General features: G+C 41.0%; 13 protein-coding genes across 25 annotated transcripts; 10 read left to right on the top strand and 3 right to left on the bottom strand.

Annotated features, from left to right (window-relative positions):
• Positions 1–49,159: 49,159 nt before the first annotated feature.
• Positions 49,160–52,541, top strand: styx (serine/threonine/tyrosine interacting protein). Its single transcript, XM_028401789.1, has 11 exons — positions 49,160–49,370; positions 49,708–49,740; positions 50,051–50,104; positions 50,200–50,297; positions 50,397–50,457; positions 50,552–50,588; positions 50,669–50,708; positions 51,069–51,119; positions 51,238–51,310; positions 51,576–51,669; positions 51,976–52,541. Exons 1-11 carry the CDS (start codon positions 49,311–49,313, stop codon positions 52,047–52,049), a joined length of 675 nt encoding a protein of 224 aa, XP_028257590.1. The 5' UTR covers positions 49,160–49,310; the 3' UTR covers positions 52,050–52,541.
• Positions 52,542–52,759: 218 nt separating this feature from the next.
• gnpnat1 (glucosamine-phosphate N-acetyltransferase 1) lies at positions 52,760–56,097 on the bottom strand. The gene is made up of 6 exons (XM_028401626.1): positions 55,927–56,097; positions 54,910–55,075; positions 54,752–54,814; positions 54,440–54,567; positions 53,909–53,970; positions 52,760–53,801 (listed from the first exon to the last, which is right to left on the bottom strand). The coding sequence occupies exons 2-6, from the start codon at positions 55,061–55,063 to the stop codon at positions 53,654–53,656; spliced, it is 555 nt and encodes a 184-aa protein (XP_028257427.1). The 5' UTR covers positions 55,064–55,075; positions 55,927–56,097; the 3' UTR covers positions 52,760–53,653.
• A 7,694-nt stretch (positions 56,098–63,791) lies between these two features.
• On the bottom strand, positions 63,792–72,109 carry LOC114433197 (E3 ubiquitin-protein ligase AMFR-like). 3 transcript variants are annotated; one of them, XM_028401623.1, is made up of 14 exons: positions 71,958–72,109; positions 71,116–71,424; positions 70,939–71,031; positions 70,643–70,807; positions 69,399–69,551; positions 69,114–69,154; positions 68,572–68,704; positions 68,329–68,462; positions 68,129–68,239; positions 67,820–68,016; positions 67,636–67,739; positions 67,361–67,495; positions 66,994–67,184; positions 65,676–65,832 (listed from the first exon to the last, which is right to left on the bottom strand). In XM_028401623.1, the coding sequence occupies exons 2-14, from the start codon at positions 71,368–71,370 to the stop codon at positions 65,676–65,678; spliced, it is 1,869 nt and encodes a 622-aa protein (XP_028257424.1). In that variant the 5' UTR covers positions 71,371–71,424; positions 71,958–72,109. The 3 variants fall into 3 exon arrangements, with proteins under 3 accessions (XP_028257425.1, XP_028257424.1, XP_028257426.1); XM_028401624.1 differs by lacking the exon at positions 71,958–72,109 and having other exon boundaries at positions 63,792–65,832; positions 71,116–71,370; XM_028401625.1 differs by lacking the exons at positions 65,676–65,832; positions 71,958–72,109 and adding an exon at positions 65,833–65,950 and having other exon boundaries at positions 66,888–67,184; positions 71,116–71,370.
• Positions 72,110–73,364: 1,255 nt separating this feature from the next.
• LOC114433539 (leukotriene B4 receptor 1-like) lies at positions 73,365–74,936 on the top strand. Its single transcript, XM_028402169.1, has 2 exons — positions 73,365–73,414; positions 73,758–74,936. Exon 2 carries the CDS (start codon positions 73,838–73,840, stop codon positions 74,852–74,854), a length of 1,017 nt encoding a protein of 338 aa, XP_028257970.1. The 5' UTR covers positions 73,365–73,414; positions 73,758–73,837; the 3' UTR covers positions 74,855–74,936.
• A 401-nt stretch (positions 74,937–75,337) lies between these two features.
• LOC114433505 (leukotriene B4 receptor 1) lies at positions 75,338–76,656 on the top strand. The gene has a single exon (XM_028402121.1). It carries the CDS (start codon positions 75,468–75,470, stop codon positions 76,548–76,550), a length of 1,083 nt encoding a protein of 360 aa, XP_028257922.1. The 5' UTR covers positions 75,338–75,467; the 3' UTR covers positions 76,551–76,656.
• Positions 76,657–78,602: 1,946 nt separating this feature from the next.
• esrp2 (epithelial splicing regulatory protein 2) lies at positions 78,603–94,611 on the top strand. Of its 3 annotated transcripts, XM_028401606.1 has the most exons (17): positions 78,603–78,854; positions 79,020–79,172; positions 79,624–79,752; positions 84,513–84,626; positions 84,799–84,913; positions 85,061–85,156; positions 85,650–85,704; positions 86,201–86,311; positions 86,481–86,613; positions 86,758–86,800; positions 88,058–88,359; positions 88,959–89,192; positions 89,311–89,509; positions 90,353–90,557; positions 90,665–90,863; positions 91,932–92,032; positions 93,188–94,611. In XM_028401606.1, the coding sequence occupies exons 1-16, from the start codon at positions 78,618–78,620 to the stop codon at positions 92,016–92,018; spliced, it is 2,412 nt and encodes an 803-aa protein (XP_028257407.1). In that variant the 5' UTR covers positions 78,603–78,617; the 3' UTR covers positions 92,019–92,032; positions 93,188–94,611. The 3 variants fall into 3 exon arrangements, with proteins under 3 accessions (XP_028257407.1, XP_028257408.1, XP_028257409.1); XM_028401607.1 differs by lacking the exon at positions 79,020–79,172; XM_028401608.1 differs by lacking the exon at positions 91,932–92,032.
• A 629-nt stretch (positions 94,612–95,240) lies between these two features.
• nfatc3a (nuclear factor of activated T cells 3a) lies at positions 95,241–143,527 on the bottom strand. Of its 2 annotated transcripts, none has more exons than XM_028401020.1 (10): positions 142,961–143,527; positions 128,490–129,633; positions 125,336–125,498; positions 114,812–115,011; positions 114,133–114,305; positions 113,575–113,715; positions 110,364–110,419; positions 110,125–110,251; positions 107,175–108,266; positions 95,241–98,107 (listed from the first exon to the last, which is right to left on the bottom strand). In XM_028401020.1, exons 1-10 carry the CDS (start codon positions 143,049–143,051, stop codon positions 98,031–98,033), a joined length of 3,264 nt encoding a protein of 1,087 aa, XP_028256821.1. In that variant the 5' UTR covers positions 143,052–143,527; the 3' UTR covers positions 95,241–98,030. The 2 variants fall into 2 exon arrangements, with proteins under 2 accessions (XP_028256821.1, XP_028256822.1); XM_028401021.1 differs by lacking the exon at positions 142,961–143,527 and adding an exon at positions 136,509–136,605.
• Positions 143,528–147,560: 4,033 nt separating this feature from the next.
• ddx28 (DEAD (Asp-Glu-Ala-Asp) box polypeptide 28) lies at positions 147,561–150,924 on the top strand. The gene has a single exon (XM_028401883.1). It carries the CDS (start codon positions 147,758–147,760, stop codon positions 149,462–149,464), a length of 1,707 nt encoding a protein of 568 aa, XP_028257684.1. The 5' UTR covers positions 147,561–147,757; the 3' UTR covers positions 149,465–150,924.
• A 336-nt stretch (positions 150,925–151,260) lies between these two features.
• On the top strand, positions 151,261–219,589 carry tln2a (talin 2a). Of its 3 annotated transcripts, none has more exons than XM_028401432.1 (59): positions 151,261–151,402; positions 170,624–170,671; positions 182,593–182,764; positions 182,940–183,037; positions 184,005–184,134; positions 184,332–184,484; positions 185,056–185,198; positions 185,665–185,792; positions 185,921–185,984; positions 186,075–186,179; positions 188,320–188,475; positions 189,310–189,411; positions 189,741–189,817; positions 190,643–190,823; positions 190,976–191,089; positions 191,204–191,312; positions 191,884–192,092; positions 192,919–193,017; positions 193,567–193,734; positions 194,278–194,412; positions 194,631–194,790; positions 196,796–196,962; positions 198,808–198,936; positions 199,275–199,388; positions 199,573–199,686; positions 199,997–200,131; positions 200,323–200,451; positions 200,549–200,651; positions 200,890–201,098; positions 201,452–201,571; positions 202,340–202,537; positions 202,692–202,831; positions 203,215–203,308; positions 203,455–203,544; positions 203,642–203,764; positions 203,874–204,017; positions 204,278–204,439; positions 204,666–204,806; positions 204,921–205,102; positions 206,487–206,619; positions 207,129–207,230; positions 207,718–207,888; positions 207,977–208,123; positions 209,843–209,944; positions 210,611–210,730; positions 210,877–211,023; positions 211,404–211,570; positions 212,065–212,248; positions 212,396–212,521; positions 213,417–213,533; positions 213,687–213,872; positions 213,980–214,087; positions 214,272–214,377; positions 214,622–214,627; positions 215,039–215,163; positions 216,469–216,657; positions 216,755–216,937; positions 217,402–217,527; positions 217,820–219,589. In XM_028401432.1, exons 3-59 carry the CDS (start codon positions 182,629–182,631, stop codon positions 217,946–217,948), a joined length of 7,635 nt encoding a protein of 2,544 aa, XP_028257233.1. In that variant the 5' UTR covers positions 151,261–151,402; positions 170,624–170,671; positions 182,593–182,628; the 3' UTR covers positions 217,949–219,589. The 3 variants fall into 3 exon arrangements, with proteins under 3 accessions (XP_028257233.1, XP_028257235.1, XP_028257234.1); XM_028401433.1 differs by lacking the exon at positions 151,261–151,402 and adding an exon at positions 151,614–151,751; XM_028401434.1 differs by lacking the exon at positions 214,622–214,627.
• Positions 219,590–224,913: 5,324 nt separating this feature from the next.
• Positions 224,914–230,953, top strand: tpma (alpha-tropomyosin). Of its 2 annotated transcripts, XM_028401628.1 has the most exons (10): positions 224,917–225,151; positions 225,512–225,637; positions 227,946–228,079; positions 228,545–228,662; positions 228,841–228,911; positions 229,019–229,094; positions 229,212–229,274; positions 229,466–229,535; positions 230,149–230,227; positions 230,606–230,833. In XM_028401628.1, exons 1-10 carry the CDS (start codon positions 225,038–225,040, stop codon positions 230,607–230,609), a joined length of 855 nt encoding a protein of 284 aa, XP_028257429.1. In that variant the 5' UTR covers positions 224,917–225,037; the 3' UTR covers positions 230,610–230,833. The 2 variants fall into 2 exon arrangements, with proteins under 2 accessions (XP_028257430.1, XP_028257429.1); XM_028401629.1 differs by lacking the exon at positions 230,149–230,227 and having other exon boundaries at positions 224,914–225,151; positions 230,606–230,953.
• A 3,064-nt stretch (positions 230,954–234,017) lies between these two features.
• On the top strand, positions 234,018–238,866 carry fbxo22 (F-box protein 22). Its single transcript, XM_028401900.1, has 7 exons — positions 234,018–234,201; positions 234,474–234,606; positions 234,940–235,027; positions 235,512–235,610; positions 236,881–237,033; positions 237,122–237,287; positions 237,681–238,866. The coding sequence occupies exons 1-7, from the start codon at positions 234,071–234,073 to the stop codon at positions 238,072–238,074; spliced, it is 1,164 nt and encodes a 387-aa protein (XP_028257701.1). The 5' UTR covers positions 234,018–234,070; the 3' UTR covers positions 238,075–238,866.
• A 2,166-nt stretch (positions 238,867–241,032) lies between these two features.
• Positions 241,033–270,132, top strand: LOC114433733 (transmembrane protein 266-like). The gene is made up of 10 exons (XM_028402395.1): positions 241,033–241,046; positions 248,496–248,687; positions 260,942–261,096; positions 262,165–262,238; positions 263,137–263,193; positions 263,403–263,541; positions 266,071–266,186; positions 267,031–267,226; positions 269,154–269,216; positions 269,492–270,132. The coding sequence occupies exons 1-10, from the start codon at positions 241,033–241,035 to the stop codon at positions 270,130–270,132; spliced, it is 1,647 nt and encodes a 548-aa protein (XP_028258196.1).
• Positions 270,133–279,378: 9,246 nt separating this feature from the next.
• isl2b (ISL LIM homeobox 2b) lies at positions 279,379–283,384 on the top strand. 5 transcript variants are annotated; one of them, XM_028402133.1, is made up of 6 exons: positions 279,379–279,512; positions 279,889–280,078; positions 280,469–280,677; positions 281,655–281,953; positions 282,384–282,551; positions 282,671–283,384. In XM_028402133.1, exons 1-6 carry the CDS (start codon positions 279,455–279,457, stop codon positions 282,785–282,787), a joined length of 1,041 nt encoding a protein of 346 aa, XP_028257934.1. In that variant the 5' UTR covers positions 279,379–279,454; the 3' UTR covers positions 282,788–283,384. The 5 variants fall into 5 exon arrangements, with proteins under 5 accessions (XP_028257934.1, XP_028257932.1, XP_028257930.1 ...); XM_028402131.1 differs by having other exon boundaries at positions 280,469–280,731; positions 281,658–281,941; XM_028402129.1 differs by having other exon boundaries at positions 280,469–280,731; positions 281,658–281,953.
• Positions 283,385–288,358: the final 4,974 nt, after the last annotated feature.

The following is a 288,358-nucleotide window of genomic DNA, read 5'->3' as shown; positions in this document are numbered from 1 at the left end:
GGTGTAAGAGTCAAGAGCTACACCTGCCAACCCCAACCACCACCGCATACAGTTAATGAGAGCGTCGCTTCATCCATTCACATAAAAATCCAGCCAGCTATTACTTTGCAGATAAACAGGTATTGAAATAATTTGCAGGAGACAACAAAGATATTTCTCTGTGTTTGGGTAGATGAACATTTAGTTTGTGAAATATAAAGCTCTGCCTGCTTTGTTTGACAGGAAGAAAGAGTACAATCTAAGCATTCAAGGGCATCCAGGAGTGTCTGGATGTAAATCCATATACAGGGAAACATTACTCTCGTCAAACATCATGAAAACCTGCCGTGTTCCTGCAATCTTTATCGTGCACAATTTCTTATATAATATACAGCATTGATTTGATATAGGATAGCAGCACATCCAATAATCGAGTTAGGGCTGTATCGGTGTCAAAACAACAGTCCTGCTGGTGCAAACAATTAGACTCTGTAGAGATAACAAAGCCCTGTTTTATGGTTACTGTAATATGTTTTGCCAGGCTGGGAATCACTCATGTAATACTGTATGTCTGACTTCCTGCAGTCAAATGGTAATGCAGTTAGACTAATGGCTGCACCCTTATAGGCTTCACACCGCTACAGATGATAAGTATAATAGGTTTACATAAATAAACAAGCAGGGAGCGGTAAAACCCCTCTAACCCCATGGGTATTCTATACATAAGTAGAATTGATGTTGCTGGAGGCAGGTGTGGTCTGGTGTCTGCTGCTGCACCATATGCTGCATGCACCATTGGTCACAATGGCATTTTAGGGATGCTCTGTGATCATAGCTTAAAGGCAGGACAGGCAGATCAGGCAAGCCTATATGAACAGAGCGATACTGTTTAAAACCGAGTGAAACGAATAAAATAGTCAGAAATCATTAAGAAACAATACTGACTGAAAATCAAATGTGTGAGAAGCTGTGTGTACATGAGAACAGTCCTCTGTGTGTGCTTAGTTAACAACCAATAGGCCAAAAATTACTTTCCTTAAAAGCTATGAACACCATGGATAACAAACATAAAGTAAAGGTTTTGCCATTTTTTTTTGTCACAGCAAATATAGATGACAGCCACAGCAATCTCCCTTACCTGATCTTCTTCCCACTACCACTCTAGTAATGCCTAACAAAGTCCCTTAACAATCACAAAAGCAATACGAGGGGAAAAAAAATGCTAATATATAAAAATCGTGACTCTTAAGTCAATGGTAAGATGTGCACTTGAAGACAAATAAGGTATGCTGAGCTCCATTCTGGCTCAATACAGGTCTAAGTGAGCAATTGAGTGTGGCTCTTTTTGTACTCCAGCAAATAGATCTGCTATACAATGTGGTAGTTCCTTCCACTAGTTTAGAACTATCCCACACAACATTGAGAATACTACTTAAAACCAGCACACCAAAATGACCCAATTTAAAACACAGAGAGAGAGAGAGAGAGAGACAGAGAGAGATTTTCTTGGTAAAACTCATTTTGTAATTCATAAGAACCAGGGTAAGATCGACCCCCAATACAACCACACATGATTATAAGTCAGATATAAAATGCTTTCACAGTCAAAATTCAGCAGCTCTGGCTTACAGTGTGTCTCTCTGCTCTACCTTCCCTTTGAAGATCCTGTGATGCAGAGACATAATTCCGACATGCGATCATATAAGAAATCACTATGATGAATGTGGGAAATAATGAATTGTATGAGACAAGATGTGTTAGTTTGATCCTCCAGCAGCCGGACTATTGAGCCACCGTCACACACAAAGATCACTGACTAACATGGCTCTTTGTCGATGACTAGTAACTGGTATTGAATCCATGTGTGTGTGTGTGTGTTTAGGCATGTGTGCTGAAGAGAGTGGTACCGGTGAATGATATAAATTTTTTAGCTACATCCAAGACTGCATTGATTTTTAAATACGTCCTCGCGGGTACAGTTCACTTTGATGTGCGGCTGGTTGTGCATACAATGCAATGCAGTAAAAGGCAGGCAGGATGATGGGAAAATAATTGAAACAGACACACAGATAGCACATACTTTTTATTCTACTGCACATGGATAAGCACAGAAACACATGCAGCTTCATTTGTCCTCCCACTCCTGCTCTCAAAAAGCCTGTTTCCACATTGAGAGTCTTTTTCCAGCTCGGGGACGTGTCGTACACTCCATACAACAAACACCAGTTATTGAGTTATGATCTGAAATGGTATGCTCTCATAAAATCACACACCTTGTCGATACATGAGCTGCTGCTGCCTTATTTCTGCCCACGTATCTCCCAATGCTCAAACATACACACCCTTAAAAGTGCGGACACTTGTGTGTGTGTGTCCCTGCCCACTTACTCTCAGTGTTATTATGGTACCCATGTAGCTTGCCATGTTTAATACCACAAAAACTCACTTGCCAATAAACCTACTTTTAGTGACTTCATGTGGTTTATTATTAATTATACCACTCAAGTTCATTCACAAAAATAGCTGTGGATGCAGATTAAATGTTGACATGTGGGGAAATTGGAGTGTTTCTCCTTCAAAGTTATAACGAGACTCCCTTAAGTGGGTGGCGGAAATCTTTAAAACTTTATCAAACAATGTGTTGTGTGCCAAAGTGTGAAAGCAGATAACCAGAAACCTGCTGGGGTGATCCAACAACCCACAGTCAGAGGCCCTAATCAAATGTTAGGCATTGATCTTATGGGTCTCCTACCATGAAGTCGTGAAAGAAATAAATACCTGCAGGTAGTGGTGGATTACTTCACTCGCTGGGTTGACTTCTCCCCATTACAAACTTCTACAGCCCAAGCAGTAGAGAGATTCCTGTGGAAGGAAATCTTTACAGGATGGGGTGTACCTAAATACATCGTGTCCCGTCGAAGATCACAATTTATGTCTGCAGTTTTCCGTGGACTCTATGACCAATGGATGGTGATTCCAAAATTCACCACAGCCTATTATCCTCAAACTAATATGACAGAGAGAGTGAATCTTACGATAAAATGTATGATAGCCTCCTATCACGCCCAAAGAGGTCATACCTCCTGATTTGCTATACACTCTGCTGTCCAATAAACTACTGGGGTAACTCCTGCAGAGCTACAAATAGGCAGGAAGCTACAAATAGGAGCCCAATGGACAGAGTTCTGGAAGGAAAGATTTACTTCCCTGATGTCCTGACCTTTGACCTTCTCAACCAACTGAAACACCTCCAAATGGATGTGGAGGAAAGGGCATGGAAATCAAAACTAAGACAACTGAGAAATGAGTGTTGGTTTTGAACCCAAACAAAGAGTGTGGATAAGAGAACTATTCCTCAGTCACATGGCGAGGACAAGTTTACCTAGCCAAAAAATGGAAAGGACCTGGTTGTGCATACAATACAATGCAATAAAAGGCAGGCAGGATGAAGGGAAAATAATTGAAACACACACCGAGATAGCATACTTTTTACTCTACTGCACATGGATAAGCACAGAAACACATGCAGCTTCATTTGTCCTCCCACTCCTGCTCTCAAAAAGCCTGTTTCCACATTGAGAGTCTTTTTCCAGCTCGGGGACATGTCGTACATACAACAAACACCAGTTATTGAGTTATGATCTGAAATGGTATGCTCTCATAAAATCACACACCTTGTCGATACATGAGTTGTTGCTGCCTTATTTCTGCCCACGTATTTCCCAATGCTCAAACACACACACACGCACACACCCTTAAAAGTGCTGACACTTGTGCGTGTGTGTCCCCGCCCACTCTTTCTCGGTGTTATTATGGTACCCATGTATCTTGCCATGTGTAAAACCACTTTTTTAAAAAAACTCACATTACGGGGTCTGGTAAATCTACTTTTAGTGACTTCATGTGGTTTATTATTGATTATACCACTCAACCTCATTCACAAAAATAGCTGCGGATGCAGATTAAATGTTGACATGTTGGGAAATTGGAGTATTTCTCCCTTGCAGCATCCTTTCTCAAAGACTGGGGATTCGGGTTGCCAGATACATTTTGACTTTCTTCCATAGACTGCATTTATTCAGGCTGATAGATTCAACATAAAATCCACCAGGTCCCTGGTCAGCAGGGTGAATAAACCCTAGTCAGTGTTGACATGCTGCACATTGTGTGAATGCTTAGCTTCTCCATTCAGTTCAGTTGACACAGAGAGCACTGAAACATATACAATTCTTACTAAACAAGAAAAATGGCTACTTCCTACACCTGACACAGTCTTCAAATTAATTTCTTGATTGTACATATTCCTTTGTTCCATTTGGGTTTACACTTTTGATTGAGTAGATGCCATCGTCTCTACTGCTGATGTTTGTTTTCATCAGCCTACTGACGTCAAAATAGTCATGTCCCCACCATTTTATGTTTAATTTTGCACACTGGACAGCCTGGGTGAAGACACTACTCCCAACTCTAATACTGCCAAATATCAAAATATCAGCTCTGTCAATCAGTAACTTCTCTAGCTTATCATTTTTCCTAAAGCATGGCTGTGTTGGCTACACTGTAACTCAGCTATTTCAGTACTAACTCAGCTTGGTTGTAGATCACAGTATGAACAGTTCATAGTGGGTCATCATGGGTGATTACTTGTGTTTGCTCTGTGTTTGTGTTATTATTGTTAGTGCTGTCCAGCATCTGAAGTTTATGAATTTATACATCAAAAGGATTCTGGTAAAGTGTTTTATATTCTAGAACTTGTATCATTACAGATTTATTGGGGCCTTTTCTCTTACATTTTGTCCTTCTGACTGTTTCAGGCAGTGCCTTTCACATATTAAACAGCCCTCTTTGATTCAGTAATTAGCAGTGTCTGTTCAGGTGTAATAATATCTGTGACACTGGCACTGTGAAAAGATACAATCTGTTATTTAGCATGTTAAAGAACTTCCTGTCATGACCAATAACTTTTTTTTACCAAGTTACAGAATCTTGCTGTCACTATCAGTGATGTGCACACACACACACACTCACTCACAGTTCACACACAAACATAAAGGCAACCAACGTTAACTGCAGCTATGCGTGTGTCTCTCCTGACATCCTGTACAATCCTGCCCCCTATTGGTAGCTGAGTGCTCAGTGAATGAAAACGGGAGCTGTCTCTGCCTTCACCAGAGGAAACTCCACTCTTTCTGGTGGGCTGCAGATGTTGGTCAACTCAATGAATGTTTAACAAAAAGTGTTTTTTGTAGCTACTGAAATTATCAAATTATTTGTATCATTTGTCTCTGGGCCTCTGGTGTTTGATCATGTCTGCAACATTATCTGGGCTTACTATTTGGTTGATCTATACTCAAGCAAACCAGTGCACATCATATAATGTGGAGTACTTTAATTTTTGGTTTAAAAACAAAACTATTCTAACATTAGATGCTTAACTTCAGGGGAAAGGCGTAGGTGTAGTTTATACATCCTATATTTGTATAGAAGAAACAGGATAAACAACAAGAATGAGTAATGACTGAGCCACAGTAAACTTTTCTTATTCAAGCACATTACATAACCAACGTGCCTGGTTTGCTTCCAACAGAGTCTTGATTGTACTTTTCCTTCCATTTCGTATCTGTCTGTTTGGCAGTTGTCTGAATGTCAGAGATCATATTCAAAAAGCAGACAATACCTGCAGTACAGTCAGCAAAAACACCATGAGGCAGGTGACAAACAGGGCATACATGTGGTCCATGTCAAAACACTTGCATTCTATCTGGAAACCGTTTACAGATGACATGCCATTGGTCACAAAGTTAGTTTGAAGTTTTGAAGTATGAAAGGAGGAAAAAAAAACGAAAAAAGGCAAGAAAGGAAGTGAGAGCACAGGATGTGCAGGGATCGATGTTGAGCAGCTATATTTACCATGGTCCAATTAGACAGGAGGAGACTGGAGCACACTAATGACTTGACATTTACACACACTGAACCCTTGATTTGTTGTGATTACACTGTGTGTGTCTCTGAGTGTGTGAGACAAAGATAGAACGAGAGACGTGTATGCATGTCAGAATAAAAGAACAGATCAGAAGAGAGAGATCAAGGTTTTTAAACTAGTCTAACAGTGACGTACTTTTTAATGGATTGTGAAGGAGATGGACCAGGGTGGCGAAAGCCACAACCAGAACCTACAACCTTTCCCTTATAATGCCAACTGAGAGTGGGACTTTTGCAAACTTAAACCTTGGCAAGGAAAGGTGGACATTTTTTAAGTACTATTTGAATTTACTTTAAATTAGGATCTTGTCTATAGCATAGATATAGCAAATCATAAAGCGGCTCAAACAGCTGCGCCTTTCACCTATCTAGAAAAATCTTCTTCTATCTTCCATATCGCAGAATGCATTGGTTGACTGCATCCTAATCCATTTCCTCAGGCCTACACCCAGAGTCATTTCTCTCCCCTTCTTCTACATCATCCTCTGTCCTGATATTCCTCGTAGCCTCTGCCCATTTCCCCAGCCCTGTCCTCATTTCTCTACCAAGCTCTAGTGAACCATTGTCCTTGCCCAGCTCATTGACGGTGCTACTAAATCACACCGGATTCGTTCTCACACAGAGCATTAGCTTACCTCGCTCCTTCTATTGCTAGCTTTGGTCCATCTGGGTTCTGCGTGTTTTCTGCTTACGACTCTCCTCCAGCCACCGCCCAGACATATGGCGACACACACCTATTCACAAGCACACGAGCGCATCCCAGATTATTCTCAGCATGCTGCAGAGGAGATAAATGGCTGCTCTGTTGCCCGGCCACAGGTTGGCAGAGCCTGGAGGGAAAAAGATCCATTTGAGAGCGCTGTGACACGGGGCAGGGTTTAGTGGGGGATAACTGACAAAAGTAGAGTCAACCTAAAAAATTGAATCATGACGATTTCCAGTGTGATTGTGGAAGCAGGAGGAATAATCTGTAGGAGAAATAATAACCTACAAATACTGTCAACAGGAAAAGTGATGCACAGTATAAATGTAATTCCCTCACTTGAATGAATGGCTGCATAGTTTAATGTTGCTAATAAGGCTACGTTTTCTACATCTAAACAGCTAACAGAGCATGTTTTATCCAACAGTAGAAGTGCATTATTGTTCATAAATATCTGATTAGTGAGCTGACAAGAGGAGGGAGACAGAAACAGTATGTCCTGGATGGAGCCATCTGCTTCACAACAGGAGGAGGATCTATCTGTCTGGGAATTACCTACTGATGGGCAACACCTGGAGGGAGACGTGTGACTGAGTCTGAGAAGTTTAGAAGAGTTGTCATAAATTCTTCAGTTAAAAAGGATGCATCTACAGTATTAGAAACTTTGAAAAGACTATAGTCTCTTGACAAGATGTGACCTGTTGTAAGCTCACTGTTTGTTCCTTACAGTTATTATTCATTTATGTGATTAGTGTTGCTAAGACTACATGATGTAGTTACATATTATAGCAGATAGCTGTCAGTTGGTAATTACTCTGTTACTAAAAGTTCAATAAGAAAATGTGTTTCATTCTGTTTGTGTGGACTTACTTCCTCTGCAATGTATCTCATTTGCTGACCGAATATGCTCTCATAATGAAGTAAAATGGTAGGTAATTATTGAGACACAAGTCTGTGTAAATGAAAGCTTGCTAATATGATTATAACTTTTCCTGGATGATTTTTCGTTTCAGAGACTCTTCATTCTTCTGTTTACTGCAGCCATCTCTGTCTGTGTGCATTGTTTATGTAGGTGGTACATGTCAGTAACATCCACATGAACCCCAGGACCCACTTTTTGTCTCTCCTTTGACTTTGTGTGTCCTTTTGTACGTGTCTTTAAATTATGCTGCATGGTCAAAGGGGTTAAGAAGCTTTTTAAAACAACTGCAGGGCGAAGTCTGCTGTGAATTACCATAAACAATACTGAAGTTAGAGATGGCCAAAATGTTAGTTGTTATTAATATTCTGCTGGAGTGTTTCTATGTCTGCAAGGAGGCCTTACACTTGCACTCTCTCCCTCTCACCAACTGTCTGTTCTCTTAATTGGAGCTGGGAGTCCAGGACCACTTCTCTGACCGCCGCACAAACCCATGGGAGGCAGGTAGGTACAGCAGTCAACTGTGTGTGTGTTTGTGTGTGTGTGTGTGTGAGAGGGAGAGAGAGAGAGAGAGAGGAAATGAGGAAGTAAACAAGACTAATAAAAGGCATATTCTGCAACAGCGCTTTGCTTCTGCTGAACTGATCAATGGGACCTGCTACATAAAAGTTATTTGTATCTAACTCATGTAACACAAAAGAAAATAAATGATGGAAATTTCATTATCTTTTGATACCACAGACATGTTTATCCGTTGAGTTGACAGATCATTTCAGTGTATCATTATATTATAATGGCACGCTTTACACACAGTCCAAGTCCGAGTCCAACCCCTCCCATTAAAATGGCTTATTACTGATCAGGATTGTGTGTAATTTGTGTTTGGCACTGCTAACTGTGGGATTGGGTAAAGTGTTCTTGGTTAAGTGCTTTTTCACTGCCTGTTTTGCCTGATGATGATGTGGTGATGAGGTGTAGGTGACCAGCATAGTATTGATATAATAATATATATATATATATATATATATATATATATAATAATTTTGCTGTTACGGTAGTCCTTTACCCCTTGCTTGGGGTTCTTGTGCCTCATTTTATTTGCTTTGCTTGCTGGAATATGTTCATGAAAGTCTTCATCTGCATAATCAGGGTGCAAAACAGCATACATATGCTGGGAAATGTATAGCAAATGACAGTGGACACATTGGCATAAATGTGACGCATGAATGCAAAGTGCAATGGATGCATAAATTGATTCAACATACCCACTTAATGAACCGAATAATTAGGTACACAGTGTCTGTGTTTGTGTCCCTATACTCCCCATACTCCCTGGTAAATGCAAAGTACTGCAGAACCCACTAATGTATAGTCTTTATGTTGTCCTTTTCCTGTAGAGCGCTGTTTGGAAGATCTGGATATTTCCATTGCACATTTGACTGTCTATGTTTTTAACAGATGCAGAAAGTGACAGAGCAGCACGAAGACAAAACCAGTGGGTGGAACAAAGTCAGCACCTGCTACATTACCTCTCCGCCCCACCTCTGAAAGATGCTTGAAAGCTCTGGCTCCTCGTGACCCAGGATGCATTCTCACACTCACAATATTCTATTTTTTGCTCTCTAGAGGACATCACAGGATTTAAGCTAACACTGTAAAGAGGATTCGAGCAATAAGTCGAAGCAACTTCTTTCTTTTGTTTACTTTAACAAAATGAGTTATGCATTTTTAACTAAATATTTTTTGTAATTGCCTGCTTAAAGACACAATTATCAATTATTTACCATTTGAACTTGTTAGAAGAGAGAATAAAGTGTTTGGCCAGACTTTAGTTACAGTGCTGCTTCAAGCTAACTTTACAATATGGCTAATAATAGCAAATATGGCCTGGTACTTGAGTACCGTATATGCATCAATAGACACAGAGAATCTGCAGGTTAGTGGTTGTTCAATTTGTGATTGTTTTTTGAAAGAGCAAAGAAAAAACTCACAGAAGAAATTGTCAGGAATTACACAAGAAAAACAAGAAATGGCAGCACAGCACCTGACGTGATTGAGGGAGGTGAAGTTGGCCAATTTTTATCCAAGTTCATTGTTAATCAAACTTTTTCTAGCTAGATTTAATTTGGAATAATATTTAAACTGAAGTGTTCTTGTTTTATTTATGCCAACTATTACTTCACACGGTGTGACAACTTACCCTCTATTGGGGCAACATGTCACATGGGTGCACCTCCTATTTAAATGATGATAAGTCTGCACGGAAAAGATATATCAAAACGAAATGAATACAAAGTTTGTGCCCAAGACTTTGCTCTTTCATTTGGTAAGTATTTTTTAACCATCTGATGAACTAATTTTAAGATATATAACAGAGTGTAAAAAGTGTGACAACAAGCCCCGGTCTCCCCTATATATAAATTAGTACACATGGTAAATTAGTCATTTGGACTTGAATCGTGTCTCCATGACCTTCATTATAAGAAGCCATTTTATGGCTGACTGAAGTGGACCTGTTGTAGTCCTGCATCATATACACAGTGGTTAGTACATTTCATAAATACATATTAAGAATGTTGAGTGATACAGTAAGATTGTGGTCAACAGGTGTCATTCATCTGGGTAATGGAATAGCCAAGTGAGTAAATCAAAGCAAATGGTTGACTTGGACAGTTAGTTTGTTTCGAATAATTAAAAACAATTGAACTTGTTTTGAAGTGTACTTCAATTCATATATAGTTTATTTAACCTGAAATGAATGTTTGTTTGAAATACTGAAAAAAAGCTGCTGCATGAAGGATGTGTTGAGAATCTAAAACCAGCGCCGTAGCAACCATCAGACCTGTTCATGTCTCCATGTTGAAAATCAAGTCAAGTCAAACTCATTGGCTGCATTCTGAGCCACAAGCTTCTACTTCATATTTTTATACAGCAGTTGAATTCATACAACTCTAAATATAAATAAATAAATATGAAGAATTCTCATTCAAATACACTTTCACCGCACATACTTATTTATTCATTTGAATAGTGATATTAATCTTTATTGATCTGAAGGACAGATGTGTAATAGCCCTTTTTCCTCCCTGACAGCACAAGTCATATTGTAAAATATTTTTTTTTTATGTTTTCAGTAATTAAAAAGTTCCCCAATCATTTTTGATTGTTAATGTATTGATTGATTTAAGTTATGGGTGCATTAGGCAATGCCCTCACGCAATCAGCGGTAAATCATGCCATTCGCATGGCTAGCCTCTTGTAACATGATAACAAATGAAACATTATGTGCATCTTCTTATAGTGCAGAATGTGGATGATGCTGTCACTGTGTGGAATATCCACAGACTCTCCATCTCTATAACCTTTTTCCCAACAAGGAGTGAGCTGTGTTTCATCTCTCCCATCCCCCCTTCTCTCTCGCTCTCTTCTCATCCTTCTCTGTATGCAACCAACTCAGTTCCAATTAAATTGAGAAAAAATCATGAGCATGATGCAGTATTCTTTGTTTATGTAGTGTGTGTGTGTCTACCCATGTTCCTGTGAGTACAAGATGTCAACTCTTAATTGAAATTAAAGGTAATTTAATTATGTGTAATGACATTAAAAAAAGGTCAGAATGGTGGAATGACAAAAACTCCAAGGTCACGTAAGCATCACACACACATACACATACAGAACAAAAAAAACAGAGCAGGTTACACATTTGCACCAAATAAGGCAGATTTCTGATGGAACCTGCTGGGGTTTAGACTTCAGGTTGCTTGTTTGAAATGCAGCATGTGATGTCGATTTCAGAATGTTCTCAGTCCTCTCAGGAACTGATGGATCCACTTCTGTCTTACAGAGACCCAGTGAAATCACCTGTCTTACCCTCTGTTTGAAAAAGATTAAATGTTTGATTTTGTCACTCAGGAAGCATACTTTAATTTTCCTGAAGGTACAAATTCCTGGCAGCAGTGCTGTGTGAGGTAAATATGCTGTTGGCATGTAAGACCCCTGGCAGCTACACAGCTGTTACTTACTACACAGGTTCACACATGTGCTTATCACAAAACAAACACCTGATTTACACACACACGCACACACTCAGAGTTGGGCGGGTTTCTGTTGTTTAGGTCCAGAGTGTACAGTCTGGTCAGCACCCTGGACTGCTCCTCTGACCACACATCATGTGTCTGTTGTCATCTCCACTACTCAAAGCTTGTTGCAGCTCATTATTTGTGTGTGCCTCCCCGATCTTAAATCGTAAATATTGACTCCTGCTTGCTTCCAAGCTGCCACAATAGCCAATGAGAGTTAGGACTTAACCAGATGTTGCAGACTTTTACAGTTCACAAGCATGGCTACAACCAAAACAGACAACACAGCCAAGGCTAAACAGAAAAAGAAGACCCATTTGTGGGCTCGTGGCAATTTAAATAGTTTAAATGGTCTGTATGTACATGGTGTTTTTAAACCTGATTAAGATATCTTCCATCTTCAGTCTTCTAATGTGTAGGCAGCTGCAATGACCACAGGTTTGATCTTGTATTTGTATGAGTCTGATGTTGGACTTGCTGTCCCTTTTATCTTCAGACGATCTGGCACACAGGGTTATTAGCGTGACACAATATCACAACCTTTCAAATGTACAAACAAACACCCTCTTGTTCTCTTATCTTAAAGTAAACATGTCTTCATTGTCTGCAGGAGGCTGCATGCAGCTCAGTGTCTGTTGTATTCTGCCTCCTCCTGACAATTCTCAGTTCAGACGTATCTGAGCAGCAACACCAATCTGTTCTGTCATACATCAATTTCACAATCTGTAGCAACCAGCACCCCCTGCAGGAACCCCACCCTCCACCCCTCCCTCTCTCTCCCTCTCTCCCTCACTCACTGTTGACTCACCCAGCCAATTTCTTGCTCTCTTTCGCCTTGTCTCTACCACTGTCCTTCCATCAGTCTATGCCTTTGCCACTCTTGAGATTGTTTGGCTTCCACACCAGAATTTGATGTAGAAAGTCATGTAAAAGTAAAAGAAGCTGGAGTTTCAGGCCCTGACAGTGAGGACCTTTTTAGAAAAGTGCTACTTGAGTGTTTAGACTTGTTTTTAGACTTTAGGTAAAGGAGTTGTGATGACCTGAGAAAAAGAGGCTTTGCAGCAGAACAGTACAAAATATTTACATAGGATCCTGCATGTGTGTTTGAAGCTTTTCTGTGGTTCTATCAAGGTTTGTCCATACATCCACCTCATTCTCCTAAACATGAGAACTTCTTAAAATTCAGCACAAACTCAAGGATGAAGTGATTTTATTTTGAAGGTCAGAGCAGCAAAACATGTTTTTGGCTATTTCTCATATTCAATTCTGATCAAGCATTGGTGTTATATGTACAAGGTCAAAAGTCACCTTCACTGTGTTATAACAGGTTTTGCCAAAACAACACCTTTTCTACACAACTACATGAGTTGTGAACGTAAACAGGTATACAACCCTCCAGTCAATGTGTATTTCTCTGCATGTAATTGTTACTTCAATTCCTGCTGAAAATCATAAACAAAAAAAAGTTTGGTGAAGATTATAAACATGTCATGTATACTATATTCATCAATGCTCAAATGAGTTTGAGATTCTTGCACATGTGCAGAGATTGTCGGTTTAAAATGTGGTTTATAATAATACTGCTTACAGCTTTTAATGGATCCTGTATCTGAGGAATAAAACCTATCAACAGTATATAAGGGGGAGAAAATTCTGAACTCTGGGATGCAGAGCCAGAAAGTGAATGTGCAGGAGGGAATACAGCTGGGTGAAGAAAGAGAAACAGCAGGTTGGATATTTATGAGCGTTTTCCACTTGTTCCATTACTTTCAGGCTCCTGATGCTTTTACTTTTCTGATTTTTTTGTTTTTGTTTTCAGCAAACCAACACTTCAGGTGTATTTTTTCTCAGCCTTTAGTTAACCACATGTGAGAGCTTAATGAGGGGAAAAGGGTGAACAAAGTATCCGAATAACAAAAAGACACAAAAGAAAGAATGGGCAGGGAAAGCAGTACCTATGCTAATGGACCTAATGGGTTTATTGACTGAGGCTGGTAGTGTCTCTTCTAACGGTTTTGCAGGCCTGCTGAGCTGAAACACGTGTGTATAGGTTGTGGTGTAGTATTTTTCTGGTGTGTGGAGAGGCTTTTGGGAGTTTTCTTTAAGTTTTCCTCTTGGTTTCTGTAATTAGGCTTTTTTTAGCATTACCTGGGCTGCCATTAGTTTCTGTAAGGTTGGACATTTTAACTACACTTTGCTTTTATTTGTTGCCATGGTGTTACATTTTTAAACAGTTTCCTTCTACACACTTAATCAGCAGTTGTGGAGCGTACGGATAGTTTCTCTGTAGAATTTGGAAAAGATGTAGTGGACGAGTTTCACAGTCCAGGGTGGCAGCCATCATCACTGTGTACTTATGGCCTGAAATGTTGACCTGGTTATAAAGTTTTGATTTTCTTCGGTAGCAGGACCCTTTAAAAGTGGAACCTTTTTCCAGATGGTTTGCCAAGAGCACTTCCTTTGTGTCTCACAAAACCAGAACCACCACCTCGCCTGCAGATCTCACTATTGTGGCTGCTCTTGTCACTGCTAATGCATTCTCTCATTGAATAACCCACTGTTTACTGTTATCCACATTTTTTTAATATCTGTGTAGGAATTTCAGTGTGCATCCTGTCAAATGTTTTGCTGGGTGAAAGCACCTTCATTAGGCATCAACTTGTTCACTAAAACAGGTCAGATACTCGAGTATCTTCAGCGCTGTCTTGTTTGCCCTCCCGTTTGAGAGTCCCTTATTATCTCTGTGATTTCTCCTCTTCTCTCTACAGCCCTTACTTTCACACAGTGGTCTGTCTGTTCTGTTGTAGTGGACTGTATTGCCTTGAGTATCCGCCACCTCGCTCTAAAGAATTTCATTTTCTCTATGGTTCGCTCATTTTTGTTTAATGGCATGTGAAACGCTGGCCAGTCCCCTTTCCCATGGTCATCACATCATGCTGTGGCATTTTTCCCTGGAGCTATGTGACCTTTATCGGGGAGCAGAGCCCAGTGTTGCTTTGGCTAACTACTGACCCTCTCAGAAGGAGCTCATTAGCTAGCCACACTCTCAACTGCCACTTTCCAGACAGTTGGGCAATTAGGTTCTTTACAAATACCACCGATACCTGAGGACAGCCAGCAGCCAGGGACAGACCAGGAGGGAAGGACTGATGAGTGTGTGTGTTGTGTCTTTTAGGTTGTGTGTGTGGCCACATGTGTGTAGGTTTGCTTCCACACTGTGTGACACATCATACTGAGAGCCTTGTAGGTGTGTGGTGTTATTCATACCAAACATTCTGTGCAAATAAGGCTATGCGGCCACAGCCAAACTGTACTTAAATATCTACGCCTGAAAGTGGTGAGCAGTGAAAAAAAGTCTGGGAAGATTGACATCTAAGATGTCATGAGATTTGGTAGAGAAGCTGCATGTGGTGGTCTGATATCCTCACACTTCACACAGTCATCTCTCAGTATCGTTTTCTTATGTCTTGGTTCTGTTGCTGTTCTGTTCTGCTGCACATGTTTTATGTGTAGACCAGTGAAACAATGTGCTGCCTCTTTGAGCTGGCCAGTTCAGATCCTGAATTTTGCTTCAAACATAAATGTAAACGCAATCATGGAAAAAAAAATGTATTATTGTGACCTCATGTCGGGCAAGAGCTGCCGTCATGGTCTGAAATCTGATCAGAACAATGACAAGTCAGATAAGATACTAAACTACTCTGCTCCAGCCCTTTGTTCTGTTTTGTGAAGCACCTAAAATAATGAATGAGTGAATATCATATTCTCTTTGTTGCACTGCTGAAGTGCAGTGAGGCTGAAGTCAGTTGACCTTTGATTTGATATCTCAAATTCTCATTAGCCAGCGGTATTGACCTTGTTATTGCTATGTGTTATGTAATCTACAATAATAGCCTCAACCAGTGTCTGTATGATCATTAATACCTCTCATTAACCTGCAGTTCTAAAGGCTAAAGTAGAGTAAATTGTTTAAATGTTAAGTGCCACAGCTCATCGTATCAGCCTCTTTTATAATGGGTTTGAAAAACAGTAAATCTGATCCTATGAAATTACTTCGGTTTTGCTGCTGGAAGCTAAACACTGTAGACTGGATGTAATCAGAGGACTGACCAGAGCATAGCACAGTGTCCTGTCTGCAGCTGACTGGCAGCTGTTTGAAGAAGCTGATGGCTCAGTGGGCTGAGGCACTTTATATGTACTTGTGGTGTCTTTGAACACGTCTGACAGCTATTGTGGTGAACTTCTGTCTAACTCCTATCTTCCTTGTCACTCACAGAGGCCAATACAGAGTGTCCAATTAAATAACAAGATAAACTTCCTGACAGGGTGTGCTTTGATCGTGAACAGTGTTGTCTCATTTGTGAACTGGAGAGTTTTGTTTTTTGAAAACAGTTGAAAACTGAACACAGAAACTCAACAATAATAACACAAAAAAGGCAAATTAACCTAATGCAGTCCAAATACTTTTCAAACTATAGGAAGTAATACAATAAAACTCCAAACCCCAGCATCACATCTCTTGTCCTGCCTGTTGACCTGGCGGACTCTAACTCTGATGAGGTGCTGTGAAGGCAGAGATGGAGGGAGGAAAATGGATAATGAGGGAGATAGAGGGGTGCTCCTTGAAGCAACGTTACACTCCAAGGTGAACCGAACACCCCGTCCAAGACTGTGGTATCCTTCATTAGGCAACCCATCTCATTAAGCAAGTCTAGCCATAGGCCACCGTGATACGCTGAAAGAAATAAGCCTTTATTTAGGAAGTAAGGCCAATTAGCATTTTCTTTTAGAAATCCTTCCTAATGAGGTAGCAGACTTTGACATACAGTCCAGCTAAATGATTCCCAGCATCTTTTGTCAGCTCTCCCCAGGCACTATGTGCTTGCCCGTAAATATTTACAGTTCAGAGCCTCTTGGTGGTTGCATTAACAACAGGGCTTTTTTGTGGAAAAGGTTAAAGCATTCTATGCATTTGTATTACATTTGTTTGTTTATTGAAGTGAGCCAATTGACCCAGCAGACAGGGAGACGTGCAATTGTTCTAGTAAGTTTCTTTTTTTTCTTTCTTTACCCACTGGAGCCCATCTTGAAATGGTTAGACACTGCATGACCATCTCTTCAGCAAACAATCCTTAATCCTATCGCCTGATCTCCAGCCGCCTGTTAATCCTGGTCAGAGAAAAAAAGGGATAGAGAATACAGGGACGTGGTGAAGAACAGCAGCCTGTGAAAACAGACCAGAGCTTAGTGATGGTTCACTGTGGAGCAGGTGCTTTGCAGTTAAAAGAAACGTGTATTTATAAGAGAAGAGGATTGGGTTGATCATGCATGATGGAGACATACGATGATTAAAACATGTTAGGCGTTGCAGGTATGTTTGAATTATAATGCACCAGAGCAGAGAAACTAGCTCTACTGAAAAACCCTGCATCATTCCCTGCTATACATCATGACAGAGCTGCTCAAGATGTTCAGCGTGCCATGCTGAGGGAAGACTAATCAAGATGGTAGTTTTTATTCATCTTGAGAGTTCTGCTTCAGTCTGATTTGAGGAGAAAAAAAAAGGGGAATGAATATTGTTTCACTTCCCAAAATTCTCTGACCACAGGAATGGGTGCAGCCAGCAATCCGCTGAGAGTCTCTCCTGCCCCCTGCTGCTTCCATAGGAAACAGGTTTCATGCAGTAGCCACCTGTGGTAGGCAGCAACCAAAGCTTGAGCAAAAAAATCAGAGAAGCTACATGAGGCAGAAGGTTTAACCAGTGGTAAGAAAAAGCTTTATTTTGACAAACCTTTGTTTCAATATTTGTAAGAAAGAAGAAGAGAAAAAACAAGACAGTGAATGTAACAGACTGAAAAAAGTGTCATTGCCTGGGGAGAAAAATACAAACACAGGAAAGATAAACTGAAATCTGCACTCTTTAAACACCCCTCTGTCCAGTTATTTGATCTAGTTCGCACCATTTTCTCAGTCCACATAGCCCGTTCTCTTGATTAGAAGAAAGATTTACATGAATGAATATAAACAGCCTCCCTCCCTCACTCTCTGTCTCTCTTTCTCTGCATGTTTGCATTCCCCTCTCTTTCTCTCGGCTTCTTGCTTTGTCTTCATAGCCATGGGCGATGACTGAATAATTCTGTTTGAGATTTGTAAAAGTAAGGGAGAGAGAGAGACATCTTGACGTGCAGAATGTGAAAACAGTAATCGCTGAGAGGTGAGAAATATCTTGTCTGCCAGAGGTTGAGGCACACATTCACAGCTGAGAGTTGAGATATTATTTTGGTGGAATTTGAATGACACAAAAGAAAGTCAGCTGTGACGTCTGTATTATATAAAAAAAGAAGAGCAGGACATCTAGTATTCTAACAGACATGTTCCTGTGCCATTCAAGTGAAGAAATTATGGTTACAGGAGGAAAAATAATGATTGACGGCTATTACTGTGATAAACATCATAAGCAGTGGAGTTGTTTATTTCTTTCAAAGAGGTGTAAGAGTCGGGATGTTTGATGTAGTCAGACGTGCATCAGGCTTCAAACAAAGACTGTAAATAAAGATTAATGATGGGTTTGGTGACGTCACCCACAGGCTTTCTTTTAAAGCTTGTGGTGGGAGGGTCTGCCCTCTGGTTGTCACCATCTTGGCACCATCTAACTGCTGATTAATCCAAATAACCTTCAATCATAGGGCAGACTCTTATGGTAAAAATCCACCTTGACAGACAGGAACACAGAAATAAGTGTTTGGTTGCCTGAGAGAACGTATACAGGAGGAACCAAGAGACTAATGTACCACACAGAGGTTGTCTTTCAGCTGAAGACAAGCCTGTGTGTTGGGGTGTGGAAGGTGTTCAACAAGACTAACTCCCATTGAGCAGCAGGGTGCAGCTCTGTTACTGATTGCACAGCAGACTGTTGGCAAGGGTCAAGAGAAAAACAATGTTTCCTGAGGGGATCTCTGAAAGGAACCAGACTATTTTTTTTTTCCATAATAAAGAAGTTGCACCAGCTTTAGCAGTACTACAGGATGTGTGGATGGGTGAATGGATGAGGTGGATAGTCAGGGCAGATCCTCATTATTCCTCCTCTCGCCTCTGATCCCTTGTTATCCCAACACTCATCGCTCATCCATCACCCAGGGGAATGAATGGAGTAACTTTCACATTTGCTTAATTCCCCCAACGTGCCTCCCAGAGCATCTTAAGGCAGTTTCTTCCTTTTTTTCTTTTCTTTTTTTTTGTTGTTGTTGTTGCTTTAAATCCTGGTCCTGTGCTCCTTTATAAGTCAGGGGAGAGCATGTCGCATAGGACGGGGTCTCGATTCACACTCAGTCCAAGCATTCTTATAAAGATGTCACTCTTTGAGTTATTTGAAAAACAATCGGCATCAAAACACACTATAGCTGAACATGTTAACATGTTGTGGTATATTTCCATACAACACATTAATATATATGCCACTGTGATCAGAATTTTTGAACAGCTTCTCATGCATAAACAACCAAATAGGTCCCAATCTGTTGTTAGTCAGTTGTCTAGGCATCTCTCTTGGATACCACAGTAGTGACCATACATAATAAGGCCAAATTCCTTGAAAATATTCATGGAATGGATTTTTTTCTTTAACACAAACCTGCAGTTGAAATAAAAGGTGACCTATGAGCTAAGTTTTTTATATCAGCTTTTTAATTTACTATATATTATATAGCCCACTGTCAGATAAATAAAATGAAAATATTTATATTAGAATGTAATGAGTCAAATGCTAAAATCACGTCCATGTGTGAGGTGATGAGCTTTTCTTTTATCAGCGACTGTATCGTGTGTTGCATCTTGGCACTAAATGCTGCAATTATGTAGAACATCTGTTGGCTAAACAATATCTGGTGCAATAGCAGAGGGTTTGAGATGCTGCCAAAGCTATAAAATGTTGTCCAACACCTGCCGAATGATTTGTTTATGTAAGTAACAGCATTTATCTTCACTGCTGTTCATCATTTATATATAAACAGCTTCAGTGAAGACTTTAATTAGTACTGAGTGCATAGCTGATGGTCCACTACATCTCCTCCTCTGAACAGTGATTGTCAGGTCTTAGCTGTGAGTTGCTCCACATGACAGAAGGGTAAATGTTTCAGCAGGTAAAAATGTGATTATCGTGCAGACAAAAGTGAGTGCTTTACAAGAAAAAGAAAAAATTATAAATAAAAGTGGAGCTTACCAAATCTTGTCTAAACAGATGCAGTATGTCTTTAGCTGCCACAGCGGTTTGCATTTTCACAGCTCTGGTGCCTCTCCATCCAGTATTCCATTACCTCAGGTCCTTGAGTGGGTGTGTGGGACAGACAGTAAATTTAGCACAGATGTCCTACTGTAAGTGAGCGAGGTGAACGCTGAGGGTGGAAGGCATCAGCCATATATGTAAGGGCCTGACATTGTGTAAAAACAACACAGGGATCTAGTGAAGAGGCAGAAGCACAGAGCTGATATGAGTTTTTTCCTTTTTCATATACTAATAGCGACTGCATTTTCAAAAGCATGTAATCTATTTACTTGCTGAGGGAGGAGAAAAGTACATTTCAGGTGGAACAAGTGCAATTAAGGGATTAGATAAGGATGTATGATCAGACACAGGAGCAGGTCTACACTGAAATACAAGCAGGGTTCTGTTCCTTTTCTCCACTGATAACACTGATTTTTTTTCACTGCTACATATAGTTATATCATGGGTCTTGGCTTGTGTCAGCCAGTGTGCTAATGCAGTTAGCAGCAGGTCATCACATTTCACACTCATACAATGTTTTTGTAACAAACCTTGCAGCAACTTAGAGGAATGACCATCGATGTGTCAGCAATAACTTCCTTTTGTGCAGCTCAGGTCCAAGTTCACCAAATGTGAAGTTTTAGCAACTTCACACAATGCACACAGAATAATGCAGAGGCCCGCACAGCAAGTTCATTTCCTGTGATAATACAAATATGACAGCTACCTCTATGAGAGAAGGTGTCAACAGCCACATTTTTTCCTATAGCTGCTTGTGAAGACATTGAGTACCAGGCTGTAACCTGGTTCTCACCACAACCACACTTCCACCGCCCACTGTGCAGACACCAAGTAGTAAGCAGTTAGCAGTGCAGCAAAAGGCCATCAGAACTGAGGACCATGTGTACAACACAGTGGAAAAGGAGGCCGGCGGGCACTGAAATGTGGCTAAAGAATGGCTTTCATGGCCTTACGTTGACAACAGGAAAGTAGAAAACCTAAAGCCCTTAATTAAATCATGTCTGACAACAAAATCAGCTTTCAGCATGTTTCACATAATTACAACATTCAACGCATCACTTAACATTTTTTAAAAGAAAATTAAATAAAGATAAAATTATTAAATTGAATTTGTGTATCAGCTTGTCCTACTCTTAGCTGACTGACATGTTGACAGGTAGGTGGGTGGAGAGTCAGGCGTACAGACAGAAAAGCTGCATGATGTCCTGGAATGTTGTGGTGCCTCCAAGAAATGCGACAGAAACATAATAACACATATCATGTAACTCTTTACATTACACTGAAGAAGAACTAGCCCACTGTACCTTCAGATTTAATCCACTTTACTTAGGAGCAGACTGTGACTTTTTGTTGTTGTCATATAACGTGATTGACGCATTTTATCTTCTAGATATTTCTGTCTGCAGCATGGAAGCTGCATTTCAGGGTTTCTGCTCGCCACACAAAATGTTATGAGGGATTGTTGGAGCAGTGGAATGGAGGTCTTGTTTTTGAAGCAGAGCCTTTTTCCTCTGAGGTTCTAGTGCTGGATGCAGCTTTGTGTCACAGTCACAGTCAATACACACTGCTCTCCATCTCCATCATCACAGCGCCACAGGGACTCGGAAGGAAGAAGAGAGAGAGATATACACTGTGGTGTGCGTGTGTGTGTGTGTGTTAGGTTATAACTGTTGCTGCCTTTGTACGAAAGGAAGCCAGAAAAGAAATATGCCTGTGTGCTTGTTCTTTGTCGTGTGTGTGTGAGTGTGTTTCTGTGTGCGTATGGGAATGCATGCTTGTCTTCCACTATGTGTGTGTGTTTTCACACTCTTGAATGTTTTGCATGTGGGGAAATGTGTGTAGTGTGTGTGCGTGCGTTTGTAAGAGCCTTCCAACTCTCTGCGGTATTCTCTTCCTCTCTAACCGTCATCCCTCTGTCTGCTATCTGTCCAAGCTTAAAGCACCAGTTGTTTTCTAAGGGGCCTCTGGGAGAAAAAGAAACAACTGGGCGATTACACTCCTTCTTTTTATCCTCACAAAGATGCTCTGCTCCTCCCTGTCTTGCTTTTCTTGCAGGTCTTTGCTGTGAGGATTTTCCATGTCTGCCTTTAGGAGATTTTATTTATCCATGTGCTGCTTTTCTATTTCTCTTCTAGTTTCCCTCTCTTAAATGATGATGTTGACTTTGCTTGTCAGTGAAGACGGCTTTTTCTTCTAGACTTTCTCTGTGTTCTTCATCTCTGTTTCACTTCTTTACTATCTTTCAAACGTTTAAATTTGCTGCTCAGAGGTTTGGCCTGAAAGGCTGCCTTGTCTTATGCAGCACATTAAAGTCAGTGGTAGCATATGTATACAGTGGAAGCTTCTCTACACAGTCTAATGTTTAGCCATGTTTATTTCCAAACCCTCCTAACCAAGCATTCAACATAAAACATCAGGTAAGACTAGGACCCCCAAAGGTGGCATACTTTAAACTAAAGCAGTGGCACTTTTCAGTGAGATTAGGAGACCTCCACATATGTAAACGTTTTGAATGTTTTTGAAATTAACAAAAAAGTGAGGTTTTCATCAAATACACCTCACCTATCAAAACATTAAGTCTGTGGGACTAAAAAAGATGCAACTAAATTTAAATTACTGAAGAACTGAGAGCAAAGGAGGTCATTAATCAGTTTCAACAATATGATTTGTCTTCATCGTTATTTTTCAGGTGGTGTTCCTGTGCTCCTGCACTGTCACCATATAAATGAATAGTGGGGCTGTTTTTTCATGCAGGGCTACTGTTGGTCTGTACATGGCTTTAGGGTCCACATTGTAAACAGGAAACAGTATAAATCTCTGTCTGCCTACTGACTGATCTGCACTTCAACCAGAGCCAAGCCTCAGTGCTTATAAGGATGCAGAGGTGGAGGTGGACACAATACTAACACTGTAATTTTAAACCTTTACAGTAACAATATTTTCACTGTTTATATCTCCATCCACCTGTAAATTAAGCTGCTCTATACAGACAGTCATTTGGAGTTTACTGAGCCAAACTGAGCTGATTATCATTAATAGTCAAATCTGAATTGCTCAGATTGGATATGAACGTCTCCTCTTGCACCATCTTTACATTACTGGCCTATGGATGTGAAACTTCACTTATAACAAGAGAAAATACAGGTAGCCTCACTGGGTGAATACAATCATATCCTGTTGACAATCATATTATTTGCACCATGATGTGAACCCACTCTTTAACAGCAGGGTTTACACTCCTTATTGTCAGCCACAGTGTGCCTGCAGCTGTTTAAAATCTATGGCAATAACAGTAGTCTGGGTGGCTCTGACTGCTAGTCAAGTGTGAGCCGTGATAACGTCTTTCTCCTTCCCTCTTGCCGCTCTCTTCTGTCCTAATCTCCACCATGCTGTCTGACTAGTGGTTAAGAGGCGGTTTCTCTTTTCGTTTGAGGTCCCTACAGGGCTTGGTAACTGAGGCGATGGGCCCTACTAAGAAATGGTGTGGAAATTGCTTTGTGCTTTTCCACAGCTATCGCAGGCTGGGCAATTTACACCTGGGCGTCCCCTACCTTCCACTTGACACAGGGTGAGAGTACTGAATTTACAAAAAGGTGAGTCAGAGAGGCACTGAGAAAAATGGAGAGGAGCGGGGAAGAAGGAAGACATCTTCCTGTTTCTGTCAGAGGAAGAGGGTACGCTTGACAGAAAAAAGAAGACATAAGATGAAAGAAAAAAGAAAGAGGAGAGGTTTTTGTCAAGCTTTTCAATTGTCTCATTTTAAAGGTTGCTCTCTCTCTATCTCTTACTCTATCTATCTATTGATATAAGGCAGATTATCTCGTGTGATGGCCCACTGTAAAAAAGAGTTAGATACAGATAATGGTAACATTAAACTGCAACCATGCACAGAGCTCTATGTAGCAGCTTGAGTTATTATTAGCTAATGCTATATCTACATTGTATCCTTGTTCTTTGTTATCAGTCTGAGGCTGCTTGGTGTGGTTTTCAATAAGTTTGAGGCATACTCCTCCAGATCTGATGCCCTCCTGGCATGGATGCTGTTCTTTAATACACTTCACAGATTTTCAGTCTGATTCAGGGCTTTGTGCGGGCCAGTCAATAACATTCACTTTCCTCTCCTGAGGTATTTCTTTACTAGAAACCTCACTAGAAAGGATTTACGCTTCAGGTCATTGTCATGTTGGGAGAGAAAACCAAGACAACCAAGGCCCAGCTTTGCTGCTTTAAGTTTTCTTTCAGTATATTCAGAGAGTCTTCTTTTTTCATGATTCCTTCCACCCTGACAAGATACCCGGTTTCAAGCACAAGGAAGCATCCCTACTTTCTCTTTATCCATGATGCTTTTTACAAGTGTTAAGGCACAACATTGTGTTATGCTATGTGTGTATTGCAAAATGCCAATCCTTATTTTTAAGAGCGAATCAGATGCTTGCAGGTGTCACTCAGTTAAAGCATAGACTACATAGAAGTATTGTATAAGGAAAGTTCTTCAAGAGTGTTTTTGTTTTATGGGGGTTGTTATATATTTCCTTGTCTCTTACTTTTGTTGTCAATAATAATATTGTTACCACTCACATCCACATAAATTTGCTCTGATAATGTAGTAACTGAGGATTTGAAAAAAACAGCAGGATTACAGTGTCTGCATCCTTGATTGCAGATGACCTCCCCAGGAGGGTGAAGCAGATGGAACTACAACAGGCAGTGTTTTGGAAAAATACTGGTTTAATATCTTGAGTTTGGCAGTAATTCCGATCTTTGTAATGACAGGATGTGATATGTTTATCTAAGTTGAGTAAATAGCTCCCCTGCACCAATTCCCAGAAAACTTATCGTGCCACAACAGCATGCATAGAGAACAACACTTAACCTCATTGGTGCTGGTTTATTTAACCTTGGCAAGCTAATGTTCTATTTACTGTATGGAGAGAGAGATATAGCAATGGTAAACATAACAACAGCATGCCCTGACCAATCAGAAATGAGTGTTCAAACAGTTTATGAAGTTAATAACAAATCTATACTCTGTTGTTAACGTTCTCTACTATTAGGTCTTGCAGGTATAACAGGTAAATATGCCATGTAGCTAGCCTGTTTTAAAACATTTTTCAGAGGGCCAGAGAGCAGCTGTACACAGCGGGACTGCAGCACTGCTGTTTGTTGCCCTCTGTTGTATCGTCACATGGTGCTGCATTAAATAACAGCAAAAAGAACTCGCTTTTCTGTCTTCCAGTGTGGGTGAAAGAGGCACAGTGTGGCGCTTTTAAATAAAGTATACTTGGATTTAGGCCTGGGATTAAGGAGTTAGGCCTGTGTTAGTGTTAAATTGCTGCCACTCCTTCTCCTTGCCCTGTGCCTTGAGGAATAATATAATTAACATGAGAAGGGGAGGTTGATTTATTCACATTGGTAAACTCATTATCCTGTAAGTAAGTCTCAGTCAGACAAAATACATCAATTTGATGATCAGTAAGAAGTTTGTCCACTAATGGATGTCCTATCTGACTCAGGTATGGACAAGAGTGAGGCAGAGAATTTGCATACAGAGTCAGGAAGAGAGGTCTACTGGTGGAGAAAATACTGAAGACATAACTCAACATTACTGAAGAAATGGAGAAGGAGGAAGAATATCAGCCCATTGTCAGACAATAACACAGATGACGAACTGGTTCACTGCACAGAAACACAGGCAACCTTTAAGCATCCTCCCTCAGAAGTTGGACTTTGCAGATTTGGACTCTTTGGACTGTGGCACAGATCCAGAATATTATCAGTGAATATGACCACACCATCCAAAAGGAGAGGAATCAACAAGAGCACCAGAAGAAGAAGATGACAGCTGAAAATGGAGATGCAGAGGTGAAGTTTAGACTGAGAAGCATGAAGGAGAGACTACTAAGAGAGGAGGAGCTGAAGATTTGCTCACATTTAGAACTGTAAATCTGAAAAAGCTTCCAAAGGAAAAAAAGGAACTGAGCAGGCAGATTTGAACTGAGAAGAAAAAAGCCCAGATAAACAGATAAAGAGGTAAGAGAAAAACACAGTTTAAAAACAAACCGTACTGCACAGGCTTAAGACTGCAGAGAAGAAACTGCAGGGTCAGGACAGAGGGGAAGGCTCTCGCTGCAGCCACATACAAAAGGTGATCCATGAGAGGCAGATAGAGGAGGAGGCATAGCGGACCTGAGACAACAATTAGAAGATTGAGAGAAGGGAGCCAGGCAGCTGATACCAGAAGCTGCACCATGTCAAACTCTTCCTCCAGTCCTCCAGGCCTCCCCAGAAGGCCTGAATCACCTAAACACAGCTAACCAGTTCAACATGCTCACAGCTGGAGGACAAGCTCCAGAAGCTAGGAGGGGAACCATGCCCATTGCTCTGCTGGACAGCCATACTTAAAGAGACCTGGCACAGAGAAACATCTTCTAACACACACCATCAACATCTCTAGAGGGGCCTTGCTGGAGGTGGACTTCTTTGGTTCCTCAGCAAATTATAGGACTTCACTGGGGTTCTCAAAAGGAGTATAGACCTAGGACTCTATCCCTCAGGCCATCTGTGTTTGTGCTGCAAAGAGAGTTGGATGGAAGAATATCAGAAAGATTATGCAGAAAAAAATCTCAAAATGTATGTCAGAAGAAAAAAGATCATACAATCTAACCACACAAATTAAATAAATAAAACAAAAATAATCAAAGACATCAGCCTGTTTCTGTGCTGTTTTCAGTTCTATACAAAAAAGAAGTCTGATCTCTCTGGATTTGAGCTGGATTTCCAGGGAGCAGTATCAACAGACACAGAATGAACTCAGCCAATCAGAGAAACAAAGCATCTGACATAGACGGAGCAATAACCAGACTAGTATCAACAATAGACATCCACAATGGAAATGAAGCACCTGAGCACCATAGGAGGTGAATCTGGTTTCTGTTCTCTCACAAAGCAGAGAAAAGATGCCCTGCACTGACTCAAGCTTAGAAACGTTCAAATGCTGTGAAAACTCCAATCAATTCATTTCCCAGTGTAATGCAGTGTTAACAAATATTTCATATCTTCCAACATTTTCTGCATTTACATTACTATTGTTATTTCCTCATTTACAAGATTGCCTTCATTCGGGCTCCTCTCCCCCGACATGCACTTGTTTTTCCTTGAGTGTGAAACGACCTCAATATTGTTGCCCAAACAGTCTGTCAGCAGCTCACAATCCCTGGACAGCCAATGAAAGCACCTGTCACTAATCATAAGTCTTTGTTTTGTGGGTCATCTTATTCTGTGGTGTGAACTCATGGGTACATTATCACTGGCAAGGGACCCACAAAATCAACCTTCCATTAACTGTCCGTGGAACAGATCCAGCATTGTTTCCTGAGGACACAGTGCCACCCTTCACCTGCAGCAGCTGTGATGTCTTTTCACAATTTCTTCTTTTTATCTAGTTTGATGAGCGTCTGGCACCTCATACAGTGCGACATGTCTTTGGATAACCTAAGCCACACACCATTAGACTGTTGGCTGGTTGTTACTCCTCCTGGTGACATGACTTTAAAGGTCAGATCAGATGTTTCTCAGATCTGATTCAAGTGTTCTGTTTGTGCACGACAACAAAGCTGCAATCACACTATTAATTCAGAAGTGCACCACACATTTATGTTTCAGTCTGCTAATTTCAAAAGTGGATGTGCTACAATATTGCACCTATTCTTCTTTTTTATGTCCGGTCACCGATGACTTTAAAAGCAGCTGAAACAGCTCTTATGCCTGTAATGAAGCAACATCTGCTTGCATTGCTACATTCAAGGCATGTAGTGCATTATCATCACTCTTTAACAGATTATTATGAGTATTGATCATTGTTTAATAAAGCATTACTCTGATTATGTTATTACAATGTAATATGAAAACACACTGCATTAAAGTAGTTCAGTTTGTAGTTAATAGTTCTGTTAATTTTTAAGTGACAGACTCCAGGGATGAGAAACACATGGAGAAATATGGCATGAGCTTCAGTACTGCTGCTGAGGATGACCTTATTGTCATTATTATACACAATACATTTTGTGTACTGTTATTACTGTTAGCCATATTTGTCTGTTGCCCTTACCGAATAGGTACAGTATTTGATAATGGAACAATAGTGCGAGTGCAGAGGTGAGTGCAGCCACACTGTATTATGACAGTTGGTCTTCTAATAATATGTAGCCATAATGCTAACACATAAGCCTGAGTTACTGTATGGTCAAAAATAAACCTGCAGTCTTCTTGTAACCTGTGTTATAATGAGGCATGTAGGCAATTACAGTGTGCCACGATTGGTCTTGATAAAACTAGCACTCTATGTAAACTACAGAGCCAAAAGCACAAAACACAAAACACACTCACTAATTAATGTATGTATTTATACAGTTTTTACTTGTTAGCACTATAGGTAACTTGTCTTGCACATTTCCAAATTAGCGACTGAATGGAAAGGGTTTGTTTTGAGGGATGTGAAAGAATTTCTTGTTGTCAGTGTGTAACCAGGATAATTGCACAAAGATAATTTTGTTGTCAGAAAAATACAAAAATAAGCTGAGTTGTTAAAGAAAAGAGAAACCTACCTATATTGTTTTATGAAAAGACAACAAGGTGCACATGAAGTCACTTAGAAGCAGTACAAATTGACATATGAATAAAAGCCAGTTTTGTCTTTGCAGGTAGAGCTGCAGGGTGAGCTGAACATGGCTGAGCTGTGGTTCGTCAATGAACTGCTTAATGATAATGTGACTCACTGGTCTGTTTCTGATCACCAGGCTGTGTTATTATGCCATTCTAACATGCAGCCTTATGTCTGCAGTCCAGATTTCAGTTATCAGAAAAGATGGCACTCCTTTTATTTGTTTATATACTGGACATCGAGCAAACTGCTAGTCTGGCTCAGTCCAATCAGTCATGACACTAAAGTCATAATCGGTCCAACAGCAGTGACTCATGTTCATCACTTACGTTTGTATTCATGTGTGATGTAGGCAAGTCATGTTTCAGAATAAGTATGAGGCTACCTATGCATATACGTGTATTATATGGTGGTGTAAATGGATGCACTATGATTGGCTGCATTGTTTATTCATAATCAGAATAATAATCCAAGCCAAATGTAGAACACAGCAGGCCATCAGTTAGAAAATCTGAGCAGAATAGTAATGACCACAGAAAATCAGGAAGAAAGTAAGAATGTTAAACTCTGAAGGTAGTGTGTGTGTGTGTGTGTGTGAAGGGGACATAGAGACAGAGAGGGGGTTGAAATGTAGACTTGACTGATGAGCGGAGGTGAGCGGAGGTGAACAGGAAGGACCACGAAAGAAAGCAACACATGCATATTCGATGCAGGTTGTGAGCACAAACTGAATTAATAGACATGATTGCAGATACTCTGCATACATGACTGACATACTCCTTTATTGTCCCATAGTGATTCTAAAGGGTTGTTGGTGCCCAAATCTTCACAGGGGGCCTTCATCCATTTAGACTGATACTGATTGAAAAAAATGCAGTTTGCTGTTGTAAAGTCACTGTCAGGGTACAAAGGATTTTACATGAGGTAGGAGCTCTCACAAAGCAATTCCCCGGTTAACCTTCCTGTGACCCAGCTTTTATTTTTGATATAATCTGTGAGAAATACAGTTTTGACAGCAAAAAACAATTACAGTACATCACACTGAAAGCTTTTAAATACAGACAACAGAACCATAGGAGAAACAATATTGCTTATTTATGGTAGGAATCCTGTGGCTGGGTTACAGCGTGGTCCAAACACTAATAATTTCCTACAGAGACCCAGTTAGTCCATTCAAAAACATCCAGACAGCAGTTTTTGGCTATGATTCAGTACCAGCCGAGCTGATCTATTAAGATATATTACACCCACCAGAGACCTATGGAGGAATAGAGAGGTCAGGGAAAAGTGAAGGCCTCACCTCATGCTGAAGCCCGACATCCAAATCAGCATTTCAAAATCACTCAGCGAGATTAAAAAGGCAGGCGGAGGAAGAGATGAGTGGGATTGAGAGGCAGGTAGCCACAATCCTTATAAGAGAAGCAGTCTAGGTGCTCCTGCTTGACTGTTGGCATGATTAGGTACATCTTTTTCCATTATGCATTTTCTATTTTCTATTGCATTTTCTCTGCGGAGATTTGAAACATTTCTAATAGCTTTTCAAACGACTTGCTGTCTATATCACTTAGGCCACTCGTAGTCAGAGAGACTGCAGTGCATGACGAGGAATGCATTGTCTGTCTCCTCCTATTTGTTTTCTGATATACTGTTTTCCCCTTCACTGTTCTTTTTAGTGTGTATCCCTATTTTCATCCTTTCTCTCTTATCAATTAGCATTCTTCTATGTTTATGTTAAAACGTCGTGTTATTTTTGCAGATTACCTAATTTTTTGTATGGGGACTAATAATCTTAATCTAAACCTAATCTTAATATTCATCTAAGAAAGGGTTACCTTATCTATGAGTAAGCACATGCAGTAGAGCTACTCTCTGCGCTGTTCTGCCTTACACGTGATCACAGCAACATGTGATCTTATTGAGAAATGACTCTATAGACAAATGTTATGTGTCTCTGGGATTATCAAAAATGTATAAATACACACACAGTACATTTTCAGGTAAAAATGCAGACAGTATATTGGAGATGCATTTGTTGCTGACATTACTTATTTAAAATATTTATATTGGATATTAAGGTCAGAGTCACAGTTCCCACCAGTGCAGATAATAAGAGTGGTTGATGATTTCTTTATGAAAAACTCTGTAAAGCAGAAAGTGATTTAAAATGACAAATAGTGGTGCAATACAGAAAGTCCAAACAGCAATGACTGTTCTGAGGCAGGGGGCAAGGCTCAAGGTAATAGAATATAGTCACAATCTAACTGAAGAAAGTACACCAGCAGCTACACCAAAAGAGGAATAGCTATCACCATAAACCCAAGGGAATGGCATTTAACATGTAAAGTGGTGCATCTACACATACAGCCAGATGCTGACGTAAACTCTATTCGCACATTATTATCAGAGGAAATATTGTGATTTAGACATTAGCACTCCATGTCTGTCCTTTGTGTAATATACTAGTCTATTTTATTCAAACTTGCAGACATTATCTTTATTATTATGAACAGGCTGCCACATAATAACTAGAGAGCCTGTGGAAAAAATGTCCTTCAAGAGTTTGTCCTTCTGTTGAAATTGAACATGATTTTTTCTTTATAAAGGGCTAATATTAACACAAGAAATTTAGTAGAAGGTGGAATTGCTTTCACACGGGATCAGGATCACAGATGGGTAAGACTTCAGTATGAGCAGGATTACAGAACCTGACTAGACTAGAATGTCAAAGGTGTTGCTCCAAGTTTGGAGCCACAGACAGCGGTCAGACTCTGCTCTCCCTCTGATCTCTAAGGTTTTAGCAAGAAGATTGATAATAGGTGACAGGGCATTTAGCAGCTAAAGAGCTACTTAAAGGGAAACTATTCTTGCAGTGCATCTGTAAAAGATTATTTTTTTCCATGCAGCCTTCTCCCAGAGCTCCCTGTTTATCTGCTAGGAAAAAGGTCAGCTGAGTGACATTGATAGCTTACTGCTGGGCTATACATTCACAAGCAAGAGAAGGTGGAGAGGACTTATGTAGAAGGATGAGGCCACTAGCAGCTAAGAGACATGACATCTTTCATAGCCATGGCATCGTACTGAGCAGGGACAGCTGCTGGAGTAGCTGTCTGCATGCAAGTTACACAACCAGTTGTGACATTACAGAAAAAGCTTTGAGTCACATATGGACAGGAAAACAGGTTACATACAACTGTCACAATCCTGAAGTCACACAATCTAACAGCAGTGACAGCTCATGATGTGATTTAGTCCACAATACAGCTAAAAGTACGAGAGGAGTGAAACAAAGAATTTTCTAATTAAATCTTATTTGGCTCTGTGTCCGTCCCTTACATGAACATATGTGAAATAAAACCCGAAAAGCCAACTGGTTATCATTGAAGTGCTTTTATTCTCGCAAGAAGGAGCAGAAGTCTTTGAAGGAATGCTCAAGGTTTTCTTTGAGCAATCACTTCTTATACTCTTTGTTATCTTGACATAAGCATGGCACACCAAACCCAGACCCATTCAAGTAATGCAAGTTAGAGCTATGGGCACAATCACTAAAATCACTGCTCTAGGCTAAGGTCAAGAGTTACACATTACACATAGCATATAAGCATATACATGAGGGCTTTCCAGGAATATTCACTTCAAAGGATTCTTCCAACAGTGTGCTTTAATGCAGCTTTTTACATACATCTTAATATCTAGATGCCATTAGAATATGGGAAGTGTATGTATGTGTGGGACACAAAGTGGCATGCACACAGATGATTTCTCATGTTCCTCCATCATAGGACCACTAGCTGCTGAAATGCCAAAAAAATGTTCAAATTCAAGCAATGAAAATACAAAAAATGTAAAAACATGCTGGAAAGGAGGCGACATAACACAGTGATGGATGAGTTCAGGCATCCCAGAGTGAGTTGAGACGTTCCACAACATTAACAGAGAGAGACGGAGTTGGGCATTCTGTGTGTGAGTGAGAGAGCGAGTGACTGCAAAAGGAAAGAGAAGAATGATTTTTGTCTGTGCGTGTGAATAAAAGAAAGACGGTGTGCATGCTCATGCATGTGTGTGTGTGTGTGTGTGTGCTTGGGGGTGTTGATGGCTGTTGTCCAGCGAAGTAAAGCAAGGGGATGACAGTGATGGAGAGGTTCATGGGAGGAGGGGAGAAGGGAGATGAGTGGGGAGAGGAGAGCAGTGAGGAGGACAACTTAGTGCCGTCGGTGGTTGATGACTTGAGGAAAAAGAGGCAGAAGAGAGAGACATCATCAGACAACAGGGAGAGAGCGTGCAAGAGAGGTCGTGACTGGTGAGAGAGGGAGAGAGATTCCATTACTAGAGAGAAGTCGGTTGTTTTCAGCATCCTTGAGGGACGCTTCTGAGCAGATGTGGAGTCACCAGGGCACTGCCCGGAAATGTGAGTCCTGTGAAAAATAAATTAGATTCCAAAAAGAGAGTGGGCTCCAGTGTGTCCACAGACAATGGACAACAGACACTGTACAGAACAGCTACTTTGACCATCAAATGTCAGCAAATGCAGCTACAGAGATGTGAAGTAAATGACAAAATATAACCAAGAGGGAGAAAGGAGACTGACTCATAAATGTAATCCTTGTTTCAGAGTGTTTTACACTGGATTATTTAGTGCAATTACATCTATGTTCACATTAAACAACTTTGATTGGTCAGTTGCTGTGGCCATGCCCACGTTACCGCTTTGACTCTGCTGGCGTTTTATGGTAACCAGGGAAACTGATGTTATTAATAAGTATACAACAACCATCACTGACTCACACCTGTTAATCCCACAGATGAATCACAGGACTGGGCTGAAACTGAGAAAGAACCATGACAAAATTGGTTCTGACAGCTTCAAACTTTATTATAACATTAAACCATGTTGTATACACAACGTGACCACTGTATACACAGACTGGCATGATTCATCAACATATAAACAACTCCATGTTGATGTGGAAATAAAGCTTTGTACAGTGTGCATTTGTAAAGCAAGAGGCACGTTTACATTAGACAGAGGGAACATAGAGAGAGGTGTACAGAGATGTTTACATTGTGTACACTGACACATCACGTGTCCCAGTTTAGACCGACTATTATCTGTATCTCACAACATTTTAGGGTCACTAAGTCAAATGCTCAAATGAATGGCAAAGACATTTGAGCTGCTGTGTAACTCAGTATCTAAATAACTCTGGAAACAATAGCTGAATTCAGTCCACTTAAGCTCTTTGTTATCGCCACAAAAAGTCTCCCCTCCCTTAATGTCCAAACGTCAGTGTAATAGAGAATGATGAACACACAGCATCCCCGAGCATCCCTCCGTCTCTCATAAGTTGAGCAATTAACAACGCATTACATGTGTTAGGGTTTTATTTATGACTAACGAGCAGTTAACAAATCATGATTTCCTACATGACCGAGTGTAATGTCGGGTCTCCATGGAAATTCAGCTGAGTTACAGCAACTTGACAGCTGTATTTCATAACGACCCCAGCCACGCAAAGCTCAATAACGCTGATTTAAGTTCCTGTCTGAAGCAGCCAGCACACACACAGCAGTGCTGTATTGCTTTATCACACCCGGTATCCATCTCCCACAACAAAACAAGCTGCAGAATAAGCACAACACGAGTTAAGTGGTGCTAAAGTTAAAGAGATGTTGATTTGTTGCCTGGTTGGCAGTTTGTGTCAAGGGAAGTAATAATGAATGAAAACAACAGGAGTGAGAGATGGGGTGGGGAGAGATACAGTGAGGAACAGAGAGAGGGGGGTGAGGAATAAAGTTTTATCAAAAAGTACAGTGAAGCGCAAAGACGAAATCATAAAGAAAAACTGTACGAGCAACAAAAAAAAAGACAGACAGCCGAGGAGGGAAGAGGCAAGCAGAGAATGCAAATGAGAGGGGAGAGTATCACTGAAATGATTGCTGCTATTACAATTATCATTAGCATGTGTTGTTGCCAATAAGTCGTCTCATTATGGTGGATCCTATCATCATGCAAATTGTGGAGGATGTCGTGCTTTAGCATGCAGGGGGCTCTCTTTTACGAGGTAGAAGGCTCACCACAAAAACTCTCACGGTGAGCTTGACTAATGGCTGACGAACCCAAGCAGGTAACACACTCTTATCAAGCAGTTCAACTGGTCTCCTGAAAATGAGCTCTAAAATGAACACCACTTTTTAGTGCTGAGTTGTTATAGATTCATAATTTAATCCATTACAGAGCCACCGTGTCACAGTGTCTCGAAAAATAACCACTTCCTGTCAACATCTGCCTGGAAATTTGATGCACCCTTATTATTGTGTGGAATATCACTAAGATATAAGAGTGACCCAACAACCGAACATGCATCCTATTAAACCATCAGACCACCAAACCGTCAGACTGCACATACTGTAAGTCAACAGTGCTGATCTGATCTGCATCTGCATCAATAAGGAGGAATCACACCCTGTAATACCTGCAGCTATGATAGGATTAACCTGTCAATATCAATTAGAAGTGTTCACAGTCTATGAGTCTATAAGACAGCTGGCTTAACTCTATTAGGTAATTCTTGATCTTCTTGTTCTTCGATGAATTCAACCGACTTGATCTCTTTGTATTCACACATCAGTGTTGTATTATGTTGCACCACTCAAGACATACTCTATGTATGTGTGTTCGGCTGCAGAATAGACTTACACTCTTGACCTGTGAAATAGATTATTGACAGTGCATTATCTGCCTGCCAAGGTCTTTCAATACTCTGTGCCTGCATCTCATTCATTCACCTCTATTCATACCTGAAAACGGTTCAGTGAGAGGAGAGAACCTGGCCTAAGGCTGACTTCTCATACACACATGCACGTTTATGCACTACAATTTACAGTATGTGCAGTACTATACTGTTTGAAAACTTACTAATTTAAGCATTCTTGTAAAAGGCATGAAAGTTCAGAAAGTAATTTGCCCAGTGCATTTTTCCCTAAGGGAGAAATAGAGCATACCTTAAACGTTGAATTTTCCAGTAGGAGATACAGTAAATGTTGGAGCGACTCTCACCAAGGGAGCTCTAGATTTAGCATCTTGATGAGTCTTAGCTCTTTAGCCTCTGGCTTTGGCTCAAGGTTCTTCCTGTACATTAATATTAATTGGAAAACTGTAGACCAAAGGAATAGCATATACACATTCCAACATGTGATGGAACTGAAAAATAAATTACTGCAGCTTAGTAGTAGATTTTATACTGTACTTTATTTAACTCATGCACAAACAGAAAGGGTAAAAAAAATGCGGGGCAAAACTGGATATATTATAACCAGACTTCCTGATAGTGTGAGAGGCTCCATCGACCCACTTATTGAGTCCTGTATGCTCACAGATTGTTTTACTGGCCCACAAGCAGGCTGCTGATTCAATGAAAGGATAGCTCTGTCCAAACAAGTTCATTCTTGAAGACATGACCAGATGTTAATTAAGAGCAGGACTGTGAGGCAATTTATTTCCTTTTAATAGATACCCATAGATCCCGGGAAATCTTGGTTGATCTCTCATACTCCTCATGATCGTATAATATACTGTAAAATGAACACTGTTGTGCAAACAAAGGTTTGTAATAAATCAATAACTTTGCTTGCACAGCGTTTACCAACTTTTTATCCAGACTTTGTTCCATCCTCAGCACCTGCCATTGGCTTCATAGTTCCAGAATCAAGTGCATGCATTGTGGCGAGTTATTTATTCAATAACAAGTGTGTCAGGCACAGAGGCAGCAACGGAGCTGTTAAGCCTTCATGCCTGTGCTGCTTTTTTTTTTTTTTTAAATCTCCATCACCAGGCCTATCAATCTTCTCTGCCCAAAGTTTAAGTCAAACAACCTGTCTGATGCAAACAATCAGTCAAGCTAACGATGCTTTGAATTATGGGTTAAGAAGGGAACGGCAAGGCCAGATGATTTACAGTGAATTTTTCTTCTGAAATCTGTGACAGCAGTCACCACTGTTACATTAGTTTGTTGTGTGTTCCTGACTAACAAAGCCATGGGAGATATGGAAATGCAATAAATGATCACATGACTATGTCAATGAATAATTAATACTTAACAGTATAGAAATCCAACCCCAAAAACAGTCAAATAAAATAGTTTTCTTTTTTGTGTCTTCTTTGATTGATGAAGCTCACAAGTAAAACTAATGTAAAATGACTTTGTTTGTTTTATTAGTTCTAGCACAACTTATAACTGCTGTTGATGTAGCAGGTATAACTGTTGAGTGTAGGAAAACCTCACAGCTTTACAAACCTCTATTACTGAGTTACTTCCTAGAATGGGTTCAGACTTTTAAATGCCTCAAGGTAGAGTACAGCAGGGGAGAGGTGTGAGGGTGAAGAAATCTCTTAAATGCACAGAAATGTGGGCGGGTGTGAGAGAGCAGTCTTTGCACACATGCTGTACTTAAATGTGAGTGGATAATGGCACGTCTCCCTCCTCCATAATAATGAGGAAACAAAAAGGAGGAGAAAGTCTCCATACATCAGGCTGCAGTGCATTTAAACCTCTGATTATAAGCACAGAGCAGATACAGAACACCTGAGTGGGAATCCCTGTCATCTCTGACACACTGTGATACCTTCATCAATCGAGTGTTTCAGTAATGACTTATGTTACACATCATAGGTACACATAGTAAACTGAAACAAAGAGTGTGTGTGTTGTGTTAGCAGGTGCTTTTGTGCATGCATGTCTTTTTTCCCAAGAGTCCTCTCATATTATTTGAAATCTTTCATCATTATAGAAACTCCAAATCTCCTGACGGTATGTCAAATGCCTCATTGTGTGTATGCGTACATGTCTGTGTGTGCCTGATTGGGAATTAGAGTGCTTTTCCTTGATGTCTGTCTGTGACTGAATTTCAGAGGCCCTGGGGTGATGCAGATGCAACTAAGATATGCCCTCATATCACAGCACTGGTCTAATGAAAGCCAGGAAGTAATTGTGAGACTAAAGCCTTCCCTTCATTACTCATTTTCCTCTCCAATCTAACTGCAATCAAGCAAATCTCAGGTGGCAGTGGACGTGTGGGCGCCTGTATATATGGCACCCTTTCTAAATTAAGTCTTTGGGTTCCCTGACTTTATTGTGCTGCTTAGAGCGTGCAGTGCCAGCAGTAATAATTAAAGCCAAGCCCTCTTCTGTGGATGTGTTTTATTCCCTGATTTAATTACCTTTATTAATCAGATAAAAGATGCAGAAAGTGGATGTGCACTGTGGCTTAATTATGTGTTTTTTAGCTCCATGTTGACATACCATTGTGCTTTTGGTATTCCATTTATCATCAAATTTATGGAGCCACTGCAGGTACATCACAATCAGACTGTGGAGGTGTTGGTAAAGGAGGTGCTGGTGTTGCTGGAGAGGGAGTTCTCCGAGGCCTTTAATTCCCCTAAACAAGAAAAAAAAGCACAACAACCACAACAAACAATACCTGCAAAAGAACAGATAAGCTGTAAAGGTGGACTGTGTTTGAACCAAGCACATAAAAAGAGCAGAGAGGCTTGCTGAGACCACAGGGAGTGTGGGCATGTGTTTGAAGGAGCCTTGCAGCTTTGAATTCGTTCTTTGCTTCTCTCCTTGTGAAACAAACAGGACCACACAGCTCACATCCTGGCAAGTATTAGACTGTTTTAGGGTTTAGACCTTTGTGTGTCATCTTTTCATGCCGCTCAAACTACCGAGCAATTTAAGGGATGTAAGAGAGGCAAGAAAAAGACAGAGGCAACACAAGTCTGACCCTCACACTCCACTTGTCAATCAAACATCTGGAGCTAACGCTTAGAGGGAGCAGCCTGTCAGATCCTCTTAATTATTCCCTAACATCTCTGCTTCCCCTGCTCCACTGACAGGCTGACAAAAGGCGAGACCAGGCACATATATATATATGCAGTCTGCTGGTACTCTGAAATTAAAACATTGATCCTGTTAAATAAACACCTAATGTATTTAGTGTTTATGTTAACATTGAAATAAACAAGGTAATTGTACTGTTAGCTTATTGCTAAATAAACATGTTCTTCCACACAGATGATGACCAAACCCTTTAAATATTCTCTCTTATTTTTTTGTTTTGTTTTGTTTTGTTTTTGCGTGACAATGTTTATTTGTACGTGCCTGATCAATTTCACATTAAAACAGAATCATGCATCAGTAAAGACTGAGTTTCATTTAGGTGCGCTGTGCTCTAATTGACAATTAGCAACAGGTAATCAGCCAGTATTCGTGACATTGGGTGGCTTGTAGGCCTGAATGGTTCTTAATTCGACAACAGCCAGGCAACATAAACAATTAGGTGAAAGTGTAAATCTGTCCTCTGTACACAGAGAAGACAATTAGCAAATGAGGAGCAGCTGTGCAGGCGAGTGGCTGATAACAAGGCCAGCGGACGGAGAGCTCCTCAGCCTCATCGCCCTGGATGAATGAGAGCAGCTCATGCACTTACACACAATGTAATATCTTCCCATTTCTCCTGTGAAAGAAAAAAACATTTATGTAGCACTGTTCATGCAGATGCTGCAAGAGCTTTACAATAAAATAGTAAAAAATACAATTAAGCAAGAGCTTAACCTTTCTACGTAAATACTTATAAAGGATGTGAAGCTATCTGTTGAAGCCAAGCTATTGATTCTTTTAGATTACTTTAGGAAGGATCATGGGAACATATTTGATAAGGAGCATCATGAGCTACAGTAATCCATTAAGACATGTGGAAAAATGACCCTGAATGGGGATCCATGTGTAAAGAGCCAGATGTTCAGCCGTCATGTTGAATCTTCTGAAATGTGTCCAATGCAATGCTCAAAAGTAGACCATCAATAAGTAAATTTATATAGCTATAGTGATAAAATACATTCAATTGCCTGCAGTTGTTAGCACTGTCGCCTCACAGAAAGGAGGTTCTTGGTTCAAATCTGGATTAAGCCTGGAGTTTGCAGTTCTCCCATGTCTGTGTGGCTTTCTACAGACCAAGGACGTGCTTGTCAGCTTAATTAAGAACTCTAAATGGTTTGTCTATCTGTGTTGGCTCTGCGATAGACTGGCCACCTGTCCATTGTGTACCTCGCTTATTTACCCCGTTGATAGCTTGAATAAGCAATAAGAATGACATTTCTGTGGGTAAGTTCGATGTGAGAGGCCCACTGACAACCCACAGGGAGGCTTTTTGGGTTTTTTTCTGGGTGAGTCCAACTGGTTACAGAAAACCCTCACTGTGACCAGGATTAGTGTAAGATTGTTCTGCCCACACTAGCCTGCACACTGTCCCAACAATCCCCCTGCACGGGCATGTTTGCCTGGGTACGCCTACAGTGTACCCATGGAACACCTAGTGTATGTTCTGTGCCCTCCCCATGATGTGCCCACAGTACAGGCCATACAGCGCACCCATAGACCCATATTTCTGATTGCATTTGGCCAGATTGTACCTCCATATAAAATGTGATGCAATAAAGTAGACTAGAGTAACCATTAATCTACACATCATGACAGCGTTTAGGAAAAAGTCTTTAGATCACACAAACTGATTGATGTCCTTCTATCAAACTGAACAGTAATCTAATTCCTTCATGCATGTATGACCTACAATCCAAACCTATGGGGACAGAAAAAGGAGCAGAAAGGAAGACACTGAACAAGTCAGCCAAATGTAATTTTTTTAAGCCAGTGTTCTCTTGTCATTATGTCGCCCGGAGGGACCAGAAGGACGTGTGGCACAGACAGAGAGGATAGCTATCTCCCCAAGAGAGCTGAAAGACAGACTCAGCATGGAATACATCATGTAAGACATTTGTGCAAACATGTTACACACACGAGACTGAGTACTACAGCTGTGGTGTTTGGGGGCATTTGTGTTTGTTTGTGCCTGTTTATGTGCATGCATTCAGAGCATATGTGGGTAAATGTGCACATGTAAGCATATGTGTGTCAGTGTGTTTACTATTTGATAGTGCACAAGGAGAAACAACCATATCCCCATGTTGAATCTGTTAAGGCCAGAACCAGGCCAAGCCCAGAATGAGCTGATGGCTTATTAATGCACAGGGACCTGGTACCCAACATATTTAGATTGTGCGTTTAGCTTTTTGCTCCATTACGGGCAATATTAAGCCGAAGAGTGTAGGGCCCATTTCCAAAGAGCCAGCCTGTAATGAGAGATCAGAGGCATGGTTTTATCATAGGCAATAAAACATGAGAACTGTGTGTCTGTTAATAAGACCTCAAGAGGATTGGAGAAGGGGGTGAAAGGCGTGGGATCCAAGGATCAAAGAAATGTCTGAGGAGAGGAGAGGAGAGGAGAGGAGAGGAGAGGAGAGGAGAGGAGAGGAGAGGAGAGGAGAGGAGAGGAGAGGAGAGGAGAGGATTGGCAGAAAATGACAAAAGCAATACATTGAAACTGTTCTGTATATATAGTTCTTTTGCCTTGCCCTGCATTATTAATTTGGTTTCTCTGAACATGAACAAATGTGTGCAAATAACACACACCTCACAAACAAAATAAACATGACTTTTGGTTGATTTATTACGTGTGCTCAATTAACCCTCAATTCAAATTGATAATTACAGTTTATTACATCTATAAGAATAGGTTGATTGCCAGTGATTTCCCAAATGAAATACAGATGATTGGTCCACAAACAGAAGAGAGGGCAACTTCAGACTTGCTCCATAGATACGTCTCGTGTATTGTTTTCATTTTGAAGCTGACTATTTAAATCTCAAACAGTGTAGTGGAGTATATTCACTACTTTCTTTCTCCTTGAATAATAAAATAGGTTTATATAAAGGTATTATATTGAGAAATAATTTAGACAAAGATGTATCTCTAATTTCAAACATCACATCTGTATTTCTATACATCCAATACTGTATATGTATAGTTCATAAAAATCCCTGCATATAGTCCTCCTTGGTTTCTCTTCAGGGAGGTCAGAAATGAAAACATGACTGTGGAGCAGCTGCACTTGATGTGACAGGAGTCTTCCCAATTTATTTTGATTGGCCTTGCTTTATGCAAGCCTTGGGTAAATTTCCCATGGGCAACTATGCATTCTTGCTAAGACTGGGAAATTCAAACTGTGCGATGCCGGTAAGCAGAAACTAGAAATGGAAGCACAAGTACCATCAGACCTCACAGGTCTATTAGCCCTCAGCCTGTACGTGTTTTGAAAGGCTAACAGTGATTTGTTTGTTTTAAGATGCTGATAGCAAGTCACATTTGAATACTTAATGTATACATATACATATACATCCTCTCATGAATAAATCTCCATGGCAACCGCATACATGCATCTAAGTGCTGTATCAGTTAATGCTTTTCTCAACAGCTGATTGATTTTTCGTGCTTGTTTTAAAATGGAGGGCAATTAGCCTGGTGAGGACTTAATTAAAGATCTTTAAAAATTCTTCGGCAGAAGCTAATTCAGACGGTAAGACAGGCTAATGAGTCTGACTGGATTTATAATTGACTCCAGCCTGCGTGGTATCCATTGTGTGTAGGTGTGGAGATCAGTTCTATTCTCATCCGCAGCTTCACCGCCACCCTGCTGTCTCTATCAGGTATCACAGCTAGTGTTACATTCAGTCTACATAAAAAGCCACAAACCATCTAATCAGGATAAACTGTACATAGATGTGTCACGTCACGATAGTACAACTGTGGTTACCGTGACAACCCAGATCCCCTTTAAGTCATATACATTGCCACTGTTTTTTTCTGATTTCAGACCACAGATGTAGATGAGCAATTAATGTGGGACATAGCAGCACAGAGTGTGGAGCTGTCACTTTTTGATGTTCCTAAAATGGAGCTTACTAAATGAGAACAAATCTCTAAGAGAAACCTACCAATAACATCCCGGGTGACCCAATGATTAAAGAGACCATCCTGTTAGCAGAAACTGACATGAGTCTATCTGCCAAGACATTTTCACTGAACTGGGCCTCTGTTGGTAAGCAGACATCCACAACAAACAAATGGAAATATAGCAATCTTCCACCCACAGTGACCATGAGCCAAACAAACTAATTTGGCTATGAAGCTTAGTGCTGGCAGCCCACATATGTCCAAATATGTTTCCTTATTAAAAAAAAACAAATCTCATCCATCCAAAGGGTAAGCAGGGTGGATAAATCAGTGACAACACTGAAGTGAAGAGCTGAACAAATGGATATGTATTTTTGTTTTAGTAGAGGTCTCATGGGCTGAGCATGGTTATGCAGTTGTTGCTAATAGTACTAACTAAACTCATGAGGGCACGTTCATTTAAAAAGCTGCCAAAATCAGATAAGCAGATAAGTTATATTTGTTTTATGATGTCTTTTTTGTACACAAATTTTCTCTCAGTGGCAATTTGAAATTCATAAACAGAGCTAACTCCTTATCCCATGTCAATCTAGGGGGCTGACTTTATGTTGTTCTCACTTCCCATCCTGCGTGTCCTTAATGAAGCAGGATTGATAGCACGCCGGCGGAAACACAGCTCACCTCATCAGCGACCAGCCAAGGGAGGGACGCCCTCCAATAAATAGTGCAGTAAACACACAATTAAGGGCCCACATATCAGTGCTCCGTTATTACATCCTACCAATTAAGCATCGGGGGCAACCTCCCCATTTGTATCGCTTTACGCTTGTAATCAGTAATTTAGTAATGATGTGCTGAGTCTCAGCTGCAGGCTCAATAACCAATGAGCGGGTGAAAGTGGGTGGCAGTGATGATGGAGTAGTTTGTCTTCTTAAAATGCAGTGAAATCATCAGGTTTGTGAGTTTTGATAGTTGTATGTTCAGCCTCTGGCATTGTCCTGATAAACAGCATTAAAAGCTTATATATGTGAAATACATCTGACATCCACTGACTTTTCATCTGATCACTGAGAGTATCATTATTTATTCTAAACAGCCATGAGCTTATTATCCTGCAATGTAGGCCAACAAAAACAGAAATCGAGCACATCTACCCTGACATTCACTTTAATATTGATAATGTTTCGAGCTCCGGGCCTGTTTTTATCAAGCCGCTCTCAGGGGCTGAAGCTACTGTCAAAATGAAAGGTGTGCTGGGGTGAACTGGCTCGCATTCATGATTTGTTTTTAGCAGCATGTGCCATGAATATGCACAAAAAACATATGCACAGAAACAGTTCCCAACAATATACAGTGCTCGGGCATGGCGAGCATCAGCTGCTCTCTGTGCATCACGAATGTTAAAGTTTGACTGCCATCTAGTGTACAAGACTGGCAAATGGATGGCTGCTGTATGGCTATGAACAGCAGGCTTTTCTACAGTATTCTAGTCCAAGATTCACCTGTGAAGGACTTGAGATTGCAGTCAGTGATGTGTCCTTTCTACTAATCATGTAATGAACCTCACCGGAACACCCACTGCTACATCTTAAGCAACTGCACCATCCTTGGTGCAGATTCATCTTACACACGATGACAACATTTACTAATCAAAAGTATAGAAGCTCTCAAAGGAAGCTCCCCCTCCACAGGGGGATTCACATTTTTCTCCCAGACAAATGTCACTGGCTATGAATATGAAAAATAAAACCCCTCTGGGGAAATTGTGCAAGGATACAGGCTGCCAGCTATAAACCGTCCCCTCCCTACTCTCACCAAATCCGCCTGTACTGGCTGTATTTATCCTGTACAGTGTTTTATCAACTACAAAAGCAGAATTCAGTAATCTGCCTGTGTAGATGCATGATGCATGAATATTAGCTGCTTTGAAAATGTTTCCATAATTCGTTTTTAGCTATCTGGAAACCCATTGGCTAATATATGATCACTCTGGAGGCAGCAGCCAGACAGGGTTTCGCAGTGTAACCAGGGGAGACCTCTGGGAGATGACAGATAATGAATATTGGACATCATCAGTAAAATGTTACATGCAGGCCACATATAGCCTGGAAACATCAAAGTGGCAGGATGGTGTTTAGTTTACACTCAGTTAACATTTTAAAACAACTACAATTTGCTTCACCAAAGCAAAGCAATTGTTCTTGGGTCAGCATGTCTGCAAGATATGAAATATATCGATTTATTAATGAACCAAAGGTCAAGATTATGTCCATTTACTTAACTAAAAGAGCCTAAGCCTGTTTGATGGATGTTTAATTATAAAGAAATAAAATCCCCCATACTAAACTGTCTAAAACTGTCATCAGGTTCATGGATGAACAATCTGTCAAGAATGAAAAATGCTACATCAGCATCAGCAACATTAGCAAAAGAACGCCACAGAGGAATTCAAGAATAATGCATCAGAGCCATCCCTAGAACAATGTACGTATTTGTATGTGGTGAGGTGATTAAATTGTATAGCCACTGTTGCTACAGATCAGAAGGCATATGAATCACTCATACATCATTTAATGAAACCAATCTTGTCCATATATAATATTACCGTACTCTTGCAGTGGTTAACTGTGGTTCTGCCCCAATGAGAAGGCAGCAGAAAATCTGCCCAAGGCGTTTGCACCCATGAGAACTGAATTATGGGAAACTTGACTAGCATTAAAAAACATACCCTTCACATGTACAGATTTGTAGATATACTACATGCTAATATATGTATATTTAAATTCATTGTTATTCTCATCTGGTTGTTTAATTAACAGCCGTCAGTCTAGGTAACAGTGATGCATCACTCAGAAATGCAGAAGCCTGTCAAAACTGAGATGTTCAGACTGGTACAGTTGTTGCAGAGTGATGGCTTTATGAGGGGACCATTTGTTTGCTGTTAGTTCCAACACTATTAATTCCAAGTATAGGAAACACATCAAAAGAAAGCCCCTGATCCTTTGGGTGTTGTCTGGCTCAGATAGGTTTTAATTAAAACAAATTGATGTTTCCTTTTGTTAGTGCCTGTACTTTTCCAAATTTTAGTGCTGAGTTAAGTCTCTGATGCAAAGCCCAGTATATGCCTAATTACAAAGGGTGATCAGAAGTTAGAGTTTAAAACTTTCATTAGTGTTTATACAAAAGTTTGTAGTCAGTTGACTTTCAGACAGTCACCTGGGTCCTTCAGGGCTTCTCACCCACAGGTGTGGAGAGGTGCAATGGGTGTGCTTCATGCTTTCACAGGGGCCTGTATCTCTAGTGATCTAAGGGGAAAGTGATGAGAAAAAAATCAAAACATCTCAACATGAGAGGCACCCCAGACCAGACGTCTGTAGTGGTGACAACTTATTACTTCTTCTTACTCTCTGGTGGGACATAAAGGCTGCTATTGTCTGCAGCTTCATCACTTCAAGCAGCGCCTTCAAGATACACTACAAGTCCAACTGCCCTGCTTCAGGCTCTGGAATAAAAGCGACCTGGATGTCTGAGAATATTCTTCTTTGATATACTGTAATATAGTGTCAGTAATGTCTGTGCAATGTGTAAAATTTTGTTGTTAGAGTTTGATTTATCAACTTGTTTTTTTGGCACCATGGATGTAAAATTCATGAGACAAGAGCTGGTCTGAATCGACCCAAGACGAGGGAAAGCGCTCTGGCTGAATGGCAGCGCCCAGGACTCAGTGAAAATAGATGCAAAGAAAAATCTTGAATAAGTCAGAAATGCAAAATCTCTGCCAGTCATCCTTAATATGAACACAAAGAGTGTTCCAGGAAGGTCAACATGCCTGTTAGCTGCAAGTAGGCACCGCAGACGCACAGCCAGAAATAATAATAATAATAATAATCAGGCATGTAGAACTATAGATGCATGTGAGATAACAGGTGAAAGTCCATTTTCAGCTGTTATCACTTTAGTATACATACACATAATGTACTGCATGAATGATTGTGAGTATATACAGTGGGTATGGACACACCTGTCTATATAAGACCTTACAGCTCACAGTGCATGTGATGCAAATGAGGCTCATCATCATCACCAGACTACAATGACTATTGGGCTAAATTTATGATGTAATAATGTAATGCATGAATCCTCAGCTGACCCAGGGTTGAAGATGTTTGGTTTCACTCTATGAAATTGGTTGTCACTTTGCTTTATAACATAACTTTGAAGAGTTTTAAAGGGCTGTTCTGTTGAATGACATTATATTGTTGTGTTATATTAGCTTGTAACTTACAACACAGACAGCTGTCTGCTGATGATCAGGCTGACATTCAAAGAGACATGACTGCAGACGCCTAAGACCAGAAGAGTTTTAAAAGTCACAAGACAAGATATATGACGGTCGTTGGATTCTATGCAACAATATTTAGTGCTCTATAAACTGAGAGTTCACTTACTGCTTTGCTTATTTGAGCTGTGAATGGATCTCCAGTAATTATGTTTTGTAGTGTTTTCTTTGTTGTGCTAATTTGCCTATAATAATTGTGTTGTTTCAATTATATAAAACAAAGTTGTGAAACTTTAACACAGTCATTTACTAGCCTCAGTCCTCTCAGTGATTTTATGTCGGGATCAGCTAATGGAAAGCAGTGGTTTAGGAAGTGTATATATTGCAAATATTGTGTTTTCATAATGACAACAATTCATCCCTGCAGATAGTTTAATTAATACTGTGGTGTAATTCTTTGACACCAATTCTCTTTTAGTTGTACACCATCCTGTTTCATTGAAGTTCTGTTATACTGTCTTATTTCAGAAATTCTCAATGACATGTCAAGTGTTAAAGTAGGCTTGCTTTCATTTCTGAGACAGATACACCCTGAGGTGAATCCATCTATATATCATACTAAAGATTTCGTGTGTTCTTTAAGATTCCAGGTTGATTAATTGTTCATTCATTATAATGAACAATGCAGATGGTGTCTGTGAACACGTTTAGAACAATGGCCCAGAATCACAGGTTAGTCATTGCTTGACTCAATTTGTGACTACACGCACATAGAAACACTGAAATTTGGACAATTCAGACCAAAATGTTGTCTTTATTTTCTCTATATTTTCCTTTGTCACTCCCATTCTGTTTCCCACCTCATGTGCCGCCCCAGCATTCCTGCCATGCCAGGAATCTGGCATGACTGCCTATGTCTGATCTGGCTTGGAACAACAGAATATTAAAGAGATGCTGTCGCCAGGAAGTCTGCACGACAGGAACGCCATCTGACAGGGAGACACTGATTTTTTTTTTTAAAGAGTTGTGAAAGAGAAAATAAAGTTGACAGAAGATGTGTTCATGGAGACAAATTTCAGATTGGAGTGCATGCCAGTGATATCCTTCAAAGATTCTTCTTCAAGGTGTGTGTGACTGTGGGAGAGCAGCAGTGGGGTGTCCATTTTATCTGTGTCTGATAAGAAGTACCTTTTAGTGACACCTTGCTGGCTGACTGATGGTGCTGCAAGGCTATAGCACACAAACATATGCACTCAGAAAAGAACACACACACACACACATGCACACAAGCCTTTGTTGTCCAGTGAGATCTCATCTCAATCTGATCCGTGAAGGAAGTGCCGCTCCCTCCTACGGGCCAGACTGGCGAATGATAATCAAAAAATGCAGCACTGTCACAACAAACACATGCCACGTCTGATAGACAACACAAGCGTGTAACACTGTTTTAGATCAACAGTTGTTAAATGTCTACTGACTAAAGATAGTAAAAATGGGAAAGGGCCAGAAAAACTCATCCCGGTCTTGAATTTACTTCTATTTAGGCTGCAATAGTCATTGCGCTGAGTACTGAGTTATACTGACACAGAGACATCAGTCAGAACAATGTTGCTGCTGTGTGTCATTATAACATCACTGTGGCAACATATTACAACATCGTCACTATGTTCCAATTCACCATCTTCATCTGTGTTACTGTAAATATAACCCACCCTGACTGTAGGATTTTCCAGTAGAAAACTTTATTTCCTGATGTGGGTATGGGAAATTTAAGGTGCTGTGTTTGACTGTAGTTGTCATGACTGTTAGACGTATACATGAATGACGCAACTGCGGAGTAAGAGCAGTTGTAGTGCAGACGGTTTGTTTATTATTTCTGATTGCCCGGCGGAACCCGCACGACGCGTCGGTGAGTGGGCATTTTTAGTTTTTAAAATGTTACAGTCAAAATGTTAGCCGTTAATAATGGTTTGTTCGTGTGTTTATTGCAGGTTTACAACCTGAAAGTTACTGAACGTTACTGAAAGTAAATGGGAAAAACAGCTACAGATATCATTTTTAGTTTGAGCCTCCATTGATGTAAGGCCGAAATGACACATGCACACTGTCTATGTTACATTAACATGTAAGAAAAACATGCGTCTATTTAACTTTAGCAAGTTTAGCAGCTAAACAATGGATCATGGACTGTGGACTTCCCAAAACAAAATCTCACTATAGCCTAAACAATATCATAAAACAACGTTGTGGATGTGTTTCGTTACGTTGCATAAACAATGCTCGCGTATCAATTCAGTTTTATTTTATTTTATTTTATTTTATTTTATTTTATTTTAATTAAGAATGAAAAAAAACACACACGTCACGTCGACCGCGTGACGTCGCTGTTGCTCTTCCTCCTTCTCTCAGCGCACCTGCTTGCCGTCTGCCGTTCGGTCACGTGATACATATGACAGGGGACAGCATGGCGGACATGCATGTGGAGCCTCAAAACAAATTGCATCGACTGTCCAGCTAACCCCGCCGCGACGAACATCGATACCGCCCGTGAATCCGGGCTGGCGGTGACCGAACAGACAGCAGAATGGACGAGGAGAACAAACTTCAATTTCCGTCTCTGCCCGCGACCAAGGTGGACCTTCTGGTGAGAGCAGCAGAAGCCTGCGTTAGCCGACATGTCTACTGTGTCTGAGCAGCTAATCTGAGCTAACATCCACTGCAGAGTCTTTGTCTTGCAGCGGAAATATGTACTCGGCAGTAGATTGTGTGTGTTTTGAAAGGACTTCACATTAATGTGGATCTCTGACAGAGTGTCATGCCTTTGCTTAAATGCGACTTATGTCGCTGTTTCTTGACTCGTTAGCCTCCGAACGTTAGCCACGTATGTACACAAAGTAAAGTAGCATATTATACACTGACACTTATTGTAGGGATGCCTCTGTCAGTCCTTAGTTTTTAACGTTTCAATTCCCATTTTACAGGACTGGGCTTATCCAATGAGACGAGAAATGCAGGTATGTAAGCTAGTGTCTGTTGTGTGAGGGATAGCATTCACATCAGACCCTCCCTATTTCTGATTACTAGCAACTCCAGTTCTGAAGCACATTTGTGAAGAATGCCGTTGAATCTGTCTGTATAAATGCCCCCAAATCTATAAAGATCGTATACCGACATATTTATATTTCTACTGATACTTGTGGAGCTTCATATTAGCACACGTTCTAACGTACATACTGTGTTTGTCAGTTTAATCCAGAGCAGAACCTTAATACATTTGACAGTCTGTGCTGAAGATAAAAAACATGTTGTTGTCTTTCTGTACAGGAGATCTTACCAGGACTGTTTTTAGGTCCCTACTCTGCTGCTATGAAAAGCAAGGTAATTCCTGAAGTTAGCCATTGGAGTATGAATAAATAAAATGCATTATGCTAGTTATTTATTTCTCAGTGCACTTCTCTTCTCTCTGTGTCCAGCTGCCAATTCTTGAGAGACATGGCATCACACATATTGTATGTGTCCGCCAAGACATTGAAGCCAATTTTATCAAACCTAATTTCCCTCATACGTTTAGGTAAGAACTCCTGTGATTACAGCGGATGTGTTGTGACAATCAAGGACTGAAGTGTATTTCATAAAGTGCTTTTTGTTTTGTTTTGTTTTGTTTTTGCAGATACCTTGTGTTAGATATTGCCGACAATCCAGTGGAGAATATAATCCGCTTTTTCCCTATGGTGAGTAATAAAAAAGTCACTTCTTTCTTGGCAGATGTTGTGACTATAAAATACAGTGTATTTGAACTACTGCACTATGTTTCCCTCAAAATAGACTAAAGAATTTATTGATAGCTGCTTAGCCACAGAAGGTAAGGATTCCTGCAGTTCCAATTTATGATTATCAGAATGTCAAGTCCTTTATCAATAATCTACTGGTGTGCCCTTATAGGAAAGGTACTGGTCCATGGTAATGCAGGGATATCAAGAAGGTGAGGATTGTTTGATAATCCCTTTATGTACTATGAAAGACAGTTGTCTACGATATGAGTGGATAGTGCTTTTATAAATTACTGTGATGAAAACGATTCTGAGAATAGAGCAGATGAAACCGAAACACAGGAGATAATAGAGGAAGATTTATACACACATTTCAGTAACCAGGATACTGTTTTTTTGTAAATGTCACGTACCTTAGGGTACAATAGGGGTTCTCTTTATTGGCCTTAAAGTTCTCAAGAGCTACTCACAAACATGCCTAGCACTCTGAATTGCCTTGTGTATGAATGGTGCTATGTAACTTAAACGTTGCCTTCCCTTGTCTATGTATTTGTTTTTGTTTGATCTCTCAGTGCTGCCTTAGTGATTGCATACCTTATGGAAACCTTTGGGATGAAATACAGGTTGTTTTTTTTTTACTTTCATCTGTACATTTTTGTATTCATTGTACATCCTTGTTCTAGTTCCTGTTTTTCTATGAGGTTTTAAAGGCTGTGTTTGTAACCGGTTTAACTCTTCCAGGGATGCATTTAGCCACGTTCAGGAGAGGAGGTTTTGCATAAACCCCAACGTGGGCTTCGTGCATCAGCTACAGGTAAGACCTCAATCATAAGAAACAGTGACACTAAGACAGCCCACGTATTTTCTTCTGACCTGTCAACCCGATTGCAAACCAGCCTCTTAATATTGCCAGAGGAATTTTAAATAAGGGATTTGAACCATCATATACAAAGATTGGTACAGTCACACTCAAAACATCATGTTCCCATATTTATAAAACAGAATGTATGTGACTGACTCTTGTGTTAATCCAATGGATTTGCAGGTGTTAGTTTAATGTGGATTTGTGTGTTTTCTAGGAATATGAAGCAATCTACCTAGCCAAATTGACTATTAAGATGATGTCACCAATGCAGTTGGGCAGATCATTCTCCCTACAAGCTGGCATGCCAGGTTTGTACATAATAAACTGCACCCTGCACAGCTATATCTTGTAGTTGATTTCATAATATACAAAGTTAATATAAAGCTGTTTATTGTCTCCATTGCTAACACAATTGAAAGGACTCACATCTTTCTTTAAAGCCATGTCTGTTGCCTCTGAACTGTGGCAACTTAATCCAGCAAAGACCACAAGACTGAAAATGTTCAGATATTACATCAAGAAGGTTTAAACCAAGTCGAGTTTTGCTGTGTTTCTATGTGCAATACAGTTGGTCATTAGTTTGTATTGTGTTTTCCATTTCTACACTTTAACAGGAAGCCGTAAACGCAGCCTAGAGGAGGATGAGGATTTTGGAGCAATGCAGGTCACAGCAGCACAGAATGGATGAGCTTTGCCGACATTTAGCCGTGTGGCACAGTGCACTCAAAACATTTTTTTACATTTTTAATGGGATTAAAAATGTAAATATTTGAACTTTTTCTAAGGGGAAGGGATAAGGATGGGAGGGGGGGGGGGACTGTTCATGTCTGAGACATAGAGTACTAATGGGGATAGGGCGAATTTGATAACTTTGTTTTTCCTTGAGCTATATGCACTGATGGGAGATTTTTTGCAGTTTTATAGTATTTAAAGCATTTTGCATTTGCAGCGGGACAGTATTGCAATAATGCACTTTCAATACTTGAATTTGTGTAGAAGACTGGAAGGTGAAAGTGGTGAAAGGGAAGAGTAGCCAGGATGTCACCCACTGGAGGACACGAAGAGGAATAGCTATGCCTTTATTTTGGGATTTATAGGATTAATGGACTAATATCAGGCTTAATGTGGGATATTAAGGAATGGAAAAAAATAACACTGCTCAATAAACAATAAATCCTGAGGCCTGTGCACCTGTCTTTCACATGACTATGTAATGATATGCTTCATTATTGCCATTGTGGAGTGATTTTTTTAAGTATTTAAGGCTTTTAGATTGGATCTTTACAACAAGTTCGGTTGCTCTTATCAATTTTTTTGAGACCTGTTCACGATGAAGCAAGTTTAGAGTGACAAACAAAATGTGGCCTTACAGATTAAAAGTACAAAAAAAGAACACCATAGATAGAATATTTTATTTAAATGTTCACATCTGGAAATAAATTACATTAAATATGTTCCCCTGTTCTCCAGAATAAAGGCATAATTATAAAACTCAACTACAAAATCTTAAATAAGACTTCATTTGTAGCCATCATTTCCCATTACAAAGTCCTTATCCCAGTTTTTAAATACAAAACATTATAAGCCTAAAGTGAATTTTGTGGAACTAGCCTTGATCTTGATGCTTCATGTCTTGTACCCAAAACTTCCAGTTATCCATATGAAATGCCCGCTGAGATAATGAAGAGCATTCTGTACCAAAGCATTTGTTGAGAAAAATTAAACAAGGAAATGAGTAGGTTTCTAATCGCAAAGAAAAAAAATGCTGCTGTTCTTTGGTGACAGAGACGAGTGAGACAAATTACATTTGTATTAGTAATAAAGTCTTACAGTATATTTGGTTTAACAGTGACTGTTAGAGGTTGCAGCCTGTAGATCATTATTTAAATATATAACCTGGGTACCATCCCACACAGTTGTATCTGGAGATACATTGTCACTGTCCGTACACACCAAATGACTTATCAGCAATGTAACGAAATAAGACATTAAAATGTACAGTAATCTCTTTAAGACAGATGGGAAAGTGATAAAAGAGATCCACCGTAATCAGGTAGCAATGGCTACCAAAGAGGTGGAGGATTATGGTCAACATACATGTATGTTTGTTTGAGACTTAAAATATGTATGAGTGTTTAAGGTAGTAGTGTTCAGAGTATGTGTCACCACAACAAACCATCCTCGGACAGCTCCTTAAATTCTTAAGATGCTGATCTTAAATTCTGATGTCAGTGGGTCTTTAACGGTAATGGTCCATGTCCCATAAACAGGGGTTTAAAGCTGCTTGTGTCCTCAGTCGAAGAATCGACACTGCATGTAAGCCTCGTCTGATGCAGCGTAACCGAACTTCTGGTAAAAAGCCACATTTTTGGGAGCACATTCCAGAGTGATTTTATAGCAGTTCAGTTTTTTGCTCAGAAGAGTAAGAGTTGAAACTAACCTATAGGAAGAAAGAAGAGCAGAAGAAATAGTTTTTTTTATAAAAGTCTGAAATACTAAAAAGCGATAACTAAATGTGTTTTTAATACTTAACAAAGGCCTACTCACAGTTTCCCCAGCTGCTTCCCTCTGCACACATCACTGACGACTACCTCCTCCACCCGGCCTCTCTACAAACAAAATGAAACACAGGTCTTCAGTTCACCCATCAACATATATACATGGCTGCTAGAAATCCAAGTTAAGTTGAAATATACAGTTTACATACCCTGGCAAAAGTTATACAATATTGTCCACTTTTCAGAAGACTTGTTTGATTGTGCAAAAACTTTTGTCATTCAGAAAAAAAATGACAATGAACAAATTTGTTTTGCCTGATCACTGATTTTCATTAAAGACACACGTATTGTAAATTTATTAGCACAACTGTATCATTCATGGTGGTGAGTGACCCGGGTTAATAATTACCGTAGCAGGCCACTATTACTTTTACTTAATGAGTAACTTCTTTATAAGACTGATGTTGAGAGAAGATTGCTGTTGTAGCCACAGTTTAGCAATTTATATGTATACTGAACAGTGGATACAACAGTGATTTCTCCCAGCATCTTAACAAACAGCCTGCTGGGTGTATTATACCTTGGCACAAGAGTGGATGAACTTGTGTTCAGTTATCAACGTGGCCGTGGCAACAATCTGTCCCAGGTTTGTATCCTCGACCACAATCACGTAGTAGTCTCCTGTCTTTTTCATATGCTCGAAATTCTCTGAAATCAACAGAAACAGAAAACATCACATGTAATTTAAATTGACATTTGATTATATTGGCTTTGGTTTTAAAGTTTGATTTCTGGGATGAGAGTGTATGGTCTGTCAGGACACATTTTTCTGAATGATCTAATGCACACTTATTAATTAAAGTAATAAAAAGTAGCTTTAAGAGTGACTTACTCACAAACTGCTCTGGTGTGACATCTCCTGTCTGGGTGAGTTGAGATAAAACCTTAAAGAATCCTTGAAGATGAAAACAAAAGGAGAGTCAATGACATTTTCCACGCAATATATCACAGTGTTTAGATTAATCATATTTCTCTTTACTCACTACTCACCTCTATTGAAATCTGCAGTACAGAGTGGCCGTAGCAGCAGGCCTTCCCCTGGACTGGACGGGGAGATGGGGGGAGAGAAGGAGACAGTGTTGCTACTCCAGTCGATCCCCTGAAGCAGAGAGGGCTCAAAAAGTGGAGTCTCGTCCAGCAGCATTCCACAACCTGACTGGGGAACACGATACACCCAGCAGGAATGTCAGACGCTACTCATGCAATGAGTATTATGTTTAAAAGGTCAGTCTAGATCAGAAATGACTGTTCAAAGTTACAGGAAACTTTGACCTGACAAATACATCTGCACATGGCTTTCATTATTCAACTACCACGCCTCAGTGGTCAACGAACCAGCTGGCATATACACAGGCCCACCCACATAATAAATACAAGCATTCATTCATAATTTTCTTTCCAGGTTATGTCCCAGGATCAATCCAGGATGTGTAATATGAGAAGAGCCTGTCCCACACAAGCAGATTCACACAGTAGGAGCCGCAGGTAACGCTATTTCTGCGTTTAGAAGAGGCTTTCACAGTTTTACTTTCTTTTTCTGGGATGATTTTTAACACTTGAGGCTGAGCTTTACGCGTCTTACATGCAATCACAGCCGAACACAATACATTACAGCTGCGGCACTTCCAAATAACAATTTATCTATATAAATAAACCTATTGATTAACAAGAGCTGAAACATTTGTCTCCAGCAGCCTCTGTTACATTTTACCAAACTGTTAAATCCACTTATTACCGTTTACAGGGCTAGCTAACATACCGTTAGCCACAAACCTCGACTCCCATATGTGGATTTACCCCAAATAACGCTGTTAAAACAGAGAAATTATGTAAAGGGAATCGGTATAATGTCTCATATCAAACGTCTACATGTGGCCCTTTCACTTCAGCAAACCTTTCCAGCACAGCAGTCAGAACTTCTTCATACTACTGAACGGTAACAGCGCTACAACCTTAGTATACCTTAGTATTCTAGCTAAGCAATTAGCTAAACTAGTATCAACTTACCAGTAAAAAGAACCTTTACAACAAGAGACGGTTTAGCGGAAGTCCAACAGTGAAGTAATGTACAGCGACAACCGGGCAGTTCTACTAGTTTTGAATGAGGCTATACTACATAGCGAACACTGTGCAGTGGGTGTTTTCGGCTGCTGTTTCCGCCTGGCATGACACTTCTGTGTGACGTGGCAGCGATACTAAGCTTAATTGGCGCAGCCCAATGACGTCAATAATAGAAAAATGATCCCATTCTGGTGCTAACAGAAACCAGTTTCTATTTTATTGACAGGAATCTCTCTCTCTGCTGGGCTAATAAACAAAAAGGGCCACTGTATTAGCTACAGGGCAGGCTTCACCAGCATTGTTGCATTGTAGCCGGTATACAGAGGACAGTGGAGTTTATTCATCACACAGACATGAAAATCCTCACCTTTCGCCCTGTTTCCCCTTGATATAATGTCCCTGTGTCCTGATGGTCCATTACATTTATTTTATTCTTGCTGAAAAGAATATGAGCAGGTGGCTGTGCACATGTGCACTGGCTCGGCGAGGCTGATGCTAGAAGGTTAACAGAAGCGAACCTGGCCTCATTACAATATGTGTTAATGCCGAAAACAACTCTTAAGTTTCCGTTTCTTTGTTAGGAATCTGCTCATGTCCATTGTGTGTGGGGAGGCAGCAGAAAAGGCAAACAACATGTCGTCAGACAAATAAGACCATCTACTGTAACCGAAAGTAAACATAGCTTCCTTCCAACTTTTCTAAGTTGATTTAACATCAACCTAACATCACCTGGGGCCATGTGACAAAACAGTAAGGCTTTAGCATGAGCTGGACTTTGTGGGATGACATTGATGTTACCTCCTCCAGCTTCGACCAGCACTGACGGTTCTCTTTGCAGTGTTTTACGCCCGCTCGAAGAAAGCCACTGTCTTTGTTAGCTCTGTTACTATAGTAATGGTGGCGCTGTGGTAACCATTTTAGCGGTGAGGTTATTCTTTTATGAATCAAGTAGAATGGCATTTTTTTACAAGCAATCAAGACAGCAATAGGTGGAGTTTCCTACTCAGTAAATGTGGGGGGGTCCAAACAGGCCATTTTAAAATGTGTGCGGTGGGGGGGGGGCACGTCCCCCTCTGATATAATGGTAGCTACGCCTATGGCTCTCAGCTGAAAACACAACTAAGGAGATTTAACGACCTGTTAAAATCCACCAGAATACAGGAAATCATCTAGGAAGTTAAAAAAGCCCAAAAAATCTCCCCCCATATTTTTTATGGCATGACAAAGGAGGACAAATAACTGGCTTAGATATTCAGTATGTTCAGACTTGACTAGTTTGCCCATAATTTAGTACATTTGATAAATGTTTTTTTAAATAATAAAAAAAATAATTACCGTATAAAATAATTAATTTAATTGTGTTCATCAAACACGATCAAAATTAATTTTAATACAATATTTTTTTTTTTGTTTTTTTTTTTTATATGTTATATGTTATATGTTTTATATTTATATGTGATCATTTTAGCCCGCTCATATATTTCGTGCACCCTTCTCACCTTTTTCACCCCTGACCCGTTTTCATGTCTGATATAAGAAAATAAAGCAATAGAAAGAACCCCTTGGTGTTATCTTCAGCTAGAGACCCTAGCAGATTGTTACAAGCTTTTGGTAAATTTTATATGCAGATGTGTAAGATTGTTGTAGAACTGTTGATTTAGTAAATAACTTATTAACAACTGACAAAAAAATCTTTGATTATGTGATGGTAATTTCGGTCTCTGTATATCCTAGCCTCCTTTAATCTTTGTGTTCAATTCCCTGTGACACCCCACCTCCTGTCTCTCACCAAGGTAACAGATACTTTTGCCATTCAAGATTCAAAGTGTTTATTGTCATATGCACAGTAAGGAAACTGGTTTCCCTGTACAATGAAATTCTTACTTTGCTGCTCACACTGAATGCCATAAAGGTTTAAGAAAAACAAAATAGAATAATTTGCAAAAGAGCAATTTGAAGAGCAAATAAGTACCCAAAATATAAACTATGGAAGTAAATGGAGCTATATACATATAAATGTGCTGTTGAGCAGAGAATGTGCAAGTCATTGTGCAAAAACTGTCAGGAGGTAAACAGCAGGGTACATGTGCAGTTATGGGATATTAAGGTGCATAGAGAAATAAATAGGTAAACAATACTTCAGTTAGTGTTAATGCATGTAAACATGTCAGCATGTAAACAGTCAGTATGTGCGGGGTACAGTCCATTGTTACAGACTCTGTCAGCTGTTGAGGAGTCTGATGGCGGAGGGGAAGAAAGAGTTCCTGTGTCTGCTGGTCCTGCACTCCACACTCATGTGCCTCCGGCCTGAGGGGAGGAGAGTGAACAGACCTTGTTGGGGGTGGTGCAACCGCTAGATGTCAGTGTTTCTGTGGCTCAGAGACACCAGTGCCTGTAAACTGTATCCATACACATCATAAATGATTTAGCCATTTTGTACAGTAAACAGAAATTCTTTTGCAGCTTTCTGTAGGCAGACCTATAGATTAATGGCACTTTCAGGCTGTGTAAATATCATCCATACAATCTGTACTCTCCTCTGTATACAATGATGTTCTTGTCTGTCTCATAGATCTTAATTTCATAGAGCAAGTTGGGCAGGAGCACCTTCACCATGTTGTCCCAAATGTAAACAGCCAAGTTCTCTGTTTTGCTGATGGAATATTTTCTGTGGATAAATTGTATGCAATTCTTGAAATGTTGAAAATAATAACGGAAAAGGTAACAGTTCAGGGTGATACTGTCAGGACCTGGTGTTTAGTTCTGGTTTTGTTTCCTTGTTTTGGATTTCTGTTTATCCTGTGTCCTGTTATCTTTGTTAGGTTGTTGTTCTGTCCCCTGGGTTTCTGTTTTTGTGATGTCTTGTCTTGTGCTTCCTGTTTTATTTTGATAGCCTTGTCCTCCTTGTGCATTGTCTGGTGTTTTACTTCCTGCGTTTTCCCATCTTGTGTGGTCGTTGTTCTCCCTGGTCCTTTTGTATATAGTCTGTATCTTCCCCTCTGTCATTGCTAGTTCGTCTTGTCCAGTGTAGGGTTTGTTTCTAAGTCTTGTCCATGCCATGCCTTGCCTTGTTCCTCGCCTACCATGCCATGTACTTCTGCCTGGCCTCGGGGTGCTCCAGGTAGTAGCCTTGTTCATGCTATGTTTTTTGTTCCTGCCTTTTTACGCCATGTGCCTTAATCTAGTTTTGCCATGCAAAGTGTGATTTTTAGTTAGTTATTTTGTACTTGTACTTTTCCTTTTGACCACGCTGAGTGAGATTTTTGGTTTTTGTATTGTTTTGCCCTCCTGGCTTTGAATAAAGGAGCTTTAGTTGACTGCTCTGTGCCTCTGCATTTGTGTCCTCCTCCTGACAAACGCTGACAGATACATTTGTATGGAGATTATATTTGTTTGTTGTTGTTTTGCACAGACGCAGCAAATGCTCCAGCTGTGAGATACATCCCGGCAAACTTTACAGACTCTACTTCTGCTAATGGGGAAATGCAGCGTGAAGAGCGGAGGAGACACGAGCGCCATGAGTGCCATGACAAGAGGGCATTATCCAGAAAGGGTGCCTGCAACAGCTTGAAATGTCCAGTGATGTGTTGTGAAAATGCAACATTAACAGTAACAATAGCAAAGATTCAATGTTTGTGCTAGTCTTTATAACCACATTTGCACATCTTAAATCTCTGGTCCTAGTCTGCGCTCAGACTGTGGCAGGAGGTGCAGGAGAAGCTGGTGGCGGCGGTGGCTAACGCAAAGGAGCTTGAGAGACAGAGGCAAGTAGAGGGCAGGGAGAGACTGCGAAACCTCAGCACCATCCAGGAAGAGATCCTGCAGCTCAACCAGCTGTTCTGCTGTTACCAGCAAAATGTGTAGAAATTAAGTACTATTGCACAGGGCTACAAAACACTGCTGAAGACAGCACACTGAAATGGTACAAAGAGCTGCAGGAGACGGCTGCTCGGTGTGCTCAGGCCATCGAACAACTCAACACAAAAGATGCTAAGGTTGGACTTTTTGAGCAATGTTTCTAATTATTTATTTATGGAGCACCACTCGCAACAAGGTAGATTTCATGACCTGTAATTTTTCATGACTCAAACAAAGGAACTGATGCTTTAGCTCCAGAAAGCAGCCACCATCCCTGTCAGTCAAATCTCCAGCAACTCGGATTCTCATCTTCGCAAAATCTTTGACAAGGTCAACAAACTGCTGTCAGGAGGAGCAGTGGTGTCGGGTGGGAAGTCCGTCTCTCTCTCGCAGCATCCACAGGGTCTGGACTTTGTCAGCTACAAACTGGCTGAGAGGTTTGTGGTGAGTCTGCTGTCAAGATATGAAAATATGAGGAAACATTGTCTGGACCAACAAAAACAATCAATTAACTCCAAATCAGAACTTTGAGAAGAGAGAGCCACAGCACATCTAAATAACTTCTCACACAGAAACAAGGAGAGGAGGAGGCATCTCACCACAAGGCCGCCTTCCCCATTGCTGTGGTGGCCTCTGGCATCTGGGAGCTGCACCCTCGGGTGGGAGACCTCATCCTCTGCCCTTACGCTGTGCCGCATTATCCTCCGATGAAGGACGGCACGCCTGTGGAGGAGTATCTGAAGTGAGAGACTCAGAAGGCGTCACTGCTCACATAATGTCTGAACACACAGAGTTGAGGTCCTGTCCTCCCCCCTTCAACAGGATTCTCGGTTACTGTGTGGGCGACTCTGGAGTGGAAGGCCAGGACAGTTTCCTGAGGAGGATGTCCTCCCAGGAGGAGTTCGTTTAAGTACGAGGTATGGAATATGGAAAGTCAGCCTGAACACAACTGGAAACTTGGAAAGTGCTGCTGCTCCATCTTCCCTCTCATCAGGCAGACAGGATGTGCTCAACAGGACCCTTGGGTGTTTCCTTTAAAAAAAGTAGATTGAAATGATGATTAGGTCATTAGAATTATTATACTTTTTCTTCTACAAAAAACAAAGATAAAATCATGGAATACAAATAATTAAAATGTGTTGAATTAAGTGTGCGCAATTTAATAGAAAGTATGATACTATGTTGACCTAATGATAAAAGTGCACAATTCAGCCAGTAGCCTACCGCTTAATAAGCTAACCCAGCTAGCATCTCAATTAACTAATGGAGATCACATCATTGGTGGTGCTAGCGATTAACATTTAAAAAGTGGCTGAAGTACAACTGTAATGCTACATTGCTATCTGCATCTGCTTCAGTTGACACAGAAAAGACTGAGCTGAATCAATGCAACATTGCAGCAGAGTGTTACAATGTATATGAATAACGGTCCACTCTTTAATCATCACCTAGTTGCCTTAATTCACAACAAGACTTTGATTCTGGACTTAGTGGGTACTGTATTTCATAATATTAAGCTAAAGTACCTGAAAGAAACTAGATGAAAAAGATCTGAACACTTTTAGTGGTGCATGCATTGGTGAGAGAGACTCTTATTTACAAAGGTATTGTCCAGATTGTATTGTTTTTAGCCATTAGTGCTGTGCAGTTCTGGCTTCTGTTTTTACTGCTACTGACTCTGTGTTTGCATTTCAGTGTTGTTTAAGAAACAGTAATATTCTTGCATCCTGTTCTCACTCGTACCCATATGATCAGTATTTTGTCATTGCATTTTGTTGACAAAATGATGTAGTCAGTATGCTAACATTTTCCTTAGACTAATTATGGCTGATACTAGGATTGTTTAAATAATGACTCCCACACGCAATGTGAAATCATTTGTTGTATATTGTTTTTGTTTGCCAAAATGGGATTTAGGGTAATGTTTACCTTAGAGTTTAAAAAAACTCCCTCAGCGGTTGTTTTTAATGCTGTCTCTAACCTTTCTCACTCAGATCTAAAACGAAGGGTTCAGGACATAATGTCCATGCTGTGTTACATACGTACATCTGTTTTCACCTTGCTGCTACCATAGACATTGGATGTGGCAAATTTACCACTAAGCAAATACAATGAAATAGACAATGAAATGGACCAAACTTCATAAAGCATTCTACGAAGTGTGTAACGCTAATGTCCGTCATTATCCATTCACACACAAACAGTTATATATTTTGAAATCAAACAAGCACCAAAGACAACATTTATATTTGTTATTTTATGTAATTTGTTATCGATTATCCTTTTTGTTTTGACCTTCTTTCTTTTCTTTGAGTCCTCTTTCTCCTTCCTTCTGTATTATTCTGTATTGAATTACCATGTAATCCCTGTGTATAATCTAACTCCATTTAGTATAAAGAATGATTATTATCATCACTATTATTACTTGATTGTTGTTTTAATTTCGTTACATGCTGATAATGTCATTGTTAATTCGTTCAGTTTGCCATCATTGCTTACACACTCTTTCTCACACACACACACACACACACACACACACACACACACACACGGTCATTAAGCGTTAAAAAACACACCAGTGATTTTATTATTTTACTACTAAAAAATATACTAAAGATTATAAATGAGCAAAACCGGTATATTAATATATATATATAATAGGCTATATATATCACTGACTCACTGTCACCAGAGTCATCTCACCCGTACTGTACCGCAGTGATGAGACCAAGATGGAGAACCGGTGGAGCGTGACAGACTGTAGTCCAGATGGCACTGTAGTGATGTCAGTCTTCACCCAGCACCAGGAGGAAGGCCGTGAAGACCAGCCCTGATGGACCACCAGCGAAACCCCTAAGACTGTGACCCCACACGCACGCACACACACACACGCACACACACACACACAATTTTAAGTTGATGATGGTATTGTATAGTAGACTTTAAAAAATAATTTATACTTGTTATTTATTTCACATAATTCCAGAAAATGTATTAACTGCTTCCTTTGTGTTTCTGCACTTTGTTTCTAGGAAAGGGGAGAAGAGAAGGAAGAAGAAGAAGAAGAGGGGGCTGAGGAGGAGACACCATCTGCATTGTGAGTTATGATTATCAAGATTAAGATTATATTATTTTACATAGTTTACAAGAAGTTCTACCAAACAAAAGTTTTGTCTGTCTGACGTTTGTCTTTCAGAAAGAGAGGAGATGTGAAGACCAGAAGAAAAGCAGTCAGGATGCATGGAGAGCCCTCTTCTTCAAAAAGATAAGTATACATTCATCTGTGATGTTTTCATACTCTCTACACACATCAATAAGTCACATTATTAATGTTCTTTTTTCATTATTTGTCTTGTGGAGAACGGGAAACAAGCGACAGACCCAGAGAGACAGCCAGCATGTACAGTGAGCCCTCTTCTTCTAAAGATAAGTTCATATTTACAGAACATTCTGTATTTTATTAGCACATATTCACTGATGTGTTGTTATGTTCACTTCATTGATAATCATCTCATTTTCGTTCTTTCAGCAAGCAGGGCTGCAAAAGATAAGTACACATTAATTTCTATAATATTTACCAATAATTACAATAATTCCTGTTTCTACATTTTTGATGTTATTAACTGTTCTTCTTCTTCATCCTCCTTTAGAGAGAAGAGCAGCAGAAGCACACACCACCAACACAGATAAGAACATTTATTTTATTATTATGAGAACTTATATAAGTAAGAAGTGTTTCCTAATTGTTGAGTTCACTCATTAACTTATATTTTCTTGTTCTTTTTTACAGAAACTCCAGCAGGGCTGCAAAAGATAAGTAAACATTAATTTCTATAATATTTACCCTGATCAATAATTCTTGTTTCTTTTTTGATGTTATCAACTGTTCTGCTCCTTTGTCCTCCTTCACAGCAAATCAAAGCCCAAGCAAACAACAAACCATACAACCTGCAGTTTGTTAAAAAGCTGTAGAAGCTCTGTTTATTGAGTGTTTTGTATTAACATATTTTACAAAAACTAGATTTACAGAAATTATCCATAACCGAACCCTTCTTGATTTAGGCACAAAAATACAAGAAAGCTCAGTCAAAAAAAAAAAAAAGGATTTCAGTTTTGATTTAGAAATAATGGTTATGAAAGGTAACCCATGAATAGGAAAATATATCATGGATTTTAAAAGTTGCTAACTAAATGGACAAACTGAAGATGAAACAACTCAGTCCACTTTTTTTTTTGTTCAAGATTTTGACGAATTGAAATCTAAAACCAAAATCTTCTTTCAACACCCCCCAAAAACAAGAGTTTTAGCAATAAAAGGAACACACGGTAAAGGTCACAACACTTCAGTTTTTAGTGGAAGTTTGTGGGCTGTTCTTTGGGATAAAGTGGAAGGAAACAAAAGCACTTTTCTAAATTCATGCATATGTTAGCCCAAACTGCCTGTTGCACTGTAACAAGAGAAAATAAACATTTATAATACATAATGTCTCCATCTTTGTGTCCTTTGATATGTCAGCCAGCTACAGGTTCAGAGAAATTTAACAACACCTAAAAAGATACAAGGGGTCAGATTATGAAGTCTCTTATCAAAATAAGATCTTTGAGCAGAGTGAGTAAAGTTCCCTGCTGGTACAGGTTTTCAATGTAATGTAATCCTCTCTGTCAGTAGACAAAGTATGCACAAATAAAACTTTCAAACATGTCTTTAACATTATCAGTCACTCAGGTTGCAGAATAGGCATAAGTATTGAGTAAAAAGTCAACTGGATTTGCTGTTAAGTATTTAAAAGTATTTTGCTGCATATGCATGTAACTTCTCTATTTCTTCACTCTAGAAAGAAGGGCAAAATATATTCAAAATACAAAGCAGTACGTCCAGCTGCTGCAGATTCTAAAATGATAGAAACAAATGACTTGAAAAAACTTTTTTTTTTCAGCAGAAAGTATGTTAAGAAAGACATTAAGGATACTGCCCACTGGACATGAACAAAATGAAACACCTCTGTCTTTGTTGCTTATGCATCTCAAGGGACCCTTGCTTGAAAAAAAAAAAAGGTTCACATGCCCACCCCCCCCTCCCCTCCTGTTAAATAACTAAACGCAAACTACTTGCAATGGGTGATATTACACACTAAATACAGAACAACCCATGCGGGTCAAAAACACTTTGTTTGCAGCATTATTTTTGATAGAAACATTCATATCTGACAGAAAGGCTGAACAATACTAAAGTGACATTCTCTTACTCCGAGGTAAGAAATAAAATGTGCTATTTTGCCTACTCTTAATTCACAGTTGAAACTGATAAAACAACACAGATAGGTCAGATGACTTTCTCCATCCAGAACACGGCGTTTCCCAGCACGAGCAAAACAAGTGAAAAATCGTCTGATAAAAGGAAAACAAAGACCCACGTTATGTAATAATGACACCGTCAAGCCTTCTTCTTCTTGTAATCATCTTCTGGTAATCATCTTCTGAATGCAAAGCATGCTCACTTTTGACAGCCCATCCAAATCATGACATACAGTGACTGTCTATTGAAGCTGGTGGCTACAATGCGTGGCACATAAATGAAGGGCACTGCAACCCAATACTTGCACCCATCAATTTTATATAATTGTCCAAATACTCAGGTTGGAATTAGCGATGGGGAGGCCATTTTACAATAGTCTCACTTTTTTTTCTAGGCAGGCCAAAATAGTCCAAAGGCCATGTTTGTAATGCTTTTCAATTAAATTTTGAAGACATGTTAACCACTGACATCACCCAGTGGGGAATAGTTGAAATAGCTGTCAGTGCCTCTCGCGATGATGATGTATAGACTCTCTTCATCATCAGGGTGCAGGGTCTTGTTGGTTTTGTATGCGTCTCTCTGCAGCTGCTGCCATGGTTCTACGTCTCAGCACAGTTAAGTCCAAATCAGGAAGAGTGTCGTCCTCCAGCCCAGGCAAATCCTCATCCTGATCTTCCGAACTTTTGTTCAAATATCTCCTACACAGAAACAGACAACATGTGTGGATACAATGATCTGAAGGGATGATATAAGCCAAACTTTTCTGTTTCGTTTTTTAAAACCTCCCATGCAGAGTTCAATTTGTATGATTTCTACCAGTGTTAATTTTGTTGACGAATCATTTTCGTCATAGTTTTCGTTAACAACCTTTTTTTGCTGATAAAAACGAGACGATAACTAAATAAACACTAACGCGTGGTGCCAAAAACGAAGACGAAATGGATTGACACTTTCGTCAACGAATAAAACGAGACGAAATTATTGATGGAGACGAGATCCAATCAGAGCAAATTTTGTTTGTGGAAAGGGAGGGACGAATCAGGAGACGGCGGCAGAGAGCCAATCAGAAGTGCTCTCTCTGTGTAAGGACGTTGCGCCGCGATGCTGGAAGAAGGCGTACTCATGCATGGTCACACAAAACAGGAGAACAGACACACAGACACGTTTAATTTCAAGACAATCAAGACGGTTTACAAACCGTGCGGAGCGACTATCAGCGGTAAAAACAATAAACCTGAAGCGACATTTGCAGACGAGTCGTCTTAACTTCCGTTCAAAGATACACGTGACAAAATCTATAAATGAAGACCCCGCTGCTGATGGTTTTACAGCATGCGACCTGTTTCTAAGTTGTCACTGAAGTGTTTTGCTGTAGTTATGGAGGATTCATGAAGAAGGTCATGACTGAACAGTGTATTCAGGGAGAGCAGCTCACTGTTCACTGCTGCTTTTGTGAAAAGGTAATAGCAATTAAATAAAGAGATGTTTGTTTCAAATAACACAAGTTAAAGCTGTGCCTGTTTTTATTGCACAATCAAACCTTAAATATTTCATGAAAAATATATATCATAGAATTTTAGTCGACTAAATCCACGGCAGATTTAGTCGACTAAAATTATTTGATATTTAGTCGACTAAAACTAGACTAAAACTATAAAAATGTTGATGACTAAAACGTGACTAAAATCAAATGACATTTTAGTCACAAGACTAAAATAAAAACTAAATCCGAAATTGCTGCCAAAATTAACACTGGCTAAGCTCTTGCCTCCTTGTGACAAAACATCCATTTTATGGGCAACAGCAAAAAGCAACCAAAAAAAGAAACGTATGTAAACTCTAGTTTGTGGTGTGCAGACCTGCGTGCTTGCTGAAGCAGCTGTTCTTTCCTCTGCTTTAACATCTTCTGCCTCTCCTCAGCTGATTTGGAGAAGCGACCTCCTCTGATCTCCATGTTGTCTGACTCAGTGAGGCTCTGCTCAGCAGTTCCACTGGGCCCTGCCTGCTCATCTGGTGAAGGGGTCACCTGTATAGGGCCACGCTCTATGGCCTACAGAATGAACACCATCATTATATGTAACACTTTGTTGCATTTTGTCCTATACTGAGGCCTAAGAAACCCAGAAATAAAGAAGTCAAACACAGAGTTGTCAGTTGTCAATTCACAAGGGTGATGGAAAAACAAAGCACCGCTTCTAAGAACATCTAATCCTCCAGCTGACTGACCTGTGTTGGGAATGGCACTTGTATGCGTCCCTCCAGGATGTTATCAGTAGTGACCTCAACAGAACGGGTCAACTGCAGGTCCTGCATTACAAGGTAGGAGGGCACCTGGGGGAACATCTCTTGAATCTGATGGGCCTGTTGAGACATCAAAAGCATAGAGCCACAAAACTGATTTAGAAAAAGATAGTTGACAAAATATTGAATACAAGTAATATAAAAAAAGGTCAGCTATGTGTGGATAATCTCCTATAAAGATAATGAAAAAAAAAACTCACCATGGCCATGAGCTGGGAGTTGTTGGCCTGAGCCATACCCAAGATATTAGTAGTATGCATTACTTCCACTGAAAAACTGGGCAGCCAGCTGGCAATGCGAGATCCTGTGACAAAAATGTATGGATTTTAAGTAACAGCCACAGCTCGTCAGTGTTGACGTTGGATTTGTTGCTGGGAGACTTGCCATCAAAGTGGAAGAAGTGGTTGTGTTGGTTAATATGTGGTCTAGCATCTGGAGGGGCTCCAACTGGGCCAATATTGTCTTCCAAACCCCCACCCTGCTGCTGGGTTCTCGCCTGGCCCCCATCCCCACTAATGTTAAGGGATGTCCGACATGTGGGACACGATGTGTCTTGCTCAAGCCATGAGCGCAAACAAGAGCTGAAAACACAACCACAGAAGTAACTAGTGTTATTATGATATTTCATTACATAAACATGTTGACACTAAAATACAAAAAATGGTATGTGCATGTAAGCAACAACTTCTTTACTTGTGGAAGAGGTGACCACAGGGGAGTTTGCGTGCTGTCAACATGCTATCCCAACAGATGGCGCAATCATCATCATTAGCTGCCAGCTCCTCTGCAGTAGCAACAGCAAACCTACACAAAGTAGTAAATACACAGCACGGGAAAATGTAATCAATGATGCTCAAAGTGGAATTCAAGACTTCAACAAGCTATGTTATCACCTGGCCTCCATGTTGCTGATAACACGAAGGTAGTTCTTGTGTCGGCGCACTCTGCGCTGGACCTCATGGAAAAGATACCGCAGCTGCATGAAGATAACCAAGCTTGCCATGGACAGCCAGATATTACCAAAAAGCTAATGAGAGAAACATCAACAGAAAATGTGGAGGATTTGAGAAGCAAAATATGGAGGGACAGCGAAAATGTTCACAACATACAAACGTATTCAGTCATACTCATCTTACCAGCATATGAATATGGTGCATGAGGTCCAAAAAGAGCATAGCCAGCTCCATTACGAAGTCTGTGTAGTACACATATGTTCCTTTACTCTCCCAAGTTCCTGGATGGTTCAAATCCCACAGATGGATGGAGTACCTGAGGAATGTGGCAAAGCTCTGTCAGGTATCAACTACTGGCAATATTTAGAACAGTGTGTGAACAATAACAACATTTTTTTGACAAATATGTATGGTATTAGTGCTATGGAAATCATAACCTATGATTACAAGTAGTTATTCAAAAATATCACACAAACTAAACAAATCCAATCCAACCAAGAACATAATATTATATATATGGCCGGAGAACTGCAAGTAGCATGGCTTATTAGATTTTTCAAGACAAAACACCCATTCACCCTCTCTGATACAACAGAGCCATTCACACTAGAGATATTGGCAGCAGAAGAAAACATAGTGTTACTAAGATTAGTCTGATTCTAAATTTGCACTGGCTATGTCATCCACACTGCACGCATGTGTAATGAGACTTTAAACAGGCTTACCGCATGATGACATGGCCAGTGCGTACAGTCACCAGGAGACACTGAAGAAAAAAGCACCAATGAAAGTGAACTCTTGCAGCCTGTTTTCCATACAGACAAATTTAACAATACAGATATACATTCAAACACTATCAGTGTGAATAAATCATTTCAATGTGGATTCATTACAAATGTGTTTTTCATGCATGTAATGTATTAATAGTTAATATCTATAAGATCAAAAGACTAGAGATGCATACTACAGGATTTTTGCTAATGACCAATATTGCGACTCCAGGTACTCACCTCTGCTGCCATAAAAGAGAGAGTATGCATGCCATGAGAAGCTCCAAGCAGACCACAGACCACAGCCAAGCCACAGCAGTCCAGGAGCAGGGAGACCAGAAGACAAAGAACTCGCACATGGCTGTTCATGGGAGTAGAGGGGGAGAAGGACAGCTGTAGGAAAGAAAAGTCATGAGTATCCTGGCTTCCTTGTGTCATAAGTGTCACCGCTATCAATGGCTGTAGGTTCTTTAAAAGGTGGTTATTCCCACTGAACACTGAGTTTTGCACAGCAGGAAGCACTATGCTGTGGCAAATTCATTTTATATCTTCAATTCCATCACTTCAAAAGGTTGACTAAACAATTGTGGCACATCACAACTTTGTAAGCTTGTGTCATTACACTGCAAAAAGCATACAAAGTAAATGTCTATTTTAGATGTCACTACTTGCAGGATGGTGATTAAATTTGATATTTTGTTTTCCACACACACTATTTGATACAGGAGTGTAGCAACTGAAACAGTATCAGTAGTCAAACATGCCAGTACAAGGACCTATTAATAGATCCCTAGCTGAAAAGAGTACAGTTACACTCAGACGTTTGGGGGACATTCAGCCCACATTTTTAAAAAGGGTGCTGTAGACTGTATATGTTTGTCAATCAGGTGTCATTTTACTCCAGGCTATTTAAAACCTTGCATTCTCAAGTTACGACAGTTACAAAGAATGTAGGTGTTGGACTATCATGTTTACGGTTTAAACCATAAAGACCTACAAGACAGTTTATTCAGTAGTCTGTCTGCGTTGTGTTAGATTACTAAATGAGTTTTTTCCTTGCAGGTAGTACATGAGACACACACACCAATGTTACACCATACACAACACAGAAAATATACATCCAGTCGTATCTAGGTTAAGGCCTCTGCTTGCATCCCAGCTTGTCTTCACAGAGAAGTCTTGAACTTAATGTACACTGTTGTGATGAAGCTCTTCAGTCTGACACTTGCTTATTGTCATTTCTAGTGACAGAGCAACTCACAGTATGAATTACAACATGGCCCAAGCTCCAGTCTATATTAATGCTCCAGTCTTGTGTTCGAATATATCATAAAAAATTGTAGTAAGAGTACATTAGGCAGAATAACAATGTTGAAAAATCAATAATTTTGCAAATTTAGTTTACAGGGCACCCATGGTAACCATATGCCATGCTTTGGGACATTAAAATGTGTAAAACAACAATGGCACTTCACAATACTTACATATTCAAAACGGTCTTTGCAGAGCTGAACCATTAGGTGCAGAAAGACCAGGGCGGAGAACCATAAACACCACATGACCACCTCCTCCACTGTCTGCACGTTTAGTACACCAAAGATGAAGATGAACTTGTAGAAGATGAAGTTCCAGAACTTATCTTTGAGGTGCTGGGGAATAAATACAGAGCAAATGAAACATCTCTTCCTGATAGGTCTACACACAGTATAAACTGAAAGGTTATTCAGTCCCCAGAACAATCTCACACGTCATTTGAACAGTACTAAAAACAAAGACTCACTTGCTTCTCACTGACTCTGAGTGGGCCAAACACCACATACTGTATCATTTTAGCAATTAGCATCAAAGAGCAGCAGAATGTGTTGACCAACACCTACAGAAACACAGAGAATAAAGAAAGGTTAGATATTGTAACCCCTGTATCCCCTTGCAAAATCCTAATGTGAATGACACTCACCCATACAAAGAGACTGTCAGTGACAAGATACCACAACACAGTGGTTGCCAATTCTGTGTTACCAATATCACTGTTTAGATGCTCTACTTCCACCTCAGCAGCAGCCTGTGTTTCCTCTGTTTCCAAGGCCCCAAACCCCGGATCCGTTACTGTGGTGTAGGCACTGAAGATGCTTCCAGCAAGCAAAGCCACACTCAGTGCTGTGTAGGTCTGCAGGCTGGGCCAAGGAAACCTCTCCAAAAACAACAGAGGCATTGTGGTGGTTATGGTCCACCTCTTCACTTGTTAAAATGGTGTAAGTCCAACAACCTGTAAAGGCAGAGGTGAATTAGCCAAACTTTACTGAACTTTAAACAAACTAAACACGAAAGCAAACATGACACATACAACAATGAAGGCGGTCATGGCTAATTCGTGTTAACATGAACAATATGCTGGCAATGACTTAGCCAGCTGGGACACGAGTGTAACATTATCTTGCTAGTTTTCAAGAAGTTATAAGACAAACGGGAGGCGGACATGTTAGCGAGGCTAACTTCCCTATAGCCAAGCACAGCTGCGAATTACTACCGCATTAAACTGTAAACGGTGAAGTAAACTAATATTGTTACATCAGCCAAAGGAAATTCAAATAGTTAGTCGACCATCGAACAGGTCGACATATTCCGAATGCATTACCATCGCAGAGCCAATGCTAAAAAGTATGAGTTTACGCCCCTAACACTAGTTATTTACCTGGCTAACGTTACCTAATACTAGCCTACTGTTAGCAAATACTAGCTACGTAGCTAGCATCAGTTAGCAAACAACAAACCCAAGGCTTGAATGAAACCGTCACTTACAGTTCGTCGCAAATTTAGTTAATCACAATATCCAACGTCCCCTGTTGTATTCGTTGCTGTACTTTCAGCGCTGCTGCATCGAAAACATCGTAGTTGACAACACCGTCATGTTTATTTCACCGAGCAGACAGCAGCTGGCTGAGGGGAGGCTTTCTGTTTGCGCATTGTAACAACGTCATCATGACAACTTTAAAGTAACAGCAATTTAAAATCTATTTTTCTAAAAAACCTTCTTAGTTGAATTTAAATGTTACATTAAACACTGAGAACTAACGATACATAATAAATACATCTGTGTTTCTTTAGTTTTGTTTTTCTAAATCGAGTTAAACTATGTAGGTGAGTGAATGAGTTTAGATCGAGATCATAACGTATAGACAAAAATACCAAAAATAAATACAAAAATAAATAGACAAAATAAAAATATGATATATAAAAATATATAAAAATAAAAATATGAACATAGATAATACAGTTAGTTTAACATTGATCCTGCTTTATTTTGATGATCCCCTTTATCCCCATTAAACGTGTGTTTTAAATACATACCTGGTTGGACTGTTACTTTTGTAAACTTTTTATAAAGTTTTTAAATACATTTTTTTTCAAGTTAAAGGGTGGGTTTAAACGAAAAATATATTGTCAGAATATCTGTGATGCTCTTCACCTAAACTCCTGTAGAGGGCGCTGTTTCTAATTTAGTGATGGTGGTAACCATGGTGGTTTAACTGTTTTTAATTGCATCTGTAAAGACTCTCATTCATCTAAAACATGTTATATCCAAGGCTTCTGTTCCTTTTAGAAAAAACAGTATGATTTTTCTAAAAGGAACAAATAATGTATGTGTTGAAGGAAAACAACAATGAGAGAAATATAATTTTAGGCAGACGTGGTCACATGTTAGAAGAGTGATAATTCAAAAACCTAAATATAAACTAAAAAAAAACAGTGTTTTCATCAACCTAAAATATACTTTAGATATTACTGTACAATGTGATGGAAAACACCATGAGTAAAGTTTTATGGGCCAACGACATAATTAAATCACAAGCTTTATCCATTACAGCAGTCCACACTGATTGCTTTCCAGTAAAACTGAAAGTAAAAGCATTATTACCTCCTGTCACTCTGCCTAAAGTCCACAACAAGATCACATCACAGGAACACTCTACCTAGATTAGTGATGGATTTATAGGCTTATATTAGATAAAATGTGCTATACAGTGATGTAGGCTGTAGATTGTTTTTTGACTATCTTAATTAAGTTAAAAGAGTAAAAAGTTGATGCTAATTATTAACTATTCAAATCAATTCAACAGATGGAGTTGTAAAAGTACGAGTCCAAAGTTAAGGTTTGTGGGAGTGTTAGGCTACAAATGTGAAGTTGAGTTCAGTTGAGTGAGTAAAGTGAAAATGATTTTCATGTTCTTTTCAACTTACCTCGACTAATGCAGCAGGTACAGTGACTATTGTTTTATGGTTTTCTGCTATACTGAATTGTGTTTATTTTTTCATCTGTTGGAAGAGCAAGATGTGATGTAATGTTGTAGTCTGTTCTGGATATGTGGAATCACTCAAGGTTATAAGAAATATAATTACATATAAAGTGTTCTGGTGACAGTGGTGCAAAGTCGTGGCCTTTTATAGAAAATCATGTTAATAATTGGATATGGTTTTCACAGTATTAAGGTAATTCTATAAATAGCAGCAAATGTCAGTGAATTGATCTGTTTCTTGGAGGTTGTCCTTCCTGGATGGGGAACGAACCCGCATTAATTATGTGATCTGTTGTCATGTTAGAAACCTGGTTTCTGTTCAGTTTATCCAAAAAGGGAAGTGAAGTTTTGCTTGTAAAGCACTTCTATTCACTTACATCCAACATGAAGCCTTCAACTGAGCTGCCTCCTCCAGTGGCCTCTGACGAGTTCGATGGCGGGACTGCAGTAGCTTGTGTGATCCTAGGTCTGTCTTTCCTGGTTGGAGCCCCGGGGAACCTGCTGGTGATCTGGACCATCCTGAGATATGTTAAGCAGCGCTCTCACATTGTGGTTCTGATCCTGCACCTGGCTATAGCAGACCTGCTGGTCCTCGTCACCCTGCCTCTGTGGATCTACTCTCTTGTGCACACCTGGGTGTTTGGAGGGGCATTGTGCAAGGCTTTGGTGTACATTATCAGTGTGTGCATGTACAGCAGCATCTTCTTCATCACTCTTATGAGTGTGGAGCGCTTCCTAGCCATCTGTCATCCATTTGTGAAGATGCGCTATGACACGAAGAACACTATGAACAGATATCTGGTATTTTTGTGGACCCTTGCTTTTCTTCTCGGACTACCTGCTTTAATGACCCAGACATTTGATGAAAGTGATGGAACTAATCAGTGCCTTTCCAAGGAGTTCAGCTCCATGACCACTGCAATCATCTTTTTATGCCTAGAGACCCTGGCAGGCTTTGCAGTTCCTATCATTATTCTTAGTATCTGTTACTATCTGGTAGCTGCACAGCTCAGAAAAATGAGTTTCAAATCGAAACTTAAATCCATGGTTCTCATAAATGCTGTGCTGATTGCTTTCATAATGTGCTGGCTGCCATACCACGTTATCAATATCATTGATATGGTATGCATCCTAGGATCAGACACAGAACATGAATGTGTACCGCGGAGTGTGGTCTTTGGCTCTGGCGCCCTTGTTTTCATTAGCAGTTCAGTGAATCCTGTCTTATACGTCCTCTTCGCAAGGAACTTAAAAAGAAGCCTCGAGGAGTTCAGACTAGTCAGGCTGTTCCGGGAAATTGGCACTCACACAAACAAACAGCTCAGGGAGCTGTCAGTACAGCAGGAGACCGGCCAGAGGGCAGCACGTACACAGGAAGAGATGATGCCTGACTCAAACTGAAACAAATACTATGAATATGACCCTGAAAATATGGTAATAAAAAAAAAAAAATTGTTGTTGTTGTCATCTTAAGATACTATTCTAGGAGCAGATTATTTGCAGTCTTGTTGTATATTGACTTAAATCTTAATCTTCATGTAGCAATAACTAGATTTAACTTTTTTCATCTGCAGTAATTTAATTTATTTTGATGTGTTTGTTATCCTCCATGAATAATAAAAAAAAGTATAAAGTATAAATCAGTGTTATTCTTCCTTGTGTAAAAAAATGGTGGGTAAGCAATCACATTTTAATATTTGCCTGATAGTCAGACATTAGATTTCTAAGTAGGATTCTTGAGCCCCAAGGTTTTTGTGATTATATGTTGAGAGATGTTAAATCTTAAAAAATACATATACATATATAATTGAACTGATCTGTTCCTTTATCCTTGACCTGAGGTGAAAAGGAGCTTATGGTGCATGCATGAATCATCTCTCAGTGTCTCAGAAAGCCCTGTGTGGAAACTTTGTTCCTCTGCAGTAAATACCTAAAAGGGAAGTGAAGACCTGCTTCTACAGCAATTTGTTTCTCTTTTCATGCAGACGCCACAGTCAGCACATACTCTTACACCATGAACTACTCAGATGAACTGTCTTCAGAGGAAATGGCCCCAGAGGAGTTCGATAATGGGACAGCAGTGGCTTGTGTGATTCTGGGCCTATCCTTCGTGGTCGGTGCTCCTGGGAACTTGCTTGTGGTCTGGACTATTCTGAGGCATGTTAAGCAGCGCTCCCATACTGTGGTGCTCATCCTGCACCTGGCTGCAGCAGACCTACTGGTCCTCATCACCTTGCCTGTGTGGATCTACTCTCTGGTCCACTCCTGGGTATTTGGAGAAAGTGCTTGCAAAGCCATGGTGTTCATGATCAACGCCTGTATGTACAGCAGTGTGTTCCTCATCACTCTCATGAGCGTGGAACGTTTTGTGGCTGTACGCTATCCCTTCGCTTCAGCTGAGTGGAAGAGAAAACAAGCTCTGAATAAAGTGCTGCTGGCCCTGTGGACTGCAGCGTTCTTGTTCAGCATACCTGTCATCCCAACTCAAGTTGTTGGGAAGGATTCTGGTGAGGAGCAATGCCTGTACCGTCTGTATAGCTCTGTGACCCAGGAGCTGGTGTGTGTGCTGCTGGAGACACTAGTAGGATACATCATACCTTTTTCCATTCTCGTGGTTTGCTATGGCTGCCTGTGCAGTCGGATTACTCAGATGACTTTCAAATCTAAACGCAAGTCCACTGTTTTGATTGCCAGTGTAGTGGTTGCATTTGCCATTTGCTGGACACCTCACCACATTGGAAATATCCTTTCGCTCATCATCCTGGCCGTTGAGGACTCCTTCAGTGATACAGCACAGAATCTGGAAAGTGCCAGGAGCACCATGGCGTTCATCGCCGGAGCAATGGTCTTCATCAGCAGCACAGTCAACCCCATCCTCTACATGTTCGCGGCTCGCTCCTTCAGGAGCTCCTTGCGTGACACTGGCATCCAAAAGCTTTTCCGTCATATTTCCAGCACCTCCCCAGGTGAGGGCAATCGAGAGCTGTCCTTTGTGTCCAAGAGACATGGCAATCAGACCAACAGCTCTCAGTGTGTGTCTGAGCCCAAAGACCAGATGGACATATTAATAAAAATGTGTGAAAATAATAATTCCTAACAATGTATAGGATGGTGCCTGTGTAGATAGTCCTGTGTATACTATAGTCATTTGATTCCATTTCTGTACTTTAGCCCGAAATAAAGCTAATTTTGTATGAATGAAATATCTGAGTTTATCTAAATGACACTCATCTCATTTTTACATATATTTATAAAACAGCTATTGTCTTTTATTGAATGAATGATGCCATTTAACACTGAAAAGTATAAATAATGATGCGTAACAAGTTTTAATGTACTTTTTGTAAAGATACTGATGTGCACTGTTTAGGTGCCTGTAAATGATTAATTTGACAGTATATTTGGTCTTATTCTTATTACATGATTGCTGCAGAGAAATATTGCGCTCATATTTTTGATGTATTGATGAAGATCCGGCCATGATCATGACATATTAGCTAACAGATGTCCTTCGGTCCCACTACAGACATCAGTCATGCTTTCAACTTCCTCTCAATAGAAAGATTGCCAAACAAAAAACTGCATGTTCCCTTTGTCGAGCAGCAGAAAGCGGAATCATGTCTTACTGTTTGTCACAGTCCTAGAAACCTAAAAACCCTCAATGTCAACTAAGGGTGTTTACTTATTTTTAGAAATGACTGTTAATGCACAAATACCTGTAATTTACTATTGTATACCATCATGGCTTTGGCTGTTGCCATGACAACACAAAAATATTTCCATTAACTTACCAACCAGCAGATGGCAGTGACAGCTGCCTATGACATGGATGTTTGACATGATTCCACTTTGGTCTGATAGCTACAAGTTCTGTCACTTCCCCTATCTGGACGAACTGCCCAGTCCACATTAACTCATTTGGAGTATGCTAAACAGTCTGAGATACCTGGTTGTGATGATGATCTAACATAGAATTATCATTGTGACAGCACTTGTTATTTCACCAGATCCTCTTAATATTAGTGACTCATTCTTTTTTTGACTTTGACAGTGGAAAATTACAGAGAGAAAGGGATGTGACAAAGATGAGATCACACAAGAAAACTTATTCTGAGGCATACTAAACATTTTCTCACAGAATGAGGAAGTAGCACAGGACAACTGACCACTGTGGTAACCTCTGCACTCCTATATTTCTACTTTATCTAAAACTGCCTGTCTTTGGTAGGTTTTAGGTTTTGCTGCTGTGTCATGATAAGTTAACAAACAACACTGTTTTTAAACACACTTGAAGTGTTATGCAGCACTTGTCAGGCTCACATGCAGTTTGACTGACTGATTATGCAAGTCTGAGGTTAGTATATCTTTTCGTATTTATTATTTATTATCTATTTCTATTCATACAAATATTAATTTCCTATTTGGACAGTTGCAAATAAGTGGAGAATATTTATCTGAGAAAGCGATTTCTAAAAGCTGTACCTCTTCTACCACAGGTTACCTAACAATCTCTGTATGTCATGTCATGAAGAGAAACATGTCTTCTCCTGTTGCTGTGGTGGATTACCCTTATGCATCTATAGCTTATCTGTCTGCATATAGTCAGACTGGTTCAGCTGGAAAATAGTGACTCTGCACAGGGAAGGAGACATGAGGAATTACTCTTGAGGTTGGGGGTCTGACTGGAGATGGACTGACAAAAAGCCATGTTTTCTCTCCTGTCTGCTGACTCATAGTGAGCAGAAAAGCAGTGTTAGGAGCAGCAAAACACTGCATGCTGGGAACAGGTGATGATGTTGCAGGTTATCTTAAAAACAAAACAACACAAAATACAGAACAATGAGGATCTGCATGATTGTGCATCATTAAAAATGTGAGTTGCTTAGGATTGCAGTGAAAAAAAAGTTATAAAAAAGTAAATTTTCAGTTTCAGAAAGCAAATCTATTTTATTAAAATATAATAAACTTTTTAAAAAACAATCTTTCACACAATAGAAGGCTGCAGCGGTTCATTGTGGTGTATCTCTGTGTATCTTTGCTCATTTACTCCTCTCTGTCAGTGTCAAACATTAGTTGGTAATAAGGATATGCCTCATGGAGGTAGTGCAGCCAGCAGCCCTGTTTTGTTCGACTACTTCCTGATTCATCTGAGCCAACCAATGAGATGACAAATCTCGCCCCAGCGTCCCGCCCTCACCTTTGCAAAACAGCCAATAGAGGATCACTCCAGGAGTCCCCCTCGCTCAGAGGCCGAGCCACACAGGTAACAAGGAAAAAAATAGAAAGAGGAAAAAAACTCCGGGCTTGTTATGGAGTTCGTGTGAAGGAAACACGGATTTCCACCCTTCTTTACCAGTTTAACCAGTATCTCTGGATAGAGCACGCTCAAGTACTGCAACAGGTAGAGTCTGACCGCAAACTCCTCCGTGGCTCCTCTGAACATAATCTCCCCTCTTTCTCTCTCCGTTTATCTCAATTGAGTTTCCAGCCCTTTTGTTCGTTCTTCTTATCACTTGGAAAAAGGTGAACCGTGTTATTTTTATTTTAATCTTTGCTTTAATTGTAGTTTTTACCCTTGTGGTCCCTGATGGCTTCGCACAGTGATACTCTGGTGGTGTTCTTTGGGGCAACAGCTGGTGCAAATGGGGGTAAACTGGGTTCGGATGAGAGGGAAATAATTCTCTTGGTGTGGCAAATTGTGGATCTACATGAGAAAAAGGTACGGACCTTTCTGACCCCCTTTCGTTCGTTCGTTGTACGGTTTTCTTATGTACCCAGTGTTTGTGGCATAGTTGTCTACCTGAAGTGGAAGAGTATGTTTGACATTTAAACCAACACGGTGTGCTCTCTGTAGCCGTCTGTAGCCCGCTGCCGCCTGCTTTGCTAGCTAACGCTACATTAGTTCTCTGTTAGCTCACCTTTTAACAGGTGTGCGACTAAAAAATAACAAGCAGGTGAGAGGTGTAGTTTCACCTAAACACACACCTTCTTTGGTTTAGCATGTCAGCTTCTGGACATATCCATATACTCTTTATTGACAATTAAGTGCTTTTTGCAACTACATTGTCAATTGTTTGACTTTTTTTTTTTTACAAGATGTGGGGGGCTAAATTATCATTTTTTCCCCTCACGCTATATTCTGCGCCATGAAACCGTAATTGCTTCCACAGGTTGGGAAGCTTCACAAATGTCTTGTCAAGCCGGACGATTTGGAGCTGACAGACCAGTGTAAAGAGGAGACAGGGTTGACTCTGGACGACGTGGTCAATGCTGAGCCCCTGGACAAAGTTCTGCAACAGGTGAGGTTCATTTCTTATCCATAGGAACCCTTTAACGCATTTACATTATAGTAGGCCTTTAGGATGACATCTCTCTGCCGCCACTCAAGTGATGCTGCTTACATGATTAAGATTAAGATTAAGATTAAGAAACCTTTATTAGGCCCACAATGGGGAAATTGCATTTTTGCAACAGCAGATACAGACAGCAAAGATATATACATTATAAAATAGACTACCAGTAAAATATAGAATGCAATAGAATCAAAAAACAGTTTACATATTAACAGTTATTGCACAGGTGAGTGGAGGTAGAAGTGGTTTGTAAGAAAACTGTACATGATGAGAAATCCATAAGCTGATTAAACCAAGCAAACTTTCCTCTGACAGTTTTTACCCACGGCGAGATGAGACATGACATGCCTAAGTAGGTATTTAAGTGTAAGGTACTGTAATGTGAGCAGTGTCAGATTTCCCTTATGACCTTTTCTGAAAATTGGTCTTCCACCTGGTTGAGATGTGTCATTGGTTTAGTTCAACTATGCTGACAGTAGGTAGAAGTTCAGGAGCTAGGATGGGCAGCGCCCGGGGTGTCTGCAGATAAGCAGTCGCAGGTCTAGTCTTGTCTCAGCCTGATGCTTGCTGCTGACATCTGGAAGGCGGAATGTTTACCTGGGACCGCACCTCTTGTTTTAGGCTGCAGGACAGACAGGAGGGGAGGATTTCAGGTCTCAGGCTTTATCCACAGCCGCACCTGGTTGCGGCAGTTCCTTAAGACCAAGAAAGAAATTCGCTTTCTTGATCCTCCCAGTTAAGAGGTGTGTTTTGACAAAAGTGCTCATGTTGCCAAACATGTTTTTCAGCCAGCCTTGCAATAGTGTTTGTTTGCACTGGACGCACCTTTCCTGTCACTCCAGTAATTAATAGTTTAGGAACCTCTCATTATCATGCCGGACATGTGTGTTGGTGTTGATATTAGTCCTGTTAGTTTGCTCAGTTTCCTTGTTTGTGTTCTTGAAATTCCTCCCAGATCTTTTTGGCACTGGTACTGAATGTAGCACACAATTATTACCGTAGCCGTTCCTGAGAGTTTCTGCTAAATGTTGATGCCATTGAGGCCTCATCCAAACAAATCAAGCAAGACTTCAGCTTGAGCCACTCTAGGTTAGATTGTATGCTGAACCTTTAAATATTAACCCAACCAATCAGTTTGTTCTTTACATACCTTTGTCTCACATGTTACTTTCTCTCACTATTGGTCAGTCTGAGATTAGATTTATCCTTGTTGATACCGGGGGGAAAAAAGGAAAATTCTCCAGGTAGTTGAAAACATTGTGTGGAACTGCAGCTTCTAAACATGCTGCTCACAGCTGTTTATTTTAAACCTGGTGGCCCATTGCAACCTATTCAAAGATAGAGGGGTAGCAGCAGGTACCTCTGGTTGGTGTGTATGTTGTATTGACCTGTGCTGTCAGAGCCCCATAGGATGTCTAGTGCTTTTTTTTTTTTCGTGTGAAAGATTTATTAAGAAAGAGAAGGCTGGGGAGGTTTGCAGGACTCTGTGAAGAATACACATGGCTTTTAGGGCTGCATGGTTTGGTAACCTTGAATGCTGGTGCTGCCTAAGAAAAGGCTGTCCACTATTCAAATGTATGCTTTAACTTCTGTTGAACAGAAATTATTTTACTATGATAGTTTTCCTAAACGGGGACTTGGTGTGTTTTGCATAATTTTTCCCCAGCACACAGACTCGCAATTTTAAACTGTACATGCATGGTATTTATGGAATATTTAAGTCACGTGCTGCAGCGCAGATTGACGTGCTGTAAAGATCCTACATTACAGTGAATAGGGATACTTTAGAAGCTGTTTCAATCTGTTGAAACTCCATGGCAGTAAGTGATAATTGTATTTCTTGAAGATCTGAACGGCACCTGCCGGTTAAATTTTTAGCTCTGCCCACTCTTTCTCTGCCAGAAAGATAACTGCATGGGAATGTCCCAACAGATGCCCAGTTCTCAGAACCCAAAATGGCAAGGGCTTTCATATAATTTCAGCAGTCAGTCATACGAGTGAGATCGCTTTCCTACTTACCCTTCAAAAAAGATTCTTTTTTTTTTTTCTAGTTTTTATGTTCAACACTATGAAACTCGAGGCTTACACTGTAGCCTAAACCAAAATCACCCGGTATTTCATTTTTGGTCAGAAACGTAATTTAGATTTTCACTATTTTCTGATGATGATGATGATAGATAACAATGTGGGACATTGACAGCATGTTGCAGCTTGTGAGAAGATACATCTGATGTTAGAATTCGCACACTGAGACACTCACAAACACAAACTGAAACTATGGTGATCTAGAACTACTCACTATTATTTACTGTTGTAGATGGCAGCCTGAGATGTTGCTGCTGGATTAGGCTCTTGCCCACTTATAAAGACATCCACCAAGGTGCATAAAGAGATGACATTTGTATTAACCAAACTTTTGATGATAAATTCATAGCAGCTCTTCTTTAAAGTGTCTCTCGATCATGCTGGGTGTCTTTCAAGATTCTGTTTATTTTCTCTGTGGATTTGCCTTTTTTGTGTGACAAAATGCACTGTGGTGTATGTTTAAGCTGTGCCCTGACACTCCCTGTGACTCTTATCAGAGTTTGTTTCAGCCACTACCACCTTACCTCACCTCTGCATACACACAGTCCAGCTACACTGAAGAACAAACTCTGATAGAACCATGTTCAAAGGCCATTTCCTCCCCCTCATCTGTGAAAACGCCTCCAGAACAGACTGAAGCAGTAGTTTGTAACAAGTCATTCCTGAAATACTAAAGCAACAAATATGGATTTTAAAAATCCAGCTAAACTAAGTTATGTGTTTTCTGATGGTAACAACATCATAGGATTATCATGGGTTGTCACGTAAATGGGTACTTATTAGCCCTTTTTGACTGTAGAGCCAAGTGTGGCAATAATACATGACAGTTGACAACAAAGTAGGTTATTGGCATGTTGTTCCTTTCACAGAGGTTACAGTTAATAATAATGACTATTACTTCCAGTGAAGATGAAATTTATTTAGGAACAATGACCTTGTTTGGCCTCTTGTTGGTATGTTAAAAATGTGAATTTTTTCTTCTGTGGACTTTATTTGCTTAATTTATTTGTGGTTTTTGTCACTGAAGTGAAGAGTACAGGGTGTGTCGATACCTCGCCTATGACATTTGCTTTTCTCTCCGTAATCCAGCTTTAGGCCAAGGTGGAGCTGCCTGCACAGCTAGGAACAAACATTAGTACTGTTGTCACTGCAAACATGAAATTGGGCACTGTGGCTGAGCTTTAACTGTGCTGGTAGGGTAATCTGTGGAACACTGAAGTGTTATAGTGTAGGATTTTTGTTGTTGTTTTTGTTTACTCTTACGACAAATGTGTTGAGCTGGATGCATTTAAAAATGCCCCCTTGTGACTCACTATATATCCGTACTGAATAATGGAATTCAAAGCAGTGAGCTGTGTGTTTTTGTATTGTGTCATGATTAACATTGGGTTGACTGTGTTTGTTTTACATCCTCAACAATAAATATGATGAATTGGCACACATCGCCTACAAGACACCTTTGATGTGCCTTTTAAAAAAGGGCTGTGCAAACAGTTACACAATGTACCAGGGATTTATGTTTACACAAAGTGGTAAGTGTCAAAATTTACAATCACAAGTTGCACAGAATAAAAATCCTGCAAAATTCTTTTGCAAGACATTCATGGGGCCCACTGCAAGTAAGCAAGCTGCTTCTTCTTTGGTGTGTCTCGTGTCCAGCCATCCTTAAACCTCCCCCCTTAATCTAACCCTGAAGCACTTGTTCTGTTGTAGGTGGTTATACTGCCAAATAGCCCTGCACTTCTCTCTGACTGTTAAAACGTGCATGTCCCAACAGGCACCTCTATAATACTGTCTCACTGTCTAACGGTCTGTCATACATAGCCAGTGGCCATGTGAGTTTAAGGTGGTCCTATATCCAGATGTCGACCTGCTCATACAGAGAAAATTTAAAACTTTATGAAGTGGGTAATGGCACGTGATGTGCAAATGGATGTGTCCCCCCCACACATTAAGGTGAAGATGTTAAGAGTTGGCCCTCAATGAATAGTCTCAGACATTTTTCCTGTAATTTGGTGGAACAAACAACTATTTGCCAACACTTGTTTTAAATGTCCTGAGCTACAGTGCAGATTGATACGACGCATTGGTGGCCTTTGTTTGCAGTTAGTTTTTGACCACTACAGGTTGACACAACATAAGAAATGAGGCTCATTGTATGTGGTAGATATAAATAAGCAAGCATATGTGGGAGGTGCTGGTATTTAGGACATGTTTGTTGTAGACATAGAAGTTTACTCCTAGTGGGGACAGGCCGGTTTGACTCGTATAGGTTGTTTTGTCACCGTCTCTGGCTGGGACTGTTGGTTGTGCAAAGAGACAGCTCTGATCCTTGTGATTAGTGGTGTGATCATTCCTCTCCTTTGTCTGCTCCCTCCCTCACTCTGCAAACACTAAAACCTGTTAGACGAGCCTTGCTCCTAATGAGAACAGCCAAAATTCTGAACACAACCACCACCTTCACTTTTCTGTCTTTACAGTTAACGTCACCTTTCATGTTCTTTCTTTACATAGTGGAAGACAGATTATTATAACATCACAAAATGCTGGTTAATTAACACTAAATTTCTTCCTGTGCATTAATATTCTTGTCTTCTCTTTTTTTCTGTTTTACTCTGCAGTTCCAGCAGTCGGTGTCATCAGAAGTAAAATGCCTTGGTAGGAGCTCTTACACACTTTGTGTGAACAGCCCTCTAGTCATTCGACAGGCCCTCCACCCCGAAGCTTCCAAAAAGGTGAAATACACCTGTTTATGACAGGCACATGTCCATATCAGTGAACTCATATGCTCTTACCTTTTGCAGTTCTATGTTCAGTATCTTCCTAACACAGTCATTATTCCTTAAAGATTTCCTTGCTGTTATATTGCCACACTCAGTCATTTCCTTTTTGTTTCTTCTTGTCCAGAATCTTGTTCTACCTGAATGTTTCTTTTCATTTGTGGACGTGAGAAAAGAGTTTCACAAATGCTGCCCAAATGCCGGACCTGTGCAGAAGCTCACACTCCACTCCATGCTGGAATGTATCCTTTGCTAGCTTGAAATTTAAACATTTGACATAATCAAAATGGCAATTGCAGAATTACCAATAAATCCTTCAAGCAGAAAACCTGAAGGTGTAGGAAAACGTTACAGCGTATACTAGGCAATGGTCTTAACTTTGCATGCAGATGTTGGCCTTCCAGCTGTGTCAGAGCCATTGCTGGGGGTGAGGGAGGTGAGGAGCATAGTGCAGCTGACACTGTGCATCCTGGCTGAGCCCTACAGTAAGTAATCACCAGTCATTCTACCTAAAATAACATGCTGCCTGTCTCCCTTGGCGCTGTTAGAAACAGAAAAACTGGCCCACAGAAGGAGAAATGAAATGACTTATGCTGCTCTTATACAGTTCTATGACTAGCTCCTCAGTAAATCATGTGATGGTAATGTGGTATTTGTATGGCATTTTTCATTTTAGTTGGATCTTAAATGTTGTGTGTTTAAATAGTTTTAAATGTTCTAATACACCATTAGGCAATTTACAGCTGTGGGCCAGAAGTAAGATGACTGCTGATATGATAATAAAGTGCACATAAATCAACCTTTAATCAGAAACTGTTCATCTTGACTGTGACAGCCCCCTCTGGCTTTGCCTACTTAATAACAGCTGAGCATATCTTTGGGTGTTATAAATGATATGAATGCAGAGTGAACTGCTTCACTCTATAAGAGAGAACATTATTTTACCTTTACAACTGTGTTTTTTTATTATGTTTTTAGATCACAAGTTTTCCTGTGCTGAAACGGTGAAGTTCAAGTTAGACTCTGGCACATGGTATGTATAAACATTTATTACATACATTTATCTTGCTACATCTCTGCAACTGTTTTTGCCACAGCGCTTAGCCAGCAGTGTTGTTTACAGACCAACGACCTCCTTCAACCCCATTCAGACCTCAGTCCTCAGGCTTTTAGCATTGATTACAGCAACAAGGAAGCCACAACTGTGTTATTAAAGCTGTCCAACTTTGCCATCAAGTGCTTACCTAGATATCTGGTAGCAGAGTACCAAATCCTTCTGTTCTCAGACAGCCAAAAGCCTATCACCTTGACAACCCCCTGACATTTAATCATGGGAGTGTGTTACTGTGTTAAGCACTTACTGTGAGTGGCCTCTGTCTCTACAATCTGTGGACAATTTGTTCAAACAAGAAAAGAGTAATGCTGTTTTTTTCCCTAGATGTCCCTGATTTTCAGTTGTAATCCTGTCTGGATTGCATTTAAATATTTGCAGTAATTGATGTTCTTTCTCCACATGGTGGATTGTGCAGCAGTAAAACAGAGCCAGTAGACAGTGAGACGGTGATCAGAGCACGGGGGCTTCCATGGCAGTCCTCAGACCAGGACATCGCTCGCTTCTTTAAAGGCCTCAATATTGCCAAGTACGTCTGATCTAATGCATGTTGTTATTAGACGTTCAGCTACTGCCGTATATATCAAAAGATTTTTAAATTTTGTTATCACATTGGTGGAGAAATTCTACGATAATAAGCCCACTCTTAGATCTACATGATTGTATTCCTTTGCATGAACATGTGGGCTCTGTTTCAGGGGTGGTGTGGCCCTCTGTCTCAATGCTCAGGGCCGGAGGAACGGTGAGGCCTTAGTCCGTTTTGTCAACTCAGAACACAGAGACTTGGCTCTGGAGCGCCACAAACACCACATGGGCACCCGCTACATTGAGGTTAGCTTCATACAGCTGCATTTTTTTTTGTTGATTGCATTAAATATGTATGAATTGCCTGTTTCTGTTTGAAGGGATGTAGTGTATGTGGCCTGCATGAAATAAACTCATCTCATGACTAAAAGTTTTCCTCATCTTTTTCAGGTCTACAAGGCAACAGGAGAAGAATTCATTAAGATTGCTGGAGGTCAGATTTCCTATACTTACTTGATTCTGTGTGTGTTCATAGAGAAAGACTTTCTGTTGGAGTGAGGTAGTAGTCCACATGTGTATAGGTACAGGTCTTTGGTGACTGTAAAAGAAGGGATCTCCTTTGCTCTCCGGTTCTCTCTCCTGTTACCTGTGTCTTTGCCCCATCCCAGTGACTCCTGAACAGCTTATCTCAGACTAATAAAAGACGCTTTGTGAGGAGCGTCCGTCCCCCCATTGCCCCCATCCCTTCCTCGCCTCCTGTTTTCTACTGTAGGCCATCCCCTCAGAGGCCAGTTTCACTCTGGGCCAAAAACAGCTCACCTGTTCAGTTCAGCTTCCCGCTCCTCTCCCCTGAGGGGAAGAGGGCTGACGCCTGGTGAAAGGACTGACTCAGTGCTGATACAAAGGGGGTGTGAAGAGACAAAGGCAGGGCCTGGGGCCTCTGGTCCATTGAGCTGCAGCCAGCAGTAACACAGGACAGAGATAGGACACAAAGAAACATAGTCATTCGCAGCAGATAACTTACAGTGGCTGCTAGTCAGACTCTGGACTTTAGTCAGATATGTTGGGATCAATACAGATTGATAGCACACTGGACTTTAGGCAAATATTTCAAACAGACAAGATTTCAATTAATCAACAGAAATGAAAGCAGTAAACGTATAAACAAATGAACAGGATGTTTTGTGTATGGGGCAGCTTCATGGCTGGTTTGGTTCTACAGTCTGAAGAATTCTTTGATTTTCATTCAGACTACGTTTTAACTTGAGTGTTCATTTTGATCATAGGATGACAAGTAGTGTATGAATAAAAAAAACCTGTTTTTTGATGTGGTATTGCAGTTTACATTGTTGTATTTTCAAACAAGCATCCTTAACAAGCTGATGTAATTCTGGGACTTTAGGATGTGAACATATTGTAAACAAACAAAATTAATTCGAAAACTTAGAAAAGTACTAGTGAGAGTGTAACGCTGGTCAGTGAATAAAGCTCGATGAAAAATCTGACACAGTCCAGCTGAATGTGCCTGTGTACAAGTCACAGCCAGTGTGACAGAGCAGTATAAAATAATAGTGTTGGTTATGTTTACTGATATGACAATATGAATGAATACCCCATCACCAACAATCTGAATGCTCTGATAATAGAAGAAAAAAGGTTCATTATTTAAAAAGATGAAGTTTTCTCTGAGACAGACTGTGCCAGAGCTTAGGATGCTGAATGTTCATTCATGTCTGTCTTTTGTCACTAGGTACATCTAATGAGGTGTCCCAGTTCCTGTCCAAGGAGAACCAGGTGATTATCCGTATGCGGGGGTTGCCATTCACTGCCACACCTCAGGAAGTGCTGTCCTTCCTTGGTCCCGAGAGCCCTGTTACAGATGGTGGTGAGGGTCTGCTCTTTGTCAAGTACCCTGACGGACGGCCCACTGGCGATGCCTTTGTGCTTTTCTCCTGTGAAGAGTACGCCCAGAACGCCTTAAAGAAGCACAAGCAGATCCTGGGGAAACGTTATATCGAATTGTTTCGGAGCACTGCGGCTGAAGTGCAACAGGTGAATGCTTTTATTTGAATAGGCTTCCATACGGCTTCAGAGAAGTATAGTAAGAAAGAAAGCAGGCCACTGAGAATTGTTTAATATAGGTTTGTGTTGTGTAATTTCAGAAATGTGATGGTAAGAGTGGAAATGGGAAGCGGGAAGTTGTTGCTGTGGTTTTCTGTTTTGGACACAAACATGGCAGTGTTGTCTTGGCGTTATTATTTACATTATTTATAGTACTATTTGCACATGAGTTGTAATAAATACATAATATAGCCAAATCAATGCATTTGGATATGTTGTAATAAAGGCTGAGCCTGAGATCCATCTGCTTTACTGTCAAGACAACTGTTTCCCAAAAAGTGATACCATGACAACAGGACTAAACATTTGAGGCATAAATAAGTTCATGGATGATGAATAATTTAAACATCAACAATGTGTTGATGAGGAAAGTGATGTAACTAGTCTTGAATTTTATATTGTATGTACTTTAAAAATGTTTGCAGTAGAACATTTCACATCACTACTGAAGTTTCTCTGTGCAGAATGATGCAAAATCAATGTTGTCATCCATTTATTAAGGGAGACTTTATCTTAATTGTTTTGTCTAGGTCCTGAACCGCTATATGTCCACACCTCTGATCTCCACACTACCTCCTTCACCTATCGTGCCTGTTCCAGTCCTCGCAACTCCTCCCTTCCTACCAGCAGCCAGCAGCTCTCGCGACTGTGTACGCCTCCGCGGTCTGCCCTACACTGCTGGCATTGAAGATATCCTAGAGTTCATGGGAGAGCACACTGTTGACATCAAGCCCCATGGAGTTCACATGGTCCTCAACCAACAGGTGAGACTGATGAAAACTGGGGGGTCAGACACACATCTGCATGTAATGTTATCCACCCACTTACTCACTTTATAATGCGATGCTATGATACTGAGACTCATTTTTTCTCTCTGTGCAGGGGCGGCCCTCTGGAGATGCCTTCATCCAGATGAAGTCACCTGACAAGGCATTCATGGTAGCCCAAAAATGCCACAAAAAGACAATGAAGGACCGGTACGTTGAGGTCTTTCAGTGCTCCACAGAGGAGATGAGCATCGTCCTGATGGGAGGAACCTTGAACCGCAGTGGTCTTTCTCCCCCGCCCTGCAAACTTCCCTGTGAGTTGACTCCCAACAATTGGCCTTCATTGGATGTTTTCAGTGTGTTTAAAAGCAGCGCTTTTAGGATGGCAGCAGGTCCCACAAGCTGACTTAACTGTGAAAACAATGAACATGCAACAGCCTGAACTAAACAAAGCAGTCGGAGGTAAAGAAAGTCACATGAAATTTCCAAATTAAGGTTTGTATTTTAGACGGTTATTAGGGATTTTACTGCATTATAACTTGCTGGTATTTTGTAGAAACTGCTATAAAACTCTGCTGTAAGTTGGAACTGGGGTTAGTGCGACTCTTGCAATGTACTTTGCTCGATTAGTGCTCATATCTGTCTTTGCTCTTAGAGATTAGATTGGTGTGTATTTCTCTGAGATGATCATTGATCTACATATTTTAAGTTTTTGTACAGTAATTTCCTGATAAAGTTGGTCGTACCTTTTTGCTTTTTCAACCCTTATTTTAAATATTTAGAATTGATCATGTCTCTGTACATGTTAGTGACCCTACACACAGGCCTCCACAAAGTCATCAGTGTTGTCACCGTTCTGCCTGGTTGGCACTGAGGGAGACCACAACTGCCCACAGCCTCACACAAATAGCGGCTGTTTGTATGTAAATACATCCATCATGTCTGTATATTTGCATGTGTTGCAGCCTGTAGAGCATCAAAAGCATAAACTGCTCTGGTGTACAAAAGAGTTTGATATGGAGGAAGAATCAGTCTCTTTGTCTAATTGTGTGTCATCTAATGAATGTAATGAAAACAATAACCAAAGGTCAAAGGTAAACTCCAGTCATAATGATGTGCAATAATCTGATCTTCATCATCTTTGTCTTTTTCTGTAGGTCTGTCTCCCCCCACAGCCTATGCCGCCTTCCCCACTCCACCCACCATTCTCTCTGAGGCTGCTCTCTACCAGCCCCCCCTGCTGGCTGCTCCCAGACCTCCTCAGACCGCTACACACAGCCCCGCTCACACTCTGGCCTACTACCCCCCTCAGCCTCATCTCTATATGAACATGAACATGAACTACACGGCTTACTATCCCAGGTCAGTGCAGCGTCAGTACCACATGACCACACCACATGTGTTTTTTTTCTTTGATCTCTTTTTTAACATCTTGTTTCTTTTTCTTGTCTGTTTTGTTCATTCGCCAGCCCCCCAGTATCTCCATCCACAGTCAGCTACTTTGCAGCTCCACCTGGAGCAGTGGCAGCAGCCGTTGCAGCTCAGCCCCATCCTGCCGCAGCCGCTGGCTCTCCTGTGCTGCCGCAGCCTGGTGCCCTGGTCAGGATGCAGGGTCTGCCCTACAACACTGGAGTCAAAGATGTCCTCAGCTTCTTCCAAGGATATCAGGTCAGTACATGTAGCACTTACATGCCGCACTAGCTTACTGTTCCAGGTGTAGTTTGTGACTGAATAAACTGTAAATTGCTCACAGACTTTTAGTTGAACCTTCGTTCCTAAGACACCGGCACAGGGCTGAACGTTTGTAGCACTAGTTGATGTTTTATATGCTGACCAGGATGATGATGGTCAGTGTTTCTTTTAGTGTTGGGGTCATTCAGAACTGTTCCCACAGTGTGCAGGTCCTATATGGTAGGTTTCTACCTGTTGGACCACTGAGCATATATCTGTTGGTGCTTTTTTTATCACAAAACACACACAATTAAGGGACATGTGAACACTTGTGCTCTCCTCCTCTTCTGCCTCCTCCTCCTGCGTGCCTCCCATATTTATTGCTGCCAGCCCAAGTCCCCTAAAGCAGGTATGAACATTTGACAGGTGTGGCTTTGGACAGTGTTCAAGGGAGGGGGCGGTGTTTGAGGTGGAAGGGTTGTGTTGTTGTTGTGTGACAAATTTTGAGTTTGCTTTTGTACTTTATGGTTCATGTCATTTAAAACTGGTTAAACACCATTCATGGGTGTATGTGTATAGGTAAATATCACACTCAAATGTTTTGAGCTGTACACTGAAGACATGGAAGCCCAAAGTGTATACTGTGTTTGAGAGAGAGAGAGAGAGAGAGAGAGCAGGCTGCAGTTCTGACTGTTGGCTGAACTACTGTAACTGTATCCTGTAATTGAGTGAGTGTGATTTTCTGGCTGCAGTAGCGTCTCTCACACTCACCCTGGGTGAGAAGACTGTTCCCACACCAGCACCGGTGTCCTTTACCACACAATTACCATGTTTAATCACTGTATAATTCAAATGAATCCTGTTCAACCCGTGGTTGGAGTGTGAGCGTGTGTTTGTGTTCTTCCTTGGAAAACATTTCAGCATTTTATTTTCAGAGTGTGTACACCTGCATCTTGCTTGTATCTTAAAAAAAAAAAAAACAAAAAAAAAAACGGTGTACTGTCATGTGTGAATCGATGTGTAGGCCACCCTCCCTGATTGTGTTCATTATCATGCTATCTGTAGTACGCCCCTGACGAGTACAGCGGCGTGGTTCAGATGAGCGAACAGGCCAGGAGTCTGATTCAGCCCAAAGAATGGCTCTGTCTTTAGGGACTCACCCCAAGGTAAGAAGAGTCTCCAGTCCAGACCAGCAGTGGAGAGAAGGGGCCTTCTACACTTGAATGGCACTCATGTGTTCTGTCTGTTGACAATCCCAGTAAAGTGCTGAAGTGGTGATTTGCTGGTCCCAATATCAAAGCCAAACGTAACCATTTAGAGTTTATCTTAAGGTTTGATTAAAAGATTTAAAAATGTGCTAATATTTAGGGACGTGTTTTAATTCGATATGAGCATTGATACGAGTTATAAACCTTCAAATCACCACTTTTGTGCTTAAGGGATAAGTTTCATCAGGCTCACAACCCAACCCGACTACTCTAAGCGCTCTGTCTCATAACTCATGTCTTTCCTTTCATAATTACAAGACTGCAACAAGTTTTCCAAGGAGGAATGTGTCACTTCACTGCATTTCTTAATGACTAACATTTTGATATACTTTGCATATGGCAAAAACAGCAGACCAAACACAAGTGCACTCACTAACAACCCGAGCTGGAGTTTCATGTGCTGGATGAAGAGCCTGCAGTCTCTTAGTGGAGATGTTCGGCAGTGATGGTGAAAGCAGCCTGTACAGTTTTCCTTGGGGAGTAGAGAAGGCTTTACAAACCACTTAGCTTTTCAGAAGTGATTAAGTGGTATACTACCCTGCCAAAAGTCCTTCTCACTTAATGGAGCAAAGACATTAGAAGAAGCAGAAAATGTAGATTCGACTTACCAACAGTTAAATGAGTCTTTATTCAGTGCTGCACTAAATAACCTGGTCCCACCCAGCCCTGCTCCATTATGCACGCCTTTTGTCCTGAAAGCAGTCCTCCACTTACCGTGTCGCTCTCTGATGCTCTGACATGTGATTCATGTTGCTCATCAGTGTGATCAGTCAACTGCTCATATTTGCATGTCTTAAGCAGATTATTCCAATGCATGCAAACTAACATCTAATTAATGTGTGTGGGTTTTGTGTCCCTGAGAACAGCCTGTACTCTCCTAATCTCTGCACATTAACCTTTCTTTTGCTTTCTAACTGAACTGGTTTGATGAGCTGGTCTTTCAGGCTGCGTTGTTCCTCCTCAGCTGTGTGGGTTCCCCCTGGTGGTGTCATGCTGCAGGTGCATGAACATCAAACACTTATTTTGTTGTGTTTTATTTCTCTGTTTCTGCAGCTCCAGCCAGACGCCATTCTCATCTTGTATAACTTCAGTGGCCAATGCAGTGGTGAGGCCTTGATCACCTTCCCCAGTGAAGAGATTGCCAGGCAAGCTGTAGCTGAGCGCTCCAACCAGCCCTTCTATGGCCAGCCCGTCCACTTGGTCTTCTGTAACTGACCACTAGCCCTCCATCTTTCTCTGCTGCCCTCAGTTAAGCAGAGAAGGAGGATCAATCTCTCTGTACTCCCCCCCAAAAACACCCCTTTTCATGATGTTTCTAACAGCCATCTCACACTGCTGTTACTGACACTCCCAAAGCCACTGTTGGAGTTTGAGCATCCACAGATGAAGCGGCTAAATATTTAAGTTGGGCAGATGACTTTGTGGATGTCATGTATAGAATTTCTGTGCATTTGAACTTTCTGTAATGGCTGGTTTCAGAGAAGATATGATGTGGACCATATCAGTGGCTCAGCATAGCCAAACATGCATGTGTATTTAAATAACCTCTGTGTATGTATATATGTGTACGTGTCCTAAAACTCTGTACAGATGTACAGCATCCTGAAACGCCCGAGGCTGTTCAGACTCCTTCACACCATCTCCCTGCACATTTCTACAGTTTCACTCTTAACCACTGCAGGATTTTGTGTTAATGAACTGTTGTTGTGCTCTATGCAAACACTCCTGTGTAGCTGCAGGGTCGATGTTTTTTATTTGAAGGGCTCCAGCAGTGTAGTGGTGTCATTGATAAGAGAAACGGAAGCCATACAGACTGACATGGACTGTTGTACAACTCTACTCTAACCGTCATGAATTAAAGTGGCTTTAATCTTCAGGGACTGCTAGTTTATACGACACGACACCACAGCTGTGCCAGTCAGTGTACCACCCGATGTCTAACTTGATTAGTTTTTTTTTCCCCCTGTAAAAAAAGAAAAGCATTTATGTGACATACAGCATCATCCCATTTAGACTTTTTCCACGCACTAGATTTCTTTTTGCTCTAATCGAAGACTTGAAAAAGTGAGCGTCTTTAACAAGTAGCAAGTTAATAAATTCTATTTTTATTAATGTCATTTCTTTACAAAGCTGAGCTTGTGTTATTAAATGTAAAAGGACAGTCTTTTATATTGATTGACCTTAGCTACTGTATGTCTTTTGTTGTAGTTTCCAGTTTATAAGAACCAATCTGTAGCATGCTTTGATTCCTGCTAACATCCAGAGTACTGTGTGAAGCTGCATGAGTTTTCCTGTGACGGGTCTGATGACAGCTGGCATTAGTTTTTCATCTTTACCCAGAGTGCAATACTGGCCCAGATGAGGCTAGCTCGACCTCTGGTGGCAGAGGAGACATTTGTTTCTTTTGTTGCAAGTTTGAGACTTGCATGGATATAGATCTGTGTATAGGCGGTAAACGATTAAAATGTTGACAATGATCTGTGTTTCAGTTGTTTTTCTTAAGCTAGATTTTACTGTTTGGAGATACTGCTATCATCTCATGCTCCTCTGTGAAAACATCACTTCCCAAAGCATTCCTGCACATGTTTAGAATGAGCAATCATCAAGTTCTTTAGAAAGGTCATGAAACAAGAGATTCGTTTACCATGTTTACCTCAAACATTTCACCATATACATTGTGATATTTACAACTGTATGTGTGACAAATTTGGAAAAAGACAAATTGGCTGAAGCGACAGCAGCCCTGACAACATCTGGACTATCATATTTAACCCTGGGGGCACAGTCAAAGGGTCTGCTGTCAATCATTTTATCTTGCCATTCCATTATCTTTCCATTGGGACTGAAAATAAGAATATATAACTCATGGATTCAATCGATTCATGGATTCAAACTTGCTATGCTGCAGCAAAGCAGTAAATAATGATATATCAACCTTATTCTTTCTGTTTTAATACGCTGTATACCACTGCCTGGTATTGTTACTGTATGGCTGATGTTATCTCATCTGATTAGTATTCTGATGTAGAAGCTGATAAATTGAGGCTGAATAGGAAAATACAAGGCATAAAGAGAGATGGGGACACAGTGACACAAAGACAACCACTGGCTGAGTTTTCTGTTTTATTGACATACACTATTTTAGAGCCTACAGTATGATGCAAGGTATTATTCCCTTTGAATAATTTCAAAAAAAGCACTGCAGTCTTAAAAATTACAAAAAATTAACATACAAAATATACAATAAATGACAACAATACAAGGCTTGGTAAACATCAGCTAAACCTGTATTTCCCTTTTATTTTACAAAACTATATATAGATATATATAGAGATATATGTATATATCTCTATATATATCTATATATATATAGACACTCATACATGTCCCCGACCTTTTTAGGAATGACATCCATTTCAAAGTATCAAAAATAGAGTTGTACAGTCTCTGCTGCTTTGCTATCATGTAAAATGGGAACAGATTGTTCGGTCTTTGGTTGTGACAGAAGAGGACGGCAGCCAGAGTTTACTGTCAATGCTGGTTTTGTTTCTTTCTTTTTCTTCTTTTTTTTGTTGTTGACTCGAGTCTCTCAAGCTGCAGAACCAACTTAATATGCAAAAATCTCCCACCCCAACCCTTAATGTCCACCGTGTGCCCCTCAGGAAAAAAAAACAAACAAAACAAATAAGAATAGTTACAGACTTACGTCTTAGTCTAAGAAAAAAAAAATACAAAAATTAAAGAACCAACCCAGAACAGCATACAGACACACTGACAAACTGGTTTTCAAACCAAGTTAAGGCATCACGTTAGTTTACATAGTGACATGATACTCTTAATTTTTTTTCTGTGTGAAATTCATAAGCAACTGTACAAGTAGTTTATAATCTCATATTTAACATCTTATCTCACATTTTCCGCTGCTGTAGTTTGCATAGCCTAAATACATGTGTGTGCTTCTGTTGTTGAAAATAGGACAATAGAAATGTTCTTTTTTTTTCTTCTGTACAGCATATTTGGTACAAACACCAGCCATCCATCCACACACACACACACTCACTCACACACACCCCTATTAAGATGCTTGACTGCGTCCTTCGACAAGGCAGTTTGGCTGATGGACAACTCCAGGATGCTAACAGTATCAATCAAGCACCTACCACAAATCTATAGTCTACTTCTATAGGCATCAAGGTATTTTTTTATCTTTTTTTTTTTTTAATCTCATTTTTAAAGGCATTAGGCAGAACCGTGCATAGCAGAATCACTTTCACCTGGAAACTGACTTTAAACTGTCGTAAGCAACACTCCTCAGCTCTCACATGCAGGAGCGTCATTGTCAAGCATAAGGAAAAAAAAATTAAAAATAACAAGCCAATGGAAAACTTCAAAGCAGAATGTGTGTGTGTGTTCACTTCCACATCGTGTCTGACTAAATAACCTGCCTGAAAACACACACGCTTGTATTATTGCTGCCAAACAGCACTGCATATCTGTCCGAGTAAAAAAAATCACATATAGACGCCATTTTGGAAACGGGTAAGTCTTTGATTGTAAATAGCAAACATTGATTGTTGCAAACAGGAAAGGGGGGGTGTTAAAGGAGGGGGACACAATACATATATGTAATTTATAGACATATTTTTATATAAAATACTTTCAGATTATTTCCCAGTACATGTTGCCTTATAGGCTGTCATACCATTAGAGGTATGGCTGATGGCTGACAGGAAAGAGAAGGCACACAAAGGCACCCTGGGAGATTTGGGGGGATTATTGCATGAAGAAAGAAATTTCAGTAGCAGAACGCTCTGTCTCTGTGGACCAATGAAAACACTTCTCTGTAACACAGAAAGAACGGGCATCAACATGCGTTGTTTGTTTATCAGGATCATCGTCATATGTCCCAGCTGCACGTCTGTCCCCCCCCCCCAAAAAAAAACTCAAACTCAAAGCCTGCTGTGCAAAAACGACAACAAAAAGCTTTAGCTACCATTCAAAGCTGCTAAATGTTAGTAAGGCATTTGTTCAATTTAAGGAAGAGGACGTGAAGGAGAGGAGACAGAAGAAGGATGGGCGTCAGTGTGGCGACGGGGATTCATGTACAGATTATCTACACTGCTGCAAAAAAGCTGTGGAATGTTGCAGGTTGCAGATCCAAGACCAGCACCACAGGAACTCCTTCTCCCTGCCAGGCCACCCCCACCCCACCCGCACTCCAGACCTGAACGCCTGTATCAGGAGGGGAAAAGGGGGGGGGGGGGCATGGACACTTTTTCACTTTTCAGTGGACATTCTGATACCTCAGGCTCTTTCAATTGGAATTTCTGTCTCATCGGGCCACACATTCGTCTGATGTTCACTCAAGGAAACAAGGAATTTGTTTATTAACATGGTTGCCTGAGTAACTTTAAAAATCAGCCTTTTAAAAAGTTTGAGAGTCAGCTCCGGCTCCCTGTGACAGCACTCAGTGTCTCTTCTTATTTGTCCAAAGAATTCTTCATTCACAAAGGTCAATGCTGGTGAGAGGGTGATGACAACACACAACACATTGTGGTATTGCCTCTTATTCACAGAGGTGAGAGCTGATTGGTCAGGAAGACAGCGGTGCTTTAAAGGCTCATGTGCAGACAATCGCACACAGAGCTGAGAACTACAGACAGCTCCGAACAAGGAAGAGCTAAAGGAAAGTTTTTTACTCCACGCGGCTTCTTCTGCTCACTTTTCTGTTCTGTATCTATGTCTCCGAGGAGGAGAGCAGCATAGTTTAAACAGAGGACAGGATTTCTGTCTATGACCACATTTTTGTCTCTTCTTCCACCGGGACTAGGGCCTGGTGTTGGAGGTGAGGGTTAAGTGCTGGAGGGAGATGGTGCATGTGCCAGCAAAGACCAAGCTACGACTGGCTGTGTGCTGATGGAGGAACATGAGCGCTGGGGGACTGGGACATGTCTCTCCCGATGATCTCATTTACTGTGGAGAAAGACAAGAAAAACAAAAAATGTTAACCATATGTTACAATTTTTTTTATTTTTCCAGCAGGGGGCAGCAGAGTTCCACTGAGTTGCTTCCACCAGACTTTAAATTCCAAACTCAACCTGCCAAAAGCTCAAAGTGGAAAAACTCAAGCAGACTTGCAGACCTAAGGGTCGCAAAGTCACGGCTCTGACGTGAGATATAATCACTCCTGACATAACGAATGAGAGAAACGTTTACATTCACTGAGCGTGCCAGCTCTCGTCTGTTTGAGTCCAAGAAATGTTGCTGGTTAACGCAGCACAGTGAATCCTACAGCAACACATCCGGCCGAGCGGCGGGGCTGTCCATTACTTCATTAGAGCTTTAATGGTGGTGCAGTACATTTCCTCAGGCCCATTGGAGGGCTGTAAGCATGGCAAAGGAGCCATGTAAAAACCAATCCACTGTTAAAAACATGCTGTTGAGCCCAGAGAGGCACTCAGGCACAGCGAGCTTAATTACTCCACCGACTCAGTTAGAGCCAGATTTATAAAAAAACAACAGATAACTCTTTCTCTGTGCTTCCAGCCTGCGTGATTGTTGTACATCTGCTGCCTCTATTCAGTACTCACACTGGGACCACAAGAAACACAGCAGGGAGCTTGTAAAAACTGCAGCCGTCAAGTAAATCCACTACAGATACTTTGACGTGGTGAGGACGGACAGAGAGGAGACATTTCATTTGTTTGAAATTTATGGAAAATGTTGCCTTTTTTTTCCACTGTAACACCATGCGAGCGTCCACTTTTCCTCCTGTGACTTGTAATGTGGCTTCACTGAGTGTGTGAAATGTGACGATGACAGGGTCAGAAACACGGAACAGCGCAGAACCCGGGCTGGGAGAACTGGTTTGGGAGGGTGCAGCAGAGAGACCTCTGCCTCAGTTCGACAATTTCGAGAATTTACAAGCAAAACCTGCCCGTACATGCATCAAAATACAGCTCTGACTGCTGCAGCTCCCTGCTGTCCAGCCTGCGACTGTAACAAAGCTTCACGTCACGTTGAAAAAAAGTCAGTCGATTCTACAAGTGTGAAACCATATTTAAATTAAAAGACACAGCACGTAGCAAACACTCATAATAAACAAACACATAATTAAAATGTTCACATTTCACACTTTGATCACATTTCCCTCCAAGCTGCAGCAGTCAGTTTTTAAACTCGCGATGCTTTTACAGCCTGTCGGGGGTTTTTAATTTACAGCCTTTGGTGGTGTACATTATTTGTGTTTTCTGCTGCTTGCTTTTGTGTCTGGCCACCATCACTCACATCATCCTGTTAGCGTGGGAGGCTCTTCCTTTCCCATGTCAACCATGTTCACACACACTGTCACACTATAAGCACAACCACGCACTTATGAGACAACCGTGTGACTATCAAAGCAAACATTCACCTTTCCTATATACAGGGGTGCACTGAGGTAAAACATAACTTAAGGGCTTTGGTATTTGATTTGTTGTTTAATATATGATATAAAGAACTGAAAGGTGATGGAGGACTGCAGACCTCCTTTGCATGCCGTGACCTTTTAAAAGACAAAATAAACAGCGTCACGCAGCTGTTTGAAAACCAGCAAAGCAGCTGTATTAAAAAAGCTAAATGCTGTTGTGTTATGCATACTGCACACAGGTTTGTTATATTTATTAACTGTTTTATCAATGTACCGAATAAATAAATAAATAAATATGTGTGTTATCATGTAAACTGTCAATGGACAGTGACAGGAGCCTCCTGCTTAGTGCTCAGCTGCAGTGTTGTGTGGTAAACGCTGTAGTTTTTCTTTACTCATGGGAGTGAATCTGCTCTAACGCCACAGGAATATGAGCAGCGTAGTGTGAAGTGCAACAGGCCGACATTAAGTGGGCGTCTGCAAAAAACATATCACTTTCCGCTGTGCTGATTAGATTGTTACACAGGCAAACGTTAACCTATCGACTTATAAACAAGTCAGAGGACACGAGCTGAGGGCAGCTAGCACGGAGGACACACACGACTCCATCAAGTGCAGCGTTACACTAATTCCTCTCATTCTGATTCATTCGATTTTCTCATAAAAAAAAAATGGCACGGAAGAGGTCCCCCCCCCCCCTACACAACCCGTCACACACACACAGCGAAGATTCACTCTCAATATTACAGCTGTGCACCATGTAAATGTTGGATGATCTGAATTTGGGGACATTTAAAAACAAGAGAGAGAGAAAGAAAAACGATGTTCCGGAAGACACTTTCCATCTGAATGTGATGCTAAAATAGAAAGTAGGTGCCTGCAACGCTGTCTGATTCTTCCTTATTTTCCTTCTTGGTGGATATAAACAAACTACCTGGATCCAAATCTGATTTGTGATAAAACCTCTGATGTGTGCACTAAAATCTAAAACATTACAGCTTACAATAGAGTTCAGTAATATGTAGTAAAGAAGAAAAGCAGCAATACATTTTTCTTTGCATGAAACTGAATATTAATTTCTTCTTATCAGCAAACAGATGATCTACGTGTTAATTTATGCCGGAGCTTCACACATCAATGATCCAGAAGTGAAAGAGAGGTTTGAGTCGAGCGGAGCCTTTGAAAAGTTTCAGATGCTGATAGTATTCTCTCAGATTTACTGGTATTGCTCATGACAGTGCAACAGAAAAGGGGTGAATCAGCGCTGCCTGTCGTAGTAACGGTGGCTCTGAATGTCTCACTCGAAGGGAGATCCTCTGCAGATGACTGGGAGGGGGGGCTCCCTAGGCAAAATATACATCTGCAGTCAGATGACTATGACAATTACTACTGCTGATAGCAGCCTGACATTATATATATATATAAAACGGCTCCTTGCTCTGTCAGCTGAACTATATTAAAGACTTTAGCTGGCATGTATAAAAAAAGAGTAGGCAGCTACATTGTTCCGTTCATTTTCATCATTTATATTCACGAAACAACAGCCTACTCATGTTCATGATCATTGTTCCCAGTCAACATCAGTGCACATGTTCTCACCCAATCTCTGCGCATGTTGCAACATTTTCAACCATGCTGTAAATGAAGTGGCGTTAGGGGCTTCTTTAATTTCCCCAAAAGGTTTCCCATGTAGGGGGGGGGGGGGGGGTGCTCTGATTGGGTCACCTCATGTCTCCTTTTCTAAAGTGCACGTCAAAAGAGGCATATTGAAAAGATTTCCATAATGCAAAACAGAAGTGAAGCAGGCAGATGGACATTCAGTATGATAAACATGTCTACTGTCGAAATGGAAAATGGGTAATTATCATAACCCTCTATGACACACTGAAAAAAGTTCCCTGACCCAGGCATGAAAAACAAAACTTTACTCTGGCAGCACGGCTTAAGCAAATAACAGGAAGATTGACTGATTTTCTTCAGTCCAGCAAATGAAGACAACATGCCACAATGGAAAACGTTTGTGCAACGGGAACAGAGACAAGCAAGGCTTGGTTTGCCTGTGAGAGGGAATATCAAAGCGCACAGTTTCCACTTGCAGGGCCCTGTAATGACACGCACACGTCTGCACAAAGCCTCGGGTATGAGCGTCAACGTGAAGAAAAAAAAGGCACTGAGCGATCACACACACTGGAAATAGAGGGTCAGTTGGTGGATCTGGGACTGAAATCCTCCAGGCCTGCTTGCTAAAGCCATTCCCTTCTGCTTTGCTCTTTTATCTGCTGCTGCTCTGACATCCCTTTCTGCTGTATTCTAGTTTTACTTTAGGAGTAAGTGAATGAGTGGGTGGGTGAGGGCACGGAGCACACAAGAGAGATTCGTTACAAAGTCACTCTCTCAAAGTCACTCATCTCTGTGAATCATGTGTGGATTTCCCATTTGATCTGACGGTAAGTGATTCACAAGATTCACCGCCTTTGATCTGGGACACAGAATAGAGGCTCCACTCAGCTGCAGACCAGAGAAACAGAGGCTTCAGGAAGGAAACCGCCGGAGCTTGATGGCCGCTGAGGGAGATCAGCGGAGCCCTCTACAATGGATAATACATACTGTTGGACATGAAGCTGATGAAGCTAGAGTCAGACCTAATTATACTCCACCTTCTAAAATCATTTAGTGCACGGTGAGACACTAGCAGCTTTAAACCCGTTTAAAATGTAGTTTTTTGAATAGCTGAAATAGAAAAATATACAATCAATGACTGCAATGAAATATTTTTTTCTTAAATATTTTGTATATAGTCTCACAACAAAGCCAAATGCCCGACCCAAAATCCAACGGTATCATCAAAGACTAAAGCTAAAGCTTCACATGTGGCACTCAGGGCTGAATCACACAAACCTACACGTACGAACTGAAGCTGCAGCTAATTTCAATGCTTAAACCATATTCCAGCTTAACACAGCAGAGCATGATGGACTGATACAGATCCTTCCTTTAATCGACATATAAGCTTCGGTTGTGTTATTATTCAACACCTCATCATGTAGTGACGCTGATTCATGCGATACATTCCAGCATTGCTGTTACCGAGAGTCACAATCAGTGTACAAGTAGTCTCAGTAGACACGGTTTTATGTGAAAATTTGAAATACACTAATAATACACTAATAAACTTGTGTCAATGTTTAAATTGCATTCAGTATGAAGCAACGAATTAAGGCTAATTGTGTAATTATTTAATCTTTTTGAACTCATTGACAGTTATTAGAGTACAGTTTAAATAAATGCTGTTCTCCACTGTAGTTTTACCAGCCAAGACACAGTGGAATCATATTAGCAACGTGCTAAGGTGATTCACCAAATACAGGACAAAACACACACACACAGGTTTCAGCAGCTTCACATTTACGAGGTGGAGTGAAATCTCTGTCAAGTCCTCACTTGTGCACCATGAAAATGTGGCGACTTGTATTCAGTTTCCACTTGAACACCTACGCTCAATGCCTGGCTTAAGAGCACAAATCAACATGGCCAGTCACCAATACAACAAACAAAACCATAGCCACATTAAAGGCCACGCTATTAATTATATTAATAATGTGGTTTATACAGATTCATAAAAAGAAAAAAACAACAACTAAGAGTTTAAAGGCTGCTCTCATCTCCCCACTGAGGGATTTCCAGGCTTCCCCTCCTTCTGTCTAACGAAAAAAGCAGCATCTGGCACCGTCTCCACACCAGGCTCCTGCCTCTGCCAAGACCTCTGCATTACACTCTTTAAGACCTTAATTGTGTGGAAAGATGACACAGAAAGTCCGTTTCCACTTGTTTAAGGGAAAAGACCAGCAAATGTTTGCCATTGTTAGTAAGAGCAGCAGCATTTGATGGAAATGTATTTTCCTTCCACTGTTATTTAGTTATTTTTTTGCCATTGAATGAGGAGCTCAGTGTGGTGGCAGTTCTGGTTAGTTAATAGCACATTAAACCTCTGATTCAGACACACACATGAACTAGCAGACAAACAAACCTGCAGATGGTTTATTTCTGCTACTTTCGTACAATATAATCACAGATATGTTTACATTTTACTCCTGGGTTTGTATATTAAAATATCACATGTTACCAATAATGAAAAAACCCATTTCCTATCCCCTGTTGTTTCTGTAAACTGAACACTGCTGCTGAATGGTCTTTTCAGGCCTTTCCAAAGGTTAAAAAAAGTGTATCAATATTATTTAGAAAGGGAGCCAAAGACAAAAGGTAATTTCCAAGTCTAATTTCATGTTTAATTTCATTTGGGATACAGCCGGAGTCGTATTTCTTCCCACCTGTCAGAGGTAAATCCAGTATTCACTGACTCACTCTGGACGGCCAACTACCTGGAAGAACATCCAAATCCTTTTGGCCTGCTAGGTACTGGCCACTTCAATTATTTGACTCATTTTACAGCTCTTTGCCATTTTGTGTACTAAAAATGAAACTACAGCAGCCAACAAATTCACAGGATCGAAAATGAGGAACCAACACTTTTCATTCTCTGTATAAATATAGAGACAAACAACTTTAAAGTTCACCAACACACCCAATAATACTATATACAGTGTCTTGCTTGTTGCAGTTCAGCATAGGCATTCAGAGAAGCTTCATAAAGTGGCTTCTTCCAGCCAAGAATTAGTTTAATATAACGCTTGGAAAAAACGTCTCAAAAGTAATTAAGGGCACCAATGTCCAGTCAGGACAGACTGTAGAAACAAGGCAGGAAAACATATCAATAAAACCATTATTTAAAGTGTGTGTTCACTGCATGGACACTGCCTCGTATATTTGATTACATCCACAGGATGATTTGTGTCCCTGCCTGTGTGTGTGCGTATTACTCTGTGTCAGTGTCTCTCGTGTCAAGGAGAGCACCGGGCAGCTGGGCTCAGCCTATTATTAACCCTCAAAGCCGAGCGCGCAGTTTGAAGCAGCTATGCAGGTCCAACAAAGGACCAGCTTTTGTTGTGGACACACACTGTGCACACTGCTACAGTAACTGCTTCAGCATATACACTGACACCTGCTATCCCTTCAAAGCCATATACTCAGCAAACATAAAGACAGTCATCTGCTAAGTAATTATAGCAGCTTCAGGCTAGCTGTAATCAGTGTCACTGGACGCTGTGTTAATAAAGTAGCCACACACAAGTCAGTCACATTGGGACTAGATAATAATATATTTAATTAGTTCTTATAATCTATACTTGCTGATTCTTAGATTTTAAAAAACAGAGTTTGTGCAACGTATACTTATAGCTGGTTGCACTACCATGCCAACTACTCTTTGCTAAATGTGCCAAATAGTTACTGTCTTTGATCATTTTTCATGGCGGCACCACCCGACCAGAGAGTTTGAATTCAGACATCAAAGAAATACACCAAAAAAAATGAACATTCAGTTCATTTTTTCTACCATACTACTTCATTTCCTGAGGATATCAATACACACTATGTACAGTGAAAGCATTAAATGACACAGTGTACACTTTAATCTAAGATGCCAAATACATTTCAGATTGAACGTCTCGGCTGAGTGACCCTGCAGTGGGCTTGGATCCTGCACTTGTCTGTCCATCTGTCTGTCAGTCTGTCTTCTCACCTCCTGCGTCTCCTGGTATAATACACACACACACACGCACACACACACACACACACACACACACACCCTAACTCATATACACACCTCCACAACATCAAACAGATACACACAGACACAACACACACACACACCAAGACACACATCTCAAGCATGCTCTGGTGTGCGTCACAAGAGCCATCTGCTTGCTAACCAGAGTAGCTTTCTACACACACACACACACACAGTATTCCCTCATACCAACAACACAAGTGTGTGTTACTACTGCAGTAGTTTTGTGTGTAATATAATGCAAAATAAAGGCTCCACATGAAAATTGACTGTTGACTGTAATAACGCCTGATGGAGAACAACATTGCAGTTTGATCTAATCTAACAGCACACAGGTGCATCCTTCACACTTTATTTTAAGAGGTCATATATTTCTCTACATTCACATATGTTTGCATTTGTGTCTATACGACCAATCTCTCTGCCAAACTGGGAACGTGGTCTACTTAAGAGAGTGTGCCGCGACCTCCTAAAACTCAGAGCTGGGTGAAGCTCTACGTTCCTACTTCAAAACATGGCCTACAGAGCTGGGCTGGCACAGAAAGCTATTTTTAGCCACAGGCTCAAAGGGAGATCTTACATTCCCGGCTGAACCGTGTCACTCACAAACTTTTCTCACACTTTTTTTGGAAGAGAACTAACGCCTGTGACTCTGTGCTTGTGTGAGAGGGAGAGAAACTGAATAAATCTGTTTCAAGAGAGAAATTTCTGGGTAAACAGATGCATACAAATGGAAAAGGGAGACATGAGTATATGTATTCTTAAGTGTTATGCACTGTTGAACCGCACTGGCTGTTGGGTCTTTCACACATGACTTATTGACAGCAGTTCTGTGTTAATTAGGCTGACCCTTGCTAACACACAATATCGCACCTCCCCAACACAGCCTTTCCAGGCTACTTATTAACCCCAACTCTTTAGGGACCCTCATTGGAATATGGCAATGGGGTGAAGAAAACACGGCAAGGCTCTGAACGGCTGATAAAGAGGTAGATGTAGAACAGATTGGATTAACATATTTTAAGAAAAGAGGTTCATGGATGAGAGAAAAAGGTGCTAAATGCATGCACTGACTTCATGGTCAATTGTTAAGTCAACAAGGTCTCCAGAGCATCATAATTAGACTTGTTAATGCAAGTACACACAAGCTCACACACCAGATGTAATTACTGCAGTGGCACACAATTATGTGTTCCAGCTACAGTCTTTGCAAATAGCACAAAATGCAATGATGCAATCCTCTCCCCAGTTCCAAGAAGCCAAAAAAAAATAAAATCAAAATGTAATTAATCTCCAAGCTGCTGCTAGAGATACAGAAGCTTAGCTGTTCACAATTAAGGCCTTTAATATGATACTATGGTTATCAGTTCTATTGTGTCTATGTTACCTAATACTGAGTCACAGGACCCCTCAGTAATGAACCTGTGTACACAACTGTCCGCTGCGTTGACAGATGAAACGCTATCATTGTTATCAGGCATCAAGGTTTCAGCTCCTTGAAAATACAACAACTGCTGCTCTGTATTGTTTTACATCATCAGATACAAATTTATCTTGTGCGTCACATATTGTCGGGTAAATTTAATCCCTCAGCGGTCCCTTCTTTTAGACTGAAAATGAGATTGATCACAGATGGTTGTGCTCTAAATATCTTGTGCAAAAGGACAGGGTGAGGAAAGAAATGTGATAATGAGAGCAGGAGACTGGACTGACAGAAAGGAGAGTCAGAGGTGTGCAGTTACACACGCTAACACAAGAAAACAAAGTGAAAGGTTGAAGTGATAGGGGTGTCTTTTTTACATTGCCTGTTCTTTCTCAAAGCCATTTTTCATGCACTGACAAAAACTGAAGGCAGCCATTGTTGTTCCTAGTGGTTCTTACTGCTTTAATGCCTATTAAGGAAATCAGGCAGAAAACTGAGGTAAAAATGACACTATATATCTTACCATCATCCAGCGTGATGTCCTGCAGGCCAATGGAGCGGAAGGTGGGCTCCCTTTCTTCTGGCTCCTGTTTAATGTTCAGCCTCTCCCCATCTGAGGGAAAGGGCCCCTGTGGGCTGAGTGGATGGACTAGAGGCCCCACTCCTGCTGGGGACAGGCTGCTCATGCCGGGGCTTGTTGCCTGAGGAGAAGGCTGTCCTGAATGCTGCTGTTGCAGTGGCCCCAGAGGACTGCCACCTGAAGTGGGGGAAGATGAGGTGGGCGACTGGTACGGCAATGAGTGGAGCTGAGGAGAAGAAGGCCCTGAGTGGGGAGAGGGGATCATCCGTGGAGGAGGAGCACTGGACGGCGTTGGACAGGAAGCTGACCTTTGACTTACTGGGTGGTAGCCCATAGCTCTCTGCAGCTGTGAAGAGTGCTGCCCTGTAAGGGGGTGTCCACCAGGAGAGGGAACCTGGGTGGGATTTGGGGAGCAGTGAAATCCTCCCAATGTGTGAAGATGTGGGGATGAGGGCGTGAGCAGGGGTTGCTGGCTCTGTGGGGATCCTGGAATTGGGTTGGTGGTTGAAGAAGGGGCTGATGGTGAGGAGCAAGGGGAGGAGGAATACACCATTCCCATGCCTATTGGGTGTGAGGGTGCACTGGGGCTCTGCTGAAAGGGCATCCTCTCATAACCCTGAGGAGGAAGGGTAGGTTGACCGTTGAACGGCAAGTTATGACTGTGACTGTGGCTGTGCTGCATAGGCTGGTAGGTGGGCCGGGGAGGAGCTGAAAGAGGACCAGGACCAGGGCTCGTGTGGAACGGCATGTGGCAGTCAGCAGGTGGGTGGTGCAAACTGTGACCCTGGAGGTGAGGCAGGTGCTGGAAAGACGGGGAGCCCAGGGAGGAGCAGGGGGCCTGCAGGGGTAGCAGGCCAGGTCCGGAGCCTGCGGCCAGGCTGTGCGGGGAGCTGGACAGAAGGTTGTCCGATGGGTGGCCTTGCTCAGGAGAAGGCAGCTGAGTGTGCACTAGACCGGCAGCATGTGCCAGTGGCATGGAAATAGGGGGTACTGCAGGAAGGTCCATCTCATCTCTGTGCTCCTGTTTAACCATGACTAAAGGGAGAGAAGAAGAGATTAGAAAAGAGATGTGACAAGAAGGCAGGAGAGAAATTTCACCGTCATTGTTATGTGTATCAATAGATTACTGAAGGATAGGAGAGAATGAGACACAATCTACAATTCTGTCAACTCACTGCATTGCAGTTTTCACAATATTGCTATTTTTGCATCAGGTAAAGTAGTCCAAAGATGTCAACTAGCTAAAAAGGGAGTAGTGTCAAGTATTTCCACATTCTCAACTCCTACTAATTTCCTCATCTAAAGCTGAAATATGCATCAATCAACTTACAAGCTAGAGGACAAAAATGCAAAGCAGTGAACACATGTATGAATTGTGAAATAGGTCTCATTTACTCCCAAAAAAGTAACATTTTTATAGTAAATGGGGCCATTCCCTTTCACTGTGACAGCTTACAGCACTGCTATGCCAATCAGTAACCTATTTCCCAATCTGGTGCCTTGTGACAGTGAGTTTTATTTTTATCCAGCTCTGAATCAGAGAGAGAGCATATGTTGTCAGTCTGGGTGCCATCATGTGAAATGCTGTTTGGGAAGAGGAGCTGAATGCCCCCCAGCCCAGATTAGACCAACAGAACAAAGAGTTCAGTGACAGTGCCCTCTGCTCACCCTGTCAGCCTCTGGGTCTGAATGGCAAAAGGTACAGAAAGGCCAAACAGGGTTTATTCTGGCTAAAAAATGGAGCCAGAGGGTATCAAGGTTAAGAGATCCCCAGGCTCCATTGGCTATAATTGTGGTCAGTTTGTTTTACCTAAGATTAATATAGCATTAAGGCACACTATTACCTGACAATGCAGCATAATAAAAACGAGAATAAAAGCATTTGAAAAACAAATATGTTTATAGCTCACATTTTGTGAGCATTTTTTTCTGAGCATTCCCCTTTAAATTGGGCCATGGCATCTGCTGATTGGCTGATTTATTCATTTTTTTGCCACAATAAAGTAAGCGGTGTCCGTGGTAACATTAGTGGTGTCAGCGACCCAGCTTGACTGACAGAGCAGGGTTATTCTGCTCTGCTCTGATTGGCTGCCCTAATCTGTCAACGGGGAAAACAGGAACTGCCGGCGCTGAGTAGGCGTGCTTGCAAACAGAAAGGCTGGGTGGGTGGATGGGCAAGGCGCGTATACACACACTAACATACACAATGTTGCGGTGAAAGTCAGGGTTTGGATGTGTTGCACAAAATGCTCACATGTCATTATATTCCGCCAACGGTATTTTCAGTTTGACTGGCTTTCAAAAAAAACAATAACAATATTAAATAACAATGCAAGACTTCGACTTTAATGAAAAACACTAAGCAAACTTTAAGATCAAAATATTATGAAGACGGAGTTTCCTTGATGCTTTGATTTCATTAAACCACAACTCATGGTCCATGCACTGTACATAGTAATAGTTTCCTGGAGAGCAAAAAGATTTGTATCATAAACCCCAATGCAAATGCAGTACATGTGAGCAAAAAAAAAAAAGTTGGCAAGTTGGCTTGGGAGTGTGAGGAGGTTTTACAAAACAAACAGTTGGCAGGTGTTATTGTTAGGGGAAGAGTCTTCTCTTAACCACAGCAATGCTTTCTTTGGAGAGAGAAAGAAATGGGGTTAGCAAAGCCCCTGTGGAGAAGTGTGCAACACGGTGAGCTTGCTGTCTGTGCTGTCAGTCAAGTTTCACATTATCAACTTATTCACTTTATAGTAGGAAGCACAAAGTAACCCTCAGACCAGAATCTCTTTGTGTAAATGCCTCCGGTTCTGTAAAAACGTTACAACAGTAGTCATTTTTGTCATTTATTTAAATTTTAGCGTTCTGAAATCGGTGGAAACTGTCAACTCACCTGAAAGATAGGTGAAGCGCTGTGATTGGCTCCTTTTCCGCTTTCCATTGCAGACATAAAACTGCACCTGCACAGCTGAGCTCACAGCCTTACTGTGATAGGGAGGGACCTCAACCACAATGCACGACTACAGAAAAAACATTGACATGGATGACATTTTAATTCACACTTTTTTTTGGTCAGGAACCAAAGAACAATTTACCAACAACTGTAATAAAGTAGATAAATAAACTACTTACACCTTGAGTTTTCTCTCGGCTGATTTTTGCCTCTACTTCCCATTGTGGTCGTCCATCTAGATAGAATGGTGAAGGAAATGTCAGTAACTATAACACTGGCACAGGTTTAAAAATCCAATGTGCCTGCACTTCATTAGGTTAATCTGTGTATACAACCTCAAAATCAAAATAAAACATAGTCAATTGTTCATTATTTTAGGAACTCAGAAATGACTGCACCACAGCATATTAAATCTAATAAAACATTCAAATCCTTGGAGGGGAATTTCCAGAATTTCCCTCAACTAACAGAAAAATGCCATTAAAACCAAGATGTGATCACAGCATTTTTTAACTAGCTTTTTCCATCTGGGGAACTAATCCTCGATTTTCTCTCAGTGCTTTCTCAAACAGAGGTTTAAGAACCATGTGTGCACCAACAGACATCATGATGCTGTCCAAGGCCCATGAAGCACCATGGAGAAAATCTTAGCAGCTATTAAATAGTAATCAAATGTCCAAATATCCTGCTGTTTGTCTTGTCTGGTTAAAATTATGGATAAAGCAGCGAAATAATTGTATTTATTTTAAAATGCCTTTACACACTGCCAAGCTTCTGGCTAGAAAACATCCTTTCCAGTTTTCCTATGAGGGATCTAATTATTTGGCCAGACATCTTAAGGGCAGCTGCTGGAGGGGAAGCAGCTGGGGTGAAAACACTAACAGGCTTGCCGTGTGGTTGGAAGAAATCATCACAGCATGAAGAAGAATAAAACCTTTGACAACTAAACTACTGAATAGCCTCACAGCTGAAGAAAATATATTCACAGTAGTTGCCTCTTTCATGGTGCTTACTTGGTGCAAGTACACTCTGCACCTGCATGGCCTCCTCTACAAAACCCAAAGGATTCCCCCAAATACCACTGTCAGGCATCTGCAACACGTCTGCAGAGAGGACTAGCCTATATATGTAGTTCCTAACAAAGCAAGTGCTCAACTGTAAGCCCCGCTACATTTAGGCTATTCAGATTTTTACTAAAATGCACTCCCCTTTAGCTTGTAGGTAAGCATGTGATTTACCTGTCCTGCTCTCATCAGATCATGAGCATTAGTTGTAGTAATCCACTGTAACATTAACCAGTCATAGCCCTAAAAAGATTCTTTCTATTGTGAAGGAAGAGCTTAACTTGTTGATGACAGATTTTTTTTTTTTCCAATGAGCAAATGACCTTGAACGTCTTTGCAGCTGACAGAAGTGCATTATTGCTGTGCGGCTTGTTGACATTCAACAGGCAGGAGCGAGGGCCCCACATGCTCTGTCGGACAACATGCAGCAACAGGAACCTCATACCAAGCCAAAGACAATGACTTGGATCATCGAGACACCCCACACACCCCAGTCAGAGGGGAAAGGAGTGCACGCCCACTGTGCTTGTAGATCGAACAAAAATAAAGTATGTGATTAGTGTTTATGTTGCACCTGCGGACTTTCACATCTTTGTAAAAAAAAAAAAAAAAAGCCACAGTTGAGGAGGTTTTACAACAGCACAACACCAGACGGCGGACTGCAGAACGTGCTGTGTAGTTGTCAATTTTCAAGACAGTCAGTGTTACAGGCCTCAAAGTCAAATCCTTTGTATAAACATTCATGCTTGTAAAACTGAAAGACTTATACCAATTATGGACTTATTTGTGACTTCAGTGAACGCCAGTTAACTCTGAAATACAAATCTTAAAGCTAAAGTTTTATAAACAATTTATACACTAGATGTCTATTTATCTTCAAAGGAGCCTCATACCACTTTTCTTTAACAAGAATTTAAAAACAATTGTTAAAAAAGTAATAATTCCTTTATTAATTCATTAACATTCATATCTGCAGTTTGCTCTCTATTTCATAAAAAAACTAAACAAAACATTTAAACGGTCATAACAGGTTTAATTTTCATTAACAGGAGGCTACTGTATTGCAGCTCGACATTTATCTGATATATAGAAGCTCAGTCGAGCAACTGCTAGGATCTGTGTCTGTATATAGTAAAGTCATTAAGTACCATAATCTCTGCGCATGAGCAACAATAGGCCAGTCTCTCCAGTTCTTCCTGAATCTGTTGTTGTCTTTCAATTATAGAGATGGTGGAAAAATATCTGTCACTGCCTCTTTCTTTACTTCCATTCCTGTACTTACAATCAGTGCCTTTTTGCACTAAAGCATGCGGATTACTCATGATGAGAGGGATCATTTACGCAAACCTAATCAACATCATGTTCCTCTCCTCTTTCATATTGTTTCTGTCTCCTCCACAGTCCACTGCCTTTATGCACCGCAGGGCGTAGCTTTTCAGCATACCCAAGATGCACCTCTCCCAAGCTTTCCATTTGCTACGTTCTTATGCCATGCTTCACCTGATACACCTCAAAGCACTAAATACTTTCCTCCCAGTAGCTTTTTCTTCTTCTTTGAAAAAAGAGATTCTCAGCCACAAAAACAGCAGAAGTCAACTTTCTGCCATGTGTGAACTTGATTCTGTTGCATACAACACAAAGGTGCATTGGGCAGGCAGAGACTAGCTCAAGTATACAGCTATTACACATGTTTTTATTGCAGTGGTGCGCAAGAGACAGCACAAGAGAGAGAGAGAGAGAGGGAGAGAGTGAAAGGTGGTGATACCTAAGTAATCTAAGTAGTATTTGTTAAAGGGATAAAAGCAACTTTTACAGTAACAAAAAATGGTTTTAGGGATCTACAACCAGTCTCTCCACAGGTGGTGCAAAACAGCTGGTAGCCAGGAGCTAGCGATCCTTTACTGGTTTACCAAATAGAAAAGTGCTGCGTCTGACATATTGTTGTTGAACACTGTGCAAAATGCCCTCAGGGGACAAATTATTCAGATAATGTTAGATGTGATCTGAGAACCGATATACACATGTGAACATGTTTGCTACTAGATGTCTAGAGCAGTTTAGTGGGTGTGTGAGACACATGTAATGTATATTTTTGTTTAAAATAGGCAGTATTTAACACATAACAGAAAATGAATGTGTGTATTTTTGTACTAATGCAAAAACAAAGATAAAGGGTCAAAGTGAATCATTAATTGTTCGAGTTGTGTCTTAGGATAAAGTCTATAAGACAACCATAATATATTGCTGCACACACACACACAAACCTGGCACAGTGTTTCTGCACTGGTGGTTCAAGGCTAAGCTGCTGTGCAGACACAACACTTACCAGGGCCTTTCTCCAGGAAGATGACCTTGGACTCTGGGAAGAAGTTGGACCCAGTGATGACCATTTCTTCTCCCCCGCTGACCAGACAGCTGGTCAGGCTGGATTTCTCAACCTGGGGCAGCTCCTGAGCAGAACGCTGGGCTGTAAGAGACATGGACAGGGTTGAGGATGATCGTTTACTGAGCTGCGTTCTTGTATTCTGAAATTATGTAATCAAATGTTACGTCAGAAATGGCTGCACCTATTCAACAATTCTTTGAAAGCCTGTTATAACTGTTATAATTATGCAAAAACATTTATCGTCTGGGTATGTGTGTTGCTTCTTAGATATTGCCAGGCACAGAGATTAAAATGTGATGATTTTAATATTTAACACAATTTCTTATCTAAAGTGACTTTCAATGAAAGCAAACAGTAGATTAAAATGCCAGACTGCAGGCAAATAGAAAAGTGTGTTGAAATGTGTGTGTGTGCCTTTGTGTGTCTTTTTCCTGTACATGGTTTGATGAATGAATATTTTTATGTGAGCAAGACTCCTGTTAGGAAGTACACACTCACAGCACTCCACAGGAATGGAGGCAGCCTGCAGAGACAGAACCTTCCCGTTGGGTTGAGGGATGTGCACTCTGAACACAACACGGACCCGTGTGTTCTTTCTTCCTATATCCGTCTCCCCCTTCCGCAGCTCAATGTCTGAGTTCCGCAGCTTAAGTATGCCAGCACAGTCAATACTGCAAGGTAAAGGGAAAATAGTTGGCTTCATATAGAACCACCAAGATGGCAGATACACTTACGTGGTAAAGGCCTAAGTAATACAAACCAACCACAGGCCCAGCGGGGGGATTGGCAGTGAGAGGCTGTGTTGTAAGTGTCGAATCACACATTAAAAATGCCTGTGAATATGATTTATTACAACTGTAAATGAGAAAATCCCTACCAAATCCCTTCCTATGAATTCCAATGTAAGTAAAACCAGGTCTTATATAAATATAATCATTTGGGTGTTATGGCATCACAAGTTTCAGCTTTTTTCTGCTCCATGGGAAATTCTCAAATTTTCCTTCTACACTGGACCCTCCTGTTGGTTTAAATTAAGAAAATCTATAAAAATCCCTTTTGGAAGATATTATGACCATGTATAATCATAAACATGGTCATTTTTCATAGGACAGAGTTTCCTTCATGGTGGTAAGCTCATAACTTAGTAACATAACCCTGGAGTGATTTTGACAACTACCTGGCTGACATGTTGTTTTCAGGGAGGAGAGGAATTTCGAGAACTTTGGTGCTGGAGACCATAATTTCTTGGCTAGCTGTGGCTACAGTTTTCCCGGTGATCCGGTGCACCTGGTAGAAGGCGTGAGGCCTCAAGTAACGGTCATCTGCTGTTCCAATGAACATCTGCAGGTTGACGGGCTTCTCACTGTAGCCAATGAGCTGAGACATGACAGAGAGGGACAGAAAAACAGAACAAAAACAGATGTGAGTCCTTGGGTTCCAGATGAGAGGTGCGAACAAAGAAATAGTCTTTTCATTTCCACTGCCTTAAGAAGGCCACCTTTTTTGGAGGGAATCTAAATGTCAGGTTGAGGGTGTTGTGATATTTCTGGCAGGGCTGCTGGAGATTCATCTGGTACTTTGGCCTCTTACCAGTTTGACAAAAGACGTTTCAACTAATAGTCTTTATAATTTTTTCCCTCCGCATGCCTTTTTTTGAATAGAGGCCTGTTAAGGAAAATCTGGTCTACTAATCATTTCAAGGAAAAAAAGTTGAATTTAAGCTACACTAGACATCAGACACAAAAAATAATTAACAAAAAAGAGTAAATGCTGGTGTAAACTGTGTTTTTAGAAGACAGTGAAGGAATCCAAACAACATATAACATATAACATATATCTCTGCCAAGTTATAAAATGCACAAAAAAATAAATAAATCATACATAATTCAAAAACAAAAAAGCATTCAAATATAAAAACTTAAATATCTATTATAATGCCACAAAAAATGTACACAATCCTCAGCTCAAACCCAAGAGTTCTTAAATAGTTAATACTGTGGTAAAAAGGAAAACAATTGGCTGTAAAAATGTCAAACTCAGTGGCTCACACGTGCCTCTGCCACCTAGGAGCAGCTGCTCTCCACTCAGGTGAGAAGGCTGATGAAGGGGAAGTGCTGCATGCTGGGTAAGAACAAGAGAAAGATGGAAAGGAGAGCAGGACCTTTTTTTTTCCTCAGAGGGACAGACCAAACACACAGGCTACACAATCCTACCACTGTTGTAATGTTGTATTTGGCAGACTCTGTGACGGCAGGGTGGCACCCCACCCCCATACACCCTCCCAACACACTGCCCTCATAAGCCTACACCTCCAACTCAGATGGAGGACAGAAGAGAACAAGGCCTTTCATTGCTGTTTCACCTCAGGAACTGCCAAACCTCAACCCCACCACAGCTGGCTACTGACCCTTTCCTCACTGCACGTTTGCGTCACACACTGCTGTGTGGATGTTAGGTACAAAATGTTGGTGCTTGAACGGGTAGAATGGGACAGAAAGTGGGTGTAGCTTGGGATTTGTCATGTGCTGTTCCAAAACTAGCTAAAGTAAAACAGCTGAAATTGGTCACAATCAAGCACTGGAAACATTATGCACCTGAGAAAAACAGTGAGCAAGCGCACCAAGGAAAAGTGTTCGGAGCTTAAAAATATTGACTTTCCCTGAGGCCAATTATCAAACTATGGACGATGTGCAAAAGTATTATTCAATACAAGCTTTTTCCAGCACTGGTAAAAGGTAAGCTGTAATCACTGGTGGGATCTGTGTTTAAGGAAACAGCTGTCATTAGGTTTGGTAGTCGCCTGTGCTCATTTTTACATCTCTCCCTTTTTTTTTCTCACTCGCTGTTTCCTAGACAGTCCCCTGGGGTGATAGAAAACAAAATACAGGGGTACCCAGGTTGAAGCAAGCTGTGGAAAAAGTGAAATGTGCTGTGTTTACAACCGGGTATGTGAGAGGACGAGCCTCCAGAGGCAGATACTAGGCAGGGCAGTGCAGCTTACATCTTAATAATGATTCAGTGTTCTGCGTTGAATAGGAACCTTGTATCTCGAAAACTGTGCTGCCAAATAAAGATCCCTCAGTTTGCAAAGGTGGATTTAACATAGAAAACAAAAATATGTGTGGTTAGTATAGCTTTATTTGTTACTGCTTAAAACCAAAAAGCAAGTTAAAGATTCACAATTATCATTACTTTAGATTTATAAACGAGACTAGGAGAGGTTGCAACTTCTGATATAGGCATTTAAAAATATCCCTATTTGACCAAGGAAGTGCCATGCTATATAGACATGTAAAAAAACTGTTGATTTTCATCAATAAATAAATGATTACAGTGAAAACATTTTGCTTCTTTTAGACCTTTAAAATAGAATTTCCAACCGCAAGGTTTGGCTCAGGCTTTTGAAGCAAAACTCTCCAAAACATGTTGACAGTCCTTCGCCACATCCACCGAATGTGTTTTATTATAGTGACTCAGTGATGGATAAATGAGGGTGAATGCCTGAACAGATCAGTACTCCACTTTGTTTTAGGGTGTGTGCTTGTTTTGGGTTTTCAGGTGCAGAGTGTGCCACAGGAGATGGAATCCCAGTGACAAAGAGCCTTCCTCCTCAAACAAAAACACATGACACAGACAGTGTGCACTTTGGAAATCAAACTTCTAAACTGGTACAGACAGATACAGCATTTTTTTACCATACACCCTGTCAAACTGTAACTAACACGCCAAAACGGCTGGATGTGGCACATGAAATATATTCGGAAGGAAGTCACACCATGGAACAGCATGAGGCCCCCATAATAACTAGTAATGGGTTCATCTTTAAAAACCACATTAGATCTTAAGAGCCACATGAAAGTTCGATTCCTGCCAGTAGCAAGCTAACAGATAATTATGCACCCCAGCCTGAATGGATCCATGGCTATAAATGACACCATTTCTGGATTCTGGATTCAAAGAAACGTGGAATCAACAGTCTTGCAGGATGTGTTGCTTGTTTTATGATCACGTCTGCACAGGGTGGGAGCACAGGCAGTGCTAGCACATGTGTGTCTGCCTGTAGTACACGTGTGCATGTGTGTGTTTCTGTGTGTGTGTGTACGTGTCCATAAATCAGGATGTGTTTATTCGTAGCAACATGTGTGTTCCAGACAGGATAAAAAGAGTTAACAGTGTCTAGAGGAATGTTGCCATGAGAGAGGTCCGACAGACAAAAAAAAAGAAATTAAAAAAAATGTTTTGTGGATATAAATTAGACCACAGAGCAATAACAAGTTTTATCCTTATTTTTTATTTTACTGTGTTTTTTTTTTTTTTAACATTTCTGCCTCTATCCACTTCTACACACAGGCGATTTGGTATGGAGCTGGACTGTTGACAATCATGCACTTAGCAAGCCAGGGTTTCTTTCAAAATCCAATAATCAACCAGGAAAACCTGATTAGATGACCTGAAAGAAAAAGCTCACTTCCAAAGTGAATAAACATTCTAGGTCAAACTGAACCATAGTACAGTGACACTCACTTTGCCACAACTTTTTACAAAATATATTATTTCCGTTATTTTCTGTTTGGTTGTCAATGGCTCAATTTAAGTATTGAAGCTAGACATCATCATCAAAACTGTAAACACGTGTAAACCACAACCCACTACATATGACTGGTGTATAAACAGTGTAAGCTATAAAGCTGTACAAGATAAACCATGTCACAGCAGGTATAGTAGGAAGTTGATAGTATTCATTTTTCCTTGGCGTTCATATGATATCATCCCTCCCACTTTGATTTACATGCCTGACACAGCAATAGATCTGTGCAGCCTTTGCTGAGCTTCACAAATAGTAGTCCAACCACCCTTCAGGGGGCCTATTTGCACCTTCAGTTCAGAAAACGGGTAAAGTGCCACCTGCAAACAGCAGGATATGTAAACAAGCACACATGGATTGTACCACGGTCCTGGCACTAGAGACTTCTTCACAGTGAATGCACATGACACACACCCTTGACTTGTTTCACATTCCTGAGTCAACCCTCCGCCACCCCACTAAATCTATGGTTGAGCGCGAAATACCACAGGAGGGTGGTCTCTGCACTTTTAACTCCTCACCTTTCTGCCTGTCCAGAGTGCACTGAACCCAGCTGGTCAGTCTGCAAGTAAGTCCGGCCTGAACTGAGAGATCAGTTCTTATATTAAACACAGTGACATTAAAACCAGTCACATGACCCCAGGTCTATGTCCGCTGAAGCATGTAACTGACTACTAGCTCCTAACTGTGGATCAAGTTTAGGATAAACCCTTTCCCTTAAAATAAAACCTCTGGATACAGTTACATACTCAGCTCCCACTAAATAAAGTTCCAACTTATTTTTGGCCTTCATCTGTTCCACTGATCCAGTAATAAGGCTAGCAAGCTGAGGGGAAAAACATCTCCCATCACTACATACATAAACAGGCGTGCAGGCACACACACAGTAAACATTTTAGCGTTTGTTTCAAATACAGTGACGCCAAAATGCTATTAAAAGCTGGGAGAAAATCACCTGCTATCTGCACCAAAACACACATAGGATGCTTCATCAATTACAATCTGCCATTGTTCATGTATGTACATTTCTTGCATCTTATTTTATCTTCCCCTTTTTCCATCATTACTCTTCAATTCTCTCCTACACTGACTTCCCCTCCTCCTTTCATGTCTTCCTCTTCTCTTTGTCACTCTCTCCTCTGTCTCTGTCCTCGTGTCTCACCTACCTCAGCTCCAACCCTCTGCCGTAACTTGACACTTTCTCACAGCGAGCGCCTGACTCTGCTAAGTTGTTTCCCTGTGTTGCTCCGCTGTTGCCATGGTGAGACTCTCTGTGTGTATGCAGAAGTGTGTGTGTGCGTTTGGTTGAGCGAGCAGCTACGTAGACTCACGTTGGTGTAAACTACAGCGATAACGCACACACACATAATCTTCAGATTGTGTGAGAGAATGTGTGGATTTAAGTGCAATGACTGCTGTAAATGGTGGTCCTTGGAAAGGGCTGTGATGTGCAAGAGAGAGAGAGAGAGAAGATCTACTATGAGTGAGCAACAAAAAACAGGAAAAATGGTGGTCAAGGTCACAAGAGGGTCCATTTTATCTGACAGTGGTTTCCCTGGTGTGGCAGTTTGGCACCATAGCCTAGGATCTATGGACACACACACACACAGCACACCACAGCTCACACAGGCTTGCTGTTTGCCCAGCACACTAGGGAGGGCAGCAAGAGCCAGGGGGCCGGTTGACTGTTTGTTTAAACAAGGTCAATACATGTGCATACTCATGTACGCGCACCCACTGATACACACACACAGCCACACACACACACAAGAGTATTTACTGTATACTGCACAAGGGCTGTATATGGCCTTGCAGGACTGGTCCAATCTCAATTCCTCTTATTCCCATTCCATCCTCCCCCACTTTCACTCTTTCACACATACACTCTCAGCAAGTGTTTTCTCGCTGTGCACTAAGCCTGATTACAACAAATGAGAGCCAAGCTTCCAACATGTTTACACATACAGCCCTGGGGCAAAGCAACACAAGGTGTCTGTGTGCCTCCCTATTGTGGCAGTTCAGAGAGTCAAAGAGTGAGACCTGTCAAGGTGCAAGTCAAGCTTTAGGATGGCAAGAATGAAAAAGGCAAGGAAAAAGAAGAAGGCAAGCAGAGACAGAGAGAGATGGACTGCATAAGAGAAGAGATTAGAGGCACTGAAAATGTGAGCATGAATGACAGAGACAGACAGTAATGGGGTCATGGCCGTGCATTCAAGCACTGGGATCAAAATCATTTAATGCATCCAAGCTGGTGGAAACATAAGGCTGTCTTGGACAGCTTCTGTCATATTCTCTTTCAAATCCTTGTCACCAGATACCTTAGCTTCATTTAGATTTATTAAGTGTGGCAACGGCTTTAAAGATGGACAATATTTTCTGTGTTATACAGCACAGTCTTTGCGTGCACTTAGAGTGTTAGTCTGCTATGCAGTGTATGTGTGTGAGCCTTTTTTTCTGTTGTGTCTGCCTGTCTCTATGCAGCCCAGTCTGTAATACCAGAGGGGCTCCTTATATTTGTGTGGGTGCAGCCGCACTCAAATAAGCTGGTTAAATACGCACAAGGATACCTCAGCCTTCAGCCAGCCAGAGAGGCTTTGGACTTATATGTCTCCTAGCAACAGGTGTACCGATTAAGGTCTGCAGCTAGCCTCAGAGGAATGGCTGAAACAGCCAGTCACAGATGCAGCCATTCTGCAATGTACAATTATATTAAAAAGGTCAAGCGGTCAGTAGATGCATCATATTAAGAACCATGTTTGCACATATATTTGACACTGCGTTGTTAGTTAGGCTGAAGAATGTAAATAGAGCAGGCTCACAATCTGTATACAATGTACATTCACTCAACAAATGTGTTTTTCTTGTAGGAAGTTTCTTGCCCATTTATTTGCCCACCACTAGATGAAAGGGAGAACTTCTGGAACTTGTGCCCATGGATAAAGCCCCACAAACACAGTTAGAGACCACAAAGCTACAATGTGGCCTCTTAATCATATCATTAGCCCTCAGTGTCTTTGCATAGGAAAACACTGTCCACATTCGCATTCCACACAGAATCCAGTGCCATGAATCATGTCTGTCAAAACAATTCAATGTAAACACTGTCACACTCTGTGGTCTTGGTTTGTCTGCCTACCGTACATACAGACAGACTGAAAGGGAGCGTTATGACCAGTGGCAGCAAAGGCTTAATAACACTGGTCTTTCCTTAGATCAGCAATCAACAGGTCTCACGTCTTTGTTACTAGTACAGACCAAGGTGGTGTCAAACACATTGCAGTTTCATATTTTACTTCACAAGCAAATGTGAAGCACAGCTTACTACACTTCTTAACAACTGTTACATCCTTTGCCTAGGGCTGGAAGTACAGGTTAGAAAACACTGACATTTCCACACCTGGGCTATTTAAATCTGTGCAGCCCCGAGGCCCAAGCTAGAAGGTGATTACCGTAAACTGAAATACTTCTGTGCAAAAGGTCCAAAGACTCTTTAGTATATTGGCTGGGAAGTATTTCATAACTTTAAAAAACATATTAATAAAGATAAATTATTAATAATTATTAATTAACAGTGAATTCTGGTTTGTTTTGGTTCTAATAATAACTTACAATTGTATAATAGCTTTAAATTTAATCTACCTTTTTGTGTATACCTTTCATGACAGAAAATTAAACTGCAGTTGCATGGCTACAGTCTCAATAAAGATGCACATGCTGGGACTCCTACCTAAAGGTGATCAAGTCAGCAGCTAGCCAAACACAAAGAAACAGGCCCTGGGAACTGCATGACAGGATAAGGACCTGCTCAGGTTTGTAAACAAGCTTTGACTCATCTCCAAACATGTGCCAATGTCTCATCAGTACAGATTATGTTACTGTGAGATATGGAGCCAGTAATCCAACTGAAAGAGCATGCTTTGTGGGTTAGTACACAGCCCGTAATGCAAAAAAGGAGAGCATACCACTATGGAGATGCACCTAGTGTGAATTTCAGACATGGCCAGATATCTCGACCCACTTCTAGACACCTCCACAAAAGGAACACAGAAGTCCAAAGTCAAACAAGTCCAAATGCAGATCCTGGCAGCAGTGCAACTTTCACATGGTGAGTAACAGGATAAAAACAACCAAAGCCTGCCTGCTACCCGGGCATTTTAAAAAGAGAAGATTTAAATCCATTTCTGGAATATAAATCCTATTTTTCTTTTTGCCATAAAGCTTTTACAAATTGCACTCCACCTTTTATTTCTATTTCTTGTCCAAATTACTTAGTATCCTGCTTTTTACACTAACACATATAAACTGCATCAGTTCCACAGTTTGGACATTTTGTTGTTTTTTGTTGACGCAGCAACTCGGTGGTACACCGACATGGGCAAGAGCAAGGCCACAAATGGAAGTCATCACCATGTCCAGATGGCAGCTATGGTGTCATCTGGTGACGTCACATCATTAAGTCAAGACTCAGGGACTGTAAGAGGTCTCACAGTAGAATGTGCAACCAGATAAGTGTTATAGCATTACAGCGGCGATGTTATTAAGTCAAATTATATTTTTGCGATCATAACTGTATCTGTTTTGTAAACAAATGTTCCCAACCGCACTATAAAACTTCCTCGTCCTCTCGTTCTGAACTGATTTGTAACTAACTGCAGGATTTGGAATAAAGCTTAGAAAACAGCAAGCAGCAAATCTATGTATTCAAATTCTGTGGCAGAGAACCTGCAAACACACATGCTGCCACCAGTGACCAGCCTGTCTCCAGGGAACAGCTTACTTCACACCAACAGTGCACCTGGGAAATATGATATACGTAAGCTTGTTAGTATCAAGTGGTCTGACCCCCTTATGTCCAATATACAGCATACTGGGTCAAAACAGTGACTGAATCAGACTCTTGTCAGTAAAAAAATTTAAAAAATATATTGCGGTTACATGTAATTTTTAGCTTTATATTTAACATGGGTCTGACCTTATGTACAGCACCTGAGCCTGCTCTTCTGTTAACCTCAAAACAAAAACACAAAGCAGTATGTGTATGTGGTGTCCAAGTAAACGTGTTTCTGTAAAAACAATAATGACATCACATAGTAAAGAAATGACCTTTCGATATGGGACAGTGCATCAGAAAGAGTCTAAGAATACAAGAGATAGAGGAGTGGATGTTTAGTAAACAGAGACTTACTGTTAGACCTGCCTGACAAGTGCTGATACAGTACTATTTATCAGAATGTATTGTTGATGGTCAGTGTATTTTACTGCCTCCTTTTTCAGATCTGTTGTGTAAGTGCATCCTGAAATGATGTTTGATATCATTAAATCTGTTAAATTTTCAACTTGTAAATGATTGAAGAGGATTATTGCTACTGCACAAAAGAGAAAGGGACACATGTATATATTGTCCAAATGAAGAACGTTATAAAGATTCACATAGATTCATATATATCACATATAGCGCTTGCTTTCACTTGCTAACCAAACCTTCCCATACACCTCTCTCACCCACACACCCACTGTGCACAAAGCTCTGCACACCACTGTCGGTGAAAAGAAAATGTTATCTCTCACTTTCTCTGTCTGTGATGATGCACTTGTGTTGGTAAATGTGATCATAAATGTACTAACAGATTTTTATTTTCCTCACTGGTAATGCCAGCATAACGTTACAGGGGGTAAACAGTGCTGAGAAACACTGATCAAGCTGTATGGCAATTTATAAACCGGTCACTTTTTAACGTTACCTAATGTAAAAAAAAAGTACGAGTGGGAGTAAACCTGACTATTGTTGTGGCCTAACATTTCTTTCAGCCCTCTTGATTTAAATGTACTACGGTATATGGTTCTCTATTGAGGTCAAGATTTAGTGCAACAAAAATAACTATAATACAAAAGAAATAAGAAAGTACACACAATAGTATGCTGCCTTCATACGATGGTAAAACTGTCTTTGCAGTCCAGATTCCAGGTGGGTCTAAAATCAACTTTAATAGTGCTCTGCCTGACCTAAGAATTGTACTCTCTAGTCACTGGCTGCTACAAGGGAAGTGCTATGACAATTCCCTCTGGGGATGAGAAACGAGGGCAAGCGTGGCAAATGCTTGGCTGAAAAAATTTGACAGCTAAATTATGCATCGTCACATATGGCAGGACCAAATCTCAGTCTAACTGAGGTTGAAATGGTTAATGATTGGCCTGAAGGGAGCCTGCATGACTGAATGTATGAGGACATAGGCTGTTTCTAAAGCAACAAATGGCAGTAGTCTGGATCTCCTTGTTGTTTCAGGAAATTTTGTGTCCACAGCTGTTGAAGTGTTGTACTTCGTCATAATTGTTATATCTTGCATAACATGCATACTGAGCACTGACTCTTAGGACTGAGAGACTTCCCATCTGTAGTAATAAGCAATTACATCACATGCCTGCAACAAATTAAAAATATAATTATTACACATTCATTTTGTCCAAGTGACAAAACCAATTACAACAATTCATATATTTTATATAGCCATAAACCAAACCAACATGTGCTTTAATTCTTATGCTTATACTAATAAACATACAAATACAAGGGTTAAACAGCTGACCAGCCTGTCACTCTTATCTTCCCAACAATGACTGTGGCCCTTCATTAGGCTCTTTCTTAATCACACACACAAAGAAAGCTTGTCACTGGTGCACTGAAATATTAATGAGACTGAAATCGTCTGCTATTGCTCTCTCTCGTTCTCTGTCAGAAAGAAACGGCCATAGACCCATGCAGGCTCACCTAGTCTCTCACAGGTGCTATCAAATGACCAACCAGCTGACTGGGCTATAGTGACAGCCTGCCTGCTTGTCTTCCTGCTTTAACAAATTGACTGACAGTCTACCTGCAGAGAGGATCCATGTAACAATAATTCTCTTATCATCTCATAGTGCAAACGGTACCTCTTGTATAAACAAAAAGGGAAAACATATTCCTGTCACCTGAAGAGAGGACATTGCTAAATTCCAAAATCTCAGTTCAGCCTACTTTTCTTTGATTCCAAATATCAGAACAAACACTGTTAGGATTGTTACTTTTGGGAATTTTTTGCTGTCAGACACAGTTATCTGAAACCAGAGCACTTTTATTACCTTGACGATTGGATGGCCACCGGAGGCTGCTTTGACGGCTCCTCGGCTGCCCTCAGTCTCATAGTGTGCTCTGTGATGGGCTTTGGGTTGTACCTCTACCTTCAGTTCATACTGGCCAAACTGGCTTGGCAGTGGCCAATCTAGAGGAGGCAGAGATGAGGTCCTGAGGAGGAAAACCACAAACATTCACATCAACACCCACACAGAAAGACATGGCTTACATTACAGTTTTGCAAAGACTAACCATCAGCATACACTAGTGCATAAAAGATGTAGTCAAAGATGCATACAGTGGAAAGGTTTGTGGTTGTAGTACATAGGCAATAAATATGAAGCAACTTACAGTCATAATGACATCATAGGGTAAAGGTCAAGCAGGACAGGAAATGGTGCAAAAGATGCAAAATGGGGTAAATACTTAGCCCCTTCAGATGACGAATCACAAGAACACCCACATACATTAAGTCTGTTTTTAAACATAACATTTGTAATAGGTCATGTTACGACTTAAAGGATGAATCACCTACTAAGGGGGACTTTTCAGTCTGAGTCTTTACCCATTTTACTGTGTGGGTCAGCGAATGGGTGGTAGGACAAGACTGTGTGTCAGACAGTGAGTAAAATATTGTGTCTGAGTCTGTGTGCATACAAGTGTATATTTTATCTGCAGTGCATAACATGGGCTAGCATTGTGTGCTTTTCCTCTCTGGCTCTTTTATGTTATCTGTGTAGGCCTCAATCATATTTGAACAGCTGCACTCCAAAATAAAACACTCTATGGCCGTCTCCACACAGAAACTGGGTCTCTCCATGTGAGAGAACTGGAAGAGTTTATCCCCAAAACATTTTGTAAACACTAGTGTAAGCCATTTATATCATGAAAGCCATAATATTTTCAGTTTATTGTCATTTTCATTTAGACCAAAGGTTTGAATTCTCATTATTAACACTTATAGGCACATGTGTGCATACAGTACATGCTCTCAATGTGAGTACATGTTTGTTTCTAAATACATATTGGAATGCATGTCAGGCCTACGTCAGTGAACTGTACTGTAGGAAGCCACAAGTATGGGCTGCCCTGTGCTTGATCTCTGCCGCTGCTGGTTCTTTGTGCACCCTGTCACACGATGGCACACATATTTGGCAGTGCAGACTTCTAGCATGCAAACGTACTCTAAACTTCATGACAGGTCCTTGACAGTACAAATAATTCTTAAGTGAAAGTTTGTAAAGTTCAAGCCAGCATGGCTGACTCCCTTAATTCTTCTCCTTCCAAGGTCTGTCAAGTACTGGCTACAAGCAGAGCAATCTAATCAGACTGAATTAAAGATGTGTAAGTCAGGCTTTTGTGGACACATTTTTACTTCATAAACTGCCCTCCAGACTGGCACCAAACCCTCAAGGAACACTACATTTTTAAATAAATAAGCAAGTGCCTTATATACTGTGCAGCTATCTAAGGCCTTGTGGTTATACACATAACTGATCTACATTCTACAGATTCTACTGAAGATCACACGCGAACATATATGTTTCATGCAAATGTTTGCCACGAAAATAGTCATTGATAAATGTATCAATGTGGTAATCTGCTAATGTTAGCAACTTCCCTGTCTTAATAATCTAAATTTTCATTTTCAAACTATTTCTTTGACAGAAGATGACACTATCAAGAAAGAGATCTAACGCTCTAGCACAGTGTAGTGGAGGCATCCTAACCCCTATGTTTTCCTCCCTGCAGCCATGACATAACCACCAAGGAAGTATGGGTTTGCATGGCTGCTACGGTAACAGGAGCAGAGGAGGACAGAGGAAACATGAGCTTGTGACGGAGCAGGGTAGGAGCAGTGGACTATGTCCTGACATAGCATAACCTTTCTCAAATGTCTCTGCCATAATGTGGGTGCTCCTCGTCCAATCATATTCCCACAACCTAGAGTTCTCTATTATCTCTGTGGTATCATTTGTACCCTCTTAATTCCTTGAATTAGGTAATCTTCCATCTACACAAGCTGCGTGGATATGCAATTTGAAAACAATGTTGGTTTCTATTGTTAGCTTGATTAGGTCATTTTTTTTGCTTCTTGGAAATCAGTAAATCCACCTGGCTGACTCATGATATACTAGTGAGCATAAACTGTACAGCCTCTGATCATATGGTTCCCAACCTACAGGACTGCCATTAATCTGTAACAGCTCAGCAAGTAAGGCATGAGCAAATCCTCTGTCAAAGCAAGTGTCTGAAGGGGTGTTCAGACACTTGGAATTTTTCATTGCACTCATGCTCACGCAGTCCCACCCATTCCACCTGGACCATCTGTTCAAAAGACCAGTGCAGGGACAGAGGCAACTAAACACACGCTATCTGATGGTAACCAGGTACACCAACTGACTCTTCTTGAGTTTCATCTGAAATATGGAAATATAATTAAATTTTGTCTTTTATGCAAACATTTCAAGAATTGAGTGTGGTTAAAAAATCTTTGTGACATAACACAAAAAAATGTCAGAACACAAAGATCAAATTGTGACTCATCATGGAGCTGACCCTGTTATTGTCTGGATAGTGTTAGGTCTGTGTGACCAAGCATTTGTGTTATGTCTATGCAAGTGTCTGCCTGTGTGTGTGTGGTGCACCCCTTGCCATATGTGCCCTGTGCTGATTTACAGTGCTAGGGGCCAGTGCACACAAACAAGGCTGTGTCTTCATCTGCTGCACACATTGGAGAACAGACAATATTTGGCATGTGTGTCTTTCCCTCCACACACTGATGAACTTATATTACTCCACAGGGTAACTAAGTCAGATTTACGATGCTGATAGAAAGATCAAGAACTCTTTCCCATTATTCAACACTGATCTGCAGATACCACATTTCACTTCTCCCCTCGGTCAAAAAAGGGTTTTCAATATTTATGACAGCAACACTTAAACATTAATCTTTGACAGTTGTGTTGCCTTGACCTAATAATTGTTTTTAAGATTGACAACATGTGCTGTCACATTATTAATTGCCAAAAACACTGATCAAAAGGCAGTTATGGCCACACCACCTTCTGTTTTCACGCTTTGTTAAACACAACAGAACGTTTTTCAACTAGGTAAGAAATGAGTCCATTCTGGACTAGAATTAAGCTTAAACAAGTTTACCTGAATATAGGTGTATGACCAGGCTTGGGTTTATTCCATGAGAAATGGGAGGGCACTGATAGAAACTGTTCCACAGGCCCATCCTTCTTCAGGCTGTGCAGGGTCTCATCTGAAGGAGAATCTAGATTAGGAGACATATTTCCTTGGTCATCTAGCCCCAACTCCCCTTTCCCAGTCTGCATAGCTGTTCTGTCCTGTGAGGTCTTCCTTGTCTTGGAGGGGATGTCTGCCTCGGATGGGCAGCACTGAAAAGGTGACATGCCTACAGAGGGACTGCCAGCCCAAGTGTCCTCAGTCACACTGCCCCTAGGTGAAGGTCCCGGTGTGGGTGTGGGTGAGTGATGAGGAGACAATGAGCTGGGATAGCAGATGTCTGCGCTAGAGTGGCGCCTCTTCCCACAGGGTGAGGTTGGACGTGAGGAAGGCCTGGAGGGCGGACGTGGGCTCAGCCAGTTTTCATCAGTGACACTGGTGCGCGGTGAGTGGCAGGGGGACTGTCGGGGAGACAGGGTGTTTGAGTGGGAGTGGTGCACAAAGGGAGAGTGGTGATGCTGCCAATGGGGCTGTTCCTCCAGAACTCCACCAGCCTGAGGTGAGGCACAACCTGGAGAAGTAAGAGGGGAGCCCAGGGTAAACCGGGCAGCTGCTTCATTCAGCTCTGAGTCAACATCATCATAGACATGTGAAAATGATTCACAAGAGGAGGCATCAGAAAACCAGCTTCTAGAGGAAAGGCTACTGCATGGACTAGGGCTGAGTGAAGAGTCCCGGTATGAGGGGTCCAGTGGCAAATACAGGTGGTCTCTGGACACAGGCCTGTCACAATGATAGTCTCCATCAGGGCCATTGGCCCTCAGATCGTCCTCATTGGCGTCCATCTCCTGCTGGCAGCTAGGGGAGATGGAGGTGATCTGGATACTGGGACATTCAAAGGCCTTTGGTGCCTCCACTGGAGCAGAGGTGCCATATTTGGATTGTTGAGCCTCATAGCTCAGGTGTTCAGACCCTGGTTTGTGTGTTTGAAGGCGTGGAGAATTGTTGATGATCTGTGAGTGAGACTGCATGCCATGACGAGGCAGACCAACAGGCTGGGGCTGTCCCACATTTAGGATATAGAATGATGTGTTGTCATCAGGTTCCAGATCTGGAAGAAGAAAAGAATATGATAAGAATATATAATGACTATATGACATAGTTTAAAACCTAAAACTATTATTTCACCAGATTCAAAATAAATTGTGAGAGTGTGAGACTAAAATTTCAACATAATAATCACCAATATATTATTAATATAAGTTATTGTATATATTGTTCTTTGGTACAATATATTTGTCCACAAGCCTCCCTTACAAAAAGTTTGAAGATAAAGATGAAGGATGATAAAACATTCTTTCTACTGGAAATGTATTTACCGCTCTCCAGCCATGTTTTCACATGACAATGTACTATGCCAGCTACACTTGAGCATCAGTCTGCCAAAATTACAAAATTATTTGTGCAGTTGTGCCCCGAGCTTATGCTTGAGCCCAGTTCCAGAAAATTAGAGGCCAAATTGGGTAGCAGGCAGTCATACAGACACTGTTCCAAGCAGGATAACCAATGAACAGCACTACTCAGGAAACAAATTCACACAACGGTGCATGCTGTCGCCTGTCATCACAGCTAGCACCGGCAGGCTATTTATACCAAAGGTCATCCGTCACAGGCAGCATGTACACACACAAACACACCCACACACAAACAAATAGACAAGAGTCCATTGTGTGCAGTGGCACTATTGGGTTAGAGTTTATTGATAAACTTCAGCTGGTTATGCTCTGCTGCTCACATCATGAATACCCCTCCACCCACTCCTCTCTATGTTTTACATGTGAAATGCTAATTGCAACCACACATTAGAAGTGTAGGAAGCAAGAATTTCTACACTTCAACATGTGTCCAAATAAATCTGCTGCAAGTATTGTGCAATGAAGTACACGCAACTTTGAACTTGTACACATTACCATATTTTATGACACTAATCACTAATCTTTTCACTAAACAAAAGAGAGAAAAAGAGAGCCAATGCAAGTGTTCAGCCTTCTTGTCAGGTATTAAGTTGCAGTTATTCAAACCTCTTTATTGTGAAAGCAAAAAACACATATATCAAAATTAGCTGAAACCAGTGTAGTCTGTACAGGATATGGTTGGTTGTGAAATCATTACACAACACTTCCACATAGTCCTTAAACGTAGCCCTATCGTAGCATACCACAAAACTAACACAGACAGAAAGGTGATAATTTGACGGGTTTGATAATTATTTCTTCTTACTTTGAAGTCTTCAATAGCTTCATAAAAAGCAGCAGTTTGAGTGGGGAAATGTGTTTCTATGGTCCTGCCTGCCATCTCTATTTAACAGCAACAACAGTGGCAGTAGCAGCTAGCTTTTATTTATAGCTTTTGGGTTTCTCACTGGCCCTGCCTGCCTGTCACAAGACCCAACAGTGGCTCCTCTGACGACAGCATCTGACTGACTGACAGGGAGCAAGAGAAGGACAACAGAGAGAGGAAGCTCCAACAACTGCAAAAAAAAGTTTTTATCTCTGATTCAATGATTGCCTAAGATGTGAAACAATAGTTTAAAAAAAGAGAGAAGGGAAAAAGTAAGCAAGAAACATAGGACAGCTTTAAAGACAGACATTTGCATTTACCTCGTCTGTATGGTCAAAGCATCTTTCTATCAATTACACTCTACAATAAAACACATTTCACCCATTCATTAACATCAATGCATTTTAACAGAGATGTGTGTTCATACGCGGTTAAAACACTTCCTCTGTTGTTGAGTGCACCTTCACATCTTGTTAAAATACATATACATATTAAAAGACTTTGTATTTGATGTCTGCGCTGGCGTATTCACAGTAATAAGAGGAGTATGTGGATCTGTTTCTCAGTTTTCAGATGACAGATCAGAAATTCTTCTGCTGGGTTGTCCTACGGCATCAGGTGTAAAATAATAAGTTCAATATCATCCTTTTTTGTTTACTATATCAGGGTTCAACAGTAGGCTGGTTTTTAGTATAACAGAGTTAAGATAATACAAAACTAGTTTTGGACTATTTTTACTCTGAATAGTAGGTGAAGCAAGTAAATAAGTGACAGTACACAGCTGAGGTCACATTAGGGGCGACCATGTTACCTGGCCCACAGCCCCTCTACATGCTCCGAGATAAGATTAGACTGCTACCTAAAACCTTCCAGTGTAAGGAAAATGGTGGGTGGTGGGAAACCCCTTGTCTGAGCCAAACTCTAGTCAGCTTAGGAGAGGAGAGGAGAGGAGAGGAGAGGAGAGGAGAGGAGAGGAGAGGAGAGGAGAGGAGAGGAGAGGAGAGGAGAGGAGAGGAGAGGAGAGGAGAGGAGAGGAGAGGAGAGGAGAGGAGAGGAGAGGAGAGGAGAGGAGAGGACAGGAGACTTGTAGTAGTGCTGTTGTTTTATCAATGGCCTTGGTTGCAAAGCCCATGCACTGTTCCCAAAAGCCATGTGCGTCACACACTCCTCAAGTGTCCATACATCAGACAGCCAATCTGGTTAAATAAAGATCTCTAAGAGGCTTTGCTGTACCTAAGCTAATAATAGCTCCGCCTCACTGTGAAATGTTTCAGTGAAGCATGGATTGGTGGGTGTTTGTAACACACCACCAGACCATTGTGTTCTCACAGTAACCACAGGGAACGGTCTGATCCACTGGTGGTGGTGACATTCACTTTGGCTCCTTGATACAAAGCTCAACAGGGTTCTGGCTGACCATCACATTGCCTGGAGATTCTCACTTGGGGGATAATCCACAGGGACTGTGTTCCTCCCTCCTACTCCTACTGCACACAATGTGTGTCAGGGTCCTGTGACCGGCAGTGACACACAGGCCCACATTCTGAGAAAGCTCAGTTTACTACAGAGGGAGGAAAGGATTTGTCTCTCCCAGAGAGGATGACAAGTTCATCGCTGCTGCAGGTTCCTGCTGGTGTACTAACAATGTCTCTGTCTACCTCTTTTTGACTGTTCATGTGTATGTGTATGGGTAGAAAGTGTGGGTGGTGTACAAAAGTGTGTATGTTCCTGTGTGCCTGTGGTTGTGTGTCTTTTTGCCTTCCTGTGCTTCTTTGCACATACAGTATGGGTGTGTGTACCTTGGTTTTTGTTTCTATGTGCGTGTGCGCATGCTCCAACACATATTACTGTCTTTGGTTACCAACTAGCCCCAACACCATGTGGTATTGGGCCAAGAGGGTAATCTAAGCCAGGGTTCCCTTTGTGGTGGGCAAGAAGGTTGATTAGGACAGGCTCTGCTTACATGCCCTGTACAGAAGGCTTTGTGTTTAGCCCAGTCTCCTCTTTCAGCTCTTCTTAAGAGCTGCCGATCAGCAGCCCAAAGAAAAAGTGTACCAACATGACATGTACAATAAGGTATATGGGATAAATGAATAAATATGGGATAAAGAAAAATAGATATTGGGCTCCCTTTCCCACCCCAAAGTCTGTGTATCATAGTGAGAAACACACTGGTCACATTGTGTTAGTGGCCCACTGTAGCTTAATTAGGGAAATGCTGGTAAAAAAAGAAAAAAAAATTATTATACTAATGTAGAGTATACACCACGACTCCTTCATTAAATAATTATTCAACATCAACCTCTTATAAAGGTATTTTCAGTGTTAATTTAATTCGTTCCTCCTGGGTTTTCCAAGAAATCGGATCACTCCGGTTGGCTGGCTGACTGCATTTCTAAACACAGAGCCTGTGACGCATTTGGACACACGTAGTGTAAGGGCTGGCCTACACCTGTGGCTCTAAACCTTGCTGACTGGGTTTGTGCCAAACCTACTGGTGTTCCCTGTATGCGTAGGCGGCTCAGTCTCCGCAAATGCAGATTTCAGGGAAAGTGAACCACTCACAGAGAAATCAAATGTACAGTAAGACAATAGGACAGACAGACTATAAGTAGATTCACAAGATCCTAACTTATAAGTCTCACATTAATGGCAGCAGAGCCTTGTTATTGTCTTATCCTGTAACATTATGTTAAGGTTACATCAAAAAGCCTTCCTGTGCCGTCAGCCGAAGACCCGCCAGCCAGCAGAGGCTTAACAATGGCAGCCTAAGCCAACGTTAACATATGCCGGCAGCTAAATTAAGCTCCTAATTAACAATCTCATGCCGAGATAACATTATGGGATAAACACAGTGTGCCAAGTAACCACCTGAACTAAATACCTAACAACGCACAATGATCCCTCTGAAATACATCACTAATTTAGTACTCTAAAAAGCAGTAATGGTCAACAGGCTACTTACTTTACCTATTATACTAGTTTAATCATAATCAGGTGCTTTACACAGAGTAGTTGAAGGATGGAGACCAGGAGTGTGATAAATGATAAAACAAAATACAAAACTAAGACAAAGGAAAGCCCCTGTAATCCAAACATCCAGTCACCTCAACTAGGAAAGCATGCATGCTGAAGCAGCATGACAGCAAAGTCATTTCAGTCTTCTGTCAGTGGCTATAAAAGATGTGCTTAGACACAATACTGCTGTTTAGGTCAACTACATTTTTGGAATGTAGCCTAATACATGAAACAAAAATCAGTCAATTCAAATACATTGTGGAAAAACTAGAGAGCCTTTCCCCTCTGCTGCAGCCCTACCACTAATACATTTTAGGAATGTCAGCCTCATAACTTAAAAATGGTAAGAAGGGGGGACACATTTGTTTATGGTCAACCTCCCCCTTGACCTGATTTATCCTAGTAACCTGCCTTTGCCTGTGCATGCAAACACATAATTGTCAAGACGGTACCTGTATGAGCGTTACTGAGTGCATTAGAAGATTAGCTTCCTAGGCGAACACAAGCAGCCTGATGGCCTGCAATAACCCAGAGCAGATAACATCAGAGGCTACTGCTAGCAGGGGTGACATTTAAACAATCTGTCAGAGCTGACTGTGCATGTGCCTGAAAAAAGTCAACCAGAGAGAGGGAGAGAAACAGAGACAGAGGGAGAGGGACATAAAGGGAAACAGAGCTTTTGTGTGCCTATGTGTGAAAGAGTCACAGTGTGTGAGGAGAAATACAGACCAGAGAAAGACAGAGGAGTAGACATTTGCACGCTATGGGAGAGCCAGACTACAATATATACACATAGCTGATAAACGCACAAGCATCACGTCAACTAATTACTTCTAATTCCATTACAAAGAATAAGGATTATTACAGTGGATAATACTATGTTCCTAGATTATCCTTACACTGTACACTCAACAATGACCACTCAAACCTTAAACCAACTTTTACATATGTTAATTAATTGGCTGAGGCAACAGAACCACTTCCAACTCTCTGGGTTGCATGCGGAGCAACACATTAGATAATAAGAATATAATGAGATACAGTATGTCATTCCAATAACAAATGCTGTGTCCTCACGTAAATGGTCCCCTCGATTGGAAAGAGCCTTTCAATAGCTATGTTACACTTTATCATGCATGTACTCCAGTCTAAGAAAAAGACAGAAGGACTGCAGGAAATAATTAAGGAGTAAACAGGAAGACTGCAATTTCCCTTCAAAAACACACAAATGGAAGGGCCATACATATCCAGATAAAACCTAAATGTAGATAGTCTTCCTTTTTATCTTTTTCACAACTTCATATCTGTGGAAAATACCTTAGCCACAGACACCCACAATACAATCAAAGGTAATTAAAAGTAACTTCAGATCATGATACATCACTGGAACATTATATCATACATATTTAGTATGATATACATACCCCCCCACCCCCACACACACACACACACACACACACTGTGTACTATTCCTTTGAATGCATAATAAAAACTCTTCAAAAAAAGCATTAGCAGCTTTAGCATGAATTGTTTCAAAAACCATATGGGGCCCTATCAGAATGTGTATCCCCACCCCTTCAACAATGTAAATAAACATAAGTTAAACTAACCTTGAAAAAAAATATTATTGGACATTTTCTGGTAAGCCAGAGGCAACATAATCACACCTGATCATTAGACACATAACACAAGTGGCACATGAACTGCCACTGCATAAGACACTGCATAATGCAGAGGTGCCAATACCGAGGCATTAGCCTGACTGAAATATGGCTTTGAGGGACAGCCTAAAATAAAGTGGGACTTAAACTGCCCTAATCCCTGTGTGGCAAACCGCACCTCATAGTAAAAGGGGACCTGAGAAAAAAAAAGGAAAAAAATGAAACTAGATGCAGGAGTACAACAGCTTTCTCTCTAGTGTAATGCAGCCTCTGACATGTTGATACAGCGCAGCCAGCGGTAGCTTCAGTTACACTAAATTTAAACTAGACAGATGCCACACATAGTTACTCATGCCTCACCCCGGGAAACAAACGTCTCATTCATCACACTGGGTGCTGGGACCCCCACAATTCAGCAAGGTTAGGGGGCACCCACATGATGATCTAACTCCACATGTAGACCTCATGCATGACAGTCTGACCTTTGACCTGTCTGTCTTTTACATTTTCATAAATAAAAGTGTAACATGTAAGTCCATACATTTTATTTTATTTTTTACCCATAATGTTTTGCATTTAAAACAATATTTTTAGTTTGCTACTAACTTATCTGTCCTGCGTTCCAAGTTTCTATTCTATTCTATTCTATATTTCTATTATAAGTAACATATGTATGACAACAAGCTACAAAATTGTAAAATGATTAAAATAACAAAAGCACCTACATTAACATAGCTAAAGGTACACTGCATTACTATCAGCAAAAATAAATGCATAAATAAAAAATCTTTTTCTAAATTAACTCTAAATTTTAACTTTCTGAAAGTTTCTGATTGACTTCACAACATTTTTTTGTGTGACAGCTGTTTATCTGAGTGAAGGTGCCCAGCCCTTAATCTAAAAGTCTAGGCAAACACGTGTACACACAAAGCACACCTGGCTGGAGTCTGGAAGTGCCGACACTCACCTGGTGAAGTGGCACACAGCATTCTTCCACTCCTCTCCTTGTTAAGATCGCAAAGTGCTTGAGCAGTAAAAGGCTGCAGGTTCCAGACGTGCTCGGACGAGAGGGATTCTCCTGCTCTAAGAACGAACGAGTCACTAGAACCTGCCGCTTGCCCTCTGCCACTCGCTTTGGGAGCTCAAAATAGTCCACCATGAGAGCGATGTAATTTCAGTCTTTCAGTCTTTCCCACGACAAGGACTGAGAGGATAGCGCTCTTAGTTCACAGAAGCAGGGCAATGACAACAACAGCGACAAGGGCAAAAACACTTCTCCACCAGCTGCTAGAAGTTTGATAATTTAATTACGATCAAAATATGCCCCTGACTTATTCTCATATCTAAGCATGACAAAGGCAATTCTACAGGTACAAGACATGTCACAGTCCATTAACAGAATAAAATACAACCTGACTAGCCACTAAGTGGTTGTGGTGACTGCTGGCAGCTGGAGATTTCATTAGCCTAGATCAGTCTCTCTGATGTCACTGGTGGTCTCTTTCATATCCTGAGAAAGCAGTGAGAGGAAAGCTCAGTCGTCCTGTTGGCGGCTCTACAGTTCTCTGTGCGTTGGCAACCGGCAAACCACAAAAAAACCTGTTTCAGGTTGTGACGTGAAAAAAAGTAAGCCTATGTGCAATATAAAGAAAAAAAGGGAAACAGAGCAAAGTTTACACAAGGTGAATGAGTGAACAAAAATGCTCCTCCTGTTCCCCTCACCATTAGCTGGAGAGTGGTGTGCCCCTCTCTCCTTTCATTCCTCACTGCCATCTGAACCCCACATGGCATGTCTGGGCAGAGTGCCAGACACCTCCCCACTGGATCTACTACTCTGCTACCCATAAAGGGCACTTCTTCCCCCGCCCTACCTCATATCACCTCTAACACCCAGTGAGGCTGTTGCATAGTTGTGACCTGAATAACTTAATATTCATTATTTCACTCAAACAACCACTTCACAACAGACACTATCACACAAACAGGTTAAGTGGTACTTAAGGGCATGGGCACATATGCTGTTGTGACATGCTACATGTTATGTGTGAAACAAGATTCCAAAACAATGAACGGGAAGTGTGCTGTACAATCAGTATGTACTATGAAGCTTACACTGTTTCATTCTATAGATGAAAGTCAGTTTAAGGCCACTTTCTGCAAACAGGCGCAACCATCACACACTCAGAAGTCTAACACTGGCACTTTCAGTGCAGTGTGTATCATTATGACAGTTGTAGGCTACCAAGTAAAAGTCTATGACTGACAGAAAACCTCTGGGGTCGGCCACTTAAGTATTAGGATTTTTTGTAGACTGTTTTTTGGTTTATTCATGCACTGAGAACAGTTGTTTGTCCTGTGATTGACGGGTCAGTCCCCTGCCCTCTCTCTCAACTCGGTTGAAGCTAATAGAATATATCCAAAAAAACACTCCTGGCAAGTTTTAAAAATGTAACTGTTCAAGCTGCATTTGCAACTTGATGATCCAATAAACAAAAGTCAAATTCATCCATTGGTTGGTTGGTGCCAAAAGACTGGGGTAGAAAAACAATCTAACAATGCAGACATGCACCTCACTTTTTATGTAAATACATTCTACCCATGATCATTGAATTGAGTGGGTAATAATATTCACATTTTCACATAATCCAATAGCAGAACAATCAGTTGACTTGAATCGATCTTAGAGTTCTCGATGGATCATCGTCTTTTTATAGAGCAAACTACTGTTCCACATGACAGCATTCTGTTCCTTCCCCCAGCCTTGAGTCACTCGTAACGGCTACAGCCTAGCATGTGTTGGTAAGGTTTTGACTGGTCTTAGATTTTGGTCTGAATCTGACATTACTTAAGTTTGCTTCTTGCAGCATTAGTTTTAAAAAGTAAATTATTAAGAACAGTTGTAAAGTGGAAAAAAAAAACATAAAAAGAGAAGAACTGTGTGTCATTGTTGTTGCATTAGTCTATTTTTTTACTGTGAACTACATTTTCTAGTAATTATGATTAGCCTGTGTGCTGTACAGACATTTGTTAGATACAAATGTTGAGTTCCAACCAGCCAGTTGTCAAACCAGGGGTGGGACATTTTTCCTACCATGAGCTTGGCTGATTTTTTTTTCCAAGTAATCATGAATGACTTTATCTTACTTTCTCAGCTGCTTCAATAAGGGACTTCTTCTCTTTTTTTAGTAGTACATAATCTGGGGAAATCCCTTACAGTAAATGTGCCCGATGCCTTTGAACAGAGTGGTGGAATATTTCAGCTCAAAGAGGTAAACGTTTCCTGAGTAACAAGAAAACACGGAGAGCGGGAGGCTGAAGAGACTGACACCCATACAAGCAGACAAACAAGAGCAGAAAAACGACACAGGGAGGTGTGATATACTGTACCACATTACACAGATTTATAATTATCTATTTACATGCAAGTAGTAAGACAACCTAACCAACCGTTAGGTTCAGCATACTGAGTGATGTACAGGAAGCCAACATCACTAGTCAGCTAAACAATAAAATAGAACAATGATGTAAATGAGATTTTGTCATGAACATGTGTTTCATGCAGCTGCTGAAACAGATGTGTCACTGTTTAATTTTAGTTTTGGAAGACAGAAGAACTGCATAACTAATTAAATCACAGGCAATGTGCTCTAAGAAAATCAATGAAGTAGAAAACTCAGACATTCACACTAGAGGTTTCCCAGGTTGTTACAAAAACAAGTCCTGACTTGAGATTTGCCTTCAGAGGAGACCAACTTAGGAGTGAACAACTCCCTGTAACTGCTGAGAGGTCCTGTAGTGCACTCCATTATTAATTTGGACATGCAACCCCCCCTTTTGGGCCAAGTCATACATTCGGGAACAGATTAAAACCACTTGCACAGTGGTGCTTTTATTCCTACGCTTATTCGAAAGGCAGTTTTCCCCTGGCTCCATCTCCAGATCAAACTCCTTTATAATCAAAGGAAAAATTGATTTAACATTTCCAAAGCTAAAATTTCATGGAGCCATTACTTTGCCCAAGTTTCATGAAAAGGACACAGTTGAAAAATCTGCTGGTTCCAAACGTTTAGCCTCAGAAACCAAACAAATGAGGAGACTGAACTTGGATGCAGAGGCCAATGCAAACACCACAAACTCTTATACACACACAAGTTTAAGTCTTCCTTGTGACCTTTATTTCTCATACATGTGGTGTAAAGATAAATGTCCACATAACATCCTAACTGATCAGAAATCCCAACTCCCAAAGGGACGTCTGTAAGTGGGCAATTTTTAGAAACATTCGATAACGGATTTCCTCAATTATTTTTCATTTCAGTGCAACACATCCATCAAGGAGGTGTGTTTGTATGAAATATTCACTAGATCCAGAGATCTGCAAATGTGTGCATGTCCTGATTTATCTGTTCACATTTAACCCTTTTTAAGGATTAATAATCATCGAAGAAATCACTCCAGATTACATCTCAGTGTTGGAAAATACATGTATTTTTCCTTTTTTTTGACAGAAAAATCTTGAAATCAGACATTCTGTTACCTCAAGCAAGAAAAAGCAAACGTCAAAATCTGAAGGTCTAAATCAAAATGGGTAACAACTTCATACAGGTTGAGCGTGAAGAGAAACTGCCTAGTGTGGCCAAAATAAAATTGTGTACTTGTTAGTAATAAAAATAAAATGGTTTCCAAACACACACTTTTTATGATTTTTTTATGTAGCTTAGTGGTACTGACAATGCTGTCAAACTTTAATAAGACTTTAATTTGCTTATATTGGGCTAGAGCTTATTTGACATGTTACTGCCAGAGCCTATAATACATCACATTTGTGCCTAAGAGAACAACAGAAGTTGCCTCAGGGGGCATAAACAGAACAAACTAAGTTTTCCTGGAATTTGAGGGTGATCTCACCTCTGCATGCATACTCCCTGCACTCATGTGAAAAAAATGTAAAAGCATTTTTAGTTATTTTTTTATTATTAGGGCCCGAGCACCGAATGGTGCAAGAGCCCTATTGAAACCCTTAGGATTATTATTTTTCATTTTTTTTTTTCCTTCCCCCCCTAAGATCGCATTTTTGGGGGCCTTAACATGCCCAAAAACTCACCAAACTTGGTAGAAAAATTCATTCGCTCGAAAAATTTTGAAATTTGCTGACTTTTGAAATGCACATATAAAAATGGCTCTATAGCGCCCCCAACGCGTAGCCCCTCTGGCCGGTTTGACACAGGATTATGAAAATTGGCACACATATGTATCACCTCAAGACGCACAAAAAAGTCTCTTGGACCCCCCCTCCAAACCCAACAGGAAGTCCGCCATTTGAAGGTTTGTGGCCATTTTTGGCGATGTGTGACCCTGCTGCCAAACTTTTCACGCCTCGCATACGTCACCGGATTGAGCTGAAATTCGTCGTGTCCACTCAGGACACCATAGGGAATAGACGCATTCCAAAACTCTTACAAAAGTCTGACGGTGTGGCCGGGGCGTGGCCTCAAAGTTTGACCATTTCTGAGGACACAGAAAGTCTCTATAACTTCTTCGTTTTCTGTCCGATCTGTACGAAATGTCACATGTATGATCAGAGTCTGACCCTAAACACATCTATACAACAATATTGAGGCTTTGACAGAGCGCCACCTACTGGCTACACAAAATGTTGTGTTTTCATAGGTTTTTCTGCCTGCCCCTGTGGCCTGTTTTGAGTAGGGTCACGAAAATTGGCACACATGTTTATCACCCCAAGACGCACAAAAAAGTCTCTTGGACCCCCCCTCCAAACCCAACAGGAAGTCCGCAATTTTGAAATGTCTGTTAATTTTTGGCGATTTGTGACCCTGCTACAAAACTTTTCACGCCTCGCATACTTCATCCAATCAAGCTGAAAATCACTGTGTCCACTCAGGACACGATACAGAATAAACGCATTCCAAAACTCTTACAAAAGTATTACGGTGTGGTGGGGGTGTGGCCTCAAAGTTGACCATTCGCCATTACAAAGGAACTCCCTGTATTTTTTGCCCTAACACGTAGCCCTGCTGGCCAGTTTGACACAGGATCATGAAAATTAGCACACATGTGTATCACCCCAAGACGCACAAAAAAGTCTCTTGGACCCCCGCTCCAAACCCAACAGGAAGTCCACCATTTTGATTTTTTTTTGTAATTTTTACCGTTTTCTGACCCTGCTATAAAGCTTTTCATGCCTCGCATACTTCATGCAATTGAGCTGAAATTCACTGTGTCCACTCAGGACACCATAGGGAATAGACGCATTCCAAAACTCTTTCAAAAGTATTACCGTGTGGCGGGGAAGTGGCCTCAAAGTTGACCATTCGCCATTTCAAAGGAACTCGCTGTGTTTTATGCAGTACTACCCATATACTTTATGCAATGTGGACAAAATCTTACAGTACTGCTATGGACCCGAGTCTGAACAGATATATATGCTAATAGGATGATACGGTCATAGCGCCACCTACTGGTAGCAGGAAAGTTCTGTTGTAAACATGTGTTCGTTGTATATCTGTGGAAATGAGAGGAGGAGAGCATAGGACAGGAGAGTATAAGAGACGAGAGCATAGGAGAGAAGACTGCGATGACCCCGCGGATCGCCAGGTGCGCGAGGGCCCGCAATGCTGCTTGCAGCTTTAATTGTTATTATATTTCTTCTTTGCAAATTAAAGTTTGTATTAATTTATACAAATTGGACTTGTTAAGCTAATACAGTTAGCCTATAATTAACTGCTGACAAACACAACTTGTAGTCTTTGGAAAAGTGCAACTTTGCCACATTAAATTAAGAAAAAGTTGAAAAAATATTTGTAGTAAAAAGTGTATGCAGTTAAGTAGTTGTAAATGTTTTTTTTTTTAAAGTATTACAACAGCATGTCTGACTCTTATTTTGTAAACACTGAGTGAATCAAAGTTGTGTCAACATTAACATGTGCTTCTTTGCAGAAATGTGCCTCAGTGACATTCAGGCTGTTTCCTCTCAGCCATACTTCACTTGGACCATATCAACCAAACTAACTGCTGCACAGTCCCGCCACAGTTTACCGCTGTCAGGTGGAAGGCTGACAGGATGTCTAAGCAAATAAGATGTAGGATAACATTTACGTGACAGAACTTTAGCATGTATATATTCATAAAATGTGAATAACAAGACTTGTGCTAGCTTGCTAACTTAGCACGTCAAGCTAATGACAGCTGGAGGTGTGGACAGTATAATATGCAATTTTTTAATGACTTATTTTGTTAAATAAGCGCTTGTTAGACATGTTTCCCCCTGAAATGCGGGTACAATGACTGAAAGTTGCCGGGCTAAGTTGAGGTGGTAGCAGCAGAAGAGTGACACTGTATGTTGCAGCATATTGTTCCAGGATAAAAAAGATGTCAGAGGACACCGAGACACGCACTGACCTGCGGGGCCTAACGGCTGCTGCTGCCCGTCCTCTCCGAAGATCAGTCTGAAGTCCAGCTCCTCATTCCCGGGGCAGTTTGCAGTAGTCATCGGGTTTGACAGCTCGGGTTTTACCCCGCCACTCGACCGTCGACCGCTTTAGCAATTCACGCTCTCTTAAAATGTCACAACATTTACCGACTGCCACGACGCCAAACTTAAACTGTACTTCATTCAATTCGCAAGCTCTCGGTGACACACAAACCCGCCTCTTCTCCCCCGGGTTTAGACAAATCCAGAATCCAGATCGCTGTCTCCTCTTCCTCCTCTGGTAGTTACCGAGCGGAGATCTGGCTTCAACTTCAGAGAAAGTCGCTTTGTCCCGCTCTGTCTGTCTCGATCTCACTGTTTCTGTCTGTCTTCAACAACAACTTACTTTTTCTGTGTGTTTAACAGTCGTTACGAAGCCGCGATCTGTCTGTATTATTACCCCGTTTTTTCTGTATCTCTCTCTCTCTCTCTCCTCCTGTCTGTTTCTGTGTCTCTCTCCCCGGAGCTCCTATCCCAACTTTTACTAACCCCGCGTGACAAGGCAGTTCCAGTGGTGACGTCAGCAGACACAACACAACACACACAACACAGCGCGCGCGCGGTCGCAGACACACACACACACACACACACCTCAGCTATGGAGTTAATAAACATTTATTACCTGGTTACGAGCCTTATATACGCTGTTTAACATTCAAACATGTACATCTGTACAATCAAATAATACATACGAATACCTAACATTTATAATCTCACTTTTTATTGTCATACAGGTGTGTTGTTTTTGTAAAATGTGAAACCATGTGGACTTTTTGGCTCTGTTTAATTAAGTCTCCATCCCCTTCCAGTCACCTTTAGATTACGTCCCATTGCATTCTTCTTCCTCTGGTTCTAATCCAAGCCAGGATTGGGAAGTATAATGACGTTCTGCACTTTTTACCTTTAGATCCCTCTGGCCTGGTCAGTGCAGGGGCCTATTCCTTTCTAATTAGTTACGTTAGGATTTAAAGTGCAGCTAGGAAGAGAATCTTAGTCAAGGCTTTTTTGGTCAGTTAGTAAATTCACTGGTAGGTTTAAGGCTTATACTTGTTTTTATTTGCCACTTTTGCCTTGTCTAATTTCAAATGTGATTTTGCATTTTCTCGTATCAGAAAACTGTAAAATATTGATTAAAAGTGCAGAAAATCTGAAAAGATGTGAACGTCAACATGGAGCCATAAAGAGAAATGTCTGGCATGCTAGAATTTAAAACTCACATTATCAGCATATTCCTGCTTTAAAATGTGCCAGTTTGTAATTGTTCAATTAATTGTAATCACAGTGTCATAGTAAGGAACCTCTTTCTTACCCAAGATGATGAGTAACCCTACAACTAGACTAATGCAGTAGCAAATCTGTTCCACACCCTTTAACCTCTGTGCTTCTAGCCAAGCCATCAGTCTCCTCGGGTTAATCTTTATTGGATAAGCAATGGGCTCTAAAACATTAATGGGTTGCTGTTTCAATGATGGACTTGGCTGACAATATGTGTTGGCTCTAGATTATTTCCTGCTTCCATTAGTAGAAATTAGCCATTCAAATTCTTGTTATGATACTTCCACCATGCTCTCACACACAGACACAAACACACCTAGTAGCTGATCAAGAAAATCTGCATCTACCAAGCGAGTTTTAATGTTTTACCAAAGGTTTGTGCAACACTGATAAGCACAGTAATAAAAAATTATATGTGTGCTAAAACTCATTATAACTATAGACTAATAAAATCTGAGGTTTGTAAACAAAAGAATTCTTTGTGTCAAGTTGAACTTTTTTCAGCATTATAGTGAAACACTTAATATAATTCTTCGTGTATTGTGAATTCACCCATCCCTCTGCATGCACAGCAGACAACATCCTCTCATTTTTTGTGACACACGAAACATACAGTACCTATGCTTGATGCATGTGGGCGTTCAGACAAGCACTCAGCTCACAAATGCATCTGAAAGCATCAATATCACATTTCCTGTGGTCTTTATTTTCAAGCAAAAGAAACCCTTCACAATGTATATGCTATCTTATGAAGCAGTTTTCTCCATAGACCGCTGCTCTTCGCAGTTATTCCAAATAGACTTTTGCAGATGTGTTCCTACAACTCTTTCAACATGTTGGCAAGTGATCTTGTAACCCCACACTAAGAAAGAAAATCTTTTCTCCAATGGATGAACAACTACTTGAATAAAATGCTGTCAAAAAGCATTGCAGACTGCCATGCACTCCTAAGTTGCCACCATGTAGCCTTATGAGATCACCTAACAGAAGAAGTACAAATACTTTCCGCTTGCTCTTTTCTTTTCATTTAATGAAAAATATAAATAAATTAAAAATTACTAACTTAAAAATGATTTAAAATCCTCAATCAATACTATAAAACTTAGAAAACAATAGAAAATACATGACAAAAAAAGCGTCTATATGATTATTTTTTAAATTATTATTTTTTTAATTTTACTTTTTTTTAATAATATTCTTGTTTAATTCAAATAAACAAGCCGATTATATTGCTGCAATGTGAAGTCAAGCCACTTCAATTGAACCTGTTTAGAACGTCTCCCGACCCACCCGGGTCTAATTCAGGTTACCTGCATGTCTTATCTTTGCAGATGACCTTTGAAGGGAGGAGATAAAGAAAACAAATTGCGTGGGAGGCTGTAGATGTGGCTTGTGATATTATGTTCTTGTAAAGAAAGTTAGGAAGAAAAAAAAAAGAAAAGAAAAAGCAACACAGCATCTGCCCCCACACCGGTCCTCTTTCAGAGGTGTCATTCTTTCAAGGATTGGAGTTTGCACACACTGCAGAAATGCAATGCAACACCATGGTAACACACGCAATCACTAAATGTCAACAAATATCAAATTGCACGCAGTTCTGGAGAATGTCAGCTGATAAGGAATTAAAGGCTCGTAGAGGCAAAACCAACAAAAAAAATATGCACACTGTGTTTCCTGATGTGCATGTTATGCATAAATGTATTTTGTAATTGTGTGCCATAGTGTGAACACTATGGACAAATATTAGAAACAAGCCCGGTAGAATAATGGCAGAGATAACTTATGTGAACAACTATAAACTTATCAGAAGCAGCACAACGCAGTATAAGCACTTGTTGTAATTACTTAGTTGAGCACTACAGGCGAAATCTGGCTTGGTGTTTTATGCTGCCCTCTTTTGTTCAGTCTGAGAAACTGAACATTAACTGGTCTGATGAGTGAGCTGGACATTCCAGACCCCCTGTCAGCCATTGAGCAGATGTACAGTATTAAATATGTACATACAGTGTATCTATGCTTAGATGTTTCTTGACTGTAACAGGAAACATCAAACCCATTCAAAAGCTTTCCTGCTGCCAGTGGATTGGTTTGGCTTCAGAGACTATTACAGAAAGTGTGTGTGATGTTCTGGAGCTACAGTAAATCAATCACTGAACTGATTCATTCAGCACGTGTTGAGGGTAGCTGATATACGATCAATGCTAGATGTAACACTGATGCAGCAGTTGGTTTATTTGTATGGTATTGTTCAGCAGACAATAACCTAAGAAGAAGAAGAAGAGAAATGCCTGAATCACCACACCAGCCAACATTCCCATCAGACAACTGGAGAGAGGCAGGGCAGAACAACAGCTGAGGCTTGTGTTCCCCTTTGGACCCTCTCTGGATACATGCCTGGGGAGATTAGTCTCCTTTTTTTATAAGCTCACACACCAGTGGCAAAGCAACAATGTTGGATTATCCCCTTAAGAACTCCAGGACAGACATACAACAAAGTGTGCCTGTCTTTATCTATATGTATTCAATAAGCTAGAGCAACATTTTATTGTGTGTCCTAAGTTTAGACACACATAATAAAGATCTACTTTTTTGAAAAATTAAAAATATTAAACCACCGTTTTTAATAGTAGTGACTTGTGTTTAGTCTTTGCTGAAGTGAATTGACCAGTCAAGTCATGTGGACTTTTATTGACGGTTACTGTTGTGTCAATGACAGTGCTTTTTCTAACGCTGGTCTAATCTATTACAATCGCTGACATTACTGTACTGCAGGCGGTGTTGATTCACTAGGTCAGCGATCAGCTAGTTGATGTGTCGTTAGAACATACAATGTGCAAGACTTGTAAATGAGTAGGCTACAGTGATCATGCAGGACACTTGTCTAGAGATGGTCAGTGAGTTTGCTGCCTGCTTTTATCATTCTGCCAATAATACTTAATAAGGCATACAGTATTAGCCAAGAATTAGGAAATTAATAAACAACAATGTATTAATATATTAAATCCTATGAAAGGGCTTTCAAAATATTTTATTTTAAATGTTCATTTAATTTGTTTATTTTAATGTATTTGTTCTTTTTGTTTAATAAAAATAAACCCTTACATTTTTGTACCACAGTTATGGTTATTATGGAATATGATGGAACTAAACTAGGTACATGTGTTTGAATTTCTTAATAAAACGAAAAAAAGAAAAACTGCACGTTTAGCTTCTGGGTACGTCATCAACCCGCGACCGCTGACATCATCAATTCTCGCCAAGAAAGCATGGCGAAACTGCTGTCAAACAGGAGAGTATGCGAATGTTTTGCCTTTACCGTTGTTGTTTTTTTAAACTCTAAGGATGACTTGTTAACGATTCGTAAGTGGATATAATTACTCGCCTTGTCGTCCGCCATCTTGTTTCGCCTGGGCAGCTGATTCACGGTGTTAGTAAGTGTGTTCAGCAACAACATGCAGTCTGTGAAGGTCGGCTATCTGGCATTGGTCGCGTCAAGAGCCTTTGGCTCGAGCAGACTTTATAGTTCGGAGCTCCTCAAAGTATCTGCTTGCTGTCGTGTTCATTGTTCAGTGAGCCAGGTCCGCTTTTGTAAGACAGGAACGACGCTGGAAGAAGAGCCCGTAATTATCCGTGTGCCCCGGTACTTGCAGAGGCGCGTGGAAAACGTGAAGCAGGCTCGCGGCAAAAACAGGATAAGCACCATCAAAGCTGGCAAACTCTTGATCCAAAGCAAGAACTCCGATCTGAATCAGTCTGCGGGCTACCAACTTGGAAAGTTCGAGAAGCCCGTGCTCTGCTCGAAGGGCTGGAAACATAACAGATCAGACGGTGATTACTTCACCATCAACAACACCAAAGCTGTTGCACCCTTTGTTGCTGAAAATCAGGAGAAGGAGGCTGGACAGAAAAAACCTGTAACGTTTAATAACCTCCATGTCTGCAAGGAACTGGTGGAAGTTTTGGCCAGCATCGGGATTGTCCAGCCCACCACTGTACAGCTGCAGACCATCCCAAAGGTCATGAAAGGTCACAACATCCTTTGTGCTGCAGAGACAGGCAGTGGGAAAACCTTGAGTTACCTCCTGCCTATTGTTCATAGACTGCAGTATAACATGCAAACAGAAATGTATGATGAACATGCACGCAACATTAGCACTTTGATTCTTGTGCCGTCCAGAGAGCTTGCTGAGCAAGTAGCGGCTGTGTCCAGAACTCTGTGTGCTCCGTTTAACTTGATTACAAAAACTGTGGGTGGTGGGCGAGGTGTCGGACACATCAAAATGGTCTTGAAGGAAGACGTTCCAGATATTTTAGTGGCTACACCTGGTGCTCTGGTCAAGGCCCTGCGAAGACATTATCTGGATTTGAGTGAGCTGATGTTCTTTGTGATAGACGAGGCTGACACCATGTTTGATCCCAGCTTTTGTCATATGCTAGAGAACATCCTTTCTTACGCAAACATTGCTAATGATCCCAAGGAAACACAAGGACCTGTAGGACAAGCCCAGCTGCTGGTGGTGGGGGCAACATTCCCAGGTGGTGTTGGGGAGGTGCTTAGTCAGGTGACAGACCTTGGCAGATTGGTAGTCATCAAGAGCAAGATGCTGCACTACCTCATGCCACATGTCAAACAGACATTTCTGAAGGTGAAGGGTGCTGATAAAATCCTGGAGCTCAATCAGGCTCTGAAGCTTTTGCAGCAAGACAAAAAAGGTGGAGCTGTCCTGGTGTTCTGCAACAAGTCTGCAACCGTCAACTGGATAGGCTACTCACTTGAAGAGATGGGAGTTCAGCATGGACGTCTGCAAGGGGAGATGCCGGCTGCTGTGCGTTCAGGAATATTTCATTCCTTCCAGAAGGGCACGGTAGATGTGCTGATATGCACAGACATTGCTTCGCGCGGCCTGGACACATCCAGAGTGCACTTGGTTGTCAACTATGACTTCCCAGAATCCCACGCAGACTACATCCACCGAGCTGGGAGAGTTGGGAGGGCAGGAGGGGTGGAAGATGTGGAGGTACTGAGCTTTGTCACTCATCCCTGGGATGTGGAGCTGGTGCAGAAGATAGAAACTGCTGCACGAAGGAGGACAATTCTGCCAGGGATGGAGTCTGAAATAAAGGAACCTAAGCCCAAAGTAGAGGGCATGGAGGAGTAGATGTTGTTTGTAATGAACATTGGTAGTACAGTGGCAAGACTAGTAGTGTTGTCTTTGTTAATGCAAATGCTCAGTTCTGGTTAATTTTTCTGGTATTTATTTTACCCCAAAACCAAATAAGGATACGTCAAAAACTAAATTAAGGCTATGTTAAGTTATTATTATTATTATAAGGTAGAATCAGCAATCCTGAAATTGTGCTGTAAATATAATAGCTATCCTGTATATGCGTGAATGTTTGAATATATATTTGCTTTACCCCTAAAAACTGTTGGGCAATAAAACTCAGTAATTGCATTTTTAGAATTCTATCATTTTTAAACCACTTATGTAGTGGTTATATTAAAATCCTTCACTACTTGTACAGCTGGCCTTAAAATACAACTCACCTTAAATTTGAATGAAAACATGTAAAACCTGCTACAACCAACTTTATTTATTTCTAGAAATCTACAGATCCGTTTTAATCATTTTATTTCCATGAGATGTACGTGACATATTTTAACACAAGGTGGCAGCATTTGTCTATATGTCTACATGACTGGCTTTTTTTGCACATTGCAATCAACTTTAAACATATTTCTTCATACATACATCTATCTTCTATACCTGACAGAACAACAGAAGTGTCGCACAAAAAATTCTGACCAAGAGAACAAAATCTTTGAGATCTTGTCCTGTGATCCTAAGATATGCCAGAAAGATTGCTGTGTAGTTTTAAGCAACTTGTAGTAATTATTATAAATCAATACACATTAACAGCAAACTTCAAAGCAGAAATGTCTGCCTGGAAGTGGCATGCTGTTGTTTTGAAAATGCTACCACATATGCCTGGTGGTTTATATAGGAGTACTACTGGAAGTGGGGATTACAGGAATAAGACAGGCCTCAGACAGTGTTAACGGCTCTGACCGTAACAAGGGGCTTCCATCAGAATGTCTGGAATTTAGCTATGGTTATCCTGCTCCAGCTGGGGTCTCTAAGCTTTGCCCCCCCAAAGTTCAGTTCATGCAACTGTTCCCTGACAACAAGTCTCCACTTATAGCATGGGGAGCAACTGCCTCCAATCACTGAACATATATTTTTGTACTAATTCAACCCAGCAGACCCTCCAAGAGTAAAATAATAAAGTTTTCACAGCTTGGTATATACTGTCTGCTGCTTCAATTTCAATTTCTCAAAGTTTTCTTTGATTCTATGGTTAAAGGAAAGAACACATTACTGTTTTCATTTTCCTTCAACCTGCTTCTCCCTGTATTTTCTTGATTTCTCATGTCTGATTGTCGCTGTGCAGTAGAACACATCACTCACAACAAGCAGAAGTTTGTCTGTTTAAACTACATTCAATAAATAACTGATTGTATTTTCTTGCCATATATTGTAAGATGAGCTTGCCATTCATATATCAGGTACATTTTAGAGAACCCTGTATGCTCATTGGATACATATTGGCACGTCACTAGCCCTTCTCCACCCAGTCCATAATAAAATGAACATAAACGAGTTGCCCCTCAAATATTTGAGCAGGTGGTGATGCTTTTCACATGGCTTCTTTCTTTTAACGTTTGCAAATAATACACATATGTTTTTTTGGAGCTCCTCTGTGTGTGTTTATTTTGTAGCTATACAAATAAAATAATACGCATATAATCACCTAATTATAACGTGTAATCTTGTGATATGAGTGTTCGAAATGGACTACAAAACGTTCGGGCCATTAATAATGACGCATTTCCTCCCTTTCCCACCGTAGGATTATCGCCCCCTCCCCATTTACGCACACATACACACAGCGCCGCTGCTGCTCACACACTGTCCGGCCACTTGGAAATTTCCCACAACGCGCAGGATATTCTAGTGCCGAGGAGTGGGACTGTCGGCTAATGTGCATCTTTTCAGGGCTGCCTTGCATGAAATGCCCCAATAGAGGACCTGAAGGTAGGTTTACAACCCTGTAATCGGCTTAATCTGGTGCCCATCTCCCCCGCCGCAGATACACAGATCTGTCTGACCTTCTCTCCGACCAAGCTTTATAATCAAACTGCTGCACGCTGAGTGTGTGCGAGCACAGCATGACTCCCAGCCCGCTGGATGGGAGCCTGTGTGAGTGACTGCGCTGCGTATCAGCCTCTCCGCTTTCCTTTTTTGAATGGATCTGTGTTAAGTTTCCGCCGCCGTGATGCTCATTTGAAGCAACGAAAGTTGTGGAGTCCTTAATTGTCGGCTTCTCCGGTGGCATCGCGTTGGGTTTCGGGCGACTTTACAGAGCGCGGGGCTGCAGCAGAGGGTGAGTGTGGCTTTTTATGAGAAAGCTCTTGTTCGTGAACCCGCAGGTTCCAGCGTGTGGAGGGTAGCTTTGTGGTGGTGGTGGTGGTGGGTGTGCAGAATCAAAGAAGCACGGAGAGTTCACAGAGGGGCTAAGTTACATTGCACTGGCCAGAGAAAAGCAGGCAGTCTCCGCCATGTTTTCATGTCAGTCAAGCTGCCACTTAATGCCACAGGCAATTGTTCCCAACTTTGTTTCCCTTTCTGATTTTGCGTGATGCCAAGAATGCGCACACGTGAAGCGGCAGTCACTGCACTACACAACCAGTCAGAGGTTGGACATCATATAGCTTTGCAGGGGTTGACTTGTGTTTTTGGAGCGTGGGCGTTATTACCAGCTCTATCCAGCGTGTTTCCCACGTCGAGGTGCATGTGCCTGCCAATCTGTGGATAACCTGCACCCGTGCCCATCACGCTCCATGTAGCGATGATAGCAGCGGGTGGGACAAGCATGCCAAGTGCGACATGTATGTATGTATGTTTGCTTTCACTGCAGCAGGTTGTGCTGGATATATAGTGAGCATGGCTGGCTCTGGCGGCTCCGCTGCCACACCCCTTCATACAAGGACCGTGCTGTGATATTTTCCCTTCATTTTCATACTGATCACATGTTATTATCACTCCATCCCATCTCCTGCTGTCTTTAAACGTGTGTGAGCTGAATGATCACAGAGTTTACGCACCAGGGTCAATATCGCTGCTAGAATTGCAGCGAGTGGATCCATCAGCAGCCAATGAATTGTGTGTGTGAGAGAGCATAGGAGGCAGACGTGACAGGTCATATAAGATGGGGCAGCATTGAAGCAGGAGAAGTTTCTCTGGCAGTTTAATGGGCAAAAGTAAATCCTCCCCATGAAGTACCCCATTACACCCCCACACCCCTCCTCCCACTCTGGCTGACTAGACCTTGGCTTGTCAGAAAAAGACACATGACCTTATAGGCTGCAGGCTCCTCTGTGTGTGTGTAATGCTTCGGGAACAGGTCCTCTCTGACTGGTTGTTGTTGCACGTCCCCCTGGTATGTCTCACATCAGTCTGTGTGTTGACATCCAGGATGGCGTTCCGTGTGAGAGCGCTTTGGCAGAGTATCAAATCCGTTTCCTCCAACAAAATCTATGGTTAATAAAGGTGTGAAGAAAATGTCATCGCACCTGGCCAAGTTGCCCTGTGTTAAAATCTGTCCTTTCAAAATGGCAGCTCTCCCCTAATGAGCCAGGCCTCAGTTCTTCTGCACTGATCAGTTATGATTCTGCTACATCTCCGTGAAAATGTCATTTTCCCGAGCCTCGGAGTTAACAGTTAATATCTGCTGCTGCTGCTGCTGCTGTTTGGTATGCAGCTCTTCCACCAGCAACGGCGCCCATCATTTATTAAACTGACCAAACTCTTATCTGGATTTCCTGACATAAAAGCAGCAATCAACACATTATATTAGCAACTACACTGACCTTCTTTTAAAATGTGTTTATGCATCCATTCTGGAGCAAATAGTCTTTTTACAATGCAGCCTTTCAGCTATTTATTGCTGGAGTTCAAGGGAAAGCACTGAACTTCTCATGTAAACATTGGATTCTGACCATAATGGAAACTGAATTCATATCAGCTCACAACCTTTTCTTTACTTATCAGATCTCTTTGTAATTAAAGTCTGTTAGATAAGAGTCCAGAGGAGGTAGCCTGGTCTGATGTCATGAACAGCCCTGTGTGTGTGTGTGTGTTTCTTACCTCTGGTACAGAGGTATGCAGATGAAGGCAAGCGGTGGAGGCAGTGTGATGCTCTGGGCAGCCTCTGCTGACATTCATTGTTGCTAGCTATAGACCAGTAACATCATATGAGAAATTTAGACCAACATTTAATTTGTATATTTTGAAGAAGCTCTCACTGAAAATAAAGGTAGCGACTGAAAAACTGTGCTTTCGAGTGGGAGAGGTGTTCCTGGCTTTGAGGCCCCTCTCATAAATGACACACAGTGGCTGCACATGGTTAATGTATTGATTTGTCTCTTTGTTCTGCATGAAAACAGCACTCTGCTGTCAGCAGTGACCACAGAGAGGAAGTAATGAGCAACCCCTTAATGATGCTTTAATCACAGTGGTAATGCAGTGGATCACAGGAGGGGAGCAAGCGTCTGTGGTGGTCCTGCTCAGCCAGGTATCTCACATGAAATGTCATTATCCTCACAGTTAATTAAGGTTATTGGGTGGGAGTTTGCTGCTCTAATTTAGGTTTTGTCCATGAACTGACTGCAGGTATTAAAGTGATTATCTGTGTGCATGTTGAAGGTTTTTACTGCAGGTGGAAGCTGTACAAAAAGTAGTTGGTTTAATTACATTTGTCGAGCCTGCTACAGCCGAGTATCCTTTGACTGTTCAGAGCTGTTCTGAACTGAACCTGCTCTTTTTAATGAAATCTCATGAAAATCCTCCTCGACTCTGTTCTCCAGCAGCTCCCAGCTGGTCACCTGGAGTTAATTCTGTTTTTTTTAAGGATTTTTTTAAGGACTGAAACAAATGTTTGGAATGGGTTGCTTGGTTGGAAACTAAGCACCGATGTTTGGCTGTCAAAAATCCTGGGTAAAGGCGAAGACCTTATTGTTTTTATTCATTTGCCTTGTCACGCTCATTGCTGACCTTGATCTGAACTATAATGATTTTTGGCATCTTCTGTGCTGTTTAACATCAACAGTCTCCTGTTTTCTCACTGATGTAGGACATGGATGATGTGCAGGTTTGACTGTGTTTGAATAAGTTTAATAACATGCCTCCTGTGTATTGAGCAGTACGTGTGCAGTGTTTCTCTGTGATACTGTTTGTCCCATACATTTCCTAACCCATGAAGACAAACAGGGAGGTGTTTTCATTATATCAAGCCCAATTTTTGATATTGTTTTATAAACAGTGTTTTTTTATGCTATAGCCAAACAGTAGCAGGCCCATGTGTTGGTGGGGGAGCTTCTTCTTTCTGTCCTGGATTCAAATTGCGTGTAATACACAGTTTGAGTGGGCAGCACTGTAAACAGATACACCTGTTGGTATTTGTTATTTTTCTATACATAGTAAATGAGTTTGCTGTAAATGGCAAAATACATTTTTTTGTCAGCTGAAATCACTCTTTAAATGTCTTACACACATGCATTTTGGGAATGGTGTGCTAAATGCCTGTAGTGTGAGGCGGGGAAAGAGTCTGAATGGAGGCGGAGGAATGTCTGGCCTAGTTCAAGTTAACAATATCACAGAATTTCACACTTCGTTGTGACCAACTTAGGCATGCGTAACCTTAAGAGTCAAGTCATGAGATTCCAGGCAGCACCACGGATGGTATCAGACAGGGAAGGCAGTGATCCGCTGTCGCTTTCCATCATACTCCATATTAGTGGAACTTTAGAGTCTTAAATATAAAATCAACATTACATTATAGCAGCAATAAATAATAAATGTGTGTATCGTCAGATGTCGGTTATTGTTGGATGGATGCAGCAGAGGCTGCCTTCTTGGCACATCCCATCCACATTCTGTTTTTCCCCACCTCCCACTGAGTTCTCCATTGCCTGCCTGCCTCCCACTCAGTCCACCATCCCATGTACACTGCATCACAAATAGAAGCCAGAACAATGGTGGCCTGCTAGTAACATGAACAACTTTTTCATCACACGTGGCCAAGTGCTAATTGTTTGAAGGATAGGATGTGTGCTTTTTTTTGGAAGTCTATGAAACGTGGAGTATGTTTCAGGCTCGTCTGTCTGATCCAATGGTGCACTGCAGCAGTCTCCATATGTGGCACTGTGTGTGTGTGCGCTGTAATGTAAGTCGGAGGACCCCCAGTCTGGTTTAAAAATACAAAATTTTGGTCATGTGGAGTGGTTTAGAGCGGACCTAGCCAGTATGGTTGTCATAGAGACAGGGGGGAAAGAAACTCAGGCTGCTTAGCACTTAAATAGGCATTTTGAATAGAGTTGTTCATTTGAACAGTTCAAAAATGCAACATTTATAAATCACTCTATAATACTATATACCACATACCACACAGCTTTTTACATAGCTTTTTACATAGTCATGCTCCACTGTGTCGGAATGCATTTTGTTTCACAGAGATATGCATTTCATGGGCTTTTCAAACAACATGTTGCGTGGTAAACTGAGCTTCTATCCTCAGTGGTTACCCATGTCAAATTTTCAAATTACAGTTAGAAAATCTTCTGTAAATTAGAGTTAATGTCCTCATCTTCAAAAATAATATGTGATTGAATGAGCCCTGCTGTGGAATGAGCCATGCTGTGAAATGAGTCCCCCTGTTTTAGTTTAGCAGTTTGAAATGAAGACCAGCTATTTCTGAATTTAACTGTCTTCTTTATCAGCTTCCCAGAAATGCTCGTCAAGGGATCCATTACAGCTTTTTTGGCTATAGATGTCTAAACAAGCTAAATTTAAACTCATTATCTGCTTATGATTTTCAAACGGTGCTTGGATGTCAGTGTGCTTTAATTTTGATTGTGTGCTGTTAGTTACAATTGCCGGTATCGATATTGATCAAAATATAGTTTTGCTTAGTTGTGATCTGAGTTTCATGATAACAGAAAAATGCAAAAAAATAAAATAAAATAAAAATAAACAAACAAACAACAAATATAATGTTGGGGCGAAAACCAGGTTCTCTTAGAAACGCTAACTTCTAATTTCAGGGGTTTTGGTTAAAGTGAGCTGTTAAGTTAAACATTAGCTGAAAGAGGATCTTCTCTGAAATGTGTTTCAGGTTGCAGCTGAGCTCTTCAGCTATTACTGGACTGCATCTCTGGCATAAGTCCCTGCTGCCATGGTTGCCACCTCGAGGCTCATGCCTCTTAGTCACCAGGGCAGAAATGTAACCTAATCAGGTGTCTGCCGCTTGCAGTACATAAGCACACTGCTCTGCTAACACAGCGTAGATTGGCTGTTTTTGTGGGAAACCACATGTGGCCAGGCACCATGTCACTAGCCATAACACCCTGTCATTTTCACTTTTCTCTTGGATCCCTTATTAATCTTTAAATTGCTTTAGGCGGTAAAATGTATTCTCCTCTGGCCAATGTAAACAGAAAATGTGGCTTAAAGCTTACAGTAACATGATTGCTGGTTTGCATCTGTAGAACACAGTCTGTATCTAGGAAGGGAACTATGCAGCTATCTTCCCACTCCAGCAAGTGATTTATTTATTTACTCTTAATGGGCTATTAAACGCTAAAACTGCTCTTTATGCTTATTTTTGATTTTCCAAATAAAATTGTGATGTGGCTAATTTTTATGTAAGTGGGAGAAAAAGTCAAAAGAAGAAATCTCATGCATCCACATTTGTCCGTTCTGCCTATATAAAACCTTGTAGGGCCACCCTTCTATTTTAAAGAAGGCTGGCTGCTTTGAAGTTCTCTGTAACTGTATCTATTCTGCAAGTCCTGGACAAATGCTGTTCTCATTACTCAACATGTTTGTTGACAAATTTCAACATTTCTGTCACTCATCAAATTATTTCTGTCTGTATGACGTTGTGGTTCGTGAAAATAATCCTGTGTTGGAATTCCCCAGGAAGTGAGTTTGGGGCAGCTCGGAGCTTTGTTGAGGCAAGGGTGAGTGAACATTCTGGAACTGCTGGAAATGTATCCCACCCCTTTTGCTCCTCCTCAGCCCTCCTGCAGGCTGCATAGGGCAGCTATTCTTGGTTTTCCCATAAGGCTAAATTCTTGCTACAAATGTTTTGCAGCTAACTTGCATGGGGAGGAACCCCTCTGTATAAGGCCACCCTGCTGGCAGAGAGACGGCAAGTGCTGCGGGATAAAAAGGATGGCACACACTAACACACACACAGGAATTAGCATTCAGATTTGGCGGTCTTTACCTCCTTAGACTACTACTGAGTGTTTTTTGCCCAGAAATCAATATTACACATGTAGAAAGGATAATAGGCCTTTTCCTATTAGTCGAAAGTTTGGTTTATCTGCCCAGTCTGAAGGGGGCTCACTTCTCACAACACTGCACGTATCCACAAGACCCTGTTTTCTTAAAGGGAAGACGTGCGTGGTAACAAGAGTATCCCTCCACCTCAGGTTTCAGCTTCTCTCATCATTAAACCACGAGCACAGCGCCTGTTGTCACATGGATAAACAAAAGCTCCTCTAGGAGAGTCATGGATCTTTGACTGATTTTTCAAAGCATCAACTTTCAAAGGGGAGCCCTTGAAATGTGCTTTCCTGCGGGTCTGGCACACGGCCCAGTATGATGTGATGAGGATGACCATCAGCTGCAGGCGAAAATATCTATAGAGATAACCTGATGTTGTCTAATCAGAGGTTTTGACTAATATAGACATAAAGAAACCTGTAATGCTACTCAGTTTAGTGTCTTTTGTCTCTTAAAAGCTGAGCCACCAGTGTGTTAAACCCTTGGCTCACATATTTTCATTGAAACATGTAAGCCAAGGATGAGGTAAACACAATGACATCACTTCAGTTTCTTTAAAAAAAGTATCCATACCCTCTTTGGTCAGAAAACAGAGCTTTATGTGCAACATTGGTGGTATGGTCATGGCATGGTTAAGTTTGACAAATTGATTGTTTTACAGCTTTAGAAGTTAAAGTAAATGAGATTATACATATACCGGTAATTGTTGTTTTTTTTTATACGCTTGTTGAGCCTGATGCATGCATTTGAATGCATTTCCATGAGTGCCTCTTGTTCCAAAGGATCAGTGCAGAGCCCCCTCTTTAATCATACAATGTTTTATAGTACAAAGTGCATGTTGACAAATATGGCACATAGTGACATTTGATCACAACCTGGTGAAAATGCTTCAGCACTCAGGTTTGAACTGGCAGTACACGCCTCTCCTGACATGTCACCTTTGCTATGCTTTGGCAATGGTTACAAGTTTCTTCTAACCAAGAAAATGATGATTAATTAACTTTTTTGCTGCTTTGCTTCGTCAGATAGTTTTGTGGTGGATGTGTCTCGTTTTGCAGCCTATTCAAACTTATCCAACCTGACATTGCAAGTTCTGCAGATTGATGGCACCAGAAATAGCACTTTAAGTGGCTGCTAATGTATGAGTGTTACATAATCGGAGTGTCACTGCTCCTTGCCCCTGGCCAAAATCTTTCTGTCTGAACGGGCTTGCATGTGTCGTCCACCTTTTACAATCCTCTGGTGTTGCTTGTGGAGGTTGTAGAGTTTGAATAGAGCTATATAAGGAAAACCATTCTTTGTTTATTAGTTAAGGGAGAGTACATGGGAGTGCTGCCAGGCCTCTCAGAGTAGCAAATGGGGACAGAAAGAAGAAGAAGAAGAAGACGAAACGGCACTCAAACACAGTGGACTGCTATGTGGAGCTGTAAACATTGCTCTCTGCGCGATGTGATGGCAGCTGGCTTACATTACATGTGGAGAGCTCAGTGTTAATCAAGTGGCTGAAAATAGCCTTTTATTTGTGCACTGAGCTATGAGCACTGCGAGCTAATGCAGCCAGCCACAAGGATACAGTGGTTACATTAGCTGCCTCCCAGTGACTTCTTAGTCTGGCGGTCGCTTTCAGTAGAGTTATGAGAAGTGGGAGAGAGGTCATCCACCTAGAGGAGACTGCTCCTCTCTTTACACTGTCTTAGAAGGTTTTGTGCAGCTTCAGGACATTTTAAAGACACATTTTCTAGATGTATTTTATTTTTATATTTCATCCTGCTAATTAAACACATAGCTGCAGTTGCAGTGTCATTGCACTGGTCTACCTATGTGTGATGATGCCTTCAGTCACAACACAACAAACCATTTACAAATGAAGTGAATGACATCATCTTGAAACACTGACACCTGTCAATGGTTGGGGTATAAAGTACAATAATACAGAAAGTGAACAACCATTTTCCAAGCAAATGTTTTGTAATTCATATTAAACCAGGAGATTATACATTATAGCAAACCAAGGCAAAGTGGAGCCTGCAGGCCAGATCACAAAGAGAAGTCAGTGGCCCTTTGCTCAAAGCCAACCTGTGGCCCCTGCAAGAAAACCTCACCCCTAACACCTAAACACCTATCCAGATTTTGCTGCTGTAAACTTTGTGTAATTACTGACTGTTCATTTGTTGTGCTCTACATGAACTGTCTGTAGACTCTTGAGACCTTACCTTGAACTTGTTGTTTGTCTTTGTGGGGCATTTATGACAAGCATGGGATTTGATGCTTTATAGGCACTGTATGCTTAATGTCTGAGGCCACTGTTTGCAAACAGCAGCATAATCACTGCAACTCTAGAGTTTGAATTTAATTGAGATAATCCACAATCAGTATCCTCTGCCTTGCCAATTTAAAACAAGATTGTTTATAGTAATCTTCTGAGCTTGAAGTTGGTTCTCGCAGTGTTTCATATCGACATGTCTGTGGGGAGCTTGTTCTCCAGCTGGCACAGAGACAAATGCTGCATTGTCACATTCCTCTATTTAGATGGACTCAGGCATTTTGTCTTTTGGAGTCGGGGGTAGAATGCCAGCCTTGTCCTCAGTTAGGTTGCTTATCCCCCCCCCCCCCCCAGGGAAATGTTTTGGGGGGCATCTCCACCCACCCTTCAACACTTTGACGATGTGATTGAATGATACCTCCTCAATTGAGGATTGACTTCTCCATTTGTCACTAACACTGATCATGTCAGGCATCATCTCAATTAGTCACAAGATTATTTGTGTTTGTAAAGCTCGTAGGCAAACGGCAGGTTTGTAGCTGATTTTGAATTGCCAGCAGGATGGGGGATTTAAATGCCAAGTTACAAGTGGCAGATGGGAAATGGGATTTTTGTTTTTGATCTGTTTTCCCTGATGTCAAGTGCAGCTTGTTCCCTGATTGGAGTTTTGTTAACTGTTCTGCCAAGCATTTTCCTTTCATGCAGCTGTGGGAGCAGGTGAGCGCTGCTGAGCAGCCTGGCATTCCAGTGCGCTGCCGTGCATTCCACAGCTTTCTTTCACAGTGCAGGGCTTTATTAAGGTAGGCTGTGTTTACCTGGAGTAGACACACACTGGTTTTTGTTTTATGTTTTTATAGGAGGGGATTGGCATGCAGTATTTGGGGAGGCAGAAGAATGTGGAGTTATTAAAGAAACACTTTGATATTTTGGGACAAACGACTGACTACAATTAATATGTTGTTAACTTTGTTAGCAATGACCTGGCAGACACCTAAAATCAGGGGTTTAATGGCTATTTTCTGGTTTGGCCAGCACCTTTTATTACATCCTCTAAAAACACAGGTGATTTATGTTACCTCTTCTGTGGTAGGCCCGATGTGCAGCATGCATTAAATTTGCAGTATTGGTCATCTCCTTCTTCTCCGTTTTGCTTTCGGTGAGGTATTCCTGCTGAAAGATAAGCCGACCTGGAATCAGCCCCAGTCTGCTGACTGAGCAGGAAACAGTAGCAGCCTTCCCTCAGACCTCAGCGCAGTCACTTTCCCTCTTTATCTCACCTTTTCTTTTTTTTCTACTCAACAAATCTACCCTTCTCTTAATTTCTCTCACCCCTATCTCTGTTTCACCACCCCACCCATTCACTCCTCCACCTTGTGGCTAGCAAGCATGTCAACACCTCGGCTGCAACCCAGTCACAGGGATGAAATGACACAGGTCAGGCTTGCAAGGCTGTAAATCAGCACACACACATCTGGTAAATGGATGAAGTGTGGGATATAGATGGATGGAACATTGACACTCCTGATGGGATATGTTGAATATTTTTCATTGCTTTTGTCTGGGCATCTAAAAAAATGGAATCCTCTTGCATGATTTGCAATGAATGGAAATGGATCACCAGACCTTAATTTAGCTGGAGTTTAGTATTACTGTCACTTGCATGGAAGAGCTCATTGTGAAAAATAACTGACCTGAGATAGCTCATGGGCAAACTTTGGTTACAAAGCTAAAGGTGGAAAATGGAGGATTGTCAGTTCTGCTTTCATGCATTGACACTGTAAATGCTTCTGTAAACAGCAGGGCTCTAGACTAACTTTTTGCACTGGTTGCACCGGTGCGCCTAACCTTTTTTTCTTGGGTGCACCGGCACAAAAGTTAGGTGCACCGCATCACACATCACACAGCAGTTTGTTTTTTAATCACTGTCCATATATTTTATCGATCAGGCCTTAACTTGACACCTATCCTAATACAGAAGTTCTTTTCATCTTCTCTCATCATCTGCAGCTACATCTACTCTTTACCTGACGGCCTCGCAGGGCTGTAGCCAAAGTTTTAGAAATAACGGGCTTAATAATCACATATCATCCTAAACTGACTTTGGACCTTGTTTAATGAACACAGGTAAATAAAAATAAATAAATACATGTACCGATAGTACTCATTCAAATTATAGACAAACTAGCCAACAAGTCTGCCTGTCAGAATTCCATGATGAAGATTCAAAGTTACAGCACTCTTCAGTTCCCTGTTTGCTTTCTCTCTGTATTTTCTGGCTGTCGCTCCTCACTTATCTATCTGGCAATTGGAATTAAAAATTATTTAAATTATATACACCTTTATTTATTTAATAGTTGTGATTGAGATATATATTTGTTTTCTTCAACACGTTTTTAATGCAGCTACAGTATCTCTTCTCTCATCTTCCTCACCTCTCTTCCTCAGTTTCTCCTCTCTTTCTAAAGCTGAGCTCCAGCTGACAGACTTTTCATTCTGTCTGTTACAGTTTTAGCTGTATGCAGATATCATCCTGGCAGACAATGCTCCACTGTAGCAGGATAATAACAATACTTTTTAAATGGGCGTTCATCATGTTCTATAACTCCTTAAACCAGCTGACTGCTGTCAGTCAGAGTGACTCGGCCTTCATGGATGGAACCACACAGGTTGTTCAGTCTGTTATGATGCTACGAGCACGTCACGCCCCCTCCCTGAACATTACCGGCTCGTTATCGTCACTCATTCAGGTCAACAGCAAATTAGCAAAACCCGCATAGTAGCAACAAATCCTGCTCCTCCGCACATGTTCACTTAAACTGCGGTTTCTGCTGTTCAGCAGCGAAACGTCTTTAAACCCTGTCTGTCTTTGTGTGCGCGCTGCAGTCAGAGGGCCGTATGAGTTCTGCACACACGTTTTAAAAAGTCCGGGCCGAAACGACTTTGTTCTCGTCACCTCGGGAACACGAACAGATTTCTCCATTCTCGTGGCGTATGGAACAAGCTTTATCACACAGCATCAGCTCTGCGCAGCATATGTCCGCGTTCTTCTTATGAATTTTCGGTCTCGGGTGACCGCAGCAGACACGTTTTCAAAGATACACACACAGAGGTCCCGCCCTTCACCGTCTCTGATTGGCTTAGACCACTATATGGGCCTGATGTGTGTCTGTTGCTGGACCACAGGGAGACTTTTGAGAATCGCAGAGAATGTATCTCCCTCTTACAGCTGGTCATACCGGTGCGACCTCTGATATTTTTTGGTTGCACCTTTGAGAAATTAGGTCGCATGTGCGCCCAAAATGGTCGCACTCTAGAGCCCTGAACAGCATCTGTTTGTCTCACATACATGTGGATACATTAGATCATTACACTAATATAATAATGTGCATTTTGTTCGGACATAGATGGATAATATGCCATGTGTCATGTTATGTGTAGTTTAGCCTATAAACTGGTTTCTAAGATATTAAAATGGAATCCAAGACCTAGTTTGAGGAGGGAGTTTTCCACAAATAGAAAGTGTGTTAGGTTACTTGTTACAAACATAATTTGTGGGAGGACCGGTCTGATTTCTGGAGCACTGCTTTTGTATTTAAAGAGGATAAACTTACAAGGAAGGTCTTGCTGAAGATAAATCTGAAAACAAGCAACTCTTTTTTTCTCTCTCTTTTTTTCTTTTAATAACTTCGACACCAAATAGATCAAACTATCTGCAACAAGTTAAAAGTGTGCAGCATGCTTTCTATCTTCTGTGCCTTTTCCTGCCATCTGACTCTCCAAACAATGCACAGTATTTAATGTGTGTGAGGTGAATCGGGAGCGGCTCCTGCCTGCTCCTAACAATAGAACTGACAAGCAAGGGGCCAGGCTTTCACTTTAGAGACAGCACGGAAAAACTGGGCTTGGAGTAGCTGGATTGTTCACCCACAATAGGCAGTCGTAGCCCTGTAAGGCAGGTTACCTCCCATGTCATGTTTTTCTTCTCCTTCAGTGCCCCTGGGCCTCTGAACAGCCACAATCCTGCTTTTTAATTGGGTTTCCTGTCTGTTGACTGGCTTACCTGCCCGGAATTGTTATCACATCAACTCACCCTGGACTTTTTTTTTTTTTTTTTTTTAAAAAGGGCTTTAGGAAAGTGTCACACATAGAAAGGCATTCATCCATTTAGAAAACCTTGATTGCAAAAGCAGCTAATGGAAAAGATAAGGGTTGGCAGAGCTGTGCTTACTAATTAAAATGTATGTCAATCCATAAAGCTTTTGACTGTATTGGGTTTGGGAGTCCAAAGCGGCTGGAGCTACAGTAGCAGACCGTTAAATGTCTGCTTGCAGCTGTCCACCCAATGAGCGGATTAGAGGGCTCCCATATCTGTACAGCTGAGATGCAAAAGAAGATTAGGTCGGCAGCTCATGAAGAGGGCTGGTCCGTCCTAATCTGCAGGACTGCCAGACTGAGACTTTTTTTTTTTTACAAGGCTTTGATTTATTGTATCTTGTAAAGTACTCACCTATGCGGCTTCACTTAAATGAGTTTAGGGTTGGTTTGACTGCATAAGCTTCCATGTGGTCATGTTATTATGTGCTTTCATAAATGTTTCTGCATTCAACAGTTTTGTTTTGTGAAGTATAATAGCACAGAAAATAAGTCAACAATGTGATGCCTCTTTTTTTGTTGTTAGAACCTAATTTCAGCAGAGCTGGTGTTTTCCATTACAGGCACATTATTACCACTCATTAACCCAATTAATAATTTATAGTAGCTTTACTACTGACAATGACTTCAGCCATTTTTCTCCAGCTGTCCACATGCTATGTGGTCCAACTGTGCACAGTATGGTTTTTATCTACATGAAGATCTAAGACCCAGATGCTGGAGGGGTTGATGCAAAGTGTCCAGGTTGTGCAACTGGAGTGCAGTGCATGTATATATCGTACTACATGCCATGAAGTGCGAAAGTAAGATTTGATCCTGCTCTGCTTTGCCACTACTGCATGGCAGCTGGTATATCCATGACCAACACGTCCTGTTTGACAAACTGGATTCCTTTCCTAGATTTTTGTTTTACCTGTGATTATGTGCAGTTGCATCTAATAATTTAAAGGGTTGTTAGCTGTAGTCAGGTGAATCTAGTTTACATGACCTGCCTTTTTGGGTCAAACTTTCAAATGAACTCCTTGGGGCATCATTGTCTTCCAGGTATGGACGGTGGTTAATGAATGATTGAAGGGAAATGGATGATGGCTCACACCAAGTAAAAGATTTACACAAAAATCTGAGGTTAGATGTTAGATGATGGAGATGTGACTTGGCAGTATAAACACTATTAGGCATTTAAAATGATGACCAATAGAATTCTATCGCTCCGCAATAGTTATATAGCTTGTTAGTTTCATTGACAGCCATGGTGTGCTTTTGTTATTTCAGTTTCCACTGAGAGTGCAATGAAGGCCAGGCCAGGGAACATTTGAAAAGAACACTGTAAATGCATTTCCTTTGGTCTATTAGTATACTGCCTGCCTGACTCTCCTGAGCAGGAGGTATGAGGTAGGATGCCTAGAATAACATATTTCTTACTCAATGGTTATATACACTTTAAGTCTTATTAGACTGCCAAACTTGCACTTCATCTTGCCTCACACACACAATTCAGCCAAAGAGGTAAGGGACACACACAGTCCCATGCACAACCACACAGAGGCCCCTCACATCTAGAAAAAAAGTGTAAACCACATGTAAACACATGTAAATCACAAATGTAAACACATTGTTGCTTCTTTGCTTCCAGCACCACTTGGCTAGAAGAGATTGATTCCATTCATGGAACTGGGAGTCGGCCTGAACAGGGACGAGGGTCTGTGTAATTGAATTAGTAGCTTCAACCCCCCCCCCCCCCCCCCCCCCCCCCTCGACCCCCACCGCCACCACCCGCCCCTCTATCCTTTTGGAAAGGCAGGACTAATCATTGAGAATCTCTGCCCTCCCAGGAGAGGGTTGAATAGTTGCCTTGTATAGAAGAAAGCTGAGAGGGGCTGGTGTGTGTGTGAGTGTCTCTGTATATATGTGTGTCTGTGTGTGGGAGTGTGTGTGTATATATATATATATATATATATATATATGTGCATCCATACCTATTTTTGTATGTAAATGTGGCCGTGTGGTGTTTGATTTCCAAAGATTGTCTTCACCTACAGCAGATTAAATGGTGCGTCTGGACAACGGGCTCCTGACCTCCTCACCTCAGATGTGGAGGCTAATGTGTGTGTGTGTGTGCGTGCGCGAGAGAGAGAGGGTGAGAGACGCAGAACAACAGCTGTTCTCCAGATGTCCTCAACTCCCCCAACTAGGGCTGAAAAAAGATATAATGGAAAAATAGAGTAGTGGTATAGATAGGAGTGTGCATTTATTTATTTATCGTGGAAAATTTGTTCATTCTATAAAATAGTGAAGTGGAGGTCGAACTTTCTGCCTACATGCCTAAAAAGATTCCTTCATTGCTGCCATGATAGTTTGATCAACAGACACCTTGTTTTTGATACTGAAAGCTGTCCCTAATGGCTCTGTTTTCAGCTCAGAGCATGTCTGTCTTTGATTTTTCTCTCAAGCGGAACCTCCTGCTTCTTGCTGAACCACTCGGTTTCCAATGATGTGCTTTGCTGAAAAGGTTTATTGATGGTCACACACATACAAACTCAGCGAGAGCACCACGATCTGTGTTGATAGAGATGAAGACGTTGTTGTAATTGGGAGCGGTGTGCTGCTGGTAGAAATGGATGTCATTAACCTAAAATCATTCTGTCTCTCCCCTGTTGGAGACATTCGTGGAACTCTAGCAGGCGATTGCACTGAAATAATAATTTCATTATTTGCCTCCCACAGGTGGTACAGAATATAAACATGTGCTGACAATTTACTATTCACAAATTGTATACTCATGCATAGTTTTATTCTTTTCTTGTCTGGATTTATGTGTATGTCATTTTTTATTTTCATTTGGAGCCTTTAAGTACAATTGTAGACAGGTGGCTTCCAAAGAGAGGATTGTGGGTAATGAGTTCTCTACCACACCCCCTCCATAGTATTTATCAAGCCCAGATCCTGTGGACCCATTTAGCTAATTGCATATCAGGGTCTGCTACTTATCTATGACAGAGCTGGAAGACACCAAACAATTAGTGAGTGGGCTTCAGTCAGTCTGTGCTAAGGTGATGTGTGCTGTGGTGATGTTTGCCATGATTTAAGACGACTACCAAAAAGCTGCAGCATCATCCTGACCCTGTTGGTTCTGAAAATTCATACTGAGCTGAATGTTTCCCTTCTGTGATTCTAAGGATTTGTTTATAAAGCAAAGTAACAAATGCAGATTTGAGTGATTATTTCATTTCCATCGATGCAGTGTTGTGGATGTTCGAGGGTGATGTGATTGTCCTTGAACTGCAGTTTAAGCCCCAAGAAAGAAGCTGCAGACAATAATGTCTCGGCTGAACAACTTCAACAGGCCAGTTGTCGGACTAATGTGTGATGAATTAAGGGATGTTTGACTTAAGGGAAAAGTTAACACAATTAGTGAGATGGATTTTAAAGATCTTTGGCTTAGGGTTATGAGATGCAGGATTCCAGTCTGTGGACCAAAGTTGTGTATGTGTATGTGTGTTTTATCTGACTCAGTGTTGTTCTCAAAATGTCCCTCTATTCCTTTAAAAGAAACAAGTCAGTATGCTGAGGTTGTTTGTGCAAATCTCTATAGAGTTTGGGGGAGATGTGGATGTGAATGAGCAATACTTCCCCTCAGTGAACAGCTGCCATTGATCTCTGAGGTGGCCTACAGCAAGAAACTTAACACCCAGCCCCCATTAGCTTTAGTGGAGCTGCTCCGTGGAACAACTGTGTGTACAATAAATCAGGCTAATGTAATGTGAATTCACATTTCTGTTTTTTCTCCATACTTAAAATGCCATTCAGATATGCCAGACATAATGTTATGGTTTATTTATTGCTACACACACACCCTGTGCACATCTTCTGTAAATGATATAAGTTGCCACTTTGACCTGTGCCTGTAATCCAGCTGTGTTGATGGAGTTTGATGTTGAGACATCACACTGGGCAGTTTTATTAAAGCCTCATTTTGGGGTTAGTTCCCAGGCACCGTATTGTCTGACCTGTCCCCACTCGGCTCTCTTCTGCACCGTGTGATTAATGAAACTGCAGGATGGACAGAACAATGAAGTCCCTAGTGGCTTATTGCGCCTCTATAGGTCGTCAGCAGTGTTGTGCCCCATCCCTGTAAAACCAGAGTAGTTTCCTCATCCATTCATGTTTCACTAGCCTTACTTCCTGTCTTTATTTGTCTGCACAAAAAATACCTCAGAGGTAAATTTGGTTTTTAAGCATTTAGTTGCCACTGTTTGCTGGTGACCCTCAGTTTGTGATTCTTAAACTAAGCAGGGTGGATTTTGCTCTAAGCAATCCCTCTCTGGGGAGAGAGACTTAGAGGAATGCAAATGTCTCTTGTTGTGGAAGATAAGGTTTCTTCTCAAGCCTGTTTTGTTTAATTCAAACGCTCACATTTATTTTTCCTCCAGGCATTCGCAGCTCTATCCACTGATTTCTCGCCTGGTTTACTGTTGTTTGATCTGTAAAAAAATGTATCTCATGTGTTCTGAAGTGGGTTTAATATGTGGTACTCCAACAGCCATTATTAGAATTTGTTTTCTTTTCTGCAGTACAAATCTCATAATGTTAGCAGTTAAATGAGTCTTTAAAATGATTGTTGACCTCTGTCAATACTTCGTCTTCTAAGTCTTCACCTTCTACTCCTGAACTTGATTGACTTCATGTGAACTGACTCTGTCCACTTGTGGTGCGATCCTGCAGGTCAGTTCCCTTCCTAGATGTGACCTATAATAAAGACCTATATGAAAAATGCCACTATTAATGCACTGTATCATTTCCCTTACCTCCTCACTAGAACTTAAAAAGTCAGGCATTGTGTACATCTGTTGCTTCAAAGTAAGAAACTTAAAACCTTTCCAGCTCCCTGTCAATGTCAGCAAGTCAAGACCACTCGAGGGACAGGTTGTCGCTGTTGTAGCTTCCTGGGCTAAAGCCAAGCTACTATATTATAAAAAAGACTTTTGAGTAAGGAGGTAATCAGGGCTGTGAGCAGCGCTGGCCAGTGTCTCATAAGAAAGCAGCTGTTACTGTGGTTTTTACTGTGCTGTAAACCTGTGAAATATTCTTGATCCTATTGCATTATGCTGTATGTGAAAATGACTCACCTCAGCATTGTATAGGTTTACATTGCTTCCCTGCACAGTCTTGGTAAGTGTTTGTGGCGTTGGTGTAACTGCAGTGCGTGCAAAGCCTCCTGAGGGAGCCAGGACAGACGTAACAGTGAGAGAATGCAGTGTGCTGCTGTTCTCTGGGATGATCCACCAGCAGAGTGTCTCCCACTTTTCCCCCATCAGCCCTCCAGTCCGTCAGTGAAGTGGCTGCAGTTCGTGTCATTAACTCAGGCTCTGGGCAGTATGCTGCACTGCCTGGACAGGTGTAACAATCTAGACTGCATGATGTGAAATATTCCTGCTGTCCTGCTATTGATTATACTAGTTCAGGACTGTAACTACAGGAGAAAAAAAAACTCCATATGCCACTACTGCGTACTGCAATAAATGAACTGTGAGTGTTAGTACAAGTAAAAGCTGCTGGAGGGAAGTATAGGAGACATATTGTAACTCTGCACAGGTCTGCTGAAGTAGGTCTTGTCATTATAACCTGGCTATAATGAGAACTACCTTAAGCTCCAGGCAGAACTCAACATTTACTTCTAGAGTTGGCCAAACAGGACAATAAAAGCATTACTCTGTGTGTTACTTTCTGAGCAGTCGGTCTGTCTTTAAACCCAATCACCTCACACTGTTTGTTTATGTATAACTTGGAGTAGGAATACGATTTGATGCCATTATCAGTTCTTTAAAATGTTCATCATGAAATCCAATTTTTTTATTATCCTGGAACCTAATCAAATAGTTACAAACTGAATGAATTAAATGAAAGACAATTTGACAGAATTACTGCTGAGAGATGCAAATTCAAATATATCAACAACAACAAATCAAAGTGTTTCACCTTATTGTTGCCGTTTACTTAAACCCCAGACAGCTGAAGATTTAACTACCCATGTTATAGATTTTGGCAGTGCTGCTTTAGCTGTAGTGTATTAAACCATAACTTTATATCTTTGATTGCACTTATCATGTGTCCTGATGTAGAGAGTGCTAAATTGAAACTAATTGACTGGCTGATGCTCTCTGTTGGTCGTCATCAGATGAAAGTGTCACTGCTGTTTCTTATGCTGTCCTCTATTGTCACAGCACTTCATGGTTATAGAGTAAGAGCTGTTTTGAACTTTTTTGTAGCATTTAAAATATTCTTCCTACTGATTTGTTTTCTATTTTTGCTTGACATGTTTATTTATCAATTTTACACCCATCTTCTTAACCACTGCAATTTCTGCTTTATGTTTCCTTAACTATGAACTTCCCATTGAAAGTTATTATTATATGTCTTCTGTGCATTTATCACACTATCAAACCTGTGTGTTGTGTGCTTTGTCTCATACGTGCCCATCATTTGTTTTTCAGCTGTGAAGATCAGCAGACATCCAAGGCTGCATTTTCCTCAGCAATAAGGTAAGAGGCTGTTAATGTATACACAGCAGCATACAGGGACTGAATGGCCCTCGAGTTTTAGCGGAAAGACTTGAAAATGTTATTACAGCATCACTTAAAAAATGTGAATAACTGTCTTGATGCTTTGGTTTTTCTATTAAGTGAAAAACACAAAAATGTGTGAGAATGCACTTTGGCACTTTTATGTTGTAGAGGAAGTAACTTGACAGAGCTTTGGGGCCGACACAGTCATCCTTTTTGCATACACCTACCGCAGTCTTGCTTGTAACAGCAATACTATTGGTAAGGTAAAATTAAAGGAACAGTTTGCAAAGCATTGCACTTCATTAAAACAACTATGCTTGCTGCTGCCCTGCAGTAATCTCACTGTTAGTACATGTGACTGCTCTGCTCTACATGTTCCTCCAGACTCTGCTGGTCTTAATAGCTATGATTTGCCGGTTTCTCTGTATTTTCCTTATTTTTTTATGTTCTGTTTTTTTCTGCCATTCTTTTCACACATTCACAGGAATGCTAGGTGTCCTACATCAATTTGCATCTCACCTGTACGACTGACACTAAAGCATCACACTTTTGGTCTTTATGCTATCTGGTTATGCTCCCAATTTGTTATGGTACCTAGCAGAGAAGTGTGTGTTTGTGTGTGTTTGTGGAGGTAAGCCAGACTTATCTAAGGCTCTTGCCAGGTACACTTTATCAGTTGCCACATGATCTCCTCTGTGGATGTTGTGGATGTTGATTATTCTGCTAAGACAGTAGAATTTCAAAAAGATTAAAATGTGTGCATGCGTTAGCTCATGCATGTGCACATCTCTCTGACGGCATATAGTAAATGCACATTTTCAAGCTGACTCTGTGCAGCTTTCAAAAGGCAATTAACCAGCAGCATCTGTTGCCCAGCTTCCCTCTTACTGTGCTCCAGTCCACAAATGAGTTTACAGTTGCTGTATGTTTTAGTTTTCCAGCAATTAATGAGCTCTGATGATGATTTGTCTTATGCCATGCTTCAATAAGCAGCCAGATCTCAACATAATCAGATGTGCTTTGGTGGTGCTAAAATACAAAATGGCAACAGGTTAAATAGCAGCAAATAATAATATGCAAATTATTTCCATTCCTTTGATCTGCATTTAACACTCTTCAGGAGTATTTCTACTTGAACACGTGTTCATGTTGTTTTAATTATTGTTAAATATTGTTTTAAATAAGTATTAAATTTGCTCTTTGTAAACACAGCACATTTTAAGAATGTGTTATTGCAAGGAATTATAGTTCATCTTGCTAGAAAAAACAAACTGAATGATTTCCATACAGTATTTCAGTCTTAACTTTTCCCTAAAAGTAAAAGTCTGTTTATGTCGGCCATGGCTATTCTCAACTCGTGTGACACCAGCCTCCAGCAGCTGTTCAGTCTGTTTATGATCTGAGCTGTTTGCTCACAGTTGATTAGTCTAGTATGATCTCAGCTTATGAAGCTGTGGAAGGACAAAACACTGAAGGAAAATCTTGATTCAATATTTACACTGCACTGTGTGGCCTATGTATTCGCTCTACCGAACTTTGGCTTGAAACCAGATGACATATTTTTTTAATCAATTAAACTTGTGTGGATAAACTCTTAGCATACTATGTGTTAACCTGAATTATTATTATGCCATTTTTAACTGAATGTATGTTGCAAGTAGTTATTTTTGTTAACCCTGCCTGCAAATGTTAAGGAGATTTCACAGAAGATCTTTGGGGCTTTTACTTTGAAATGGTTACAGGAAGTTTTTTTTTTTTTAATTTTTTTTTTTTTTGCAGTAATATAAACTGGTTAGTGTCTGTGGTTGAGGGGAATAAAGGTCTGGTCAGTATTTAAGAAGGTTACAGTAAATTGCGAGCATATTATAACATTGTGTGTCAGTTAGCTTGCTGCACACTTTATTCACTGTGGTGGGGAATAGTCACATCTGACTATGACCAGATGTTGTGGAATTATTGAGTCATAGCAGCATCATTTAGCAGCTATGCCAAGAGTTTCGTAAACATGCTACACTGTGCTGCATTTGGCAAAGAAACAGAAAAGGTGATGTCACAGAGCACAAATGTACCTGTTTGATGCTGTGATATTTCCTGTTTGTAAGGAAGCTGTCGTAATGGCCACTATAGCGGATGGACATGCTGGTGTGCTAGCTTTGGAGTTAATATGTCAGTGATACTGGGAAGGTGAGCCTTAGGATGGCGATGTGACTAGTGAGTCTTTGTCTTTTACAAGAATGGCTGTGTGGTCTTACTGTCCATGCAAAATGACTCATGACCACATCTTACCCCCACTTCTCCATGCTATCATTGCATTCCCTCTGCTGCCAGACATTTTACTGGTAAGCAGTTGTCATACCTCCTGGTGGGGGGTGACTGCAGCCATCATACCAGCAGCTGACTGGCACCATCAACGTTCAATCACCTTTTTTTGGATGTGGATGTGCCTTTAGCAGGGTTGTGTAATCCCAACTGCATCACTGCCAAATGGAACAGGTCTTGATGTCCAAAAACTGAATGGCCTCCTTGGCATTCATATCTAGGCGGCTATCATGGGTCTCCCCCTCTTGGATCTCTTTTGTGGCTGCCTCTCTTTATATGTGTGTTGTTTCAGGACTGTTACTTTTACAAATGTCTAATGTACAAGAGCATGTTTTTTTTAATCGTTGCTGAAAATGAGCAAAACGCAGCCGATCATTTTCGGTTTGACCTGCTATCATCATTTCTTTCTACTCAAACTGTGTCAATGCACACAGTTACAGAGAGCATGGCCACATAAATAACTACTAATGAGCAAACCATTTTTCACCCACACAGTGTTCAACTTAGAAAAAAAAATAGAATAATAAAAGAATAAATATTGGCGTTACAGCCAAAATTATTTCTGCTCTTTAACACACAAGAAACACCATCTGCCAAATCACTTTTAGGGTCGAACCATTGCACAGGGTTTATGGAGTTCTTAAAATTTTGTCATTGCAAGTTAAGGGTTTAGGAGTGTTTGTGTCATGAGAACAGATGATCAGATCTTTGTTACAAAATGTTTGAAGTCTACTTTTTAATTTTGCATTGTACTCTGTGAAAAGTGCTTTTTGTAGCCTGTAAGCTTTTTTAATTGAACAAACTTTCAAGATTTTAAAAGACAATGATCTGCTTTATCTGTGAAATGTCATTGACACAGACGTTCCTCTGAGCATGACAAAATATAAAATACTCAAAGCACTGATGGATGGCATGATGGGTTATATAATATTATATAATAATTTTACAGCAAGATGCTGATCTGTAAAGTCTGCTTTGAAACAGATTGTGCACTTGCCCATCCTACATTTCTTTCCCCATCCCCTCAGACACAGCTACATTCATGCAGACAGATCTCACTTCTGCCTGTAATTTCGGGATCACTGGCGTGAATGTGAAGTGAGTCACATCAGTGTTGAAGATTTAACTGGCACGAAGGTCTCTGTCTGGTTTGGTGGCTCTTGCCTCTGTCTGTGTCACTGAAGGATACTGATTTTAAAAAAGCTTGGCCAAATGAGAGGAAACATATTTTGATCTGTGTTAAATGTGTTTGAGAGGATGACTGACCAGCCTTTCATAATGAATATATTATGCATCATACATTGAGCTTAAAGAAGGAACAGTAGTGAAGAACTGCATTCTGTTGTGTCTCTTTGTTTGCTGGGTGCCTGTTGAAGGAGCCGATTGTGATTGCAGGTGGTGTGCATTTAGAATTCTTTTAGATAATCTGTGGGTATTTTTTGATGCTGCCAGCACATCTTCTTCTGTCTTGGCAACAGAGTTTAGACTCTGTCATAGTCAGTGTCAACTGATCCACACATCTACAGTAATAATACTATAATAACAATCTGAGTTGTCAGCAGAAGTCATTTTACAGTCTTATGGTCTGAATACAGATTTGTCTACTTTTCCTAACACAGATAGTAGATGCAGAATACCGTAGATAGGCCACACAACACCTGGTTTTATTCACCAGTATCTAAGCAGCAAATATCTGTTTTTTTTTCATCAAGACTAAAACTCATCAGATTATTAGTCAGATCACAACCAGCCTCTGTGACCATGGCAACCTGTATTTAGCAATCTAAGAACCAATCAAGTAGGTTTGAATCCCTGTTTTAAATGGAACACAGACGTTGTCGCCTTTAAGAGAGAAGTACGGCAATTTGGCACCAAACCAACCCAGGCTGACTGATTTCAAGTGTCAAAATGATGGAGATGAAGCTGCTATTTGGCTACTATTTTCAGCATTTCCATTTTTTTTATACATAACTATTCATCTCAAACAGTCATACAGTTATGTGGCTGTTTTCCTTTTCTCCAACCTTTGTGTTGGATTGGTAGGACTGACTCTGAAACCTAACACCTGCAGCTGAGCTGCTGCCGACATCACCTGCCTCTACTATTTGCCAAGTGCTTTCTTATGCATACACATATACATACAAATGTGCACATGCAGGCAGACAAATGACTTTCAGTTTCTGTCAACTGACCCTGCCACCAACCAGGTGATAGTTATGCAAAAAAGGCTTTGTCTGTAGCTCCCTTCTGCAGACTGGGTGTGGGGCTGTAAACTGTATTGTAAAAATGTGGCTATAGGAATGAGCTATTCAACTCTGGATTTCATTTTTTTAACGTCCTTCAGTCCTATGATCTTCCAAGCCCTGACTCCCTCTGTGACACTCTCTAGTAACATGCATCCCTTTCCCCTGAAGCAAAAAAACAGTGAAGTTCATCTTTAATGTTTAAGCACGACTGCTCTGATACTAACACAGAGAAACAACATGGGCCTTGTGGAGGGACAGCATAAATATTCATTGACAAGTCACCTTGAAACCTGATGCGTGTGTGGCTTCACTTCCAGACTGATTCTTCCTTGTGTTTTATGCACTGTGACACATTTGAAAGACTTACAGCCTTCGATCAGTCTGACTTCATTTACAGGGAAAACATTTGAGTCTCCATGAGGCTGTGTGAACTTGGAACCACATGGTGAGTAGAAAGCAGGATCTGGGTGTTAGTGCACATAGAGAGCAGCGCAGTATTTACTCAGTCCCCCGCCCTGCGTTTTTCACTGACTCCGGTGTCACAAGGGCACTCTTTCGACCTCATCTCCACTGCCGCTCCATTCAGCCTGCTGGATCATGACGATGATGACCTCATTCTGAACCATGCTGGATCAGTTGTGTGTGACTAAGCTCGTGTGCTTTAGATCAGTTTCATTTTTGCCTGACGAGTCGTCAGTGAGAGTCTCAAATGTCTTGTTTGCACGAATATGGTGACAGTGCAGATAAAAATTGATTTATTGGCAACTGGGGTATTTTTTTGAAGAAAAGGTTGGCTTGTTCCAGATGTGGATCTAAATTGGTAAACTGTGTGACTCATCATGGAGTAATAGTCAGGAATTCAAATTATGTAAATGAAGGAAGGTGCAGCCGTGCAGTTAAGAAAATGCTGACCAAATGTATTAAAACACTTAAACGGCCTATAAAGAAGAGGAGCAATAGAAGAAGGCCTCAAACTACCAGATGTGCGTAGGATGTTAGTAAGGATAATAAATACATACTGGTCTTTTTCTTTCTAGTTTCATCAACACAGGAATAAAAGTATGAAAAGTGTATTAGCAGTGTGCTTTTGTCCTCTCTTTGCTGTACCTCTAATTGTGAATTAGAACATTATTAAGGGAATTTGAGAGGAAATCACACTTACAGCTCCAGTTAGAATTGCTCATCACTTCTCCTCCTACTTTTCTGTGTACTGTTTCCACATCCCTTTAACACAATGTTCTGATATGAATGTGAGCTGCTTGTGGAGGAATCCAATGCCAAACCTGTAAGTCTGCTTTATAAAAGCACTCGAACCATTGAGCTACATGAATATGAATGTTTTAGTCCCTGCCATCCAGCAGCCCCGACCTCTCCATCTCCTGGGGCCATGTGTAGACTGAATGCCACTGTCATATGATAAGGTTGTACAGTGCTGTACGTGTTACGCTTTAACTAAGCAGGACCAGGTTGCATTGCTTTAGGTGAGGAGCAGCAAACCTTTAACTTCAAAGTAGAAACACTGTCATACAGGAACAGAGCTGATGGACTAACCAGCCCAGTTTGGCTTTGCTGTTAAAACTAGGCTACCAACATGCTAGCCAAATATTGAATAGTTTTCTTGAACTCCTTTAGGATTGGCCTGTTTGACTTGTGGGCTGTTCTATTATTGGATTAGAGGCCATGTTACAGTAATAGGGCCTGGGCATTCCCAGCAGGCATTGCACTGCCTCATTGATCTATCGAACAAAAGCTACATGTTCCAATGCTCGGTCTCATTTTCCTTTTATCTCATGAGTCCTTTGTCTGGGAGTTTTCTCTAAATGAAATTGAATTCTGTGTTCACACAAAATGTAACCTGCTTTTCTCTCACTCTGTTCTTTGTGATCTGTCTCCTTTGGTGTGATGTCTGTTTAAAAAAATGTCTCAGAGTTAGTGGTTTAGTTGGCACGATCCTTAAAACAAACTTTACCGACATCCGACATTCTTTGCCGTCTGTCAACGCTTGTTCTCTTTGGGTGTCCCGTCCATCTTTTCTCCCACTAGAGCTCTTTTCCACTATATTGTTGTGAAGCACAAAAATAATGATGGGCAAATCTAAAATATCTGAACTTAAGTAGTAGCTGTTCAATTTTAGTCCAGTACAAGCCATGTGTATTACTTTATAGTATTCCACATTAAGTTTCTTTAAAAATTGAACACAAAAGTGAATTAGTTAATTATCTGGGAGCATTTGGATCAGCTTTGACTGCACACTACTATTATTCTAAAAACCTTTTAGTCTGTGGCTGTTTTGTTGCTGAATCTATACACACGTGGTGTTAACTCTCCTGGTGCCACCGCAGTGTGTCTAGCTGTCAGTAGATGTATGCCTTCACTTTTCTGTAGGGTGAATATGATACTAAGCTAAAATGTGCCTTTAGGGCTCAACTGCCTAAATGTGACTGAATCCATTGTTGTTAGCAATGTCACTTTACAACAATGAAATGCAGTGCCGGTTCCTCCATAGATTTGTGTGTTGTTGTTGAGTAGTTTTGAGGCTCAGTGTGGTGGTTCTGACCATCACACTCTTGGCAGTGCTGGAGTCTGCCACACACCTGGTTCATCTACATATTGGCAAAAGGAAGCAAGTGGAGCAGTGGTAGGCAGCAGGCTACATGAAAATCATCCCAATACAGATGGGAAATTATCTGAGACCAAAATGAACTAGGGGATTTCGGAGATTGTCTTGCTTTTTTGATTTGGAGTAATAGAGTGTCAGCCTTTATTAGTAATTACTACAGCTAACTGTTGGGGGATGTCGTTAGACAACATCAGATCTATTAAAAATGCATAAACATTCTTAACTGCAGGCCTTATTACAGCTTTCAGTTACTTCTCTACAGCATGGAGCTTGCATGGTCGCCATGGCGACAGCTCCATTATCATAATGTGACTTAAGTGCAGAACATAATATATTTCGACATCATTTGGAGCCCAGTCACCATGTGTGATGATATATATATACACTATGCATACATTATTTATTAAAAGGCCAGTCCTCTGACTAAAATGGCATCTGAATGTGTTTGTGCGGCCATTGGTGTAAATCATATTGAAAAAATGTTGCTTACAGCAGAGAGGTACTGTTGAATATTGTTATGTGAGCCTGCAGTAGATCAAAGGAGTGTAGGTGTAACTGGTGCAGTTGAGTTTAAAGTCAGGAGGGGGATGGAGGCTTTGTGCTTATGTACTACAGTGTGGGAGTTTACAGTATATTAATGACCATGGATGTATATGTTCTGTGACTGTGTGTGAGATTTTTCCATGTGTTGGTTGGCCAGTAGTTTTCCTGTTTGTCTGTGTGTGTGTGTGTGTGTGTGTGAGAGAGCTCTTTTTTCTGCTCATGGCATTTTGCTCATTTGGAAAAAAACAAGAAATCTTGCATAGCTGCAGACTAACAGCCCCACGGTGCAGCAGGTGGATGAATTGTACAGGCACATAAAGCAGGCAGGTAAATAAAGCATGCGGGCAAAGAGACGGGCCTGCATACAGATGGACTCACCAGGATGGAGAGCGTCGATGACGAGCAGCCTGTTGTAGTCATCACTGAAAACGCAGCTCGCCTTCACTTCATCAAGTGGAAGGGGAGATGCTAGCAGTGTGTCAAGCTTTTATTATTTGCTTTTAGCAGTGCCTACTGAAACTTGTTTTCCAATCTTATTGATTAAATGCCAAATTCAGAACTGGATAATGACACCACTTTTTACATATTAAGTTATTGGAATAAATCTGATTTTGTCCACACAGAAATCCTCCAAAGAAGACTCACTTTTTCTCTTGTGCCATCATAAATAACAATGATACTGTCGAGCTGTTACCTATACAGCTGACCTGCTGGACTTCACTAGAAAGCAGGGTGAACATGCTTGTCCTCAGCACAAGCTTCTGTTTATTTATAGGTCCTGTTAACAGAGCTGTAAACATATTTTCAGCTTTCCTCTTCAGGATGTCTATGTGACTGACATTTCCACATCTGACCAAATCTCTAAGGATCTGTGAGGACCCCTCTGTGGAATTTGATTCCATAGTGCACTGTCAGTGCACACAGTCTGACTCCACATGTGCCTGGACAACAGACTGATACGAGCCAGTTTAAAGAACTTCAGCATTATCTACATTTGTGTAATATCTCATAAGAAAAGGACAAATAGAGTTACCCTCCCATCGCAACAAGAGAGTTGTCTTAAATTGTACAACATGATTAGTGTGTGGGTTTGTTAGTGCTGCATGCTCACTGCAGCCATGTTCCCACACTGGATTTGGTAGCAGTCTAATGAGTTGGTTGTACTCAAGTGTTTTGGGGGCTTTACAATTATATTTGATCTCAGCAAATCCTTTCTCATCACAGGGAAGGGAAAATGTGTGATGCGATGCTTTGCTGGTAATCCGGCTCCAATGGAGACTGCTCAGTCTTGATGCTGGATAAAGAAGATGTGTCATGCTCACACTAAAGTTAACATTTTTTTTGTGTGCATAATTTGTATTTAATCACATAGAAAGTTTAATAAGCTGAAGATGTTTTTTGTTTGTGTTTGTTATTGAAACAAAACAGCCCTCGTTGTAAATCTGCTGTTTGTGTGCACTGAAATAAATTAGAATTCACAGAGGATTCACATTTTCCAGAGGCTCGAAGGGGTTTATGGAAGGATAAATAAACCACAGTGTGTGACATGACCAATTTCCGTATTACTGCAGAGGCTGAGTAGGATTTTAAACCAGCCAGTTTTGTTAGTTTCTGTTTTTGATGGTTGGTCTGAAAATATCTATGACCAACACTGTGCCTCTGCGTCATCAGTGTTCAAACCTTTGAACTGAACTGAAGAAAACAAATCCTAAACTAGTCTATTTTTGTGTTTTTCATTGTTCTGCCTGAATTACTTCTTATTCAAAATGGTAATTTGAAATATTTTTATTCTTTTTGTGGTACCTGTGGTGATAGGTGGTAATTATAGAAGACCTACAGCCATAGTTAGTGCTCTAGCAGCTTTAAAAAAATTATCTCTAGTCATATAATCCAAAGATTAAGAATTGTAGATGTCAAAGTTTTGGGTGTATCAGCTGTAACACCAACAAATCCAAGGGAAGAAAGGAAAGTAAAGTCTTCTCTTGGCTGGAACATGTTGCCATGCAGTTCTCTTCTGTATGCCTTTGTGTATTGTCTCATTCAAAAGGTTGTGAGTGGGTGACACAAACAGTCATTGAAAAAAGAAACCAGTGTGATTGTATGCTGTGAGCAGAGACATGGAGTGTGTGCATGCAAGTCCGGACTTATATTTACTGTCAGTATATAGTCAGTAAGAAGTCTGGATGGATTTGACCATCATAATGTTTAATCCAGGCAGTGATTTCTATTTGCATTTGTGCATGATAAATAAGCTTTTATATACAGTGGATGATACTGTGCTGAAGCTGCTGGTGCTTCCACTGATCCATCTTATTATTAGTTTGTTATTCTCTGCCCTCAATGCTTCTACTTATCTCTGTATATCTTCTTGTCTGAATATTCTTCAACCTCACAAAGGCTGATGCTGCAGCAATAACATTGTAGACCAGGAGTATTAGATTATCTCTGTGATTTCTCTTCTTTTTTTGTGTGTAGTTTGTTTGCAGAGGCAAACAAATACAGAGGTAAAAAGCAGCAAGGCACCAGTATCTGATCTGATCAGCTAAAGTAATGAGAGAAAGATGACCATAGGTCTGTAAATGATACTGGGTTTGTGTAGATTTTTCAATAATGTGTATATTATGTATATCTCCCTCATCCTTTACAGTGTTTCCATAAAGACGCTTGCTGTTCCTTCAAATAGGATTGGCAATGGGCCACTGAATAATGAGGGGTCATCACAGTAACAGGTTATATTGTCTGTTTTGGGATGAGGTTTGTCCATAAAGTTGTCAGCTGCCGTCAGATGTTGTGGAATTGTTTGGCTTCAGTCCAGCTACTATCAAAAGGAGATTTGGGGAAGTACTTGACAGAGTCTCTAAATTTACAGCATTCAGAGGCTGCCTAAAATGTCTTTTGTTCTGCTTAAGACAAAATGACACATTGCATAATTGTTTTGGCAAATCGCCCTACATCTCTGAATCGTCGTATTATTACCAGTTGTTGGCTTCAGGATAGTGTCAGCATGGTGTGCCAGACAAACACCTTCACCCCTGCATGTGAACAAATCTCACATGGAAACCAGATTCTGAGCGTCTGAGTCAGGGTCAGAAGCCAGTCGAGCAGAGGAGACACTGCCTGTGTACTTCAGCTATGGCCCCGACCGACCTCTGACCTCTGACCCCCACACCCTGCTGCCACAGAGCAGCTCTGTGTTCCCATTGGTCTCAGACAGGATGTGCTCTGTTGAGGAGGTCGCAGCACTGTTCTCCCTTTTCCTCCTCCGTTTAGCTTTGAAACACAGCACAATAGCAACTGAACTTTTTGTGTGATACACACTTGTATTATAATTTAGTGAGAGAAGCAGGAGGATAGCTCAGTGTTTTTCTCTCAGTCTGCATTTAATAGTACATTAAGCAGGCTGTTACTGTGGGACACATGTTGACATCATTGAAGATAACAGGCTGGTAATTGCTTATGCACCCTGTTACATGTATGTGAAGAGGATGAAGCAGAGAAGACTGAAGATGGCTCCGCTTTTACCCACCTAATTTGAACAGTATATATATAGTATTTGAGGTAGACTGATTCTCCACTTACACTAGTCGGTATACCTTATAAGCCCTTTTACGCAGCGTGTTCAGAGACTTTGTCCCCAGCCGGGACCAGATGGGCCATTTTCAAAAAGTGATAAATTTGTTGTCATCTCTTTTGTTTTACGAAGCAGAACAATGGCCTCGCTGCACACAAATTAGCACTTTCTTCACATTCATAAAATTTCATTGTTTATGACAGTGCAAGGGGAACCATTTTTTCCTGTGTGTGTGTGTGTGTCATAACAGCACACTGACCTAGATGAAAGCACAGATGCGTGGAAGTGAAAAATGGTTCTGTCTTGTGGTTCTGTTCTGAAAATAAGAAAGGTTTTATCAAGCACTAAAGTGATGCCACATGTAGCTTTTTAGTATATTAAAAATTGGAGAACATAATTATCCCATTTGTGAGAAGCCTGTGTATCAGGCGAGCAGTGTAAAGACTCTGTATGTGTCCTCTTGTAACAACAGAGGTCATTCTTCCTCTACATGTAGCTCATTTATCAGAGTCGGTGTGTGTGCTCGACTTTTAGTCCTTCTGGACCTGTGCCATGTAATAAAGACAGCCTCTTCCATCCTGTCATTATTTTTGTGCAGGTGTAGCTGCAGCCTCCACCCACACCGCCAGCCAAGATGGTGGTGCTGTCGCTGAAGATATGCGTGCGCCAATGCAACGTTGTGAAGACAATGCAGTTTGAGCCTTCTACCGCCGTCTACGATGCCTGCAGGATCATCAGAGAGAGGGTCCCAGAGGCTCAGACAGGACAGGGTGAGAATTAGTACCAGGCTGACAACACAGCCAATTTAAATATAGCATGTACAGCTCTGAAAGAGGCCGCAAGATAATTTTCTTAAGTTGTCTACTAGGAATCAATTTAGTTCCAGTTTACTGTTCATAGTGTAAGGCTTGTCTAACATGCTGCTGTTTTTCCACATGGGTCCAGCTTCAGACTACGGCTTGTTTCTGTCTGATGAAGACCCCAGAAAAGGCATCTGGTTGGAGTCTGGAAGGACACTGGACTACTACATGCTCCGGAACGGGGTAAACATATCAACCTGTTTGAACCCCCTAACACTTACCACTGTTACCATGGAGTGAGCGAAACCCTGAGCTGGTTGTGGCAAAGGCTGAAATGAACAATGCACAAATAATGACACAAACAAATGGTTACCATGGGACACACGTGTGTGTTTGAGGAGGATGTGTAGATAGCACTAACCAGGACAAACTCTTCAGAAGAGTGAGTAGTGTGAAAAGTACAGAAAAGTGCTCTAATGATGTATCCAACAGACAACTAGTTCATTCATAATTTTTTATCAATCCACTAAAGATACATTTAAACAAAGCTGTTTCTGCAGCTTGAATGTTGTCATTCAGACACACACACACACACACACACACACACGCACGCACGCAGGAGTACAACAACAGTGAAGCAAAATCGGAGAAAAAAAGAAAAAAAAAAGTAAAAAAAGTAAATTGGATGTGAAGACAATGAAAGACTGAAAAGAAACTTTTGAGAGTGAGTTCATGAGAAGTGCTCCAGCCAGCTGTACATCACTTGCCAGCTTGTATTAGAGTCTGTGATCCCTGCTGCCACTGGCTCTGCTTTTCCATGCAGCCGTGTAGCACTTCTTCTCACTACATTTGTGCTTGTGGTTTTGCCCGCTCTAAATGGTTTCTCCTCTTCAAATCCACCAAAGGCAACCCAGGTAGAAGGCTTGACTGTGACCAATTATTCTGAACCAAATCTCTCTTCATTGTTGTGATTGGAAGGGAGCAGCAGGCTGTGATAGGCAGCCGTTAAATAAGGTTTTCTAGCCTGTATTCTCCTCTCTCTCCATGCAACCTGGATGCATTTGATCATTTTTCTCAGCAGCTACTTTAGCCTCTCTCTCCCTCTCACTGTGTCTTTCTCTTTGACTTGTAATGTGTGCATTCCTCCCTCCTCCTGGTTCACATTTTTTTGCTCCGTTTCCCTCTCTCTCTCTTTTTTCCTTTTGAGCAGGACATTCTTGAATACAAGAAGAAGCAGAGACCCCAGAAAATCAAAATGTTGGATGGGGCTGTTAAAACCATCATGGTGGATGACTCCAAAACAGTGGGAGAGCTGCTTGTGACTATATGCAGTAGAATAGGTACATCGAGTCGTTCTATGATTCACAATTTTAACATATATTTTCAGAGTGCCGTCAATTAACAACAGGGCTTTTAGAAATATATGAAATAAATTGAATAGCTATAGCTTCAGGTGTAAGTTCAGCTTCTTAGATGTATTGAGATTGACATGCATCTACATGACTAGAAATAATAATTTAACTATTTGAAACCACAGGAATCACAAACTACGAGGAGTACTCTCTGATCCAGGAGACGGTTGAGGAGAAGAAGGAGGATGGGATGGGCACGCTGAAGAAAGACAGGACACTGCTGCGAGACGAGAGGAAGATGGAGAAGCTGAAAGCCAAACTACACACAGACGATGACTGTGAGTTCACCAGCTCTCTGTGATATCTACCATCTATCACTGGAATTTGGGTGTAGTACATCCAGAACGTTCGACCTCAAGTACCGTAGTCCCTTTATTTCCCATCTTGCATCCATTTCCCCTCAGCTGTAATCCATCGTTTTCTTATTCCCTGCTCCCTACATGACAGACACTCAATAGTTTTCCTTGAGCAGAGGTATAGAAACTGGGAGGCATTCCTTCCCTGAGGCAAAGATACTGCAGCTGTTGAAATAGACTGGTACAAAAACAACCAGGTGCAAGTTTGGAAAAACTCAACTTTAAACTTGTTCAGCATTTTCAGATTTGGTGATAACAGACGTATATTGTTACAGTGCACTGAAATGCCCTATGGATGTCTTATTTCCCCCAGCTGAAAATACTTTGATGTGTTCAAGTGCTTTTAAGTTGTGAAGTGGATATATAGCATGAAGGCCACAAACAAGAACTATTTGTCTTTTAATCGTAAAAAAAAACTTTATTTGCTGAGGAGGCAAAGAGTAAAGCAGGAGATGTATCTTTCTTTGAAGCTCTGTGTTTCTGTGAATTTCAGTGAACTGGCTGGACCACAGCAGAACATTCAGAGAGCAGGGAGTGGACGAGAACGAGACGCTTCTGCTCAGACGCAAGTTCTTCTACTCGGACCAGAATGTAGACTCCCGAGACCCGGTGCAACTCAACCTGCTTTACGTACAGGTCTGACCTTCACTTAACAGTATGTGTTCGTCTGTGAGGAAACTTTCTAGTAAAAGCTATTAATGGCTGTTAAAGCAGCAGGATCTCTGTGTTGAGATCAGACATTGTGCTGCGGTTTTCCTACCTGAAGGCGAAACAAAGTTGGTTAATGGAGTTGACGGCACACGCAGGGCTGAGGTTTTCCCTTCTCCAGCCAGCAAAGGATGTGACTACAGACGGAAGATATGCAGAGGATGCTCATGTTTTCACTGTCACCTACTAATAACAAGGAGCTAGACAGAGACAGATTGTTTGTATTGTTATTGTTTGGTTATTGTAGCTGAGTAGAAAACAATTAGGTAGCAATTAGCTCTGACAATATGAATACTACTAAGAGAAAAACTCTTCTCTGCACTCTGCAGCCGTACTGAGATTCATTTCTTGTGCCTTTACAAAGCTAAAAACAAGCTCCTCTTTTGTCTTTCAGGCTCGAGACGATATCCTTAATGGTTCCCACCCAGTATCATTTGACAAGGCCTGTGAGTTTGGAGGCATTCAGGCTCAGATCCAGTTTGGACCGCATATAGAGCATAAACACAAACCTGGATTTTTAGAGTACGTATGAATAAGGAGTGAGAGACACATTGATAAACAACGCATAGAAATATTTGAGGTTTATTTGTTGGAAGTTTAAGGTTGTAAAATACTTGAGCTTCTTACATGTTTGATCTTTTTTTTACAAGCCTGAAGGAATTTCTACCCAAAGAATACATAAAGCAGAGAGGAGCTGAGAAGAAAATATTTCAGGTTTGGTTACATTGCACTGTTGATAAATGTTTCATTAGATGGTTACACAAGCAGTGTTCAGATGCTCAACATGACACCTCTCTCCTTCAGGAGCACAAGAACTGTGGCGAAATGACAGAGATCGAAGCTAAAGTGAAATATGTCAAACTGGCGCGGTCTCTGCGGACATATGGTGTCTCCTTCTTCCTGGTCAAGGTCAGTCTGAAATCCTGCAGTTAACGTTGTGCTTTTACTGAAACTTTTAATGGCAGACCAGTGTAGCGTTTTATTCAAAGAAGAGCTCTCTCACCCTCAAAATGAAAAATCTAGCCTCGGGTTCTTCTCTTGCCTTTTTAAAATTTCTTTCTGAAAATGGAGAAACAGATTTTGAAATTAGCTGAACTGTAGTGGAAGCTTTTTATCTCCACAGTGTGAAATGTGTCCTGTGGGCTTGGTGTTAACTGGATAAAGAGGTTGATGGCAGCGCCCAGCAGGTGGGAAAAACTGTGTCAGTTTAAACTTTCAAAGCTTCTCGTCACCCAAACCGACAACATTCAGCTGGTGAAAACTCAATCCGAGTACAAGGCTACCAAAAATCACCCAGTGATACAGTGCACAACATACAAAGAAGGGAACACTGCCACACGGTTTGCCTCGTTCATCTCTTACATCTTTGTCTGCTTCGCTTTTTCACCGACACACACACACGCTAGCAGCACCTCCTCTGCAGTGAGTTCAGCATGTTCCTGGAAGGAAACCAAACGTTGTGTGCAGCCGAGTGTGGCGCTAAGATTATTTCAGAGCGGGCAGGGAGGAAGTGGAGTGAATGAGAGATACTGGGAGATGTCGCACAGGTAAACCGGCGGCACTTATTCTCCCCCGAGCTGCCAGCAGATGCCAGCTGATGGGGGCCGATTTCCAGTCGTAGTCCCAATGAAGCCGCTATGACAAGAGTGACAGATTACTGTTCCCCATCACATCATTTGTCACCAACAGCATGCTGCATCAAGTCCTGGGAAAACTCTGTTTGCATCGATGAAGTGCTCTCCTGTCAGCTTTTCTGGCTTCATTGCTCTTGTGTAGAAAATGAAATATTTCCAGGTAATCACTGGAAAAAGTGCGTCCGTTTATGAAAGCATTTCCTGGCTTTTCAACAGTTGCTTTCATCACCAGAGGATAAGGGCAAAGATGAAGTATTAAAAAAAAAAAGCTCACCTCATTGAGACCTCACAGCCGTAGTATCCTTCAGTCTGTATTGTACTCTGCTGTTTACTCTGACCAAGCATCTCCTCTTAAACCATGTCCCAGCTCCTGATCTGTGTTTCCCTTTGACTTCATATCTGCTTACTGTTGTCGTGTCTGACATCATTGAGCATAATCCAGCCGAGCAGAAACATCTAACCCTGGAAAAAATGTAGCCTATAGTATTCTCTAACCTCTAACCTGCGGAGGCCCCTCAGGATTTTTACACAACTCACCCCTTTGGCCTCACGTCACAGCCCATCAGGTTGTGTCCATCTGTTCTCCTAACTGCAGCTCCTGTACAAACCTTTGCTCTTTCCATGCACGAGAAGAGTGCTGTCTTGGGGCTCAGGGACTGACTGGAGTATGACATTAGAGTTTACTGAATTCAGACCAGGGTCCAGAGTTGCTGACTGGCAGACAAAGACATGATTAAGATGAAACATTTTAATTACTGACTGTGAGTTAGTTCATTCTCCTACTGTTAGATAGATGAATAGATATCTTGGTCGAGAAAAAAACAAGCGAAAAATTCTATGATGAATTTAATATGTGGCTTGGACTGTTCATCTGTGCTGTTCTTTTCATATCTTTGAACCCAGCAGTACCCTCAGCAGGCAGAGGAATATAAACATTGAAGGGAATAAAATTGACATTTTAAATGCTTTGTTTGCATTAACTAATTTATTATTTATTTATTTATAAATAACTATTTATCACTGGGTCTGGGGCTGTAGGCTATATGGCAATAATACACTAAATTTCATTAAGACGTCTGGACACAGAGCTGAACCCGGTTGGCCTTTCCCATTCGTCTCTTTCAGTATCGCTGCCTGGTTGAACCAGGCCAGGTTTAAACAGCTGAGGGTTGTTAAACCCATCCATTACAAATCCCAAAATGCTGTGACATAATCCCCCACTGCTGAAAAATGTAGATGCTGGAGCAGGCATTAAAATAAAATCTTTAAATGTCCTTACATGGACTTTTTTATTTGACTTTTACCAAGTAATGAAACACATAAGTAGCTATATTAATTTGTGTTGAAATCCGTTTTAGAAGGTGATATTTTTATCTGTGCAGCTGTTCATTTTTTTTTTTTTTTTTTTTTTGCAGGAAAAGATGAAGAGTAAGAACAAGCTGGTGCCACGGCTCTTGGGCATCACCAAAGAGTCTGTGATGAGAGTGGATGAGAAGACCAAAGATGTGGTTCAGGAGTGGCCACTTACCACCGTAAAGAGGTGGGCTGCGTCACCCAAGAGCTTCACCCTGGTGAGCGACACTCGGAGGATCTGAGGAGAAAACTGCCACATCTTACCTCACAGACACAACCTTACACACAGTAATGGCAGGGCTTCTGGTTTTGGTATTACTGGCTTTTACATTTAGAGTCATACTGAGCGTTATGAACTCACAGTGACTAAAAAGCACTATATATCACTGCACAGTAGTGCACAGGCTGCCTTTTTTCATCCATTTGTGCACCTCAGTTATTGAGCAGACTCTTTTGTCATCCCTGTCAATACCCCTCCTTTGTGTCAGCACCCAGACTATCAGCAACATGGGCTTAATCTTGCAGATCTGGAAGACGCTCTGTGTTTTCTATTAAATTAACGCGGCCTCTTTCCTGCCATTAATTCAACAGAGTGCTTTGCTGTAGTGTGTGTTTTTGTGACTCTGGTTTTGAGGTTTGATTTACCTTTTATATGCGGAAGCAGTCGTATATATTTTCTCAGGGCGCGGAGTCAGTTGAAATGTGGCATGGCTGACTGATTTAACAGTTTTTAAGTGTGCCAGTCTGAACGACGCAGACCTTTTCCTTTTATAACTGGAAAACACAGCAATGCTCTGCTGCAAGAGATCACTTCAGTTTCCTGCATAAAATCTAACGCAAGAAAGCTCTAGGCTTAATCTTACTCTGACTGTGTGTTGCAGCACTTTGATGTCAGCCAACACAATGTGCAGTGTTCATTTCAGACTTACTGTCTCACATTAATCCTCACAGTAAATCCTTTGCCTGTATACAGAACACACCCTGCACTGCTTACTGTCCTTACAATGCAGCTGGAATTGCATGGTAAGGAAGCAACTTGTGTGTGTGTGCAGGACTTTGGGGAGTACCAGGAAAGTTACTACTCAGTGCAGACCACTGAAGGGGAACAGATCTCCCAGCTCATTGCCGGTTACATCGACATCATCCTCAAAAAGGTGAGACATTTATCTCTAATGTCTCTGATTTCTGTAGATCAATACCCTCCTGTGACAGAGACCTTCTTAGATCTGTTGATGCTTGATGGAGCCTTGCCGTACATCTGTCGTACAAATCCAGTTAAATAAAAAGCTCCTGCAGCACGGGGACGTTGCAGGAAACGTTCAAACAGCTGTAGAGAAATCAGGACTCAGATACAGGTTGATGAATGGCTTTTTACTTGACGATGTGCCAAAGGCTGTTTGAACTTAATGACCTATTGTGAAATATCTTGAGATCAATTTCCTGTTCCGAGCCAATATTTGGTCTTTTTTTCTCTCTCCTGCAGAAGCAAAGCAAGGACCGCTTTGGATTGGAAGGTGATGAGGAGTCGACCATGCTTGAGGAATCTGTATCTCCGAAAAAGTATGTCATTAACAGTGCTGTAACTTTGCTGTTATCATGGCTCAATGATCTGCAAAAAAATCTTGCATTTCCTGTATTATTGTAGCTTTATTTCAGTATAGTCTATTATAAACATACACATGATGATGTTTTTGATATTATCCATGAATGATGAAATGCAAGATTTTGTGTGGGGTTTTGCTTTTCATAATGTTCTCTCTGCTGCCATCAGCAGACCTCACACAAATCTATCATCCAGAACCTTATTTCTCTACAGGAACGCTTCCTTAGCTGGACTTTATCTTGAAAGATAATCATTCTGTGAGGAAATGTTGCCACACTGGACAGACAAAGGCTCTATCTGACCATTTCCTGATTAGACGTATATTAGCTCATTCACCCTCAGTGGATTCTTTCAAGCCTCGGTTGATATTGCTTTCCTGCTTTCAACTGAGAATATTTGTTGCGATTGTGTTTTTTTTTCTGCCTTTTTCTTTTATCTGGGCTCGCCGCAGGGCCAAAGGCAAGCGTCTTTAATACTGCAAAGACATGGCAAGCCAAACTCTGGAGTCTGCAGAAAAACAAAACAAACCTTTGTCTTGCAGAAGTACACAGTGGGAAGACTTTGCAGTGTCAGTCTGCTCTGTGTTAGTGGCCTGCTGTCAGAAAAACACAAATCCCCACTGCCTGGTGCTAAATTTGTTTCATAAACACTCACCAGCAGAAACATGTTTGTTATTTGTTTGCCTTTTCTCTCTGTTAAAGATCTTATATACTTAAAATGTTTAAATGAAAAGATCTTATTTTTGCATTCAGCATTTAATTGTCTCCCTTCTACGGTCGCAGGTCCACCATCCTGCAGCAGCAGTTTAACCGCGTAGGCCAGGTGGAGCACGGCTCAGTGGCGCTGCCAGGGGTGATCCGCTCCGGTTCCATTGGCACAGAGTCGCTTACTATGGGTACCATGCCATCTCCTCAGCAGCAGATCACAATGGGACAGATGCACCGTGGACACATGCCACCACTGGTAGGGAGAGTAGAAGCAGAAACAATTTGATGTTCATGTAATCATTAAAGATTATGTTAGTAATTGCTAGCCAGATATATTATTGTCACCCCAGTGGATTGTCATTACCCCATGGCTTCCCTGTAATCTGTTTGTTTTTCTTTCATGTGTAGAGTTCAGCACAGCAGGCTCTGATGGGAACCATCAACACCAGTATGCAAGCTGTTCAGAAGGCTCAGATAGACCTCGGAGAGGTGGACAACCTGCCGCCACTGGGACAGGACATGGTACTGCACGCTTAATATGCAACAGTCACACACTCCTAGGCTGCACACACATCAAGGTACTACATCACTTTTATCGTACACTTTCAGTAATAAATATATGTGATCTTTGTTTAGGCATCCAAGGTGTGGATCCAGAATAAGATGGATGAATCCAAACATGAGATCCACTCCCAGGTGGACGCCATCACTGCAGGAACAGCCTCCGTTGTCAACCTCACAGCTGGTCAGTAGCTCTTGGATGTCTCAGCAGAATTCTAATGCTGCCTTTTTTGTATTCTTCAGGACAAGAGGCAGTGTGTCCTTTGGACACAGATTTATGCAGTTTATAGAAAGTGCAATGTTGTGTTATTTTTTTTATTGGGAAAAAAGTTTAGGGAAAGTGTACAGCCCTGTGCCTATGATTTTATGAGTACATTTTACATGTGCTGTTTTCTGCAGTTGATTTGGCCAATTACTGACTTAAAGGAAAGATTTTCCATCAGTCTGCTGTTCATTACAGAACTTTTATGGACTCATAGTTCCATCATACCCTGCTGTCATTTAAAAGATGTGGGTAGGTGAGGGATTGGCTTTATGTCACTCTTTACTACTGCACTTCACTTTAATAGTCATTTATTGAGCTTTAGACTGAAGTGTTCATTTAGAGTCTCTATTCTAGGTTAAAAGTAAAGATTTTGACTCTTTGCTGAACGAGTCAGAGGATTTAAGAAGCAGGTGATTTCTTTTGACACTTTCTTTAGGATTATACTGGTTTCCCCTAAAGGTCACACATACTGTGTTTCACACATTTTCAGGCGATCCTACTGACACAGACTACACAGCTGTGGGCTGCGCCATCACTACCATTTCCTCTAACCTGACTGAAATGTCGAAGGGTGTGAAGCTGTTGGCTGCACTGATGGACGACGATGTGGGAGGAGGGAACGACCTGATGAAGGCTGCTAGGACTCTAGCAGGGGCTGTGTCTGACCTGCTGAAGGCTGTAGAGCCAGCCTCTGGAGAGGTAAACAAAGATGCCCCAGAATTCTCAAAATCAACTTGTTCAGTCCCATTTTATAATAAATTTAATATTTTACTAACTGTGCCAAAGGTTATATATATAAAACAGTATATAAATTCTGACACAACAAAAAAGGTCTGAGGCTTTCAGTGTGGAAAGTATGAAGGAAAGGAGAGAAAGGCTCATTAAGAGACAGAAAATGGAGAAAAATGTGTGAAAGTCGCTCTATGCTTGAGTCCAAGCAGCAAACTTTTCACCATTTGTGTTCCTTAAAATGCCAGATTGTGTGTGTACGTCATTGTCTCCACAATGTTTTTGTACTGCCCAAGCTGACAAACTAAAAAGCTAATTGAAGTTGTCACAGAGCAGCTCCACACTGAAACAATGTATTGTGTCTTAGTACTGAAGTGCCTCTCTTGGCCCTACACTTAGGTAATTACATTAACTTCCTCAACGACTTCAGCTGACAGAATTGTCCCGGGTGATCTGAATAAAGACCCAAGAATAAGGCTTAGCGTTATAAACACATGATTCACTCAAGTGCTAATGTCTCCCGCATCCCCTTGAAGGGTTTCACCTCCTGTAGTCTGCATGATCTTGCTCTGGGACAGTTCCTTAGCTTCACATACACATGATGCATGCAGGTAGTTAGAAACTTAGCATGCTGCCTTTAGGCCAGAAGAGACTGGATTTTATTATACTCAAAACTGATACATCACAGCATTATAAAGTACAGGGGGAATCATATCTCACTATAGAAGCTGGTGCCAGGTGTTTAAACACAGATCCACTTCCTGATGGTTTCCTGTGTGTGTGTGTGTGTGCGCAGCCTAGACAGACTGTGCTGACAGCAGCAGGCAGCATCGGCCAGGCCAGTGGAGACCTTCTGCGCCAGATTGGAGAGAACGAGACGGACGAGAGGTTCCAGGTAACACTGCAGCCAGTCCATTTATCATCATCACTGCATTCACAGAAAGCACAACGTGGGGGCTGCCACTCACTTCATCAAAATCTCACTGTAACCACGGAAACATTAGAAGAACTTTTCTTTTGGCCTGAATTGGAGGTTTTTATAGAAGCTTGTGTTTTTCATCCCTGTGATAGAATGTTGGCAGTCAGCTTACATAACTTTTCATTCCTTTAAGTCTTTTTACAGAGATTCACTAATGATGAATGTGCAGCAGCTAAATGTGTGGTTTTAAATTAGAGGTTTGAATGTTGCAGCTTTGGCTGCTTTGATGAGAAATAGCCTTGTTTGAAGTGTTTGTTAGGATGTTCTCTCATTTAGTGCAATTACACACAATAGACATAATCAGCTGGTGTATATCTGCGCTGAATAGTAATTTAAGATTAATCTGCACTATGTGAATGCAGTATTTTCCATCCTTTTATGTGAACAAGCTCAAAATGTGCATGTTTACATGCAGATTAGAGGTCGTGTGTTGATGTACATACTAATCACCCATCTTTGCTGCAGGATATTCTAATGAATTTGGCCAAAGCGGTGGCCAACGCAGCAGCCATGTTGGTGCTGAAGGCCAAGAATGTGGCCCAGGTTGCTGAAGACACCGTCCTCCAGAACCGGGTCATTGCTGCTGCCACTCAGTGTGCCCTGTCCACCTCCCAGCTAGTGGCATGTGCCAAGGTAGAAGGAGTGTTTTGTAGTAACAATGTAGTGTCTGAGTATTTGTATCATATGCGGGAAATTCCCTTGAAAGATGCATTTATTATTTGGAAATTATGCCCTGGTAATTAAACTATGATTTTATCATAAGTAGATTTAAAGCTAAAAAAATTTACAGCGTGAATATCAGGATGCACTGAGGTACTGTTATAAATACCCTGTGCCCTCATCATGTTTGTGCATCTGTTATAGTACATCCCTCTAATTAGTTTAAACGCCCTCCTGGCTCCTGATGTGAATAGTTGCATTTAGTAAAGAATTCCTCACCTCTCTGCATGGTGGTGTGATGAAAGCCATCGGCAGAATGCTTCTTAAATCTTGTTTTCCTCCTATTCTCTTACCGCTGTTCTCTGTGAATGTGACTCAGTGATGACAGAGGAGTGTGCGAAACAAGCGTGTCTTTATAGAGATCGTGCTTTATGTGTTGATGTGTTACGTTTGGAAGATGTTGTTTATTACTGTATATGGAATCGATTTCTTTAACTCCTCACCATGCTGTTGTAGGTGGTTAGTCCGACCATCAGTTCACCTGTTTGCCAGGAGCAGCTAATCGAAGCTGGAAAGCTGGTGGACCGCTCCGTGGAGAGCTGTGTCCAGGCCTGTCTGTCAGCCACAGAGGATGGTGAGCTCCTCAAACAGGTCAGTGGGGTTAACTTACAGATCAATGCAGCACTAAGTTTTACTAAAATCATAGGAAAGATGTGCAAGAAACTGTCTGATCTGATCAAACTGCATTGGAAGTATATTCAGTGTGAGCACTAACACACAGTTTAAGAAGATGATGAGTCCAGTCTGATGGAATAAGATGTAATGCAGCATAAGAAGCTCATTGATGCTGTGCTTCCTCTGTATTAAAGGTGAGTGCAGCAGCCAGTGTGGTTGGTCAGGCTCTGGAGGATCTCCTGCAGCACGTACGTCAGTACACCTCAAGAGGAGAGCCGATTGGACGCTACGACCAGGCCACAGACACCATCATGACCGTCACAGAGAGCATCTTCAGCTCTATGGGAGACGCGGGTAATTTTCTAATTCTGTTACAGAATAAAAATTCATATGCAGGAATTAATTGTATACATGTGTATGACATGAAGTGGCTCGCCATTAAATGTGGTCCACTTTCCTCAGGATTGACTGAAACAACCACGTAACCGAACCTCTCTTTTGCGTAGGGTTAGGGCACATCTTTGTTATATCCACCATAAGGAGAGCTACTTAACTGATGTTTAACAATGGCAATAACTGTCTGTTCTATTCTGTAGTTTTTGCCTACAAAAAATAAGTAATTTTTTTAAAGAATTTATTTCATTATCATACATTTATATATATTTTATTCAGAAAATCCAAGCTCAAAGCAGAGTGCATTGACTGGACCATGGCTACACTGAATCGATCATTATAACTCACTACAGCCCTGACCTAACCCTAAAATAAAATTGACTAGGACAACATTACATTAAAGATCAATGTGAAATTAGGCACATTTCCATCCTTAAAACTGGTTCACCACAGCTTTAAGGTTTCTAGCTTCTATGCTGATGCCCTCTCTCTCCATGGGGAGACTGACGATGATGGTGAATGGTGGGTTTGAACGGACTGCTGTCAGGCGACAGACAAAATCTGACAGAGCTGTCAACAAGTCTGACTGTAGTGAAAGAGCAATAGACGATAGACAGACATGCACAGAGAACGTCAGGGCCCAGAGGTCAGGTCCGACAAATTGATTATCCTGATAGATGGGTGAAATTGTTGTTTGAGCTGCCGAGAGCTAAGTACATTCAGTCAATTGGGGGAAAAAAAAAAAAAAACGCCTTTGAAAGAGTGTCAGCTTTTACATGTTATCTCACACCTGGTATAAAGAGAGTGAATCTGTCAGGAGTGGAGTGTTGGCAGATCAGCTGAGACTTTCACATAAATTCTAGCGGTTTATCACTAGATAGCTTTCATGGTGTGCCAGGTCTGCTTTGACAGAGAGAACATATACAGACCAGTATTTCCTTTTTTTTGTCTTCTGATTCACTGCGTATTAACAGATTCATTTTTTGCAGTAAGAGATAAATGTATTTTAGTCATTGTTACTTCTCTTTTAGTGTCATTGTAAATGATGCTGCATATTCATACTTTGACATTTTAAGGCTGTTTTTAGATTCATTTGCTGGATGTTTTCTCGGAGTGTATCTTATTTGTGATATCTCAGCTTTGTTGCAGATCCTGGTTCAGCACACATCTTCCACCAGTGTGAAACTCAGATGCACTCAGTGATCTGTCAGTTTAGTAGATGACATCTTATGTCTTATACTTTTGCCAAAAAATATGTTTATGTACAGATTCTAGACTTTTAAAATGTTCGATGTTCATTTAAGATTTTTTTATTTATGTTTTTTAACCAGTAATTAAACTTTTATTTAATTAAAAATCACATAAAATTGCACAAATTATTTAAATATGAGCATGTTTTAGGGCGTCCCAGACTTTCCTTTGCTAATTCAAAATTTATATTGTGTCAAATTAAAAATCAGTGGTATCTGAGTGAAATATTCACACTCTCCTCTGAGGGTTATAATAATAATAATAATGCATTGGTCTTATATTGCGCTTTTCTGCTCTGTTGGGCAGGCACTCAAAGCGCTTACATTGAGATGCATTATTCTTTCACACCACATTCACACAGTGGCAGTGGTGAGCTACCAGTGGTAGCCACAGCTCCCCAGGGGGAGACTGACGGAGACGTGGCTGCCAAGGTGCGCCTACGGCCTCTCCGACCACCGCCGATCCATTCATACGCATTCATACACCAGTGAGTGCACTGGAGGCAATGCGGGTAAAGTGCCTTGCCCAAGGACACACAACAATGACTAGGGAGGAGCTGGGGTCGAACCGCCGACCTTCCGGTTATTGGACAACCCTGCTCACTGAGCCACTGCTGCAAGTGATGGGTTGCCATCACTTGCAGTATGTTTGCATTTGTGTGATCTGCCCAATAACCCATTATCCATGTCTGTCCTGTTTCTTCCTCCTCCGTCAGGAGAGATGGTGCGTCAGGCCCGGGTTTTGGCTCAGGCCACCTCAGACCTGGTGAACGCCATGAGGTCTGATGCTGAAGCTGAGATAGACGTTGAAAATTCTAAGAAGTTACTGGCAGCTGCTAAATTGTTGGCTGACGCCACTGCAAGGATGGTGGAGGCAGCAAAGGTAAGAATAAGCAGGATCAATACTTTCAACTTTATATTTTTTGGCGTGTGGCATTTATATCTCAACTTTTAGCCACAAAAAGCTGTTATGTGACTGCTGATGCGTTGATTTTTAATCACAGTGCTGGTATTTTTAAGACCAGATTTAGATCTTCAGGGCTGTGCTTTAATTCTCTGCTACACACAAAGTGACCTTTTCAATAACAGCAGAGGGGAAAGAAGCAGACCCCGAGAGTGCTGTTCGTCTTTGTATGACACTCAGGGAGGTGACTCTTTCGTCTTATAGGTACTGCGTTAATTCTTTAATAAAAGATAACCTTTAAAACTTTTCTAAAAAACAAAGTTTGTGCATGGACAGAGGCTTCATCTCTGAGTCTGCAGGTGAGCTTCTGAAAGATGTTTTAATTATTAGTACCTAGCTTTCCTGCTAAGCTGGGTTTACACACATCATAACTCAAACTAGGGAAAGTTCACTGACACCTCTTTAAGACCAAAATGATGTTCAAGCAATGAGAAGCTTTCTTATACACAGCCTGTTCTATATGTCTATGGCTCTATAAAACAAATGCTGCTTGCTAAACACTCTCTGGTGTACACATTGTAGTGGCTAGATCCATCTTAACTGAAACTTGACTGTCTTGTTTAGTGTAATCATTTGTAGAGGTTTGTTTTAAAAGCCATTAGCAGCAGTTTGTGTGGTAGACTTTCCCCTGCTCAGGAATCTAGAAAGGCTTTTAAGTACAGGATCAATATTTAAATTCACCACATTTACATCCATGCAGCGTCTAAATCTGCTGTAACTTTGCAATTCTACTTAACGTCGAGTAAGAGGACATCAAACTCTTTCTTCCTTTCCTACGCCGCTGCAGGCCATGCTTAGCTTCATATCTTCTGCTATCCCAACTATTTATCTGCTATCGCTCTACATCAGTCCCATTATCCATCTACAGAATCACACGCTGATATTAATAACCCTCCACTTTCACCATGAAAATGAAATGATGCCCTCCAGCTGGTTAGCTGAGTGTGATGCCAGACTTCTCACCATCACAGCTGTACATTTTTTCATGTCAATGGATAGTGGTTAAGACCTTAGCCAGCCGTTGCCTCGGTAACTAATCAATTTTATGCAGATTATTTATCTGTGTTTGTGCTCATTTTTAAAGCTGTCAGGTTACGATGGGCTTTGGTGAAACACATGTGTTGTATTACTATCAGGCAGCCTTTGAATTCTAGTTCCTCTTGATGAATTCATGCATGTGATGTATGGTCACACCCACTGGAAAACAGCACGTTTTAATAATTATGGAAATTGGCTGTTCTGTTTAAATGGTGGCAACAGTTGCCAATAGGCAGATGACAGCTGCAAACCCCCATTGACTTGAAACCGGTTGGTACTTTTCACTGTTATTAACATTCCAGTTATTTATATGTTGTACAGATTCACAAAAGACAACTGTTTGCACAGTTGCAATATATGGGTTTGTCCCTCTGTGTTCCAGTGTCAGTGCTGGGGTTAAATATCATCTTATCATGCGCACACTTCTCCTCGTCTGTGTAGCTGTCAGCGATGCTTCTATTAATTAATGGCAGCAGGCTCCTCTTGAGCAGCAGAAAACAGGAAGGTGCAAAGTTGGTCCCTGCATAACCCTCTGAACATAAGCACAGGAAGCTTCTTGATGACTAAACAGCAGCTCTTGACATTTGGCCATCAGTAAAGAAGTGATTGTTTGGGTGAAAAGCTGCAGCTGAGGGCTTGATTGCAAGAAAGTCTGCTTCATTTTGAAAGACTTTTTTGCACTCTGATTAAATTAATTGATTAAATGATTGTGTGTGTGTTTGTCAGGGAGCAGCAGCGTACCCAGAAAATGAAGACCAGCAGCAGAGGTTGAGGGAGGCTGCAGAGGGGCTGCGTGTGGCCACCAACGCCGCTGCGCAGAATGCCATCAAGAAGAAGCTCATTAACAGACTGGAGGTCAGCAGGGCCAGACTCATACACATTGCACATTGACAAAAGTGAATACATTACATCAGGAAGATGAGCAGCTCATGCATCTATAACACTGAAGACATACATACAAAATATGACCATATATTGATGTAAACACCACACATTAGGAGACTATGTATCAAGTGAATGCATCACTTACATTGTGATGTAAATGTGCAGCATTATTTATGCTGCACATTTGAACTCAGCATCACACTGGAAAGCTGGGGTTTGAAGAGATGGTGATACAGAGACAGACGGGGAGCTGCTGTTTAACCGTGTTTTACATGTGGATGTTTGCCTGGTCCTTAATTTTCCTCTAGAATGCTGCCAAGCAAGCTGCAGCTGCAGCCACACAGACCATTGCTGCCGCTCAAAACGCTGCCGCCTCCAACAAGAACACCGCTGCTCACCAGCAGCTGGTGCAGAGCTGTAAGGTGAGGATGAATGCTGACAGTGGGAAGCCATTCAGTTTCTGATGTTTTGTTTTTCATTCTGTTCTTTTAAACTCTATTCAATTATAATTTTAATTATAATAAAATAATTATAATAAATTAAATTACATAGTCATCTGTGATGTGTTTACCTGTATATAACTGTGTTTGTGTTTTGTGTGTGTAGGCTGTGGCAGACCACATCCCACAGCTTGTCCAGGGAGTACGTGGCAGTCAGGCAAAACCAGAGGACCTGAGTGCACAGCTAGCTCTCATCATCGCCAGCCAGAACTTCCTACAGGTGCAGCTCATCAAGCCTTTTTTAGCTGGATTGTTAAAACTTTATGTGCCTGTGATCATACTGAATAACGTCAGTCCTACATTAGGAACCAGGCTAAATTTATAAATAGTGTCTCGGCCATGCGGGGGCTGATTAAAATAGGCCTGTAACCTCTTTTTGGTGTAAGCAGCCACTGCTGTGATAGTATTACTTTTAGAGCTCAACAGACACCTATCTGTATCACATTATACCTTTACCATTGTTCTCGCTCCATGCAATCTTCATACTAAAATATTTTCACTGGGTTTCTTTAATTCTTTTTCTGCTGCAGCCTGGAAGTAAGATGGTGACCTCGGCCAAGTCGTCTGTTCCCACAGTGACGGATCAGGCTGCAGCCATGCAACTGGGTCAGTGTGCCAAGAACCTGGCCACCTGCCTGGCTGAGTTGAGGACATCCGCACAGAAGGTAGAGCAGAGCACACGTACACATGGGGCCTCATTCCTGTGGCAGGGGATTCCTGAAACCTCACCTACTACCCACAAAAACTACTGAAAAGAAAATGAATGCTGTGTTTCTATGGATCATCATTTTAAACTTTCAGAGCATACAGGTATTGATTATTGTAAAGTGACACTGTTTATGTTCTTATTTTCTAGGCTCATGAAGTATGCGGCCCCATGGAGATCGACTCAGCACTCACTGCCATCCAGACCCTGAGAAGTGAGCTGCAAGATGCCAAGATGGCTGCCGTAAATGCCCAACTGAAACCACTGCCTGGAGAATCAGTAAGAAACACTGTAGCCCTTTAAAGCTGACTCTTTAAAACAATGTAAGAGATTTTTGTTTTAAATTTACAGTATTTCTCATTTCTCTTCATTTTAGTTGGAGAAGTGCGCTCAGGATTTGGGCAGCACCTCTAAGTCAGTCGGGTCCTCCATGGCCCAGCTGCTCACCTGCGCTGCACAAGGAAATGAACACTACACCGGTTTGTACTACTAAGTATTTTATCCCCTTTATCACACCACCTTTAGACTGAAACTTCTCCTAAACAATCTTGTTAACTGCTACACTTATTGCTTTATTCCAATAAGCGTGTATGATTTGAAAATTATAGCCATCATGTCATTTAACATGATAGCTATATTAATAACATTGTTCCCGAGATACTTTCTGTGTCTGTTTTTTACATCTGTTTTCTCTCCTGCCTCCAATCCTGTGTGTAGGAATAGCAGCCAGAGAGACGGCTCAGGCTTTAAAAACGCTTGCCCAGGCCGCCCGCGGTGTTGCTGCTTCCACCACAGACCCTAAGGCTGCAGCTGCCATGTTGGACTCGGCTCGTGATGTTATGGATGGTTCTGCGCTTCTCATTTGTGAGGCCAAGGAAGCACTTATTTCCCCTGGAGACGCCGAGAGCCAACAGAGGCTGGCACAGGTGAGTGATTGCATGATGAGTGACTCAGGAAGTCTCAGTCCACCCCACATGTTTTTCACAGAATGTGCCATAAAGGTAACAGCATCACATGCCAATAATGAGACAATTCAGCAGCTTGTAAACACAAAATACATTTACAGATCTTTACATAGACATTTCTCAAAGTTGACTAAACTTTCAGCCTTTGTTTACTGTTACAGGACTAAGAATTAAGTTTTCTTTTGAATAGAACCTAATATGAAGTGTATCTTCACTACAGTCTCAGTCATGTTGAGCCGCTTCTGTTCTGCATTCTGTAATGTGCCAGCAAACATTGTCTAACTCGGTCTGCTGTGACCTGCTGTGTCTTCCAGGTGGCCAAGGCTGTTTCTCACTCCCTGAATAACTGTGTTAACTGTTTGCCTGGTCAGAAGGATGTGGACATGGCTCTCAAGAGCATCGGAGAGGCCAGCAAGAAGCTGCTGATTGAGACTGTGAGTTTGCTTTGTGCTTCGACTCTGCTGCGCTAACATCGTCATCACGTCTTTCTTTCAATTCCCACAGTGGAGCAATATAAGATTAATGACTGAAGTGCATTTATAATCTGACCACATATTTAAACCTCACATAAAAAAAGGTTTGTGTGTTTGTTAAGCTCTGTTTGACATATTTGAAGTTAGAAGCTCCTTATCCAATGAGGCAGCAAAGATACTTTTACTGTGTGAAGTGGTACTTTCCCACCCCACTCAGTGACTGCTCTACACACCCTGTAGCCTTTAAAAAGAGTCATTGTACAAACACTGCAAACTTTAGACAAGGAGCCATTTAGTTTCTGTTGTTACTGTATTATAAAACAAAATAGGTTGCTTAACTGGGAAAATCTCCCAAAACTGCCTGTCTAATTTATAAGATTATGCATGTTTTAGCACTTACACCTCTGGCTGGCTTTGTCTGCCTTAGAGCTCTGGTTTAGACAACAAAGCACAGCTAGGGAACTGCACAATAATAAAAGTGGCATGATTTTTTTATTTCCTCTCCTCTCACCTGTGCAGTTTTATACAAGTTGACAACTCTCCAATAGACTCTCCATTAACCAGACTAACTAACCAAAGTTGAAATTGTCCCATTATTAAGTTTTTTTGTTGGTTTGTTTTATCATAGCTAATGGAGTTTTTATGCATGTCCAGCATAGACTGTCATTGCTGTTACAGCTGCATCATATGTGTGTTGTGTAGGTAAATCTCTCTTTTTTTATCATTCAGATTCCTCCAGCCTCCAAGTCATTTCAGGAGGCCCAGAGCGAGCTGAACCAAACAGCAGCAGACCTGAACCAATCAGCAGGTGAGGTGGTCCATGCCTCCAGAGGCTCCAGCAACCAGCTGGCAATGGCCTCTGGGAAGTTCAGCCAAGACTTTGATGAGTTCCTGGATGCAGGCATCGAGATGGCTGGGCACACTCAGGTTGGTTCCACAACAGATAGAGTCCTTAAACATCTCATTTATTTGTGTGTGTATTCTTTCAAGTCAGACATAACATTAAGTAACATACAAACTGAGTTCAGACTCATTCAAAAACATTTTAATGAGTGTGTGATGTTATGATGACATGTTTCAGAAAAAGGATGATCAGATCCAGGTGATTGGAAACCTAAAGAACATCTCCATGGCTTCCAGCAAACTGCTGCTAGCGGCTAAAAGTCTGTCTGTGGACCCTGCAGCAGCAAATGCCAAGAACCTACTGTCAGCTGCTGCAAGGTATCACAGCTATCGTGTACACTTTTCATATCATAACTTCCCAGGGTTAAAATGACCACATTATACCTGCTCTAGGTAAAATAAGTCACTATTCTTACCAACCTATTCATTACATAAATGCCCACTGATCCGAAAACAAAAAACAACCATCACAGCAAATGTACATTTTTTTGATGTCCATGCTCTCTGTAAAAGTCAAAACAGTCATTTAGCAGTTAATGTGGCTGATTGTGACTGCTGGCCTTTGCACATAACAGTATATAGTCCCAACATCCTCAAGAAGTGTAATATAATATTGGATGCATGTAAAGTCTTATTTACCAACACTAATAAACACCTATAATCTGACACCTTTAATGACTGCTCTCTCTTGTTTATTTCAGAGCTGTGACTGACAGCATTAACCAGCTGATCACGCTGTGCACACAGCAGGCTCCTGGCCAGAAGGAGTGTGACAATGCCCTGAGAGAGTTGGAGGTAAACAAACCTTTACCACCTTGAGAAACCAGGAACAATCAACAATTGTATGAATGTTGACATAGTAGTAAATACAGACTCATCCTGTCATTTGGCTCAAACCACAGAGAAGTATGTAAAACCAAAATGTCTTCTAAAACTCTCAGGCCGTCAGAGGAATGCTGGATAACCCCAACGAAGCAGTCAGTGACCTCTCTTACTTTGACTGCATCGAGAGTGTGATGGAGAATTCCAAGGTAGTCCTTCAAATCCATCAGCCGAGAGCACACTGCAGGCACACAGCACACACTCCTAATCGGTCCGTCTTTCTTATTCTGCCCGTGTTCTCTTCAGGTCCTGGGAGAATCCATGGCTGGTATTTCTCAGAACTGTAAGACCGGAGATGTGTCTGCATTTGGAGACTGTGTGGGGTCAGCCTCTAAAGCCCTGTGTGGCCTCACTGAAGCTGCAGGACAGGTACAGTGTGGAGAGAAAACCTCACAGGGCAGGAGCTATTAAAGGGATCCTGTTGCCTTTTTTAATTAGTTAAAGGTGATGCTGATTGTGAGAGTTAATATTTCCACAGGCTTCCTACTTGGTGGGTGTGTCTGATCCAAACAGTCAAGCAGGACACCAGGGGTTGGTGGATCCCATCCAGTTTGCCAAAGCCAACCAAGCAATCCAGATGGCCTGTCAGAATCTTGTTGACCCAGAAAGCAGCCCCTCCCAGGTACATACACCTGTTAGATTGTGTTGTCTTCTATAACAGTATACAGATTAAATCTCTCTTTCTGCTGTTAGTGCATCTGGTTGCAGCTAACCTGTATACACCAGTGGTTCAAAGAGAGATGTCACCATAATAACAGCATTTGTTCAGACACATATACATAACACCTTTATGACCCAGAGAATGACCATCAACCACTGAATGTGTAACTGCGTTGCTATGTAAATTGCTGATGTTGCTTGTTGTTGTCTGTAATGTGGCAGGTGCTGTCGGCAGCCACCATTGTTGCTAAGCACACCTCAGCATTGTGCAATGCCTGCCGGCTGGCTTCCTCTAAGACAACCAATCCAGTTGCCAAGAGGCAGTTTGTCCAGTCTGCCAAGGAGGTGGCCAACAGCACAGCCAACCTGGTCAAAACCATCAAGGTAGGGTTTGATCAAACAGCTGGCGCTGCCCCTTTATTGGCATGTCACAATAGACCAAAGGAATTTGTTGGATTGTTTAGCAGACTCCTGCTTTTAGTCCATTTTGGACTAATACATAACTTCTGAGTTGATTTGTTTTATTCTTGGCTTTGACAACTTAGTAGGCAGATGGATTTACCCCTGTTTGCTTCATGCACTTTGATATTCTGCCTCTTTCAATTTCTAGGCTTTAGATGGTGATTTCTCAGAGGAGAACAGGAACAGGTGCCGAGTCGCCACGGCTCCACTCATTGAAGCTGTGGAAAACCTGACAACATTTGCTTCCAACCCAGAGTTTGCCAGCATCCCAGCTCAAATCAGCAGTGAGGTGTGACTCTGTGAACAGTAGAATACCATTCACTGCATTACTATGTCAATAGAATACATTATAATTGTCATAAATGTCTGCATCCCGCTGAAGCTCCCTATTGTTTTTCTTCAGGGCTCTGCAGCACAGGAGCCCATCCTTCAATCAGCGTGCTCCATGCTTGACAGCTCCACCCATCTGCTCAGGACTGCACGCTCACTGGTGATCAACCCCAAAGACCCGCCCACGTGGTCCGTTCTGGCTGGTCACTCCCGTACTGTCTCTGACTCCATCAAGAGTCTCATCACAGCCATCCGGTTAGTGAACAAGTACATCTTCAGATAAAAAACTAAACAAAATATTATTATAGCGGTTTCACATTTAAAGGAACAGTTTGACATTTTGGGCATTATGTAAAAAATCACTTTAGCTGTGTCTGTTCATGGGCTCTAAGACACAGTCTAGTGTGTCCTTTGAAGGATACAGCTGAGTTGAATCTGGCCTATGGAGGATTTCCTCTTTACATCCCCAGCTGTCAAAATATGCTGCACCTGTTGCTTAGCAACTTTGACAGCTACAGTTGATTCTTACATTTACAAGTGTGCTCTTTATATAATAAAGTGGCATTTACTGTTCTTTTAAAGAATACAAATTGGCAGTATGTAGTAAATCTTGGGATATGTTGGATTCATCTGTTGCTTCCTTTACTATTGAGGGGAAAATGGCTACAGGAGCTTGTTTCTTTGTGGAGTTTTTGATGTTGCCAAGCAGTCAGTGGAGACTCCTGGAAGTTACCAGATTGTCTTTTAAATCACCTTTTTATTTCTTATTGCTGTTGTATTTTTTAGGAGTAATATTGCAAAATTGTGCTGTGTTTTTCTTTGATTCCTTCATCTGTATACAGTGCTTTGTAAAACACCCCGACAAAGTTTGCCTAAATGTTGTACCTGGGGTGACAAATAGTGTTCTCATACCTCTGCAGCTTATATTTATAATCTCTTCTTCTACACCTTTTGTACCTCACCTTAATCGGAACAAAAGACTGATGCTCATGTGGGACCAAATCCCAGTGTCAGGTGCACTGAATGTTAAGGTTCCTGCTTGTCAGAACATCTGCACATCAGCATTCACACATAGCCGACTTAGCATCTCTTTCACTCCTGATGCACTTATCACTGTCTTCCTTTTAGACTGCAAATTCAGTGTTGGGACTTCAGCCCAGACCTGTAATGGGATTCAGTGATATAGTGTGGTGTCAGAGAATACAAATGGCAATGGACCATCCTGCAACACATTACTTTGTTATTATTATTGCACACAAAGATGAGGTGTTATTTTAGCGTTTTAGCAGTCAGTGTGCCACCATGCATGGAAATGGCTGCTTAACAAACTTATTCTGCCCATGAGCCCACACATCCAGAAAACTCAGCGGCTTCAAAGCTAATTTGATTGCCCAGCTTGAACTCCCTGTGCACTGAGCAGACCCAACAGGCCACATTTCAGCAGATTTGAGCTAAACAGCTATGGGATGAGGGGAAAAAATGTTAGATATCCTGGAACCTGTCTGTGTTTTGATGTCCGTTACTTATGTTAACATTTGTTCTTTTCTCTCTTCCTGTGTGTAAATTTCCTCTCGACAGCACTCATTTTTATCTCCAACCATTTTAATGCTTTCTTTTCCTGCTCTCATTCTGCTCTCAGGGATAAGGCCCCAGGCCAGCGGGAGTGCGACTCGTCTATTGATAACATAAACAAATGTATCCGGGACATTGAGCAGGCTTCTCTAGCAGCCGTCAGCCAGAACTTACCTAGCAGGGATGACATCTCACTGGAGGTTAGCAGTCATTACACGGTGCCTTGACATCTTTGGCAGACAATTACTTACAACGTGTGTTTTTTTTTTACCTTGTCTTCGTTTTCCTCTGCCAGGACTACAGTATGTTGTTTAGTCTGTTTGGTTGATGGTATTATTCAGATTTCTGTCCATTCATGGTAGCTCATTTTTTAGCAACAGCACATTTTGTGCTATTAAAAAAACATTTTTGCAGCACAGACAGTTAAGTGGTTCCTTCTAACAGTCGCAGTTTGGATCACATTGGATCCTTTTATCCTCAGATTGGTCAGACCGGTCAGAGCAGGTTTTGACTCTTGCTTCAGGTTTGCCGAGCTATGAAAAGCTTCAACACACATATTAGAAGCCAGAGTAGCCCAAGGCAAGTAGCTTTCTGTAAAGTTTCCTGCCTAGTGCTTTTTAGCTGGTCCCTGCTGACTTCTTTGAATGCACTCCTGCTTCCCATATAAAGCAACACAAAAACTAATTTCTTTTTTATTTCCTCTCTTCAGGCGCTACAAGAGCAGCTGACATCTACCGTGCAGGAAATTGGCCACTTAATTGACCCTGTTTCCACTGCTGCCAGGGGCGAAGCTTCCCAACTAGGACACAAGGTATATAGGGCAGGGAGTTAATATTATACTGTGAAACTGTAGAGCAACACAATGATGCTAATTCAGTGGCAGCAGTATTAGATCTGGGCACAGTGTTTGCACCCTTGTGTCAATATCTAATCTAAAATGTAATGCATGTGTTCTGTTTACCATAATGTATGCATTGTTCAAACAGCAGACATCAGTTTTTCTCTTCTGATATCAGACTCAGTATTCTTCTCTGTGCCATTGCCCACTGTTGCCAGGTTACCAGCATCTAGTAAACAAGATTGTCATATCGAGATAATATCAAGAAGCCATTCTCTGCCATTGTCTCTGCAGACTCTACACTTGAATGTTCCTAGTGAAAAATAAGCTCCAAACAGATGCATGTGAAAGATTCAGTTCACCATTTGATAAATAGGTTAATTCATTTACTGTAATTGCTTGTTCAGATTTAGGAGAAGCATTAGTTTGGTGATCTAAAATCTGTCATTCCTTGCCTCAGGTGACCCAACTGGCCGGTTACTTTGAACCACTAATCAAGGCCTCGGTGGGCGTGGCATCCAAGCTGAAGGACCATCAGCAGCAGATGACTTTTCTGGACCAAACAAAGACTTTGGCCGAGTCTGCCCTGCAGATGCTCTACGCTGCCAAGGAGGGTGGAGGAAACCCTAAGGTAAGATACTCTATTCTTCTTCATGTTTAAACCCTACAGCAGCAAAGATAACCTGAAGCCTTTTATTCATGTGTGCTGTGTAATTCAGGCATCACATACCCATGATGCCATAGCGGAGGCAGCTCAGCTCATGAAGGAGGCAGTTGATGACATCATGGTGACGCTGAATGAGGCTGCCAGTGAGGTGGGAATGGTGGGAGGAATGGTGGAGTCCATTGCAGAGGCAATGGCCAAGGTGGGTACAAGTGTGCCTTAAAAGATGTTTGCACAGTAAACACTTTTCCTTTTGACTGTTACTGACTAAATGAGTTTTTGCCCTCTGGTTCTTGTAAAAGAATTTGCAGCAGTTACAGAAACGTTTGACCGTCTGGAGAGAGAACCTTATTAGCAGCCTCTGCATAAGAATTAGTTAAGCACATAAGTGCAGACATCCTTTCCTTGGAGGTCCCTGAGGTAGGAGAGGTGGGGCATAAAAATAGTCCCCCCTCCTAGGTGGGCACCCCTGGAAATTTCAGGAAGAAAGGCTTTCTGTTCACAGCTGTTGTATGCTCAGCTGAAGGTTATTCAGAACAGGTTCCTTATCCAAATGAACTCCTTAAAGTTCAGGTGTAGCTAAAAACAAATCTGATATGAGCCATCACCCATGTTTATCTTGGGTGAACAATACCACCTGTTATGCCAAGGTGTTCCCACTTAACCCCATATCACTAATGTTGTTATGAATTGCTATTTTATTATGAAGTAGCCACAATTTATAGAGGGAAATCTCTTGTTTCAGGAGGAGCAACATAATACTGTACAGAAAACATGTGGGTTGAATTGATTTTAAAGTCAATAGTGACCAGCTGGAATTCTTTTCCTGGATGTTCCAGGGCTAGGTCACCATCATTTTCAAATTAAGAGTTCCTTCTTTTAGTCTTTTTGATTTTCTTTGGCTGTGTGAACTTGTGTGGTATTGATTACAATGAGTTTTTTTTTAACGCACAATGTTATTACAATGCATGCCACCGACTATCAACACGGACAGCCTGCGTCAGGGCCACCCAATTTGATCTATCTCTCCAATTAGCAGTCCAATTATCGGCAAATACATAGGCTGCGAAGGAAGAAAACGCTTAGTTTTTATCTCAGGTACAGAGAGAATAGCATCAGCTAATTACATCCATCTTCACACTCTTCAGTGAGAAGTACGCCAAGGTGAAAAAGTTCCTCAGATGTGTGGGTTCACCAGAGGGACCGGCATCTTAGCATCAACTTTGTGCAGCAGGTCATGAATAATTCATGGAATATTTAGGCCTCTGTTTTGTGTGTGTTCTGAAGGTGTGGTTTTTGTGTCACTCGGTGTACTTGATTAAATGGGGATAATCCTCTCAGCTAATCCATCGACATGATGGTCACTCTCCTCTGTGGTGAGGTGATTTAAAAGGCTTTCCTGATGAACTTGGAGTCCGATTTTTTTCAGTGTTATTTCTCTCAGCGGGGCGGAGCGTACATCGTGTACGTGTGATCTCATGGTTTCATTTCAGGAGCAGCATGGTTTTCCCCACATGGTGTCATCTCGCTCCTTAGCCTTCCCATGATGCTTACGTGTGTGTTCAACACTGCCTAATTTAGCAGAAATGCTTGAAACATAATGTTTGCACTTCAAGCTGCTGATCAGATGTTCTGAAGCTTTAATTATAGAGTGGATTTGGTGGATAATTTATAATGAGTGTTTATCATTCATACTGAGCGAATATAAAATTGCATTAATGTTGGCTTGCAGATGAATGGATGCCTGCACACCTGGCAGAATTAGTATAATTGAAGGGTAGATTAGATTGAACATAATTTCAAATAAATACAGAGTGATTGATTGTCTTCATGTTTTAAGATGATGTGAAGGACAAATCAATCATGACTAAAATGAAAATTGCAGTGTCATTTCTTTTGTTTTGTGTGTTCCTTTCCTTAGCTGGATGAGGGCACGCCACCTGAACCTGAGGGATCTTTTGTGGATTACCAGACCAGCATGGTGAAATACTCTAAGGCTATCGCTGTCACTGCTCAAGAAATGGTAAGACTTGTGATTAAACTGAACACACATAAGCTTTTTTTTATGGTGTGCCTGCTCGGTTTGCCAAAGCAGCTCACAGAAATGTGAGTTTTGCTTAGTCCTCCAGAATTTACCTTTAATCTAATAAGGAAAGATTTTAGAATTCTGTATATTACAACCACATGTCTTTAAATGGAGCTTTACACTCACTGATCTGTAAACTCAGCTCTGTCACTCTTAAACTTACTTTCCAAGTTTTTTTTTCTGTACTGCATCTGTGTCTCTGTATTATTATGGAAGTTGGAGTCAACTATAATTACATCCATATCCATGTCCAAACAGTCATCTAATGCGTGTCTAAAAACATGACGACATCCACATCTCGACAAGTTTCTGCTCCAGAAAGAAATCTGGGTTTTTATTTAGGCAGTTCATCTCCTAAAATCCCCTAACTGACACAATTCTTCATGTGCATGCATACATGTTCAAAGAATGCTTCTAAAATAATTAAATAATATCCCTAATAGATAAAAGTATTCAATTGTAAAATGTTGGTTATATAATCTGTATCAAACATTAATAACATAGTGTAATAGTAGTGTGTATGTAAACATGCCGATTGAGGAAAGTGTAGTAGACTTGTGTATTTTGGTTTAGGCTGACATTCAATATGTGTTTACCCATCAGATGACCAAATCGGTGACATGTCCTGATGAGCTGGGAGCCCTGGCCTCTCAGGTGACGGTGGACTACAGCCAGCTGGCTGTTCAGGGGCGACTGGCAGCTTACACCGCTGAGCCAGAGGAGGTGAGGAGGATGCCTGCTAAACAGCTTTGGCAGAATGTGTTCTTTCTGATTCATCTAGTGACACTCTTTGTGCTTAGAAACCTTTGTATGTATGTTTATACGTTTGCTATTAAATAATTTTCCGTAAATGTGCTGTGTTTATTCAGATTGGTTTCCAGATCAAGACCCGAGTGCAGGAGCTTGGTCATGGCTGTATCTTTCTGGTTCAGAAGGCTGGAGCTCTGCAGGTCACCCCCTCCGACAGCTTCACTAAGCGAGAGTTAATTGACTGTGCCCGTGCCGTCACAGAAAAGGTATCACTCTTTCTTAGCTCTGGCTTTCACATCTACTGTTTCTGAAAGAGTTCTAGTTTAGTTTGTAGTTCTAGTCTACTTTGTGTGATACATTTTCAGCTACAGCTTTGCACCTCTCAGCTGAATGTATGTTATCATTTTATAATTATTTTTATAACACACATATCAGTGTGCTTCTTTCTGTTCTCAAAACATAGTAGCACTACTCTTAATTACCAAAGCTGTATGCTCCTTTTAATACACCAATGACTAATAAGTTCACTAATCCAGGTGCTTCTTAGTTCAGCTCAGGTATGGGGCAGAAAAATCCAGTCATGTTGAATTATCTCCACATCCTCACCTGTGTGATTATAGGGTGTGATATCTGTCTGTGTCCTCAGGTGTCCCTGGTGCTTTCAGCCCTCCAGGCCGGAAACAAAGGCACTCAGGCCTGCATCACGGCAGCCAGTGCTGTGTCTGGCATCATCGCCGATCTGGACACCACCATCATGTTTGCCTCTGCTGGCACACTCAACGCAGAGAATGACGAGTCCTTCGCTGACCACAGGTTAGAGACAGAAATAGGCCTGATTCTGCTGTGTGAAACATCACTAAGTCGACATATACAGGACCTGACTGGAGTGTAAAAACCTGCCTCTGGTTATCTTTCATCGCAGACTGACAGAATGACATATTAGCTGCTGAACTGGGAGGAAATCACTGGAGTTAGAAACTACAAATTACCCTAGGGGGGTTGAAAGATGCAGGAAGTGTCATATCACTCACTCATGCTCTCATTCTAAAGGCAGCATACCCATTGTTTCTTTTTTTCTGAATGAAACAGTGCAAAGAGATGCATATCTAAGGATCCAAGGCGTGCAGTGTATTACATGCCATTATAGACATTATTAGGCCCCCGGTTGCCTTTGATATGAAATGTGATGTGCAACAGTTCATACACATTTAGATTATGGCTTCATTTAGTGAAAGGATATCCAACACATTTGTCATGTTAAAAGTTTAGGTGATGACTTGAATGTCTGCTTGTTTCTTCTGCCCCAGGGAAAACATTTTGAAGACTGCCAAAGCTTTGGTTGAGGACACAAAGATGCTGGTGTCTGGTGCAGCTTCCGGTCAGGACAAGCTGGCCCAGGCTGCGCAGTCTTCTGCCAAAACCATTACCCAGCTCACAGATGTGGTGAAACTCGGAGCTGCCAGCATTGGCTCTGACGACCCTGAAACACAGGTTAGCCAGTCTTGTTTGTCCTTTATTCATGCTTGTTATCAGGAGAAATTACAGAGGAATGAGCCGTGAGAGGCGATGCCCTTTCAGTCTTTTTCTCTCATTCAGACTGCATGGTGATGAGTCTGTGCCTATCTGCTCTTTCTGTAGGTGGTTCTGATAAACGCTGTCAAAGATGTGGCCAAGGCGCTGGCTGAGCTCATTAGTGCCACCAAGTGTGCTGCTGGCAAGACAGCAGATGATCCATCCATGTACCAGCTTAAGAGTGCTGCCAAGGTAAGGGGATCTGTCTGCAAGTACTATGACATCTAATTTTAAGGGCTCCAGTGAGCTTGAATATCATTTTCTTATGATAAAAATGCAAGAAACTATTTTCCCTTTTGCGTCTGACATAAATCTAAATTGATTAAAACAATTTCATCATCCCACACGATGTGTGTGTGCATGCGTAGAAGTCATCCTCCTCTTCCTTAGGCAAGTCCATTAATCAGCTGCAACACTCCCAGCCACCATGAATCCTTGTTCACTAGTTAAACTAAAGCTACATTACCAGCAGCCTCAGGATAACAGGAAACTGGGATGTTTCTAACTAAGGTAAATCAGCTTTGACACATATGCAGTGTATTTTTCAAAAAAACACAGGTTACACTGCTTATTATCACTTCAAGTTAAAAAATGTCAGTTCACAGTCGGCAACAGCACGGAGTGTGACAACATGCATTTTAGGGGAAAAAATATCTTGTAAACCATTTACAAATCTTAGCTTCACATCTTGTAGGCTGAGGGCTTTGCTCCATGAGTGCTGTGTGCCCCCTGTCTTTCTGTGTGATGTATTACATCACTTAGTGTCTTGTATTTGGAATTTTCATATTCCAATGTTACACTTTATTACAAATGTAAATCACAGAGGAGAGAGATATGACACATGGATTCTATGCTGTATGGTGTTATACATGTCTCACTACTTAATTACTCATTTGTAGACATAGTAGACTTGTTAAATTTGTTTTGGGCAATTCAGGTATTTGTTTGGGAAGCAGGTTTGACCAAAAAACCTTTTTGTCAAAATATTGTCAGATGCTCCAACATGTCTGTAAACCATGCTCTGCGTTTGGACATGGAAACATCAGCCTTGTTGCTGTGGATGGACACTGTGTTTTTTTTCTACCAGGTAATGGTGACCAACGTGACGTCCCTATTGAAGACGGTTAAAGCTGTGGAAGATGAGGCCACTCGGGGCACCAGAGCGCTGGAGGCCACAATCGAGTGTATTAAACAGGAAACGGCGGTGAGGATGGCATGAACACAGCAGTAATATCACATCATAAGATACTAGATGTGATTAATGCTGAATCATGAGACAGTAAACGCTCTCTGCTGCTGCTTTTATCAGTCTCTGAATCGCTCCGTTTGTGCACCGCCTGTCCTTTGTCATCCCCAGGTGTTTAAATCCAAGGATGCCCCTAATAAGACGACCACACCGGAGGAGTTTATACGCATGACTAAGGGTATCACCATGGCAACTGCTAAAGCAGTAGCTGCAGGGAACTCTGCCCGCCAGGAGGACATCATCCATACCGCCAACCTTAGCCGCAAAGCCATTTCAGACATGCTCACCACCTGCAAGGTGGGTTTTCTCTGCCAAACTAAAGAAAAAGAGGCTCATCCGATATAGTCCTGGGAGAATGTGTAAATATCCCATCTAACTATGGAGTGTGTGTTTATGGATTGCAGCAAGCAGCCTACCATCCAGAGGTCAGTGAGGAGGTGAAGAACAGAGCGCTGATGTTTGGATCAGAGTGTACAGCTGGATACATTGAACTGCTGGAACAAGTACTGCTGGTAGGTAAACACTGACTATATTTAGAGAGGGCTTCTTGTCAAACTTGTGTTACATGTTTTGTACACGCACTTTTTATGTGACTGAACCAACACTGCTTCAAAACTGTGCTGTTTTGCTGTAAAGTTTTAAGCTTGACATAGCACTGTGGATTTATCCATGCGCATGTTTTGTGTGCACGTGTAGGTCCTTCAGAAGCCCACTGCAGAGCAGAAGCAGCAGCTGGCAGCTTGCTCCAAACGAGTGGCAGGAGCTGTCACAGAGCTCATCCAGACCGCTGAGGCCATGAAAGGTAATGACTCACACACACAGACACACACCGAGTTAACACATCACCTCATGTTACACTCCTTATACAGTTAGAGTGACTTTTATTTACTAATTATTCTTCCAGCATAATGTGTCATTGCTAATAATCAGCAGTAGGAGTGCACTGATGACATGAATACATGAATAATTTGTCATGTAAAAGAGGAACAAAAATGATTCTCTTAAAAACCTCTTGGTAATATTCCTGTCCCCCTCTCTTGCCACAGATGGAGGTAAGTTAGCATTGTTGTCTGCACTGTGACTTCTTCCACCAGCTGTGAGCTGTTCAACACCCTCTTTCCTCAGCGTTAACACCGTTTTATTTAATCTCATCAAATCCAGCTGCTCACAGGCTTCTTCAGTACATAGTCACCTCCATCCATCATGCTTTGTTTTATGTGCCATCTCATTTCAAATAAATCACTCCATCTTCATTGCAGTGAATGGCAGTGTGTGGCCTTCATCAGCTATGCATGGGAAGTGGAAGATACACAGCACCTTTTTTTTCTGTGTGGTCACGGTGTTGTTGTTTTCTGATGATGATCACAGTGTGAAGCATGTTCTGTTAACACTGGCTTGTGAAGTGGTACTAAAATCCTGTTAGTCATTTAAAACTAACCTACTTGTGTGCATGCATGCCTCAGGTTCAGAGTGGGTGGACCCAGAAGATCCAACCGTGATTGCGGAGAACGAGCTGCTGGGAGCAGCGGCGTCCATCGAAGCAGCAGCTAAGAAGCTGGAACAGCTCAAACCCAGAGCCAAGCCAAAGGTGGGTGACTGACAGACAGCTGAGGGTGGAGTCAAGGATATGTTAGTGTCAGTCAATGTTGTTCCTGGAAAAGCTTTCTGTCTGTGTAAAGCTTTTATGTTTTAGGGCATTCACAAAAGTCTAAGTCAACTAAATATAAAGTTAAATGAATGTTTCTCCAGTTCTCCTGTTATTTTATGTGTGTATGTTTTCAGGCAGAACATGTATGTTCTTGACAGAGTTGTCTCTTTTCCTATAAGAAACACATGTTTACCTATTTGTATACATTTATATATAGCCTAATATAAAAGCTCAGGTTCTGTCTTTGTTATTAACTGTGGATTTGGTGCCATTTAGACTTACCTGCAGTTCTGATTGGATTTTTTACAGTGCACAGTATAAGCAGCACTGTATATTTGCTTTGTTGCAATAACTTGCTCTGTTTAAGTTTCAGTGCTGCACAGTTACTGTAACAAAGTTGTACTGTTACAGCTTGTTTTGTGACAAATAGAACGTCCGTCTGCCTCTTGTCTCTTTGAGTCCACCAGTTTTTTTTATTTGAACACCCCATAACAACCTGACACTATGTGTTTTACCAACATTGTTAGATATTCATGTCCATCACCGTTTCACCTTTGAGTTTTATCTCTGTTGCTAATACTCATTCAACATAAACTTTCTCTGTGTGATGTTATCTTCAGTCATGTCCCATTCTCCAAGACAACACTGTATTTACTGTGTCCTCCCTCTCCCTCCATCCATCAGTCTGTGCCACTTCTGGCTTAATCCTGTCCCCGTCTATGTCCTCTAGCTCCAAATCTAACCCCCCTGCCCTCCCTCCTCCTTCCCTGCCTGCCCCCACCACCGGAGGCCTTCTCTGCAGGGCTCTGTCTGATATGTTTGATATATTAGGTTGTTATTCAGTCCCAACTATATATCAAACATATTCCTACAGTGTCCCGCTCTGTCTACAGATTTGTGGTGTGAATGTGTTTGTGTGTGGGAAAGTGTGTATGTGTGTGTCAGGAGTGTGATTGGATGTCTGCTGCAGAGTTTTGTTTCTGCCTATTTATCAGGTGTTGCAGTTTAGGAGGATGATTTGTATCTGACCTTGAGGCTTTTAGAAGTTTGTTTCTTTTGAGTGTTTCAGTTTAAATCAGATGTAATATTTGATATAATAATATTTATATTAAATTTATAGTTTATTTATTAAAATGTTGCTACAGAAATTATCCTCATAATAAAAAGTGACTATAAAATTTGTAATAAAAATATCATCATTAAGGGTTTCATCGCATCTGACCAAATGGTTTCTCTCCCCCTCAGCAAGCAGACGAGACGCTTAACTTTGAGGACCAGATCCTAGAGGCAGCCAAATCCATCGCTGCAGCCACCAGTGCATTGGTCAAATCAGCCTCAGCTGCCCAGAGAGAGCTGGTGGCTCAGGGAAAAGTAGGCTCCATCTCCGAGAATGCCGTGGATGACGGACAGTGGTCCCAGGGGCTCATTTCGGCTGTAAGTGGTGCATTAAAATATCATTTTATGCTGGTTACCTTCTGCATCACAACTTTTGGCAACTTTCAATCTCACTTTCTTTAACACTCACTCTCAGGCACGTATGGTGGCAGCAGCAACCAGCAACCTGTGTGAGGCGGCCAACGCCTCGGTGCAGGGCCATGCCAGTGAGGAGAAGCTCATTTCTTCAGCCAAGCAGGTGGCGGCTTCTACGGCCCAGTTGCTGGTGGCTTGTAAGGTGAAGGCTGACCAGGACTCTGAGGCCATGAGGAGACTGCAGGTGTGTTATTATCTAGCAGCTTCTATAACCAGCCCTCAAAACATGTTAGGGGCCCCCATTAATATCTTGTTATTTACTCCATAATATTCTTGCTCTTTTATGCTACCTGCATCATGGAAAGATTCAATGTCCATAAATAAAATACTGTATTTTTATATCAATTTTCAGCTACTATTCTCTGGTATTTTGATTTAATGCTTCTAGCATAAGAACAAGATCCTTTGCACGATGGCCAGGCTCTCCCTAAGTTAGGGGTTAGAGCACAGTCATCCAGGAGGAGCTCAGAGCAGCTGACCTGGGAACATCTGGGGGGAGGTGGCCGTGCAGAGGGAGGTCTGGTCTTCCCTGCTTAGGCTTCTGCCTGACCCTTTATAAGCAGGGTCAAGAGAAGAGGGGAAGATGGCTTCTAATGTACTTTTTTTACTCTAAAGGATTGATCTTTTCTGCTTCTATTTATCCTCTAGATTGCTGGGAATGCAGTGAAGAAGGCCTCAGACAATTTGGTGCGGGCAGCCCAGAAGGCAGCATTTGACAAGTCGGATGAAGACAACGTTGTGGTCAAGACAAAGTTTGTGGGTGGAATAGCACAGGTAAAGCTCAACACTTATTATAATAAGCCAGTATACTGAGTGAGTTAATTAAAAAATTTAAACCCACTTTTCAAACACCCCCAGCTTCTACATTTATTTACATTTGTCTTTATTCAATAGAATATATATCTCTTATCTAATTGTGTCCATGTTAATGCATGTCATTATAAGGTTTTTAAATGAGCATGCATGGCCCAAATATGGACTGAAAGGCTTGTGAAAAACACTGTAATACAATAGTTACAATACTGTTACTGCTCTGAAGTAAACGGTTTCCTCTCTGTCTGTCCAGATCATTGCAGCCCAGGAAGAGATGCTGAGGAAGGAGAGAGAGCTGGAAGAAGCTAGAAAGAAACTGGCTCAGATCAGGCAGCAGCAGTACAAGTTCCTGCCCAGCGAACTACGAGAGGACAACAACTAATTTCTGCCGCATGCGTTTAAACCAGTGTGAAGAGCACGTCTGAATATGTGTGCGAATGTGTGCCTTTCTAATGGCACAAGTGGACAGGTTAGTGGCCCACAGTGACTTCAGATACTAATTAAACCAAGCAGCAAAGCCGAGGTCTGCAGCGAACACCGGGGGAAAGTCGCATACTTTCAAGATTTAAAATACTACTGCGTGGAACTGACTACTTCCTGAAAACAACATACAGATTGTGCTGAGGAACTTTTTCATGTTTAGCATAACGTCTTGGACTAATGTGAACCAAAATGTGACATGCTTAGGACAAACATCACAGCCCATATGCTCTCTTGTTTGCCCGCGAGCTAACAATTTCTTTTTCAATTCACAGCTCTTAGTGCATACACTTTAAAATGAAACCTTGATTGTACTGCTGTTCACGTCACATAGCCGTTTAAATGCAACATCACTCTCGGAGCAAAAAACATTTCAGCTTGGTACTCTGATATTGTATGAATGTTGGCACCTTAATGTTTGTCTGAATCATGTAAATCACTGTGGCACGTTGTGACTTTAATTCAGTGGCCGTTAAGCCTAAGATGAAGCATATTAGTGTTTCTTGGAGCAATGTGTAAGTTTCAATAATGCACAGTCGTTTTGGGGAATCTTCACTTAATGTAGACAGCTATAGAAGCATCTATGCCCTCTATTGTCATTTTTTTTATGCTGGTATATTTGTGGACTCGACATGCAAAATGTCCTCTTAAGATGCAACAAAGTCTACACGTCTGTCAAAATATTGGTGTACAGGCGCTAAGACTGAATGTCAAACAATATGTTACCATGTGAATGCTCTTTTTTTAAACAGGATGACATATTGTCATGAAGGAATATTTATTGCTCCCTAAGTATTTTTAGCAGAGAGGGTCTTTTTGGGGGGCAGACATAAGTCTCACTTAGTTGCTGCCACTAGCAGAACTCTGAAAGATGGCTTCCAGGCCAGACATCAGATACCCTCCTCACCTTTAAAACATCATTTTGATTCCTTACAGGTGTTTAGACCCACTGACAGTATAAACAGGATCTGATTGTGATGCAATAAGATGGATGGTGCTTTAGGGGGCAGTATTGGTTTCCTTTACACCATGCAAACCCAAAGTAATGATGCACAAGATGTGTTTTACTTTCAGTTTGGAGTGGATAGTTTATGTAAACCGGTAGATCATTTGTCTCCTACACAATGCAAGTTAGCAATGACTGGAAAGAAGACCTCAGACTTCTTGAATTAATTAAGTGCTGTGCAGTGGCACTACTTCTATGCATGTGCTTTGTTTGACAGTTTCTACTCCCAGCAGGTTTCCTTTGGTCCTTATGCTTACGATTTTCTACACTTCTGTTTTATTTTTCCAGCAATACAAACACTGCCAGGTATTGATTTGTATCAGTTCTGTTAAATCAGGAAGCAGCAAAAATTAAAATCTGAGAAAAACAAACTTGGCAATAACCTAATTTTAACAAATATGGAATGTTTTAAGTGAGTTGGATGAAAGCAAAGTGACTGCAACACTAATAATGGCTGCAGTCGTCCTTTTCTGGGTGCTCTGTGTGACTGTACTGAATATGCTACTTACTGCAATAGAAAATCCTTCTGTTTACCAAGTTTGATTGTAATGTTTGTGTTCCCCTGTCTTACAAAAAGCGCTGCGTTTTCAATATTAAACCACAGTACGTTGTAAGATAAGGTCCTGCTGTGAAAAATGCATGGTGTTGCGCTTCAGATGCAGAGTGATTAAGACCTCCACATACAGACAGACGTCAGTTTTGATGTTTTTGGAGGGGTGGATCTGAAATCGGAGGTGTGTTTTTTTTGGCATTATGTCTTTGTGTGTGAGTGAGGAAAAGACAAGGCAGGGAGGGAGGGACGGTCCACTGCTTACCAGTCATGTCCGTAGTGTTATTATTAGTGCCTTAGTCCGTAGCCCATACAGTGTCTGCTTAAGTGACAGCTTCACCTCATTGGTCAATAGAAGGTGCTGGATAAGCTATTGTTTGGAAATGTAGGTTCACGTCTGTGGGTATTTTTTTTAAACATTTATTGTCCCACTTATATAATATTGTGTTGTTCCTCTTAAGTGCTGAAACCAACCGCACCCCCTTTATCTCTCTCTCTCTGCCACATGCAAGGCCTTCTTATAGGGATGATGGAGGAACTGTCCACCAGTCAATAAAATGTGTTGCAGTTTAAAACGTACCATCAGTATATATATATATATATATATATACTGTATGTGTATGTTATAATGAATGAACACATTTTTGTACTGCATTCCATGGGCATGTACCACAGTGCTTCTAAACTATGACAGGTTTTAAGTCTGACAAACTGCTTTGTTGCGCATTATGAAGTCACTGAAATTTCATGGATGGGCCTTTTTTTGTTTTTTTCTTGTGCTTTTAAAATGCTTGGAACGATACATGATAAAACATCTGTCACCATTAAGACGTTGTGACGCATTTCAATGCTGTGGAGTAATTGAAGTGTTCTGTAGGTTTTTTTTTCTCCCTAATAAAATTAGAAAGTTACCACAATAAAGTTAAGTGATAACAAGTACAGTATAAAAGATATTTATCTGGCCTCAATAAAACTATTTTTTGTATTCACTGAAAATAAAGCATTTCAATGTAATGAATGTCTTTTGGTGGTCCTTGTGTGCTCTCTATTGTATTCTTACACACACATCCATCCATCTCAGGCTACCATACTATGTTTTAAATGGTTTTAAGTCTAGTTTTTTTCACAGTTTGGCCATTTCTTCCATATCAAAGTAATTTGTGTGTGAATTAAAGATGAAGCCTCACCTCGTACTTTATCTTAACACTCAAAACACATTGTCGAAAAATGAAACAATACTGCATCTAAACTTTCAAATGTTCTGCCATACCGTATGTAGTTACACTCACAAATAATCTCAGTATGAAGAGGTGAATAAAGCTAATACTTACCAAAAATAATGAATGAATAATGATTTTAAGTGTGAACTGAATTAAATCCCTCATAAGCGCAAATATCTGTGACCACATTCATGCCTAAACTTTACTGAAGACGCTGAGGTCATATCCTGATTCCAGCAGTCCTCAGTGAACTTAATATAGACTGCTAGACCAATAAAAAATGAGTTATGAAAATGCTAATGCAGCATAGGTGTCAATAGATGGGTGAGGGTTAATTTTCACTTTATTAATGCAGTAAAATGTAACAGAGATCACTGTTATCTTTTCATTGTAGAGTTTGCAGCGTGCTCAAACTGGACTCAGACTCAGTGATTCCACACAGTTTGATAAAGAGCTATAGTTTTATAAAGCACATACAGTAAAATTACACTGTGCTTGGTAAAAAAAACATGAGAGATTCTATTCTCTGTGTCCCCATGTATGATGTTTGAGCAGCAGTACTGACAAGATGCAGAACCACCACCACTTCTCTCTTCCCATTTATTGAATGGGCAGACATACATTCTGGCAAGCGTACATAATGTCTCTTTAAGTGTCTGTGTCAGTTTAGTGTCAGGACAAGATGGTATTTCTGAGTCAGCACTAAACCTGAAGCTATATTGAGTCCAGCCTACAAACTGAGACCCGTGCTAAATTTGTCTGGCACTAAAATTTGAGGAGGCAACGTCAATTACAGTGTCCCACCTGCTACTGGCACTGCTTTTAAACCTGGAGTCTTTTTCTGAACCATTTTCTAAAATTAAGGTTTAATGCACAGGTAGGTGAATATGCTTCAGCTACAGCATTAAGAGTGATACAAAATTTCAATATTGCTGAGTGTTATACACCTTCCTGAGAACGGTGGGAGCACCATTGATAGGACTTGTAACAAGAAGCCCCTTACCCTCGGCTGGCTGACGATAAGATAGAGAAACCCCTGGCTAAAGGGAAGAGGGCATTGAATTTAATGTGGACCAGCAGCTGATAGAAGACAGCTCATTCATTATTTTTATGTCCTAAATCTAATTATAATAAAAGTCAGAAAGCGGGTACAGTTACTGATGACTGCAGCAAAGCAGGGCTAGAAGGTTCATCCACTGAAGACAGTCGTGTCCAACATATGGCCTAGTGTCCACACAAACAGTTTCTCCAGGTTTTTATTCTTCACACCTGCAGTTGCTTTTTTCCCTATTTTTTTAAAATAAAAACATCAGTGTCAGATCAGGATGTTGCCTGTTTTACTCCACTAATGGAAAGTGACACACCAGTGGGACAATGCAACAAGCACTCTGCACACAGTGCTAATACACACTCATCACACTGATACTTTTTGCATGACCTCACATGAGAGCTTCATCAGGTTGAATCACTGCAAGAGATAAAGTTTGACTCAGAGCGATTGGGTGGAACGTTGATGTTATACCTCCCTGATTCTTTTAATTATTGAAGAGGACGTGAGAAATTCCAGTCTAGACATTGACAATGAAATCACAGTTTAATATTCTTGGCATTCCTGAACCTGCTTTGTCCCGATGGCTGGAGCCTACCCCAGCCATCTAAGGGTGAGAGGCGGGGTACACCCTGGACAGGTCACCAGTCCGGCATTGCAACATGATACAAAAAAAACAACAATAAACAAGAACAAAATGTTGATGACAAAGCTGTAATACACCACATTCAAAAGCAACAACTGTTTAAATATATGAGCTTCTTGGTGCGAGAAACATGGCCACTAATAGACAATGATCCCCTACAGTGAAATCAATTTCAGAGGTTTTTAAACTTCACATGTGGTTCTTTAAAAGGCTATAAAACCATTGAAAGAGGGCCGCGACCTTCACTGCAGGATAGGAATCTGGAGAATAGTCATGGTTATTTCAGTTTTCACACCTCAGGCTTTTTAACAGTGTGCATTGGGTACTATTCCTCTGAAGCAGCAGAAAAAAAAGACACAAGCTCATAAAGATACTTTACGAATGATTCACTTAACAGGAGCTAATTAATCCAGAAAGAGGTGAAACAATGTGCAGCAAATCGTAAAAAAAGTAATTTAATACCAGATTTAGTCAGCTGTTTTACAAATAGGGGATCCAAATCATTTTAAAGACAGAATCCTTGTATTTGCAGTAAGCAAAGAATGCATTTAAATGGTGTCAAGTGTAAAATGGCCCAGGAAAGGAAACTAGTCCCATTTATCTGCAGTTACACACACTAAGCCTGCACAACAACACATTTCACATCACGAAAATGTCAGTATTTATTGAACAGTCTATGCCTAACTTCAGCAGAAGTAGTTTCAGACCTCTGAATCAAAGCCCTGACCTAATCCAGAAAAATCGTTAATTGTTGGACAGGTACGATGTGGTGATGTTCGTCTCTTCATCTATCCAGGGTGCTAGGGTGACACGGATTGCGCCATGAGCCTCTCTGATCTCTGTATATGACTGGCATGCCAGGCTGGCTGCTGAACCGTCCACAAAACACATGGCGGGATGACAACACAGTGACAGCTGACTGCCTTAAAAAAGCCCCACAGGAAGAATATCATGCCAGACCACCAAAGAAATCAAATGTAAAGAGTAAATCACAGAAAACAAGACTCAATGCACGTGTAGTAAAATTCAATCTTAAAACAAAAGTATTCATTTCCAAGTACTTTCTTGTTACATTCTTTTATCCTCTGAGTGTTCACACCCAAGAAGCTATAATAAATGTTTTATCAAACAGCTGGTGGAATCTAGTAATTAGAATACTTGTGATTTATTGAATACATTAGCAAAATTGGATATTGGCAGAGAAAGAGATTGGGCAAAAAGTCACTGCCTCATGTCTTCAAGTCAGTAAAAGTAGGAGTGGCTATGGGCCGTGGACAGAGTCCAGCAGGTGCTGCTCAAGCAGTAAGATCCCAAAATATGCACCCACTGAAGCACAAGCAAAACATTAGGGACAAAGAAAGACATGAGTGAGGACTCCTCAGATAGAATCAGAATCAGAATTTATGGACAAGAACAACTGTCTATTGACTTCTTTTTGAATCTTCTTCTTGTGGTGCAGTGTCTCTCCACAAAATGAGCTAAATTAGTCAGCAGCACAGTATTCTTATTCAACCATCCACCGGTCCTGACTGAAGGTTGAATGTGACAGCTGCGGCTGTGCCAGTGGCCCTGTGAACTGATCACAGAGGCGCAGCGAGGGGGCTGTTGAAATGCCAAAGCTCCTGTATCTTTCACTCTGCACACCACTGTATCCACTGTGGCCCATTTGAGACAGAGCTCTCAGGCATGTATTAGCTGAGGGAAAAGTTGGACGGGCTTGATGATATAACTCTGCTGAGAGCAAAGCCTATCTGATAGCTGCTTGGATGTTGAACTATGTTGTGAGGGAGCTGCTGAAATGATCCCCGCAAGACAAACAAGCCATACTTGCTAATATGACACCCCTCAAAGGGAGAGGAACTTTCACAGGGGATTATCCAATCAGATATATTTGTTTTGTAGGGATAGCATTTGATGAATGAACAGCTATTGTAATTGATTCAGTGCTGACCTGTGAATGAATAATGAAAAGGTGTTACATTTTGAAGTAATTGTTTATTACATTACCTGACATCCCTTTATCTGTGGATTATATAATGCCTTCTGTAAATGTAAGTTTACATTGAAGTTATCATTCTGGGTTATAAGTGGATCATTATTCTCAACATGTTTTTCCTAAAAGACCCCCCTCAGAGGACTACTACCTCCTCGAGTCTTGACACTCTACTTCCACTTGAAAGGTGTTAGAAATAGGAGTGGACGTCTTGGTGTGAGGGGGCTGTGCCTTCCTGACGTCCGTACCCCATGTATAGTCATAGAAGTGGTCAAATGTCAAGGAAGAGCGAATCAGTGAAGAGATTCAGAAAAAAGACAGGTCCCACGTTGGCAAACAGCTGCAGTCGTTTCCAAAAAAGTATTGGGTATCCAGTATCTGCCCAGCCAAAATACATATTTGACTCACTACACACTAAGCGAGCTCGCACTCCAGCTTGGCGTTCAGTGTGGTTCAGACGCTCCGATCCATTCACTCAGTTTCTTTTGTTTTTGGTTTTTGCGGAAAAACCCTCAACCCTAAACAGCCATGGATGCCATCAAGAAGAAGATGCAGATGCTCAAGCTCGACAAGGAGAATGCCTTGGACAGAGCTGAGCAGGCCGAGTCAGACAAGAAGGCAGCTGAGGACAGAAGCAAACAGGTTGGCATCTCGTGTGAAACGCGCTCCGCTGCTTTTACGCACCGGTGCCAATGGCACGATGCGCACGGCGCTGCATGGCTCTCCAGTCTGAGGATGTGTTTATCTAAGATCAAAACAACATTCAAAAAAAATAAGATAACTTTTCTTTTGTGATGTCAAGTTACATCGCATTCTGTATGGACAATAGTAAAAAGCCAAAAAAGACATATTCAAGAATGCCAGGCTTCTACATGTTTTAGTAGTAATTGTACATAATGGCTTATATCGCAGCACAATAGGCTACATGCGAGGTGTGGTGTTAACGTGCCTGAAATGATCTTCTACATGTAAGTAATCTCTTGTCTTTACTCTGCGCACCAGCTTGAGGATGACCTGGTAGCACTGCAGAAGAAGCTGAAGGCAACTGAGGATGAGTTGGACAAGTACTCTGAGGCCCTGAAGGATGCCCAGGAGAAACTGGAGCTCGCTGAGAAGAAAGCCACAGATGTAAGTTTTAGGTTCATTAAGGCACAGACTGATGGATTAGGCTCCATCCATAGGGTCCCCTCACGAAACTAAGATTAGCAACCCATAGATTGCCCATAGATTTAATCCAATGCTTCAGTTATGCAACAATCAAACATCAGAGGCGTGTGGCTGCGTATAGATGAATATATGGATAGTTAAATTTAGCTCTTGAGCTGTATATGGTAAGGTCACAGCTCACTGGCTTACCAGTACATTCCACAACCATTTGGACGAATCTGAGGACCAGTGTCTGGTTTCAGTCGGTCATTTTACAGGCATATTTTGGCCTGTACAATCCTTGACAGATTTGTGGTCCTGCTGGTTTCAGTTGGTAGACTCCACAGTGATGGCCCCACCCGGATGAAATTACCAGTTTATTGACTGCGTCTAATGTTATATCAATTAAGACTAGTTAATTAATTAAGATCAGAAACAACATGTCACCAAGACCAATACAATTAATATAAAATAAACATGTTTATAGTCTCACTGATGGATTAACAGTGCAATAAGAAAAACAAAACAAAACTGGGCAGCAGTTTAAAATGAAATATATAAATTAATTTATTGCAGCATTTAAGTAGGCTACATACCAAAGTACAATTTTAACGTTTTTGTTACATTGTAATTTTGCCCAACAGATAATAAAACAAGTTTTGAACTACAACACATTATTAAATATTTTTAATAGGCCTAAAGCAGTGATTACCAGCCTTACACACTGCAGTGTGTACCCATGCCCACATTTCAGATGTCTATGAATTAATAATTTCATAATAATCTCAAATGGTCCAGTATCTCAGAAATAATCAAATGATCTGATGGCCCCCTGATATATATTGTCCTTTTGTATAAAACTATAAATAAGGCAGTTAAAATGTAACTGCGGTAGATTTCTGTTCTTTTACTGAAGTCATTCTGGACTTTTAGTTGTTATAACTTTAGTAAAGCACCTGAGTACGCCCAGAACAATTTTCAGCAGGGAATCTAAACTGTATGTTGCTTTACTGACATGTTTTTTAATATATATTTTGTTATTGTGTGTGATTTATACACAGCAGCAAAGCCTGCAGTGGCTCAGGGCTACCTCAGCCTGTGATGTTTGGATTTTGATAGGGTCAGCTCAATTTAACAGTAGGGGATGCACTCAAAATAGCACCTTAATTGTATAGTTATATAGCAGTCAACAACTATAAACAGTGACATGAAATTGATTTTACAGAACTCTATATATTAATACAATTCGCATATATGAATTCAGTTGATATATTTATATATTTGCGAGCAAAATAAGTTACTTCCGGGGTTGGTGGCACGTCCCAATCCTCATCAGTGGTTGATTAAAGGAGGTGGGGGCAGGGATCAAACGCGCCGCATCTCCAAGTGTGTCTGTGCGTGACTTCGGTGAGGTAGCCCGCACAGAGCCAAGAAAAAAACTAGCTTAGCTGAGGCAAACAGAGCGAAAATGGCCGGTGTGAGCTCCGTGGAAGCCGTGAAAAAGAAAATCAAGTCGTTGCAGGACCAGGCCGATGCAGCAGAGGAACGAGCAGCGTCCCTACAGCGGGAACTGAACCAGGAGAGGAGTGCGAGGGAAGCAGTAAGCTGCTAATGATTTAAGGCAATTAGTCCATAGGCTGCCGACGGCATTAGAAGTAAATCTGGTCAAAAAGCGTGGCTGCGAGGCCCAGCAGAGGCTGTTTATGCTAGAATACAGCCAGGTATTAGGCAGACGAGTTTGAAATTAGCCCTCTTTAGGATGTGAGGAAAGGATGGGTGGATGAAAGGGCACCACCCGGTACCTTCCGAATAAACAAACACAGGCTAGCTACAGCAGCAGCAGCAGCAGCACAGATCCTCCGAGATAAAACCATCTCCTGTGCCACTAGCGTGTTAGGGCACAGGGAGCTGCTTCACCCCCCTCCAAAACACCAAACTCTAGCCTCATTTTGTTGCTAATTTATTTACAGAACAAGATAATTAAATCATTGCGAGGCAGGAAATTGCAGAATTTACTAGGAAGAGGAAAGTGAGGATGGAAAACAATGTAGCATTTTTCACGTATAGCATCTTTCAGGTTAAAAAATTAGAAGAAGTAAACCATCCACTGTCTGCTGTGTTTAAAATGTGCACAATAGAGCCTGCATCCCTCCCTCGGGCTCCTCCTAACCCATCCCATACTCTCCAAGGACAGCATGGGATGGGTTGGGAACCATGCAGGCCTGTATAGCCACATAAAAACAAGCTGTAGGAATAAAGTTGATTTGATTGTGCTGTTGTGCTCTCCTAGGCTGAGGGTGATGTAGCTTCCCTGAACAGACGTATCCAGCTGGTTGAGGAGGAGTTGGACCGTGCTCAGGAGCGTCTGGCCACAGCCCTGACCAAGCTGGAGGAGGCTGAGAAGGCTGCTGATGAGAGTGAGAGGTGGGTATATTACACCTGCGAAACGGAGCGCACTTTAAGACACTCATACTCATATGTTGTGTTGCACCGGGAAAAATACAGCTATAAAGATAGTTTTATTAAATGATGAGATAAATAAAGCACTCAGGATGTGATGGAGCTTGTAACACCTGTAGTGTGTTTCAGGACAGCTGTTGGTCTTGAGTGTGGATGATACAAAGCCACGCTTTGCCACAGTTGTTGTCTGGTGTTTATTTGTTTTAGACCACACACATACTGTCCTTGTATTCATAGTGTTCTCTAACACAACCTGGCAGACAAGTGTGTTTTTGCCCACTACTCTGTCTATGAAGCCTCTCAGAGACTTCTGTCAAATCTGTGTGCACATAATAATAGTGGTTTGTTTTTGTTAGTTGTTAGTGTGTTAGTCTACTGCTGTTCTGTGGCATCCTCAACTTAACTGTTGTGTGATTTTCTTTCCCTCAGAGGCATGAAGGTTATTGAGAACAGGGCAATGAAGGACGAGGAGAAGATGGAGCTGCAGGAGATCCAGCTGAAGGAGGCCAAACACATCGCTGAGGAGGCTGACCGCAAATACGAGGAGGCAGGTTTCTCAGCTGTTCACCCTGAACTTTGAGCTTAGCATTTTCTACATTGTTTTACTGACAGCTGTCGGACGTAAATACTCTTGTTGCTCATAAATAATGAGTAAAACTGGAGTAATTGTGTCTGCATTGGTGTGTGAAACCAGTACTTGATGAAACTTGGTGTTGTGACTTCAGGTGGCCCGTAAGTTGGTGATCATTGAGAGTGACTTGGAGCGTACAGAGGAGCGTGCTGAGCTGTCTGAGAGGTAACAGCCTCCCTTGCTTCTCAATCTGAGATTTTGGAATAGTGTTTTTTTTTCTCTGCACTTTTCCTACTGTGACATGTTTGTGTGATCATTTCATAATTCAACAGCAAATGCTCTGAGCTTGAGGAGGAGCTGAAAACCGTGCAGAACAACCTGAAGTCTCTGGAAGCCCAGGCAGAGAAAGTAAGATCACTGACCAGGACTATGTTTTATGACGAATAATTCAGTTTCAGCCCTTGAAAATTTCTTGTGTATTATTTTGCACATTTGCCTTACTGTACCCTTTGTATGCAACTACAGTACTCACAGAAGGAGGACAAGTACGAGGAGGAGATCAAGGTTCTGACAGACAAGCTGAAGGAGGTGAGTTGCTTGTGAAGCACCAATGAAGCATTTAGTAAATGTAAATCCTTACTTTATGAAAGTGGATATGACTCATTAGTTGCGCGTATTATGCTGACCATACTCGTGTTTTATGGGTTCTGTTGAGCTGTGGTTAGCAATGTGAATGTCTTAATGGGACTTGCTAATGTTCGTTGTATTCCTGCACTCAGGCTGAGACCCGTGCTGAGTTCGCTGAGAGATCAGTCGCCAAGCTTGAGAAGACCATTGATGACCTTGAGGGTATGAATGCTTTACAATGGTTTTTACTTATACTTATACTTATAAAGGAGTTTTTCTATCACTGAATGAAGCAAATAGAACCCTTAAATTGGTCCTTGCAGAGTCTTCTAGAGTTTGTAAAATCATAACACAAACACTACTTTTCTTTCATTTTTCAAGGACTCATAAACATTAGTGCAGTGTGAGGTTATTTATCTGATCAGCATGTTGTTAAACAGTGCTCAGGACAAATATTTGCACTGTCAGTTGTCTATGGAGGGGAGAAAACAAAGCTGTGATCCACAGAGGCTGGCGTGATATTATTCATGCTGGCACCTACATTTCTCACCACAGTGCAGTTTGGCATTCTGGTGTAGTGACTATACAAGGCCAGTGAGTCCTGAGCGGTGCTCGCAGGGTCACGGAACATGTGAGGCAGTTTCTCAGCGACTCCTCAGGAATCTGACACATCATCAGCAGCTGTTCATTCTCCCTTCCTATTTCTGTCCTGCTTCTTTCTCCTTCAGTTTCTTTATTTGTGTTTTTTTCCTTTGACTTTCATTCTCTGACCCTATTATGTTTTTTTTCTCCCCGATCCTCCACTTCACTTTTGATAATAATTAATGCACAATAGATGAGCTGTATGCCCAGAAACTGAAGTACAAGGCCATCAGCGAGGAGCTGGACCACGCCCTCAACGACATGACATCCATGTAAATCACCACATGCTTGTTTCTGCTCAGTGCCTTTAAACACCCTAACAACCAAATATGCAGTAGCTCCCTCTTGTGGCATGTTAGTGCAGTGACTTTTACTAGACTAAATTGTAAGTAGTAGATTTTAATAGTTAATCCTTAAGTGTGCGTCTAACATTAGGTTGTGCTTGGTCTTTTTAAGTGATTTAAATCTGTTGTTTCTCACCTTTTGACATCAGCAGGTGGTTTGATAGTTTATGTTTGTAGTCTCTCATACAGACACATTTTCCTGACTTTTCTGTCTTGGTCCTGCATCCCCTTCTCTGTTGCTGCTGCATGTCATTTATCCTTTTTATTTCTCCCTCCAACACTTTTTTCTTCTTTTTTTTCCCACAGCTAAATTTTCACACCCTTCACTCCAGAAGCTGGTTGAGCACCATCCTTTCTCTCCTGTGCAGCGTTGCCCAACTTTCTGTGTTCATTGTCTCTGTATTATTTTACTACCCTGCCACTACTGCACATTGGGCCATCGCTGCTGGCATCCATTTGTCCATCTCTCATACAGACCTTTGAGCCATATTGCTTTATGTAAAATAAACATTCTTCCATCTGTGTCAGCCCTTCCCCTTTCTCTTGCAATGTTTCTTTATTTCTATCTGTCCCTTCCTTTTTTTGATCCTTGTCGTCTGTGTTTAATTTATTTTGCTGAGAAGCTTTTGAATAAACTCTGAGGCTCCTCTTCCACTCACTGTTCCCTTTTCTGTGTGAGAGGACTCATAGATGGCATTATTGCAGCGTTTCTGTTATTTTATTGAAGCAAACAAGTGTTTTTATGAAACACGTCTGTCCTCTCAGGTGATGGTTAAATATTAAGTAATTGATGTCAGCAGATGTTATCTGCTATGAGAGTCTGTTATGTCTTGTCATATAGGCAGCAGTGTCTGAGCAGGTTTGGCTGTGACAGTGCAGTATATGACTCAAACATCTTATCTTTATGCTCTGCAGCCTCTTTATTAAGTTAGAATCTGTAGGAATTGCTCTTATTTGAGTACAAATGAAATGGTCACAAATAAAAATCCGGAATTCTTTAAGTGATTTTAAATCCTTAAGATTCTAACTTTGTAGAAGCATGACCGTTCTGTTGTGAGAGCTTTATATAATTCTCCAGCAGCCTGGCTTGATACACCAAATCTACTAATTTGTCTGCTTGTTTCAGGCTTCAGTATCTCTATGGTAAAAAAAAAATCGGTAAAAGCTACAAAGGAAAACAACAAAAAGCGGTGTGTTTAACTCTTGGTAGTTACCCTGAGTTTACAGTGGTAGCGGTGAGGTTGGTAGTGGAACACCTGTACTGACTCTAGTTTTCAGCTAACTCTTTGTCTCTTGTACTAACCTGCTTTCTGTCTCTTTCCCTTTTCTCTTACCTGCTTTCTGACTGTCAAGACCACCTATACAAGCAGCTTGAGAAAAACCGGCTTCTGACCAATGAACTGAGAGTAGCCCTAAACGAGGCGTAAACTGGAACGGGCTTTCACTTATGCTTTAATTTCTATGAATGTCCGGGAATTTTGTCATGACACTGTTAGGGGGGAAAAAAGATGATACACAACGGTGTGTGACACACTGACACAAAACAAGCAATGCTCTCAACAAACAGGAATACACATGAAGATTGTCACATAACGCATGCTCAAACAGCAGTTTTAAGTTGGAGTTCAGACATCCTCAGGTTTGGAAAGGAAGGAAAATTCAAAGATTTATTTTCTCCAGTATGGGCAGGGCTGTAGCACATGGGCCCAGGTGGACTCTGCATTGTGCAGAGGGGGTGTACTAAAGGCTAGAGAGGAGTTGTGTGAGGCCCACAACTAGAGAAAGCTTCAAATATTACAGGGGGTCTAGAATTGGCTCAACTGCTTGAAACCAAAAAAAAGTTTCAACAAATGATCGACTATATACTGCAATCACAAGATGTGAGGTGTTCTTCTGTATGAAAACCAACTAGCTGGTTGCTCTGCCTTTTTAATTTTTTTTAATTTTGTGTTGGATTAACAAGGCATAATGTTTGTAATGAGGTTTGTGACTCTGAGATCCTCCAGAGCAAATCCAAGGAAGCGTTAACATACTGATCAGGAAATCCTTAAAATACTGAAGACTCACTTTATTTAAAGCTTAATGGTAGCACAGGAGGTGACATGTAGCAGCAAGAACATGGGGCTTTTGAATAACAGTGACCAGCTTGAACCACTCTGAAACTTGCTATATTTGTCTAAAAGCAAATGGGGAAAATTACAAACCGTACAATCAAAATAAAGGCATCACGATAGTAGGTATAACTATGGAGGATAATGAATGTCAGTGATGGAAGGGAATGTTTTTTGATCAACCTAAACCTTCTGCCAAAGGTTAGCACTTCCTTTGTTTAAACTACAGCTTCAGTGTAACATTTACAGCATGCTTTAAAGATGACATATCAAAGTAGAATGTGCATTTGTGGCATTGTAAGGCGACTTCAGGATGTTTAATTAGCCAATTAATTCAGACCTGTTACTGAGGTGGAGTTTGAAACAATATTCAGCAAATGTTATGTTTTGTCTGCACCCGCTGATTTGTTTTGATGGTTTTAACTGATGTAATACTATATTAACAGATAAACTCACACATGCTACAGAAGAAGGCCGGACAGTAAAGCAGATGCTGGATCAGACTCTAATGGAGATGGTTAACATTTGACCCAGCTCTGTTCCTCTCCCCACATTGCTTCAGCGCTCCTCTACAGACGTAGAGTGGGGGCTTGTGTTTATACATCTCATCTGACCTACATCACTGTGTAGACATAAGCTCTACACAAGGTAGCAGAAAAAGTTTGTTACAGCTCATCTACACTGTTACATGTTGTATTCAGAGATCAGTTAAATCACTGTATGTCTTTAATGGTTTACATGTGTATGTTGGGATTTTGCACTTTTTTGGGGGAAATACTGCACATAATCATTGTGAATGAAGCCATAATTTAAGCAAGATTATGTAAAAGGGACTTTTATTATATGTACTTTTGTAATGTTGCATGTGTGTCATTATCTTCGACATTATAAACATTTGTTCCATGTCATTGTTTCTGTAAAGCAGAAGAAGAAGCTTCAGCACTGTATTCACTCTTCTGTTATGTGGGATTATTTTATAAAATCAAATTTTGATTTTGTTTCTCCCATTTTATCTTCAAAATGTGCAAATCTTGAATAAATGGTTAAGTCAAATTGTTTACTCATTACAAATTCTCATTTGTTGGGAAAATGTTGCATATATATATATATATATATATATATATATACCGTATATATACCGTATATATACCGTATATATATATATAAAAAGGTTGACTTGTTACTGTGGCTGTCTCTCACGGACTGTAGCACACACATGAGTTTACGAGTTTAGAATGCACAATATAGTTGTGTGGTAAGTATGAGCATGTTGGTGTTCACTATTGATATTTGACTCCACATGTAAAAAGTTCAACACAGAAGTATTTGATGTTAAAATGGGAAGTATAAACTTTATACTATAAAGTATTTCACAAGGAAAATGAGCAAAGATTTGATAACTGCCTCGAAACATGTCCCTTCTTGTATATTTTGTAGTATATATTGTTTTATATATTATATATATAGTATTATATTATATATTAAATGCCCAAGCTTAGCAATTAAGGCACTAGCTGTTGGGATCAATAACTGCTGCAGCTCCTCCTCGCCACTAGGGGGCAGTGTCGCCTCATGCATCTCGGCAGCGGTGGAAGTGCTGAGGTGAAAGTTCGAAGCTGTGTATCCGTTGCTGGAGATCACACGGCTTGGAGAGTGAAATATGTGCGAAAATCAGGAATTTGTTGATTGTTTGCCAGACAGCAAGGCTGCATATGTACTCGGTAATGTTGCGGAAGTCGTTGAGCGTATTCTTACCTTCGTACCAACCAAATCTCTTCTCCGGATCGCGAGGTAACGGAAATGTTTGTATGCTAAACTGTAAATTTAGCTAACATTCATGGCCGTCGATTATAAAGGACACTTACACAACGATTAGAAAGCGAAATCGGTATTTTTCTTTTTAAAACTAAAGCTTATAATTGTCACCTGCCTTAAATCTAGGGTTACTTACTTTTAGGTGCTCAGTTTTGTTTTTGTCAGAAGTGTAAACAGATAAGATAACGCTTCCTTGTAAAGTTCCCAGTGTGCTAGCAGGTGAATCTGACTGTGTTTGCTCTTATCAGTGTGTGCAGATTATGGAGAAACTGTGCCCGCAGAGTGCTCAGGACTCAGCAGCACCTGACCTGGGTGTCGGCTTGTGGACCCTCCACCACAGGGGTCCATGCCCTCTACAACATCCTGCCTGAAGAAGTAGAGGTGAGGAAAGGTGTTTCACTGACATTTGAAAGAAATTAGGCACTATCTTGAAAACACTATGGACAGGACTTTGCACTAATTGATGAATCAGTTTTCTCTCATACACTTCATAATAGCCTGGCAGGCTTTCTATATAGCTGTTGAGTTTGATTAGCGGGTAATAGGTGTTTTCAGGAACTGAAAAAAAAACATTTGTTCGGTCTTCACCTACTTTTTGTGTTTACTTTTTCTTCCAAAACAATATGCTAAAGAGAATATTTTAAATACTGGCAAAAAATAAATTAAAATCAATAAATCCTTCACAACATGTGCACTTTGCTTCTGATTTTTCAGAAAGTGTTTCTTCTGCCTAAAACTGTTCTGGCAATGGTCGACTGTGATGCCTTCAATGGAGAAGGTTACTGCTACAGACAGAGTAACGGTTGGTATATACTATATGCAAGTTAAAATTTACAAGCACACTTACACTTACACAGGATAATCAAAGAAGGTTTAGAACAACCTTATTTTTTGAATGGCTTTGTTAGATAATAGAGAGAGAAGTAGCCTGTACTAACAGTGAAATTGCACCCTAGTTTGTTTTAATTGCATCAACCTGCCAAGTGTGAACATACCGTCAGTGTCTTCTGTCTCTATGTTAAAGTGAGGCCCTCAGTGAGTCTCTACTTAACAGCCAAGTAACTTATAACTTTAGTTATTTTGCACTAACAAGAACAGTCTCTGTCTCTAATAAACTGCATTTACAGTGTCACCAGCTTTGCTTTTTATTATCACTTCACTTTCACTTTTACTTCAGTACACAGCATCTCTGGATCATTCACAAAATGAATGTGAAAATGATTAGATGCCTAAAAGGATTTTCCATATCAATGGCCTTAATATGTCTTTTTTTAACTAACCTGAAGGAAAAAGAAGTCGTCACAGTCCAGACAACGTTGAAGAACTGAACCTTCTCTTCCCCAAAGGTTGTGACATCATGGGCATTGCTGCACCAGGAATAGTCTGTGAGTCTTCCCCTTTTCTTTTTCGCTCATAATATGTCTTTCATAAAGAAGGAAAATAAAATCTTTACCACAGAGTAGCTACACACAGGAAATCCTGTAATTTGTTATAACATACAAAAATGCCCCAAAGCTATAATTTTCTGTGTGGCCTTTCATATGTGGCCTCCACTATGGTGCCCTGGAAGTGAGAGCTGACCATTTTTAAGCATATCTAAGACCTTTCAGCAGAGAAAACTGTAAATCCACACTGCTGCTGCTTAGTTGGAAAGCACCACTGGAGGCTGGAATCCCTCTGCCTCTCCCTCTCCCTCTGATAGATGGCCTAGTCTGCCTGCTGTTCTGCTCCCCATTTCTCCATATACTCACAACCCTCGGGAGAAGTGACTCTCCATCAGCCATGTTCTCTTTCCTCGAGATGATTGCTTATCAGGCTCCCCATCATCTGTCATGTTTAATGGCAACCTCGGCTGTTTGTGATAACGCTCACACAATTTGTGATATTGCAGCTCTGGGTCATGGCAAGGTCACCGTGCACATCTAATTCAGCTAAATTAAATCTTTAATAGGATAAGGTTGAGCCTGTAGATATAGATTGTAATGGGTTTGACGAGTACAACTAATCACGTGTGCATGTTAGAGAAGTTGTGACTGAGCCTGCCTATATCATGATCATTGGACAATTACAACAGTATGTAATTATAGACAGTGCAATGTGTTTCCTCATGCTAGCTTGGTAGTATGTTTGTCTACTGCCTGGTGAGTGTGTGATCTTGCCATTATGTCCTGGGTGGGACATCACATATTGTGTGGTCTGTTTTGTTGTGAAGCTCCATGGGCCTTTTGCTGATGAAGTTATTGTCTTGTTCAATATTAGCACAATTCTCACCCCAGCTGCAGTAACCACTGCTGCTGCTGCCAAAATACCTTGAGTGGCAGTTCCTCTAATAGGCACTAGATGGCGACTTCTAGAAATAAACTATACCACAAATCAGCCTCTAGTTTTTAAATGCAGAATTAAAACTTGCTTTCTGGGAGCCCCGCAGTTCATTTTACCTGTGATTGTTTTCTATTAAAAGACTTTGTCCTTGACATATGTCAGTCTTAACAGCAGCATCTGCTGTGTCTGTAGGTTTCATAAGTTACACTTTTAACTAAACAGAGCTGCTTATAATAATTGACCTATAAATTTAAAAAAAATGCTTGAACAAATCTGACCATGTATGATATTATATATAGTTTTATTGAGCTTCATGATTGGCTCTCTATGCAGTGACGCCCAGCGGCTCTTACTCCAACCCTCCCCAGGAGTACCAGGATGGGGAGGCTGGCTTTGCAGTCATGTTCCCTAGCACTGAGGGAGTCCACATCAAGCCCTTCCACTTTTGTAAGAAGACCATCTCCCCCACTGCTCTGAAGGAAGCAGGTGAGTGTGGGCTCACAAGTCATTCTATAATATAAACTGAGAATGCAGAAACCTTCTAACCTTGTTTTTGTATGTGTTATCTCTGCAGGACTTGTTGACAACACAGAGCTACGTGTGGTGCTGCTGTTTGTCTATGAGGCCTATAAATCTGGTGGAGCTCGCTTTCTTAATCAGATACTAGAGCCGCTGGCCAAGAGCAAAGCGCTGATCGCTGGAGGGCTGGTGGAAAGTGTCTTCACTCCTCCCAGAACCTGGTGAGTTCATGTCTTACGGTATATTCCTGATCTGTTTGTGGGAAACATTAGTAATAATGGTTAAATACAAAAATCTAAGTTTTTTTTTTTGCAATATCGTTGCAAATACCTGTCATTACAGCATTTTGAAGCTGTCAATCAAACACTCAAAATCGGTGTGGTCAAGGTGACTGTCAATATTAAATGCAGGGAGTCTTGTCCCAAAGCTTTGGAAATATATCCGCTAGTGCCTTTAAAAAGTACTTCTGAAGTTGGAAATATCTTTCTTCGTCACTTATCTCTTCTGAATCTGTGCTCATGGAGTGTGTTTTGAGTTTGATGTATAATGGCAATGTCTGACATTATTTTCATTGAACACTGTGCTGACATTTTCCATCATCTCTCACTCTGTAGCTGTAGCCAGGGTGCGTACGGTGTGGTGGGCCTGGCACTGAGTGGCCCTAAGGTGCAGGGGACATCTGTGCTCTTGGACCAAGACATCAGCAGTGCGAAGGCAGCTGAAGCCACAATTCGGAGGCTGAAGGCAGCCAAAATTCCAGAGAAAAACACGCTGGGGTTCATGTTTGCGTGCGTTGGAAGAGGCCAGAACTACTACAACAACCAGGCCAATGTAGAAGCTGATGCTTTTCACAAGGTGTTCCCCAACACTCCACTTTTTGGCCTGTTCGGCAATGGTGAGATCGGCTGTGACCGAATTGTTAAAGATGACTACACACTGTGCGACACAGACACGGACAGCCTGCAGCATGAGTACACTACCGTCATGACCCTTGTCCATCTAGGCTGACAGTACTGTAATAAACAAAGAGGAACAAAGATTGTCCATCACACAGTTGGAAACAACAAACATTATGTACAGATTGTTCATAATATTGCTGTCACCATTTCTGCTTATAAAGCAGGAAAAACCCTTTAGCCATCAGTGTAATGGCAGCATGGGAAATTAAATCCCTTGGAAGCTGTGCGAACATAGCTTCAAACTAGATTTAGTGAGAGTCACACATTAAAAAGAAAAATTCCATGTAGCTCTCTTGTAATATATATTTGTGTATATATATTTTTTCCCCACATTTCTAACATCTTCCAAGCACATTTTGCCCTTTGACATTAGCATCATGGTCTGTTTGCTTTGCAGGTGAGTAAATTAAACATGCTTGTATCTCAAGCTTTTTTGTTACAGTTGTTGATTCAGCAACAGCACTTTTATTCTTGTGAAGTGAGAGGAGTGTGGTCCTCCTTCCTCAAAATCAAGATAATCTTGATTTGAATGCTCTTCCTCCCTGTGTGTAAGTTGTACACTGAACGGTTTGTCTTATCAATCAAACGAATACTTCTGGTATCGTATCTACCATACTTTCTGCCTCGAGCTGGGCTTCAGTCTTCTCAGCTCTTGTAGATTAAAGGGAAAAAAATCACCTATTTTTCAAAAGAAATTCCAACCAAAAACCTTCTTTCACCTCATGCTGTTCTTTGTCTCAATGCAGTTTCTGATTTCAGGAGTGAGGTGTTTGGTGTTTAGAAGAAACTGAGGAGATGTCTCAGATTACTGTGTACAAATAAATGCATTTTATTTCTGTCATTAGATGTTACATTTGAGTATTATTTGCTAAGCTATATGCTTTTTGATATTTTTCTCAGAGGCCTTTATAGCATATTGGCAACATAATCCACGTATTGCTACACTCTTAAGATTTAATGTTAGCCCGGTCATTTTGAATAACAGAAAGACACAAGGTGCAATCTCCAGTTAGTTTATGTGTTTTTGGTTAGTTTCTATGTTAAAAATGATCTCTTTACTGTAATTGCAACAATGATTGTAGCGCCAATGGATGTTTTTCAAGAAATTCCTTTACCTTATAGTTTTTTTTTAAAAAGAACTTAAAACCTTTTTAAACTTAGTGTTAGTAACTCATTCAACGAAGTAGTTTTGATGCTTTTGCACTTTTCTACATGTGCCAAATCAATATTTGTTCTGCTCATCTCTTCAATAAATTACAGACCTTAAAGGATCTTGTTTTTACATCTCCTTTGAAACCGCTCCAGCAGCCTGTCTCTGGGCGTTACTCAGCCTACTACACTTAATTCACATCACCACTTTTTTCGTGATTTGCGCACACCCTGAAATCTGCGCCTTAGCCTATAACATCCTCAGCAGCCCACGTCCAGGCGTGTTTAAATAAAGGAAAGAGACGCTCCAGATTGATTGATGTGCGCTTTAACCATCGACTGGCTAATCCCGATGAATGACAAACGGTTAAGCCAATTGCTGTAAAGGCAATTTATATTCCCATAGTATCTTTATTTGGGGAAACCATAAAAAAACGCTCATGACACGGAGAGGGACGACCAACCAGGCGTAAAGCTAATAAAATCATCTGTGGCGACAATCCGCTCTCAAATTGGCCTCAATCGGGAGCTGAGAAAATCTACTCACAGGCTTCATTTCGCTCTCACACACACACACACCAACACACACACACACACACTCAGGCGCGCGTCCTCTCCACGGCCAACATTTTTAGACTGCTATGTCGTGACCGGAGCGATGCAAATGTCACACGATTCATTGGTTACTGTCAGTCTCCGGCACGGAAACGTCAATGTTTTGGTGGCCTTTGGATGAAATTCGCGTTTTGTTGTCCGGCAGCTGCTGTGGAAGGGGGTCGGTAGAGACCCGAGGCTTCGTCGGGCTCGCTTCAGCACCTGGACAGCTCCCCCTCGCAGGGTTCCCCGCTGCGCTCGCCGGGGAAACCCTCGGCTGGGGAGCGGAACCTGGATCTGGATCATCCCTCAGAAATCTCAGTCAGAAGGAACCTGCACTTAAAAGGCCATTATTTGATCGCTCTCGACACTTGAAAGCTAATATGATCTTGTCGGGTGACGATGTTTCTTGCAACCTCTCGTTGGTTTTGCACTGAAATCCAAGCAGAGCAAGAAGTGGGAGCAGCGGGAGCAGCAGCGGCGGCGGTGGTGGTGGTTGTGGTGGTTGTGGTGGTGGTGGTGTTCATCCAATGCAAAAGCGCTAAGGATAGCTGCAACCTACACACACCGCGAGCCTGCTGCTGCAGTTTCACTTACTCTGATCAGCACCGAGGGAGACATTACTATCAGCAAGGGGGCAGCGGGATGCGCGACTACCCGACAACAATGTAAATTTCACACAGGTAGGTCCTTCGTTTTAAATAAGTAATTCATGTACAGAGAGGGGCTCTCAGTAGTTATACACACAACTCTCATTCACTCTCATAAATGAGTGCAGTTTTATAACCATAAGCCATGTGCTATTATTACTCTCTGCAGTCAGTCTTACATGCACCCAACTCTGTGGAGTTCAGGTGATGGGGTTTAAAAAGTCATTTGAGTTTGGGAACAGACCAGTCGTTTGGCATCTACAGACTGCTGCTGTTAGTTGTCATGTACAAATTTGCAAAGTTTGAACTAAAAGTCTCTCATGTAAGAGTAATAATGAAAAAATATCCCAAAATGGTCAAAAGAAACACCCTTAGAAATGTCCAAGTTGAATTTCTCAACTTTAAAGCGCTTGCAGCTCTGCAGTGCATTAAGCTTGGTATATTAGTAACCTTGTAGTTCAATAATTGCTATTTATGCAATTGTACTGAGGGCTGTGTTTTTTACAGGTTCATCATGAAAGCAGCATCTCTCAGGTGGGAAGGTGAACTGCAGCACTAACACAGGCAGAAGTGAGCAGCAACCTTGTGACAACCACCACCAGCTCTCCATCATCATGGCTAATGCTGAGTAAGTACAGTCTGCACATCATGTTTACCTCCTTTCCTCCCTTGTAGTGATTTTGAATTACAAACCAATGCAAATAGTTCAGCCAAAGGAAAAGTACTGTGTGTGTTTTTGACATATAAACTCTTATGTGTCCTCTTCCTTTGTCTAGCACTTGTTTACCCAGCACACACCTCTTTTCATCTTTTTTCATCTCTGATTTCACGTCTCCATCTTTTACAATAATGATGTTTATTCACTGAGACGCTGCTGCTGTTGAGGCGTCGCTGACCCTCGTCACTCTGAATGCACACACACATGCTGAGATGCAGATTCATGCAATTGCACCTGCACAATGCTGACTGTAAAGTGTTTATTTCTACAGACAACCACTGTATTGATTATTATTACCCATCACCATTAGAAAACACTTTCTTAATCACACCATCTCCACCTCCAGCTTTGTTTCAATCGTCATTCTCTGATCTGTGCACTAAAGAGAGAGAGTGTGTGTGAGGACCGACAGGTGTAAGGGAGTTCAGAGAAAATCATCATTCTTTGTCAACTCCAGATTTCACTGCTGTAGTATAGCTGTAGACTTTGTAATTTGTCTCATCTTAACTAGCTGCATTTTTCTCTTGACCTAGATGAATGACCCTAAATCATTGCTTGTGCTATATGAGAGGTGGTCCCATACAGAAAGCAGCGGCTGCCAATGGTGATGCCATATCAAGCTATGTTTAAGATGAAATGCATCTTAAATCAGAGAGCTCACGTTTGGTTTAGAGGACACAGATGCATTTCTTACACTTCACTTTTATCATCCCACTGGTTGTGTAAATATATGAATTTTTGCTTTGGTTTTTAGTGGCAGTTGAATCATATTATAACTTTGGATGCTGATAAATGCTCCATGCTTTCTAATTAAAGATCAGACAAAACAGATTACTTATTTGTCCCGTCAAATCAAACGCATACTTTTAGTGATGTAGGTTGTGTGTTTCACCTTTACTTATTCACATCCAGCAAATGTACAAAAGAATTAGTAAAATCATGTGAAAATATCAAAAGTAATTTGTGTCACCTGTGGTGTTAGTCAGTTGGTAATGCATTAGAGGAGCATTGAATTGTTTGCAGTTGTTTGGTCCAGTCTCTTTCCTCAGCCATTCCCCTTCAAAAGGTTACGTGGAAAATCTGAGGTGTTGTGACATGATTTATGAGAGGAAAGAGGGGAAAACTATCCTCATTGTTTGGAACTCTTACTTTTGACTCTATTTCTAGACGTTGCTCCATTAAAAAGGCCACAGTCCAAAAACATCGTCTTTTCTTTTATTAGCAGTGGATAATGACAGCGATGTCTGTTACCATGCCTCAGAGCTGCACTGGAATTGTGTCTTTAATTGTACATGATGCAACATCGTTAAATACTTGTGCACAGAATATCCTGTATGCTATAGTGTCTCTAATATTCAAACCACAGTAACAACTGTCTGACCACAAGTCTACACAAATCTGTATTTTCCATCATTAAGCCTTTTAGAACTCATTTTCCCTTAAGTGTCTGTTGAAATTAAAATAATCTATTATTGGGCACTGGCACAGTGTGAGAAAGACCTCTCCATTATGAAGAAGACATCTGCTGTCTTAGTCCTGCCCCATAAGGGTCTCCGTGTCTCCTGTGTCTTCCACTGCTTGTATCTGCAAAGGTCAGATAAGAGACTGGTCACACCAGGGCCGGAACAGTCCATTGTGCTGGCTGCCAATTCATCATAGGTTAATCTGTAATATTATTAATGAGCTAATATGCCTGGCAGACTTCATTAAAACCCACTGCCATGAAATTATAGATGTTTCTATGGAAGTTGAATTAGGTTTTCTAGGAAATTACCAGAGGCAATTTGTTACTTGTGTAGATGTGACAGGTGGTATGACAACATTATATCAAGCTTTATTTAAAGACTGAGACAAGGTTTACATGTCATTATTGGAAAAGTTGTATATGAAATTAAATAGTTTGCTGTTCCAGACTTACAATGTCTGTAACACTAATAGACAATGATGCCCAGCTTCTCCAAAGTGCTCCACAGCAGCTGGTGGGAGCAGTAAACATCTGCTTAGTCGTGAGTGTTCTGGCAAAAGTTTGGGGGTGTTTTAGATCCTCAGGCGTTGTGCTCAGACAGCCCAGTCTAACATGTGTGTGTTGATCCTGCAGTCCACTGAGGGCCTTGGTCAGAGTGGAGTGTTTGTGGAAAACTTGTGCCTGAATGTAAATACATTTTCTCTATGCCGGCAGAAAGAGTATTTGCAAAGCTGCCGTCGGGCTTGATGTAATGCTTGTGTGGAAATAATGTCTCGTAGTTTTTATGATTTATTATGTTGATGGATGCACATGTTCACACCATATATCAACACACTGCAGCAGACTTTTATTTCATGTACATATATCCAATTTATGACATTTTCTACTGTACTGATACTTTATCGTACACCTAAAACGTTGTGCGCTCAAACACAACACTAGGATGATCATGTAGTGATCTTATTCAAGTTTTTGGCCACTGATGTAGCCAAACTTCTATTATTTCTTTATAATCTCTATATATTCTATATTCTATAATATTTCTATTATTGTTATTTATCTATAAATCAGACAAGACTAATTGTTAGCAGCTTAGCTGTAGGCTCACAGTAATAATGAATGGAGCATCTTAGTTTGGCATATTAAAATGCTAGTATTTGTTATTATTCATTATAATATTATTCTTTTTTTTTAATTATTTTCTCCGTGGTTATTTCTGTCTTGTTGCATTGAGTTAGGAGGGTGGTGAGCAAGACACTTCCACTTGTCTGAGGAAGAACATTCTTCAGTGCCGCTGGCCCCCCCAGTTACTTCCATGACCTTCTGTTTTGGTCAGTGAAGTCCCTTGAGCAACTTTTGTCACATAATGACCTTTCCTACCTGGCCCACAACACTACAGTCCACCATTTAATTTTATCTGCCACCCCGAGGGAAGCCTGCTCCCCTGAATATCACTTCTTTCTCGTGGGTGCTCTTCTGCAGTTTCAGCCTTGTTACTTTTTCCATGAAATAATGTTTTTTAGATTTTTGCTTGGTGTCAGATAGGAACACTGCAGTGTCATTTGGATGGAAACAGAAGTGTCTTGTTAATACATACGGTACAGACTGTACATTGAATAGGGGATGTTATTGTTTGTTTTCTATCAAGTGCAATGGTGCTTAGTGTCTGTTCATATTAGCAGATATTGTTTTTTATTAAGTTTTATGTTTTTGCGAGTACAGAGTAGGAAAAATGAGACTTGAATGAAGTATCTCTAATATCTCAAAATGCATGACTAACCCCATTGCTTTAGATAAGAAACCTGCTGAACACTGTGCAATTCCCTGACCTGGGTCAGCACCTTTTTCCTGATATCTTGACTGTCAGCCAGGCAGAACACGAGGCGCATCACTGTAAGCTGAGGGCCGGCTGGCTCTGGACAGCTTGTGTCTGTCATGAGTAGTTATGTGTATGGTCCTGATTGTTTGGGAAGAGAGCCAAACCTGCTGCTGTGCTGTGGATGAGAGGTGGTATGGATGAGATGTAGTTTGTAGGAGAAGTGTAGAGAAAACAGCATCCATCAGGCCTACATGCTGTGGTATAATACTGTCTGCTCACACTGGGAATCAATTCTTTTCTAAGTAAAATTGCTATAGGAATTTATCTTGGAGGCACATAAACCGTTTCCAGAGTACAGCAATGTATTTGTTCATTTATTTCCTTATTTATACTTCACAACAAATTGGATCTTATTGGAAGTCATTTTTTATGACTACAGAACTTAATTCATAATTAAGACGATGATGGATTACTCCACAGATGTTCTCTGTTACTGATATATTATGGCAGGTAAGGCCCTGCTGGTTCATTCCCAGTTTATTGACTTTAGGTTCAGGCTTTTGAGATTAGGGTCGCTGAAGGAAGGTGCTGTCTATTCTCAGAGTGCTGATTAATTCTTTAATCAACCAAAATAGAAATACAACAAAAGTTGTTGACTTCAAACTTTCTGTGTAATCATAGAGTTGATCTGCCTGTACACATAGAAAGATGAGTTTAACTCTTCCCCTTCCACCTTCTCCTCTACCTTCCTATCTATCATATACACTATACATTAAAAAATCATAACATTTCCTCAGCACACAAGAAAGTGCTGTTACATTATGGTTGTTTTTAAATTTGATATCCATTCGCTCCAGTCATGCAACACATATTGCATTACTGTACAGTACACAGCAGCATCACAGCCTCAGACTATATGGAATATGTATGTTGCTGCCGAGGGAAATAATCCCATCAAATTGGGATGAGGCCAGCAGCTCTTAAGACCAGACTGCAATAACATTTTTTCTTGGTAGAAAAAAAAGGTTTTAATGGGAAAAAAAACGGTCTGATGTTTTGCTATCTATGAAGAGATGACAGAGGACTCTTAGAAACTCTGAACAGCTCTGAAGCATCATGATAAGTCTGTGATATATTCTAGAGGGTATTTGTTGTTAATTAAACTTAAAATTCCTGTTATACTGAACCAACTGATTGTATATCTTTGTATTATTATTTCTTTCCTCTGTTTATGGACACATGAAACAGAGACCTAATGAAACAGTGTTAACGTGCTGTTTTGAGCTTTGTTTTTCAATAATAAGAACTATATATTTACAAAGGGATACAGCTGGCAGTTCTGCAGCAGTTTGGTAGAATGTCCATGGGACACACACTTTGTGCAGCAGAGGACTCTTTGCGGTCAATGAGCACATGTGTACTAACCTGAAATAGTGTTTTGAGGATGCACTTGTTTACAATAGCCGTAACTCATTCAGTGGGTTGTTGTGATGAGAGCTGTTGATGTTCAGCTCACAAACTTTCCATTTGCTCACATGTTTAGTAGGTCAAGGCCTCTGCTTCATCACTCCTGTTTGTTATACAGCTGAGGGATTTTTTTTCTATACCTTTACTCCTATCATAGTGTTACTATAGTAATGGGATTTTATTTTTTACGGCTTTGTTAATTTACTCAAATAAGAAACACCTCTATGTGTGTGCCTTCCTGTATATAAGTTGAGCTTCACAACATAGAATTGGTGCATAACTAGCAATTAAGCACTATTTCATCGATTGACTTCAGTATTTTTGTTGGCAGTGAAGCTCAAGGTGCTCCCTTGAAGCACAAATGAACGTCTGACTGCAATCTGGGCTCACCTCATGAGGCTCACCTTTCAGATTTTCCTGGTGGCAACTTTACTGCACAAGCTGACCAGATCCAACCATTTCAGTGAAGATCTTATAACTTGGATGTTGAAGGAACCCAAACACACTTGCCAACGTACCATGTTAAAAGCACAGTCTGTATAAGTAGAGACTAGATGGTGGCTTTGTTCATTTCACTCACACACACACAGAGCACTCATTCACAGTGATTAGGTTGCCCTCCGCCTGCACAGGTCATCCCAGATTGCATCAAAGGTCTTTTAGCGCTGACACTATCGCTGTATATTTTAGTAAACCAAGGTTGTGTTGCAGCCTGTGAGGTCATGGTCCATGTGTGTGTGTACGCGGGGTTATCGGTTATCTGCCTGCATATCTATCTGTCCTGTCTGTTTACCTGTCTGGACTTTCCTAAAGGTATGGCTGTCTGTCAGTGTGTGTGTCCTTTCTCGTTTTTGTGTTAGGTCAGTCTGTGCTGTCTGTCACAGCAGCCTGAAGATGACTGTAGCAAAAAAAAAAAAAAGTATAGCTTAATATAGCAAATGGCTGCTGGGGGAATACCCTTATTCTTTCTCCACACATCCATTGCTTCTTCAGTGTCTTGTGTTATTTGAGGCTCTTAGCCATGAGGTAATTCTGAGAATAGTCCATGTGTGAATAGTTAGATAAGCAAACTTTCTCTTGCATCACTTTTAGTTTGAAAAGATGGACTTAATCTTTAGTGATGTTATTTCTTGTCCATGGAAACCTTCTGTTCCTTTTACCGCCTCATCAGCTACTCAACCCAACTTCCTTCTTTTTCCTATTTGTTCTGTCTGTGGTCACACCTCTTTCCTCCTCCTCTCTTTTCTCTGGTCATTTTTCTTACTTCCAGTCCTCCTCTTGCTGTGGCTTTGTGCGTCTCTTTCTGGTTTCAGCCATCCTCTGCCCTTCTTGCATAACCCCTGATATTCACCCCCCCAAACCTTTTTTTTCTACCACTCCTCTTCTGGTTTCCCCTCCCCATCCACCTTTTTCCTGACTTCCTTTGACGTTTGAAGGAGAGTGGGGATCCACTCAGCTGACAAAGGGAGAGGCAATGACGTCACAGCAGACATGATACACCAGCATCTGCTCTGGTCTAAAAATACACACCACAGGGCACACACAGTCAGTCTGCAGCTGCACTCAGCATTTGTTTCCGCCTCCACGCTCTACTGAGATGGCCCAGCTTTTACACAACTGGGGCTTGTGGGCACGCTGGGCTACATGCTGCTGGCCTACAACTGAGCACCCTTGATGTGTTTAGGTATTATGGTTAAAGACGCACAGGTGGATGAGGGTGCAGCTTTGCTGATATGATCACAGGGGAAAGTGCATTTTCTTGTCAAATTAAGCAACAGTGCCCTTTGCAACACAGGAACCCTCGCAGTGCAGGTTCATCAGGTTCAGGTGCAGGTTCATCATCAACTGTTGTTTAAATTGTGTTAGGATTCAGAATAATTGTGCCTATGTTTTGTTAGGACTGAGAAAAGAAATTGGGCAATCTTAGCTAGTGTCTTACAAGTCCCTATTAGCAAGTCACTGCTCCTGAAATTCCTTTGGTCTTCAGGAGTGGAGAATTATGATAGTGTCATAGCTCCTTGGTGCTGAGTGGGTGTTCGTGTGTAAGTCTGTCTGACCCTCTGTTTACTCCCCAAGGCCATCACTGTAAATAAGAATGGGTCTTAGGAGAGTTGCTGAGCTGAATATATATATATATATATATATATATATATATATCCTCTATATGTAACCACACATACTATTGGTTTCTGCACTATTGTTCTATTCTTAATGTTTTTTTAAAATAAAAATTGGTGTGACACCTTAAGCTTAAGCTTAAGTGTAGGCATGAATTATGATGAATAATGATTTTTTCAGACCATTTTTTCAGTCAGAAGAAAGGCTTTCTATCTAGCTGTATGAGCTTAAGCCTAACTAACAAAAAAAAAACAAATTGTCATATTTCAAATGGATGTAAATTTCAGTTTCCTGGGTAAAAGCTGGACTTTGTTTCTTTTTATATGCTGCTCTGTGTGTGAAGCTGCTATTGACTAACTAGACAGTCTGGATCATTTGCATATGTGACAAAATGTGCTTATCATTTTTAACATTGCCTGTTGTTCTCTCCTCTGTGTGCACGCATGTGTTCACTTTTGTCTGTCTGTTGCTGGTGCTGGTATGTGTCTAGGGAAGTGGAACAGGCAGGGCTGTCAGACTTGGAGATCATCTCCCAGCCGGTGGAGGATGAGAACCAGTGCTTGGCCCCTCCAGTCCAGCTGGTGAGTTTTGGCTACAGAGATCTACCCCTCGCAGCCCTGGACCTCTCGCTGGCTGGCTCACAACTGCTCTCCAACGCAGATGAAGATGAAAACAGGGAAGGGTGAGTGAAACTTGTGCTGTTTAGTTAGTTGTGGTTGTTGCTTTTTTAAAAAAAACATGATTTGCCTCTGTGGCAGTGTGTGAATGGCACACATGTGATCATGAAGTGGTGTATTTTGGGTGAGCTGAAATGTTTGGCAGCAAGGAAGTGTGAGTGACATGGTGATGACATTTTTTCTAGGTGCCTATTCAGGAATAATTTAGCATTTAACTGTGTGTCTGTGTGTGTGCATGTGTGGGTTTGTTCAGCTCACAGACACTGGTTTGTAAGAAATTAAAACAAGCTGACAAATAATAATAAAATTAACAAGACATTTTGGAAAAAAGAATCTTGTCTTAGTCAGTTCACTTCATGCTGTGTCTGTCTCACACAATCAACCCTAACAGATAGACAAATGTTTTTTTAAAGCTCGTTTTTCATAGACTTTGGACATGTGTCTGTGGATTTCAAAAATATGGCATTAAACAGCAGCTTTCCTTTGCTAATCATTCACTACAACAAAAGATGTTTCCATCACAGATCTAAAATTATGGCATGAATGTCAGGAGAAATAGGACAAAATCAATAGTAATAGGCCTACTGTACATTTCTTTGAGTGACAGATGTTAATAAAGGATTGTTAGGAAGAAGTCCTTATGTGCAATATATAAAAATAATCTAAGCACTGAAATACTTTCAGTGAGCCACCTGAAATCGTTGAGAGACAGCAGCTCACAGCTTGTATTTATATTTGCAGTGTTCAAAAGTAGCCACGAGGAAGATGAGCATCATACTCTTCAATGAGCATTCTTGATGTTGAAAGTGGACATTTTTACTTTATATGTGTGTGTGTGTATGCGTAAAACATGTTTTCTTGTTGAGGAGAGAGTACTGTTCAGCTTGTAAGAAGTTTAATCAGCCCAAATGACTTGTGTTACAAACTTGGCACATGCAGTTTTAAAGACATGGACATTATCCAAGCAAGAAGGGTCTAACAATAGAAATTTAAACACAATGCTGGTGGAGTTTGACCTATGTTTGGAACAGTCCTGATATTTTGGGATGGATTTTGATGATGCTTTTTTTGTGTGTCTCCTCTCCACTATTCTCCACTGTTTAAAAGGAGCACCTGATAAGGCCCCAAGTTGCTTCCATTTTTACAGTTTGTACTGTATATCAAACAGCAGCCACTGTTTCTCTAGATTCACATTGACACATGCACACACGCCCCATCAGGCTTGCATAAATGCCACGCAGCATGCAAGATTATCATCCATCATGTGTTAAGTCTCCCTCCCCAAGCCCTTGACTTGCTGTCCCCATTGCATAGTATTCATCCATTTATCATTAACTGTCAACCTCTGGGTTGTCCAGCGTCCATAAGTTAACTGAGATCAATTCATCATTTCAGACTAAATATCTGCCCGCCTCCCCCCATGCTGGCTGACACTAGGAGCCTCTATTGTCAGTGACATTTTACAGTGTGTAAGCCAGAATCCGATCTGGATCCGTATCTCACACCTAATTTCTTCTAAGACCCCTGTACTGTCTAACACTATGCTGCCACATTCACTAACTTTAGTGGGTCTCACACAGGCGACAAAAAGTTGTACAGCAACACACTTGAACAGAAAATTAGAAAGTACTATAAAATACACATTCAGCTTATGGACTGCTGATCACAGCCCTTGTTTTTTCTGCTTTAACCTTATTGTGTGAAAGGCTGGTTTGCCATATGTATATGTGGTCACATCACAGCTGTCCTTTTGATTAGTCACAACAGTTTTTTTTTTGTTGTTGTTTTGTTTTTTGCCATGCAAAACCTGCTTATGCATTAGTCTTTCCATTCTGTCCAGTGAACTGTGACTCAAACCTGGCTGCTAGTGTGGGCTCTCACTAGGATGCAAATAAACACCATAAGCTGTAGTACAGGATCCAAAGCGCGCGCACACACACACACACTCGCGCCAATATCTACACTCACTATCTCAGCCAAGTACTCCGTTTGACACCAAATCAGGTCTCACTCCATTGGTTCCCTTCAGTTAGCCAGTCATGGCCAGAAACAGATGGATTTCACAGACTCACCGTCAACAGTAGGTATGCCGACGCTCACACTGTGCCAGTATTAGAACCAGCAAAACCCTTATGTGTGCTGTTCCGTATCAGGGTCAGTGGTAGCATGTATTTCCATCCCTATGCATAATGGATACATAAATGTTTGCCGTGAATGTGCTTTGATGCCACGTGCTCCCTGTCTGCAGTTGTTGTTGCTGTTGTTGGGAAACACCATGATGAATTATGAATGCAGCATTTCCTATTGTAGCTCAAACTCTAAAATACCTTATAACTTAATCCAATAACTGGGTAATAGACCTGCTGTCACTGAGTGCTTAATAAAATGAGTTTGGTTTCGAGGGCAAGAGACTAAAGTTCTCCTCCTGGTGCAGAAGCTGAATGAATAACTGTAAGAAACTCCTGCTGTAAGAGTTCAGATTTAACATACACTGTGGTGAAGGTTATTTCACCAGCAAGCTCAATTTACTCCAAGTGTGCTTAGTGAGATGGGGGGGGGGGGTCACTATTTCATATTCAAGTCATTAGTGCAAAATGTCTCACAGTAAAAATTCCTGCCAGTGGGTGTTGTAAAAGTCATCATTCTTTCTTTTAGCTTTAATCAAATTCTGTTTAAATCTAATGGGTCCGAGCTTCAGTAATGTGCAAGTCACATCTTCACCATACCGTAAATGATACACTAATCATTCACATCTATCATATAGGCTGATAGTAGATATATAAATGAGAGAACTGATTGCCAAAACAGAAGGTGAGGATGGATGGTTATATTATCCAACACATGCATGTCTCACAGGAGACAAGTTTCCACATATGGGACAGGGACAGGGAGATTTTACCATCTTCTGTCATGTTTTTAGCTGAAGGTCAGACATCATCACATCATTTTATTTTTTGCTAAGCTGTGTGATATCTATGCAGACAAGAACCAAACATTTAAAAATGCGATGAAACAAAACTGTTAAAAAGAGGTCTCTTCTGATAATAAAGACCATTAGAATCCGTGAGATAATGTGCATCTCATGAATGTGCCACTCAGCCTGCCGCCCTCCAGGACCCAACTCTATTTATTCTGTAGGTTTCAGCACCACTGGGCTTTCTGTGATTACGCCTGTGCCTCTGTCTCCTCATTACCGTATCGATCTACCTTTCAAACAGACAGCGGCCATTAGCCTCCTTAAATGACATTCACAAACACCACGCCTGTGCACCATCATCATGTTTTTTTTTTTTACGAGGCTCTCCTGCGGCAGTGGGCAGCTTTCTTAAATCAGCGCTTTCACCTCTTCTACCTGTGGGTTGACTTTGTTGGGTCATAACAGTATGTAATCACCGTCAGGCTAGTCAGAATGCAAATGGGGAAAGCTGGAGTGCATCTAGCAGGGTGACCGATTTCTAAACTCACCTTTTGGGAAATGGCGCAAATGAAAGGAACCTTTTTTTATATGGGTGTGGAGTGATGGTGTGAAGTTGAGAGGGAGGTAAGACTGCAGCAGTGGGACGCCAAACCACAGCTTTCTAAATGAAAATGTATGTAGAGTAGAGCATCCGTCGGCTGCCATGCTGACTCTTTAAAAGTGGATTCCCCTGTCACTGCTACCACCACACACGCCCTTTTACTCCCAGCATGCATTACCTGGCTCATTAGCTTTCTGAGATAGTGAAGAAGCATCATGAAGAAAGCTGTGCATGGGAGAACTTTGTTCATGTTCTATAGTGATGTTTGGAAAGAACGATGGTGTGCGTTCCAGAAAGTGAGACTGTCACAACCAGGGTGGAAGTGTTTCATCAGCTGGGTGACGGTTCATTGGGTGAGGGCTGTAAGTTATTTTCACCGATAGTTTGGGAATGTGTTGCTGTCAGCAAAACTTTTCTCATCTATTCCTTCCAAAGGAAAAAAAAGTGGGTGTAAATAAAAAATATGCAAGCTAAAAATCATGGGTTATGTCAGATTTAATGTTCCAGCTCATAGTGTATTTGACAGTTAATCAGTTTTATTGATGAGTTCCACATATTGAAACTGAAAAATAAAATCACATATTAACATGTTAGGAGAGTACAGATTTACAGAGGCACTAGATGAACAGAGCCGTGCGTTATTTGCCTTTACAGTAAAGTTACAGCGTGTTTCATAGCAGGAAGCTAGCAGAGGGGATTAATCAAGAGAAAAGGCTCCTGTGTCAAGCTGCCACTGGGTGATGAAGCACCTACTGTCAGGCATGTTCGCATATCATAGCCTGTAGCATTGTGAAGGTGGAGCTGACCTTACTGCTATCTCTCATATAGTGTGTTGGCCTCACTTCACAAAACAGCAAAACAGTCACTCACACTCTGCATTCTTTTGCTCTCTCTCTCTCTCTCTCTCTCTCTCTCTCTCTCTCAAACACACACACAGACACACATATACATTTGCATGCATGAACAGAAACACTACACATAGAGGATTTTCATACACTGAAAGAAAGAGAAAGAAGAAACAAGGGCAGGACTGAAAAGCTTCCTCACTGCACTGCGTAGTGGTTGTTATCTAATCCTCTGTAATCATGGTTCACTTCATTTTCCAGTTTATACTGGGCTGTCACACCTCATTAGGAACAATAGCGCTCCTTCATTGATGCTTCTGCACATTTAGAGACTCTTCTTTCTCTTTTTTTCCACCACCTTTCTGAATCTTTTCTGATTTTTTTTTATTCCTTCTTTCTCCTTCTTGTATTTCTTGCTCCCTTCTTTTCACACTCTGCTCAGTAACTAAGCTAAATGCCAAAGCTCCAACCAAGTATTCCCAACATTGTAAATCGAGTCTTAAACACCTGTCCGCACATCATGCTGACCAAAACTATCAGAGAGCCATATGCCTGCAGGAGCATCCAGGTGAGGGTGAAGTGAGGTGGATAGGTTGGAGATTTCCAGCACCCATTTACTGTATCGTTGCCTAACAGAATGTTCCTATCAGGAGAGAAGTGGGCGACATTGTGGGAGGTGGTTGTTCTAGCTAGCATCAGGGGGCACTTGCAGTGTTAGCAGTTTTGGCGCCATGGTAAGTGGAGTGTAGTTATTATTAGAGTTGGGCCCATCCATCTTCCTGTCTAGGAAAAATGCTGGGAGGACCAAGGTGGCGTGGGCTTGTGTTCAGCACTTTCATGGCCGCCCACTCTTCCCCGAGTCATCAAGCTGCTTTTGTTTGTTTGCTCACTTTTTTTCAATTGGTTTGAACAGTGAATTTTGGCTAGTCAAGAAAAAAACACACTTATATATTAGAGGGGTGGATCTGAAGGGCACAGCCTTATCTGCAGATTATCACGATAAACAGGTGAATCATAAAAAAAGGCTTCATATATTTTTTTATATCAGAATAAAATGTACATTCTCAAGAGGCAGCATGGCAACTGATGACTCCTTTTTTTGTTAGGATAAAGTGTAACCTTCACCTAATAATGGCCGCTATGGTGCCTTTCAGCAGTCACTGCAGACATACTCAGTTCTTGAAGATAAATCACTACCAACCTTTGATGTGAACATAAAATGTCTAATAAATAAAAGGTCATGGCATGGAGCATGATGCTGACAGTGTAATAAGGGGAACTATATGGACCTACTATTGTCTGAGAACAGGGCAAATGGATAAAACAGGACTGCACTGTAAAAATATATTGGAGATTGAAAATGCCAGACTTGCTCATCAAAACGCCCGGACCATCCGACTACAATTACAAGTGCACACCTGAGCAGTGGAATGATGTCACCTCCCATCCCGTTGATGGGCGTGTGGTTGCCAGACGCTGAAACAGAAAGCATATGTTGCTGATACGGCTGGTCCAAATGTGCAAGGAGTCCAGGGTTAGGTACCAACACCAGATGGTTCATCTAAATCTGTAGTGAGCAAGAGGGGGAAAGAGGAAAAAAACAAGCACTCCTACCCTCTGCCACCCACCAGCTTAACACCAAGGGTCCAAATGTTCTGTTTTGAAAATAACTGCTGGCCCATTTGCAAGTTTTAGAAAGTGGCAGATGAAAGAAAATAAACTCTGCCCTCTTTGTACAATCATCGCTGACTCTGGAGAATTTTGTGGTTGAACTGTTTCTGAAATGTGGACATGAACTGAACCATGACTGTTTTGCATATGGGGGCATTTAAACCTTGTTACATTATTTAGTGGATTGTATAACTGTGTGAAGAGGTGCAGGAAATTAAAGTTCATTCCCCTTTAAAACAATAATTTGAAGATGTGATCAACTTGAGTTAGTACCTCTCAGCAAGTTAAACTGCATTTTCACTTTAAATGCTTCAACTTTGTTGGAGGAGAAAAAAGGTTAAATGTTGAAGTCTTGGTTTTTGAAATAATGCATTCTCTGAAGGCTTTCACCCGGTCGAGCCAATTTGGCCTGATTTAATTAGAGAGCTCGGGAAGTTGTCTGAGACAGCGACCAGGGAGTGACTGGCCTTCCTGTTATCTCCCAGGCTTCTTAATTCCTCTGCCACAGGGATGGCTGCAGGCCCACATAGTGTAAAAGCTGAATGTTCACTGTTTGCCAAATAGCTGTGTTCTGGCAGTGTTGAGGACAAATGGATAGCATAAACCGCTACTTCCAGGGATGCCCAAAAAATATAAATGCTGAAACTGTGGTTTTATTTGGGGATTTTGAAACAATATCAGTTTACTCCACTCCACTTTCCTGTTCCTTTCTCATTGGAATCATTTGATTAAATTAAGTTTGCATTTAATAACTGGCAACAGTTGTAAATTAAATTACAACCTGTAATTTAAATGTCCATAGCCCCCCCCCCAAAATAAATAAATAAATAAATAAATAAATAAATAAATTATTGGCCTTACAAGCTTTTACATTCCCCCCCCCTCATGGTATTAGTAACTTAGTAATAGCCATAATACAAACATGTGTATTTTACTATATACTGTAACCACTCGCATTGAGACCCTAAAGTACCATGCACAGTCCTATTACGTATTTCCATGAAAATGCTGCAAAATAAATTGAGATACATAATTGGCCCTTAGCTTGTCAACAGTGTAGATCAACACTTGCTCTGATTGATACATAGATGGTGTGCATACACAGAATACAAAACATACCCACCACAGGCTACACAGTGACCTTACTGTTCCCATGTAACATACCAATGAGTCTTTCCCCTGCACTCCCACAGGACTGTGAGAGAACGCCGAACACCAGTTGCCCTTGTTCACTGTGTTGTGCACACCAGTAACTGCTCACAGTAAGCTTAGGTCTCTGCAAGTTCATCTCTCCTGTAGAGTATGTGTCATGCTAAACTGTGGTTGGATCATACCTTACCGCTGTGAGAATTAAACCACATGCCTCCAGGTAGTTTGGGAACATTGGGCATAAATTCAGTCCATGTCTGCTGGTTTTTGACAATATTATCTTGTACTATATAAATAGTCACATAAAGTCGAGTCAGTCTTTGTATGTTGACTCCAGGGTCAGTCATTTATTTCTGTTTTGAGTGTACAGCAGCAAGAGTTTTGTGGCATATTGTTATACGCTGATGTGTTGTGATCATTGGTGCACAGGCATTGGTAATGGAGAACCTTTCAAATTAATTACCTGCAATGTGACAGCATCAGGGAAATTCAGCCTGTATTTTATGCTTAGGTGGTACTCCCCCTATCTAGACTTGAATTTGATGATATTGATTTATAATGAAAAATCCTGTACATAGCTTAAATGAACACCACCGTGGTTCTCATTTTGTGTGTCTTTGATTGAGTGTAAATTTGTTTAATCTGCTGAGGTCACATTTTTAACACAGCGACAACAAAAAACGTTAATATAACTTAGGGATCAATCAGGCTATTCACCGTGACTCATCAGCACCCCTAGCTGTACAGTGTGCCTTTTCCTATCTTTGCACTCATCATTAGTATATAGAGTTTAATTCTGCAACAGTGTACAGCAAACATACAAATATGATATTAATAAGTAGGCTAGTTGCTGTTGACTTGTTGCACAGTTGATTTCCTCATATCCGCAACCAAGTAAATAGAGGTAAAATGTAATTAAGAAAAAATAAAATTGATTATGTTTCTTTACTTTATCCAAGCTTTTTGCTAAACACAAATGGAAATTGAAAGAACATTAGTCCTCCTAAGCTTAATTAAAAAAATAAAAAAAAATAAAAATTATATGGTGCAAAGAAAGAGGGTGAGTGTAAGATGTTACAAGTAGAAAAGAAAAACCCAGTGTATTGAACAAAGGCTGTATAAATGTTTAGGCAATATCTCCCTCTGCTACAGTGGAGTGCTTTATCTGATGAGACCATCAGGTGCTGTGGGTCCCAGTGTTTGGTGGCTCACTCAACATGCTGGTATTGATCCCTTTGCTTGATTTAATCTCCCTCCTCTGTTTTCCTGTCCAGCTCCACTCAGTCTCAGCAGCAGTGAGATACACTGACAGCTATATCAACCTGCTAAACACACACAGTGGCATCAGAGAAGATGTAGAGAGAAAGAAAAGATGGACTGGACAGAGAAAGTGAGAAAGCAGGAGAGATAAAGGCAGGACTGTAGACCAAGCTGAATGCAGACAGACCTCCATTGGTGTCCAACAAAGTCTCACATTAGACCAACTAAAATAAAAATAAAAAAAAAATAAAAATGGAAGTGTGACTGTTATTTGGCAAAACACCATTAGGTGGTGTGAGTCAGTGAAGCCAGAGCGAGTTTGAAAACAACCATTTTGAGAGGTGACCTTGTCCGCTGAGTGTGCCTGTCTATCGGTGACTTGGGCCAGGTGGTTCTGTCAGACTGTCAGGGCCGACTGGGTCAAAGAAACAACATTTGCCACTGTTTTGTTGCTTTAATAAGACTCATTAATATACTGCATGTGTCACCAGCAGCCTCTGACTGCGTCCCCTCTGGGCTGCGCTAGTTTTTGTCATGACGTGAAGTAAAGGACACACACACATTCCACTGTATGAAGCCCATTTGTCATATGCATCAAAGCTGACATCATACCGCCAGAAACCCCACATCCTGCATTCATCTGCATGTGTGAGTGTGTAATTGATGCATTGGCTTGTGTGCTGGGTTAGCCTGAAAAGAAGGGGCATGTTATTGATGCTGCATGGCAGATTGTAACTCAGGTTTATTGCCTTGTTGATTCATATTTATAGCTGCAGATCATAGATTTGGACTCAGGATGCCATTTGATGCACTATTAATATGAAAGGCATGGGTTACTCTATATTGTTAAAAAGACTGTTTCGGGACACATTGCACTTTTAAAATTGTTTTGTGTTTTTCTTAACTTCTGGAGTAGAGAAAACACAAGGTTTTTAATATGATTAACTTTTTTGATGATGATGGTGACACCAAGTGCAAAAGAATGATATGAACAACTAGCGGTCAGCAGCAAAAATAGATCTTGGTCGTCAGACCCAAAGCATATGTCTCTTCCAACAAAGAACTATCCCGGGAAGAGCAAAGTGAATAGTATTTGGTCTTTAGTTGTAGTTGGGACCTCCAACTACAACCTCCAAAAGTGCCTTCAAAGGTCAAAAAATACAGTAAGTGATTAAATCTACATGTAATGACCTATAGATGTTAGTAAATATATAATTATCCCAATTAATTATGGCTTCTATTGTTGTTCATTGTGATAGGCTCCACTCGGGCTTGATTCCTTGATCCATTAAACCCTGAGGAGACTGAACCCTTTGTAAAGTTTGTGAGGATATATTTCACTTTTACCACTTCTTTTTACTACTCCCACTCAAAGAGTTTTATTGTTCTGGTAATTTTTTCCTCCTATTTCTTTGCCTCCTTGCAGCAGTTGAATGAAGCATGAAATCATTTAATATAAGATGCACTTTGATGGAGTATATAATCACATGGTGGAAGTTTGATAAACCATAACTTCTGGAAATAGAGGCTTCTAAATGTTTGGATGAGTCAGAGGCTTTACACAGTTTTTCTTTTGTCTGAAACACACACACAGTACATCATAGACTACATATTATACTAATCAAAAAGGAGCTTCCATTTCTAACGTATACTATTTTAAAAAGCAGTGACATGAAACAGATTTGGATGCATTAAACCAGTGTATGTACAGATGGGAGTTGCCACAGATCCATCAACATTAGTGAAGGTTGGTTCAATGTCTCTGATTGTCATTGAAAATGTTGGTGAAGAGGTGGATTTTAGATGATTTGTTTCTGATTTTACTTCCGAAATGTGACCTGCAAAATGACAAAAAAACAAAAACAAAAACAAAAACCCAGACCACTATTACGTTTCTTGCAGGTCCCCAGGTGTTCTGGCATTTTGGTTGGTACACATAATGGCACAATGGAAACCATGGAGTCTTGCTGAGATTCTGGTGGTGCTGATACTCCACCATCTGGAGGGTACACACTTACACCACCCCACCCAAAGCCAAGAAGATGATTGCTATCAGCATGATTACGCCTTTATTAGATTAGCCATGCATTGTTTACAGACTTGTGGCTCTACCCATGCCAGGTTTGAACGAGTGCTTCTCTCTGAGAAACCAGTGGGAGGGTGGAGTGATCAACTCGACAGCTGCTGAAATCATTTCCCCTTATTGCTACATAAATGTGTTACTGTGGGAGGACATCATAAAGAGAGAGGCTCAGAAAAATGATTTCATTCTGATTTTCTGCGGTTTCTTCTGCAGTGATAGCCTCCATTCATCTGTGAATGACAGTTTTGCAGAATATCTGAACTTTCAATATTTCTGCTTGATCAAATAAAAGGCGTACGTGTGAAATAAAAAGGCACATGTGTAGCCTCTTCCACTGACTGAACAGGAGGAAATGTGCCACAAATGAAGTGGTGACACGTAAAATAAAAAAATTTAAAAACAGCCCCCTTGGGATAGGTTTACCACAACATCAAATCAAATAAAAGAAATATTTCAGGTTCGGTCAGATCATTTGCTTTTAATAGAAGCTAGATAAGTCTCATCATTTTTTTGGCTACACAATATACAGAATTTCCTCAAACATCTACAATAAAAGGAGGGAAAGTGGGGTTTTTATTATGTCTTTATTACTGTTCGAGCTGATGATTCGTATCATCTAATTCAAAGGCAGCTTTGGTAAAAAAAACACTTTTAAGGATTCAACACATCTTCATCCAACATTTTAAAACAGAGAAAGCAAATATTTATTATAGTGTACAGGTAACATTTTCCTGCAGTAGCTGCTGCAGTGAAAATGGAGCCATTTTGCCACCGTTGCGGCTCGTATTAACGCCACGCCAATGAATGAAGACATGATCAGAAGAGAGAAACATTCTGCCAACGTCTGTCTCTTCCATGCCAGTGCACAGGGAGAAGGGAAAGGTGGTGGGCAGAGCCAACTTTCCATTCCAGCTGGTGGCATTGTCTCTCCCAGCTCCCTACTGTCAGCCCTTGTAGTAGCTGAACATTATTACTAGACCACTGTTTCAAAACAGCACTGAGACACCCTGCCAGACTCTTACATGATTAATTCTCACAACAGTAGTACTTAGGTTCACCTGCTGTTTTCTTTTAAAAATTGAACATATGTGTGTCTAAATTTTGCAGCTCATGTTTGATTGAAAATAGTGTTTTAACAGTGTCTTAATTAAATATAATTTGTGTTCTTTATTTCCAACACTATAATTTCTGTCAGTCCATTAATCAAAAAACCCCTCCCCCCTAGGCAGCATCCTACAGTGACTCCCTTCATCGCCATGTAAAAAGGAGCTTATCTGTATTCCAGTCATACTGCTGATGGTCAAGTCAGTAGTTGACAGAGCTTCAGTGTCCCTTTCTGTCAATGCTGTCTCTGACCAAGCTTTGCTCTGGCAGTTAGCACCAAACTTTGCCTGGATTTAAACAGACATCACCATCATAAGGGTAAACTAACACCCTCTGTTGGCAATGTCAGGAGCTACAAATATCCACATCTACCCACATTGTTCAGCGTTTTACTGGGAGACACTGGGCATCAGTGAATAAGCCCACAAACAAAAATATCAGTTTTATATTTATATATCAATCTTGTGAGTCACATTTCAGTACTGTACTGTGTTCTGTCAAAATCAGGTGTCTATGACTGGATTTATATCACTTCACATATAAAATGTTAAAGGTTAAAAAATACACATGCATTGCATAATTGAACGAGTTATATTAATAAACCCACATTCTAATTTTTCTCTCCTCAGGTCCAACTGGCTGAAGCCGTGCTGCGGGCGTCGAGTGGCCTTATGGCAGGTCTGTCTGCTCAGTGCTGGCTTCAACTGTATCCTGGTGGCCTGCGTCATCCTGGTGGTGCTTTTCCTGTCTTTGGAGCTGCTTATAGACACCAAACTCTTACAGTGTAAATAATGTGCATTTATTTCTCCTTTTTTTTAACCTGTACTTTTATATAAGGACAGGATCTGCTGAGCATGCATATTTTTATCCATTAATACACTGTGTGACGTTCATAAAACACCTGGGAGGCACACAGTGTAACGCACAGCAGCAGCTCCACTGGAGCAGCAGGGAGTTAAACTGTTTCGTATCCTTGAGCATAAACTCTTTATTTACATCACTGGTAGGCTTATTTGACTGTGACCTATAGCTGCCTACAGGATCACATTACAGAATGTTTCATTTTTCATTTTCATAAATAATGTGAGCTCTCCTTCTCCCTCTTCTTCGTCATATAATAATATTAGGAAACACATTTCTGCAAAAGTAATTTTCAAATTTTTTATGTAAAACACTATCACATTTGTGATTTTAAACTTTAGTAATTATGCACTTAAATGATCTATATTAGTGTCTATTTTTCAACTTTTGTCTGTCATTCTGTTCAATATGGTAGAATCTCTAGAACAATTTACAGCAAATCCAATATGTCTGTCTGTTGTGATTTATTTGGTGCTGAATTGCGTTATGGTAATGATCCACTTGAAATGATGTCCATATTAAACAGTCATGCATCTCCACAGTGTGTATATATGTGCCTTGCCAGTCACAGAGAAGCTGGTAGGGCTGGATGGTAAATGGTTGTGATGGAGAGTGATGGAGAGAGGTGATAATGAACCAAGTCTCTTGTCAGTGGCAGCAGGCACACATCCCCATCGATTACTGGCCTGTATCCAGCTCTGATGATACCCGAGTCTGGCTGCGAGGACTGCAGGACTCTAGTCACTTTAGATCTATTGTAATCTAGTGTGCCGACAGTCTCTCAAGACAAACTGAAGGAGCCGGTAATAAGGAGGGAAAGTGCACAGACAGATTAGTGGTGCAGGACCAGTGTGGATACAAGTTGGAACTGCAGGTTTTGTCTATTTTTTGTTAAAGTTCAATTCTCTTCATTCAAAAGGATGCATGAGTAGGTTTTGCCTGTAGTTAGGACTTTGCAAATTATCATTTGTCCTCTTTCCTCTCCCAACAGTTTCCAATGCATTTCAATTTGCCAGCATTATACACTGGATCAGCCTTATCATCCTGTCACTCTTCTTCTCAGAGGTAAGGCATCTGTATTGTTGTCTGTTCTTCCTGCCTCTCTGCTCCTGTGTTCCATGGTCACACACACATTTCAAGGGCACAAATATATACATAACAATACCCAATTTAACGAAAACCAACTAAACTTTCTTTAACTGGAATTTATTTGCTATCTTCAGCTTTGCAAACCAGGTTAAAGCCTAAGGGACCTACAGTAGGATTGGTGGTTGCTGCCATTTAATTTCTTGTCTGGATTAAACCAACAGAAATGCTTACTTGAGGCTGGATGGTTAGTATCATCATTTAAAGCATAATTGTAATTAGTCTTAATAAAATTCAAGCCATTGTTTGATAACATAATGTCTTATTATTATCTGGAATTGTGCAAAACAAAATGGAAAGGGAAGAATTTGGCCTGCAGGCCTCCACTCCAGTGCAAACCAATTACCCTGACAGCCTCAGCCCCAATGCCTTAACCGAACATTAATTACCAGCGAGCCAGCAGGAGCATTAATTAAAGCTGAGCTTAATGAGTGGTACAGATGGGGTTACAGTGATGTGATCCATCCAAACACCTCACCCACTAACATCACACAAGAACAGTCACCAAGGAGTGGTGTGAGGTGGATGTGACATATTACCAGCTGGTCCCTGTGCACCAATCAGAAAACAGAATTCTCACCAGCATGTGTTTCAGGAGATGGATTAGTGGCACCACTCATACCTGACACTTCATGCTAATTAGTGTAAATCAATCACCCTGCTCAACACATTGGCCCATAGCAAACAGCCTTACAGAGTGCAGTGTTAAATTTGATATGTGATTAGATTCCATGTGTTGTGATATACTTACATTTTTGGTCAAATATCAATATCAGATAACAGAATAAAAATGTGTTTATTTACCTGTCTGCCTCAGACTGTCTTCAGAATCGTAGTGCTTGGGATCTGGGACTACATAGAGAACAAAGTTGAGGTAAGTATTGACATACTGCCAAGTTTTCAGTTTTTTCATTTGACTGCCTGTTCTTATATGATATTCCCATATCGACTCCCAGTAATACTAAGTAAATACTCTTCTTAAGTTTCTTGTTGAGGGTGGATGAGTAGATCATTGCCACTTTTGGGGGTGATAGATGTGTTTTTTGTGTTGTTGAATTTTGTTTGTGTATTTGGTCCCCTCAGGTGTTTGATGGTGCTGTCATTGTGCTGTCCCTGGCCCCCATGGTGGCCTCCACGGTGGCCAATGGGCCCAGTAGCCCTTGGGATGCCATCAGCCTCATCATCACCCTGCGCATTTGGAGGGTCAAGAGGATCATTGACGGTGAGGCAGGCAAAAACGCTTTCTGTGTCAATGATACACGCGGTCCTTCTCTAAAGGATCACACAAGATGCAAGGAAATCAGCTGGCCTTTAATCAGCCGAATGACCCCATTCTTCTCATGATTATACAAATTATTTGCCATTCAGAGCAATATAGCTATTGATCATCCTTCAGAGTAAATTGCTGCCACTCTGCTACTCTAACTTGTATTGATTGTAAGTGTCTGGTTAAGTAGATTCAGAGAAGCCATAATGAATATAGTGGTTGCTCTCTTCTATGCTAATGCAGACTGGTTCGATATCTGTTCAGAGGTCACCCTCGCAGTGGGCCTCTGACTGCATACAGGATCAGCTGCACACAAAACACACAAGAATTCAAAGGACAGTTTGTTCATGCCTGTTGGATTTAATCTTATGTCTAGTGTGCAAACTGTCAAACCAATTTATTTAACTGTAACGGTCACATCATCAATATAAAAACATATTGTGAATTAATAATAACTAGCTTGTAAAATGATGATTTACCCTAATAATCCCTCTGCAGGAGCACCTTTCTTTTGGGAAGTGTGCTCCTTAGCATGCAGCTGCAGCACTGGTTTCTAAGGGAATGAACTCTTGATTTTCCTCCTCGACCTGTTGGGTTTGATATTTGTGAGTGATTGAGTTTCCTTGTTAGGTAGGCAACGACACACCTCAAATCCCACTCAAACCAATAAATATAGAGCCGAGGGACTGGCTCTGTTATCGCAGAACAGGGATTGAGCCTCTCACAGAATAAGCTTGACGTATAAAGTAGCAGTGTTTGTGTCAGTTCAAGTGGAGTGGGAATACAGAGGAGTGAACTGCAGCACAATCTGTGGGCACTAAAGTAGAATTCATTTAGTGGCAGTGGCAGATGGGAAATATCCACCACAAAAACACAAACCTTTGTCATCAATGTACTGCATAGATACATACGTATACTTTCAGTAAGAGGAAAGTTCCATGAATAAATAACAAGGAGTATTGTGTACTAGAGATCAGGATTATGTGTGTTAGTAACATATGTTGTGGTAGTAGTGACACAGTAGACTGATTGGACAGTGTGGAGCAGGACATTGTGTTGGCCTCGAATAAGTGTGGTGGGACCACTTGTGGTGTGAATTACACTGTTATGCATGTGTTGCCAAAAGCTGTCAGCAGTGCTGTGAAACACACACACATGCATGCACGCACACACACATGCATGCTATTATAATCATACAATTTAATGCTTGCAAACACATGCTGCCACACAAGCCTATTACATTGTGTGGCTGAATGTTGAAGTTCTGATTAAGCTGTTCATGCTTGTTTGCATTCTGGACTGACCCCATCTGATGTCTCTGCCTTTTGAGATGTGTGTGTGTGTGTCTGCGTATTTGTGTGCCAACATAACTATAAATAGGTACAAGGAGCATGTGGTGCTGGCTGTGTGCTTTGCTCTTCTCCTCTTTGTCACAGAAAGCCTCATTTGAGTCCACAAACACAACAACAGAGGTGTATGTATAGGTGCAATGTGTTTACTGTTTAGTTTCACAATTTTATGTTGCTCATTTCAGCATTCAGGACAAATTACCTGAATGTGTAATATCATGCAGCTGAGGTACAAAGGTGATGACAGAGAGTTGTGAAAGACTGATTGTCTGCCAACTGTGATGACAACAGGTATTCAGATTTGTTCTCACTGTTCTTTTTTTAGGTGCACCTTCCTATCCTGCTCCAGAAAGTGTGTCATGTATAAATAAAATGTGTAGTCAGATTGCAAAGGGTGGAGATTCATAGATGCATATGTAATTTTCCTATATTTATTTACCAGACGTTGTTTAATAAAGAAAATATATCATGGAGTAAAACAACCATAAAAACAACAAATTGGCTGCATTCAAATGTGCCAGCAGTATTTAAAGCTGTTGTGCAGAATTTTTGTCTCCCCCCTCTGGCAGTGACAGTAATAACACATCACGACAAATGATAAGGTGTCACCACACTGTCTGTTGTTCAGGCTATAGGATGAAAGCCAAGCAAACCCTGGCACTAAACCTCATTCACACATCATTGCACATTAATCTGTGATTGTGTACAGAACCACTGCAGGAATAAAGCTTCATTACATCTATGTGTTCTGTGCACAGACACATAAATGTTGATCAGAAGTGTAGATGTGAAACAATGTGATCCTCACCCCATGAATCTGCACTGAGTGTATGCTCACTCTCCGGCAAAAAATAAAGATCCTTGTGGGTTTGTTTAGTTATTTCAGTATCGGTATAGTGTTACTAGTTAGCAGCAGTTAATGAGGTCTGTGTAAGTGATGACAGGAAACATTGGAGCAAAAGACTAATGGTCCTCCAACACTGACCTCTGACCTTAATGTACTCGATGTATGTTAACCAGCTGTCTCACATAAGGTGCTGTTATTTGAGCAGTAGGTCTCACACTTTTTACTTAGTCACACAAATGATCTCTGTAACTTTTTTAATGTTTGTCTTTTGCTTCTCATCCATTTCAGCTTATGTTCTACAAGTTAAAGTTGAGATGGAACTGGAGATCCAGCAGTGTGAGAAGACCAAGGCTGTGAGAGAGGAGCAGCTGGAGCGTCTCACTCAGATCTGTCAGGAACAGGCTGTGAGTACCAAAACACTTTATTTAAGAGTAAAACCACGCTGTATCCTCCCTGTGCAGGTCTGTAGCCAAGAAGGTTTTAAAAATTATTTTAATAACCAGTCAAAACTGTCAGTATATTATTTGAAGAGGAGAATATGGGTCTCTATAAGAAAATAATTAGACTGGAATTGTGGGCTGTGTATTCAGCAATATTTTGAAAAAAAAATGGTGTTATGTGTGAGAAAGTATCTCACCTCACTAGTTTACATGGTTTTCTACTTGGACATCTGGTCACCAGTCAATTTATAAGTAAATATCAACAAACAACATATTCATCGTGTTACACTGAGGCAGTGGAGAAAACTGTCAGTTCATCTGCCACCAGAAGAGGGCAGCAATACCTCACAAACAGCTCCACGCTTACAGGAGATTTCATCATCAAGACACACACTGACAGATCCACACTGGAAAATGCAGACTATCATAAATATTGATAAGGACTTACTTATTTACTTAAAACTGCCTTGACTGACTGAAGTTCAGGACTGTCACCATAAATACATAAATTACAATAAAAAAAGTCACCAAATAAAAAAAAGTAGCTGTGGTTAATTGAATAGTTTTTTATTAGATGTAAGTAATTTGTAAAAAATCACCAAATACCAATCTTCCCTTTCAATAGCTGTTTTGTTTTCCTTTACCCTCCTCCCATCTTTATTTCCTCCCTTCCTCTTTACTTTTCTATCTGCCCTTTAACCATTTTCTCAATATTTCTAAAATTCTCTTTGACTGTCTTTATCCAATCACACTCCTCACTTTCCTTATTTTGTCCTTTTTTTAACACATGCATACCAACCATCTTCAGTTTGAGATCAGGCAGCTGAGGGCACATCTGGCCCAGCAGGACCTGGACCTTGCAGCAGAGCGTGAAGCAGCCATGCAGATCCACCACGTATGGGGCAAACAGGGCCGAAGTTTTCAGGTCGTTGAAGGGTTGACTCCAGGGGAGTCTGATGATGAGGGTGGTCAGAGAAACCCCAGGGAAGCACACACCACTGCAGGTATGGTTTCTTAAAGATACACTCACTGTAGAGAAGCAAAGGCCTGTGATGTACAAAATACAGCTAATGTGACCACATACCATGGCAGCTGCATTTTTTGCTTGAGAAAACAGCATGACAAACCAGCAGAGAGGTGCAACATAAAGTATGTACATAATTATGTGGAACAAAAAGACTCTAACGTGGTAACATCAGGTGAACTGGATGCCAGAACAGTGTACAGTTAATCTGGAGCAGTAGCCCTGGAGCATCTCTGAGGCCAAGCTCTTAGCCCTTCAATGCTCACACATAACACCCATCTGACCGCAGGCACTGTGGGAGCAGTGCGAGGGCAAAAAGGCTTTTAGGTTCTGCTGAATTCTGGAGAAAACAAGCATGTTTTTTGACACTGGCTTCTATCATGCTCCAACTATCTCCCTTACTGCTCCCCCTTGTAGCGAGGCCAGTCGAGATAGCCCCACCTGGCTATTTCAGGTACAGAGTGCTCTGTGCATTGGGTCTTGTTAGGAGAAAGTGGGCTCCTGTCAACATCTGTTCCCCTTCACCTGCAAACCACAATAGGGCACCAAGACGCTCTATGGCTGCCACAATATTACCCCAAGGGCATAGTGGGAAATCTGGCTCACAGAAACAAGTGGGGCTTTTTACAGAAACATGGTCATTGGGATGAGCACTTAAGCCACAGGGCTAAAGTCAAGTCAGGTGAAGTCAAATCAAGTCAAGTTTATTTGTATTAGCCATTACTGCATACAGCAGCTTCAAATGGCCTCCTCCTCTCAATCAGCTGGAGGGTGCCCTCACATAGCCAGTAACTCAAGTAAAAATGTATGATACCCAAAAGTACAGATAATACATCAAATCTTCATCTGAGATTGTAATTTATTTTATTATGCAAATATACATTATAATTATTTGCAGTGGGTGCAACACGGTGTAACTAAAGCTTCCCAATGAAAATCCTAGTTTAAATTTGAACTAAGAGGACCTCTGCATGTCACCTCTTTTTAGATGCAGACAGATAACAGCCTGGTAACTTTGCTGTCACAGAACGAGGAGGAGAGCCTTTTATGCTGGACAGCCCATTCTTTTTTCTTCCTCAAGACTCATGTGTTATTAATTGTGGAGTGATTGTCTCAGTCTTGTTTTAGTGAGTGCAATGCTTCCTCTCCAGGGGTGGCTCAGGGATTAATATTTTAGTCTGAAAAATAAATGAAATTACCCATCAGAGTCTGCAGCATGTCCCGCGGGACAGGGGCTAGCACTCAGGGTACTCTGGGTTCGCACTCAGCCAGCGGACAGTGAGCTCAAGACCAATCAAGCGAGCAGAAGAGCACAGCAGATCACAACCGTTCGGCATGCACACTGAGGCCCGCTAGACTGGAGGGATCAGGGCCTAAACAAAGAGTCTCTCTCGCTCGCCCCCATTTATCCCTGAAAACCAACCCCACCCTGCCCCAGTTTATTCCTACAATGCACTATGGTGCAGATCACACACAGCAGAGCAGTGTGTGATCCAGACCACTTGCCTATGAAGCACCTGTGGCCTGGGGCAGAAGCCATCTCTGTCAATATTATGTTGTAAACACAAGAGATATTTTCCATCTGGACTAGTTTGTACCGTGACTATTGAAATGGACCAATTACAGTTACTGTCACATTACCAGTATGTGCTTGTTACAAATGTAACAGATGTGACCATGACAACATTTTTATTTTACATTGAGCACTGTGTGTTAGACAAGTTATTTTAGCAAATAAAATTAATTCTATTTGCTAAAATAACTAAAAAAAATAGCAATAATAAAATAGCAAACAGTTGAAGAAAAGGATATATATATATATATATATATAGATATAGATATATACATTTTTATTTGGAATTTAACTGAAGGAAATATATATGCTATGCTTTATTGTATTAACTCAGATCCAGTTGTGCGTGACGACATGAACAACTACATCAGTCAATATTACAGTGAGGCAAGCAGTGGTAAGTGCCTATTACAGATACATCCCTGTAAATAAGTTTGTTTTTTAGATGGTTTAGCTGCAAAGTCATAGAATTTATCATCAAACATCAAACATAAAAGGCATTTCTGTACCACCTAACAAAACCTATAGGTATTACCGTCAAATGTTCGAAAGTAAATTAAAACACATCAAATATTTAGCCATTATATTTGTCATAAAACATTGTGCAAGCTTGATCAAACATTGTTAAAAGTCTCTGCTATCTTGCCGTGTTTTGTTTAAATGTCTGTGAAGATGCTGCAGTGTCTGGTTTAGGTGCCCGGGTCATCACCACAGCTGCCATTGACATTCATCTCCCCACCGGCACAAACCCCATCCAATCAAACCCTATTCTTGCTATGGAGCGTGTGGGTAGCGCAGTAAGTGACGCCTCCACCAGCATATCGCGGTCCAGTGGCAGCCTCACAGCCCGCCCCCACAGCTTTAGTAGCCACACGCCGGGCTCATCTCTGACAGACTGCAGCAGCAGCACAGCTCAGGACCTCAGTCTGAGCTACAGCTCACATCGCTGCTGCCCTCCTTCCTTCTCAGGCCAGGACCCCTGCAGGGACCCCAGCATGGTGGTGCAAGAGCTTCTCTCCTCTCTGTCTGAGGACTCCTGCCTTGCTCAAAAGGGCCTGGTGGTAGACCCTGTCAACCTTAAACTTCCCAGTCCTGCTGGCTCAGAAAATGCCAGCCCTGAACTGGACCACAGAATAAATATCTTCAATCGCAGGAACCAAGAGGAGAGACGAGGCCGGGGGAGGGGGTGCGTGCTGCTGCAGACCAAGCCACTGATCCACCTGCAGGGCAGCACCACGGAGCCGTCTCTCGAGGAGAAGTACCGGCTGCTAGGACCAGCTGACTCACCTCTGGGGCACATGTCTGACACATAAACACACACAGAAACTTTGAATCTGTTTTTACTGCCATCTAGTGTGGCAAATATCTGAACTCTGGTGACAGGATGAGCCTCATGAGAGGAACCTATGAAATAAAATTTAAAAATTGGATTTTTAGGTTGCTGTGTAAATCTAATCTTAGCCAATTCAGAGCAAGCTTGAGCCTTAGCTTCCAGCCAATACTATTGCTCCTTCATTTGATGTGTTCAGAAGTTAGTAGTAAAGGTGACAATAAGAATTCTTAGGCTCTTTGCCATATTGTCCAACCTCCCCTGTCCTCCCTTGACGGATTTTTAAAAAAAATCAGAAATGCCTGGATATAGCACAACAAAGACAATAATGTCCCACTGAGGGGGGGTCTAATGTGTTCTTGGACACATTCTTCATCAGGAATTCTCACTTTGAACAGGTCCTAAATGCACTGAACTTTACACAAATTAAAACCAGCAAAGGGCCATTCAAGCCTATACTGAACAAAGACATTAATGCTGAACAGTGCTACAAGTCTCAGCACTGTTCTTGTGAATTCCAAGCAGTTGAACAGAGTGTTTTCTAAGCATTTTGTCTCTTCCTTTGTATGAACAACTTTAAGCATTAGTCATGCTATTCTTTGCTCAAACAGCCACAGGGTACATGAGACTGGCATAACTATTCAAACAGACATTTTTCTTACCTTTGCCTTTCTGTCACCTGTTTGTTTAATTTGAAACCATGATCAAAATGATTGACTAGCATTTTTGTTTTTACTTATTGAGAAAAAAAAAGATCAATAGGGTGCAGGTGTGCGTCTGAAAAGAAACTGACTGGACTCTTCACATGAACCTAGATTGGAGTGCTTGTAGCATGAACCTTTAAAAGATAATGTGCCATACATGGTGAGCAAATTTCTTGCACTTTAATGTTTACAGACACTTTTGTAAACTTGATATGGAGGAAGTTATTGCCAAATGCAGATGTTGTCATTTGAATGAAAATTGAAAATAGCAAAAATAAAAGTTAGTATTTCTTTACCTGCTTTGTAATACATTGTGATGTAAAGCTAACTGAAGCTTCTCTCTCAGGCTCCTTTCTGCACACTCCACTGTACCACATTATTTCATGAGCATCATCTCCTCATTCGCATATGATTTTAAAAATCTAAATTATTCAGAGTTATTAACATAAGACCTGTCACAACAACCACTAATTGGTGAAGTCGCTGTAAGCATGTCATGAGAGCAATCACCCCCCCATTTACCCTCTCATATCATTAATTCAGAAGATAAACTCCTGTACCATTATGTTGCTTGTCAAATGTTTATTCCATGTCCAGAGAATGTTTTAATTCTTAATTACTATTAAGGTTGCAATTAAGCTATCAACACAAGTTTGAGGGGTTTTAATTTGCAAAACAGGCTTCAAAGATTGTGTAATATGGATTAATGTTTGAATGACACAGCACATATGGGGGAGATTTTAAACACTGTACACTACATATAGCTCCCTTTGGAAACACACATCCTGTTATTTCATTAAGAGCATACAGGTCGTTCTATAACAAGATTAGTACTGACATAAAAACAATAAATTTAAATAATTCAAATTATTTTTGTGGTTAAACAAACATATTTTAATTTTAGAATAACTGATATAATTCAAGAAAGATGTTCAGCAGTCTGACATGTTGTGGGTTACAGCCCACATGTAAACAGGCCTACTGGTTATTACAAGACCTATCACATCAATCTTACAAAAACTACAATGCCTATGCCGTGCCATGGTACGAGTAAATAAATAATGATCTGCTTGGCTCTTGACACACACATAGGAATCCTGTTGAATATGGGTGCCAAACCTCGGCTTGACCACTATCTGTCACAGCTGCCTCAGTATTAATGTCTCAAGTGGAGGTGCTGTGTGTCTAATGTAAACCCCCTCCAGCTCAAGCAGCCATGTAGAAGAAGAGATAAATCATACGGTTCAATTTCCAGCTTCACTTCAAGCAACACACACCACTCTGTGAGGAAGCTAACTTATCAGCACAAGCATCTGTGAGGAAGTAAGTTTAAAACTAAAGCCAGACGAAAGGTGGGCCTTAATGATTCATATGAACCCAATTTGTCAATATGTATCACACCAGGTCAGTCTGAGTCGGTTGATTTTGATGGGCAGGGACACTGAGCAGACCTGTATGAGAGAGGCTTAGAGGTAAATTGCTTTTGGGACCTCTCCAATGAAAGCAGAGAAACGGTCCCTGTCACACTCATAGGAAGCTAAGTGAATTAACAGTGATTATTAGACACTTAATAATTCAAATGTTTTAATAATGGCACAGAGGGAGTCACTTTAACTGCATTAACATTACATGACCATTGTCATTAAAATAAGGTAACCAATGGCATCTGAGCAAAGCGTCACATCTGACAAAAAAGTCAGGTTTAAATTGTTCATATGAAGTTTGTCAACTTACAGGATCATTGTCCATGTTTGGAACATCCTTCAGTGTTTTTGTAGGTTGTTTGCTTAACATTTTTTTTTGCACCTGAACACCTACACACGGCATGTTGCTGGTTAGAACATTATATTCTACATTAAAAAAACAAAACAATACATCACTTACTTTGTTTCCAATACATTATGCTCTCAGCTTCCAGAAATAAGTTTAGCATTAAGTTAATCAAGTTAATTTACTGAAGCCAAACTCATCAGATGAACTGAACATCCCGCAGTGTGATGGCCTCTCAGCTGCCTGTTCCAGTGATGGTAAGAAGTTTTTACTCCTTACCTTAAAAAAAACCTTAAATCACTGTCAGTGATTTAGATGATGGGCATATAGATAAACAATTGTCTGAGGAGCAAAATATAAAATAAATGAATAGAGGCTGAAGCATCATTTAGTGAAATCTTTAGTTGAATACGACATCTGTATAATTTTTTGTCAGAAAATATCCATAAAGATTATACCCTTTAAATGGTATAAAGCACAAGAAGTATTTACTCATTCATGCTTAACTGCACCAATGTGGTCTTGTTTGTGACAGTGGTTTCTTGTGCGTGGAAGAGATTTTGTACACAGCTCTGTGACACCAAACAGCTGGGTATACAATGTATTAAAAAGGGTCAATCTCATTGAGTCTGACAGATTCAGAGCACGTCTCACACAGGACACTTCTTCTCCAGGCTCTGAAGCAGGAGAAAAATACAAATAAATTATACATCATTCTTTAAAAAGCTTCTCAGGTTCTCTTTTTGAAACATACTTCTTAAGTGCACAGGATCCAGAGGTTCGCCTGGTGGAAGAAATCCACTCAAGAGACTGTTGTCATGGCTACAGAAGATTTTTTTTTCATTACATACTGTTTTCTTCTGATAGTGTCCCCTCAGATGCTTGTTATGCATCCCATCTGGGTAAAAGTGGGTCAACAGCAGAAAATATAAAGGTAGAAACAAGTGCCCAAGCTCAATCACTTCAGTTCTCTGCAGGTAGAATATTAAATCAGTTTTTAGTGAACTATAAACAGAAAGATATGAAGTCCGAAACAAATTCTTAAATTTTATTTGCATGTAAACCTTTTTTTTTTCCTCTACAACAACAATTGCTTCTGTATAGACATTCGGAAGAAGATGTGCACTAGTTAGTCATGTGAAAGAACAGGACACAACTGACTTAGTCCTGTGGGATCATGGGACTGACTCCAAAGAACAAAATAATCTACCAAACATCAACATTAATTCAGCAATCCTATGTGTAAGTGTGTGCAGTAGCTATGCATGACTGGCTGCATGAAAGCTAAATTAGCAAACATTTCTGACTGAAAAGCATAACTCTTTAGGGAGAAGACGGAGAGTTTAAACATTTTTCAAATTCCTGTTAAAATGTACATATTGAATGTGCTGCTGCAGCAAGAAAAACACAAACAATCTGAGCGTACATTAACATGGACTGTTGTAAAAGCATATACTCGCAATTAGCAGTTACCCACCTGCAAACTTTGTTTCACATGTGACATTGTTTATTGTTTCCAGCACAAACTACCTCAGTTAGGTAAAAATGTGAAACTCTCATGCTGTCTTTATAGAGTAATACACTCCGGGGACCTGCTACATTTACTCAAGATATCCAATACAATTTATTGTCAGTGTGTAAAGAATGTGGTAAGTAAAATCTATATTGTGTCCATCTAAAACTAATAAAAATATGATTTCTGTTTCAACACTAAAGGGAAATGTTCTGCTTTGGGGGTTTTATGCTTTGTTTTTGTAACTTATTGCTGAGTGATTTCTTTCCACAGAGAGGTGCACCTAAACTGCTCTTCGCCTTATTTGTCCTAAAATTGTAGATAGCTTTTAATTTGCTGGTTTACATTGCAGGTTACACTGTCCCGGGCCTGAGCTCAGGGTGTCTGCCAGCACATGCTGGGGCCCTGCAACATTTCCATCCGGCCTCTGGGGAGTCGCACATCAATTGCTCTCAGCTAAATGCACTCACATATGAATATTTCAGTACAATTTAATGTTTCAGCTACAGCCCCAAAGGAGCAGAGCATCAATTTGTGAACACAGTTCTGCTGGAGTTAAAAGCCAAGCCGGATAATACAGTATGAAAGGCGCTGTCAATCTAGGGGGCCTTTTTTTTTCACTGGAGAGGGAAAAAAAATAGAAAAGGCCGACCCTCTGCCTTCAGTTTACAGCTTCATACAAACAGCTTTTCAAAGTTTTCTCTGGAAAGATGCCGACTGAGGCAGCAGCAGGCAGCTTTTGGTTCACCAGAGTCGCCAGTCGATTTGCCAGCTCACTCAGTTCTCCCAGAGCTCTGGCTGACTGCCATTTGGTCTCAACACGCTCACAAGCACACAAACATACACACACACACACAGCTGGTGGAGGGAGCGGGTCAGGGAGTCATGCACCTGCTGTCCTGTTAATAAAATACCCCAAAGTGATGCTGAAACCTCGTCCTTCACGCAGAGTAGCTTCTCTCAGGTGTGAGAACATGAGTGCTTTACAAAACAGGCAGATTGTGACACAGCTAAGTTTATCAGCTGGTCGTTAAGCAGGCAGAGCACATGGCCAAATATTAAAGCCTGGAAAGCTGACACACACACACACACACACACACACACACACACACATACATACCCAGACAGCAAAACTTTATCTGCAGGTCGAAGCTGAAACTAATGACTGCTGCCAGTTAAATGGCCAATGAAAGTAATGCATTTATCTTATTGAACATAAAGAAAAACACAAAAACTCTCAATACAAAATCAAAATTGACTGGTTCAGAATGATCCAAAATAAATTATGTTTTATCACCGACATCAGTTTCCTGTCATATGAGATCACACAATCTGATTTGAATTTGAGAAGCAGGAGATGAGACACTATCGCCTTAAATATTACTCAGCAAGTGCTTTTACATTTGCCAATAATATTGTTAAAATACATTTATTAATGCATTAAATTAATGCATTATTAAATCACTGAGTTGTCTAATAAGTAGCATTCCTGCATTACATATATACTAAACCATATCAAAAAAAGCAAAAACAAAAAGCTGGTGAATCATCACATTTTTTTTTTCTTCTTTTTACTTATTTATTGATTTATTTATTTTTTACATCCAGTTGTTTCAGAGTGCTGAGACGTCACTGACTGATTGTTTTGACTGGGCCAAACGGGGATGTTTCCTCTCTCATTAAAGTAACACAGGCTGCTGTTACAGCTGCTGATAAGCAACAAGGTGCCTGCTCTCTGTGATGATGAGAGCCGCTGATAGTAAAATACAAGATGTGCATTTGTAAAATAAAACAAGCGGCTGACAGTTACACTAATAAGGTAATAATGGCACAGGTTTTTCAGACGAACAATGCAGAGCTTCCCTGAGGCACCAATCAAAAATTAATACTAATTATCATGTGAATACTGCATTAACCCTGAAGATGATGAATTATAAATCTGCAACATGGTTCCCCTCTCAGAAATGGCTTGTTTGCATGTGGAAGTGATTTTATTTTCTGCCACAGAGACATTTTTGAGGGTCTATCACAAAAAAATAACTGTGGATGTTGTCTTAAAAATAATACCAGAAATAAAGGAGCAATGACACAATATCCTGCTGCACACCGCAGTCAGCATGGTAACACTGATGTTAAAGAAGGAAACAATAGAAACAGTTTTTTTATATTATTCTTTATTATATAATTGTTAAATTATTTGGAAAATATTTTTAGACAGAATTTAGATTATCAATCAGCAGTCAGATGCAGCAGCATGATGTCATTCCTGCTGTTAAGATCTCTTCCAAAAATGTCAGCCGGGACTTACTTTAAACTGCACCTGCCATTGTGTGTCTGAACCTTTACACGCCGTGATTAAACAAATTAAAAATATCTTTCTCTCAAAGTGTCCTCAAAACTGTTGTTCAGCTAGAAACAATAGTCATCTGTGATTTCTTTACTTTTCATAAACATTGAGCAGTGCCTCCAAATCCGAAACAAAAAAAAGACGCTCCAACAGACCAGACACAAGCTGGCACAGCTTCAACTCAATCCAGCTTGGGGAGTTTGAATGGATGTAAATTACTTATAGGTCTGACAATAGAGGCGAAGGGCCATAGAACCCTAAAACACTCAAAACAAGTCAGTGTGAAAAGTTCAGTAATGCAGCCCAGAAATGCCCCCCTTGAATTCCAAACAAGAACATTTGGCTCTTGCCAAAGTTTAAGTGGATGAGTTCAGTCACACATATATATTTCATGAGGTTAATGGGCCCCATCAAACCGTGATTAGAGATTCTTCTGGGAGGCTTTTATGCCAGAGTGACAACTAGGATGGCTGGGCCAGATCTAGCAGTCATTAACAGGTCACAAGCAATGATGCTGCATGTGATATTCTGTCACTGTATATTGGATATTATCTACATTATCATAAACCTAACTTGTAAACTTAACATTTGACCTGCAGCCAAACAGTGAGTACACATAGGCCTTCAGTCTACATCCAGTATTTTATTGTCGGGGTCGCTCACAGTGGGAAACAGTAACGCAGCCCGCATAAATAAGCCATCACAGCATCATGACCAAAACTTTGCCAAAGGATTTATTGAGTGATTTAGTGGCCCACATGTAATGCATGCTTAGAGTGACTCTAGCTCTGGCTACACTTTATTATCATAATTAATTTTAATGATATTCAGTTCTAACCTATTCTTGAGGGGAAATTCAGAAAAACGAATTTGTAACAGAGTCATGGAGCAGAGTCGGATTGTCACTTCATATGTGGTTTCTGGCCCTTCTCCTTGTCTTTGTCTCCTCATTTCCCTCAATGTTCTGGAGACTTGCACAAACACACACACATGCTCCCGACAAGCTGCCCTGTGTTTTGACCTTACTGATGTCTGAAACAGAAATACAGTTCAGCCTGAAAATAACAGCAGCATACAGATTCTATCCAAGCTTCTTTTATTATAATAAAGGGCTTGAATATGATACTGCACTCCCTGAAGCACATCATATCTATAGTACAATTTAAAGTGACTGCTGCCGGTTGAGTCAGCTGCTTTGAATTAATCACATTTGACACCTCATTCTAATTCTAAATTGAATATAGCCAAGCCTAGAAATAAAGATCAATATGAGCTGTATTAAAATACCTATAATGTAGTTTAATGCAACCTAATTTGATTGAGATACCATTAGATCTGCAGGTTGACATGGAACAAAATTAGGCCACTTATTAAAAAGAAAGAAAATAACTTTCAGATGCCTGAAAATACTGAGATGCTAAATTCAATATGCATAATACAATCTGTATCAGAATATCTGCCTGTGAGTCGGACCTTCTGTGATGTTTATTTATACAGGAATACAGAGAATTCTTAGAGTTAGACTATACTAACTGCACCTTAAGTCAAAAATGCTAATGATTTTGTGAAACTCCTCTTTCATCTGTGTTTTAAATACATAATTGAAGGTGTCCTATAATTAGGACTAATTGAAATGTCTGCAGACTTTTCAATATTGATATTAGATATTAGATTAAGTAAAATTATATATTTCCTGCATGAAAAGAAAACACTTGACACCTGCACAAATGAGTGTGAATATAAAGTAAGTGCTGAGAATCAGTGGATTAATTTATCTGTAGATGTGGATCAATAAGCCTACCTGCCCAACTGGTACAATTTGTCTTCACTGACAGTTTACACCTGACACAGTGGACTGTGACAGATGTACTCTCTTCAGAGCTGCACTGATGGTTTGATTGCACTCTGACCCTGCAACATGTGCAAGTGCATTCATTGCAACACATGGCTTAAAGCTGTCACTAAGTTAGGAAGTGTGTCCTCAACTAATCAAGTCACTGTTTTAAACTGTATTTCAAAATAATGAGTCAGGCTACAGACTGTTCCAATGGAAGTGAATTGAAAGGCAATGCTGTTTGCATCTAGTTATGCATTACCTGATTTATATAATATTTATTTTATCAAGATCTTTAGCCGTCATACACAGACTGACCATATAAAGCAGGCCTAGCGGTGGATTCACATATTTATTTACCACACACAATCCCTTCACCCTTTCCGTTCAGTAGGTGTAGTTCATGCATTCCTCCAGTAGATGGCCTTGTTCTCGAAAAGATCAGCAGACCGCACAGCAGAGGATCTTTGACTCCACTGAGAGCTGCTGAATTTATGACCAAAAACTAAAAAGACTGCCAGAGTGTGTTGTTATTGTTCAAGAACACATTTTTACAAGACAGTCATCTGTGCCTTTAAAAAAAATAGTAAGAACGTTTCACTGAACAAAGGAACAACATATCTCAGCAGGCTGTCAGAGACTTCTCTGGTTTGTTAAACAGACCTACATGTAGCCTAAACGTTTGTATCTGACATACACTGTTGCTAATAATGACCAAAATATTGCACTGAGCGAGCTTGGAATTTAAATTTAAACTAACCTATATGACTAAAATCATTTAACCTTAGTACACAACATAATAACTTTTCGGTATCAATGGCTATCACTATAAAAATATCTATTTTACAGACTCGGAAATTTTTTTTTTTAGAAACAACACATCAACATCTGCATTCTGAAGCTTTGTCATCCACACACATCAACAGGATTTATTTTTTCCAGAGTGGGGGAGAGATGCAGCAGGCCGATTGGAGAGTCCGGTGTTGACGTCATGACGTCAGAGGTACAGCGTGTGGGACCCTGCAGCCTCTTCGGCCCCCTCCAGTCCGAAGAGACACACGTTATCAGGGAGGCAGCCGAAGGGCCAGGCATCTCCTCACATCTTTTCTGCATCACAATCCCCTTTATCCTTCCTGTATGGTGGATATTATTTTCAGCTCTTCTTTCTTGGGTGATATGGGGGATCATTCCAAAAGTAAGTAAACTGCTCTCTGGAGTTTTAGGTGGCAGATTTTGTTTTCTTCGCAGTGGCACTATGGACTAGATATACTATACATTAAGCTGTGCACCGATCACTAAAGTCATTTTCTTTAAATTACAGTTTTTTAGCAGTGTGAGTTCAGTGTGCGCATTCTTTCACAGCTTTTTAGAAACGAAACAATTCAGTGTTTTGCTTCATGGTTATTGGCAAAAGTCTCCAGATATTACATAACAACAAGGGTAGCCCAGTCTGCAGAAAAGAGGAGTTCACTAGAAACAGAGAAATACAGGGTGGAAGGATTAAACGCTGCAGCTGTTTGTTCATTCGGCTGCATTTGTCCGTGCTCACAAGGTTTTTGGGTTCTTTCCAGAGAAGCCAGGATTCGCCATGTGTGTAGGATGTGGAAGTCAGATCCATGACCAGTATATACTAAGAGTCTCTCCCGACCTGGAGTGGCATGCAGCCTGCCTGAAGTGTGCAGAGTGCAGCCAGTACCTGGATGAGACCTGCACTTGTTTCGTCCGGGACGGCAAGACCTATTGCAAAAGAGATTATGTAAGGTAGGAGTTTGGACATTTTTCTCCCTACACACTGGATCATATTAGTCCTTTTAAATGTAAAGTTAAAATATGTACTTACGTTTATAGTTTGTAAAATGAAGAGGCCAATTCAAACAGGGTAAAATGGGTCATTAAAATGCACAGAAACGCAGATTAAAACATTTGACGCATACAGAGTATTTACGCATTTAATATAAATCTTTACTAATACTAAGAAAACAGAAGTAAAAAGAAATAAAAAATGCACACATCTCTATTCTAAAATACAATAATGAAAAAAGACATTGAAGGTTTTAACTGTGACTTAGGACCATCAGAAAAACGCTGTCTGGTGTCATTTCTTGCATTTTACTCAGATCTTTAATTCTCTGAACTGTTGTCATTTTCCAGGCTGTTTGGAATAAAATGCGCAAAATGCAACCTGGGATTCAGCAGCAGCGATTTGGTGATGAGAGCTCGGGATAACGTGTACCACATCGAGTGCTTTCGGTGCTCGGTGTGCAGCAGGCAGCTGCTGCCGGGTGACGAGTTCTCCTTGCGGGATGAGGAGCTGCTGTGCCGGGCGGACCACAGCCTGCTGCTGGAGAGGAGTTCTGCAGGTAGCCCAATCAGCCCCGGACACATCCACTCCAACAGACCGCTACACCTGGCAGGTCAGATTATTGTTTTCAAATACATGCGTTTTTTTTAAATACATATCACTCATTCTTATTTTTATTTTTTTATTTGCCCGAGCAAATTAAATATATAGACCAGCACCAGGACACTTGTCTCTAAAGTTATATAAATAATACATAAATAGGCCTATGTTTAAAATATCAAACGCAAAAAAATTATAATGGGAAAATATACTCGAGTTTGTTGAAAAGGGATTTTAAAATATAATAGTTAAAATGTCCAAGTGTGGTATGTTTTTGTTTGGGACGATTTGTCTTCTGTCTGGTTCAGTGCTGCGACCTTTCTTAAGGCTAATTTCATAATTGATCTCATTACCGGTAACCTGCTCTGTTGCCATTATCTGAATAATCTGGTATTTGAGTTGCGGCTAAGGCAGTGTGTGTGTGTGTGTGTGAGTGTGTGTGTGTTTGTCCTGAGGGCGCCTACCAGCAAAAAGAAACCGAAGTAAATGTGTGAATAATGTTGACCAACTTCCTGCTTGAAGTAAAATAGGCTGAGACACACTGCAATGACACAACATGACTTCAGATTTAAAAAGTAATCAAAAATAAAAATCCCCATTGCAGGCAGAAATAAACTAGATGTGAATGGCTAAACTACAGACTACAGATTTTATTAATTTAGTATTATAAAAAAATGTTAGTATTTCCATGGGCCTACAATAAAAATGAATACAAATTCTAAATGATTTTTTGTCATCTAAAAACGAAACATCCTCCCAATAATTTCAAACATTCTGCACTAATTTCTTGTAACTGATATTGCAGAGATTTATCTCATAATTTAAACACAGCACAGACTTTAATTGTCACAATTAGCCTTTAAGGCTGTTCCAGGGTGATGTTGGACTGAATTGTCCGCTCCTGTCTGACACACGTTTGCTCCCCTTCGTCCTCAGCAGACCCTGTGACGGTGCGGCAGGCCCCGCATCGGAACCACGTCCACAAGCAGTCTGAGAAGACGACGCGGGTCAGGACGGTGCTGAATGAAAAGCAGCTCCACACGTTGCGGACCTGTTACAACGCCAACCCGAGGCCGGACGCACTAATGAAGGAGCAGCTGGTGGAGATGACCGGCCTCAGCCCCAGGGTGATCCGGGTCTGGTTCCAGAACAAGCGCTGCAAAGACAAAAAGAAATCCATCCTCATGAAGCAGCTTCAGCAGCAGCAGCACAGTGATAAGACTGTAAGCATCTTCGTAAGTTTGACCACTTAAATTTCTCTCTACCATTAAGACCATGTCCAAGTGTGCACCGTCTGTCTGAGGCTGGAAATAATCATTATGACCATGGAGCTCATTTCTGTGCTTTGTAGCCTGTTGCTGGTGGTTTGAAGTAAAGTCTCCAGCAAACCTCGCTTATTTACACGGAGAATTCCTGTTTGATCCTGTGCTGTGCTGTATTCAAACTTTAGGCCAATAAATAATGAATCAACTGCGTTGGCTTCAGTTGCTTGACGTGAGAGATTAGAAAGGCTCCGCTGCAAACAGGCCTTGATCTGCATGAAAATCCTTCTCCACAGACCTCTTCCAAATGTTGTATTAACCCTCTCACAGTATGGGTGTCATATGGATGGGTGTCATGACACATAATGTTTACATGTGTGTGTTTTGTGTTTTTTTTTGTCAGAACCTACAGGGCCTCACAGGAACACCTCTTGTCGCCGGAAGTCCTATCCGACATGAGAGCACCGTGCAAGGGAACCCAGTGGAGGTTCAGACCTACCAGCCTCCATGGAAAGCCCTGAGTGAATTTGCCCTGCAGAGCGACCTGGACCAGCCAGCCTTCCAACAACTGGTGTGTGTGTTCAGGACAGACTGAGTTAGATCTATCTATCTGAACATTGTGTCATTCTTAATTTCACAACAGACTTTAAATAAAAGCATCCCTCTGACACCTTGTTTCCCGCCCATCAGGTGTCTTTCTCTGAATCGGGGTCTCTCGGGAACTCCTCGGGAAGCGACGTGACTTCTTTGTCTTCTCAGTTACCGGACACCCCGAACAGTATGGTACCCAGCCCGGTGGAGACGTGAAACGGGGCCCACGGGCCTGATGGTCCCTCCTCCCCTCCCTCCTGCAAGAAGGACAGTTGCAGCATGATCCCGGTCCCCCCTGCATGTGACCAGCTCATCACATCGCCCAAACTACAGAGAGGAGAGCGTTTTAATTATCTCATGTCATCGTGGAGGAGATGGAACCACTGACTTCGGAGTCCATTTTTTTCATTTTTTGTTTTTTTTTGGGAGATTTCATCGACAAAAACTGAGCAGAAAAAAAATCGTTGCATGACTTGATACGGAGAAAGATGTACAGCAGAGCTCCCGGTGGATATACTACAACAAAGCTCCCCTCAGAAACACAGTGGAAAGCTTTTCCTGTCGATGCAGATGGACACTCTGCAGTTTCATTGTGATCATATTGTGTCTTGTTTTCTTCAACATGAGAATTTTTTTGATACATTTGATGCGTTGTCGAGTCCAGTTGACTCTTTGTCTTAAGGTCAGAGCATGATAATCTGCAAAGCATTCGTGTTGTAAAATACTTTATTCTAAGGGCAGGATTGTTTGAGCTTCTCGAACAAAAAGTAAATTATTGTTATATTATTTATTGTTAGGAAAGCAATTCGTTAAGGGATTATTAACTGATAAAAAATAAAAAAAGTGAATACATAATTTGTCTTCGTGACCAATCTTTGCACAGGCCCAGGGTTTTTTTTAACTATTTGTCTGCTGTAATTTTCAATTTTCAAGTCAGTTTTATTCGATTGATTTAAAACGTTCCCACAGCCTGAAATTAGTTAATTTGTTCAGCTTGTGTTGCACTAAATGAAGGATTTTCTTCGTTGCTTTCACTGTGACAAAGTCAAATTCTCTACACAATTACAAATGCAGGAAGACAGTCACTCCTCCTGACAGCGAGTAATTTGTGACTTGTGAGCCACAAATAGTTAATTTTAAGGTCTTGATTTTAGTTGCATTCATTTCACTTACGTTAAATATGTTGTGTGTCCTGTTTAAGCTGAGTGAAGCTGGCCTGCAGCCTTATCACCCCCTTCCATCTTACACTGTTTCCCCTTCGGTTATGCAGCAGGAATCGGCCAGTGGTCATTTACTATCCTGGGGGCAAAAATCTGCTGTAAATTGTGCTCAGTCCAGTTACTCTGGTTGAGTCACAAGCTGGTCTAGACAGCGCGCAGGGATCGGCGACCTCTTATCTAGTCCTGGCATCACCTGCAAGCGATACACTGACTGAAGCCACAACAAACCAAACACCCCTCCACCCACCCACACACACACAAAGCCCCTCGTAACTGAGAAGAGCAGAGAGCAGCTCGTAAAGGGTCACTTCTCTTCCTCGGTTTATTTTCCTTTACTGAATTGCGTTATTGCGCACGGGTCAGTCGACATGACAGCTCAGACTAAATGCGCTGACCTCTTCACACCGTGTGGAGGACAAACCAAAGCTGCTACCATATAAGCATGTAAAAGCTATGGAGGAAAAAAGTGCACTCTGAATTTACTTGACTGACCCTAAAAAGACATTATGCTCTGAAATTTTCTCGAATTTGTTTTCTTGTTTTTGGTTTTGGACCGAAAGGAACATAAGGAGCGAAATAATATATCTTTATTGCAAAGAAACTGAATATACTGCTGCGACCCTTTTACCAATAGACTAAATAATACATACAAATTATTAGTGTCCACAAATTATTTCAGCGTTTTCCCTAAAATTAAAAAAAATAAATCAGGTTGAAGCTTTAGTTATAGTTTTTAGTGCACTGTAAGTGTCTTACTCGGAAGTTTGAATGACAAAAGACAGATTATAGATTTGTAATTGAGCTATTTCAAATAAGATAGGAAAACAATGCGAGAAGATTAAGATAACATAGATAAGAGTAGAATAACAATGGCGTTTACAGAGCGGAATGCAGGGCTTACTCACTCTCCTCCAGCAGAAAATCATTATGTTGAGTGTATGTTTCCAAAACAGCTAATTTCCAGTGTGGACAGTGTCTATAATTGGTTCCCTAAAGACTAACAAGAAAGTGATCCTATGAAAATTGGCAAAAATATTTAATTGTAATTTTTTTAAAAATTAGATATTTTGCAAAGAGCAGTGCGAACACCAACACAAAGCCAAAAAATGTATTTTTATTGCACTTAAAATGTGTTCAAAAATAAGATTATCTGAAAATATTTGTGACAGAAAAAAGAGACAGATTTCACAGAGCTGCAGATTAGAAGCAATTATATTTTACGCACAATTACGCGCCAAATTTCTTCTTGAGTCTGCCCAGGTTCTTCCTGAACCTGCGCTCATACAGACCACAGATCGGCTCCTCGTAAAGTGATGCCACAATAACTACCTGTTGGCTCTGTCATGTTCAGTGGGCGTTTCCCTCAGTGCGTTAAATAAGAACCAAAATAAACACCGGTGATCCCTTGTCCAGTACACGCGCTCGCACACATGTACAGATCCGGCTTCATCATCTGCAGCACTCACTGAGATCACTGCGTTCAATACCGGAATGGCCCAATTGACCTAATTTTTAACTGGAACATATTTGGGCCTTGTTAAAGCGTCAGTGACCGGCGCGCTCAGAGGCCAACATAGCAAACACTAAACACCAATAAATTTATATTTCCCAACTCTGACCCCAAACACTTCGACAATTAACTCCCCCCACATTATGTATGATTAACCCGGAGCCGTGTCAGTCCCGCAGCGCTGAAAACGAGTCTGCACGTGTCAAGTTGCCACAATGCAACTAGACTCTGTCAGAGGGAATGACACCGTATCATTAATGATTAAGAAGACGAGTCCATTTAAAGGTGTGATGTAATTCTCTAATTGGTAGAAGGGTGGACGTAATTAGATCACCCACAGCGCTGGAGAGAGGACCAGCAGCGCCGCCCAATGCGAGGCAGTGACAGACAGACGCAGCTGAACATCCCCGCGCAGAGACAGCACGCGGTGTTTGGTAGGTTTTTATTTGGATGCAGGACGATAAATAAAACGTGGAAATACGATGCAGTCGGAGCTTTCACGTTTCACACGCAACACTGTAAATAATGCAAAGAAAATATATGTTTTTGAGGGACTATTTTATCTTGCGCATACTTTTCAGGCCTCACTCAGGTTTTCACCTCCATCCTTCAGTCCATGTGCTTTTAGAAAAAAAATGTCATCAGGAGATGACAGAAACATTGCTTATGCAGCCGAGAGTGTTAGATAGGAGTTGATTTAACTTGTGGCTGCTGAGATATATACCACACGAGTTACAGACAATTCGTCCAACGGGTCACCAGCAAATAGGACGGACTAAATAATAACATGTAATCTATTACGGGAAAATAGGATTCCTATTTAATAGCAACATTTCTGCACATTTCTGTGTAATATTCCACACATCTGTAATTTAAAAAAAGAAAGATAAATCAATAAATTTTGTGAAAAGAGTGAATTTAACAGTTCAGGAAAATGGAGAAGGTGAGATAGTTTAAAAATAAAGTTTGGTGTCTCAGGGATTGAATGAATATCAGAGCCATGGCCAATGACTCAACAACTTTAAGCCAAATGTTATGGCACAAATATTATTATTATTATTATTATTATTATTATTATTATTATTATTATTACTTTGCAGGAATTTATACATATAAAAAATAAAGATAAACAAAAAAATATTTTGACATTCTGATAATTAGTATTGCCTTCCTGAGCCATCACTTAAAAGACAATTTGTGAAAAAATGTGTGTGAGAGAGAGAGAGTTAGAGAAAGTGTGTGTGTGTGTGTGTGTGTGTGCGCGCGTGTTATATCTGTGGACACTCTGTGAAAGTTTTGACACTCAGTTCCACTGTTGACCTTGCTCCTCCAGTGGGGGCCACCAGCATAGGAACAGCCGGGACGAACTTCAAGCTTAAAACTCTCGAGGGAAGCATTCTGACAAGCTGACTTAATGCAGAGACTGAACTGGGAGGTTTTTTTTTTCTAAAAGAGTAAAAATGAAAGGGGGCTGGGGGAGAGAAAGTGTTGAGAAACAATGAGTGGAGCTGAGGATCTCAATAGCTGCTGTTAAATGAAATCACACAGTGACATGGAAATGAAACTTTAAGCAGTGTTTAGGATTAGCATGTCCCTGCTTGGTGAACACACACAGACGTGGGAAATAAACTAGTGCCTCAGATCATAAAATGGATCAGACAACAAAAATACTCGGATACTTATTTGTTTCATATGCTCCACAATAGGCAGGCAGGCTGAGTGCATCGTGTACTGTATTTGCAATGTACTGCCTCCACCTCTTGTCAGGTGTTTTTAATGGAAAATTTAAGGACCAATTTATCTTGGGTGGGTAATGGCCAATTTAACATGTGGTGACAAGAGTTTAATCATCTCTGCTCTTAGGTTACATTGATAATGAAAGGCCTATGTCAACATCTGTGTGTACTGCTGTGCTACTTGTGCATTATCGATCTTGGGGAACAAATACTGCTTTTATGGGGAACTGACACAATGAGTAAATATCCACATATTATCCTTTAAACCTTTAAAAGCACCAAGGCCAACAGAGGAGAAGCCATTTTAGCAAGGTGGATCACAAAGTTTTTTTTTAACCTTTAAACTCAAAATGGTATAAGAGAGAAACTTTGCATTCCTGTTGGAACCTCATGGCCTACTGTACTTTAGGTGAACCTGTTGGGAGGAAATTGCAACAGTAGCAGCTTGCCTGCAGTATTACAACACAGAAGTTGTGTGTGTGCGTGTGTGTGTGCATTAAAATACCTGTGTGTTTTCATCTGTGCACACACAAGAGCATGTTTCTCACACTGTGTGTGTGTGTAGGGATAGAGAGCAGACCTCAGGCTTACCTGGAACACACACAGAGAGCCCACAATCAGCCTCTCTGGTCCCGCTGCTGAGACAGTGTCAGAGCTCTGTAAATCACAGCGCCACACCCACACATAAATCTGCTACAAAAACAACACACCAGTGCCCATTAGGAGAAGAGAGGAAGGTTGGAGCCGCCCCACTTTACAATGACTCGCTATAAAACACAATGAGAGTTCACCTGTACTTGGCAACCCTCCCACAGTTTTGACAAGACCAAACTGTCATTAGCCCAACAAAAAAGACAAACACGTGTCACTTGAAGCAAACAATGAGGCAGAGAATGTGAGTCACTTAAGATGAGGAACGGCATCAAAAGGTTTCAGGGAGACACTCTGGCGTTCATCAGGGTCGTATCAGTGTCAGTTCAGGAGTTCAAGAATGTTTTCAGGAAGTCTTTGTGTTTTTGATTTAGTACTAAAGTTCAATTAACCTTCTGACTCGCGAGTTAGGTTGGAATGGAGACAAACTTTAATTACAGCATGCAGAGCAGAAATGGAGATGTAAATGCCGCTGAAATACTGTTCCTGTCAGATGAAAACACTCTGAGTCATCTTTTCACACACCCTGGGAAAACCAAGTTCAAGTTTGTATTTTTGTACCTGAGGGATCACATACAGAAGGTAGGTTGGACAGTTATGGCTGGTTATCCATACGAAACATCTGTTTTTGTTATCAGAATGTGGTGGAGTTTGATGTAGAGCACAGGCC

This window comes from Parambassis ranga, chromosome 3, assembly GCF_900634625.1.
Source record: "Parambassis ranga chromosome 3, fParRan2.1, whole genome shotgun sequence".
In the NCBI taxonomy this organism is placed as follows: Eukaryota; Metazoa; Chordata; class Actinopteri; family Ambassidae; genus Parambassis; species Parambassis ranga.
The sequence above is the reverse complement of the archived record's forward strand: the minus strand, read 5'-3'. Positions and strand labels throughout refer to the sequence as shown.

Excerpts from the sequence above, each read along its gene's own strand:
- styx (XM_028401789.1), top strand. The coding sequence starts at position 49,311 with ATGGACGAGGAGAACAAACTTCAATTTCCGTCTCTGCCCGCGACCAAG. Across the intron at positions 50,298-50,396 it reads AATTTCCCTCATACGTTTAG|ATACCTTGTGTTAGATATTG; the intron begins GTAAGAACTCCT and ends TTGTTTTTGCAG. Across the intron at positions 51,670-51,975 it reads CCTACAAGCTGGCATGCCAG|GAAGCCGTAAACGCAGCCTA; the intron begins GTTTGTACATAA and ends ACACTTTAACAG.
- gnpnat1 (XM_028401626.1), bottom strand. The coding sequence starts at position 55,063 with ATGCTGCTGGACGAGACTCCACTTTTTGAGCCCTCTCTGCTTCAGGGG. Across the intron at positions 54,815-54,909 it reads TACTGCAGATTTCAATAGAG|GATTCTTTAAGGTTTTATCT; the intron begins GTGAGTAGTGAG and ends TTCATCTTCAAG. Across the intron at positions 54,568-54,751 it reads CACACCAGAGCAGTTTGTGA|AGAATTTCGAGCATATGAAA; the intron begins GTAAGTCACTCT and ends TGTTGATTTCAG.
- LOC114433197 (XM_028401623.1), bottom strand. The coding sequence starts at position 71,370 with ATGCCTCTGTTGTTTTTGGAGAGGTTTCCTTGGCCCAGCCTGCAGACC. Across the intron at positions 69,155-69,398 it reads TCTCTTTTATGGCAGCAGAG|TGTCTCCTGGTGACTGTACG; the intron begins GTGAGTACCTGG and ends TTTTTTCTTCAG. Across the intron at positions 67,185-67,360 it reads AAGTGCCATTCCCAACACAG|GCCATAGAGCGTGGCCCTAT; the intron begins GTCAGTCAGCTG and ends TTCATTCTGTAG.
- LOC114433539 (XM_028402169.1), top strand. The coding sequence starts at position 73,838 with ATGAAGCCTTCAACTGAGCTGCCTCCTCCAGTGGCCTCTGACGAGTTC.
- LOC114433505 (XM_028402121.1), top strand. The coding sequence starts at position 75,468 with ATGAACTACTCAGATGAACTGTCTTCAGAGGAAATGGCCCCAGAGGAG.
- esrp2 (XM_028401608.1), top strand. The coding sequence starts at position 78,618 with ATGACAAATCTCGCCCCAGCGTCCCGCCCTCACCTTTGCAAAACAGCC. Across the intron at positions 78,855-79,019 it reads ACGCTCAAGTACTGCAACAG|TTTTTACCCTTGTGGTCCCT; the intron begins GTAGAGTCTGAC and ends CTTTAATTGTAG. Across the intron at positions 89,510-90,352 it reads CCCGCCCTGCAAACTTCCCT|GTCTGTCTCCCCCCACAGCC; the intron begins GTGAGTTGACTC and ends CTTTTTCTGTAG.
- nfatc3a (XM_028401020.1), bottom strand. The coding sequence starts at position 143,051 with ATGACTACTGCAAACTGCCCCGGGAATGAGGAGCTGGACTTCAGACTG. Across the intron at positions 110,420-113,574 it reads CTTCCTGGAGAAAGGCCCTG|ATGGACGACCACAATGGGAA; the intron begins GTAAGTGTTGTG and ends CATTCTATCTAG. Across the intron at positions 108,267-110,124 it reads GCGCTTCACCTATCTTTCAG|TCATGGTTAAACAGGAGCAC; the intron begins GTGAGTTGACAG and ends CTCTCCCTTTAG.
- ddx28 (XM_028401883.1), top strand. The coding sequence starts at position 147,758 with ATGCAGTCTGTGAAGGTCGGCTATCTGGCATTGGTCGCGTCAAGAGCC.
- tln2a (XM_028401432.1), top strand. The coding sequence starts at position 182,629 with ATGGTGGTGCTGTCGCTGAAGATATGCGTGCGCCAATGCAACGTTGTG. Across the intron at positions 189,412-189,740 it reads TCGACATCATCCTCAAAAAG|AAGCAAAGCAAGGACCGCTT; the intron begins GTGAGACATTTA and ends TCTCTCCTGCAG. Across the intron at positions 202,832-203,214 it reads CTACTGTCAGCTGCTGCAAG|AGCTGTGACTGACAGCATTA; the intron begins GTATCACAGCTA and ends TGTTTATTTCAG.
- tpma (XM_028401629.1), top strand. The coding sequence starts at position 225,038 with ATGGATGCCATCAAGAAGAAGATGCAGATGCTCAAGCTCGACAAGGAG. Across the intron at positions 225,638-227,945 it reads CTGAGAAGAAAGCCACAGAT|GCTGAGGGTGATGTAGCTTC; the intron begins GTAAGTTTTAGG and ends GTGCTCTCCTAG. Across the intron at positions 229,095-229,211 it reads TGGAAGCCCAGGCAGAGAAA|TACTCACAGAAGGAGGACAA; the intron begins GTAAGATCACTG and ends ATGCAACTACAG.
- fbxo22 (XM_028401900.1), top strand. The coding sequence starts at position 234,071 with ATGTGCGAAAATCAGGAATTTGTTGATTGTTTGCCAGACAGCAAGGCT. Across the intron at positions 234,202-234,473 it reads TCTCTTCTCCGGATCGCGAG|TGTGTGCAGATTATGGAGAA; the intron begins GTAACGGAAATG and ends TGCTCTTATCAG. Across the intron at positions 237,288-237,680 it reads TTCACTCCTCCCAGAACCTG|CTGTAGCCAGGGTGCGTACG; the intron begins GTGAGTTCATGT and ends CTCACTCTGTAG.
- LOC114433733 (XM_028402395.1), top strand. Across the intron at positions 263,542-266,070 it reads GGTCAAGAGGATCATTGACG|CTTATGTTCTACAAGTTAAA; the intron begins GTGAGGCAGGCA and ends CATCCATTTCAG. Across the intron at positions 266,187-267,030 it reads AGATCTGTCAGGAACAGGCT|TTTGAGATCAGGCAGCTGAG; the intron begins GTGAGTACCAAA and ends AACCATCTTCAG.
- isl2b (XM_028402128.1), top strand. The coding sequence starts at position 279,455 with ATGGTGGATATTATTTTCAGCTCTTCTTTCTTGGGTGATATGGGGGAT. Across the intron at positions 279,513-279,888 it reads TATGGGGGATCATTCCAAAA|AGAAGCCAGGATTCGCCATG; the intron begins GTAAGTAAACTG and ends GGTTCTTTCCAG. Across the intron at positions 280,732-281,654 it reads CAGACCGCTACACCTGGCAG|CAGACCCTGTGACGGTGCGG; the intron begins GTCAGATTATTG and ends CTTCGTCCTCAG.